The following is a 288,358-nucleotide window of genomic DNA, read 5'->3' on the forward strand; positions in this document are numbered from 1 at the left end:
TCTCAGGAGTTTACAAAAAGTTGACTCTCTTCTCCTGAACAAGAAGTGTGTTATGGTCATGTGAATAGAGAACCAAAGTCATTTGTTTTAATATCAACATTTCCCTGGGTGGTTAGAAAGCTGCTGAAGTTATGACTTTGGTCTATGACTTTAAATTTAAAATTACAATATTAGCATTTCCTAGAAACTATACTACTATGTATTTCTCCATTACAAACTCCTGGAAAACATAATCCCTTTACCACTGACATATTTTAAAACTGCTCTCTGGAAGTAGGCTCTAATCAGCAAAACATATAAGACTAAGTAAGAAATTAGAAGAGACTTAGGGGAAAAGACTGATTTTCTGTATCTGAATGTGGAATTAACACTCATACATTATTTTCCACCTAACACTAAATAGAGTTTATGGGGAGGTCCAAGCCAACAGATGTGACTTATTAAATGTATATGTCACAGGGAGGGGGGAAGCCCCTTTCAGTAGCAGGGATTACTAAAGTCTAGTCTATGACAAACTCAATGGATGACTTGAAGCAAGTTTTCATCTCCCTTTGGGTCTCAGATTCTTCAACTGCACAATCAGAGTAGTTCTAGCTTCAGCAATCAGTTGCTCAGTCGTGTCTGACTTTTTGTGACCCCATGAACTGCAGCATGCCAGGCTTCCCTGTTACTCTCTCCCAGAGTTTGCTCAAACTCATGTCCATTGAGTCAGTGATGCCATCCAACCATCTCATCACTTTATGTTTCTATAATATATTAAAGTATCCTGGATAACACAAGAAAAGGAATCTGCTTATCAGAGAAGCACTTTAAAATGTGTCTCATGGGGTGTTTAGAAAAATCACTGTTCCACTGAGTTTACCATCCTTAAAGAAAAAAGAAACATATTTTTTTTTACTTAAAATTTTTTCTTCTTAATATAATAAATATTGTTTATCACCAACTTGATCTATTGATGACAATCCTGGCCCATTTGCTTCCAGCAAGCCTCTTTAATGATGACTTATAATTTAAATCCAGTACCTGCTGTTAACGCTTTAAACAAACTCTGATTTGGGGGTTATGAGTAACATGGATCCATTGATTAAATCAATTCAGCCTATGCTTTGTTTACATTGCTTTATTTGTTTGTTTTAAATATTTATACTATCACAATGCCCGAGTGGTGTTTAAAGTCAGTAATTAAAAAAAAGAAAAACAAAAAACTATCAATCATCTAAACTTTAACTTGAATTTATAAAAACAACAAACAATAAAGACAAAAATGAAAAAACACCCCAAGACAAAAACAGCAAGCTCTAAATGTATGTGAGTGGGGTCTGTGTGTGTATGTGTGTATGAATCTGAGTTTAGTATTATAAAATAATTGATATGTAAAAATCACAGCATTCCCTTACACAAAACAGGAAATCCAAAAAAGATTAAAAACTGAGTGGAAAATTCCATTGGATTCATGGTCTGGGGGCATATAGAGAGAATTTCCTTTCCTTTGTCTACATAGTTCATTTCTTAGAACAACCCTGTAAAAAAACTGATAGTTTCTTCCAAAAAAAATCAGAGAACTGAAAGGTATAGGTTAAAAAAAAAACCGTAAAGATGATTCTTCTGTTTGTGCGTGTGTGCTCAGTAGCTCAGTCATGTCCGACTTTCTGCTACCCTGGGGACTGTAGCCCGCCAGGCTCCTCTTTCATGGCTTTCGCCAGCTGAGAATACTGGATTGGGTTGCCATGATCTCCTCCAGGGGATCTTCTGACCCGGGGATCAAAGCCGTGTCTCCTGTGTCTCCTGTGTTCCCCGCATTGCAGGTGGATTCTTAACCCACTGAACTCCCCGGGAAGCCCTTATTTTGTTCAGAGTTTCTCAAACAGGAGCCGTTGCTTTCGGAGATTGTGGGCCCACCAAAATTAAATGTAATGTTTTGTAGGTGTGTCATAATATTCATTTTAATCAAGTTCTCAAAAATATACATTGCTAAAAAGACTAATAACTACAGATCTGATACAAATGAGAAATCTTCATCCCAGAGTGAAGAGCAATTTTCCGTAGTCACACCATTAGCCAGGGACATTAACGCCCCAGAACCCAAATGCCTAAGTTTACGCTGCTGCACACTCAACTTCATGCCATCTTGTGAATAAACTCTGCTGCTTTATCTTTTGCAAACCTAAAGTCAGCTTACAGAGATTTCAAGGATACCATTTCAATTTTAACATTTATTGCCATTAAAATTACTTTTTAAAGATCAGTCTGACAAGAATTAGCCCCAGAGAAAGAATTCCTCTAAACAAAACAAAGCTCTCATACACACAGGATGAAGTCCTAGTTTCTTTCCTACTTACAGAAGCAAAAATTACCTATGTCTAACACTCAGTGTTTGAACATCCACTGGAATTTAAATAAAATAGGCAAAGAGTTTCATCTAGTATAGCTGACCTACTTGGAAAGATCATTCTTCTTCTTCCACCAGTTTTACTGAGATGAGGTTTATTAACATAATCACATAAATTATAATTAGTAAAGAATATTGCATACAAGCCTGTTCTAACTCATTTCTTTTTACCAGTTTTCTCCTGTTATGTGTTTTTATGAAAATTATTTTTATTTTAGGAAGTTGCCAAGATGTACTGGTTATTAAATATGCCTTCAGAGCTAAATCTGCAGGAACATTGCACATTTCCCATATCTTTTTCTGACTCACTTTCCTTCCAGAGAGAACAAAAAGAGTTCCAAGGAGAGGAAGAAATAGCTGTAATATGTTTATGGGCATTTAATGCTAGATGGTTTAGCATGCTTGATTGCTATTGGTAAGTCAGAGCAAAAAGATGACAGCAGAATCTATCATGTTATGTTATATCATGCAAAATTTTAACAAAGGCAAGACAAGCTATGTTGCTGATTTCAGCAATGTGCTATATTTGATAGCAATTCTACAAAAGAAAACCACTAAATTGTAAAAATGCCTTAATTCTTAAGGTAGTGAAATATATTTTCTGAGCTGAGAATATAATGGGCAGGGAGCATAACCTGATAGGATCACACAGCACAGTCCCTACAGGGACTTTAAACTCAGTAATTCTTTATCAAGACCCAGAATGCCAGACAGTGCAACACTAATATTCTTGACTCAGAACTTAAATTTCCATAACTGATTAAGTATTTCCTCTTGTATAAAGAGTAAAATACAGGTTTCCTATTCAAGGAAGTGACCACACTTTGTCTTCATCATAAACCAATGTGTGAAAAAGAGAAAGAATTTATATTTCAGTGACCATTGGCAGACACAATACCTTTTGGTCTTCAAAATGCAGACTAAGAGACTAAAACCTAAAGATAAAGTACACTGGGAAAAAAGGAAATAATAATGGAGGTCAAAATGCTGAAAAAGGAAAAAAGTTATCAGTCTGTATGTCCCTTTATAATTTACATTAATGACATTTCCTCATTAAAATGCAATAGTGATAGATTAAGTAAACTGGGAATGGAAAGGAGTGATTAAATCATCGTGTCTAACACATGACAAGGGAGGGCAGATTTCCCTAGACAAAGGAACAAAGATGAAAGAAAAATATTTTAAAAAATCAATAGATATTATATCAGCATCTGCAAAAGGTTCATTGAGCATAAAGCCTACAGATATCAAGTAGAGGTATTAGCATCAGTAGTGAGCAAGCAACACAAAGTACCCGTATCAACTCAGAATCCTGTGCTGTATTTTCAGACACCTAATATATTGGCCTGGAGCTTCTCTAAATCAATGCTTCTCTGTTTATACTCATGTAGAAAATGTAATCTGAGTTTCAAAGCATTTTTAATTTTGTTCAATCTCGCATTTGTTCAACCAAAAACAATTTAAAAGAGAACCAAGGCTACCAGCCTCACAATGAGCAAGTGCAACTCCTCACTAGGGAGTTCTTAAATCTGCCATAAAAATCAACAGTGTGCACCTAATAGTTTTCTTTTAATCTGAGCAGTGAAAAGTGAATAATCTCATCAGATATCCTTCAGGGCCTCTTTGGTTTCCAGATTAAACATGTAATGTGACCTGTCATCCTGCCACATTCTCTCCGCATTTCCATTTTAAATAATCATAAATAAGAAAACCTTGCTACTGTTTGGCATGACACAGCTGTTTGATTCAGCTGCATTTCAAAGCCTTAGAAATTGCACTCATTCCTTCTTTAGAGTCCTTGTTCATCTCAGAGGTTTTTCAACTGAAAGATTCTTTATTGTACTCAAATCTTGTCCCATAGGAATTGTTTTGATTACTCAGCTTATGAAGAGTCTTAGAAATCGAATTGGGTCCACAGCAAAAAACACCAACTGTTTTCCTGGAAAGACAAAGAGAGAAAATGGAAAATCAGATGGAAAATTAGGCAGAACATGACAAGAAGTATGTTTCAGCAGTGTGTTTAAAGTGTTAATAAAGTTAATTTGTTGATGTATACATCTTTGTATATGAATAATTTTCCAACCACTGTATTACCAAATGTAAGAGAATATATTTTATTTACCTCATGCTTTTTATGCTAGAAATCAAGATAATTCAAAAAATAAAACACATATTTGTTAATTATCAGAGAGACTGAGCAGTCTGCATGTCACTGATGAGGGCAGAAATCAAGTCAAGAGCAGCAACTGATAGATGTCAACTGCCTCACATGTGACATATGAACAGATTCCCATCCACCCTGGACCATATCAGTTCTTCTCATATTAGATGCTTTACAGACATTTTTTTTCCTCTAAAGATCTCATGGATTTTCACCAGACATGGTGAATAAGACAAAAGACAAGGAAGCTATTACCAATTTGGAAGAATAATTTTAAGTGACTAATTTATGTCCACATTAAAACAATAAGAATATTAATCTGGATACATTTTCTTTTATTTATGTTCCACAATAATTGTAACAAATGCCAAGCAGGTTTTATTATTCCCCAACATTTCAGGAGACAAATTATACATATTTCTAACAAATAGAATAAATACATTCCATGAAATGACTACTATTTCACATTGATTCCTTTCAAAGTTTGTTGATTTGTATTGAATTCTTCCTAGGATATCAAAATGATTAACAATTGTAATCATAGCTTGGATAAATACTGTATGTATTCATTATCTGAGAATAATTGTTGCTGAACAGAAAGAGAATCCATTTAAACGGGTACATAAATTTATAATAAATACTGAAAATACAGGTTTATTGAAAACTTTTAACCTTGAAAAATGAAACAAAGAACCACAAAATAAATTTCTACTTGCACCCATGATGGAGTAATAGGGACTAGATTTTCCCTCTTGCACTTAAAAAATAGGACAAAACAAAGAACATATAAAACTATTATTTCAGATACTGGCCAATAGGCAGCACAGAACTGTTCATCCCTAAGAAAAATAAAAAAAAATAAGGTGAGCCCCAAAATTGTTTCTACTTGTTGCCTGAAGGTGATTTAAAAGATGGAAGGGGGTGGAAGGGGGGGAGCTCAAGAGGGAGAGGATATATACGTAATTATGACTGATTCACACTGATGTACAGCAGAGACCACCACAACATTGTAAATCAATTATCTTTCAATTATAAAGAAAATTTAAAAATAATGTAAAAAATGATTAAAAAAAGAAGCTGAAGCTCATAAGAGGGAAACTCATGCAGAGGCTGGTGGTCTTACTGAGTTAAAGAGAAAGGAATGGAGTTCATGAAGACTAAAGCAGCTATACGGAAAGTGCTGCTGCTAAGTCACTTCAGTCATGTTCGACTCTATGCGACCCCACAGATGGCAGCCCACCAGGCTCCCCCGTCCCTGGGATTCTCCAGGCAAGAACACTGGAGTGGGTTGCCATTTCCTTCTCCAATGCATTAAAGTGTAAAACGAAAGTGAAGTCGCTCAGTCGTGTCCGACTCTTAGTGACACCATGGACTGCAGCCTACCGGGCTCCCCCGTCCATGGGATTTTCCAGGCAAGAATACTGGAGTGGGGTGCCATTGCCTTCTCTGATATAGAAAGTGAGAAGATATCAAAAGAAAGAAGCTCTGGAGATCTGCAGGGAAGTATCTTCAAGTCTTTGGCTCAGTGCTAATCTCCTTGTGAAGCTGGGTAAAGAACTACCAGGAAGAAGGCCAAAAAATTCTGAGTTTATACAAGGTTATCAACAATTCATATTACCACAAGCTAAAGTGGAAATACCTACATGTAATATATTGGCAATGGATAGGAGACTTTAAAAGGTATTACCTCATTTGCAAAGTGTAGGCAGGATTTGCTAAAATTAGCCTTAGACTGGGCTTCTCTGGTGGCTCAGAGGGTAAACCGTCTGCCTGCAATGCGGGAAACCCGGGTTTGATCCCTGGGTTGGGAGGATCCCCCGGAGAAGGAAATGGCAACCCACTGCAGTGTTCTTGCCTGGAGAATCCCATGGATGGAGCAGCCTGGTAGGCTACAGTCCACGGGGTCGCAAAGAATCGGACATGACTGAGGGACTTCACTTACTCACCTTACATTTAGCCTTAGACTGCAGGGTGTTCTGGATTCATACTGTGTGTGCAGGTGTGCTCAGCTGCATCCAGCTCTTTGCAACCCAAAAGACTAGTCCATCATGCTCCTCTGTCCATTGGATTTACCAAGCAAGAGTACTGGAGTGGGTTGCCATTTCCTCCTTCCTGACATTACTAACACAGCTTAAAAGCAAGCTCTGGAAAGATCAAACTAAATCCAAGTAACAAAAGTGTTTGCCAGAAACAAGTGCAACAGTATTGAAAAGAATAAATAAATGTTGGCATTAGACATCTAAAAGTACAAAATTGTTGTCGTTGAGTCGCTCAGTTGTGTCCTGCTCTTTGTGACCTCCATTAACTGCAGCACACCAGGCTTCCCTGTTCTTCACCATCTCACAGACTTTGTTCAAACTTGTGTCCATTGAGTCAGTGATGACATCGAACCATCTCATCCACTGTTGTCCCCTTCTCCTCTTTGCCTCAATCTTTCCTAGCATCAGGGTCTTTTCCAGTGAGCTGGCTGTTTGCATCATGTGGCCAAAGTTTTGGAGCTTCTTCAGCAACAGTCCTTCCAATGACCATTCAGGGTTGGTTTCCTTTAGGACTGAGTGGTTTGATCTCCTTGCTAGTCAAGGGACTCTCAAGAGTCTTCTCCAGCACCACAGTTTGAAAGCATAAATTCTCTGGTGCTCAGCCTTTTTTAATTGTTCAGATCTCACATCCATACATGACTACTGGAAAAAACATAGCTTTGACTGTATGGACCTTTGTAGGCAAAGTAATGTCTCTGCTTTTTAATACACTGTTTAGGTTTGCCATTGCTTTTCTTCTAAGGAGCAACTATCTTTTAATTTCTTGGTTGCAGTCACCATCTGTGGTGATTCTGAAGCCCAAGAAAATAAAATCTGTCATTGTCTAGTCTTCCCCCACCTATTTGCCATGGGACTGGAGGCCATGATCTTCATTTTTTGAATGTTGAGTTTTAAGCCAGCTCTTTCACTCTCCTCTTTCACACTCATGAAGAAGTTCTCTAGTTCCTCTTTGCTTTCTGCCATTAAAGTGATCTGCATATCTGAGGTTGTTGATATTCCTCCCTGCAATCCTGATTCCAGTTTGTGAGTCATTCAGCCCAAATCAAAAAATTACCAGGAATGTATATAGCAAGAAATTATGAATTGTAACTAAAAGTGTTAGGGGTTGAATCTTGCCCCCTCCCCCAAATTCACAGGTTGAAACTCTAACCCTCAGTACCCCAGAATGTGGCTATATTGGGACATAGGGCCTTTAAAGACATAATTAGCTAGAATGATGTTATTAGGTCAATGTTATTGCAATCCGACTGGGGTCCTTACGAGAGAAGGCATTAAAGATACACTAGAGATGCACATACACAGATAAAAGAATGACCACATGAAGAGACAGCAAGAGGGTGGTCCTCTGCAAGGCAAGGAGGGTCTCAGAGGAAATCCACCCTTGTTTTTGTTGTTCAGTTGCTCAGTCACGTCTGACTCTTTGCGACTCCATGTATTGCAGCACGCCAGGCCTCCCTGTCCCTCACCATCTCCTGGAGCCTGCCCAAACTCATGTCCATTGAGTCAATGATGCTATTCAACCATCTCATCCTCTGTCATCCCCTTCTCCTTCTGCCTTCAATCTTTCCCAGCATCAGGGTCTTTTCCAATGAGTCAGCTCTTCGCATCAGGAGGCTAAAGTATTGAAGCTTCAACTTCAGCATCAGTCCTTCCAATTAATATTCAGGATTGATTTCCTTTACAATTGACTGGTTTGGATCTCCTTGCAGTCCAAGGGACTCTCAAGAGTCTTCTCCAACACTATCATTCAAAAGCATCAATTCTTTGGTGTTCAGCCTTCTTTATGGTCCAACTCTCACATCCATACGTGACTACTGGAAAAACCATAGCTTTGACTAGACAGACCTTTGTTGGCAAAGCAATGTCTCTGCTTTTTAATACATTATGTTTCTCATAGCCTTTCTTCCAAGGAGCAAGCGTCTTTTAATTTCTTGTCTGCAGTCACCACCTGCAGCGATTTTGGAGCTCAAGAAAATAAAGTCTGTCACTGTTTCCTGCTAGCACCTTAAATTTCAGTCTTCAGAATGGTGAGAAAGGAAACTAATTTAATCCATCAATCCTGTGGAATTTTATTATGGAAGGCCTAGCAAACTAATAAAGAAGAAAAGATCAGTCAAAAATGACAGAAATGATGGGATTACCAGATATGGTCATTGAAACAGTGACGAGAAACATGCTTCATATGTTTAAGGTTAAGCATCAGCTTGATGAGAAAGGAAAAAGATTTTTTAAAGGCCTAAATGGAAATGCTAGAGATTAAATGTAAATTTAAAATGATAAATATACTATGGGTTAACTAATGGGTTAACAGAAGAATATGCACTGAAGGAGAAAAGATAAGCAAACTTGAAGATAGAGAAGCAGAATCTATCTAAATGGAAGCACAGAAAGAGCAAAAATTGGGCAGAGAAGTAAATGGAGCCTCAAGGTCAAAAGGGACAATACCAGGCAATCTTTCATATATGTAATCATAGTCTCAAGTAAGACAGAAAGGAAAGAAAAAATGAAGAAATAATTGCCAAAAGTTTTGCAAATTTGATAAAACAAACAGATCCAAGATCTAATGAACCCTAAGGAGGATATCCACACACACACATGCACATACACATAACATTAGAGGCAACAAACGAAACTCTGAAAATCAGTTACAAAGAGAACAACACAAAAGCAGCTGGCAGGGGTAGGGGTGGAGACACATTTACAAATAATAAGTAGAAGGTGAAGGAGATGAAGGATAGACTTCTTGTCACAAACTGTGTAAGTCAGAGGCAATGAAGTGAAATCTTCAAAGTGCTGAAAGATCAAATAAGGTCAACTATTCTATCTCAAGCAAATTCTATACCAAACAAAAATATTGTAATTTTCAAAATTAAAGATAGAATACAAACTTTTCTATCAGAAGGTGAGGGAATTTATCACCAGTGAATGAGCCCTTTAAGGTATATAAATGGAATTCATCAGAAATCAGATAGAAATGTAAATCTATAGCACAAAGTAGCACAACATTGTAAATCAACTACACTGCAATAAAAATAAATTTAAAAAAATGAATTGTAATAAAAAACTATTGTAGGTATGACATTTTAGAGTAAATATATTATGAAATAAAACAATTTGTATGTAGCTAGAAAAAAAAGAAATGTAAATCTACCCAAAGCTATGAAGGACACCATAAATGGTGAATCTGTAAATAAGTATACTGAATATTTTGTCTAATTTTTAATCTCTTTAAAATATAATTGATATTTAAAACAAAAGTAGTAATAAATTATGGCATTTATAGTATATGTAGAAGAAAGATGAATAAGAACAAAAGCCAAAGAGATGTAGGGGGATGGAAGTACATGAGGTGGGATAATATTGTTTGAAATACACTGTGATAAGCTAATGCTATACAATATAAAGCTAGAGAAATGCTTCTCCAATCTCAACTTCATTAGCATCACCTAAGATATTTCACAGACCACAGATAGCAAGGCCCTATTCCTAGATGCTCTGATTCAGCAGATCTTGGATAGAGCTCTAAGAATTTGTTTTTCCAACAAGTTTCCAAGTTATGTTAGTTCAAGGATTGCACTTTGGGAAAAAATTCCTTAAGAAAGTAACTAAAGTCAAACAGAAAAGTAAGGCTAGTGTGCCACTACAGGAGAAAAAAATGGAATCATAAAACAGTAATGCATTGAAAAGAAAGTAAAGAAAGGAGGAAAGAACAAATGAGATAAATAGAAAGCAAAGGTAAACTGTTGGAAAGTGAAAGTTGCTCAGTCATGTCCCACTCTTTGCGACCCCATGGGCTATACAGTCCATGGAATTCTCCAGGCCAGAATACTGGAGTGGGTAGCCGTTCCCTTCTCCAGGGGATTTTATAAACCCAGGAATTGAAGCTGGTTCTCCTACACTGCAGGCAGATTCTTTACCAGCTGAGCTACCTGTGAAGCCCTGACTGTAACTCAATTCATGGAAGCCAGAATACTCAAAGAGGAAAAGACAGTCTCTTCAATACACAGTGTTGGGAAGACTGGATATTCACATGTAAAAGAATGGAATTGCACCCTATCTCATACTACCCCAAAAATTAACTCTCAAGAAATCAAAGACTAGACTCCAGGACCTTCAGTTCAGTCACTCAGTCGTGTCTGACTCTGTGACCCCATGGACTGCAGCACGCCAGGCCTCCCTGTCCATCACCAACTCCCGGAGCCTGCTCAAACTCATGTCCATCATGTCGGTGATGCCATCCAAGCATCTCATTCTCTGTCGTACCCTTCTCCTCCTGCCTTTAATCTTTCCCAGCATCAGGGTGTTTTTCAATGAGTCAGCTCTTTGTATCAGGTGGCCAAAGTATTGGAGTTTCAGCTTCAGCATAAGTCCTTCCAATGAATATTCAGGACTGATTTCTTTAGGATTGACAGGTTGGATCTCCTTGCAGTCCAAGGGACTCTCAAGAGTCTTCTCCAACACCACAGTTCAAAAGTATCAATTCTTTGGTGCTCAACTTTCTTTATAGTCAACTCTCACATCCATACATGACTACTGGAAAAACCATAGCTTTGACTAGATGGACCTTTGTTGGTAAAGTGATGTCTCTGTTTTTTAATATGCTGTTTAGGTTGATCATAGCTTTTCTTTCAAGGAGCAAGTGTCCTTTAATTTCATGGCTGCAATCACCATCTGCAGTGATTCTGCAGCCCCCAAAAATAAAGTTTGTCACTGTTTCCATTGTCTCCCCATCTATTTGCCATGAAGTGATGGGACTGGATGCCATGATCTTAGTTTTCTGAATGTTGAGTTTTAAGCCAACATTTTCACTCTCCTCTTTCACTTTCATCAAGACCTTAAACCATTAAATGTTTGAAGGAACACAGGGGAAAAACTCATTGATAGGGGTATTGGCAATAATTTCTGACACCAAATAATTTCTGGTGAAACTGACAACAAAATACAAGCAATAAAACCAAAAATAAACAAGTGGGATTACATCAAATTGAAAAGCTTTGCATATAGTAAAACAAATGACCAACAAAATGAAAAGGCAAGGTAGGGGATGGGAGACATATTTGCAAGCTACATATCTGAAATATATAAAATATAGAAGAAATTAATATAATTTACTAGAATAAAATAAATAATAATCATAATCCAAGAAGAGGAAATGCTTTCAGCTTTGCACCACTGAGTAAGATATTAGCTGCAGGATAATCATATAGGGTTAGAATGTTGAATTATGTTCCCTCTTTATCCACTTTTTGGAGATTTTATCTTTTGCAGAGAATGTTGAATGATACTAAATTCACTGAATGATGCTGAATTTTGTCAAAAGGTTTTTCTGCATCTATTGAGATGATCATATGATTTTTATTCTTCAATTTTCTAATGTAGTATCACATTGGTTTATGATATACCAACCATACAAGATATAAAGTTATTGAACCATCCTTGTATCCCTCAGATAAATCCCACTTGGTGATGGGGCATACTCCTTTTAATGTATTGCTGAATTTGGTTTGTGGTGTTCAGAAAACTGTCCAGTTACATGTAAAAAGAATGAAATTAGAGCCACTTCTCAAACCACACACAAAAATAATCTCAGATGAAAGACCTAAATATAAGACTGGAAACCATAAAACTCCTAGAAAAAATAAGCAGTACATTCTTTGATATAAATCATAGTAATATGTTTTTGGATCTGTATCCTAAGGCAAAGGAAACAAAAGTAAAAATAAATGGGGCCATATACTAGCAAACACATGAAAAGATGCTCAACTTCACTCATTATCAGAGAAATGCAAATCAAAACCACAATGAGGTACAATCTCACGTGGGTCAGAATGGCTGCTAACCAAAAGTCTACAAACAATAAATGCTGGAGAGGGCATAGAGAAAAGGGAACCCTCTTACACTGTTGGTGGGAATGCAAACTAGTACAGCCGCTATGGAGAACAGTGTGAAGATTCCTTAAAAACTGGAAATAGAACTGCCATATGACCCAGCAATCCCACTCCTGGGCGTACACACCGAGGAAACCAGATCTGAAAGAGACACGTGCACCCCAATATTCATCGCAGCACTGTTTACAATAGCCGGGACATGGAAGCAACCTAGATGCCCATCAGCAGACGAATGGATAAGGAAGCTATGGTACATACACACTATGGAATATTACTCAGCCATTAAAAAGAATTCATTTGAATCATTTCTAATGAGATGGATGAAACTGGAGCCCATTATACAGAGTGAAGTAAGCCAGAAAGATAAAAACCAATACAGTATACTAATGCGCATATATGGAATTTAGAAAAATGGTAATGATGATGCTATATGTGAGACTGCAAAAAAGACACAGAGATAAGAACAGACTTGGACTCTGTGGAAGAAGGCGAGGGTAGGATGATTTGAGAGAATAGCATTGAAACACGTATATTACCATATGTGAAACAGATCACCAGGCCAGGTTCCACACATGAGACAGCAGGGCTGGTGCACTGGGATGACCCTGAGGGATGGGATGGGGTGAGAGGTGGGTGGAGGGTTTGGGATGGGAGGACACAGGTACACCCATGGCTGATTCATGCCAATGTATGGCGAAAACCACTACAATATTGTAAAGTAATTAGCCTCGAATCAAAATAAATTAATTAAAAAAATAAATGGGGCCATATAAAGTTAAATACTTCTGCACAGCAAAGGATACTATTGACAAAATGAAAAGACAGCCTACTGCATGGGAGAAAATAATTGCAAATGATGTGATTGATAAAAGGTCAATATTTAAAATATATTAACAGCTCATAAAATGTCAAAAAACAAATAACACAATTAAAAAATAGGTATAAGAACTGAATAGACATTTTTACAAAGGCAAATGTTGGCCTGGATGTGGAGAAAAGCAAATCCTTGTACACTTCTGAGAATGTAAATTGATATAACCCATATGGAAAATCATATGGAGGTTTCTCAAAAAAATTAAAAATAAAACTGTCATATGATACAACAGCCCCTCTACTGTGTATATATTCATGGAAAATGAAATCACTTGTATTGAAGTGTTATCTGCATCCCTGGGTTTATGGCAGTATTATCTAGAATAGTCAAGACACGGAAACAGCTTTAGTGTCCACAGATGGATGAATGGACAATGAAAAATGTGATGTGATGTGATACACACACACACACTGAAATAAAATCCAGCTATAAAAAACAAGAAAATCTTACTATTTGCAACAGTATGGATGAAACTTGAGGGCATCATGATGAGTAAAATAACTCAGACAAAGAAAGACAAACACTGTATGATCTCACTCATCTGTGGAATTTAAAAACCCCAAACTGAAAGAAAGCAGGTTGGAGGTTGCCAGAGGCAGGTGGGGGAGGTCGGGGCTGAGTGAAGACGGACAAAGGGTTACAAACTTATCGCTACAAGAGGAGTAAGTTCTAGATGTAATGGACAGCATGGTGACTATAGTTAGTAATACTATACTGTATGTTTGAAAGTTAGGAAGATAGATCTTAAAAGTTCTCACCACACAAACACAAACTTATGTGAGGTGATATGTTAACTAACTTTATTTGGGTAGTCATTTTGCAACAGACAGATATCTAATTGTTACACTGTACACAACTGTATGTCAGTTATTTCTCAATAAAGCTGGACAAATGAACAATTTTTTAATCCAGAGCCAGAACTACCGAGCCCACATGTCGAAACGACTGAAGCCTGAGTGTGCTAGAGCCCATGCTTGCAACAGGAGAAGCCACCGCAAAGTAAAACGCATACACAACAACCAGAGAAAAGCCCATGCAGTGGAAGACCCAGCACGGCCAAAAATAAACAAACAAATGCAAATTTTAAAAATAAATAAACAACCAGTGGGACAGAATGAAATCACATGAAAAATTTAGAAACATTTTGATGTATGTAAAGATAAAAATAAAACACATCAAAATCTGTGGTATGTCACTAAAGTGATGTTTAGAGGGAAATTTATAGTACTAAATATTTTTATTATAAAAAGACAAAGATCTAAAATCAGTGAGCTATGGTTCCATCTTAAAGTGACTAGTAAAAGAAGAGCTAATTAAACCCAAAGGAGCAGAAGAAAATAAGAAAAAAAAAAAGTATGAAAATAAATTTTTACACTTGATAAAATGTAGGTTACTATTAAAACCAGGGCTAGACACAATAGATTACTTAAAATGAATAAAACTGTACTACTGAATAAAATATAATCATCAAAAAAACAGTAATAGTATATTTGTCATTAAGATGAAAAGGGAATGAGACATTTTGTTTCATTTTTGAGACAGTATCTGTTTGTATACAGAGACATCTATTTCTGCTTTATTGACTATGCCAAAGCCTTTGACTGTGTAGATCACAATAAACTGTGGAAAATTCTGAAAGAGATGGGAATACCAGACCACCTGACCTGCCTCTTGAGAAACCTGTATGTAGGTCAGAAAGCAACAGTTAGAACTGGACATGGAACAACAGACTGGTTCCAACTAGGAAAAGAAGTACATCAAGGCTGTATATTGTCACCACGCTTATTTAACTTATATGCAGAGAACATCATGAGAAACGCTGAGCTAGAAAAAGCACAAGCTGGAATCAAGATTGCCGGGAGAAATATCAATAACCTCAGATATGCAGATGACACCACCCTTATGGCAGAAAGTGAAGAGGAACTAAAGAGCCTCCTGAAAGTTGGCTTGTGAAGAAAGCTGAGTGCCGAAAAATTGATGCTTTTGAACTGTGGTGTTGGAGAAGACTCTTGAGAGTCCCCTGGACTGCAAGGCTATCCAACCAGTCCATCCTGAAGGAGATAAGTCCTGGGTGTTCATTGGAAGGATTGATGCTGAGGCTGAAACTCCAGTACTTTGGCCACCTCATGCTAAGAGCTGACTCATTGGAAAAGACCCTGATGCTGGGAGGGATTGGGGGCAGGAGGAGAAGGGGACGACAGAGGATGAGATGGATGGATGGCATCACCAACTCGATGGACATGAGTTTGAGTAAACTCTGGGAGTTGGTGATGGACAGGGAGGCCCTGTGTGCTGCGATTCATGGGGTTGCAAAGAGTCGGGCACGACTGAGCAACTGAACTGAACTGTTTTTATACAATTTGTATACAGTCTCTATCAACACTGCATTATGACGAGAAGATACCATTTGCTTTCTTGGCTTTCATAGGCAAATGTAGATTCACATTTTCAAATTTTGCAGATTTCCTAAAGGCTTATCTTGAATACTTCACAATAAAACATTATTTTTAAAGCACCATATATGATTTAAAAAAAAAATTTTGTCATCCAATTGTTAAGTAGTTTAACTCTAGGAGATCTTTATGTTATTTGAAGGGTTTTCCCATGTCACTTTCACTAACAGTGACATCCTACAACTTTTCAAGATCTACAATCTATCTTTGTAATTCATTTGCACAAATTTTCATTAGGTTACTGCAGTCCAACAACCATCTAGAGATTTACCTACAAAAACTTTGTAGAGATGGGTAGAGACAAACTTAGGCGCCAGGAGACAATGTTGTTTGGGGACAGATGTTGGCAACTAGTTCCATAAATGTTCAACGTATTTGTAAATATTTTCCTATCATACCAACCGTTGTTTTTCCATGCATTATTAAAGTGTATGGTCTCATTTAATGAAAGTTTATTCACTCCTAGAGATTGTTCACTCCTTGTATTATAGATTCAGAAGGTTTGAGGGACATGACTCAGGGACACAGGAGCAAACGTCAGAGACCAAACCTAGGTATACTTAATTTGTTTTGTTTTCAAAATATCATTAAGTAGTAAAATACAGATATGTCTCAGACATTTCATCCAATCACAGAAGAGTTTTCTCTACTCCAAAGGTCACATAAAGTTAACTATTTATCTCCCCCTTTGCATGACGTGTACATGCAACTAAGTTAAGATATGACATATATTTTTATTATAAATGATAGGAAACTGAATCTCTTGTGTAATAAATTATTTTAAAAAAGACATACAAGGAAGTAACCACTCTCAAACATTTGTGCAAATTTCTATGCCTCTCTTCTCTATTTTTACTCCTTTATATTCTCTCAGGAATTTAAGTCTATGAAGTTAACCAAAATTTTACATCTAAAATGGAGACTTCTATTTAAATAGTGCCTTTTCCCAGTTAATGAACCCTTAAAATATTGATCCATTCTTATCCTAGTAATGCTACATAAAAATCTTTCAAAAAATAATGCATTTTAGGTGCCTGTCCCAAGCAAAAACACAACGTGAAAGTGTTGTACTAATACAAAATGTCAACAGTACATGGTACACACTTGCTCTTCTTAAATCAGCTTTGTTTTTTTAAGAAAATGAACAAACAGCCAAACAAACACAAAATCCCTCACAATATGAACAGTGAAACAAAGCAGAACTCTGGAGAACTAACCAAAGAAACCAAAAATTCCACTGTAATTTCTCGCTGAGCACTGAAGAATTGCTGCTTTTGAACTGTGGTGTTGGAGAAGACTCTTGAGAGTCCCTTGGACAGGCGGAGAATCCCAACCTGTCAATACTAAAGGAAATCAGTCCTGAATATTCACTGGAAGGACTGATGCTGAAGCTGAAACTCCAGTACTTTGGCCACCTGATGCGAAGAGCTGACTCATTAGAAATGACCCTGATGCTGGGAAAGATTGAAGGCAGGAGGAGAAGGGGATGACAGAGAATGAGATGGTTGGATGGCATTGCCAACTCAATGGACATGAGTTTGAGCAAGCTCCGGGAATTGGTGATGGACAGGGAAGCCTGGTATGCTGCAGTTCATGGGGCCAGAAAGAGTCAGACATGACTAAGCAATTAAACTGAACTGAACTGAAATGTCATTAGGGAAGAAGGAGTCTGTGGTACATGGGAAGACTCAGGTGAGTATGAGAAGATTATCACATCTAAGGTGGATGATTTTGAAGAAAGAATGGAAAGAATATTACCCAAAACTGAGTTGACTTTTTTCTTTATCCAATACTTCACCTTTAACTAGAACCCTGTATATTACAAAGGACCTCTGCTTTCTAAAATATGCTTTCATCTTTAACCCACAGTTATTTCATGAAGGGAAGGAAATGCAGAAGTGCTTTCAAACATGGATGCAGTTTGAATTACATGGGTCACTATTTTCCTTTATAGATTTTGCTTAAGGGGTTTCAAACCATGATTCCTAAAGCAAAGTCTCTGAAGATGACCCCAAAACACCATGACGAATCAGAGATTATTTCAATACATCATATTCATCCATAAATTTATAAACTGGAGTTAAAAAAAAAAACTTTTCATCTAACAGACTGCCTCATTCAATTAAAATCAAATATCCTTTTATATTTATCAAAATATACCTTCAAAATTATGAATTAATCAGCTATATATTAATAATTGTAAAAAAATGATCTGATTCCTTAGAGTCACAGGAAATTTTAAAAATTAAATCTTCCATTTATATACATTCTTATTGTGTAAGTGTGTTTAGTTTATCAGCAAAAGTATGATTCATTAAAGTGCAAAATTATACTGAATTTGGTAAAATTCTGCAGGTTAGACAGGGTAGAAGTTCTAGTTCCAGCAGACAAAAGAGTGATATAAAATTTCCAACTGACCATGAAAGTTACAAAAGACACAAATATATGAGGTTGGTTTCAAGAAACTATGATATTTAGATTCCAGCAGATATGTTTAAAAGTTACATTAATTTTAAAATGTCAATATCTGCAATATGTTAGAAATTGCAGCCTTTGGAACTATTTAAAGTTCTGATAAAACTTTTTCAATGCCAGCTTTAAAATGTGTGAGTGGGTATATGGTTTTCAAAATGCTTTTAGAATTTGTATAGATCATTGCCCTGCACTATGGTAATTTTACAGGTTACCAAACAGGCTCCCTATTCTGTACCCAAAAATGAATGCTTTCTTTCAACAGTAATCTCTTCAGAGCATAGACATACAGCCCATAACTCTAAGATTTTTTTATTGAATTATAGCTTTCAAGAAAAAATGTTTGGAAATATTTCTGATTTAGAGAAATATTAAAATTTCTAAGAGTTTTAAAAACTAACAGTTTTTTAAAAATGTATTCATTCTGGTAAAAATGTACCAAAAATCTAATCTTTAAGTGCCCCAGAACTATTTGAAGAGCTCCCTTGTTTGCTAATGTGATTTACAAAAACTTCCCCAATGATGACCTATTTTGTGCTAAGGGAATGAACACTCTTTTTAATATGGATCTATACAAATTTAAAAGTAGGTATGACAGTTTGGCTCATAAATACTTTATAGACTATTTTTAAGCCAAATTTTAATTATTTGGCATTACAGATACTTGTGGTTCTTGCTTTGCTTCCATCTTCAGTAGTGATAATTGAGTATTTAAGTGACTCTGTAATTTGCAAACCCATTACTAAGTAATCTTTAATATTTTAATTTGATCATTAGCCACATGTCAAATTTTTTGAGGAATAGTACTTACCCTCTGTTACATTTTGCTATTTCATCAAACAGAAGTTTCCACCGAGGACGTCCAATAAAAAGTCTTGAATTCAGTGCTTGATATTTTTCTCCAATTATCTTCTGCCAAAAAGAAAGCACTGTTTTATATGATACAGAATTGGGCAAATAATTCATTTCTATAACATCATCTTTCCTGGTGCTGTGGCTTCCTACTAAATTGCCATGACATAAAGAATATAAGTGTCAAATGGCAACCTATTAAGTATAATCATTTAGAAATACCATTTCCTCCCTCTTTCCCTTTAAAATCCATTATCTTCTTGAATATCATTAGTACAAATGACTGACTTTCCTAGACTTCAGTTAGTTGCTTGAAGCAACTGCAGCATTAAAGAATGCATTCTAATTGCCTACTCTCAAAGAGCACGCAACACATAAGCTTTGTTGAAGCATTTTTGTACTGCAAAGTTGTCATATTTGGCTCATTATATGAGTAAGATACTGCAAATTGTCATCATAAATTTGGGGAAATGATCCTGAACATGACAGTCTATTACAGCAGAGTTCCAAATTTGGAATCTATCAAAAAACAACTTCTAATGGACTGCTGTTTGCAATTAACAAGAGTATTAGATCTGAATAGATGGTAAAGAGAGTCAAGCAAGAAAGAAAAATGTCCGAGTCCCAGGGAGACAAACTGAGAACAAGATGTAATTTATGCTTCATATCTTAATCACTGCAAAACCATGAGGCATAATGATACTGATTTGCTTCATGACAGTATGAAATAAAATGTTTTTACATACCAAGTAGGGTAGAAATCTGACTAAAAAAATAGGCTTAGATTAGTTTTGAAGTAACAGATAAGCATTCATATTTTGCATTCAAAGAATTACAGAAAATATAAGATGGAAAATACAACAATAAAACTTGTGAAAGCATTCATGCCCAGGTTTATATGGCTATACATCTCCTCAAAGTTGTCTCTATACAGTTTCCTCATCTATGATATGGGGATCACAATATCATTTACCTCTTGTATCTGTTGGAATTACATGAGATAATGTGTATGAGATGTTCAATACAGCATCTAGCAGTGAAGTAAATAATGCATGATGGATGTTTCGTTTTTTAGTTTCCTTTGAAGAGAAACAAGCTTAATTGTGTATGACCTTATCTTCTCTTGCCACAGAAAACCTCCCCTCGATGAACACGATCACAAGACTATTCACTTGTGTTCTCATCTCTAGGGAGGTGACGGTGAAAAGGAGAAACATGAGCTCAGAGGTCCACTTCAGTCCCAGGTGAGGACAGATGAAAGGCAGAAAACGGTTGACTTCAAGGATGAGCCATGAGTTTGCTGGATACATTCCAAAAGTGGCTTTCCTCTGGGAATCATCTCTTCAAACCACCTGCAGAAATTTTCTTCCAGCACAGCCCCTACAGTAAATCTTCTGTTCTCAGGAGACTTGTTTAATTTACAATAACATCCAGGCACATACCTGTATCCCATCTGTCTGACTGAGGTACAGCTGAATGTTGACATAATCAGGTCTGTTCTCTTGCCAAAACTGAGAGGACATAAAAGTAAATAGACATTAAACTGTGTTCTATATTCACAGACTCTCTCCTAACCTAACGTATGTGATTCTGCAATCTGTTAAGATGCATCTGGTCTTACCACAGCCAACATCTACGAGCAAATGTGGATACATACACACATATACGTGCACCACATACATGGCATTCTAACATTAATAACCTGTCCCTGACAGATTTAATCAGTTATGATGAAGGAAATGGATGGGATTAGTTCTGCTATCTTCAGAGACACAAAATCAAATATGATAAATACTATAGTAATATTCCTATAAATCCTCTCATTTATTTCTTGTTTTATTTGCTGAGCCTCTAAATTTTACTCAAGATTTCACTCAGAAAGAACATGTTTTTCTTTATAAAAAAGTCAAAAGTGATACACAAAATGCATGCTAGGCATCACAGAAACCAAAACAAATGAAAATAAGGTAGGAATGGAGCCATTCCCACCTTCCTCCTATGCAGCACTGATTTTTCCCTTATGTAACAATGTATGAGGCAGAGAGTGTTTCTGCCAAAATAAAAGCATCTAGGAAAGCTCTCAAATACTTTGATATCTTGAAAAATAAATGGACCAAGAAAAATATCTGAAGAAAAGTGAATTCAACAAAGTGGGTAAAAGGGTTTTGACCCAGATGCTTCTTTCATCCAGAAGGCAAAATGAATCTGCTCATGACCCTGGCCTTGCTCTGGCTGAATCCTGACTTGTGAAATCTACATTTAAAAAAATATTCTTCTTCTCAGGGTCTCCTTTCACCACCCTAAAACAAAGAAATGCTGAAGGAGAAGGAAAATAAATCAGTATCAGAAGAGAAGGAAGGAACACAACCACCATGGTGCATCCTGGAGAACAGAGATGAGCGTCTGATGTGTAGACCCTGAGGAAAGGCCTAGAAGAGACCCTCACGTTTGCAGCAGCCAAATTATTTCCTGAGCATCAGTGTGCACAGTAGGTTTGCTGGCGATGGGACGGTTTTGCTGGACCTTATTGCAGCAAATGAACCAACTGATTGCAAGTGCTGTTTCTATTATTCATTGGAAAGACTTGCTGAAGCTCCAATACTTTGGCCACCTGATGTGAAGAGGTGGCTTATTGGAAAAGACACTGATTCGGGGAAAGATTGAGGGCAAGAGGAGAAGAGGGCAAAAGAGGGTGAGGTGGTTGGATGTCATCACAGACTCAACACGAATTTGAGTAAACTCCAGGAAATAGTGGAGGACAGAGGAGACGGGTGTGCTACCATCCATGGGGTTGCAAAGAGTTGGACGTGACTTAGTAACTCAACAACAACAACAATTGTTTCTATACAGCGTGAAAATAATGATTTTTAAGGGATATACTTGGACTCAAACTGAAAGTTTTAGGAATGCAAAGAAGTTATTTTGCAAATACAGAGTGGCCAAGTGAGGTTACAGCACCCCTCTGGCACCCTTTACAGTAGTAAGGGCACCTGGCAGGGGACTACAAGACTTGTTTGTATTGCCATCACTGTCTGACCTTGAGACTTCTAGAGAGGTACCCAACTTACATAGGTCCCTGTTTCTTCATTAGGACAATGACCTCATCTCACAGGTTTTCTCCAGAACTAAAACTACACATTCTCTGATAGGTGGCAATGCTAAATTATAAAATCCCAATAAAAACCTATTTTACTTTGAAAGTAGTAAGTGATGATTCTCAGAACCCATAATATTCTTAAAATATAATCATTATGTTCCATGCCACAGATGCCTCAAATTATATCCAAAAACTAAAGTCATTCTAAAGTTAACTCGAGTTATTAAAAAAAAAAGCCCTTTAGGAATTGAATCAGGGTGCATGAATCTTAACTGTGAGGGAATGGAGGAATTTCCAAGTACCGGTAATGGACAGCCCCTCACAAAACACATGACTTGCATTTATTTTTGTCTTAAATGTCTCCTGGGATGCTGCTCTGAGATCACACCAATAACTGCTGCATCAATAACGTGTTCAGTGCCCACAGAGGGAAGAATGCAAATTTAAAGAACACATTTAAAGAATGCAAATTTAAAGAACACATTTTTAATATCAATGTCTCCACTTTAGCTTATCCCTCATTGTAGACAAAAAATAGTATCTACTAAAACACACACACACATACTAAATTTGGTAACTCATTTGCAAATGCAGAAAATAATAAAAGCCTTTTCTTTTTAACATCATCCTCAGAGGATCGAAGGACCAGTGTCCATCCTCTTGACGTGAAAAATCAAAACAGGTGTGCAGAGGTGTGTGCAGAAGATAATCAACACCACACTGTTTACACTAGTTTTAAGCATTTATATTATTTATTCCATGGACTCCTAAGGATTAAACATATCCACCAAAAAACTTGAGAAAAAAATTTAAGATTCAGCTACTTTGACTATCCAGCCATTTATATATTATTTCTTTTATTCCTTTCCTGCTCTGCTACTTGCCCCATAAAGCATCTATTATTTAAATGTGCTCTTGGATCCAATTATAAGCTCTATACTTTTTCAAGAAAGAAAATTTCAATCTAGAAAAACAGACAAAGGTAGAAATGGGAACTCCAACAGAAATACAAGTGGTTGACAAGCATAGGAAGAGAGGTCCAATCTCATTTGTTTCGAGGAAAAATACAGTGAGACCCCCTAGTTTAAGAAATGGCTAGATATGTAAAAGATCAGTAATATAACGTTTGGAGTAAATTTCTCTTATATCCTTTGGTGGAAATGTAAATTGTTTTAGCATCTTTGGGGGCATTTTGTCAGTATCTATTATAAATTTAAATTCTTTCCTGAAGTCCTCACAGCCTCCAACTCAGGAAGTCCAGTTAGACATTAATCTAGAGAAAACACACTTGAAAGTGGTGACGATGCTCTTCTTGAAAGATTTTCCCCTCTTAACCTTAAGTACAGAACTACTACCTCTTGGTTTCCTACCACCTCACTGGCCACTCTGATTAATCTCCTTTCCTGACTTATTACTCATTTTCTGCTTCTCTGGAAGCTGCAGTATCCCGAGAATTGTATTTTCACATTCACTCTCAAGATGACCTACAATCATATCAGTCTGCTCAAATCCTTTCAGTGGCTTCTCATCTCTCTGCTTTTTTTCTCCTGACTTAGCAGGCCCTTGGTGAGTCCCAGGAATCGGCACTTTTTTTTTTTTAATTGTGGTAAAATACACATAGCATAAGATTGATCATTTTAGCTGTTTTTAAGTATATAGTTGATTAGCATTAAATATATTCACATTGTTGTGCAACCATCATCACCAATCTGTTTCCAGAATTTTTTCATCTTCGCAAACTGAAACTTTATATCCATTAAACAGTAACTCCCCATTTGCCCTCTGGGAAACCTCTGGCAACCACCATTCTATTGTCTGTCTCTATGAATTAGACTACTCCAGGTCCCTTATATAAAAGGACTCACAATATTTTCCCTTTTGTGTCTGGTTAGATAGAAATACACTTTAAAAAAGCAATCTACAGAACAATACAAATAGTATGATAGAATTTTCAGAATGCTCATGAGTAACATCTGGTTACGTGGATTGGACGTTGTTGCTTCATGTAGATTATTACAAAAATCTGTAGCAACAATGCATATATGTACTACCTGAATAACTTAAAAAATAGATATATTAACAGAGAAGTAAAAGTTGCAGGTAAGACAGATGAAAATGCCTGCTTTCATCTCTGAAAGGAATACAGCTTAGAATTCGGGATTTTTGAAATTCTGTATACTGGGCCAAAAGTTGGCTGATGATCCACTTGGAATGTTGAAGTTGGAGATACGAACTATGAGAACAAAGGCTGAAAAGTGTAACAGTAATTGTCTGCAGATGTTTTCTTCCATCTGTCCTCAGTCACAATCCCATTTGCATTCACATTTGCATAATATGTTTCCGATATGCATGTATTACCAACCATATGCATTCATTTCCATGTTAAAACATTCTATGTTAAAACATGTCCTAGATATACAAATTCACAGATACCAATATCTGGAAAGATGTGCTCCAAATTATTAAAAGATTGTATCTCTGTTTTTTTTTAAGCTTACGGAATATTTTTCCTCTTCACTACTCCTCTGCATATTATTCTATAGTGAGCACCTATTACTTTTATAATTTGAAATAAAATGGCTACTTTTAAAATTAAAAAAGACTGCAAAAGTAAAAACAAACCTAATTTTACCTTGTTATACAACACACAGAGTAAGTCTGCAAACCAGCGGAAGGACTGGATATCTCTGCATACCCAAATAAAATACAATCTTCTAAGCTTGTATGGTTTCCAGTCATCCCTTTAAAAATGAAATAACACAGGACTGATTATGATGGCAAAAGAATTAAGAATCCCTATATCCTTGAAATTTTGCTTCTCATTAGTAAGTAATCTACAGAGAAAACAGTCATTTACATTCTAGTATCTGATACACCACTTACTCTAACTCTCAAATTAATTTAAAATGTAATATACTGAGTCAGAGACATAATCCATGAATTAAAGTGTTCATGATTGTGGATACTATATGCATATTACCTATTTCCAATTGAAGGCAATAAACTAAACTCTTGGATCAGCTCTGCATCTCAGGAAAAAAGTTTACTTATTTTTCTGTTAATTCTATCACTCAGAAGGGCGCCAATGGTCATGCCCTGGGTTCCAGGCAAAATGAGCCAAAACCATTCCAGAAAGCTGGTTGTTTATCCCCTTCTTAATAATCATTAAAGAAAGAGATTTCACAACCACCTACTATGTAATGCATTCCAGCAATTCACAATTCCAAGTCTGGATTCCTCCTTATAATTATGAAGTAAGCTTGAGGTTAACAAAATATTATTCCCTTGTTTAAACTTTAGGTGTCCAAATAACTTGCAGTATGTTTTCAGAAACAACTAATTTCTGGTTTGGAATATAGTTAATTTTTTAAGAACCTCCCAAAAGTCCCAAATTTATATCAAGTTTTTAAAATTGAAATATCATTCAAACACATCACTTGAAATTATTATTTCTTTTTTCATACTTCATAAAACAAGCTTTTAATGAAAACTGTGTTTTCTTGAAAAGTGAATGGAACAGATTTTGTTTGTGGTTTCATGAGAATCCCTGTCAATTAAGTTTTGCTTGTAAACCAAAACTAAAATAACTGAATAAGTATATCCTGCTTAAGCAATCTTACCTCTGAAATTTCTATTCTTCAGTCTGTTATAAATCTGCTGAGTAACAGACTCAGGAATGATGTGCTCATTTGTCATCTCCTCAGAGAGGATTTCCTGATGATACCTCTACAATAACCCTGACCCTTTATTTCTATATTCCATTAATCTTTCTTCTCTTCACCACACTTCTAATATTTTCTGAAATGCTGCTGTTTGTGAATTTTTCACTGGTTTATTTTTCGCCTGCCCTATTTGCAAGTAAACTTTTCAAGGGCAGAGACACTACTCACTCATTGCTACATTAGCAGTAACTATAAGATCAATTGCACATAAATGCTCAAAAATATTTGTTGACTGAATTAGTAATGCCACTTACCCCTGATGAGAAAGCAGAGAAATAGGGGCCAGTGGAATGACTTTAATAGAGGAAAAAGACAGAGTAAGGCATAATTGTGGTACGGATATTATTTTACAAGAGAACATGCTGAAAGCCATAGACCACGTATTGAGAAGCACTCATTTATTCCCCTTATCAACCTGTAATAGGGTTTTTGAACAAGTAGAAGAATTCTGTAAGGAGTTACGTCTCACTAATAGAGATGTCTGAAATAGACAGCTCTCTATGTGGGCTAATATAATGGATCAAAACAACATACAGCAGAGTGTTAAAAAAAACAAAAAAAACAAAAACAACATACAGCAGAGTGTTAAAAAAAACAAAAAAAACAACATACAGCAGAGTGTTGAGGACTGATGCAAACGGAGTGACTCCAATGCCTCCAGCCACGCAGAGGCTAACCTCGTAGTTCAGTGCCTCTTCAAATGGACTTCCAAAGGGACCATCAATATACAGCCTGTGGAGAAGGCAGTCAAGGAGGGAGAAAAATGAAAATGAGTTAAATTAAGTGGCTATAATATGTGGCAAGCATGCTAAATCTAGTGTCTAAGCTTTGTGATGGCCCAGGCCTCATTTCATTGTTTCTCATAGTGATAAATCTAAAGGAACAAAAAGTGTTGCTTATGAACTATCAATATAAAAACAAGTACACCGGCTTCAAAGCATTCCTATTTTGAGGGAAATATCAATTAATGTGAAGGGAAATGTAGATAGGACCATGAGGGTGAGCCAAGGACTAGTTAAAGCTTTGATTTATTTTATTACTATATATTGGACTAAATTAAAATATCTTGTTTTATTGTGTCTAAATTCAATAATGCTATTGAATAATGCTATAAGTCAAAAGCAAAAATATTTCTTGAAACCTTTATTATGTAAACAGAAAAGAAGCTGACCCTGTTTCCCTTCTTGCTCTGGTCAGGTTTTAGTACAGAGCCTACAACAATCTCAAAGGAATCTCCTATTACTTTGTATATTCAAATATATGTGTGTGTGTGCATGTGTATGTCTATGTGTGTGAAATCCTTCTTAACTACAATGAAACTTGCTAACTGCTCACTCAATATTCATCCTTCCATTCTTATTTTTTTAAATTGACATATAGTTGATTTACACTGTTCTGTTAGTTTGTGTGTTTGTGTGTATAGCAGTGATTCAGTTATACATATCCATATATCTATTCTTTTTCAGATTATTTCCCTTTATACGTTATTGTAGAATACTGATTAGAGTTCCCTAGGCTGTATAGTGTAGGTCCTTGCTGGTTATCTATTTTATACACAGCAGTGGGTATGTATTATTCTAAATTCCTAATTTGTACCTTCTCCCCCTCTTTGGTAATCATAAGTTTGTTTTTTATGTCTGTGAGTCTATTTCTGTTTTGTAAATAAGTTCATTTGTATCATTTTTTTTAGATTCCACATATAAGCATTATTAGACAATATTTGTCTTTCTCATTTCGCTTTAGCATGATAATCTCTAGGTCCATACACATTGCTGTAAATGGCACGATTTCATTCTTTTATGGCTGAGTAACATTCCATTGTATATGTATATATGTAATTATATAAAATATTACATATATGTATACCACATCTTCTTTATCCCTCTATCTGTTGATGGACATTTAAGTGTTATTGCTTAGTAATAAAACATTAATGTTACTCAGGGAAGCAAAGTGCTCAGCTAAAATATTACACGTCCAAGACTGACTTGCATCAATTTTGGCTGCATAACTATGTTCAGCCTAATGTGATTTAAATGGAAGTACAGTTAGAAAAAGTGCAGCCCTGTTTACAACAGCCAAGACATGAAAGCAATCTAAATGTCCACTGACAGAGGAATGGATAAAAAAGATATAGTACATACATACAATGGACTATCACCCAGCCATTAAAAATAATGAAATAATGCCATTTGCAGCAACATAGACGGACCTAGAGATTGTCATACTGAATGAAGTAAGTCAGACAGAGAAGGAGAAATATTGTATAATATCCTTTATATGTGGAATCTAAAAATAAATGATACAAATGAACTTATTTATGAAACAGACTTAAAGAATGAGCTTATGGTTGCCAGGGGGGAAGAACAGAGGGAAGGGATAGTTAGGGAGTTTGAAATCAACATGTACACACTGCTATATTTGAAATGGATAACCAACAAGGACCTACTCTATAGCACAGTGAACTCTGCTCCATGTTATGTGGCAGCCTGGATGGGAGGGGGCTTTGGGAGAGAACGGATACATCTCCATGTATGGCTGAGTTCCTTTGCTGTCCACCTTAAACTATCACAAGATTGTTAATCAGTTATACTCCAACAAAAAATAAAAAGTTAAAAAAATACCAATCACTCCATCCCTCCTTTTTTTTCTTCTTTTCTATTGAAATGTCCAGGTGGCAATTTCAATTTCAATAAAATAACTGCTGTGCTCCTTGATGAAAGTATAACCTCATAGCTAAGACCTATAAACCAGCTAACCAAAATTTCTATAAATGGATTTTAGTGTAACAATAAAAAGAGGTATTTGCAGATGCCAAACAAAAGAAAAATTGGAAGGCTCCTTGAAGGAAGCTGTCTGCATCTCTTTATCCCTGTCCCCTTCTTCCCTCCTTCTTGGTGCCTGAATACATGTTGACTTGATGGCCTAAACACTTATCTTTGATGACTGTAAAATTGCCATACCCTCTATGGACTGCCTAGTTCTAGATACCTTTATGTTTAAAAAGCCACATATATATATAAAACACTGCCATTTTAAAGTTGCTTTCTTAGTAAAAATAACTTTCTTAAAAAATAATAACGGTCCAAAAAAGCAAATTTGTGTAGTCAGCCTAATGATATAAACATCTTTATTGTTAATATTGTTAATCTATCTCATTATTGTGGGGGGTTTCAGCCAAGAACGTAGAAAGGTAAAGAAAAATTATTTTTCATTTTCAACACTTCTTAAAAGGTACAACAAAGGACATTTTATTTGACCAACAAAGAACAGAGTAAGAAATCATGAAGTTACCTCTTTCCTACTTAGCTGCTTTCCAGCACACACACGCACCCTCCCCATACCCTAAATAACTACTCTGATATTCTGAAATAACTCTGGGCAAGAAGACAGGAACATGGGGTTCTAGTCATTCACTAGCATTGGGATCACAGGCAAGTTACTTATCCTAACTCTGATTTTCTTCATCAAAAAAAAAAAAAAAAAAAAAAAAAACAACGAAGCAGTACCAATTAGTAGACAGAAAAGCCTATTAAGAATTGCACAGGGCCGCAAATAGCAGACATGCTTCAATTTAATGGCATCAGCGAGGGCCTCCAGAGTACCATCAAGCCCTTGGAGAGTCCAACATCAACATAAGAAATGAACTAAGTTCAGTGTGAGATGAGAGACGCACATAGGAATTTGATCTGAAGGAGAGTAAATAAATGGGGGGAAATGAATGTGCTCTTATGTAATTCAACATATAAACATGGAAGGTTTACTCTGAGTAAGGCACATTACTATCTGCTGCAGCAAAAAAAGAAATAGGAAAAAGGAGAAAAAACAGAGATTAGCAACTGAGTAATCACAACTTCAGTCTTTAAGAAGGTTATAAAGAGGGAAGTGGTCAAGACAAAAACACACACAAGTATGAAATAAAGCACAATTTTAGAAGCGTGTTATATAGCCATATTACATACATTCAATGCTTTGTACTTTTCACATATAATGCTATACCTGTAACATTTTGTGATGTGAGTACAATATTATTATCTCCATTCAATAAATGAGGCACTTGAGACCACAAGGGGCCATGACCAGTCTGAAGTTTATGCCTCCTAGATGGAATGTTGGGGTGGGGATGGGGGGCAGGGTGTAAGAAGACTAAAAAGTGAAGAAAGATGGACCGTATCTAGTTTGTAAAGAGAACCTGTTAGGTTGTGCAACTCAGATCTAAATACAACTTTCCGCTCGGAAACAAGAGGTGCTTTGGTGACAGTCATGGGTCATATGTGAGAATTTTCTGGAACTAACCCTGCCTGTGTCCAAGGAGCAACGCAGGCGGACCACTGCACCCAGCTGCTTTGAGCAGCCTGCGCTCCATCAGGCAGGGGATAAATGTGAAAAAACACACAGACACTCTCTCAACGAGTGTGTGAAGCAGAGGGTGTCACCCAGCACCCAGTTCTCCAGGAACCAAGCCATAGCCACCGCCGTTGCTGACGACGGTGCACCCTGAAAGGAGCTCAGGGTCAAGATGGAGATGAGGAGCACTGTGCTCTGGGGAAACAGGCCAAAAGGAAAGAAATCCTTCATATGTAGTTAGAAGTATTTCAGGAGAAATTTTTATGAACCTGGATTCTTGCATCTTCCTACACTAGAAAAAGCACTAAAATCATTCATTGGTATATCTGTTCCTCAGGCCTAATGGCAAGCTTCTACTGAGATGTGTGCTCGATTACACCGACCTCTTCACCAAAATCACAGGCATACTGGCCTCCACCCCTCCCTCTTTGAAATAGTTTCTCAGAGCTACCTTAAAGGCTGTTTGCTGGGCTACTTTCCTCACTAAGGTACTGAATTAACTCAATTCCCAGCTCTTACGTTGTACGATTTTTGTTTTTTTCCCAGTTGACAACAGTCTTCGCAGGGATATGAAAAGGAGTCTGTTTTTCTCAGCAAAAGTGATCTGGGGTTGAATTTTGGAATTGTTCAGGGATGTTTAAGTTTTGTAGCCATGCACTTACAAGTTAAAAAAAAAAAATTATTATTATGGAAATTCCAGCAAGGGATGAGGATGGGGGTGGGGAGGCTGAATAGTTTTGTTATGATTCTGAAATGCTCTGTCCCCAGTTTCTCTGTGAACATAAAATTACTGTTTAATTACACATTTTGAAATGTGCAAGTTTCTTAGTAACTAAAATTTCACATTAGAGAACAGACTGAATATTGAAAATATATTCAATAAAGATATTTTATGTGATGTGTTAGCCTTAAGCATAAAAGACCTGGTGACTATTAGCTGTGCCCAATGAAAGAGAAGGCTGAGAGGACAGTATATAAGGGTCAAAGCATATATGTTTTTTCTTAATAGGCATTAGGTAGATAATAACACTGAACAACTTTATAGTTCCTTGAAGATTATGAAACACATCTCTATAAAGCTCTGGTTTGATCTCAGATCAATCCTGAGTTTGGCAAAAATGAGCATTTCTCCCTATATTCTCTTGGTTGTTGTGAAAGGAAATGTTATTTTTTAATGAAATTTCAGAGTATAACAAACCTCTGGGGCAGTGAAGTTTCTATAAGAGAATAGCTATCACTGAAGTAAATTAGACGTCCCAAGGATTATTCTTCTAACCAAAATAAATGTATAGGCCTGATCTTTCTGCTTATGTAAAGATACTGCAGTGTAAAACCAATAGCCTTTTCCTTGACTTTTCTGACAGTAAAGCTATGTAACTGGCACAGTGCTGCATGCCTTAGATGAATTATTTGTGATTATTAAACAGGAGTTAAATGGTATTATTCTACTTCACTGAGTAGGAAGCTGAGGTTCTAGAAGTTTAAATAATTCCTCCAGGGCACACATTTAATAAGCGGTTTACGTCTACCACCAGAATAAACTCCATCTCTGTTTATGAAATCCAACAAACCAAACTATCTTCCTAAAGGGACATTATTCTAATTCTGTCAACCAGAGAAATAATAAACTGAACCTTTTTCTATCAAATATTAACTTTCTTTATGCCTGAGAATATTTTTACCTTAAAGTCTACTATATCTGAAACATTATTTCTTTGGTTAGAATGTCTCTGCAGTATTCTTCACCTTCTTCAGCTTTTCAGCCTGTCTTTTATCTTCATGTTCTGAGTGGAGCTTTTGCAAATAGCTTATCGCGCCTCTTTGATTTTCTCATTTCAATCTGACAGTCTCTCCCTTTGAACTGTTGAATTTGGTTCAATGATGCTGAATTACCACACTACCCCCTTGTACTGTTTGTCTAACTTTTTGTTTCTTCTCCTCTCCTTTCTTTTCTTGATTACTTTTATGTTAAATGTTGGTCTCTGCTTTTACTTTTCTGTAAGTAAATAATGACTTTTCCTAGAGTGAATTTATTTTTATTATGTTGCTTGGGATTTATTGATAGCCCCAGATTTGAACTATTATTTCTTAAAATATTACATCTCCTTTCACTATCTCTTTTTTTATCTTTTAAACCTCTAATGTAAAGTGAACTTCTCACTCCATCTCCCACATCTCAACCTTTCTTTCATATTCCCCATATCTTTGTCTCTGTGTACCACATTCTGGATAATTACTTCAGTTCTATTTGCCAATTCATTTATTCCCTCCATGGCTGCGATAAACTGCTCAAGTTTATGATATTGTTATCTCTCACTTCTAGAAGTTCTATTGGCTCTTTTTCAAAAATGTCTTGAGAAATTCGATTGTCCTTTGTCTCAATCATTAGTTTATTTTTTATGGAGGAGAAAGAGTGGCTTTATTACTTTCCCAGGCAAAGGGGGAACATGGTAGGTTAGCACAGGAAGAACTGTGCCCCTCAATTATTATTTTAATACTATTTTATTCTTTAGACATATTAAACATTTGCTTCATACTTTTTAAATATACTACTTTACTAACAAGTACTCATGGTGATTTGTTTCCACATTTTCTAAAAATATGAGCTTCTTGGTGCCTCATGTGTAGGAATCCTTTGAGGATTAAAATGTAACCCCCCAAAAGAGGATTTCCATTTTCCTCTTCCAGGCCACAAGAGAATGCCATGAATCTGGAATCACTTTAAACTAAATTTTTGTCTCTGTTTTCATTGAGCTATGCACGCATTGTGAACTCACTGTTCTAACCCAAGTGAGATGGAGCTTGTGTTTATTAAGTATCAGGGGAGATTTCTTTTCCAGTTCCTCTCAGAATCAAGGACAAAATAAGTCAATTGTCTTCACTACCTCCTTCTGCAGAGCCAACTATCTAATCTCTACTTTATTCACTGAAGATGTTTTACTTGAGGAGTCTGGGCCATTTGCAGGAATCTCTGACCTGCCCTCCAACCCGATTCAGAAGCCACACATTAGCTCCTGTCTACCACATGCATGGCCTAACCTTTGAGGGATAAGCTATGAGTTACAGCATTCACTTCACTTATTCATCTAGACAGGATATTCTTTGTGGCTTATGACCATAAGCAATTATTTTTATCTCTTACCATATTAAACATGTATTAAAGTTATTAATGTGTGGGTGCTTAGATTTGTAGGCTTTCTATATACTAGTCAGATTATTATTGAGCATAAAGTATGTTATATAATGTTTATTTTTTACTCTTAAATTCACACATACATATACATAAGGGGCTTCCCAGGTGGTGCTGGTGATCAGGAACACGCCTGCCAATGCAGAAGACATAAGAGATGTGGGTTGGATCCCTGGGTGGGGAAGATCCCCTGGAGGAGGGCATGGCAACCCACTCTAGTATTCTTGCCTGGAGAATGCCATGAACAGAGGAGTCTGGCAGGCTACAGTCCATGGGGTAACAAAGTGTCGGACAGGCCTGAAGTGACTTAGCATGCATGCATAGACACAGACATATAGCTGGATCCCCACTGATAGACTTAGCTCTTGTAGAAAGTAAAGGAGAATTTTTTTTTGCCCTTTGTTTTTTGTGCTGGTTAATGTAGCCTTGATCTGCTAATATGTGACTTGAAATGTTTATTAATAATGAGGAAATTAGTTTCAATAATATAAAATAAAAGCTATAAAACTCTTCAAACTGTCCACACACTAGGCAGTTACCTGGAAGCATGAATCATAAGCCGACAGTTCCTAGTGAATTTTCAAGTAAAGCACCTAACCAAATTTCACACCCCAGTCCAATGTATATTTAAACCCAGCTGCAAGCCATATTAAAATAAAATTACTTCTGAAAGCTTTTGGAAAGAAGATATTCAGTTAAAATCAACACTTTATGATTGAATTTAGATCTTTAGACTTGAATACTACATCAGCCTTTCCAACAAAGAGTGCTATTTTAAAATTTATATTTAATATGAACTGTTATTTATTAAGATGATATCGAATCTTTTTACTTGTCTGCCCACTTACATGCCTTTAGGTGCAAATATTTTGCAATTTCTTTTTCTCAAACAAATCATCCCATCCCTTTCCTAGCTCTCCTCTTTTTTCCATATGGCAACTTTATGTTTCTGCTGAAAGCAAGGTGTACAGAAGGTCTTTATCTTAGTTGCTGGCTAATTTTAGTTTGAATAAACTTTTAAACCTCAAATTTATTTGTACTGTATTTTGCTTTGCCATTTCTTTTCTATTAGTGCAGAAAGCTCAATCCAGTTAAGAAGTAGACCATAGTTTCTATCATTATTATACATGTTGTCTTCACAGCCAAAAAAAAAAAAAAAAGAGAGAGAGAGAGTGGAACAGAAAATATGGGACAAATAATCAGTATAAAATAATGCTATAAAATGTAATTCAAAGTAAATTAACTAAAATCTCAAGTCCAGTAAACTACTGACCATAGTTAATAAGACAATAGAATAAGACAATAAAATAGTGCAATGGGTCTTTCAAGAGGTTCACCTAAAACATAAGGGTACAAAAAGTTGAAAATTAAAGAATAAAGACATAAGAGGGAAATGTATTCAAAAGCAAAAGATCTGTAGTTAATATTTAGTTCAGATGAAACAGACTTTAAGGAAAAAAAAAACATTGCAGATATGGTGTTAGTAATCACTGATAACTCAGCTGGGTGGAGCGGACTTTCGCATTTTCTTTTGCTATCAAAGATGGTGACCATGAGGAGAGAGACTTCTTTATTCTCTTCTCTTCTTTTCTGTTCAGTAAGCAGAGCATTTCTCTTTTCCCTGGTCACAGCTATGATAAAACTTGATCTTGAAAGGAATGAAAAGCCCTTCATTAGCCTTGGACTAATATGTGGTTTGTTTCCATTAAAAGTGTGGTTCTTGGGCCCAAAGTATCAATTCTACATGAGAACTTGGTAGAAAGAGACTCAGATCCAACTTCAGACTTACTGAATCAGAATCCGTGTTTTATGAGGGCTCCTGGGTGGTCTGTAACCACATCAATGTCTGCGATGCATTGCTCTTGTGCTTCCCCGGTGGCTCAGATGATAAAGAATCTGCCCACAATGCAGAAGACTCGGGTTTGATCCCTGGGTTGGGAAGAGAAGGGCTACCCACTCTGGTATTCTTGCCTGGAGAACTCCATAGACAGAGGAGCCTGGCGGGCTACAGTCCGTGGGGTCGCAAGAGTCAAACATGACTGACTGACAAAGCACAGACACTGCATCTTTCCAGAGAACTCTGTTAATGTTGATAATAAAGTGGGATTTTCCATCTATTTGTCTTTTGTATTCTGTGAATCTTCTTTGAGACTTTGTAGAAAGTGATGAACTAGTTCTTTCAAGATCTGGAGAGTAATGTCTGCTATCTGAATGTGAATCTTCCCCAAAATTGAATGGTTAATAAAGAATGCAAATAAAATCCAACATAATTCACATTAGCATTACCAGGAGCAGAGAATAACTGTTGTAGAAAAATGAGCACTAAATACCAACAGAAAAAAATGTGGGTGAAAAGGAAGACAGGCAAGTAATGTTACATATATATCACTGTAGACTCTGAAACAAAACCAAACCAAAACAATGAACATAGAACTATATTTAAAAATAAAATCCAAGAAAGAATTCAGAAATACCATCAACAAAATCTCAGCCTATAAAGTTAGACAGCTTTTGGGAATTAAGTGTAAAATCATCATATTTTGTGAGTATATGGACTTTAATGTTTGGCTCATTTCCTCTGCCATCATTTTTCTCTTACTTAGATGATTCTGAAATACAGAATCCCAAAATATTGAATTTCAGTGCAGGACACAATTTACCAGCTGCAACATTTTTCAGACAGAAAAAAATAATCACTGTACTATATGTTTCTATCATTCTATCTTCTATGCTTACTCTTTGATTGAGTAGAAGCTATCTTTAAACACGAGGAAAATTTTATTGGGTTGGCCAAAATGTTTGGGGTTTTCCAAAAGCTGTTGTAGAAAAACCTGAACAAAATTTTGGCTTACCCAATATAAGTAGTATAAATAAGTATAACAAAGTACTGGACATGAAAGTGCTTTGAAAACAACAAAACACCACAAAATAAAACATATTTTTATAAGTACAGTTAGCCTTATTGTCTAGGAATCACCATGTTTTCTCCTTGGGCTTTACCACTAACTCAAAAACCCAGGAAAACCAGGATGTTGTGCTAAAACAGCTTAGCTGAGTTGCTATCTCCAGTTGCTGGCATACAATAGGTACCAAAAATTTTTGGTTGAAAGAAGTACTGAGCAAACAAAATATGCTCCACATCTTCATTTGCCTTTAACCTTAGAGACTTAATACACTTGTGACCTCATTCACTAGAAGGGAGAATGCTCACTGCGGGGTAAAATTCTCGGTTCTCAAAACTTTCACAGCAATTTCTTTCAGTACAGAGATTTCAACAGCAAAAATTAGTCTTTTAAAATCTGAGTAGGAGGGAAAATGCAGCTTAAAAGACTTATTAAAAAAAAACTTAAGGAAGTGAATAAAACTTGTTTAATATATAGAAATATAGTAAATTAGAATGTAGGCTCTAAATCAAGTTTAAATTATAGCTACACCAGCTAGTAGCTGCAACCTTCAGCAAGTCACCTATCACTTGGTACCTCAATTACACTCTCTGTAAACAGAAGGCGATATGAATAATACATGCCTCATTGATCATTATAAGGCTTAAATGGGGTAACTGAGGTAAGGTAAAGACCACTGCTTGTCTGCCCTTTGTCCATTTTCCCGTCCTCATTCCCAATTGGTGGTGGTGTTACTGTAACGCATCCACTTAAGACAAAAATGACTATATTAATATTTCCCACCTTTTCTTAAAAGACATAAGACCCACTTTAGGCTAATAAGATATAAGATGTTTGAGGCTGGGGTCCTGAGAAGTTCCTTGGAAAGGAGGACGCTGACTCAACTTGCCTGTATTGTTCATGCTTTTCTTTCTCTGTCTGGAAAGAGAATATGATGGTGGACACTGAATGAAGCATCTTACAATCAAGAGAAGAAAAGGGGACAGGAGTTGTAGACACTTGAGATGTAATATGCTGACTCTGAATCAATATAAACCATCACTTATCTTTTTTCCTCAATTTTTTTGTTTCTTTTCTGGCCTCACCGCCCAGCTTGTGGGATTTTAGTTCCCCAGCCAGGGACTGAAACTGGGCCCTCAGCAGGGAGAATGCAGAGTCCAAACCACTGGACTGCAAGGGATTTCCCTAAGCCACCAGTTATCTTGGCACTTCTTGTCACATGAGAAAAATAAGCCCCCATCATTTTAGCTATATTTTTGTTTTATGTAGCTGAATGTAAATATACTTGACAGAAGTTTTAACATGGTGCCTGGACATAGTAAGCATGTGATAAATATTAGGTATTATCATTGATAATAAAATCTACAATTTATATCCATCTAATGCTGATGCAGATGTACATTTTGGAAAATAATTTTCCTTTTTATCTTCATCTGATTAGGTTTTACTTTAAAAGTTATTCTAATTTAGAAAAAGTCAATAACTATCTGAGACCCTTACCTCTTGAAACCTAAAATACAGTATTATAATAATAGATACTCCACATTGAACATTTATTTGGAATTTTCCAGGCCAGAATACCGGAGTGGGTAGCCTGTCTCTTCTCCAGGGGATCTTCCCAATCCAGGGCTTGAATCCAAGTCTCCCACATTGCAGGTGGATTCTTTACCAGCTGAGCCACAAGGGAAGCCCAAGAATACTGGTGTGGGTAGCCTATCCCTCCTCTAGCAGATCTTCCTGGCCCAGGAATAGAACCAGGGTCTCCTGCAGTGCAGGCAGATTCTTTACCAACTGAGCTATGAGGGAAGCCCTTACTTTAATTCAGGGACTATTTAAATGTTCTATATATACCTTCACTCCTAATCCACATCACAACTTTCACAGTAAGGTATAATCTCCCTTTTACTTGAGAGGGACTGCTACTGCTAAGTCACTTCAGTCGTGTCCGACTCTGTGCGACCTCATAGACAGCAGCCCATCAGGCTCGCCCGTCCCTGGGATTCTCCAGGCAAGAACACTGGAGTGGGCTGCCATTTCCTTCTCCAATGCATGAAAGTGAAAAGTGAAAGTGAAGTCGCTCAGTCGTGTCCAACTCTCAGTGACCCCATGGACCACAGCCCATCAGGCTCCTCTGTCCATGGGATTTTCCAGGCAAGAGTAACAGAGTGGGGTGCCATTGCCTTCTCTGACTACAGAGGGAACCAAAACTCAAAAATCTTGAGCAATTTCCTCTAAGCCACACATCTATTAAAAAGAAAGATTGTCACTCAATCTCACTCTTGAGCACATATCTGGAAAAAGACATAATCTGAAAGAATATATGCCCCCAGTGTTCACTCACTCTTCACAATAGCCACGACATGGAAGCAACATAAATGTCCATCAACAGCAGAATGGATAAAGAATATGTGGTACATACATAAAATGGAATACTACTCACTCAGTAAAAAGAAACTAAATAATGCCATTTGCAGCAACATGAATGAACCTAGAGATTGTCATACTGAGTGAAATAAGTCAGACAGAGAAAGAGAATATCATATGACATCCCTTATATGTGGAATCTAAAAAAAGAAATGATACAAATGAACTTATTTAAGAAACGGAAACAGAATCAAGACTTAGAGAATGAATATATGATTGCTGACGCTAAGGGATAATTAGGGAGTTTGGGATGGACATGTACACACTGACATATTTAAAATAAATAACCTACAAGGACATACTGTGTAGCACTGAGAACTCTATGTTCTCATAGAGTTATGAGAGTTATGTTCACATAACTCGATGTTATGTGGCAGCCTGGACGGGAGGGGAGTTTGTAGATATACAGCTGCGTCCTTTTGTTGGCCACCTGAAACTCTCACAGCACTGTTAATCTGCTACACTCTAATACAGAATAAAAAGTTTTAATTAGAAACTTAAAAAATTATCTATCAACATTTTTCTTAATAACATTTTTAAACAAAAAAAAAGGAAGAAAGATTATTATTCAATTTCTGATAAGACTGACTCCAAAGCTCCTCTTCTTAATGATCACATATTAATGATTACAATAAATTTTAAATTATTTTGATTAGGGATAAGACATAAAGTGTTAGTCGCTTGGTCATGTTGATTCTTTGTGACCCCCTGGACTGTGGCCCACCAGGCTCCTCAGTCCACGGAATTCTCCAGGCAAGAATACTGGAGTGGGTTGCTGTTCCCTTCTCCAGGGGATCTTCCTGACCCAGAGACTGTACAGGCAAAACAAAATATGAAAAGGGCACATTGTGTCAAGGAACTCCTGGAAAATCCTGCTTCGCAGGATGGAAGAGTTTGGAGCCATCCCTCATATGACAGTTTTTTTCTGGGGAAATGATGAATGTGATTAACTGTTTCCCTGAAGAGGATAGGTGTCATTTTAGAGCATACATTCCCAGGAAGTAATCATATCCATAAAAACAACAAGAAGTGGGAGGGAGTTAAAAAAATTGAGAAAGTCCTTGAAATCTTTCTTTCTCTCTCTCTTGTTTTAAATTAATTAATTTATTTTACAACACTGTATTGGTTTTGCCATACACTGACTTGAATCTGCCAAGGGTGTACATGTGTTCCCCATCCTGAACCCCCTTCCCACCTTCCTCCCCATCCCATCCCTCTGGGTCATCTATCTTTCTCTAATGGTCCTCAAATATTAGTTTGCATCAGAAATTTTTGAAGGGCTTGCTAAAACAGAGTGCTGGACTCCATGACCAGATTTCCTGGGTCAATAAGTCTGGGGTGAAATCTGAGAACCTGTATTTCTAACAATTGCCCAGGTTACATTGATGGTGCTAGTAAAGCAGGTGAGAAGGGTACAGAGTGAGCTTGTGCAGGTGGGAATTTTAAATATGGTGACCTGGGCAGACCCTTAACATTTAAGTGAAGGCTTGGTAGGAGGTGGCGGGTGGTGGCCCACATTGTTTAGACATTAGGAACAGCTTAAGGAAGGAAATTTCACCAGTAGAAGGCTAAGAAATCTCTGTAATTAATGAGTGATGAATACTAATGCAATCTCATGCATAAATAAAGGCAACATTTTTTGAAAAACTGCTTTGATTGATATCTGTTTCTTGGAGTTCTGAATTATACAAGCAAGGTTTTCCAAACAGAAAAATTAATTACTTTAATGGCTCCAAGGAGAAAAATTCTTTGGCAAGAAATTCCCATAAAACAAGCATATTATCAAAATTATATGACCATAAACATTAAGAATTGATTAATTTTTAACTGCTTTTAAACTCTTCATTTACACTGTAGGTTCACAAGGAAAAAAGGAGAAGTGGGCAGCAGAGGATGAGACGGTTAGACAGCATCACTGACTCAACAGACATGAATTTGAGCAAACTCCATTTTGGGACAGGGAATGCTGGCGTGCTGCAGTCCACGGAGTCACAAAGAGTCGGACACAGCTCAGAGACTGACCAACAAATAGGTCACAAACTGGTCCTAAAATCATGGTTTAACTCTGATAACTCTGCCAATACCGTTGAGGAGCTACATATACATCACCTTATGCAAAAAGGGATGTTGGCTCAGAGGGTGAAGAATCTGCCTGCACTGCAGGAGACCCAGGTTCGATTCCTGGGTCAGGAAGATCCTCTGGAGAAGGGAATGGCAGCCCACTGCAGTATTCTTGCCTCGAGGATCCCATGGACAGAGGAGCTGGCAGGCTACCAGTCCTTGGAGTCGCAATTAGTGGGAGACGACTGGGCAGCTGATACTTTCACCATTTGCAAAAGGCAGGCTGTTTCTATCCAAGGGTATTAAGATAGGATTCTAAGATTTTTCACAAAGGAAGAATTTCAGGCCACCTTATCTCTCAGCTGATAGGCAATATCTGCGTAAAACACAAACAGGGCTTCCCAGGTAAAGAATCCGCCTGCCAATGCAGGAGATGCAGCAGACAAGGGTTTGCTCCCTGGTCCGGAAGATTCCATACGCTGTGAAACAACTAGGCCCTGAGCCAGCGCCCCGCAACTCCGGGGCTCCAGGGCCCCTGCTCGGCACGAGACGGCGTCCCCGGGAGCAGCCAGCGCACCGCACCTAGAGCGCTAACCCGCTCCTACACCCGGAGAAGAGCCAGGGCAGCGACCAAGGCCCAGCACAGCCACAGACAGACAGACGCGCAGATTATGAGAAAGAGACAAAACCTGCAAACAACTGAAGCCCTAGGAGACGTCTGACAGCCGAGAACGCAGACGAGGCCGAGCAAAGAAAGCAAAGAACTCTCACAGGCGCGAGAAGGGGACTCCAGGGTACTTCATCTCCCAGAAGGTGTTTACTGCCTCAGCCTGCTCTAAGATTTCAGCTGCCTGACCTCCCAGCGACAGCTCATCTTGGCTCCGTCCTTGAACCGGTTCTGACTGGAGTCCAGAATGAGTTCCTCTCACTCAACACAGAGGCGTCCTTATTCCTTGTCCGTTGGTCTTGCAGGAATAGCGTTCCTTGACTTATCAAATGTGCGTGGAATCTTTACAACTGCAGCAGTGCCTCACTTCTTGTAGAATTTTTTTTTTTTTTTTAGGTCCAGGTGATTTTGCAGTCTTGACGGCAGCGTTTTTACTTATGAATCCCAGCCCAGGGGCTGGGATCTCCTATTTATGGATAGTTTAAGTCCAACAATGTGCTCACCTAGATTTGAAAATACTCAAGAATTAAGAATCCTTATTGCTGCATTCTACACTCTAGCTAGAATATCCTTTTTTTTTAGATCTGCTGCCAGCCAGGTTGGAATATCATCTACTATATAAAAGAAAAAACTAAGTTTAAGGATGAGAAAATGAAAGACAATAATCCTTTAATATTATGGATATTATGAACAAAGGATCCTTTATCACCTCCCGACTGAATATGAAACATCATCTCTCAATGAAACACCCACTTTCGTGGTTCCATATGCTGTTATGCTCTTTGTTCAAGCCAAAAAGCCTCTTCATCTGGTTCCATAACACTTGTCGAGATTTCACTCAAAGGGAAAATTAAACTTTACACGAATTATCTAGCCAGGAAACTACTTTATCTTCTCTTCTCTCATTGAATTTGGTGTACTTTTCTATCATTACAGGACTTATCATATTGCTATCATTAATTTCTCCATTAAACTCTGATTTCTGCTTTTCTCCCACTGGACTTCAGGTTCCTCAAAACTATTTACTACATCCTAATCACTTTTGTATTTTCAGTAATTCTGAGTGCTTCTGATGCATGTAATTTGTCAATAAATATTTGAAGAATGGAGACATGAACTGTTGCATAAATGAGAGGCAGTATAACACAATTAGTTACAATTTGGGGGGCAGACAGACCTGGGTTTGAGATCCAGCTTTGCTGTGTGATTTTGGGTAAATCACTTAACCCCTATAAATTTTAGTCCCTTAAGCTGTGAAATCTGTATAATTGGGGAAATGGTCCTACTTAACTCATGAGTGAGTGAGTGAAGTCGCTCAGTCGTGTCCAACTCTTTGCGACCCCCATGGACCTACCAAGCTCCTCGGTCCATGGGATTCTCCAGGCAAGAATACTGGAGTGGGTTGCCATTTCCTTCTCCAGGGGATCTTCCCGACCCAGGGATCGAACCCAGGTCTCCCACACTGCAGGCAGACCCTTTAACCTCTGAGCCACCAGGGAAGCCCAACTTAACTCATAGGGGGATGGTAAAGATTAAATGAAATAAGACATATAAAGCTCATAACACAATCCTGGCAAGTAGAAAGCATTAAATGTTGTTATTTTTATTATGAATGAGCATAACTTAGTTCAGGTGACAAAAATATTACAGATGTGCAGACTGAACAAAAATTACTAAAGAGGGAGAGAGGGTCTTTGGAAGAAGAGGAACTCAAAACTTTCTTTGGGAAGAAAAAGGAAGGCAACCTGGAGAATAGATGACATCCAGAAAGGTCATCTGAAGCTCTGCAATTTAACTGTAGTACTCTATATCACTATTTTAAGCCATTTATAAGCAGCCCATTGGAAATTACATTGGGTTAGGAGATTGCTTTCATTGTCCAAATAATCAAAGTTGTCCTTTGGTGGCAAACCATGCCAAAAAGAGCTTTGAATTTTGTCATAAATAATATTCCCCTCTCTAAGCACTTCTGACATTAAGAATTCCAGAGAATTTGATATTTATGAGAACCAAATAGAGATATGCAACATTTAATTCCTATTTTTCACCATATTTTTATATATATTATGATTAAACTTTCAGTCATTGAAATATGTTTTGCTAGCCCAATTGTTAAAATGGCTGCAGGTCATTTACAAGTAAAATTCTGCCTAATGACCTCAACCATCTACATGCCCAGCTGTATTTGCAAGGATAAGAATATTTATAGCTACCCTCTATTCTAAATACATTATAAACCTAGATCCTAAACAACGATGCCAGCTAAGAAATGAGCAACCAAACTTAAGCTTCACTATCTTCATTTCTTTCCTCTAAGCTATGAATCAACATTTATTTTGTATTAAGTATGCATTCATTTCCTTCTTGTCACTCATCTACGTCTGACACATCTATCCTACTCTGAGAATTTTCATGGTGCAATGTCTTCTCTGACATTCTGAAGAGAATGGATGTGTCTAGCTTTGGCAATGGGTCAAATTTGAGTTCAAGAATGTAAGAATGTGATTAATTAGCATTGTTATATTTTAGAACAATGGTCTCCAGCATTATTGTGGGTAATTTTTTTTTTAAGTGACTTTTCCTTAGAAAATGTACACACACATTTCAAGAGCTAGTTAGTTCTTCCATGATTTTTTTCTCCTAAATAAAGGACACCCTTTTCCATGTTTTATTATCCATTAGGTGACTCTTGATAAGATGTTTAAATTACAGGGACACTATACTCACTAGAGACCCATCCCCCCAATCCAAACTACACAGTCCCTTTATCAGTCTATATTAACCAATGCAAAGTGAGTCTCACTCAAAGTAGTCAGCTACATTATCCTCTATAAATATCTCTCTGTGAGATCACATAATATAAGGCAAGTAGGTCACTTCTTAACCATATTTTAGCTCTTAAAACGTATCTCTCACTAATGGAGTCTATATTCAGTGAGTCAGTAAAAGAATCAGAAAAATCATACTGTAAATAGGTATACTGCACTGTGAATAAAAGCAAGAAATACTAATGGTTTGATTAAACTTTCAGCATTCGAGAAATTTTTCTTTGACAGAAAATTACAAATTCCTTGATTTTAATTATCTTCAATAATGAATAACGAGAGTATATTTGAGATTGAGCATAAATGAGAGAACAAATCACAGTATTGAAAACCATGAATAATGCAAAATTGATTTAAATTAGGCCTAGACATACACAAATTCTCTGCCCACTTGTATTTACTAACTGGCTCTTACCACAACTTTCTCTTCTTCTGCCCCAACATTCTTTTTACTTTTTAAAAAGTCTTTATTAAATTTTTTACAATTTTGCTTCTGTTTTACAGTTTGGTTTTTGGCCACGAGGCATGTAGGATCTTAGTTCCCCAACCAGGGATCAAACCTGTACTTTCTGCATTGGAAGGTGAATTCTTAACCACAGAACCACCAGGGAAGTCCAGACCCCAACCTTTTTTACATGGGTATTGTTCACATGTCTGGAGCTTTTGTTCCTATGCCCTTCTCTGGACCATCTCTACACTCCCTAGGACAGCACAAACTGAATTATATTATTCCTTCTGTGTCCTCCAGCACCTGCTAGAATTCGGCCAAAGGAGACATTAAATCAAACCAGCTATGGGAAGATGAAAATGCTTAATATTCTGTAACTTAAAATAAATGAATTGTATTTAATACAGACTTTTTATATAAATATTTCCAGGTGCAGAAATCTTTAATTAGCATGTTTTCATTGATAGTTCAGAAAACAGAATCTCATAAAGGCGTTAAGTGGTCACCTAAGCAGTATCTCAACTGGAATTCCATTATCTCCACTAGCTTTGTTCGTAGAGATGCTTTCTAAGGCCCACTTGACTTCGCATTCCAAGATGTCTGGCTCTAGGTGAATAATCACACCATCGTGGTTATCTGGGTCATGAAGATCTTTTTCATATAGTACTTCTGTGTATTCTTGCCACCTCTTCTTAACATCTTGTGCTTCTCCTAGGTCCATACCATTTCTGTCCTTTATTGTGCCCATCTTTGCATGAAATGTTCCCTTGGTATCTCTAAATTTCTTGAAGAGATCTCTAGTCTTTCCCACTCTATTGTTTTCCTATATTTCTTTGCACTGATCCCTGAGGAAGGCTCTCTTATCTCTCCTTGCTATTCTTTGGAACTTTGCATTCAAATGGGTATATCTTTCCTTTTCTCCTTTGCCTTTTGCTTCTCTTTGTTTCTCAGCTATTTGAAAGGCCTCCTCAGACAACCATTTTGCCATTTTGCATTTCTTTTTCTTGGGGATGGTCTTGATCAGTGCCCCTGTACAGTGTCACGAACCTCCATTCACAGTTCTTCAGGCACTCTGTCTAATCAGATCTAATCCCTTGAATCTACTTGTCACTTCCACTGTATAATCGTAAGGGGTTTGATTTAGGTTATACCTGAATGGTCCACTGGTTTTTCCCTACTTTTCTTCAATTTAAGTCTGAATTTGGCAATAAGGAGTCATGATCTGAGCCACAGTCAGCTCCCGGTCTTGTTTTTGCTGACTGTATAGAGCTTCTCCATTCTTGGCTGCAAAGAATATAATCAATCTGATTTCAGTATTGACTATCTGGTGATGTCCATGTGAAGAGTCTTCTCTTGTGTTGTTGGAAGAGAGTGCTTGCTATGACCAGTGAGTTCTCTTGGCAAAACTCCATTAGCCTTTGACCTGCTTCATTTTGTATTCCAAGGACAAATTTGCCTGTTACTCCAGGCATCTCTTGACTTCCTACTTTTGCATTCCAGTCCCCTATAATGAAAAGGACATCTTTTTTGGGTGTTAATTCTAGAAGGTCTTGTAGGTCTTCTTAGAACCATTCAATTTCAGCTTCTTCAGCATTACTGTTGGGGCACAGACTTGGATTACTGTGATAGTGTTGTGAAGATCCCCTGGAGAAGGGAAAGGCTACCACTACAGCATTGTGGCCTAGAGTATTCCAGGGGGATATAGTCCATGTATAGTCCACGGGGTTGCAAAGAGTTGGACACGAGTGAGCGAATTTGACTTTCACTGTGATACTGAATGGTTTGCCCCGGAAATGAACAAAGATCATTCTGTCGTTTCTGAGATTGCATCCAAGTACTGCATTTCAGACTCTTTTGTTGACTATGATGGCTACTCCCCAAAGCTAGTGGAGGTGATGGAATTCCAGCAGAGCTATTTCCAATCCTAAAAGATGATGCTGTGAAAGTGCTGCACTCAATATGCCAGAAAATCTGGAAGAATCAGCAGTGGCCACAGGACTGGAAAAGGTCAATTTTCATTCCAATCCCAAACAAAGGCAATGCCAAAGAATGCTCAAACTACCAAACAGTTGTACTCATCTCACACGCTAGCAAAGTAATGCTCAAAATTCTTCAAACCAGATTTCAACAGTATGAACCATGAACTTCCAGATGTTCTAGCTGGATTTAGAAAAGGCAGAGGAACCAGAGATCAAATTGCCAACATATGTTGGATCATCGAAAAAGCAAGAGAATTCCAGAAAAATATCTAATTCTGCTTTATTAACTACTCCAAAGCCTTTGACTGTGTAGATCACAACAAACTGTGGAAAATTCTGAAAGAGATGGGAATACCAAACCACCTGACCTGCCTCTTGAGAAACCTGTATGCAGGTCAAGAAGCAGCAGTTAGAACTGGATATGGAACAGACTGGATCCAAATCAGGAAAGGAGTATGTCAAGGCTGTATATTGTCACTCTGCTTATTTAACTTATATGCAGAGTACATCAGCCAGTATGCTGGGCTGGATGAAGCACAAGCAGGAATCAAGATTGCGAGGATAAATATCAGTAACCTCAGATATGCAGATGACACCACCCTTATGGCAGAAAGCAAAGAAGAACTAAACAGCCTCTTGATGAAAGGGAAAGAGGAGAGTGAAAAAGTTGACTTAAAACTCAACACTCAGAAAACTAAGATCATGGCATCTGGTCCCATCACTTCATGGCAAATAGATGGGGAAACAATGGAAACAGTGACAGACTTTATTTTTTTGGGCTCCAAAATCACTGCATGTGATGACTGCAGCCATGAAACTAAAAGATGCTTGCTCCTTGGAAGAAAAGCTATGACCAAACTAGACAGCATATCAAAAAGCAGAGATATTACTTTGCTGACAAAGGTCATCTAGTCAAAGCTATGATTTTTCCAGTAGTCATGTACGGATGTAAGGGTTGGACTATAACAATAGCTGAGTGCTGAACAACTGATGCTTTTGAACTGTGGTGTTTGAAAAGACTCTTGAGAGTCCCTTGGACTGCAAAGAGATCCAACTAGTCCATCCTAAAGGAAATCAGTCCTGAATATTCATTGGAAGGACTGATGCTGAAGCTGAAACTCTAATACTTTGGCCACCTGATGCAGAGAACTGACTCATTGGAAAAGACCCTGATGCTGGGAAAGATTGAAGGCGGGAGGAGAAGGGAACAAAAGAGGATGAGATGGTTGGATGGCATCACCAACTCAATGGACATGAGTTTGAATAGGACTCAGGAGTTGGTGATGGACAGGAAGCTTGGCATGCGGCAGTCCATGGGGCTGCAAACAGTTGGACACGACTGAGCTATTGAACTGAACTGAAGCAGTACATCGCGTCAACATCTACCAGTAATTCAGAAATCCTGAACAAATTGTACTTCTCTAAATATTAACAAGGTTGTGTTGTTGAAAGCATCTTGACATCAAAGCTATCCTGCAAGACAAATGAATAATCTATTTTCTACAGTATTTGAAAGCATGTAAATCTAGGTAATTTTATATGCAATTTTAAACAACTGCAGCTAAAATGCAGTATTTACTATGTATCAAGCTCAGTTCAAAATATTTTTCCACTACTTCATTTGATCTTTGTACCACGCTTGAATGGTAAGTATGTTTATCTTCCTCCTTTCCCACAGGTGGAACTGAGGCATAGAGGATCAGGTCACCCAGGCCACCAAGTCAGCAGGTCAAGCAATATGTTTGAGTTTGCACACTTAAATGCCGTAATATGGTGTGTGTGGCATCCATGGATGATTTTTATTCTTTTAATCTACAGATATCAAAAAGAATCTCTACTCCAAGGGTTAGACACTGAGAAAGCACTGTCACATGATGTCTGCTAAACAGTAGAATGGATGACATCACTGTCAGAAAAGTAATCTAAGAATAAGCAGAATACATGTAAAATGATGTAGCTGAGGACACCTAGGGAAACAGCTGCAGACAGACTACCAGCTGAGAAATCGCTGTGAGCCCCTCTTTATACAATGGCATCAGGCAGACAGTAAGCCTAAGAGGCAGCAAAACAAGCATCATTGGTCTTCGCAAATAGTAGCTGTGGGCGAAAATATGTATGGATGTGCATGGACCACTTCGGGCACCTCCATGCTCCCTGCCAACATGCACGTGAAGAGCCCTGTGCCCATACGAGGCGGGCACCTCCATGCCCCTGCCAACATGCGTGTGAAGAGCAGTGTGCCCATGCGAGGCGGGTACCTCCATGCCCCTGCCAACATGCACGTGAAGAGCCCTGTGCCCATGCGAGGTGGGGCACCTCCATGCCCCTGCCAACATGCATGTGAAGAGCAGAGTGCCCATGCGAGGCGGGCACCTCCATGCCCCTGCCAACATGCACGTGAAGAACCCTGTGCCCATGTGAGGCGGGCACCTCCATGCCCCTGCCAACATGCACGTGAAGAGCAGAGTGCCCATGTGAGGCGGGCACCTCCATGCCCCTGCCAACATGCATGTGAAGAGCCCTGTGCCCATGCGAGGCAGGTACCTCCATGCCCCTGCCGACATGCACGTGAAGAGCAGTGTGCCCATGCGAGGCAGGTACCTCCATGCCCCTGCCAACATGCACGTGAAGAGCAGTGTGCCCATGCGAGGCGGGTACCTCCATGCCCCTGCCAACATGCACGTGAAGAGCAGAGTGCCCATGCGAGGCGGGTACCTCCATGACCCTGCCAACATGCACGTGAAGAGCAGAGTGCCCATGCGAGGCGGGTACCTCCATGCCCCTGCCAACATGCACGTGAAGAGCCCTGTGCCCATGCGAGGCGGGTACCTCCATGCCCCTGCCAACATGCACGTGAAGAGCCCTGTGCCCATGCGAGGTGGGTACCTCCATGCCCCTGCCAACATGCACATGAAGAGCCCTGTGCCCATGCAAGACGGGTACCTCCATGCCCCTGCCAACATGCATGTGAAGAGCAGTGTGCCCATGCGAGGCGGGTACCTCCATGCCCCTGCCAACAGGCACATGAAGAGCAGTGTGCCCATGCGAGGTGGGTACCTCCATGCCCCTGCCAACATGCATGTGAAGAGCAGAGTGCCCATGCGAGGCGGGTACCTCCATGCCCCTGCCAACATGCACGTGAAGAGCCCTGTGCCCATGCGAGGCGGGGCACCTCCATGCCCCTGCCAACAGGCACATGAAGAGCAGTGTGCCCATGCGAGGCGGGGCACCTCCATGCCCCTGCCAACAGGCACATGAAGAGCCCTACGCCCATGCGAGGCGGGGCACCTCCATGCCCCTGCCAACATGCACGTGAAGAGCCCTGTGTCCATGCGAGGCGGGGTACCTCCATGCCCCTGCCAACATGCACGTGAAGAGCAGTGTGCCCATTCGAGGCTGGCACATGTATGTCCAGGCACATGTATGTCCCCATGTGTACTGGGAGGAGATTGGAAGATTATTCCCAGAGATTAAACCTGAATTAATATCTGAAACAATGAAACAATAATTCAGATTCTATATTTATTTTGTGATCAGAATTAAGTAAATATTATCATATCTAAGTAAACAGGGAAAAATTATCCTAAAGGTGAAGTTCAGCAAATTCTTGAATAAACTGCCAAGCTGATCAAAGAATGAATCACTTAGCATCATCATGAGGTTTGATTATGTGCAAACCAAGCTCTAATTCTTTAACTTGGTGACCTTTTTTTTTTTAGTTCAGATAATAGTTTGTTGATTCTTAGCCTGTTGCATACTAGCTAGTAAAGAGAGTCAGATTATTAAAAAATTAGAGGGTACTGCAAGCTTCCGCAGGAAGGATCAAGATGCCAGCACACATCAGCTTTTAGGGAGGAAACAAAACAAAAACCTGGTACTTTATTCTCTGGGAAGATGAGGCACATTAAGAAAAAGTCTGACCCATTTAAGAAAGAATTACCAAGATGTCGCTCAGTCGTGTCCAACTCTTTGTGACCTCATGGACTGTAGCCTACCAGGCTCCTCCATCCATGGAATTTCCCAGGCCAGAATACTGGAGTGGGTTGCCATTTCCTTCTCCAGGGGATCTTCCCGACCCAGGGATCAAACCTGGGTCTCCCGCATCACAGGCAGACGCTTTACTGTCTGAGCCACCAGGGAAGCCCCAAAGAATATGTAGAAATTTTAAAAATAATATCTAGCATGTTTCATTTTAAAAACCATTTATTAAATATAAATAAATTGTTACATTAATGGATAGAAAACAGGAAACTGATGAGGGACTATCCACAAAGTATCTAACTCTGTTGATGCAAAAACCAGATGAGGGATCATTCCAAACTATCTGACTCTGTTGGTACAGCATCAAGCAAAAAGAAACATAAGCAGACACTGATGCAGATCCCTTGTGGCATGCACTTGGCAACAGCTCCCAACCACAGCTGGGATACATGGGCAGCAAGCTTTTATCTCTGACCCACCTGTAAGGACCCTGAGACATTACAGTGCTGGAGAATGCCCTAGTTAGTTAGGTTAGGTTATTCATGCTTTTTCAGAAATCCTAAAAAAGGAAACATTTTGTTTTTGCCCTCCCAAAGCTTGCCCATCATTATATCCATTCCCTTCACAATATCTAGGGGGCTCTTATTGTACTTACTTGGGATAATTTCTAGATTGAATGAAGGGCAGAATCTCGGAGTCTTGACTAGATGGTGGAAGTAGTAAGTCTCGAAATCGTTCTGTCAAAAGAAAAATAAATATCAAGTTATAAAAAAAAGTCATAAAATAATCTCAAAATAAAATTATTTCCTATTCTTTAAGTTTGCCATTCTGACTTCATTTCTTGTATTAGAAATTTACTCACCATTTTATGTACTACTAAAATAGGTCTTTATTTCACTTTAATGATTGCATATTTCTCTGAATAAGATATCATAACAACTGTGCATATAAGTATAGCAAGTATTCATTAATATAAACTAGTACTAAAATTTTATAATTGAAAGGTTAAATAACCTTTATAAAATAAAGATTATTTATTATATATGACTAATAAATATACAAAGAGATGTAAAAATTCATTAGTAACCTGGGAAATGAGAATTAAAACCATACACCATAAGAGAGCATTCACATTGTGCGGCATTCGATTGATAGAAATTTATCTCACAGGACAAAATGTTAGGACTGTATCAACATAAGCTCTTACATATTTCTGGAGGATATGCAAGTTGATGCAATAGTTTTGGAAAACAAATTGGTATTATCTTTTAAGCTTAAATTTTGCATAACCTATTCAGTTCAGTTCAGTTCGGTCGCTCAGTCATCTCCGACTCTTTGCGACCCCATGAATCGTAGCACGTCAGGCCTCCCTGTCCATCACCAACTCCCGGAGTTTACTCAAAACTCATGTCCATCGAGTCGGTGATGCCATCCAGCCATCTCATCCTCTGTCGTCCCCTTCTCCTCCCGCCTTCAATCTTTCCCAGCATCAGGGGCTTTTCCAATGAGTCAACTCTTTGCATGAGGTGGCCAAAGTATGGGAGTTTCAGCTTCAGCATCAGTCCTTCCAATGAACACCCAGGACTGATCTCCTGTACAATGGACTGGTTGGATCTCCTTGCAGTCCAAGGGACTCTCAAGAATCTTCTCCAACACCATAGCTCAAAAGCATCAATTTTTCGGTGCTCAGCTTTCTTCACAGTCCAACTCTCACATCCATACATGACCACTGGAAAAACCATAGCCTTGACTAGATGGACCTTTGTTGGCAAAGTAATGTCTCTGCTTTTTAATATGCTATCTAGGTTAGTCATAACTTTCCTTCCAAGGAGTAAGCGTCTTTTAATTTCATGGCTGCAATCACCATGTGCATTGATTTTGGAGCCCCAAAAAACAAAGTCAGCCACTGTTTCCCCATCTATTTGCCATGAAGTGATGGGATCAGATGCCATGATCTTAGTTTTCTGAATGTTGAGCTTTAAGCCAACTTATTAACCTGGTAAATATTCTGCAGAAACTTTCAAATATGTCTCAGCAAGAAAAATAACATTCATGGCAGCTCTGTTCAGGACACCATAAATGGAAACAACTCAACTGTTTATGAACAGAAGAAAGGATAATTTGTAGCATTTTCACACAATGGAATATTCTTTGAAATAAGACAATGAATTCAGTTACAAATAAAAACACAGTAAATCATATTAGTAGGATCTTGAGTGAAAAATAGTATCAGCAGATTACACACAGAAGAATATTATTTTTTGAGTTAAAAGTAACTATGCAATGTGTTGTTTGGATATGTTACCCAACAAAGCAAACCTGGCAAATCTGGGAAAAAAGGTATAATATACCCAATTTGGGATAATGATTACATTTTAGAAGGAGTAAGGGGAGAAATAGGAGAAAGCAAAAAGAAAAGTGTATGCAATTGTTAATAATGCCATATGTATTTGTTATAGCATCATAAATCAGTGGATGAGTGCATGAGAGCCAGGAATTATCCAGTGACAACATTGGGTCATGAACCAAGAATGTGATTAATATATTTCTGTGCTCATGAATTCATAATAAAGGAAAGAGGGAGAAAGGGAGGAAAAGAAAGAGGAAGAGAAAGAGACAGGTAGAGAGAAAGGAAACAGAAAAGAAGAGAAGGAAATAAAAGAGGGCAAAGAAAAGAAGATTCCTCAGTTCCATCTTGAGAAACATTTATAACAAAAAGCTATCTGTATTGACAGAGTAACCTATCACTCTAATACTGATCCCACATTTCTAGGATTAAATGGTCATTATCTCTAGAGTCATCCATAGGGAAGACTTTCTTGATCCCTCCTCTTTCTCTCTTTCTGCCAAATCTGGAACAGATGGCCCTACTGGGTACTCATAGGACACTCTGTGCTTACATGCTCATGGAATCTATCACATTACATTTTTATTAGTATATATATTTGTCTATCCACCCTTGAAATTAAAAGATGCTTACTCTGGAAGAAAAGCTATGACCAACCTAGAGAGCATATTAAAAAGCAGAGACATTACTTTGCCGACAAAGGTCCATCTAGTCAAAGCTATGGTTTTTCCAGTAGTCATGTATGGATGTGAGAGTTGGATTATAAAGAAAGTTGAGCGCCTAAGAATTGATGCTTTTGAACGGTAGTGCTGGAGAAGACTCTTGAGGGTCCCTTGGACTGCAAGGAAATCAAACCAGTCAATCATAAAGGAAGTCAGTTCTGAACATTTTGGAAGGACTGATGCTGAAGCTGAAACTGCAATGCTTTGGCCACCTGATGCGAAGAATTGACTCATCTGAAAAGACCCTGAGGCTGAGAAAGATTGAAGGCAGGAGGAGAAGGGGACGACAGAGGATGAAATGGTTGGATGGCATCACCAGCTCAATGGACATGAGTTTGAGCAAGCTCTGGGAGTTAGTGATGGACAGGGAGGCTTGACATGCTGCAGCCCAGGGGGTTGCAAAGAGTCAGACACGACTGAGCGACTGAACTGACTGACTGATCACCCCCCTCCTAGTAGATGGGTATTGTACCACCAGGATACAGAACATTACTTGATATATATTAAGTTGCTGGATATATATTAGTTGGAAGGCTATTTTCAACTTCCATTCTTACTGGATACATAAAATTATTTGTTCATGTTTATCTTAATGTTTTTTCGAACAGCTGCCTTGGTCATCATTCATCAATCATAAAAAGCCAGAGACCTCTTCTCTAGCCTTGACAGAGTCACGCCATCAGGCCGAGACAGAGTACAAAGCTGAAACTCCACACTGCAGTAAATCCATCACTAACTGAAGGTGAGCAATTTCAACAAAGTGCTTAAAATCGACAATTGATGACAGTCAGTGTTTCCAGGCTACTAAATAACTCGATGGTAAACATTTGTGAGCAATGAATAAACATTTGTAAACTTATGTGAGCAGTGGTTACCAAGTATGGCTAAGAAGCAGGATATGGATTATATCTTCATATTTATTAAAATATATGGAATCAGATGTGACTTCTACTCTGCATTTTGTTTCCACTGCTCTGACAGTTCTTATAATACACTTGGGGAGGAGCTAAGAAAATTCAAACAGAGGCGGCTGTAACCCTATAGGCCACAGATCCAAGAAAGTATACTTTATTTTTCTCCTTCAGGTACACTTACTCTTTGAGTGTATATTTTTTAAATTAAAGTCTATCATTAACTGATATGCTACCATCTTTATCAACAAAATCAGTGCTTATTTCAGTGAAATGACTACTAAATTTTTCTGATGACATGACCTTTGCTTTTCAGTCTACTACTCAATTTATGTGGCATCCCATTTAATGAATGATTTGCAGTGTTTTTTGCCCTCCAATTATGCCTTTCCTAAAATAGGTCTTGAAAAATAAAACCAAACCCCAACAGCAGACATGAACTTTACACATCAAGTGAAGAATTGTTCAAACAACAATATTAAGTATGATTTATTCCTGGGTGCTAAAAACTAATATAAGTTAAAGTTTGCTGAGTGATTCCCCAGCTGAGTTACATGCAAAGAAAAAAAAAATAATTAATCCAAAGAAGTATAATATAACACAGCTATAGATTATCCTTGTTTACGTAAGCACAAAGCCCATTTGATTATAAATCTGGAAGAACATGTCTGGAGATGACATTATATTAATAGAATGAAAAAAACAGAAAATCACCACCCTAGATACACAGCAAAAGTAGCATATAAGAGATCATTTATAAAGCTACCCAAATTATGAAGTCTATAGTTAATATTCCTATATCTGAAGCACCCTTTAATCTGAGTATCATAAATGTAAGGGATACCAAGTGAACATGCAGATCCTTGAGTAACTAGGTAAAAAAAATTCACATACACACAAATAGAAAATATACAGAGTACCTGAAAATTATCCTTTTAAAATTTCTATTTTTATCACTATATGTATAAATTCTAAATGTGAATAATTAACTTTTCCCCATAAAAGTATGATGACAATTTTCCTTTATGAGAATAAAAATAAATGATAGTTGTCCTCAGCAAAGTTCAAGTATATGAAAAATTGTTTCTAATGCTTACACTGATGCTTCTTTAGTCTCCTAGATTTCAACTATTTAATTAGTATTCCATCAGTTATCTAATGCTAAGGAAAAGACAAAAGTAAACTCATGTTGCTTTGCTTAAATAGCAAAAATTTTAAAATAATACTTCTTCCCTTGGAGCAAAATATCATACCAGCTGAACTGCTTTCTCAGTAGGCCCAAAGTCTATTTCTTAAGAAAATGGCAATTATCCAAAAACTAGCGCTCAGTTCCTTCACAGGGCTTCTTAGAACAATTTCATTAAAGCCACTGAAAAGAACTAGAGGATTTTCTGCAAAGTGATATTTTGATGAGCTGATTAATGATCTGATAATGTCTGACCATGATTTTCTACCAGTGGGGGACATATCTTAATTAACACAAGCTTTCCTAGCCTTTCACCCACTCTTTCTTTCTCTCATTCAATCAACAAAGGAATTCTGAGGAGATTAGGCTTGGATGACATGCTGCACACAGCTAAGGTAATTTGGATTCACTGGACAATCAATCGTGAGACAGTGTACATATTTACTCGTAAACAAAGACGAGAAAAAATAATCTTTCCAATTCTAATTTAAATTTTTTTGTACACTTACAGTGACTCAAATTCTTTATTTTCCTTCTGGTGGAAAATAAGCAATCTGCAATCCTCCCCAACGTGCAAAAAGGAACAAACGTTCCTTTTTGACAGCAAACTTTGACAAAAGTTTGCATGACAACAAAACAATATGAAAATATATCCTGGAATGAGAAAAAAAAAAAAAAAAGTCTTCTCCCTACCACTGCAAAAAACAAAAAAAAAAGGAAAAAAAAAAACAAAGGAAAAAACAGAGTCAGCTGGTAGCCTCCAGCTATCAGTTACATCCGAGTCAGCTTCAGGTGCCAAGGAAATGCTTTTTACAAAGCAGCTCAGAGCCGGGACTGAAGAAGGCAGGGTTGGCCGCGCCATACACAGCAACGCTGATGGGTTAACATTCGTGGCAGAGCTTCCCCCGACTCTGGCTGAGGCTTTGTAGAGACGACATGCTGATTCAGCTGCGTGCTCCACCCAATCCCACTGCCTTCTTCCTTTCACAGGTGTTGATCCCTACTAAGCATTTTGCTTCACAAATTACTTCTCCGAGTCCGTTTCTGGTGAAGCCAACCTCTCCAGGTGGGCTTGACAGTCTTCCGCTTTGGACACAGTGTTAGTTGCTCAGTTGTGGCTGACTCTATCCCGCCAGGCTCCTCTGTCCATGGAATTCTCCAAGCAAGAGTACTGGAGTGGGTTGCCATTCCCTTCTCCGGGCTGTCTCCCTGACCCAGGGAGGGAACCAGCATCTCCTGCATTTCCTGCATTGCAGGTGGATTGCTTACTGCTGAGCCACCGAGGAAGTCCCTCGTACTTAGAGCCTCTGCCATGCTCTTGGCTACTACAGGGTGAGACGGATGTATGTACAGTTAAGTCAAAGTAAGTCATTTCTTTTCCAGAGGTGATGTAACTAATGTAACCTTCACTGCAATACAGGTGCTCACTGTTAAGAAGACATGCTGTCAGATAAGCCCTCAAACACACATATCCTGTGACAAGTAATACCATCTAATCTGCTGGTGGGAGAAATGAACAAGTGGCCTTTCAGGTCACATGGTGTACTAGCCAGTTGCACCATGCCCCACGCTGTAGTCCCTAAGATGCACATAACCATCGAGCGTTCATGTGCCAGTGGGCAATGCATAAAATTATAATTAGATTGATATGAAAAATGTATAGGAAATAGAGATTAAACACTCTAATACAGCCTGAAAACTTTTTTAAAAGATTTTTTTCATGTGGACCAGTTTTTAAGGCTTTATTGAAATTGTTACAATATTGCTTCTGTTTTATATTCGTCTTTTGGCCGTGAGGCATGTGCTAGGTCAGGTCAGCTCCCTGACCGGGGATTGAACCCACAACCCCTGCAGTGGAAGATGAAGTCTTAGCCACTGGATCACCAGGGAAGTCCCTGAACACGCATAGAGTGGTTTTGTCCTTTATCATGAAACGTAGCAACTCATTTCAACAGTAATAAGCTAAGAAAATATAATGATTAATTTAAAAGTAAATATTAAATTTGTCTTTTTCAAGAAAGTTGGTGATGAACATGTAACCAGAACAAAACGTTTATATTTTACCATCCATCCTGAAAACCACAATGATTTCACTGAACACATGAAAACACTCAAGTTTCTGGATGAATCAACATCTCATTCCAAAGTTATTTATTATTTTATGTCCAATGATAATAATTTAACACAGAAATATGTAGAAAGTACAGTAGGTGATCAATGTTAGGAAAAAAAAAGGACTTTACAATAACTGGGATCCAGGTGGTCTGCTCTTTGTGCATTGTGTCAAGCTATTCATCAACAGATAATGAGGCTGTTCTAATTTTATAGAATTGCTCAAAAACTCATCATGAGTACATGAGGTGAGTAGGACTGAGAAGGTGCATTCTGAGTGTCCCCAAACAGCGTAAGCTCTTTTACATTCCTTCCACTGTCTATCTCAACATTCTCTGCCTGAAGGCAAAGTTTATCTCCCAAGAGTCTCTAGCTTGCATTCTCCTGTTAGGAAGACTAGGTACTGGTTTCCTTTCCCCCATCCTCTCCTATCTTTCCTTTCTACACTCAACTTCCTGTTGTGTCTTCTTCCTCTTGCTTGTGTTTTAAAAATGAAACTCAATCCCTCCCCATGAAAATTCTTCTCTCTCACTTGTCTAGTCACTCACCCCCTTTCTCACTCACCCCCTTTACTACATCACAAAAATCCAGTAATAGTTCCCAAAGACATCCTTCTCTTGAGTAAGCTGGTCAAGTCCTTGTTCTGGTTAATGAGGTATGGACTTGGGGTGAGGTCTTCAAACACACACACTTTAACAATTTTTATGCAAATAGAAAAAGAATGCGGTCTACCTGTTAAAGAAGAAACAATGGCATGAATGAAGAGGTAAATTTAAGACTAACAATAAGACAGGAGAAATGTTCGTTTTTTTACCTAAAAGTACAAAACACCAAGAGCAAATTAAGAAAAAATAACACAAAAGAGGGGGAAAATATTGTTAAAATATGGACAAGAAGATTCTGACAGTGGCTAAGTATAGTTATTTAATTCATGCATTCTGAAATTAGCGTGGATTCAAAGACCCACTGGCCTATGATGACAGAGACTAAAGCCAAAACCCTATTAACTTCCTATAAGACCTTACTGGTTTACTGCAGTAAGTTTTTTGCTTCCTCAGAAAATGGGGTCACCTTAGAGTTAACGTTTAGTTCCCCCAAAGTTGAATATTTCTCTTTCACCCACGCACATTCACCCTGTCAAATGGTTATGGAGTAAGAGGATCATTTTACAGTTTAATTTTTGACATGTAGAAGGCTGTCCTTTTCCTCAAAGGAACTTGACCATCACTTTATCAAGAGGTTCAGAATCTATGAAGCGACTGAGATCTAGGAAATGGATGAAGGGTTGCGACTCCCTCTGCAGATGACTCGGGTTATACCTTTGTTTGCAAATCCTTGAGTTTTCATTCGTACAAACCAAGTACAACTTTCTAGGCTGCCCATCTATTTGAGTCCTAAGAGAACCATGGTCAGTTAGTCAGCTCCATAGGTCTCACCAGGTGAGTCCATTCTGACCATGGTTCCAGACAAGCTGCCCATAATGGTAACCACACCCATCCTGACTCTATCAGTTAAGGGCTATCTCCTAACTCCTGCCTCTCTGGGACCTCACCATCTCCGTCAAGTTCAAGAGCACACTTTAATGACAGCCTCTCCTGCTTGCCATTCTTGGCCTGCAAACTGTCACCACAGACACTATCAAGGGTCATAGAATGCCTATCATCAATGTATTTCTCAAAGCTGTAGTAAAATAATCCTTCATGGGAATGTCATTAAGGAGTTGATAGTCATCATATAATATGTTCCCTCCAGTTTTCCAGTCTCTCCAAGGTGTTGGATAACTTCATCTATAATATACTTAGGAAGTCTAGAAGTATATATACCGAAGAATCAAGGATAAATATTGCTAACGATTTGAGATGGAAGTCGAAAAAGGCATTAACTTTTAATTTATCTATATCTGGTTTGTATTTTAAAGAGAATTTATATCAGAATAATAATTTTTTTAAAAGATAGATGTGTATACTATCACATACACATACCTTCAAGGGTATTTGTCATTCACACTCCCTCCGTTACAACTTTTGTAACACTCTCCACCCCACTACCCGCTGAGGAAGACGTAACACTGATGCAGAAGCAGCACAGATGCATGCACACACACACACACACATGCTTCTTAAAAGAGAAGATACAAGTTAATTTTCCCATAATATTTAAGATGGACTATATAAATACACAAGCAAAATTTGCACATCTAACATTATTTTTAGAGCAAACATTTATGATCACGTAGTAAAAATCAGGCACCAAGTTAGATCCTCAATATACTAAAGGTCTAGTAAGGAAGATATATGCCTTATCAAAAGAGATGTACACTGCAAAGAAGTGAGCGACAAATGTGAACTCTAATGGTCTAGAAGAACAGAACCACCAACTTTGCCCAGATACCCTGGGAATAAAAAGCAAAAGAGGCAGGGAGGTTTTATAAAAAAGTGAAATAGGCCAGCAAGAAGTCCTTCTTATTTATATTAGATGAAGTGAATAATTTTGCTAGCATTTTTTTCTGTCTTACATATAATCAGTTACAGCATCCTTTATTCATTTATTCACTCACTCAACAAACTTCCATTAAGTACCTATTATTTGTCACACACACAGGAAAAAAAAAAACAAATTCTACTTCTCAAGGGCAGCCTTGTTTTTTCACAAGGAAATGCCAGGACAACAAAAGAACTGCAAGGCAATTATAGCCACAATGGGGCTCAGGGCAGGCCAACCCAAAATGTGCCACTTAGGCATGTGGATTATTTCAAACCAGAACAATCAAGGATGAACAGACTCAGGAAGAGCTTTTTACCTCCCCCCTAACTACGTAAAAGAATTTAGATACGGGGCCTTACCAGGAAGAGAGGTATTACCAGAGATACACTCTTACATGTGACAATCATCTGCATGGCATGGAAATCATTTATTTACCAAACGTTTGTTCTTCCCATCTTCCTATAAATTTTCTCCCTCCCCTTTAAAGACGCTACACTTCCTTTAGTTCAGCATGGAATATAAGCCTCAATTCCTGACTGCCAGGAACTGAGCTTCATTCTTTCTTTCATACATATGAAATAAAAAAAATTCTTTTCTCATTAATCTGGCTTAGGTTAATTTAAATATTCGGCCAGCCAAAGAATCTCTAAGGGAGTAAGAAAAAGTTTTCCTCTCCCTATCTACTTGAAAAAGAATTTAGAATATAATTACAAAATTCCTTAGAGAGGGTAAGAAAAAAGCTGTTCTCCTAGGGATTCAAAGAAATTAATGGTTTGTTAAAATCTGGTGTTTTATTTTCTTAGGAAAACAAATATGCACACTAATCTTAGAAGAAACAAATTACTTCAAAAATGAGAATTAAAGGGCAAATTCAGAAGTACATCCAAACTAACTAGAAAGATACAGAGTATACATTTTCCTTTTTTGAAAAGTTTAAATCAAGTGAATGTTCTTTATTACCATAGTAACTCAGAATTGAATAACAATAGTTGCTATTTAAAATATTGCTCTCAAAGCAACATCAAAGGCATCAAATTAATACTATTTTAGATAAATCAGAAAATCTACTTGCAGAGCAAGAATATTTTTCAATTAAAGATATAGACGAATCTTCTATTGATAAAAGACTCAAATTGAAATGGACTGCAATTCTAGAAGTAAAAAATAATTAGCTGCATGCTCTGGTTATATAAAACTACCTTCTTCACAAATATTAAGGCCAATGTCAAAGGAACACACAAAAAAACAGAATCTATACTTGTGTTACTCAAGGAGGGAAAAAAGCAAGTCTGCACTTGTAACCTCAGAAGATAAGAACATAGGGCACAGTACATACAACCAGAGCTAATAAACAAATAAATACCCTAATAGGAGCTATAAAGAAAACAAACACGAAACTCCCATACTTGGCATTTATTCTCCACAATATTCCCTGGGAGATTTTTCTCAACTATATCTCAGTGACTCTGTTATCATTTTTACTCAATGTAGAATTTTATCTGCATTTTAGGATATATTTCTCTGCAAAGAATTATACAGCTTTACATCAGCAATGAGCTTGGAAATGAGAAAATTATATCAATGCAACACGTTCAAGGTGAGCAACCTAAAAACCAGACTGGTGACTAGCTGGTCCAGGGCCAAATGACTAGCAAAAGGCAAAGAGATTTATTTTATTATTATTTTTTTAAACTTTTTATTTTGTATTGGAGTATAGCCTACTAACAAACAATGTTGTGATAGCTTCAGGTGAACAATGAAGGGACTCAGCCATACATACACGTGTATCCATTCTCCCCTAAACTCCAGGCTGCCACATAAAATTGAGCAGAGTTACATATGCTATACAGTAGGTCCTTGTTGGTTATCCCTTTTAAAGCAGTGTGTTCGTGTCCATCTCTTCCCTCCATCCAAAAGAAGCAACTCTTTAGCAAATTGACAAGTGAGGAGTATCCTCCAAGGAGAAAATGAAGAGGGTCATGTAACATATGCAAAGAGCAGAGTATATTCTAGCAATTTCCAGCCAGCAAGAATTTCAATGTTCATTTAAAGCAAATAATTAATTCTTAAGTTAAAAAAATTTTCTTTTACTTAATGTTTTCTTATTTCTCTATTTCTGGCTTTTAAGAACCTAATTATTTATGTGTTTATTCCATTTTAGGAAGTTCTTAAATTGTTTGATCCTAAAAGAATAAATGAAATGAACTTGGCTTAATAAGGTGTTCTTGTAACTACTTGTGTCTCAGTGACATTCTTTTTCTCTTGCTTTGAATTTATTAGCTTAGAAATTATGGCTGTAGATTCATAAGGAGATTGAAAGATAGAATAGACAAAGAGTATGTAGGTCAAATTATCTGAATTTTTCATGTTGTTAGTAATGCTTCAAAATGTGATCAAGAGCACTGTGCACATCAGTTGGTCTTAGCATTGGAAAAGCCTTCAGCTGTATACCCTGAGACTTCAGATAAAGTGGGTTAATAGTGGAAAGGAACCAGAGAGTTAGACTAAATAGATATGTTGTAAGAGAGCCATAATAATCTTATTTAAATATTTTCCACATTAAGATAAGGCATATAGTACTGCTGTGTTACTAAGGCAAAGAGATTTAAAAAACAGAAACAAACAACAAAAAAAAACAGAAACAGAAGCAAACCTTAAAAACTGACAGTCAAGTGTTCTTTCTACCATATGCCTCTGCCTCATTCTCCACAGAGAAAATACTGCATTCCCTTTCTGCCCCCACCTCCCCCATTTTCTTCTTGCCTGAGGATTACATAAGAGAAAAACGCAGCAGGGTCATATATACAATCTGTGTGTCTACACATCTGGTACTTTCAGCACTGTAGTCTGAAGGTAGGCAATGCAAAAACAAAGAAAAACTATTTAATGGACACCTTTATTTTCAGAGCAAGCCCAGTAATAAAAGTCTATTCCTTTTTAACGTTCATTATTCTAGCTCCCATTTGTTAAACATACTATTTAAAAAAAAAATCAAAAGCAGCCTTTGAAAGAACTGCAAACAGACTTGCTGGCCTCTAAACACATCAATGAAGCCACGTCTATTACTGGCCTTCTTACAGAATGTGTATTCTCTTCTATTGCCACTGAGGCTAAACTACAAAAATTGACAGGGTGGGGAAAAAAAAGAATGGAGGTTCAAGGAAAGTGAAAGCAAGTAACAGAGGCATTTTTAGATGCACACATTATTGCTACTAAGCTTTCCACAATCTTCCTCTCAAGAAAAATGTTTTCTTTTCATTTGTCACAGCAAATGCACTTTTTTGACAATGTTGGCATTCAACAAAAGAAACACCTCAAAGTGATCAAGGCTCAGCTTGATACTAATTCAGTCCTTGCTTTCTGGGTGCATATTCAAAAAAGAATAGGCAATTTTACCCAAGATCCAAAGAAACTGGAGGGTTCTTTTTTATGAAGTCCTACCCTAAAACCTGGGGCACACAAAATTAATGGTGTGAAATGTATGGGCCTTTGAAACCTATCAAAACCAACTGTTCTTAAACACAGGATCTCCCGGTCAAAGACCAAGCCTATGAAATGATAGATTAGGGAAGAGCAACAAGCAAATATATAAATTCACTTCCTTCATTAGGCTCTTTCCTTGGACAAATTTGGGATTCCCCCATCTCCCTGTTTTTTGTTTTTTTTGTTTTTCTCCTGCATTCCCGATCCCAGCACTTCTCCTTCCTTTAACCAAACCTTGACCAAGATTTCAGGGCCAATTTGGATTCCTATCCCTTGAAGAGGCCTTCACAAAATATGCCTACCAGTAAAAACTTTGTTTTTATTTTTATTTTGTGCATAATAAGGTTAGGTACTGAAGCAGGCAGGCTAGAGTACATGGGGTCGCAAAGAGTCGGACATGACTGAGCGATTGGGCACACGTGCACTTAACATATCTGGAGATAATTTTTGGTCATCGGAGAAAAAGATTTAATTATTTAAGATGCTTTAATTATTTACAAACTAACACTTCGCATTGATTTATGGAGCTTCTTTTATCATGTGATATGTATTTCCACGGATTAAATTCTGTTCTAAATTATTTTCCTTTTTTAATATATTTCTTGTCTTTTTTGCTCTAGTGGCACAGTGCTTAAACTAACTGAACTATATTGGAGACAGTGTAGTAAATTATAAAAAGCACGTTCTTTAGCATAATATGAGCCTGAGTTAAAATCTCAGCTCATCCACTTAACAGCTTCAAGTTCCTAGACATATGGGGCTTCCCTGGTGGCTCAGATGGTAAAAAACCTACCTGCAAGGCAGGAGACCCGGGTTCGATCTCTTTGCCAGGAAGATCCCCTGAAGTAAGAAATGGCAACCCCCTCCAGTCTTCTTGCCAGGAGAATTATATGGACAGAGGAGAGTGGCGGGCTATAGTCCATGGGATCGTAAAGAGTCAGACACTACTGAGCGACTAACACTTTTTTCCTAGGCATATGATTTTGCTTTGTAAATTCTTGGCTTGTTTCTAAAATCAATTTCACTTTATAACATGTTTTAATAGAGCCAGTTCTATGCTGCTACTCAAATTTTTCTAGCCTTTCTTGTTACTCATTTTTTATTGTTTTTGTGGGTTTTCTTCAAATAATTAATATTATTTTTTATCTTGAGTTCTCATTTTAATTGAAATTATATTAAGGTTGTAAATTATTTGGGGAAGAATTAAGAGTTTTAAATATCTTACCTTTATATCTAGAGAAACTGCATGTCCCTTTCAACTATTTTATTCTTCTAAAAGTCTTTAATTTTCTTTATGTCACTTGATTCTCAATTCTCATTGAAGTTATATCAGTTTTTTTTCTCTTGATTTCCTTTTAATATGAAAAAACAGTGAACACAAAATGGCTGCCTTCAGAAGACTCAGGAAATTTTTTTATTGGAAGTTTACATAATAAAGACCAACTCCTCTAGCTACATAAACAATTAATACAATATGTAATAAATACAATTAAGGACTTTTTAAAGGATGACTGAAAACTGTTGCCTCTGTTTCTGCCCTGTGGAAGAAGCAAGAATAGGAGTATCTATTCATATAAAGGGATTCCTAGGCCTAAAAAAGGAAACAGATACATTATGATTTCCTTTCAGTTTGCTTCTTAACCCTGGTTGTCTTTTTTACTGTGCTCTCTGCCAACTCTGAAAGTCTATAAGGTTGAGTACTACATCTCAACCAGCAAAGACACAATATACCAAACCACCACGGAAAAGTCCACCATTCCAGCAGCAGCAAAAGCTTCTCACTGTCATTGTGCAAGTCCAATGTCAGACAAATACATCACAAATGAGGGAAAGGAGCTGGGGGGAGAAAGGATGACAGATCAGTTGACGATTCCTGAAGGACAATCTTAAAATGTATTTTCTTATTTGCTCCAGTCAGCGGCATAACTCTCTGCTAGGTAATGTCTAGGACATACACACTTTTCTGCATGGACCTTCTAGCCTTTCCCTTCCTTCTAATTATTTGGTAGCTCCATCTCAAGACATTTTACTAGTTTCTTAATAGAGTGCCAACAAAAAATAAGATCGCCTTCTCTTTTTCAGTACTCTGTGACAGATCCTATTTTAACTCTTCTTCCCTAACTCTATTACCTACTCAAACTATATTTCTTGGTGTTCCTTAGCATTCCATGTCCATAATTTGTCACCCCCAAATTGTCTCAAAATCTCATTTCATGGAAGTATTTAGTTTTTCCATTCTATTTATATTTGTTTATGAAATCCTGAACCTTCCTCCCTTTGTTAAAGTTCAAAAATCATAATAAGAGCAATAGTATTTTTACCAGACTCTATTCCCAAAGTTCCCTGACTCAATTGCCTTTGAATCACTGGAAGATAAGTATCTTCTTTTGGCATTAACGTACTTAATGTCTTAGGTGTGTTCATTTGGATGACTTAAAGAACACTGTCTGCATGATTATAATCCATTAAGTTACAATTTTGCTTTAAAAATTACAGTTTTACAAATAGGAAACAGGAACCATATTCATTTAGCGTCCTTTATAAAGTGCTTAACAATTACATCAAACAAATGAGTACTTAAAAATGTTCCTCATGATAATGAAAATGTAACAAAATTTTTGTCTTTTTGGCTTTTAAATTATTTAGTCCGTTACCACCAGACTAGCTTGGCAAAATGACATATTCTTTCTTGACCACCCAGGACATTATTGTCATATTTTTGACATTGCTTAAGAAATTATGTTACCAAGAAAATTTCTTATTATTCTTTTCTTTGGCTGCGCTGTATAGCATGCAGGATCTTAATTCCCTGAACTGGGATCCAACTGTGCCCCCTTAGTGGAGCAGAGTCTTAAACACTGGGCTCTGGGGAAGCCCATCACTATTCTTATTTTCCTTAATGCTATATAGTAAAATCAAGCAGAAAATAGTAGATAAAAGAGAAGCCAAACTTAGGAACCGAACAGTTCATAATAAAAACATAACAATCCATGCAAACAAACCACTTTGCTATAATAATTCTACTTCCAGGTCCAGAAATTGAATAATTTGCTTATTTTCAAAAATAAAAAGTAATATTTTTATTGGATTAAAGAGGGAAAAATTTTGTATTTTTCCCTATCTTTGGAGTTATAAAATAACTGAACTAGAATGGAACTTAATGAGTAGTGAATTCCAGTCATTTACTAAGCAATCTCTATATTTTCTGTGGCATTATAAGAGAGCTGTCATCTACTAAAAAATGACAGCATAGATTTCATGTTCATAAACTGAGAAACCAAGGGGAAAACAATTTATCCTCTCTCCTGAGCACAGATGGGCATTTAAATGGTAATACAAATTTCTCATTTCCCTGACAGAAAAACTTCCTTGAATTCTCAGACTATGAAATATGGGATTTAAGTGCAGCTCATATTTATTGAATGATTTACTATATTATGATGGCAAATGAGTTATGTTAAATTACATCATATTAACTAATTGTCCTCAATGATTTCTACATAGATTCACATGAGGCTAGAGTTATAATGTGTTTCATAATACAAATAATACATACCTCAAGACAGATATTTACCCAGACAGATAGATATAGAAGTAATTGCCAATGGATTTGCTACTTATCACCCACCACTAATAAAAGGCCAGACCAATATAAATTCAATCCCTCTCAGAGTTCTGGGGCAATTTAGAAATAGGAAGAATTCAGAAATAGGCCCATTTGCTATGTGCTTCTCTTTGAACACAGATTCTCTCTACTTACTGGCCTCCACTTTACTCAGTAATTCACAGCAATTTCTACCATCCCCAAACTTCTCTGCATTTTCTCCCAAAGATGATTTTTATAAGGTTAGCAATAATGCCTTCCTACAGCTACTGTTCAGTCCGACTTCTTTGGTCACAAAACAGCATTCTTATCTCCTCGTTTTGCTTGACGGGCTTCCCAGGTTCTTTACTTCCCAGCAGTAAAGAACCTGCCCACCAACACAGGAGGAAAAAGAAACATGAGTTTGATCCCTGGATCAGGAAGATGCCCTGAGGGAGGGCATGGGAACCCACTCCAGTATTCTTGCCTGGAGAATCTCACGGACAGAGGAGCCTGGTGGGCTTCAGACCACAGAGTCACAAAGAACAGGCCAAGCTGAGGTGACTTACCATGTACGCACAGCTTGCTTGACACCATGACAGATCTTGGTATCTTCGTTTCTAACCTAGTCTTTCTCCTTTCCAATCTGTATAATACCAGTAGGGTGACACATACAAGTACAAATCTGATTTCCATTCCTGTTTTAAACCCTTCGGTTTTTCCCCAACATCTTTAGAAAAAAAGGCCACACTTTTTAGTAATTTCTACAAGCTCCTCCATGACATGACCTCTGGATGCCATCCCAGTCTGCTTTCCAATGGCATGATACTGTCCTGGATTTCCATGATAATTCACCCTTCTGAGCTGTCATTCAAGCTGTTTCTCCCCCTGGAACAATCTCTCACTCTCAGACAAGTCCTGTTTTTTTTCCATTACACTCATTTTGGTGCCAAAAGCCTCCCAAATCTCCCTCCCAAGGCACCTTATTGTTGTTATTTGGTTGCTAAGTTGTGTCCAACTCTTGGAGACCCCATGAACTGCAGCACACCAAACTTCTTGTCCTTTACTATCTCCATTGCTCGCACTCACGTCCATGGAGTCAGTGATGCCATCTCATCCTTTGCCGCCTTCATCTGGGTGGCCACAGTATTACCTTTACATCTCTGACCACTGCCCCACCGCTGGTGATTTTTCAGGAAGCAGAGGATACACCTTCCTGCTTGCTTACCTGATCTCCCCTCCCTTCCTCCTCCCTCCCTTCCTCCCTCTTCCTTCCTTCCTTCCTCCTTCTCTCTCCTCCTTTCCTTCCACCCTCCCTTCCTCTCATCCCTTATCAAATATTCACATTTATTTAAAACAACCATTTTAATGGGTCCTTGAGTACAACGGTGAGCAAAAAGAGACACAGGTCCCTACTACGATAATGATTTCAGTATACTGGAGAAAACTTGTTCTACCAATGATCACACTTTGAATATACAGTTACCAGTGGAGATAAGCACTCTCAAGAAAAGAAATATAGTTGACAGCAGCATATAAGAAACAACAAACCAAGACGTCTAGAAGGCTTCGTAGAAGAAGTGGCTCCTGAGCTATGATTTAAAGATACTAGGTGCCTACGTGGGTAGGGGTGGGAGAGGGTGGTAGAGACTACTGTGGCCATATGGATCAGAATTACGTAAAGGGGGGAGGCAGCAAGGGAAGCAAGAGGGACAGAAAAGCCAAGGGTACTGTTGTGCAAAGAAGAAAAAAACTCAATCAAGATGAAAGGTAGGTCAGGGACTGTGCAAGGAGGCCTTTCCAGGCCATTGGAAGGATTTTTTTTTTTTTTGCTTTATCCTAGGAGCAAGGGAAGCTATTAATGTGTTTAAAGTAAAAGCAGGGATTTAATTGGATTCATGCTTTGAAGTTTCTATGGTTACAGTGCAGAGAATGGATTGGAGGTGACAGCTATAGTGAATTTAATCAGGAATGGACCAATGCTGGTGAAATCCAACTCCCCACCTGCTCAATAGCTAATCTGAAGAACTGGACCATGCCTGGAAAAAACTCACAATTATTCTGACTTGTCTCACTTTAAATTTTGAACCACATATCTCAGTAGGCTGCTCAGAAGGACCATCATGCTTCACTCATTGATTTACTACTTCAAATGACACATTACACTTTCTTCCTTCTCCGCAAAATTCAAAATTCAAAAAATTCCCCATTCTCAGAAACAACCTTACTATTTATTTCACCAAGAACACGGAAGGAATCAGAAGAGAAATCCCATTCCACTCACTTCAATCAGAAGAGATGCTCTATAACCATCTTCTCTGTCTTCCTGTAAAGCATAAACTTGCCCAGCTGCCTTGTCAGAGATCAGCTCTTCACTTGTACATTGGAATCCAGTTCTCTTAGAATCCATTAGGAGACCCTTATGGACTTTGCTCCTGTAATTATACCCTCTAACTCTCCAGCACTATCATTATTTACATCTCTCAGTTCAGTTCAGTTCAGTCAGTTAGTTGAGCCCAACTCTGCAACCCCAAGGAACATGCCAGGCTTCTCTGTCCATCACCAACTCCCAGAGCTTGTTCAAACTCATGTCCATTGAGTTGATGATGCCATCCAATCATCTCATCCTCTGTTATCCCCTTCTCCTCCTGCCTTCAATCTTTCCCAGTGTCAGGGTCTTTTCTAATGAGTCAGGCCTTCGCATCAGGTGGCCAAAGTATTGGAGCTTCAGCATCAGTCCTTCCAAAGAATATTCAGGGCTGATTTCCTTTAGGATTGTCTGGTTTGATCTCCTGGCAGTCCAAGGGACTCTCAAGAGTCTTCTCCAACACCACAGTTCAAAAGCATCAATCAGGAAGTTTCCACAAGACTCTCATCCTTATATTGCCATCTCTACTTCAATCTTATTTTTCATATTGTCCTCAGGCATATATAAATATAATTGTTTACACTCAGTATACGTACATATATATATAAATATATAAACTGGGCTTCCCAGGTGGTGCTAGTGGTAAAAGAAACTGCCTTTCAATGCAGGATACATAAGAGATGTGGGTTTGATTCCTGGGTCAGGAAGATCCTTTGGAGAGGGAATGGCAACCCATTGCAATATTCTTGTCTGGACAATCCCATGGACAAGGAGACTGGCAGGCTACAACCCATAGGGTCACAAAAAGTCAGACACAACTGAAAAGACTTAGCATGCATATATATAAACAGATAAAAATGCATACATTTATTTTCTACTCACTCTAAACTTATATCCGCCTTCTCCCTATGTCTTCCTCCCATTCAACTACTGCCCTATTTCTTTACTTCATTTTACATCCAAACTCCTTAGAATTTGTCCAGGGATATGCTGACAAATATTTAATAGCCAGGTCTTAAAAATTCTTCTAACCCTACTTTACGGTGTTTGTCAATTTCTATGGAATGAAGAGTCACATTGTGGATGACTTAAAGCTATGAAACTTGACTTCACGGAATGCAGAGCTGGAAAAGAAGCACCCAATAACCCAGTAAGCTCATAGGAGCTGACTCCAACACACCAGATCTGTCTCTATTTACCATCTCCAGTTCTTCTCTTACTGTTATTGTCTTTTGTTCCCAGAACTCCATTAAATCACGATTCCTAAGGTCCTTACTTCGGCCCTCATTTTACTCCACTTTTCAGCAGCATTTGTCCCAACACCGTCCCGTGGTGTCCAGGACTCAGACTTGCCTCAGGTTCCTCTTTTTCTTCAGTGACCACTCTTTCTTAATCACCTATGCTGAGCTCAATGTGTTGATATGTCTCAGGGCTTAGTTAGATTTCTTCTCTGTCTATACACATTTCTTAAACTAGTTGCTCTTGATCAAGAATACCACTCTTACAGGCAGTTTTGAGACCTCATGGAGGCAACTTGGCTTTCACAGTTATGATATACTACTGACATTTACAGAGTAGAGATCAGAAACAGCAAACATCTTATAATTTGTGGAGAATACTGTGCAAAAAGAAACTGTCAACCCCACATACGCTTTTCAAATGACTTTCTGGACTTTCTTGTAAATGAAAAACTCGTTTATAATTATAAAGACTTTGCGTGATTTAAATATACACTGGAATTTCTAGCACTGTAACCACACTGAAAAATAAGTAATATTGTACCCAATTGTGCTTAGAACTTAACCAAAATATATTTACCATTTTGAAAGCACACCACATAAAGAAGCTTGGCCTCAACAGTATTTGGCATTGGGAGCCTGCATTTGGAACTGTCTTATTGATACTCATTTTGTATGTGGCTATAAATCACCTATTTCATTTTGACTTCCAGTGTAGTCATGCCTAAAAATTTAAATACTGAATGTAAATCATTTACTATAAGTTATTTACACAGCTCCTTTATACTGTTAGAACATTTTATTGATTTTTTATAAATCATTTGTGTATATAATATCTGTACATTTAATTTTAAGAATGTAAAGTGGCATATAAAATGTTACAAAACACGATGCTGGATCGTACATAATTGAGAATTACTGCCCTAGGTGATCCTGACCAGAGTCAAGGATTTAAATCCATGAAGGTACTAATGGTTCCCAAGTTTAGATCGCTCACTTAGAGCTCTCAAATTTAAGATGTATGGAACTGAACTCTCAATGTCCACTCTTATCCTCCTAATACGCCACAGTGTTCTTTATCTTAACAAGCAGCAACACAGTCCACTTAAGGAAACTGAAAACCTTGACGTTATATACAATTCATAGCTTTTTTATAACCCACCCCCAAAGGATCCACAAAATTTGAAAGATACATCTTCAAGATCCATCCACTTCTCAAGCTCCAGTCTCTATCACCCTGTGCGTAACTAGCATTTCTTCTCGTTTAGAAGTCAGCAAGAGCTTCTCTCTTATCTCCTGACTTCCACTCATGCCCACCCCATCATATTCTTTTTCAACACTTTATTTTTTATTTATTTATTTTTTTTTTTTAGCCTGAATTTCAGCCAGTTTATTTGTGCAGGTATAGGCATGATCTAAGAAAAAGTGATTCCACATATAATTAAGTGGATGAGGGCTGCTTAATATATATATATATATTTTTATTTTTTATTTTTTATTTTTTTTATTAGTTGGAGCTAAAGACTCTACCAGAAACTAGAGCTAATCAATGAATATAGTAAAGTTGCAGGATATAAAATTAACACACAGAAATCCCTTGCATTCCTATATACTAACAATGAAAAAACAGAAAGAGAAATTAAGGAAACAATACCATTCACCATTGCAACAAAAAGAATAAAATACTTAGGAGTATATCTACCTAAAGAAACCAAAGACCTATACATAGAAAACTATAAAACACTGATGAAAGAAATCAAAGAGGACACAAACAGATGGAGAAACATACCGTGTTCATGGATTGGAAGAATCAATATTGTTAAAATGGCTATTCTACCCAAAGCAATCTATAGATTCAATGCAATCCCTATCAAGCTACCAACGGTATTTTTCACAGAACTAGAACAAATAATTTCACAGTTTGTATGGAAATTTCACCACTTTAAAATATGAGTCATACCCTAATCAGAATCCTCCAATGAGTCTCCATAACATTTATAATAAAAACCGAAGCCTGCAAATGCCTATCATATCCAGTTTTGGGGCACTTCTTAGACTTTATTCCCTAAAACATTTCCACTTAGTTCCAGCAACACTGCACTTCTCACCAGTCCTTGGACACGAACGTTTGAGTGCTTAAAGCCGTTCTCACTCCCTCTCCTCTCTCCCATATATCTGTCTCTCCCCTCAGTGATTCAGGGCTCTGTTCAGAGAGGATCTGCTGACCTCCTGTAATAGTCTGGGTCCAGCCCAATCCAGGAACGGTTCTGTATCATTTAAATGGAAGGAATCTGAGAGAGGGAACGAGTGACTCAGATGAGTAAGAACTGGGAAGCTGTATTAAAGCAAGGGGAAAAATCCAAAGGGTAACAGGAAGCTATTACCATCCGTATATGAGCTGGTGGGACACGGTGGATAGGTGAGGCTACCAGAGACCATAAACCAGGGCCATGTGGCAGGAGATAGAATCTCCACTGAGGCATCTCAAAATGATGTTATACTTCCTCCTCCGTCAAAAAAGTTTGACCTGTTTTTTTTCAACCTGTTTTCTACAATGCTCGGAGGTATCACCATTTGCTTCTTCCTCCCTAAACTAACAACAAAAAATTTTGGCTTGCCAAACACTAGGTAAAGTGACTAGAACAAAATAATCATTCAGATGTAGGCTTCAAAATCATGCTTTTAATTTAATCAGATTAAAATCCAAGTCCTTCTGTAGCCCATAGAGTCTGACCACCCCCACTATCCTCTCTGATCTCATTTCCCACCACCATCATTCACTGACTGTATTCCAGTCCCACTGGGATCCCTGCCTTCCCTGAATATCCAAAGTTACCCCCACCTCAGGGACTTTGCACTTACTGTTCCCTTTGCCTAAAGGTACTTTTCCTTGAAATCCACCTGATGTATTTCCATCTACTTACCTGTCTATTCAGAAAGTCTGTATCTAAAAGAGTACTACCCCTATCTAAAATAGCACTACCACCCTTCACCATTCTTACACCCTTACCTTTATTTTTCTCATAGCACTTATCATTATCTAACACACTACATATTGATTTGCTGTCTTGTTTCTGGGAGGTCTCTGTTGACTAGAACACAGTCTCAATGAGAGCAGGGACCTTGTCTATTTTGGTCAATGTTGTATCTATAGAACCTAGTGCAGCGTCTGGCATAAAGTAAATGTTTAATAAATACTTATTAGCTAAGATTTACAAATAGTTTAAATGCTGTCTTCCACAAATGACTAACCATTATAATTTGCTAGTCGTAGAAACAACAAAAGCATATTTCTAGTCACTATAGATAGCTTTTTTTGGCATATCCTTCAACAGGAGTACTTTTATTGTTTTGCATTTTGCAGCAACCAAAGCTATTCATAGATATATTTAGGGTAGGGTAGATGTCATAATTTTTCCAGAACATGTCATTATAAAACACTATAAAACATTATTATAATTTAGAGTAGTCATAATCTGTCAAGAGGCTCCCCCAAATGAAAAAAAATACTTAGAATATATTACACATATTCTGTTTTAATCTTTTCAAAAGCAATGATCTAGATGAAGAAGTATAAAACATGCCTGGCTAATATGAGTGGAAGAAAACAGAGACAGACAGTTACCACCTCTTTCTTGGACCAGTCTCTAACGAGACCGCTATCTACTTACAGTAGCGTAAGTGTCAATGTGTCATGTGAACAAGGCAAATCCAAAATGTTACATGGCCCTGTTTTCCCGCTTTCAATTCTCAGGTTAATCATATCTTTAGATCACAGCAAGATTTACAAATAGACAGGATGGGAATTGATAACCAAGATTCAAGGAAAAACCATTATGTGATACACACAACTGGCCTTATGTTGGATGTCCATCCAATTATCATCAATCCATTAATTACTTAATGGAACAATGACAAGATTTTCAGATTAATTACATATTGATATTAGGTATATAATGTTTTATAGTAAAAGTCAAATCTCTCTAGAGTAACCTGCTACTTAAACCATTAAAATAACCAATGGTGAGGTATTATCCAGTAGTAATGATACCTAACGAAGAAAGTAAAAAGATATTTGGGACTATGAGAATGATAATCATGGCAATTGGCAATCAAAATGTAACCATACATTTGAAATTGGAAAGCAGGACTGATTCTAGAAAAACAGCAGGTATTAATTCAGTTCAAAGAGAAATCTCCTCAGATAATTCACTCCACCCCTCTATCATCATCATTGCAAGGAAAAACCTGAATTGCAGAATTAAAGAGGTTTGAAGAGTCTTCTACATGTGATGAGTCTCTCACGTACTTAGGAGATGCAACCAGCGTGCACGCTCAGTCGCTTCAGTCCTGTCTGACTCTTTGCGATCCCACGGACTGTAGCCCACCAGGCTCCTCTGTCCATGGATTCTCCAGGCAAGAATACTGCAGTGGGTTGCCATGCCCTCCTCCACAGGATCTTCCCAACCCAGGGACTGACCCTGCCTCTCTGTGTCTCCTGCACTGCAGGCAGATTCTTTACCACCCAGCTACTGGGGAAGCCCCAAAGGCTGGACAACAAAACGGAAACTTTGCTGCCTCTTTGCCCTGTGCCATATAGCTGCTTCATTTACTTCTTGGGTTCTCTCACAGCTGGGCATAGCAGATTAGACTCAGATTAGACCCATGAGGTGGTACCAAACCTGTCCTTTAGAGATGCCTAGGCGGGACATATAGGACTTCCCTGATAGTTCAGTTGGTAAAGAATCCACCTGCAATGCAGGAGACCCTGGTTCGATTCCTGGGTCGGGAAGATGTGCTGGAGAAGAGACAGGTTACCCAGTCCAGTATTCTTGGGCTTCCCTTGAGGCTCAGCAGGCAGAACATATTTCAGGGAAGAACTAGTCACAGTAAAACATTTCTCAGTCAGTTTAAAAAGTAAACCTCTGTTATTCAACTTCTTAAGCATCTCTTTGGTATATTTGCTATACCTACTGCTTTTAATATGGAGTAATACATAATAATCAATTCTTTTAGAATAAAAATCAATAATCCTTGATTTCAGCAATGCTATTTCCATTTTTCCTTCCATAATTATTTATATAAGACAGCTAAAACATTTTCTGAACTAAAGTGGCAGTGGCAGAATTATTTAGTGGTTCTCTGCATGAATGCCTGACATTTTCCCCCAAACCAACAAATATTTAAAGTCAACAACCAATAAAGTCTGTTAATTGAAAAGCATTTAACTGGAACTGAACTCTCTGAAGAGAATGAGCATGTTTCCCCCTCCATGGCACTGTACATTGAAAAAGAGGATAAAATTAAAACTATTAAGAACTCCTAATCGAAAAAATTAAAATAAATGATGAGATAATGACAATAGAAAATAACTTTATGAAGAAACTCAGTAATAATAGCTAGTGATAAGCCATGATAAACTTCCTCTTACCCTGATGAATTAAATTATGACTTCATTGTGCTTGTTTCCCTTCAGATATAGAATTCTATCGGTTATCATTCATTGCAAAAGTTAATTCTTACTATATTGGGATTCTTACCAGAAAAGAACTTCACTCATTTTTTATTTGTCAAACAGTGCAAAAAAACCTCTTTACTTATATCAACTAGTTCTGGGATTATGGGAATTACTATTTCTATACAATATCACTATCCTTCTCACAATGAACTACCATACTCTCTTTCGAAAGCTATCAAATAAATAATATGAACTGAAGCTTGATTTTTTTTCATTGATTCCAAATAGGTCATCACTGCTCAAATATCTTTGGATTAGTTTCGTCGTCTGCCCATTAAATTCTATGTTGCATATTTTCCCCATTCTCTTCTCATCTCCAAGTTGAGTGCTCTTTCTATAGACAAAGAATTTTATACACACTATTATTTTTAAGTGTATCACACAAACTTTTTCAACTTACTTTTCTAAAATATCCCTTCCTTGATACAAAACATCTTGTCTTTTCCTGATTTTTACAATAACTAGTCCCCCTTTATAATACTAACTTCTTAAACTGCGCTTGCAAATACATCCTCAGTTTCCAGCCTCACTCCTCCACTGATTCCTTCTCCTCTACCTTCCAGGACCAATAAGTCTTCCCTTGATCCTAACCCTGTCCACTAGCAAGTCATCAGCCCCACTTTCCCTATGATGCTTCCAATCCTTCAAATGTTTCCTAACACCTCTAAGCTGTTCTAACACCTTGTCAAGGCATTCAAGATCTGCATCAGGTTGACTCTAAATGGTTTTACCATACTACTCCCCAAAACATTATTTTTACTTCTGATAGCCTTATTTAAGAAACTTACCTTTCTTGAATAAGGACAAATTTACCTTGCCTGATTTTTGACAGTGCTATGGGTCACCTTCTTTCTTCACCTGCCTGATTTTCAAGTTGGGCTTACACTCTATCTTCACTGTGAAGCTTCTCTTATGGCCCTAGATCACACAGACTCTGCCTTTTTCTGATTCCCTATAGTTTTCACAAACCAACTCCTAGTTCAGGACTCAATTAAAAAATTACTCTTCATTTACACTGGCATCCTCTCCTTTGAGAAACCAAAATAAACGATCAGCCAACAAGTTACCATTTACTGATCACTCACTTTTCAGTCACTCTGTTGGGCCAAGGGAATACAAGAATGAATAATATTTCTTTTATTTACTCACAGCTGTTAATACAACGCACCTCTCAGATAATAAAAATAAATCAATAGAAGAGCAAATTATCACCAACAGATTGACTATTATAAATGACCACCATTCCAAAGACACTGTAGAGTTGCTATATATATATATATACATATATATATATATATATATACATACACACACACACACACACACACACACACAGAGATAGTACCATGCAAAAGGTCATCCAGGAACCAGATGTGTGTGATTGCAAATTAAAAGATGCTTGCTCCTTGGAAGAAAAGTTATTACCAACCTAGAGAGCATATTAAAAAGCAGAGACATTACTTTGCTGACAAAGGTCCATCTAGTCAAAGCTATGGTTTTTCCAGTAGTCATGTGTGGATGTGAGTTGGACTATAAAAAAAGCTGAGCACTGAAGAATTGATGCTTCTGAACTGTGGTGTTGGAGACGACTCTTGAGAGTCCCTTGGACTGCAAAGAGATCCAACCAGTCTATCCTAAAGGAAATCAGTCCTGAATATTCATTGGAAGAACTGATGCTGAAGCTGAAACTCCAATACTTTGGCCACCTGATGTGAACAACTGACTCACTGGAAAAGACCCTGATGCTGGGAAAGATTGAAGGTGGGAGAAGGGGATGACAGAGGATGAGATGGTTGGATGGCATCACCAACTCAATGGACATGAGTTTGAGTAAACTCCAGGAGTTGGTGATGGACAGGGAGGCCGGGCGTTTTGCAGCCCATGGGGTCACAAAGAGTCAGACACGACTGAGCCACTGAACTGAACTGAACTGAATCCTAGGAGTTGAATATTTTGAAAGTAAATACACTAATTTTAAAATCACATTTACTAAAACATACATTTCAATGTTCTCACTGTTGCCAGTACATCTGACAAGCAGATAGAAATCTATGATTTACAATCACATGAACAACACACTATTAACAATTACCAATATCCAAGGTATTCCAATTCCAAAAATACATCTTACAAGAAAAAAAAAAAACACTTGAATATCAAACATGTACAAGCAAAGAAGGAAAACAAAACAACAGCTTGAGAACATACATACATTCCTAAACATGTTGGTTGTTCCATTAGTTAAACATTAAAATTATTGTATAACCTACTATTTTCAAAGCATATATTTTAAAACTCTATGTTCTACATACCTGTCCAGTCTCCTACTATCTTAAGGTGAACACCAAATGTTGCTTTGGTTTTAGTAGGACACTAAAAAAAAACAAATAAATACTGGAATCAATTCTGAATAATAATTATGTATTACCAGACTGTGATTCAATTACTACTTTTATTCTCATAGCATATCTCCAAAATCAATAGAAAATAGAAAGGAATGGACTAAAAATCTATACAGATCCTTATTAGTGGGGGAAAAATAAAGCAATGCCAAGCAGTCAATAAGACAATACCCATTTCTCTAAAAACCCATACATATTTATATAAAACAAACAATACACATAGCCTAAAACTGCTAGTGTATCTAATCACAATCTTGCTTAAGTATCCTCTGAGTTGAAATATTTATGAGGACACAGCTTTTAACCATGAAGGAAGAAATGGAGACTAACGATTTTGGTGTCTTTTTCTTCACAGATATTATTATACATTTCACATCCTAATAAATTTCAGTGAAATGAAAAAAAAATTTATCAGCATGACCTGAATTCCTTATGTCCAGTGAAGGAACTCCCATGGAAAGAGTTTTATTTCACTCTCTCCCTTAATTCTCAAAAAAATCTAGAGTAAAATGGTAAGGGTACCTGGAAAAGGGAGTGAACTGTGGTACTGGAGGTAAGACAAAGTATCTGTGGTCCCATGTTTAGGAAATATAGAAAATAGCCACATAGCAAAAATGAGAGAATAATTTTCAGTTCACAATAAGAAAATGCAGAATCTCCTTTTAAGAATCCCAATCTCTTTCCACAATTCTAAAATTCAAAATTTCTCAAAAATGAGTTTTTTTAATGGCCCATTTGGTGGTACTATCCAACTGAATTGATGGGAAGGTAATGATGTGAGGTTAATGAACTTTATACAGAAGTAATTTCCTAATGAAATACCCATTTGTTTAAGATCCTGTTAAAGATCTTATGTAATATATTAAATACGTATACTTTTTATTTTTTAAAAAGCCTCATATCCTGTTAAAGATCTTATGTAATATATTAAATAAGTATACTTTTTATTTTTTAAAAAGCCTCGAAATTCTGAATTCTGAAAATACATCTAATGTAAGAGTTATGGGTAAGGGATCATGTGCATGTGACTACACAGTGTTCGTTGAGTACCATGGGCCAAAGGCACTGCCAAGTTCACTTCTAAAAGCTCATGATAACCCGGGTGAGTTGTCTTTTATAGTTAAGAAAATTGAGTAGAGTAGATCCAAGACCGAGTTTGGATCCAGGTGTGTCTGACTATACACTTAACTGTGGCAGACCACTGTCTCCACTAAAGCAAAGATATGGAAAATGGGTAAGGATTGCATGAGAAATCAAATGGAGTAGAAGGGAAAAAAGGATTTGTTGAAGATGAGTAGAATCAATATGTTGTTGTTTAGTCAATAAGTCCTGCTCAACTGTGACCCCACAGACTGTAGTCTGCCAGGCTCCTCTGTCCATGGGATTCCCAGGCAAGAATACTGGAGTGGGTTGCCATTTCCTTCTCCAGAGCATTCCTTCTCCAACCCCGGGACTAAACCTTGGTCTCCTGCGCTTCTCCTGCATTGCAGGTGAATTCTTTACAGCTGAGCTACTGGAGAAGCCCTTAGAATCAATGTACAACAATATAAATTAAAGAAAAATATGGGCCGAAGTTAAAGCACAGATAAAAGAAAATGGCAGAGGCTCTGAGGGCCCCGTAATACAGAATGGGTTACATGAAGCAAGTTGAAGATCCTCAAGCTCACTGTGCTGACCAATTAATAGGTCTCACAGGGATGCTCTAGGGAAAGAAATAAAGGAAGGCGAAGACACCATGGAGATATGTAAAAACTCATCAAAGAACGATAGACTGGAAGTCAGTGAAAACATTAAATAAATAGTCAGGTATTAATCATCTGTTCATGACAAATTATAAACTAAAAAGCACATGTCCAGGGTTGAGATCTACTGTAACATGGAATTTCCAAGCCACAATTTGACAGTTGGTGTTTCTAATAGGATTATTACTATGAATGGTAGTTTAAAATATTGAAACACATCAAAATATTGTAAAAATTATACTATTTAAACATTATTGATACTATTAAAATGATCTTATTCTATTTATAATTTTGAATCTAAAATTTAATTATTTAAATTACATTCTAGTTTTTAATAACTCCAATCAGTTTTGTCATTAGTAAATCTCCAAACAAAATGATGTGATCTGTAAAGACCACCCACCACTTTGGCTTCACACTACTTAATGCTGGCCAGAGCCTCTATGGAGTAAAAGCTGTAGCCGCCAGAAAGCAAGGCTCTCAGCAGAGTTCTAGGCTACCAATCTGACTGTCCACATGTCTCCTGATGTTTCCCCTGCTGTGAATTAAATCTCAGGTTATGAAAAGAAGACCTAAGCCAAGAAGACAGAACAGGGAGCAACAAAGTTAGTCTTTGTATGTCTGAGTGCGCATCTGGCTTGATTTAAGCTTATAATGTATTCTAAAGGAAATGTGCATTTTGCCAAATATTCACTATCTCTGTTCTATTCTTTCAGTGCAGACCCTGTGAATGATAACTACATATGATTTTAACATTCCCTCATGTCTTGTAGTAGCCTTTAAACCTCCCTCTTCTAATTGCTGGCCAAATGCATCAGGATAGCTTTAAAAGCTGATCTAGTTGTAAATAGAGGAAACTCAATATTGTTTCTCCCAAACTCTTGGGAATAATGCCTTTATAAATCACTGATACTTCCTCAAATTTGCTAGGAATTAAGAAGATAGATTTTAACAGTCTTTTCCCAATTACATCACCCCAAATTTGAAGGAGGCCAGAACAGAATAGCACACAGAATGACTTCAGCATGTGTGTTTTGAAACAATGACTGAAAATCTTAGAATCACATGTTAGTAGCTTTCCATAAATAATGTTCAGATTCATTGATGTTGTCTAAAGCAGTGTAGAGATTCTTTAATGTTGTTTAACCGTCTTTTTAAAGCTGCTTAGAAAACTTCTGAAAGGGAATAAATAATATTCATATCTATGGTTGTCTTCTCTTAGAACATTATAAAGAAATATGGTAATGACAAATTTTTAGTTAAAAACATTGAAGGAAAATATGTGTAATAAAGTTCACACTATTAAAATAAAAACAGACATTACTATTCTTCCTCAATACACAGAAATACACTGATGAGAATATACATTTTAAGAATATTAACTCCTGGGAGGTAAAATTGAAGACAGAGAAAATAACTCATTTCATACACATTTATTTAAAAATTATGCTTTCTAATGTTTATGATTTTAAATATTTTAAAAGTTTAATTTAAAATATAAACATCAAAGCATTGCTGAGCCTTACTTTAGTCTCACTTAAGTTTACTAGGTGAAGAGAATGGAGTATGGCTGATGTTGACCTTAATGTAAGTAGCAGAATAGTCATCACCTAGTTTAAGGAGAAGCAGATAAAGTGACAGAATTTGCAACGATACCCCTGAGGAATGTGTGCTTTGATATCCTGGAGAAAAACAACCCTTTTCTTCAAATTATTTGTTCAAAATGGCATTGGGTTTCTAATGTGCTCAAATGACTAATGATTTTATAATTGTCCCACAAAAATATAAACTGATATTACATAATCATCTTACATTTGAGAACAAAATGTAAAAATGATGTCACTGCAGAAGAATTTATCCAACATGGAAAAGAAATTTAAAAGCCACAATGGGGTTTCTTTTTAAATCAAGAGATTTGCAATAAAAAATAAAAATAATTCTAAAATACATATTATAGTAAGCATTAAATTTTCAATGTAACAAATATCTTAAACCAGAGAAAATGATCAGAGAATATGATGTTCTTTAATCATTACTGTCACATCTTTATTTTTAAATCTCTTTTCCAAAGCTCGAGCTTCACATTTTCTATGCCTGCTAGATAATTTCCACCTGAAATTCATTCTAAATTGTAATACATCCAAAATCACTATTATCTTATTTTCCAAATTATCTTTTTCTAATTCCCATAAAGCTGGACACAGAACCTACATCCTACCAGAAAAGAGGTTCAAATCTCAGAGTAATGCTAGGTATCTCTCTTCCTGCCAGAATTCTTAAACTTTCAAGTTCTTTCAAATCATATTACCAAAGAAAAGGTCTGATCATAGCACTCTCCTATTGATTAAGCTTTTGTATCCTTCTATAGGAAAATACATTTTATAGGCTTCCATGGTGGTTCAGGTGATGAAGAATCTGCCTGCGGTGCATGAGACCTGGGTTTAGTCCCTGGGTGGGGAAGATCCCCTGGAGAAGGGAATAGCAACCCACTCCAGTATTCTTGCCTAGAGAATTCCACGGACAGTGGAGCCTGGTGGACTACAGTCCATGTGGTCGCAAAGAGTTGGACATGACTGGGCAAGTAATACCTTCATAGGAAAATCCACATATTCTTTCTTTCTTATAGTCTATGATCAACCACATTTGTTCCAAACCCTTTCCAGTTTTATATTCCATTGTTCCTCTTTGATTCACTCTAATCCAGCTAAACCAACATGGATCAACTACTATATTTTCTTGTCTCTTCATTTCCCCACATACTATTAAGAATGACTTCATTTCCATTTCTCATACTGAACACTAGCAATTCTTTAAGACTTATCTCAAAGGCCACCACTTTCATGAAGAAATCTCGTTTTCCCATGCTACAAAAATTCTTAACTTCCCTGAAATTCTAAATTATTTGACTATTACATCCTTTGATTCCACTTCTTTAATTTTGTGTAATTTTTTTCTGGTATTAATAGACTTAAGTGTCTTGAGATCAAGAACTATTTCTAAATCATTATATATTCCACAGCATCTTATGCTTAGCAGATATGCATTCAAGTATCAGTTAATGAAACACTGGAGAGTTAACCTGAGAGTGAATAAGGACTTCAACAATGGGCGATTCTTCTAAAATTTATTCAAACATTCAACATATGTTTTAAGTATTAAAAAGTTATAGGAGCTCCTGTAATTTCACAAATGAGGACTGTTCTAAAAGTAAAACAGGAGATAACGAGCCAGAAGTGCAAAATCCATCACAGTTAGTGTAACATCTTGACTCTAAACATTTTGACAAATATAACATTTCAGTATTTACTGTTTTACTTGAAGGAAAAATTAGTATGTAGTCATATATTTGCATGAAAAAATATGCTAAATATTAAACAGAAAGCTCCTGGAAAAGTATGTAAATGAGATTTTTGCTAACTTCAATAGAATGTGTGCATTTATCTTAACTCCCTCAAAAAAAACCCACTAATAGTTTAGGAATATAAAAATACAGACAATTCATGGGAATAATATCAACAATGGAGAGGTATAAGCATATTTTGAAAGATAAAACGTGGATGAGATGGTGGTTTGGCAACTGACTGAAACAAATTTCAGAGCTGAAATCCCACTATCTTCAAAAAGGGGATCACCTTGAGAACAAAGTCCATGCTTCCTACATAAGTTTGGGAAAACTCAAGTCTTAGAGACAATAGGAGAAAGCTGAGCTTGGATTTACAATTTAAAAAGAAAAGAGAAGTGTCCATGTCTGTATATGGGATAACCTGATGCCCCCAGCTTACCTCACCCCAAGCACACGCCAGGCAACTCTATCCCCAGAAAACCAAACACAAGTTGGACAAGCAGAGGTGGGCCAAAAAGGGCTCAGGATGCAGGAACAATCCACACCGTGGAAAGGAGTGCTGAGATGTCATTCACGTGCTCAGGAAAGATTTAATACTAGTAGACTAAGTGCCATTTCCCATTTACACCTCCCAAACTGAGCTCTACAAATCCTCATCATTACCTGCTCTCTCCACAGACCTCCCTATCTTAGTTAATGCAACTCCAGTTGCTCAGACCAAACCAAACCAAACCAAACCAAACTTTAACTCCTCTATTTCCTCCACGTACCCAGTCTACCAAGAAACTCTGCTAACTCTAACTTTCAAATAGATCAGGAGCTGACACCAGCTGCACTCTGAGCATCGTCACACCCCGGCTGGAAGGCCACGGCCGCCTCCAACTGGTCCTCTGCTCTACTCCTTTCGCCCTTCGTCTTAACACAGCAGCTGGAGTGACCCTGATAAACAGTGAGCCAGATGATGTCCTTCCCCCACCCAGAGACCTCCAATGGCTCCTTCCTCTCTCCAAGTAAAAACGAAAGCCCTTGCAGTGCTGTAGAAACCTACCAAATCTGACTCCTCGTGATTTCTGACCTTACCTCCTACAACCTTTCCTTTGTCTTAGTGTATTCCAGACACACTGATCTCTGACCCCTCCAACTCACTCACACACACACAAACACACCCACACACACACCCACACACACACACACACACACACACACAGATACAAGTCAACAGATATCAACTATAACTTAAGGTGAGAACTGCCTGGTGTTTGAACAGAAAGATGACATGATCTGGTTTTCACTTCAAAATAATCACCCTGGTTGCTTGTTAAGATTAAATAGTAGGTGAGTAAGGCAGATGGATGGAGAGATGCCCGGAGGCTATTGAGAGAGCAGCAGACAGGATCTGGGTGACAGCCACAGAAGCGGTGAATATACTTCGGAGGTAGAACCAAGAAAATCTGTGGGTGGACTGTGGACTACGCTTTAAAAAAAAATGACAAAAGTCAAGAACAATGTCCAGATTTTCCACTTGAGCAACCTGGGCGACCAAGCCAGTATTAACTGAAGCAGGAGAAGATAGGTAAAGATTAGCTCAATTTTAGAAATGTTAATTTATGACATCTCTTAGACATACAAGTGGGAGTTCCTTGTAGACAACTGAATATGGGTTCTTGAATTTCAGAGGTGGGGCCTGGGATGGAGATATAAATTTGGAAGATGATAGTATACAGATACATCAAGATAAGATTAGATAAGACCATTAGAGAAATGAATCTAGCTGGAGAGGAAAAGAAATTCAAGGAATGGACACTGGAGTGTTCTTATATTTAGAGGTCATGGGATGATGAGGAATAGCAGGAAAAAAAAGAAAAAACACCTGAGTAAAAGTACCCAGAAACCTAGGACACAAACCAGGTGAGTGAATATCCTGGAAGACAAATGAAAGCAGTATGTCAATAAAGAAGTGATCAGCTGGGCCAAATGGTGCTGAAAGATCAATCCAATTGAGGACTGGGAAATGACCCTTAGACCTAGAAATAACATGGGCACTGTTGACCTCAAAAATGTTTAAGTAGAGTGGCATGGGCAAAAATTGGTGGATTTAAGAGAGACTAAGAGGAGAAGAATTAAAGCAGTGAGAAATGGGGCAGTAGCTGAAAGGAGATCTTAAGTCAAGCAAGGATCTTATATCGATCATTGTCTCTTTGGTACCTAAGTAAAAGGAAGCATTCAAAAATACCAATTGAATAAATCAAGCTTAATACTAAACAACAGGTTTGCTCTGAATACACTGACCTATTTGAATTCACCTATCATGCAGGCTCATATCAGGCACCAAAAAAATATTTTCTCCAGGAAAAAAGTCGAACTAGAAAAATTAGATAATGTTAACTAATAAACAATTAACTTTTCAGAGAATTCAGATATGCTGTTAAGTTTCCTGAACACTAGTGACCTCCTGGAGTGATTTCTATCACTGTGCCTGCTCTATGTTTAAGACACATTGTTGCCTTGCTAATCTATCATCTATTTCAGCTGAGTTTCTAATGTATCTAAACTAAAGATTTGTTAAACCCTAGAGAAAAGCAATTTTTAAGAGTCAAATAGATGAGACCAAGACCCAAGATCAAAAGAACTGATGCAGACTTTCTGGTTTTATTTAAATCCATGGAATTAAATATATAATAAAAATAATTTGCCAGTCTTAAGAAATCCATGGCCATTCTTGTCTGGTTTTCACTGAAAACAGGAAAGACTAAACCCAAGTGACTGGATGGAAGATGAAAAACAAAAAGCAGAAAAATGATGGCAAACGCAGGCATGCTATGTAAAAGTACAGACAATAACAAACTAGCAACTAGACTTTCCTGTGACTCATGGAAAAACATGTGAAATCAGGTTATCCAAGCTTAAAAATAATGAATCATACAACTTAGAATACAGATGTCAGGAAAGCACATGTGTAATTTTGGATAAAAACAATAATGAAAGGCTATAGAGATGTTATGAAAACTTCAATCAATTACTACTATAAAAATCATATTCTGTATTATTTGAGAATTCACATAAAATTAATTAATATCTACCTCAGTTAAATACTAAGAGAGAGTACACTCAGTAGTAAGCAATAGGTTTCATGCTTTCTTAAATTTGGGCTTTTTAAAACTATCTCTGATTTATGCTTCAAATTAGATGAGAACATTCCTTAATGCATTTGTTTTGGTAGAAAATTCAAACTTTGGTAATTACAGAGAACAGCTAGAACACACTTAAGAGATCAACTACTTGGTCAAAAATAAAATGAGAATTCTACCCAAGATTTTAAGCCAATCAAGATTGAAAGATGGAGAAGAACCAGAAAACTTAAAGTTTGACTTCAACTTTGTCACTTTGGTTTCTTTGATCCTTTGAATAATTTATGCTTTAGGTACCTCCTTCCCCCGCAGTAGCCAAAGAAACAAGGAAATCTGCTGTTTGGACTACAAATTTTTAAAGTTCAAGAACTTTCGATAAACTAGAATTTATAAGTGTCTCAAGTTTTAAAAATAGAATTATCTCACAAAAGGTATATTTTAAAACATCTTTTACATATTTAAAGTTATAAAAACATATATACATATATAAATTTAAAAATATCTATCTGCTAGTCACTCAGTTGTGTCTGACTCTCTGCGACCCTATGGACTATATCCCGCAGGCTTCTCTGTCTGTGGAATTCTCCAGGCAAGAATACTGGAGTGGGTTGCCCTTTCCTTCTTCAGAGGATCTTCCCGACCCAGGCATCAAAAGCGGGTCTCCTGCATTGCTCCAATACTTTGGCCACCTGATGTGAAGATCCAATTCACTGGATAAGACCCTCACACAGGGAAAGACTGAAGGCAGAGGAGAAGAGGGTGACAGAGGATGAGATGGTTGGACGGCATCACTGACTCAATGGACATGGACTTGGGCAAACTCTGAGAGATGGTGAGGGATGGGGAAGCCTGGCGTGCTGCAGTTCATGGGGTTGCAGAGAGCTGTACATGACTTGGCATTTAAACAACAACAACATCTAAGCGTCACGTATGGTGGAAACTGCTGCGCTGTTCAGGTCCTCCTCCCTTCTCCCTTTGGCCAGTTTTCTGGATTTCATCTCGCCTGTCTCCTAGCTGCTAAAAGTGTTGCCTGCTGAGTTCACTTCTGAGACTTTCCAGAGGAATCACCATTCACAGCAGAAAGCTTCTCCACCCATGTCTAAGTATCAAATCCAATGACTGTAATTTGGGAGTACAAGTTCAGGACTATCATTTTCCCCCCAGAGTTCCTGTGTGACCTGTTGAGGCCTCTGTCGCATCTGCATCACAGCTGAACTTTTATCTTGCCTCCTCTGTCCCTCACTCCTTACCATACGTGGACCTGTGCCTCTGTGTGCGGGCATGCTAAGTCACCCAAGTCGTGTCCAAATCTTTGCAACCCCACGGACTGTAGCCCAATAGGTTCCTCTGTCCATGGGATTTTCGAGGCAAGAATACTGGAGTGGCTTGGCACGCCCTCCTTCAGGGGATCTTCCTGACCCAGGGACTGAACCCATGTATCTTACGTCTCCTGCATTGACAGGCAGGTTCTTTACTACTAGCACCACCTGGAAAGCCCTTGATATAAGCACACTCCCTGACAAATTTCTGGCATGCAAATCTCTACTCCCAATCTGTTTTCCTGGAAACCCAACCTGAAACATCTCATCCTAAGGGCTAGTAAACCACAAGAGGTACCACCAGTCCTTCAAATGACCGTTTCTAAACCACTCTGTGGCCACAGCTCAATCAGTCATTCCATGATGGAGAAAGAAGCAAAAATCAATTAATTTAATTACAATTTGGCTGGCCAGTCATTATCAGAAAAATAAACTATAACTTCTAACAGACTGAGAACTTGCTGTGTACCAAGTACCACACTTAGCACTATGTTACATCTTTCAAACTCATATTCAGAGCTACACTGTTGTTGCCCAGCCACTCAGTCATGTCCAACTCTTTGAGACCCCATGAACTGCAGCAGAACAGGTTTCCCCTGTCATTCACTATCTCCCAGAGTTTGCTCATACTTATGTCCATCCAGTCAGTGATGTCATCCAACCATCTCATCCTCTGCCACCCTCTTCTCCTCCCACCTTCAATCTTTCCCAGCAACAGGGTCTTTTCCAATCAGTCAGTTCTTTGCATTAGGTGGCCAAAGTATTGGAGCTTCAGCTTCAACATCAGTCCTTCCAATGAATATTCAGGGTTGATTTCCTTTAGAGTTGACTTGTTTGATCTCCTTGCTGCCCAAAGGACACTCAAGAGTCTTCTCCAGCATCACAGTTCAAAAGCATGAATTCTTCAGCACTCAGCCTTCTTTATGGTCCAACACTCACTTCCATACATGACTACTGGAAAAACCACAGTTTTGACTATACGAACCTTTGTTGGCAAAGTGATGTCTCTGCTTTTTAATATCCAGTCTAGGTTTGTCATAGCTTTTCTTCCAAAGAGCTAGCATCTTCTAATTTCTTGGCTGTAGTCACCATCTACAGTAATTTTGGAGCCCAAGAAAATAAAGTCTGTCACTATTCCATTTTTTCCCCACTTATTTGCCATGAAGTGATGGGTCTAGATACCATGATCTTAGTTTATTGAATGTTGAGCTCTGGTTATTTTTATTACACATGCTTTATAAAGAAGTAAACAAAAGATAAGTGTGTTAATTATCTTGTCCAAGGTCATAGTACTAATAAGTGGTAGATCTAATCCCAGTTGTTCAGGATTCCAAAAATCTATGGTCTACACAAGACTCTCTGATCGCCATCAACTTTAGTCACCAAACATGTGCCTGCTGACTGTACCCTGAGAGAAGGTAAGTGCTACAGCAAAAAACAACCACAACATTCTGAAAAGACCCACCAAATTAGTATACCTTCTTTATGTAGCAAAGTCAATGTCAAGTATAAGAAATGATGAAGCACTTTATTTAAGTAATGAAAACTCCAGTCTTTGGGTTCTATTAAATCAGTGCTCTAAACTTAGCTTTATTTTGACTGAAATTATGAAAAACACTACAGTACTTCTGTACCTTATCTTTGCACTAACATTTTTGCATTTTCAGTTGTAAAAGCATAATCTGCATTTCTATGAAAACATACAAAACCTTCTAGATTTAACACCCAAAAAAGATGTTCTCTTCATTATAGGGGACTGGAATGCAAATGTAGGAAGCCAAGAGATACCTGGAGTAACAGGCAAATTTGGCCTTGGAGTACAAAACGAAGCAGGCAAAGGATAACAGAGTTTTGCCAAGAGAATGCACTGGTCAAAGCAAACATCCTCTTCCAACAACACAAGAGAAGACCCTACACATGGACATCACCAGGTGATCAATACTAAAATCAGATTGATTATATTCTTTGCAGCCAGAGATGGAGAAGCTCTATAGAGTCAGCAAAAATAAGACCGGGAGCTGACTGTGACTCAGATCATGAACTCCTTATTGCCAAATTCAGACTGAATAAAGAAAGTAAGAAAAACCACTAGACCATTCAGGTATGACCTAAATCAAATCCCTTACGATTATACAGCAGAAGTGGCAAACAGATTCAAGGGATTAGATTTGATAGAGAGAATGCCTGAAGAACTATGGGCGGAGGTTCATGACATTGTACAGGAGGCAGTGATCACGACCATTCCCAAGAAAAAGAAACGCAAAAAGGCAAAATGGTTGTCTGAGGAGGCCTTACAAATAGCTGAGAAACAAAGAGAAGTGAAAGGCAAGGAGAAAAGGAAAGATATACCCATTTGAATGCAGAGTTCCAAAGAACAGCAAGGAAAGATAAGAAAGCCTTCCTCAGTGATCAATGCAAAGAAATAGAGGAAAACAACAGAATGGGAGGGACTAGAGATCTCTTCAAGAAAATTAAAGATAACCAGGGAACATTTCATGCAAAGATGAGCACAATAAAGGAAAGAAATGGTATGGACCTAACAGAAGCACAAGATGTTAAGAAGAGGTGGCAAGAATACACAGAAACTATACAAAAAAGATCTTCATGAGCCAGATAACCATGATGGTGTGATCACTCACTTAGAGCCAGACATCCTAGAATGCGAAGTCAAGTGGGCCTCAGGAAGCATTACTACGAACAAAGCTAGCGGAGGTGATGGAATTCCAGCTGAGCTATTTCAAATCCTAAAAAATAATGCTGTGAAAGTGCTGCACTCAATATGCCAGCAAATTTGGAACACTCAGCAGTGGACACAGGACTGGAAAAGGTCAGTTTTCATTCCAGTCCCAAAGAAAAGCAATGCCAAAGAATGCTCAAACTACCACACAATTGCACTCATCTCACACGCTAGTAAAGTAATGCTCAAAATTCCACAAGCCAGGCTTCAAGAGTATATGAACCATGAACTTCCAGATGTTCAAGCTGGATTTAGAAAAGGCAGAGGAACCAGAGATCAAATTTCAACATCCACTGAATCATCGAAAAAGCAAGAGAGTTCCAGAAGAACATCTACTTTTGCTTTATTGACTACGCCAAAGCCTTTGACTATGTGGATCACAACAAACTGTGGAAAATTATTAAAGAGATGAGAATACCAGACCACCACCTGACCTGCCCCCTCAGAAATCTGTATGCAGGTTGAAAAGCAACAGTTAGATCTTGATATGGAACAACAGACTGTTCCAAATTGGGAAAGGAATACATCAAGGCTGTTTATTGTCCCCTTCCTTATTTAACTTATATGCAGAGTACATCATTGGAAATGCCGTGCTGGATGAAGCACAAACTGGAATCAAGATTGCCGGGAAAAATATCAATAACCTCAGATACGCAGATGACACCACCCTTATGGCAGAAAACAAAGAAGAACTAAAGAGCCTCTTGAGGAAAGTGAAAGTGAGAGTGAAAAAGTTGACTTAAAGCTCAATATTCAGAAAACTAAGATCATGGCATCCGGTCCCATCACTTCATGGCAAACAGAAGGGGAAACAATGGAAACAGTGACAGACTTTATTTTTTTGGGCTACAAAATCACTGCAGATTGTGTGACTGCAGTCATGAAATTAAAATACGCTTGCTCCTTGGAAGAAAAGCCACCACCAACCCAGACAGCATATTAAAAAGCAGAGACATTACTTTGCCCAACAAAGGTTTGTCTAGTCAAAGATATGGTTTTTCTGGTAGTCATTCATAGATGTGAGAGCTGAACTATAAAGACAAAGCCAAAGAATTGATGCTTTTGAACTGTGGTGTTGGAGAAGACTCTTGAGAGTCCCTTGGACTGCAAGGAGATCCAACCAGTCAATCCTAGAGGAAATCAGTCCTGAATATTCATTGGAAGGACCGATGCTGAAGCTGAAACTCCAATACTTTGGCCGCCTAATGCAAAGAACTGACTCACTGGAAAAGACCCTGATGCTGGGAAAGATTGAAGGCAGGAGGGGAAGGGGATGACAGAGGATGAGATGGTTGGATGGCATCACCAACACAATGGACATGAGTTTGGGTAGGTTCCTGAAGTTGATGATGGACAGGGAGGCCTGCGTGCTGTAGTCCATGGGGTCCCAAAGAATTGGACACGGCTGAGCTACTAAACTAAACTGAACTGAATCTCCAGTTTAAAAATTAGATGAAATTCAAGCAACTTGAATTTGTGATCAATGTATATTTTATATATTTGAATTCTCCTTATATTGGCACACTATATTAAAGTAAGTATTAGACTTTTCTAGCAGGGGAATTTACTTGATTTTCAACTTTCCACAATATTAGAAGTGCTTAGTAGTGTGAACAATATAAAACTTTCAATTGCATATATCTCCTGAAAATACATTTTTATAGTTTCAGTAAACTTCTCTTTAAAACAATAATTATTTTTTGTTGACTCCAAGTTATGTCCTAAACCAACAGGATTTTTAGAAATAGGAATGCGCTGAACATGGCCAGGTGTGAGGCAGGAGACAGCCAGGGTAGAATAGCTGACAACACACCTTTCAGCTGGGCAGGTCTGTGTTTCTGTCTTGCCTGTGTCACTAATCAATTATGTTATTTGATATCTTCGAGTCACATTATTTTCTGCATCATATAGAGTTAACAATACACATCTTTGGAATTGTAGAAGAATTAAATAATGTAATATTTTCAAAGTTTAAGAAGGAACCTCTTAGGCATTTAATTAGTAGGTACTGTTATCCTTGAAAAGACAAGATGTGTGTAAAATTTTAGAAGGGTTTGGCATATGGGAAGTCACTTTGTTTTGCTTTGTTTTATTTCAAAGGAATCCATAAAGGAAGCAGCCAGTGAAAACGCTTGAAAAGCATTCATTTTACATGTAAGTGCCAAATAGAAGTAATTGAACAAAAGAAGGAAATGGCAGGAAAAGACAGTAAATTAACATAATAGCATAATGTAAAATTTAGCCCAGAAATGTTTTTGCTTTACTCAAATTCATTTCCAGGCAGCAAGACGATTCACCTCTTTTCATTTTTATGAAAACAGAAACTCCCTTAGGGGATGGTATGAGTGAGCCAGCTAGCAAAATCCCAAAATCTGGGAGGGCTGTAAGCAGTTTCCTAAGCCTACACAAAATGCATGGTACACAGATGGTCTGATGAAAAGAATCTTCCTTTGCCTTGAAAATTCTTTTGGAAACCAACTATTGTTGCAATTTAAAATATATAATTATTTTTAAACAATAAAACCTTAAATTGAGGTTTAATAGGGCATAATCAAAACATATGAAAAAAAAAACCATGTTTAAAATAAGAATGGATGTGAACATAAAACATACATTTGCAAAGTCAAGATCTATTTTGACCTACAGGTTGCAAGGCAAATCTAAGAAATTCTGAGAGCACTTGGCAAATGTTGTTCAGTCATTCAGTCATGTCCAATTCTTTGTGACCCCATGGACTGCAGCACAGCAGGCTTCCCTGTCCTTCAGCATCTCCTGGAGTTTGCTCAAAGTGATGTTCATTGAGTTGGTAATGCCATCCAGCCTCTCATCCTCTGTTGCCCACTTCTCCTGCCTTCAGTCTGGAAGCATCAGGGTCTTTTCCAATGAGTAGGCTCATCTCATCAGGTGGCCGAAGTACTGGAGCTTTCCCTTCAGCATCAGTCTTTCCAAAGAATACTCAAGTTTGATTTCCTTTAGGACTGACAGGTTTGATCTCCTTGCTGTCCAAGGGACTCTCAAGAGTCTTCTTCAGCACCACAGTTAGAAATGTCATATTACAGAAATTAGGAACAAGTAATTTTCCATTGGTAGCCCTGAGAATGGGGCAGTAGAAGTGAAAAATGACCTGCTGGCTCTGACCAGATGTTCTCAGTAAATTGTTTGCATTTGTCTTTGGTGTTCCTTCCCCAGCCACCTTTGTCACAAGTACATTTCCTGCTCCTCTTCGTAGCTAAATAGTCATCATGACCTTAAAGATTAGACTCAGAATCTGACTGGAAACCTGGCTCTTTGACTGACAGTCATGTCAGCCATGGCATTTCTTGCTTCTCCTTAATTCCTCTTTTCCTTTTCTCCGCCTTTATCTTTCAAGTAAGAGATGGGAGGAAAAGATAATCCATCTTTTAAATATTTTTCAAGGTAAGTCCCAAACACTGATTAGATATTAAGTGTTTTTCACTCTTTCAACAGATATATATTGTGTTACTCTATGTACCAGACACTGAACTATGAATGTATCCTTCAAAGGGCTCCTGAATCTTACGGTCTAGGAGGAAATGTTAGTCATTCAGTTCTGTCCGATTCTTTGCAACCCCATGGCCTGTAGTTTGTCAGGGTCCTCTGTCTGAGGGATTCTCCAGGCAAGAATACTGTTGTTGCTTGCCATGCCCTTCTCCAGGGGATCTTCCTAACCCAGGGATTGAACTTGGGTGTCCTGCCACGCAGGCAGATTCTTCACCGTCTGAGAGACAGGCATTAAACAAGTAATTTAATGGCACTATTTATTGGAGAGAATATGCAGTGTCTTATAAGCGGAAAAGGTCAAGAGAATGTGTGGTATTTGGGGTGTGAATAAATGGAAGACACAATAATTTGTTCCCAGGGCAAAGAGATTAGTTTAGACAAAGAACTTAGAGTGAGAAAGTAAAGATGGGTTAAAAAAATGGATGAATAAAATTTAATGGAACTATTTGTTAAAGAATGTTTGAAAACCATTAACGGGGTTAAAGACATTGTGAATTTTTAAGTGATATATAGTAAGCACTATTTTCCAAACTCTTTTAGATCCTTTTTCCCTTGCTTTTTCTTCAGAGAACCATGTTCCTTTAAGAGAACCAAAGAAGAGGCCTAGAAGCAGCAGAAAGAATAAAGAAAAATCTTGTCTTAATTGAAGAAAGTAAGAGAGAAGAAAAACTATGATGGATACAGAATCCCAGGCATCCACCCTTTTCGCCTCATCCAACACATTCTGATGGAGAAGGAAATGGTAACCCACTCCAATATTCTGGTCTGGGAAATCCCATGGATAGAGGAGCCTGGCGAGCTCCTGTGTCCATGGGGTCACAAAGAGTCGGACAGGACTGAGCAACTGAACAATAAGAACAAAACTTTGAACCTTTTAGTCATATTTCTACACGTTGGGATTTCAAGGCTTCCGCATCCTTCACTGTCTCCCAGAGTTTGCTCAAATTCATATCCATTTTGAGTTGGTGGTGCTACCTAACCATCTCTTCCTCTGCCGCCCTCTTCTCCTCCCACTTTTAATCTTTCCCAGCATCGGGGTCTTTTCCAATGAGTCAGTTCTTTGCAACAAGTGGCCAAAGTATTGAAGCTTCAGCTTCAGCTGAATGAATATTCCAATGAATATTCAGGACTGATTTCTTTTAGGATGGACTGGTTTGATCTCCCTGCTGTCCAAGGGACTCTCAAAAGTCGTTTCTAGCACCACAGTTTGAAGGCATCAATTCTTCGGCGCTCAGTCTTCTATATGGTCCAACTCTCACATCCATACATGACTACTGGAAAAACCATAGCTTTGACTACGTGGACCTTTGTCAGCAAAGTGATATCTCTGCTTTTTAATATGCTGTCTAGGTTTGTCATAGCTTTTCTTCCAAGGAGAAAGTGTCTTTTCAATTTCATGGCTGCAGTCATCATTGGCAATGATTTTGGAGATCAACAAAAGAAAATCTGTCACTGTTTCTACTCTTCCCCCTTCTACTTGACATGAAGTGATGGGACCAGATGCCAAGATCTTCATTTTTTAAATGCTGAATTTTAAGCCAACTCTCCTGTTTCACCCTCATCAAGGGGCTCCTTACTTCCTCTTCATTTTCTGCCATTAGAGTGGTATCATATCTGAGGTTGCTGATATTTCTCCCAGCAGTCTTGATTCCAGCTTGTGATTCATCCAGTCCAGTTTTTTTCATGATGTACTCTGAATATAAGTTAAATAAACAGGGTGACAATATACCGTACTCCTTTCCCAACTTGGGACCAGTCTGTTGTTCCATGTCCTATTCTAACTGCTGCTTCTTGACCTGCATACAGGTTTTTTAGGAGACAGATAAGTTGGTCTGGAATTCCCATCTCTTTAAAAATGTTTCAGTTTTAACTGATCCACACAGTCAAAGGCTATTGTCAATGAAGCAGAAGTAGATATTTTTCTGGAACCCCTTCCTTTCTCTGTGATCCACCAAATGTTTATAATTTGACTCTGGTTCCTCTGCCTTTTCTAAACTCAGCTTGTACACCAGCAAGTTCTCAGTTCACCTGCTGCTAAGACTAGCCTCAAGGATTTTGAGCTTTACCTTGCTGAAAGAAAGTGAAAGCGTTAGTTGCTCTGCTGCTGCTGCTGCTAAGTCACTTCATTCATGTTCGACTCTGTGTGACCCCATAGATGGCAGCCCAGTAGGCTCTGCCGTCCCTAGGATTCTCCAGGCAAGAACACTGGAGTGGGTTGCCATTGCCTTCTCTGGTTAGTTGCTCAGTCTTGTCCAATTCTTTGTGGACCTATGGACTGTAGCCCGCCAGGCTCTTCTGTCCTTGAATGCAATTTGGTAATTGATAGAGTATGGTACGATAGTTTGAACATTCTTTGGCAGTGCTCTTCTTTAGAACTGGAATGAAAACTGACCTTTTTCAGTCCTGTGGCCACTGGTGAGTTTTCCAAATTTGCTGACATATTGACATATTGAGTGCAGCACTTTAACAGCATCATCTTTTAGGATTTTAAATAGCTCAGCTGGAATTTCATTACTTCCACCAGCTTCATGCACAGTAATGCTTCCTAAGGTCCACTTGCCTTCACACTCCAGGATGTCTGGTTCTAGGTGAGGGATCACACCATCATGGCTATCCAGGTCATTAAGACCTGTCTGTATAGTTCCTCTGTGTACTCTTGCCGCCTCTACTTAATACCCTTTGCTTCTGTTAGGTCCTCATTTCTGTCCTTTATCACGCCCATCCTTGCATGAAATGTTCCCTTGGTACCTCCAGTTTTCTAGAAAAGATCTGTAAAAAGAGAAAGTCTTTCCCATTCTGTTGTTTTCCTCTATTTCTTTGCATTGTTCACTTAAGAAGGCTTTCTTATCTCTCCTTCTAGTCTCTGGAACTCTATTTTCAGTTGGGTATATTTTTCCTTTACTTCCGTGCCTTTCACTTGTCTTCTTTCCTCAGCTATTTGTTAAGCCTCCTCAGACAACCCCTTTGCCTTTTTGCATTTCTTTTTCTTTGGGATGGTTTTAGTCACTGCCTCCTGTACAATATTATGAAGTTCCATCCATAGTTTTTCAGATGCTGTCTACCACATCTAATCCCTTGAATCTATTCTTCATCTCCACTGTATAATCATAAGGGATTGGAAAAATAACTCCTGCTTTTTCTTTAAACATTTGACACTTTCTCTCAGTTTGTGTTGTTCCTTAAATACAAATGTTTCTGGCCTAGCCATCATCACATGTACATGCTCTCAAGGGGCAAATTCACACTGCAAATAAAAATTATAACACTTGCTAACATAAACTGACATATGCTTGATACTTTTCACATTCCAGATTGTGTTCTACGTGCTTTATTTGTAGTATTTCATTTGAAATCATAAGGTGTGTGTGAATAGCTACTGTCTTTATAATAATATTACACTAAGAAATGAATGTACAAAAAAGATGAAGTAACTTGACAAAGGTTTCCAAGCTTTCAACTTGAATAATACATCACATTTAACAGTGGTTCCAATAGGGGCTTTCCAGGTGGTACTAGTTATAAAGAATCTGTCTGCCAGTGCAGGAGACATAAGAGACACGGATTCTATCCTGGGTAGGGCAGATCTCCTGGAGAAGGGCATGGTGACCCACTCCAGCATCTTGCCTGGAAAATCCCATGGACAGAAGGGCCTGGAGGGCTACAGTCCATGGGGTCACAAAGAGCTGGACACAACTGAAATGACCTGCAGACAGCACAGCCAATCCCGGCAGAACTCCATCTCTAAACCTTTGCACATCAACATGCTGTTTTCCTGGACCTCCCCTCATAATTTGATCAATTCTAACATGAAAATATGTTGTCCTTATCTCAGTTACTTTTGTTAGAAACTGAATAAAATCTTAACTTCCATCAACAATGGAAAATATTAAATAAATTACACTGTTTCTACTGTGACATACAGTGATTAAAAATAATGAGGCATTTACAAATACAGTAACATGGAAAGTTGTCCACAACCTATTGGTGAGTGAAAAAATAAAACTTTAAAACAAAGGATCCAGCAAACGAATGGCAGACACCCATATGTGCCAAAGAATGTAAGGAAATATCGGTAAGACTATTTGTCAAACTTAAGAACAGGACTTGGGAGCGGGGTAATGAGGAAAAGTTATGATGTGATCCTATATGCTTCTGAATTATTTACTTTTTTCATAATGGGCTCATGCCATTTGTATAAGGCAAAAAATAACATTATGGAATGGGCTAACAATATTTGATGATACCATGATTTAGCCAGATTTCCCCGCATTATTTGTTCTATTTTATTTTTCTGACTTTATTTTCCTTTTCCTTCTCCACACACAGCCTAGATGCCAATTACACTGAGCTTTTTCTTTTCTAAACATTTTCTTTTGCTTCCATCTCAACCCACAGTACTCTATTTCCTTAAATTTAATCTCTCTAAAGAAAATCATGCACATTTTATAATTTCATACATATTTTATAAAAAGAAGAGTCCAAATATTCAAGAAATTTTCTGCATTTTGAATCAAAAAGATTTTATAAATTAAACAATATTTCCTGAAGTTTAAATTTTTAGAAAATAATTAATAGTTACTAAGTTTCTGTCTAGGTAATTATATTTCTTGTAAAAAGATGGTTTACTTAAACACTAAGGATATTGTGACAGCCTTGAATGATTTTTAGAATGAGGTGGAGTGCACACACACACAAAGAGAAAGATGCATTTCATTCTAAACATTAGAGAATCAAAAAACAAGTTTCTTACCATTGTGAGAGTAAATGGATGGTTTTCTAATGCAGACACACTGGGACAATGTAGAATAATGTACTAAAAAGCAACAAACAATTTTTAAATGACCAAGAAAGAAGTTCAAATATCTTAATAATGCTAATTTTGAAAAAACAGATAAAAGGTATTTTAAAAGTTGCTGGACATTGACTTACCTGGCCAGGTCTTGCTTTAAAATTTTCTTTGACCATTCGGATTTCCATGACATCTGATGGATGACTTGTGACTGAGATGATGGTGACTGGCTTATTGCTCCGGATACACCTGTAAAGCCTTTCAGCACAATATAGGCACAAAGGTCCAGAAATCCAAAGCCAGGTCTAATGGAGAATTTTTGAAATATACTTTAAGAAATACTTGTGTTATAGGACTCTTTATATCCTGCCTCACTGCTTATTTGACACATTACAGTAATAATACAGCAATGATAATTTAATCTGTATTTGAAATAACAAAGTGTAAAGAAAAATGAGTAAAAAGCAACAGATGCTCACTGCAACTTACTGAAACAAGAGTAAAGTATAAAATAGAAGGGAAAGTAATGTCTGGACCCTACCCTCAAGCCACTATCAAGGGTATAACTACCATTAACAGGTAGTTTATTATTTCATATATCCTTCTGGGCCCACAAGAAATATATGTTGTATAGATACAATATCTTTCTCTAAAGGAAGAAGAAAGAGAAGTAAAAGCTTAAGTAAATCTGGAGTATTTTAGTAAAAAATGTACCAGTCTAATATTTGTTTAAAAAAAAAAAAAGAGAACGGTAGGTATTTTTAATGCACACAATATGCATGCATAATATACATATACAAAATGTACACCCAATGTGAAATATGTATATGTACATATTTTTAAATACGGGCATACCACATGTGTTGTTCACAATTTACTTTTACATAATATAACATGAACAGAAGATACCATTTAGAATTTGGAAACCATGACAATTTTGCATGTATGCTGGAGGCATAACGCTCATCCCAGGATAACTGCATAGCCTATGTGGTCAACCTTTCTCCTACAACTACACACTTTATCTCTCTCAACACTTGGAGGCCCCCAACCCAAATGTATTTTCATGGTCACCTTTTAAAACCTAATCTACAGAGTTATTCCAGAAAGTCCTTCTTCCATGCAGATCATGCCTGTTCCTCACATTTATTGGGTTGGCTAAAAAGTTTATTCAGATTTTTGCATTTCTATCTTATAGAAAAACCCAAATGAACATTTTGGCCAACCCAACAGTTAGAAACTGTGTGCAGAGTAAGCATCACAGGACAAGCTCTGAAACTTTGGGACGTTGCTTAGCCTCTGGGCATCACACAAGTAAAATTGGACTCACAATACCTGCCTTCCCTAACATAAAGCATTGTGTGAAGCCAGAAAAGCTCTGAAGATTGTAAAGCTTAAAAGAAATCTAGAGGATTATTATTAATAAGAAAACAAGACAAACACACTCATTCCAAAGGCATCTACAAATCGCTATCTCTTGACTCCCTTTTCTTCTTCTTAAAACAGACATTCAATTTCACTATTTCCCGACTTTCCTTTGGTACAGACACAGAATACAGGGTGTGATACCCATGTGGGCAGCTCCCACGGCTACAAGGGAAGATTATGACTCTTACCAAACTACTAGTTGGGTATTTTGGGAAGAAGTTTTCTAAGAGCAAGATAACTTGGTTTTGTACTCTTCTTCTCCTACAAGTTAGTTTACATACTTTGGTCAGAGTATATTTACATATTTAAACCACAATTTCCTCATCAGAAAATTAAGGTTGACAATAATTGCTTCAAAGAGCTATGAATATTTAAAAAAATGCATATAATGTATTTTAGCACAGCCCCAAGCAGATGGTATTAAGCATTCAATATACTGATTTTACAACTCAGTATTTATAATATTATACATAATATTGTACCATAATAATATTATACCATAATTTCCTTATCAGAAAATTAAGGATGATGGTAATTGCTTCAAAGAGTTATTGTGAATATTAAAAAAGCATACAATATATTTTAGCACAGTTCCTAGCAGATGATATTAAGCATTCAATAAATTTATTTTACAGCTTAGTGTTTATAATATTATACATAATATGATACTATACTATAATAATTATTAGCAGTAGTACTAGGTTTTTCACTATTATTATTTTTCTTATTCAACCTACTTTTCTCAATGCATAAGGAATGTATCTTTGCCACCTTTCTTATGGTAAGCACCAGTGCCACAATTTGCAAAGATCATATGATGAGTTAAACAGGAATTTTCTATATTCTGTAATATCATAGATCTACTCATTGAACTGCAGGCTGCCTATTATGGAAAAACAGGTACTAATTTGCTACTGAAACAGCCTGAAACAATCTCTTCTGCAAGAATAATTGCTTTATTACCTTCAAAAACATGTTTAAATGCAATGCTGATCAATTTTTTATGGGAACATGGACTTTGCAGAAACCAGTAAAGGCATAGGACTAATCTGACCTGTGGAAAATTAGCTTGGAACCTGGGCTCTTCCATACAAATCTTCACAAACGTGTTCTGGGTAAGTTCATCAGGCTTTGAAAATCCTCCAGGAGAAGATTCATGAAAATGTTCTGAGAAATGTTCTGGTAAATGAGTATTCTGGTAGTGGGTTCCATTAAGATTCATGCAGCCAGGAGGGTGGGTATCTAAATTAGTCTGATACTTCAGCAGCCCTCTAAAGTTCAGAAAAAAATAAAAACAAAGATAAAAAGGAACTTGAAATCAGAGGCACATTATAATAAAATATTCTTTTTTCTTGTTGACTTTCACATACCATTTATTCAAGAAGTGCTTCTCATATACCTTATATAACATTAATTGAGAAATCTTAAAAATCTTAACAAATTCATTACCATGGAACTACATTAAAAAATTTGGTTCCCCTCCCCCAAAATATGCCATAAATACATAGTAGGGAAGACACATGCAATCTTTCCAAATATTCTTGCATTTGACAGCTTTATTTCAAGTCTATTAAGCATTTATAAAATCACATAGAAGTTTTCACTTCAATAAACACTATAATATGAGTACTTTCGCTATAATTTCAAACACAAATGGAAAAGTATAGGGTTCACATTTGATTTGGCTAAGACGAGACAAAACAAGCCTTGCTGATTCACAGGGAAATGCTAAACAAACACAGTAACAGATACTGGAAGTGTGTATCTCCCATGGTCTGAAAAAAATTAATACACTCCATCAGACCCTAAACCTGTTTACTTTTCAATTTCTCCATAAACAAGAACCACAGAAAAGGCTCACAATAATGAATCAGGAAGGAAAACCTAAAACCCTAAAATCCCATTCTGATTATTTCATATTTTGTGAGATTTAAGATAAGCCTTCAACTTTCTCTGTTCTGTATTTTTTATCAAAAGGAGTTAAGTAAGATCTACTTCATAGGGATAGTGCATCAAATCATAGATTTATGGTTTTTTTTTTTGCATAAGTAAATCTTGAAGAAAAAGGTAAGACTTTGAAAAGCATTGAAATGTTTATTTTAATTTTGAAAATATGAAAATTTTAGTTTCCAAAATTATTTTTCTTGGTTGGCTAAGAGTGTTTAAATTACCCTTCATGCTGACCCTAACCCTAAATCTTCATGTTTTAAATGACCCACATAATTTCAGTGTATTTTGAAAAGTACATCTTTAAGTTTACCACAGCTACAGTAATTATATAAATGATTTTTGCAAAGATAATATTTTAAAACAACAAAGACTATAACAAGAAAAACGATATGAAATAGATCTAATATATGAAAGTTAGGAAAGCAATGACTAAGTCAGTCTTTGGTGGAATGTACCATCTACTCAACCTGATCATTCTCTCATTTTCTCCTTATGCTTATGTTCAATTCCCTTTCACTCTTCATTTTATTTTACTTTCTTCCCATAACTAATCATCAGAGAACACACAGTACATGCAATGAGCTTCTAAGTAGTGAATGAAATGCATGGACATTGTACAAGTGTGAGAGAAGTACGTAATTCTTTATAAAGTTCTAGTCACATAATACAATTGTTGTGCCATTCTACTTAGAAAATCTGATAATTTGGTACAGCTTTGATTACAAGTAATGAGTTACCCAAACTTGCTGCTCCTACTGAGTACCCTGAGGGTAGTGGCTGACAGGTGGACAGGCCAAAAGTCTGGAGCAGTTTTTCTATTGGCCATAAATTGAACAAACTGGCATAATGCAACCGGCATGATCCTAGGTGGTGCTACCGAGTTCAAGAAATACTCAAATTTGGCTCCTAAACCTTCAGAAACTCAAAATCCAGTTTAGAAGATATCTTTAGAGAAGCTGAACATAACTCAGACCACTGGTGATGATTTCAGTAGAGTGATTTAAAGACAGTTTAGTAATGTATAGTAAGTATGAGGTTCAGTCCAAAACAATTTATATTCATTTCACATTATCCTCACAACAACTACTGTAAATAGGAATAACTATTTATCAATTAAGAAACTATTTTAACAGATTAAGTAACATCCCAGCAAGTAAGTGGCAGAGTCAAGATTTGAATCCAGGTTTGACTCAAATTCTATGCTCTTCATCTCTTACTATACAGCATGCTAACTCACTGGAACACTAGATCCTCAAAACTTTCATTTGAAAAAGATGACAGATGAACAGATCAATATTTACTAAGAAAGTATGTCAGAAAATTTGTAAACATCTATTTCCTACTTGAGTTTCTCTGGTGGCTCAGAGGCAAAGAACCCGCCTGCCAATGCAGGAGACATGGGTCAGATCTGTGGGTTGGGAGGATCCCTTGGAGGAAATGGAAACTCACTCCAGTATTCTTGCTTGGAGAATCCCATGAACAGAGGAGCCTGGTGGGCTAAAGTTCATAGGGTCGCAAGAGTCAGACACGACTTAGTGACTAAATAACTAACAAAACTAAATAACTAAACAACATTAACAACGAATTTCCCACTTAAACTTCAAAATAACATACAAGGTGTTTTCATCCCAATTTTACAGATGAGAAACCCATATTGTTTAGGTCAGAGATTCAGTCAGTAGTAGTCAAAGCATCGGGCTTGACTGGTGGCTCAAATGGTAAAGAATCTGCCTGTAATGCAAGAGACCTGGGTTCAATTCCTGGGTTGGGAGGATCCCTTGGAGAAAGGAATGGCATGGAATTCAGACACTTGATCTCCCTCATTCCAAAAACCTGTATCACACAAAGCAAATAAGTTGGTTAAAGAAGGAGACATCAAAGAAAGGCGTTCAATATGAACAAAAACCTGGAAATTAGGTCAGATAGAGTGTGTGTGTGTGTCTGTGTATGTGTGAGAGACAGAGAGAGTGAGAGAGAAAGAAAGAGAGAAGGGGCTGCTGAACATCAGGCAAAGGAATGTAAGTCATAAACAACATCATTCTCCTTCTCCTAAGTCATAAACAACATCATTCAGGTTGGACATTACCCCGTGTACAAATGGTCCTTATTAGGATAAATGTTGCTGCCATGCAGTACAAATCTTCAGGCCAGTCCAATCAAGTAAACAATGTTGTTCCTGGTATAGAAAGTAGCACAAAATTTTCTAAAATCCCTTTTAATTTGGAGAGCTTTATGTTATTTTAAGCTGTTCTCAAGTTTAATGGCATAGGTTACCTATGACTATGCCCGTTAAAGTGGTATTTTCTTTGTCTCAGAATATAATTATTGTCATTGAAGGAACACGTACAAAGGAGAAAAGATCTACAGACAATGATAAACAAACAAAAATTACCATTCATCAGAAAAAAATTAAGCACAAAATCTTGGGGTTTTTGTATAAATAGTGTGTGTTAGTTACTCAGAGGTGTCCAAGTCTTTGCGACCCCAAGGACTGTAGACCACCAGGCTCCTCTGTCCATGGAATTCTCCAGGCAAGAATACTGGAGTGGGTACCCATTCCCTTTTCCAGGGGATCTTCCTGATCCAGGAATTGAACCTGGGTCTCCTGCACTGCAGGCAGATTCTTTACCATCTGGGCCACCAAGGAAGCCCTTTGGATAAATTAGGTGGTAAAGATACTGAGGAGTTCAAAAGGTAGGACAGTGGCAGGTTTTGAGAGGTAGTACATGCCAGACAGGTGCTTGCTGCTTTAATCTATTTAATCTATTTCCACAAATTTCATAATACACGTGTGTGGTAAAGATTAGTGGCCTCGAAGAAATTCAAAAAAGAGGGGATATAGGTGTACATATAGCTAACTCACTTTGCTATACAGCAGAAACTAACAACATTGTAAAGTAACCATACTCCAATAAAAATTAGAATAAGAAAAGATCAGTCTCCTCATCTTAGAATGAGCAAAAACACTGAGAACTGTTAGGTGGTCTGCCCAAGACCACACTGTCAATCAGTGGTCAAGTCAGCCAAAGGCCATGCTCCTTCCCGTGTACCAGGCTTGCTCTCCCTGCAGAATTTCCATTCTACTTATAAACAATATTCTGAAATCAAAGGCCAATGTATGCAATGAATACAGTTTTATGGCTCTACATGGCTCTATCTATCTAGAAAAGAAAGTAGTATATTTCTAGCTAACCAATAATTTTATGTTATGTTTAAAGTTCAATGAAATGCAATAAACTTACCTTTTCACTGTACTAGTGAAAAGTAGAAGTGTTCATTTCTTTGGTACTAGTGCAGAACTACGGGATGGCGCAGATAGCTACGGGAGTTGGTGATGGACAGGGAAGCCTGTCGTCCTGCAGTCCATGGGGTTGCAGAGTTGGACACGACTGAGTGACTGAACTGAAGTGCAGAACTTCTTAGAACATGCAACCTTAAATAAACATCTCTTTAAAAATTATATTTCAAGCCCCTAAAATACTTCCACTCTGAAGAATTTTGAATTTTGTTGTTGTTCAGTCACCAAATCATGTCCCACTCTCTACAACCCCAAGGACTGCAGCACGCCAGGCTTCCCTGTCCTTCTCCATCTCCTGGAGTTTGCTCAAATTCATGTCCAGTGAATCAGTGATGCCATCCAACTATTTCATCCTCTGTTGTCCCTTTCTTCTCCTGCCCTCAATCTTTCCCAGAGTCAAGGTCATTTCTAGTAGGTCAGCTCTTTGCATCAGGTGAATTTTGAATAGGAATGTACATTAAATATTATAGACACTGGATTGACAGATAAAATCAAATATCATCTTTTAATCCAGTTACTTCACTGTGAAAGCATTTGTTAAAACTGAGTTCAATATGTGGTCTCTATGATTTATTTGAATCCCTAGTACCTATATTTATGTCAGCAGACATAATATACCTGCCTTGCTTTAGAGTTTAATGCAATAACAAAACTCACTTGAAGTAATGCTTTAAAAAATGCACAGCTCTCTTCTCTACCTGCCAAATAATTCTGATCTTCCTCATTGCCCTACAGCCCCACTGAGATATACCTATTTCACACTGATTGTTAGTTAAGTTTTGAGACTGATTAATTTAAATGATATAGCCCCTGCCTTCAAGAAGCTTACGGTTGAGTGTACTGCCATCCAAAAGAACTTTATGTGATGGTGGAAATGATCTAAATCTGTTGTCCAGCCATTAGCTGTTGAAACGTGGTAGTACAGGCAAAAAATTGAATTTATCATATTATTTCACTTTAATTAATCTAAATTGAATAGCCATACCACAACTTTAATGGGTATAATTAGGTATGAAAGCAAGAACAGCAACAAAAAACCAAAATGGGTAATGCTATATAGATGTGTAATGACCTCTAAATGTGTATATAGAGATGATGAACTCTGCTTATGACATTCTGGAAAGGGCTTCATGGGAGAAGCAACTGAAGGAAATGGAGATCCCAGTGTTACAGGATAGGGAAATGGAATTCCAATATGAGCGATTACAATGAACAAAATACACTGTTTATTCCCAAACTAGTAGAAGGGCTAATATCTTGTGCATTATATATTCCCCTTATAACCACACTCACTGCCAAATCTCTTCAACTCTCCAACAAGTTTCTTGCATGTTTTAAGTCTTCAATGTATTTCTACTGAATTAATTTTTCAAAGCAAATAATAACTATATAATTTTTTAAATATGGCAAGTGCATCTAAAAGTTAAAATAAAAGGAACATTCTTATACTGTTGTATCTCTCAAATGAAAAATCATTTGAAAATGAAAAAAGGAAAGAAAAAGATGTTAGTCAATTGGAAAGCAGAATGTCTTGCCAAGTTAAGACAGTGATACAGTAGGGGATGGAGGCACACAGACTGTGGGAATAAGGATGCTTACTACTAATTTTTTCGGGCATTATGCTCCAAAAGAGAGATTTTGAAGTATCTGTGGAATGTCTAGTGTTCTTCAATCATAAGAAATCAATGACTTTATGGTGTATCAAAATATGTGGTTGTGGACACTATTGTTTTTGCACTCATAAGGATTTCAAGATGCACTTTCAACACTCAACAGCGTTTCCACAAAACTGGCTCTGTCGCCATCATCTTCAAATGCTTAACAATTTATTATCAAGGGGCCCTGCATTTTCATTTTGTAGTAAGCCCTGCAATTAAGTATCCTGCCACAGACTGTCCGGCTGGCAAAACAAAGCCTTGGAATCTAAGGACCTAGAATCGACATTCAAACCTTCCTTAAGTGTGCAAAGTAAAATAGGTCATTCTAATAAGCTTCCTCAGCTGAGAGATAGTACCTGTTATCCTCTACTTAACAGGTTTATAAAGGAAAGGCCTTTGATCTCTTAGGAAAGAAAAAATATGCAAGCATCCAATATTTGTTACTGTTTCCTTTGCTTTCAGGCTTTACTAAAATGGCAGTGTGGGATAAAAGGATTATTCCACATTTCAGAAAAACACTGATGTACTGGAAATATTTCTTATAATAAATTTAGCCGTTGTTCCTTCTCCTTCCTCCCCAACCTTCTTACCCTGTACCTCTAGCCAGAACCATTTGTTATTATAAATAAGGCCCCAGGAGAAAAACTTAGGTTAAAATTACATGAGAAAGTATTCGGTCTGAAGTTCACTATTTCTATCCTCAAAATGGGGAGAAAGTAAACTCACAGTTTAGAAGATTAAAAAATTCATTAATAAGTGTAGCTTGTAGTATAAATTGAGCTTTCCTGGTGGCTCAGTGGTAAAGAATCCACCTGCCTGGTTGGGAGACCTGGGTTTGATCCCTGGGTCGGGAAAATCCCCTGGGGAAGGGCAGGGCAACCCACCCCAGTATTCTTGTCTGGAGAATCCCAAGGACATAGGAGCCTGGCAGGATGCAGTTTAGGGGTCACAAAGAATCGGACACAACTGAGCATGCATGCACATACACACACATACAGTAAAAATCAATTTATGTACATGAGAATGTCTTAAATATATTACTTACATCTATCTATACATATGGCATCCTTATGACAAAAAATACCCCATAATCTCAATTCCCACCTTTACCTGGCTTTCAGGATAAGATATCAACAAAAGTAAATAAATCATAAGACTTTAGTTAGGAATTATTACATAAAAAATCATTTTTACCTAAGAATGAAAATAAATCCTATGAATGGGAAATTAGAAATGGGAAAAATACATACATATCTAAAGGTCATAGTTGTATAGAACATTATATTTATTAACATATGGAAAATATAAAAATATGATGGAAGGGGACTTTGGATTGCATATAACAAAGACTCACCTTCTCAGAAATTTTATTCACCCTATATATTTTAAGTGAAAAATTAAAAACCAAAAAGTGCAAGAAGACAAAGAGATAAAAAATTTTCTCCCACAATTCAAAGAATTTTTAGCCACAGAGGCACACAAAAATCTCCAATAAAAATATGCCAGTTTACAATACAACCAAAATAGTCAAGACTTCAAAGTTAATTCCTCTGGCACATGAATTGATATTCTTGTTGCCATAATAACTTACTATCTAAACAGCACTACATGTAAATGACAGGCTCAGAATGGCAAGCCAAGTTACATTTAAACAAATACACAGATTATTTTTATTGCTGTCTGCAATACTTTAATATTTGAAGAAAATTGTAAGGGCCTAGAAGGACAACACATTCCTAAAGGACAATTAACACAATTCCACGTAATCCGGCAAATACTGAGCGAATGATGACTTGTGAAAGGAATTTCACAGATAAAGATGAGGAAGAAATAGTCCTATCCTAACCGACAAGGACCTACTGTAGAGCCCATGGAACTCTGCTCAATGCTGTGTGGCAGCCTGGATGGAAGAGGAGTTTGGGGGAGAATGGATGCATGTATATGTCTGGCTGAGTCTCTCTGGTGTACACCTGAAACCACCACAACATTGAGAAGCGGCTCTACCCCCACACAAAATAGAAATCTTTTTAAAAAGGAAATAATCCTATCCTCAAAAACACTCCAATTTACCTAAGATATATCACCCTGCTGTGTTTTTTCTCCTCTTTTGTATTCTAACTCACAGATGTATAATAGGCTGTAGGCTGCACTGGGATTTTCTTCTATTCAACTACAACTTCAGCTATCACCTGACTTTCTCCCTTTTACCTAAGGTTTTATATTCGTGCATATGTGTGTGCTCAGTTGTGTCTGATTCTTTGTGACCCTACGGACTGTGGTCTGCCAGGCTCCTCTGTCCATGGGATTTCCCAGGCAAGAATACTGTAGTGGGTTGCCATTTCCTACTCCAAAGGATCTTCCCAACCCAGGGATCGAACCAGTGTCTCTTGTATCTCCCACACTGGCAGGTGGATTCTTTAGCACGAGTACCACCTGGAAGCCTATTAATATTCTCCTATTGTTGCTGTTTTTCAATCGCTAAGTGGTGTCCAATGAACTGCAGCACACCAGGCTCCTCTGTCCTCTGTCTCCCAGAGTTTGCTCAAATTCACATCCGTTGAGTCGGTGATGCCGTACTACTTTTGCTTAACCTACAGCTTCCGGGCCTTCCTTTCACGTGGCTTTGCCAAGTTCCCATCTGACATTCTAAGGGCAGGTGCCTCTCCCCAGGAAGAAAATCCCACAAGCCTCTCCTCCCTCCACACCAGAGTGAGTAAAAGGAGACCTCAGTTCAAGTGCTTCTAAAAGAGAAGATTCTTGAGAACCAGCAACTTCTAACACTTAACTATGTTGCATAATTTCCTCCTCCTGAGAGCATAGCAGAAGAAAGATAAACCAACACAATAAGCCTCATCTCATAAGTATTTGTCTGCCCCAGGTTAACTTCTTGATTTTTAATTCCTATGAGGCTGACAATGCCTCTGGTTCACTGTCATTGTTGACAAAGTCTGTGTTCCTTGGGTTTAAAGAATAAATGTTTTTAGAAACATGCTCATAAAAAGCCACTCCTTTCAAAGTTTCTGAAAAAATGATTTAAGCAGAATATAAATCATGCTCTACAACAAACTCGTGCCAGTAAGTAGTTCCAAATGGCAGAAAGTTATGTTTTAAAGAATAATTCAGGTATCACTTATGTATAATAATAAAATATGGTCTGAAAAGTCCAGCTGGCTCAGTTATTAATATTTACTATTATCTGGCTCTCACTGTCATCCACACATCTGAGAAGGACCTTCCCCTTTTCTTTTCCAGAATTCTCACATAATATTTTGCCTCTTATGTAAATAAAAAGTAAAATACAATTACCACCCACGCAACACTTCCTAGAGCTAAAGCCAGTGGGAGCGCTGACTGTCTTAAAATTGAGAGGCTAAGGTGCCAAATCTCATTTACAACGCGTTCCCTCCATGTGCCTTTCAAAGGAGTCCGGTGAGGCTCTTGGCTGAGACTCTGTGACATTCATAATTGCTTTTCCCTCCAATATCCCTTTTATCAGCAAGTGAGAATGGCAGTATATCTCTCCTCTTGATGAGTTTTTCAAATGAAAATGAAGAAAGAAACATCCAGTTACATTTATGTCTGGAAAGAGGAAACATTTTTGGCTTTTCAATATTTTTCCTGAATGTTGTCTGAATTGAAATATCTTTAAATACAGTGTAAAAATAGCAATCTCCTATAAAAGTGTACTAAAAACGAGAAAAAAAAATTCCTTAGGAGAAGGTTTGTCTTAAAGTCCTCAAATCTTTATAATTAAAATCTATTGCCCTCTTGAGGGCTAACAACATTATAAAGATTGTTGCCCTTTCAAGGAATATTCTCTGATCTGCTAAGCAATTTTCATTACATGTTCACCAGATTACTTTGCTGATAGGAAAATCTGGGCTCTTGAAAAAAAAATGTGTGTTTATAAAAAAAAAATATTGTTCAACTAACTAAATGTGGAGTTTCTTCTTTACACAAGTATTTGTATTAGTGCAAGTATAATTTTTTTCCTGCTAACATTTATTCAGTATATCTATATTCTGCCTACATTGCTGCATTCACTTATTCAAACCTATGAGACAACTCTATCATACGGATATTTTATTAGTAATCCCATGTAATGGATAAAAAAGAAAGGACAAATTATCTGGCAAGGTCCTACAGCTAGTAAGTGATGTAAGCTCTTAATTGCCATGCCACACTCATCTCCTAAGGAAAAAAATAATGTATTTTAAAAATCCATATAATCACTGAAAAAAAATTGAGTTTAGTGTATATGACATATTCTTTTTTAGGGTGCCAGGCAATAGAAATGCTTATAAATACTAATGGGAAAAAATCAAATACATAGGCAAAAAGAATAAAAACTAGGTTAAGCTAAAGGCATGCTTAATCAAGGTAACTGGGCTTCCCTCATAGCTCAGTTGGTAAAGAATCTGCCTGCAATGCAGGAGACCAGGGTTTGATTCTTGGGTCAGGACGATCCCCTGGAGAAGGAAATGGCTACCCACTCCAGTATTCTTGCCTGGAGAATTCCATGGATGGAGGAGCCTGGCAGATTACAGTTCATGGGGTCAAAAGAGTCGGACACGACTGAGCGACTAAGCACACAGAAGACAATCAAGGTAACTGGATCCTAAATAATATTGCGAGTAATACTTTGAGCAAAGCTAAGATTTCCACTGAGCCAAAATAGACTGCATACCCCAGGAGCACCACATTTAATTTCAATTTCCAGCTTTAAATGGGATACAGGGAAGCCATGCCAATAGCCAGCTTGATTTAGTAGTTAAGAATGTGGGCTCTGGAATCTATTTCAAAAGAGAAATAACTTCATAAAAATTAGAGCTTTCCAAAAACAGAATGGGATTTTCAAAATTAGAAATTTACTTAGATATATTGTAGGGAGACTGAAAGAATCTTGGTCAAAATCATCTTTTGAACTTTCTTCAAAACAAGATTTTATAAAAATAAAATTGACTTTAGAAAATTACATAAAGCAATTGCTCCTCCTTATAAAAGTCAACAATTTCAAATAGCTTCACTGTTGAATTAAAAAACTGTCTACAGTTTCTAGCCCATGTTGATCCTTCAATTTTCTGCACTACTAGAATCCTGGAAAATACAGTATGTTTACACTTGGAAAATATGTAGTTTAAAATTGCCTTTAGCACTTTCAATTGATTTTTTTTAAATTTCAAAATAATAACCAATGCTGGGAGACTAAAGCTTATATATTACATTGTTCTTCTACACTCTATTATTTTACTTACCACATTGATGGAGAAAAAGCAAATGCCCAACAAATAGTGAGCTTCTGTTCAAATCTAAAGCATACTCTATCAGGCACTTCAAAATAAATTCAAGAAGCTTGTTTTGAATAGCTGTACTTTACTTGTATAACCAAAAGCTAGAGAGTAAAATTAACAAAGCATTTCATAAATAAAGATATATCTAAGTCTTCAACATTGGCACAAATAATAGCTTCAATAGATTTACTTATAGGTAGACCTTTTGCAATAAAAAAGAACATTTTGAGAAATGTTCCATTTTGAAAAAGCTGTAAGATTTATCAGTAGTAGTTTTTACCCCATACCAGAAGCATAATCTATGTAGCTTTATTAAAAATTAAACTTGACAGAATTACAAACTTTTAGTTAGAAGATGAATAAATTCGACAGATTTGACTTACAGCACAGTGACTACGGTTAATAATACCATATTGTACACTTGAAATTTGCTGAGAGTAAATCTCAAGTGTTCATGCCAGAAAAAGAGGTAACTATGTAATGTGATAGATAAGTATTAATTTGCTTGTACACTTCAAATATATTCTATTTGTCAATTAAAAATTAAACTTCATAAAATATGTGTACTACAGAATGCTTAGAGTATTGTATATTTGTTGCATGACACATTTCAGTATTAGAATAATTGTTTTCTTCATATTTATCTATAATATGCAAAGAACTATTAATTCAGTTGGTATAATAGATTAAATATATAAGTCATTCTGTAGATGTGTTTGGTTATTTCTTTATATAAATTAAAGTCACTTTCTGTTTATGACCCCTGTTCCACAAAAGTAAAATCAAGATTTAAATATATATTGTATTTCCCCCCAAAATGGAGAAAGAACTCTTACTACTCTCTAAACTTCAGAAGTCTAGTCTATTTAAACTCTTGAACCTTTGAAAAGTGACTCTATTTGAAATACAAAGAAACAGATCTTTTCAGAACTTTAATTTAGTACAGCTTAAAGGCAAAAAAATGTATAACTAATTTTACCAGCAAGTTATTATATTTTTCTCTAATCTGTTATAGCTAGAGAGAACAAGCCCAGGTAAATCGAGATATTAAGCTTTAAAAATAAAAACTTAAGACCCTATATAATAGGCTCTATGTTCATCCACATCATGAGAACTGACTCACAGGCGTTCCCCATTATACAGACTGAAGTAAGTCAGAAAGAGAAAAACATAGATATGGAATCTAGAAAGATGGTACTTATGTACCTATCTACAGGACGACTATGGAGCTGCAGACATAGAGAACGACGTTCGGTGGTGAGGGGATGGAGGTGGCGGGACGAATGGGGAGAGTCACATGGAAGCATATACACTACCATGCGTAAAACAGATAACCAACGGGAATTTGCTGGATGACTCGGGGAACTCATAACAACCTAGAGGGGTGGGAAGGGGTGAGAGGCTGGAGAGGGGTTCAAGAGGGAGGGGACACATGTATTCCTACGGCTGACTCATGCTGGTGAATGGCAGAGGCCAACACAATATTGGGAAGCCATTTTCCTTCCATTAAAAATGAGTAAGTTTGGTAAAAAAACTTAAAAGCAAACTTTTAGAAGCACTGAACTCTCTAAAAAATAAATAAAGAAATAAAACACTATGGGTTTTTGTGTCAGAATGCCTGGATCTGAAAGCAGGATACATCAGTTAAGCAAACTTTAGCAAGTTATATACTCTCCCTAAACCTAATTTCTTATGTGAAGGGTGTTTAACAGTATCATTTATCCTTATAAAACTATAATCCTTTAATAGTATTAAGCATCTAAATCATTTTGAATTTATGCTTGGCATACAGTAAACATTATGCAAATGTTTTAAATTAGTATTATCATTAGTAGCACATCTGTTTAGTCATAGTCCATTTTTATGATAATAGCTCTGGACAACCAAGCAAGCCATTTAAAGAACAGAATATAAAGCAGATTTTCTCTACCAAGGGCTTTCCTGGTGCTACAGAAGATGTTAGCCCCACAAGGGAAAAGAACAGAACCCAGAGGTTCCACTGACTGCAGCCCTCTTCCCTACGTGGCAGCCACGGCTAGCTGGAAGTCAGGATTATGTGTGGCCATATATCTGTGTGTGTGTGTGTGTGTGTGTGTGTGTGTGTGTGTGTTTTAGTTCTCAGTTGTGGCCTACTCTTTGTGACCCCATGGACTGTAGCCTGCCAGGCTCCACTATCCATGGGATTCTCCAGGCAAGAATGCTGGAGTGGGTTGCCATTCCCTTCTCCAGGGGATCTTCCCAACTCAGGGATTGAACCCGGGTCTCCTGCACTGCAGGCAGGTTCTTTACCTTCTGAGCCACCAGGGAAGCCCAGCCATATGTCTAATGCTCTACAATTATATGTTCTAGAACCACGTTACAGAACAGACTAAACCAGGACCTGGGAGACAGTAAATCAGGACATGGAAGACAGAGGTCCATAAAACGCTGACATCTAAACCAGTGGCCTCCCAAATTGGAGGAAAAACATTTTGAACATGCAGCTTGAGATAAGTACATCATTTATGGATCAGATTTACTGTACTGAGAAAGTATATTATAAAACATTCTGGAGAAAAAATTAACAGCAGGCCTGAACTTTCCTCCACATACTGTCTCCCTGGAAACCTTCCGGGTTACGACAAACAAGGAGGGACCGCTGTGTCACCAGTCAGCAATGTTTGCTACCGGAGGAACACATCTGGACGGGGAGGATGCTGACTCAGCTTCCTGATGCAGTGTGTGCTGGCAACTGCGAGCATCCCTTTAGGAAAGCTGGATCGTTATCAAGAGGCTGATTCCTGTGGAGCGTGAGCCTTCCCCAAGGCGAAGGAGCCCTTGTCTACCCACACGATCTCATCTTAAAACTCAGTTACTACATAGGAGGTAATGCAGAGAAGGCAGAAAACGGTTCCTGAATATCTAGAGGGACTCCCACTGAAGAAGCACCTGACATTATCCTGCTGACATTCTGTTTCCGGTCCTGTATCCTTCTACTAAACCAAGTCAATCTGGTGCCGAACAACAGTATCATACTAGTGTGAACGTTAACACCACAGGTCCACTATGGTGATCATACAGACATGTACATACACAAAAAGCATATTACTTACATCCTCTAACATAATGAATTATTATTTTTTTTTTCAAAATGAATTATTTTAAGCACCATACATTTGAGTATACTGCTTGGGTCCACGTACATTTCAGAGTATTTGGGGTATATTTTTTGTAACCACTTGGAAGCTATCGCTTTTCCCTCTGTGATTTTCTGGTGTTTTTCACAGATGTTTTTCTTTGGTCCTTGTAAATCCTTGGCTTTCTCTGCAAATACTAGTGCCCCTAGGACTTCTTAAACTAAAAATTGGTAACTCCATTGTTACAAACTCTGCAGCAGCAAGACATAAGGAATTCCTGAAAATTCAAACATTAAATACACTGAAGTTCTTCACTTCCTGCTCATTTTCTTTTAAAGTTTATCAAGCTATAACTACAATAGTATACATATATCCCCTCCAATGAAATTTTTTTTAAAAAATTAGAAGAAAAGATATAATTATAGAAGGCTTTAAAATCTACAACATTGTGGGAGAAGTAATTTTGTCTTTCCATTTTAATATACTTTTAGGCTAGTTTCATTAAAACATGCTACGTCCAAAATAGAACAATTCATCCCACTCGACACTACCCTCAATTCCAGTAACCAAACATTTTGCCATTTCCTATGAAAATTTCTATAGGCTTATCTTTCATTACCCCATTTTTAAGCACATGTGGTTTTTAAAACAGTTATTAAACTTACCCTGATACATGTAACATCAGCAACATGTAGAAGACAAAGAAGAGATTATGAGTATACCAGAAGATGTCATAGTTAGAAACTCTGAAAAAAAAAAAACAACTTAATTTCAGTTTCACTTCCTACTCCATCTCTATAAAACAAGCAAGCATCCTTTCAAATACATGTCACTACTGAAAGTTGAAATATGAGTTCATCTGAAATTTATCTATTAATATCAAGATATTAGCATACCATTGCAGAAAACTGAAGAAATTATAAGCAACACTTTATCATCTTGAAGATTATTTGTATTTCAAATAAAGATACACAGAAAAAATTAAAATCAGGTGTTTATTTTTAAATTATGATGATGTAAGGCTAAGGAGCAGGGAACAGTCTTCTAATGTGTACTACTTCTGCCTTTATCTATCAATATTCTCAATTTTCAAGTGATTTAAAAATAACTAATGTTTCTATCCTAATATGTATTTTGAGAGCAGTTCAAAGGAAATTCAGATGGAGACAAATTAAATAAATGCTCATCAAAATTTTATATGATTTTCCTAGACAGTATATAACTTTAAAACCTTGTGTTACTGCCCTGGGGGAAGACCAAGATTTTAAAAAGGGAAGGGTACAATCAACACAACCTATAAACTGCTTGAAAGAAGTAAAAAGACTATCAGTTACTTATTTCATATACCTGAGTGGATGTTCAAATATTAGACTCTTGGAGGTGGAGGGAAGCTACCTGAAAAAAGCTTAGATGATCCTCATACAACCCCCAAAACCTTTTAGAACCCCCAGTTTAGGCAATAACCAATACAGTCACATCTACTCCAGTCACAGATTGCTACCACAAACAAGATCCGTGACACCCTTATAACATAAACTTTCTTGCATAGATCTGATCTTTTTAATCTAAATTTCTAAAAGTGGAATTACATCAAAGGACGCACACTGTGTAAAGTTTTTGATATACACTCCCCATTGCTCTATAAAACATGTTTATCAATCAAGAACCCAATCATAGAAGTAGGAGTGCCCGTCTCCCCGAACCCAGACTCGACTTCATACATCTCCAGAATCTTGGAATAGGGTGTTATTTCATTTGTGTGTTACTTGCTTTCAATTCTTCTGTGACTTACCTGTTCACAGTAATTACCCATTTCTACAGCATATTTCTCAACTGTTGCAAGTAAACTATTCAAATTTAAGAACGTACTAGTTCCATAGCAGGGCTTCCCAGGAGACACTGCCAGTAAAGAACCCGCCTGTCAATGCAGGAGACATAAGAGACACAGGTTCGATCCCCGGGTCGGGAAGATCCCCTGGAGGAGGGCATGGCAACCCACTCCAGTGTTCCTTCCTGAAGAATGGAAGAGGAGCCTGGTGGGCAACAGTCCAGAGGCTCACAGAGTCAGACATGAGTGAAGCAGCTTAACAAGCATGCATAGTTCCATGTGGGTGTAATAATTTCCCCAGTAACATGTTTACTTTCCAATTTTTATATGTATATTGACATTCAGGAGTTTTAGTTTTCATATTTTTAGATAGCTAAATATTTCCTATATTTCCCCTTGTCGATTATGAGCACTGATAAATATAACTTAAAGTTTCCTCCAAATCTTCAGTGGTGCAATTTTTCACAGTTAACTTTGTCACTGAGCTAGAATTTCATTCACTTAAGCCTTCCTTTCCTCACAAGCTTGTAATGGCACCTTTATGACTTAGCAGGTTCTCACATATGGCAAAGTCCTCTTCAGGGCTTTCTACCAACTATCACTTAGTTCAAGGCCTTGGTCATTTTTGCAAGTAAGTCCTATTCTGTTTTTATTAATTAAAGTATAGTTTTCTTATATTAGTTTCAGGTGTACATCATAGTAATGCCCTATTCTAAGTTATTGAGGCATATTTTTTTAATGTTTAGTAAACCACATCTTCCTTTTATTCCACTTGGGAATATTTACTTGAAACATCCCCATACTCAAATCCTTCTCACTCAGAAATTTGAAAGATTTTTCCAAAACAGGAAATTATATGTAGAAATGTCTCTATTTCCCTCTTAGTCACACAGGAACCAGAATACTGCATCAACTAAGCATTTGGGTTAATCAAGACATTTTCTACATATGAAAATGAAGATAATCTGAAGGAAATCTAAATAGTCTGACCAAGAAACATCAAAATAATGGCTCTGACACTCACCGTATCGCATATGTTGAAGCTGTAATCATCAAGAACAGCACCAGTACCATGCAGACTCCTGTCAGGCCAGGAACTATAAAAATATACATAAGTACATTTTAACTTAAGTCATACTGAGAAAAAAGGTACAAAAAATTATTACCTTAAAATTCAAAGTACTAGGCTGCTCTGTGGGAAGCCTAATTGAAATCATCTATCTCCTAGCATGTTCTCCGTCAAAAAAAGCTTTTTTTTTTTTTTTTAAATTAGCATTAGTTTCAAGGTACTTAAGACAGAGTAGAATCTTTTCCACCTTTAACAGAAAAGTCCCTTTTGGTATTTTCAAATATTCCAATCAGAATGGTGACTACATTCATACTTTTACAGGAACACACTATAGCAAACATCAATAACTAATGCAACAGAACACAGTTGACATTCAACATCCTAACTGTTTTGGTTTTCTCCATCAGAGTCAATGTCAAATAATTTCTTTTGGACTTCACTATCTCGAAAAAATTTCCAGAAAAAATAAGCAAAACCTGAAACTTTCTAAAAACCACAACTTCAAGTGTAAAACAAAACATGATGGATATGAAGAAAAAAGTTACAGTGCTGATTTTTTAAGAATACTCTCAGACATAATCCCCCTTAGAATGGAAAACATTTTAAAATCAGTGTTTCTGATATTACATAACACTTGTTCTTAAAAAGAAAGTGTGCAAATATGTCATTTTACAAAATTAATACTGGTTTAATAGATTGCTACAAACCTAGTGTTAGCTCATAGAGGACATCCAAAATGAATAGGTGATATGCTATATCAAAAAGTGAAAAATCACAGTAGTCTCATTTCTTATTATCTTATTACTATCAAATAAAATATTGTCTATAATTTACCTTTATTTACTCTTACAATCATATGAGCAACAATAAGTACTAAATGACCTAGTTAAGAAAGTCCATCTCAAATCTTTCTAGAAAAGGAATGAAAACAACTCTGTCTCCAAAAGTACAGACACCTCCCCACTCTTCTTCTTGACAAGGAAGCAACTACGAGACAGAGGCCCATCAGGGGACGAGAGCCATCAGCAGAAGCAAACAAGCTGGGGGCGATACCAGGGCAATGCTGATATGCATCATTAGGATCACAGAGGGTGTAGGATGGTTGGAAAAAAATACTGGAAATTCCAATACGGTAGAGACAAGTTTCCACTTGTAAAGGGCCACGTGAGAAATAAGGAGTCGGTCTATGGAACTTAATACTTGAGTATGCCCTCCTTTTCACTCTTCCCAGGACATAGATTTGGAAGCCTAACAAAACTTGCCTTTCCCTGATGCCCCAATCCAAATCATCTCCTCTTTAACTTTTTCATAGGGCACTCCCTTTCCTACTGTCTCTCCCATTGCTTTACCTCCTAGGGGTAACAGAAGAGCAAGATAAGTACACTAGTTCACACGAAAGGATTAATAGCATTATTTAAAAAGAACAGCAGGCCTACAAAATGACCAAGCCTTTCCTCTTCCAAACACTTATCCCCCCAAAACACAAACATCCACCCCAAACTTGTCCAAAAATATTCATTAACCACTTTAATACTCAAGGCCTATAAACAATTCAAATCTCCATAAACAGATGGATGGATAAATCATGATTTATTGTGCCTGAAAAATTAATCAGCAGTTTAAAAAAATGACATATACCTACACATATGAACCCAGATGAACCACAAAATTATTAGTATGAGCGAAAAAATCAGACACCCCCCCAAAAAACCCTGAAAGAATATAAGCTCTATGATTTCTTTTATACAACATTCTAGAAAATTCAAAGCATTCTTTAGTGGTAGAAAGCAGATTCATAACTAGGAGGGGTAGACAGCAGGATGCATTACAAAAGAGCACAAAACATTTTTAGAATGATGGACTTATTTGTTATCTTGATTTTGATCATGGTTTCTTACGTATATACATATGTCAAAAGTGATCAAATAACATAGTTTACATATGTATAACTTAGAGTACTTCAGTTATAACTCTAATTTAAAGAAGAAAAAAGAGAGAAGGTCCATCTCTCTGGCTCCAAGTAATTTAAAAAATCCATATCTGCCCAAATGAATAAATAAATGATAGAATCCCAGATGGCTCTATAATGTGAAATTTGTGGTTGGAGAGGCCTTTCAAGTAATTTCATTGAGGCTTCATGAATGTCTACTGTGTCTACATACAAGGTTTCCTGTATATAGTCCTGAACGTGCCTAAATTAGTTTTAGAATGTCTGCAAATCACTTCATCAGGACACCTGAAAAAAATGGAGCATGTTTAGAATAGAGGTATAAGTTCCAAAGGGTATTATTTGAACATCAATTCTTTTAGGTATTAATTTCCAGTCATCAAAAATGCTATAACTATTCCTTGAAGAATCACAGGGCACATTAATGTAAATTTTCTGAGAGGTACTAAAGTCAAGAAACCAGCTTAAATTTGAACAAATACTTCCCCAAACACTGAACTCGAGCATTCCTTTTAGAGCAGACCATGGAAAACATATTAGAAGGACTTAGGGTGAAATAGTTGACCTCAGCCATTTGAAATCAAGATGAAATAGAAGCCTCAAATAACCTAGGGCATATGTGTATATCCTGGAATTATAGCCCTGTTACTGTCCCTTAAGCCAAATCCCAATCTCACTGAATCGCATCTGTAAACTAAGGAGAATCAATTCAATGCTTTTTAATATTCTTTCAGATTTATAAAGTTATCTTTCTTTTCAAAAGAATTCATTTTTCCTTTCTCTCTCCCAGAAGTACAAAAATGTCAGGGTTTGCAATTTATAAAGTAATTGACTTCATAGCAATGAAGAAGAAAAACTGACTTACAATTAGCAACGAGAAGAAAAAAAATTACAATCAAAGTGGTCAAAAAAAATGGTGGGATGGGTAACTTAAAAACCAAAGAGGAGAGAGCAGGGGAGATAAATTAGGATTTAGGGATTAATATATGTACATTACTATATATAAAATAAGTAAACAGCAAAGACATACTGCATAGCAGAAGGAACTATACTCAATATCTTGTAATAACCTATAATGGAAAAGAATCTGAAAAAATATATATATACATATACACAAACACACATATATACATATACACACACATATATATGCATGTATAACTGAATCACTTTCCTATACACTTGAAATTAACACAACATTGAAAATTAACTATACTTCAGTCTAAAAAAAGCTAAGATTTTCTGTCACTGGAATTAAACAGAGACTGGCCTACAAATTATCTAGAATGTTGCAGAGAATATTTATGTAACAAGTAGAAGGTGTAAAAACAAATGACTTTTCTACAAATGACCCAATTTCATTCATTTTTAAGGCTGAGTAATATTCCATTGTATATATTATATACTACATCTTCTTTATCCATTCATCTGTAACATTTAGGTTACTTCCATGTGCTGGCTAATATAAATAGTGCTGCAATGAACACTGGGCTACATATGTCTTTTTTTAATATTTATTTATTTTTAATCGACTGTTTGGTTTACAAAATTGGTTTGATTTCTGTCATACATCAACATGAATTACCCACATGTGTACATTCTTCCTGGAGAAGGCAATGGCACCCCACTCCAGTACTCTTGCCTGGAAAATCCCATGGATGGAGGAGCCTGGTAGGCTGCAGTCCATCGGGTTGCTTCGTGTTGGACACGACTGGGCGACTTCACTTTCACTTTTCCCTTTCACACGTTGGAGAAGGGAATGGCAACCCACTCCAGTGTTCTTGCGTTGAGAATCCCAGGGACGGGGGAGCCTGGTGGGCTGCCGTCTATGGGGTCGCACAGGGTCGGACACGACTAAAGTGACTTAGCAGCAGCAGCAGCAGTACATTCTTCCTCTCATGTGTCTTTTTGAATTATGGTTTACTCAGGGTCTATACCTATTAATGGGCTTCCCTCATAGCTCAGTTGGCAAAGAATCTGCCTGCAATGCACGAGACCCGGGTTCGATTCCTGGATGGGGAAGATCCCCTGGCGAAGGAACTGGCAACCCACTCCAGTATTCTTGCCTAGAGAATCCCCATGGACAGAGGAGCCTGGCAGGCTACAGTCCACGGGGTCACAAGAGTTGGACACGACTTAGCAACTAAGCCACCACCACCACCACCACGCCCAGTAGTGGGGTTGCTGGGTCATATGACAGTTCTAGTTTTAGTTTTTAAGGAACCTCCACACTGTTCTCCATCAAAGTGTTAGTCGCTCAGTTGTTTCTGACTCTTTGAGACCCCATGGACTGCAGCCCACCAGGCTCCTCTGGCCATGGAATTCTCCAGGCAAGAATACCGGAGTCGGTAGCCAAGCCCTCCTCCAGGGGATTCTCCTGACCCAGGGATTGAACCCAGGTCTCCCTCACTGCAGGCAGATTCTTCACCATCTGAGCCACCATAGTGGCTGATTTACATTCCCACCAGCAGTGCAAGAGGGTTCCCTTTTCTCCACACCCTTTCCAGAAACTAACACAACATTATAAAGCAATTATGCTCCCTTTAAAAAAGGCCAAGAAAATGACTTTTATCCATTCAGGGACTACTTTCTGGGCATCTGTATTGCACAGTCAAGTGCTAGAGTGAAAATGAATTGTGCTCTAAAAGAAATCTCAGTCCAGTGAAGGAGACACGATAAGCAGGCAGTTCCAACATAGGGTATTAAGTGCTGAAAGAGAGCCAGACATTGAGTATTTTCAAAGTACATCAAAGGGCATCCTAACCTAGCCTTGGATAATAGCTCAGCCAAGTCCCAATAAATTAGCCTCTATTACCACACATATCCCAAGAGTCAGGAAGCACAGATTAGAAAGTATTGGGCTAGTCTAAGTTCATTGGGCAAAGTCACTTAGCAAAATGAAGTACACTGTAAACTCTCAGTCTTCAAGTTATAAAGCAAAATCTATACTTGTTTTCTTAGGGGAAAAATGCTTATTACGTTTACTCTTATTGTTTTTGATCTATGCATATTAGGTTAATTAGTAGCCCGTAAAATGAATGACTGCACTACATTGCCATTTATAGATGAACTGAAAGATCATTTTCATCCCTACCCAGATGTAGTCAGAAATATACCATCTTGTATTCATCATCCTGTTTTTACCAAGATAATTGGAGACATAACTGTGCTTGTTTATGAGGGTTTTTCTAATTGAAATTGGATATTGAGCATTTTATTCTCATCATACAAGTACTACCAAATTTGGAGATATGTAGCATGCATTTTTAAATGTTTGAATAATTCAATCTGTTAAATTTATTCTATAGGTTCTTAATTGGAATGTTTCTAACATTTATTTAGTGAGTCAAAATACCATAGAGGAGCTTTAGCATATTTAGGGGGATTGGGTCTGTGTTCCTGGGAAATAGATGGCACCTGATGAAAGGTATAGTATTTCTTTCATGAAATTTTATGGAACTGGGCCACCAAAGTGATACCGACATGCTGATCTGGGGCAGTTCAAGTTGCTTGTATTGAGAGAAACTCCACAAAATGTTTTCTCTGCATGCTCTGCGGGTGGCCCTGTTCCACTGTGAAGAAACTGATTTCAGGTGGAAAACACCATATATGTAGGTAATAAATTATTCTACAGTATATGGAAGGAAACCAAATATTCATAGTATTTTACCATGTATCTTTAGGGGCCCAGGCCAAGAAGGGACCAGCTCTGCTTAGCGGAATTAGGGAGAAATCTGTGCATAACGGGATATGTCAACTGACACTGAAAGGATGAGTGAGAGTTGAACAGGTGAAGAAAAGAGAGTAAGAGAGGAGTTAAAAGGTAGGTAGTGGTGAGAAGTTATGCTCAGGAGTATAATCAGATGCTCAGTAAAGGTAAAACAGGACTGGGAAGGTTAATAAAACACATTGCCAGGTCCCAACTTGGTCTCTCTCTAGGGTGAAACCAGGAATTTGTGTTTTTAAGTATAAAATTACCTCGATTTGGCCCAACACACTCATAGGAACTTCCGAGAAAGAACACAGGATGATGGTATTTCATGCTAGGGGTAGAGATCACCTACTTATAAGCAGCAATTTTACTAAGTTTCTTAATGTAATATCTTTGTCATATAAGAGATTTTTTATATTTTTATAAATTAAACTTTTTAAAGCATTTCTAAGGTTTCATCTATATTCTATGCAGTAAAAGAATATTAAAACAAAGTTCTTATTTATTTCTCTTAAATTGATCCATATGAACCAAAAAATACATTGATTCATACATAAGGTTTTATTTTTCTGCTTTTCCTCCCTTCTGTTCTCATCCAATTCTTAATGCTTTCATAAAAACATGTTTTCAATGAGCAAAGTTGTAAACAAAACTAAATGGTGTTCCTAAGGAGAAAACTGTGAAATATGTACTTTGCAAATGGAAAAAAATCATAATGTATAGGCAGAAAATATATATTATTAATATGTAGATGTGGCATGAAAGGGAAAACACCTGAATTATTATTTTTCTTCATAAGACTGATGAAAAAAGAAACAGTGCATTTGACAGAGCCATGTCTCAGCCCTGTATCCAATTCCAATCCTCAATGAGGTAGTACAGCCAAGACTTTATGACAGACCAGCTCCCATCCACAATCATCATGTCTCTGAAACAGGTGATTTTTAGCACCAAATACAGTCTCCTTTTCATTATTAAAAATGTAAGATTGAGACAGAGAAAAAATAACTAGAACTGTACTAACATCAGGGCCAAATTCTGAGATGTTCAAATGCACTTTAACAAATAGTCTAGACTGAGATTTTATGGACAACATGTTTAAGAAGGGAAAATAAATTAAAAATGAGAGAGGAGACACATTTCAAGAAAAATAACTTATTTTAGCGACTGTTTCTCCTCTTCCTTATAGGTTTTAAGATCAGAAAATGTCCTACTAAATTACTAAATATTAAGAACTACACTGATACTCAGAGTGCTTGCTGTTTTTTCTCCAAAACTTCAAAAACAGAAACTCATTCCCTCTGTATTATCTCCAATAGTACTTGTCATAACAGCAGGCACATGGCAGGCGCTCCTAAGCCCATGGTCTTATGTAATTTCCATTGAAAGAATATATGAAAGGCAAATACATTTGCTTAATTTTACTCTTTATTCCTCTGAACCCTGATGGTTCACCCTGGCCCTTTGGTTTCATTGAAACCTTATACTTGAACAGTTGTTTGGAACATTTCCCATGTTGGATTTTGGCATATATATAACCACAGTATACAAGCCGCAATGATAACAACTTACCAGTTGTGAAGAGCAGTTTTCTAGGATCCTGAAAAAAAAAGAAAAAAAAATGGCTGAAAAATAAAACACTGATGAACATAAAATTCTGCAAGGAGTCTGTAAGCGATAAGAGTCATGTGTTAGGCATGTAGGAAACTGTCCTCCCAATGGAAATAACAGAGATTCAATTAAGTTTCATAATGTTTTTACAATGCTAGAGATTATGGTGGCGGTGGTGTTAGTTGCTCCATCATTTCCTACTCTTTGCGACCCCATGGACTGTAGCCGACCAGGCTCCTCTGTCCATGGAATTCTCCAGGCAAGAATACTGGAGTGGGTTGCTATTCCCTTCTCCAAGGGATCTTCACAACCCAGGGATTGAACTCATGTATCCTAATTTACAGGCAGATTCTTTACTGTCTGAGCCACCAGAGAAGCCCAGAGGAGATTATCATACACACAAAATCCAATTCCAAGGAATTTATCCATTTGAAAAGGGAAGAATATTGGATGAGGAGTCAGAAGGTCCAAGCTTTCATGTTAATGGTCAGTTATAGGATAGCAGTAGTGGCCTGAAGCCCACCCTTTGATCATTCTGGGATTCAATACTTTTAGCTATAATGTGGAAACATTAATATATGCTCTGTCTACAACTGCCAACTACACCTGTGAAGTCGCTCAGTCATGTCTGACTCTTTGCAATCCCATGGACTGTAGCCTACCAGGCTCCTCTGTCCGTGGGATTTTCCAGGCAACTGCACCTAGCAAGTGTCAAAACAGTGAGAATCAAAAAAGTAATAAAATATATGGAGGGGGTTATGTTGTGCAAATTCAATGCAGAGAATACTGAGAACTAAAATGTTTCAAATGCTACTGTGAAAAGTAGTGATAATATTCAAATAAGGAAGACAGCTTCCTTCTAATTAGAAATACATTAATATTGTTACTGGAATATTTCCTTTAAACTACATCCCCATGGTATAATGAACTGAAATCAACTCCCTTCTCTCTTCTGGAAATCTTAGATCAATGCCCAGTAGAATGTGGATTAATTTTTTATCCAAAGGGGCCTAATACTGTATAATTTATGAATTACTTTTCTCATGCCTCCATTGAATCTGTGGCCAGACCAAGCTATATACAAAGTAGGAAGCCATTTAAATAATTTCAGGGACCCTGAATAAGGACCATTTGCCCAAAAATAGCTCCTCATCCAGCTTAGATCCAATGGCTTCTAGTTAGAAACATAGCATTAAAAACAGGACTAAAGGCTAATCTAGAGTATCAAAGTGTCAGTTGCTCAGTTGTGTCTGACTCTTTGCGACCCCATGGACTGTAGCCCGCCAGGCTCCTCTGTCCGTGAAATTTTCCAGGCAAGAATACTGGAGTGTGTAGTCATTCCCTTCTCCAGGGCATCTTCCCGACGCAGGGATCGAATCCAGGTCTCCTGCGTTACAGGCAGATTCTTGACCATCGGAACCACTACTGCTGCTGCTGCTAAGTCACTTCAGTCGTGTCCGACTCTGTGAGACCCCATAGAGGGCAGCCCACCAGGCTCCACCGTCCCTGGGATTCTCCAGGCAAGAACACTGGAGTGGGTTGCCATTTCCCTCTCCGTCTGAACTACTAGGGAGGCCCATAATCCTGAGGAACCTAATACATAAACAACTAGGAAAAACACAAGACAGACTGAACAAAGTGGTAATACCAGAAATATGAATAATTAGCTAGGAAACCTCAGAAGATGACTAAAACTTTGAGGGAATGAAGACGGGGCATAAGAGTAAGAGACTGTTTCACAGATGACAAGATGAGGCCAAATGAGCTATTGCATTAGGAATGTGCCACCCATCACAAACTGGAGAATGAAGGGGTCCCTGGGGGTGTGGAGAAGATAAGAGTGTAAGCACACAGCAAGAACACAAAAGCATCCTTTCCAAAGACAAGGCACAGAAGAATACAACTGTTCATATATGTATTCTCTCTCTGTGAATGTGTGTGTATTTGTTCATCTTAATCTAGTACATGGCCTGATACCTACCAGGCACTCAAAAATATTTATTAAAAGAAAGAAGAAGGGGAGAAAGACATGACTGAAGAAGCAAAGGAAGGGAGGAAAGATGGGGAAAAAAAGGAAAATGTAAATTAAAATGAATTACTATTTTTCATCCATCTTATCAGCAGTATTTTTTAAAAAACAAGTGAGGTGTAAAAATAAGCATTGCAATAAAATTGGTAGAGTGTATCAACTGGTGAAGGTTTTTTGGAAAGTAATTTGTCCAACAAAACTAAAAATGTGTGTACCTTTGAAACCAAAATTACTTCTATAAATCTGCCTAGCAGAACTGTACCAAAAAAAAAAAATTTATTAGCATGCAGTTTATGACAAAAACCTGGAATCAGCTCAACATTCATGAATAAGAAAATGACTAAAAATAAATTATGGTATATTTGTATGAAGAAGATGAGGTATATGTATACTTTCTGATACAGTAAGTCACAATAGATATATTTACAAATTGCTATTGCTAAAGAATATATATCATAAAATACCACTCAAAAGAAGAAAACAAAATCATTACCTGTGGCTGTTTTTGGAGGAGAAGCTTTCACTTTGCACTTACTTGGGAGTTCTAAAATATTTTTACATTAAGCCTCTCTCTCTCTTAAACTGGAATAAATTTAACCCTAAAATCCTAGAAATCCTAAAATGACTAGAATACTGGCATCTTAAGAAAAAGTATATTAAAATAAAATGATTAAATCATTACAGTTATTGAAGACATATGAATTATAAAGCAGAAGAGAGAAGCAAAGAAGGAAAAGATTAAAAAAGAATTTTCATTAAGATACAAGTAACCCCATATGACCAGGGCAAGTGATGGGAGATAGGGAGAGGTAGGGGGATCTCTCTGGGATGAAATCATCACATGCGGAGCTTCCACTGGCATGCTAAGGAGCTGGACTTCTCCATGGTTCTTCATGCCGTATAGACTCCTGCAAGGCAGGAGACCTGTGTTCAGCCCCTGAGTTGGGAAGACCCCCTGAATGAGGGCGTGGCAATCCACTCCACTATACTTGCCTGGAGACTCCCCAAGGACAGAGGAGCTTGGTGGTCTACAGTCTATGGAGTCGCAAAGAGTTGGACATGACTGAGTGACTAAGCACAGCACATAACTCTACAATCACCTGGTGAACTTTTTAAAAACATTAGTTCAGTCGCTCAGTCATGTCTGACTCTTTGCGACCCCATGGTCTGCAGCATGCCAGGCCTTCCTGTTCATCACCAACTCCCAGAGCTTGCTCAAACTCATGTCCATCAAGTCGGTGATGCCATCCAACCATCTCATCCTCTGTCGTCCCCTTCTCCTCCCTCCTTCAATCGTTCCCAGCATCAGGGTCTTTTCAAATGAGTCAGCTCTTCGCATCAGGTGGCCAAGTTAATGGAGCTTCAGCTTCAGCATCAGTCCTTCCAATGAATATTCAGGACTGATTTCCTTTAGGATGGACTGGTTGGATCTCCTTGCAGTCCAAGGAACTCTCAAGAGTCTTCTCTAACACCACAGTACAAAAGCATCAGTTCGTCAGCGCTCAACTTTCTTTATGGTCCAACTCTCACATCCATACAAGACTACTGGAAAAACCATAGCTTTGACTATATAGACCTTTGTCGGTAAAGTGATGTCATTTACTTTCGAATATGCTGTCTAGATTTGTCATAACTTTTCTTCCAAGGAGCAAGCATCTTTTAATTTCATGGCTGCAGTCACCATCTGCAGTGATTTTGGAGCTCAAGAAAATAAAGTCTGTCACTGTTTCCATTGCTTCCCCATCTATTTGCCATGAAGTGATGGGGCCAGATACCATGATCTTCATTTTTTGAATGCTGAGGAGTTTTTTCACACTCCTCTTTCACTTTCATCCAGATGCTCTTTAGTTCCTCTTCGCTTTCTGCCACAAAGGTGGTGTCATCTGTGTATCTGAGGTTATTGATATTTCTCCCAGCAATCTTGATTCCAGCTTGTGCTTCGGTCAGTCTGGCATTTCGCATGAGGTACTCTGCATATAAGTTAAATAAGCAAGGTGACAATATACAGCCTTGATGTACTCCTTTCCCAACTTGGAACCAGTCTGTTGTTCCATGCCCGCTTCTAACTATTCCTTCTTGATCTGCTACAGATTTCTCAGGAGTGAAACTGACTTGCATACAGATTGCTCAGCAATGAAAAATATTAGGGGCTGCCTCTAACCCAGGTCAACAACATCACACTGGTATATTAAAAGATACTAGTATAGTTAAGGGATTTATCTAGCGCTACTTGTTATTTTGGTTTAATGATTTATGTCCATGTTTATTTGTCATTACTTTGGCCTTTGATTTGTCTTAGGAGGGAGGTCAAGCACATGCTCAGTGGTACAAATCTAGAGAACTGTGGTGATATGTAAGGGGAAGATGGAGTGAGGAGAACAATCTATTAAGTCACTACCAAACTGAGCAGAACAGGGCGGGGCTCTGATCACATGGGACCCTGGACATTTTGGTGTTGATGCAGTCTTGGCTATGGGAACCAAAGGCAGCCCGAGGTCACCGTGAGAGTATCAAGCAACAGAGACCTAACTAGGGCTGTGCACGTTCTGTTTCTTGGTCCACCTCGGCTCCCTGCACATATAATTTCACTTTATGAGCAGCTTCACATGGAGAAGAGCAACCCTAAGTTAGATACTGCCCCCTATAGAATTCAGCCCAAGGTCACCTATTATAAGGATTACAAAACAAAATAAAGCAAAGCATTAAAATTCACTAATATTTTTAAGTCAAATCAACTAATGGTCTAGGATCATCAGTCAACTTTCTATTCTGCCCTTTTCCTCCTCAAGCAGAGTATGAGTTCCTGAAGGATTTTTATCGTGTGTTAGCACTGCCAATAGCCTCCACTGAGTGATGGGAATTAGACAAAACTGTTGGGAAGCAGAAGGCTGCCCGAGTGGCAACCATGTGAATACCGCAGAACGCAATAAGTAGACACTCTCCGAACTTTCAGGTTCAGCAGGAGAGACTGTGAAATAGTAATTACATATATTTTCTGTTGAAAAGGAATAAAACTCAACTTGACAAGTGCATTTTAAAAGCACTCAAAAGGAGCAGCAAGGTACAAATTTTCTGCGAAAATCACAGACCCTCATTAGTCATCTCACGACAAGTGAAAGGAAAATGAGAAGACAGAGGCCACCCACCTCCTCTCGGTATCTTGCTGCGTTCAGTTCGACAAAATCCTCACGGTAGTTCACTGAGAAGTTGAGGGCATTAACCAGGTGGGCGGCCACGTGCACACCTACAGAATCACACCAGTCAGTGGGGTTTTCAGACACACTCAATAAAGGGGAGTTGGTTCCTCTCCTTACACAAACACAGGGTCACACTTTGACAACCATGTAAGCAATAAAATGTTCAGTTAAAAGGGAAGTCTTAAAAGCACAAAGAATCTTACTTATACACAGTTTTAGCATGAGAAATAATGTAAAGAAACAGAATTTTCAAAAGCCAAAGTAAAATAACCCTAATAAGTCAAGAGTTAGAAATACACCAACACACACTGATACACATACGCACACATATGTGTATAATAATACAGGAATTTATTTATTCACTTAAGCATCTCCTGAATACAGTAACCACCCCCCCTCCCTTACTCATTGTTTCACTATCTGCAGCTTTAGTTACCTGTGGTCTGAAAACATTCAGTGGAAAATTCCAGAAATAAACAGTTTATAAGTTTTAAATTGCATGCTGTCCTGAGTGTGATGAAATCTCTGGCTGTCCCGCTCCATACCACTTGGGACACGAGTCATCCCTTAGTCCAGCACAGCCCACCCATTGGCCACTGAGTAACGGGCTTGGTTATCAGATCCACAGTCTGAGATACTGCAGTATTTGTGATCAAGTCGCCCTTGTTTTATTTAATAATGGCCCCAAACGACAAGAGCAGTGATGCCAGCAATTCAGATATGCCATAGGAAGCTGTAAAGGTGAAAAGGTGAATGTTTCTTTAAGCGAAAAGGTGAACGTTTCTGACTTAATGAGGAAAAGAAGTTCCCTATGTAGACGGTGCTGAGATCCACAGCAAGAGAGAATCGTCTATCCCGGAAACGGGAGAGGAAAAAGGATTTTGTGCTCACTCTGCCATTACACCTCAAACTGCAGAAGTGACCAACCGCAGCGCAAGTTCAGTTAAGATGGAAGAGGCGTTTAACTGGTACAACAAGGTACCTTGAGAGAGAAGAGGATCACATTCATTTAGTTTTTATTATAGCATATTGTTACAATTGTAACATTAGTAATTATTGCTAATCTTTAACTGTGCCTAATTTATAAACTAAACTTTATTGCAGGTGTGTTTGTATAGGAACAAACAGTATATACAGGATATATAATCATTGATTTCAAGCATTCACTGGAAGTCTTGGAAAGTATTCCCCATGGATAAGGGGGAACTGCTGTATTATATATTTCCCAATCTTTCGCCTCTCCTATAGCACCAAACCTGTTATATATTTTGTATACTTCACTGACACTCAACCTAACATAAAAGCCCATGAAAAGGCTTTTAACCAGTCAACATTTTTCATAGTCCACAGATTCAAGACATGGTGTTTAAATCCAATAGCAAAAGTGTTGGTAACAACTTCATGGGACAAAAACTCAGGAAGATAATAATCACCATTTAATAACCTGCCTACAATGGTGTGCTAATGAGTAGTCAACTGACTCAGAGCTTACACCAAAGAGTTAGGACATTACTAGAGAGTGAAGAGAAATTCCTTTCGGCATGGTCAGAAAAAAAAAATTATTATGAGGTTAGAGAAGAAAGAAGCAAATGACTTTTTGCACAACACTATAATAGCCTCCTCCCTTCTCAAGCTTTCCTTGTAAATGAAATAAGGTTAAAATTAACGGCACATTACAATGTACTGGAAAGAGCAACATTTAATTAGTTAGAAAACCTCTTTTCTTGCCCACATCACTTGCCTGCTAATGCCTCAGTTTACTCTTCTGTAAAATGGTGATGACAGAAATAAGAGACTTAATAAGATAAATGAACCAAAATTGCTTAGGAAAACATCACAATTTATACTTTAAGGACTGTTGTGATTCAAAAAAAGACATAGCCTGGAAAGTGAAAATTCTACAACCAATCCAACCTAGCATATGAGATGTGTGTAGATGGGCCAAGAGTTCTGAATTACTCCCAAAGACAGTTGAAAGTAAGAGAGAAGGGATAGAATGCTAAATAATCTAGGGGGTTATTTAAAGGATTCATAAGCTTCTGTCAGTGCCCAGATTAAAGGAAGGAAAAGGGTCCTACAAATAAATAGACAGGAAACTGAAAGTGAGTTAACTAACATGCAAAGACAGGGTTCCAAAGAAATAAAGGCTGTCTAGGTGATACTCAACTATGGCACAGATATGAAACATTATTGAAACAAAACTATGTCCTACAGCTTCAGCATTTCTAAAATCTATAGGAAAAAAAAATCCCTCTATTATACACAAAAGGCTTACATGTTCACTACATATTTTATGTCTCAAAAGTTCAAAGGCATCCTAAGAGGAAATACCATTCTTTTTAATTCTCCCGAAAAAAGTGCCCTAGGTAAGAGCTGTATGAGAGATATCCTTAAGAGATAACATTCACCTTCCTTAAGAGGTTTTCTGTGTGTGTGCCCAGTCATTCAGTCGTATCTGACTCTCTGTCACCCCATAGACTGTAGCCCACCAGGCTCCTCAGTCAATGGGATTCTCCAGGCAAGAATACTGGAGTAGGTTGCCATTTCCTCCTCCAGGGGATCTTCCCAACCCAGGGGTCGAATCTGTGTCTCCTGCATTGGCAGGCATATTTTATCACTGAGCCAGCTGGGAAGACCCTAAAAAGTTTTTGAGATTGAAAGAATTTGCAGCTTTTGATTTTAGGCAGCAGAGAGAAAGTGATGGGCTTTGTGTGGATTTTCTCATTTAATCCTGTTTTACAGATAATACATCCCTATTTTACAGATAAGAAAACTAGGGTAAGCTAAGGGGCTTTGCTGGTGGTCCAGTGGTTAAGAATCCACCTGCCAATGCAGGGGACATAGGTTCAATCCCTAGTCCTGGAAGATCCCACATGTGCCACAGCTACTGAGGTGTGCTACAAACAGAGAAAGCCCCCAGCAGTGAAGACCCAGTGAAGTCAAAAATAAATAAATCTTTAAATCAAGAAGAAAGGAAAGGTGGCTTAACTATGGTCAGACCCCTAGTGAGCAGCAGACTGCAAACCCTCTGAATCACAAGCTCAGTCATGGCAATACTCTACACTATCTCAGTCTCTAGGTTGTTCTCCAATTGATGGAATATTTGGACACAGCTACTGCTTAGAAAAAATCAAGTTAAGAATGTGCCAATGTTTTCTGATTATCCTCCATTTTTGACCTTTCACTCTCTAGCTTTAATCCAACCCTAACCCTTACCACAAATGGCAACCCACTCCAGTATTCTTGCCTGGGAAACCCCATGGACAGAGGAGCCTGGAGGGCTACAGCTCATGGGGTCATAAAGACTTGGATATGACTGAGTGACTAAGCAAACAAACACAATAGCACTGAGATAATCTACTCATGAGGTTGTAAATTATAATAATTAATTCTGTCCTAAGAACTTCACACGCCTGTTTTCATTTTCTTCTTAAAACCATGAGGTAGGTGCTGCTGGCAATCCATTTTACGGTTAACAACTGAAGATCAGAGAGATTATGTCACATAGTAGGGCAGATGAGCAGCTGGGGATAGACCTACGCAATCCATTGACAGAGTCCATGTGCTTCCCAGGTGGCACTACGGTGAAAAACCTGCCTGCTAATGCAGGAGACAGGTTTGATCTTTGGATCTGGAAGATACCCTGGAGGAGGAAATGGCAACCCACTCTTGTAGTCTGGCCTGGAGAATCCCATGGACAGTGGGGCCTGGCAAGCGACAGTCTAGTTTCACAAAGAATCAGATATGACTGAAGTGACAGCATGCACGCACTTAAAAATGTTTATAACTTTCTGTTTCAAACCTTTGCTCAAGATAAACATTTATTTTAAAATGACTCTTAAAAATCAAAGATTCTCACTTTACATTTTAACTTGGAATTGAGCAGAATAAACTTCCACAATTTTGACATTTGCTCTTCTGCCCAAGTAGTAATATCAAAGAAACATTTAACAAATATAATTTTGAAGGAATCATATTCTATGAATGCACATTTCACATTTTAATTTTCAAGAATTTAAACTTCTATCATGTCATTTCTTTTAAGAGGTTGAAAACTTTTAATCACCTTCTTCCAATCTTTCTAAATGAAATTATTTCCTTTTAGAAAAACAATCATTACCAGCTTAAGGACCAAACTGTGAATACACACACACATATTTATATGCAAGTATATATATATATATATATACTTGACGTACCCATTTTCTGTAACACCACTAGATAAATTTCTTTACACACGTAGAAGAGAAAACTAAGCTACATAATAAGAAAACCATAAACAATAAAAATGCCATCCATAAAATGTTCTAACATAATACTTAACATCTTTTGTTTTTTCTCACCTGAGAAAATACAGATAGTCACACCACAGGTTATATGGAATGTTCTGCTTTTATCCAACAATCTTCTGGTTCTCCGGCTTGGAACCTAGATTTAAAAAAAAAACTTAATATGATAAAAGTGATGCAGCAAATCAGTTACATGCACAAAGCTTTGGAAATAGGGCAGAGGTCTATCAATTAAAACCTTGATAAGATGAAGTACAATGTCTCTAGTCAGTGGAACACTCAAATCATTAGAGAGAATGTGAAGAGGCTTAGTATTGATATGGAAAGACACGCAAGATATATTGTTAGGTAAAAATGTTACAACACATGAACTACACTATGATCCTATATTGTTTAAAATTAATGGCATTGTATATGTTAACAAACTTGCAGGCATTTGTCTCAAAATGTGGCTGTGCGGGCACAGCAACATTAGGGGGACCCTTCACTGATAACTTTGCATATTTCTGCAGTGTTTTCATTTTACAATATGTGTGATTTCCTTTCGTGGTCAAAAACTAAGATTATTTTAAAATAAAACAATTTCATCTACAGGTTTAAATGCCTGCTTGATCTTGTACAAAAATAAAACGTCAAGCATCTTTGAATACTATGTTTCACACTGGGGGACAACTCTCTAAGTCTTATTAAACGCTGAGAGACTTAGGTGGGCACTTTCCATTTCCTGCCATTTATCTTTTTCTTCATACCAAGCCAATGGCTAGCCACAGGGATCAAAACCTAGCATTTCACAATAGGGGGCAACCTACAGAAAGTGTTATTTCCACAAATTACTGCATTAAGAGTAAAGAGTTTCTAAATATAATTTCATGAAAAGATTGAGAACTTTAACTGCAGTAAATCCACTTACATGAACTTCACAGAACATCAAAATGACCTCATGTTAACCACTCCTTTCAAAATATCAGTATCGATGCAGTAGTGCCTAACTATCTTAGTGAAGAAAGCAATAAAGACGCACATGCACAAACACAGACACACGGACAAGACAAGACAGAGAACAATTTCAGTTGGATTTTTAACTTTCAAAGAGCTTTTCTCTTTTCTCAAATCCTTTCTTTCACATTCAAATATCATACACGACATCACATCATATCCAAGAACTCTATTTCAAGTCACTGACACAGTTCAAAACAGGAACGTGTTTTAAGAAACTGCCAACGCCAGCAGTCATCCTGTGTATTAATCCAAGTCCACGGGGCCCTTGGTCTTCCCTGCTGGCTCAGACAGTAAAGAATCTGCCTGCAATGCGGGAGACCTGGGTTTGATCCCTGGGTTGGGAAGATCCCCTGGAGGAGGACATGGCAACCCATACCAGTACTCTTGCCTGGAGAATCCCATGGACAGAGGAGCCTGGCTGGCTACAGTCCCTGGGGTCACAAAGAGTCGGACATGACTGAGTGACTAAGCACAGCATGGGGCTCCAGTGTGCTCACCTGAATTTAATTAAATGAAACTACAAGGCTTCAGTGAGGAATAGTTTAGTGAAAAGAGTTCAGAACTGGGGCTGATCTCAGCTCTACCATTCACTAGTTCTAAGGTCTGGGTCAAGTTAATTAAACTCTCTATGCTTCAAGTTCTTTGTCCTCAATACCCCCCAAATCATACGAGGATCCACAAGTATATATGTGAATTCTATATACGTTAGCACAGTATCTGATACTTGTTCTACTGTCCACTGCCCTAACTTACTATTGTAGAATAGTTCAGTGATCACCTTGACAGATGATGAGGTCTTTACTACATCAGGATCATCTTTGAAGAAATCACTCCAGCAGAAATTCAGACCATGAAAATTAAGTAGGACTAATGTGATACTTTTACACTTGATTGCTACGCTGGAATCAGTGACTAGAACTTCTTTTTTCTTACCTTCTGCGATCCTCGAAGATAAGCCAGGAGCGTGCGGCACATGGGTAAGAGGATAAGGCTGCAGTTGAGATTAAGAACAGATGCAGAGGCTCTGCTTAGACACAATCCTAGCTGAACAAATAAGGCAAGAGTCAAAACACAGTCAAGGACACAAGTAGACTACAAACATGCTGCCGACCTCACCCTGCAGAATCATGGCAAACGCCAGCTCCTTCACGGGTCTTGAATAACCCTCCACCTTCTCTCTTACCAAAAGAGAGCCTGGTCTCTTTCTCTTCTGCACTGCCAAAAAACGTAGCCTCCTCTCATTTCTAACAGTGTTCTCATCACCTGATTACATCATTTCAGGACAAGGTCAATTTCTTATTCCACTCCTTGTATAATGTTCTGCGTGGTTAAGAGCCCTAAAGTTTCAGAATATTCTGTGCATCCACACAGGTACAGAGTTGAATCCTTTGTTCACTGAGAAGTTAACAAGAATTTCAAACAAAGGCTTTTTCAATTGTGTACTCTCTAGAGCACTCTGAGCCTCCACATAACTCCCTTCTACACTAGGACCTGCCTTTAAGCTCTTCACCTTACTGACACTACTCATCTCTCAGGCTTCCTCTTAAGCACTCCTCCTCTAAAGTTCTTCCCTGATGCTTCCCTGATGCCACATAAAAAAGATAGTATTCCATATACAACGGAATACTACTCAGCCATAAAAATGGAATAATGCCATTTGTATCAACCTGGACTGGACAGACCCAGAGATTATCACACTAAGTGAAGTCAGAAAGAGAAAGACAAATACCATATGACATCACTTATACGTGGAATCTAAAATATGACACAAATGAACTTATCTATGAAATAGAAACAGGCTTGCAGATAGAGAAAAGACTTATGGTTGCCAATGCAGAGGGGAGTGCAGGAGGAATGGATTGGGAGTTTGGGGTTAGTGGATGCAAAGTATTATATACAGAATGGATAAACAACAAAGTCCTACTATATAGCACAGCGAACTATATTCGATATCCTGTGATAAACACTAATGGAAAGGAATATGAAAAAGAATACACATATTATGTATAGCATATATGCATAACTGAATCACTTTGCTGTACAGAAAAAATTAACATAACATTGCAACTCAACGAACAAAATAAGCAAATACTATATTTTTTTTAAAAAAAGGTCTTCTCTAACCCAGAACCAAGAGAGATCCCAGATCAACTGTGCTTCATACAAAGCTGATCATAAATACACTATACAACATATTTTTCAAAGACTCACACCCCTCTGGTATGATCCAATACTTTTCGGCAACTAATTTTAAATCAAATTCCTGCTAGATTGACATCCGATGTTGTCTGATACTACCTACATTCTTCATGCGATCGATGTGTTACATGAAAACTAGAGATGGGGTCATAGTTGTGCACTTGCCTTGGAATAAACACAAAACTACTTTACATTAAGGGTATCAACTAAGAAATAGGTGTAAGTCAAATGCTTTACTTAGCTTAAAATTGCTCATGACCCTGAAATTCCCAACTTAACTCCTGGCAAAGCAGCAACTCTGTTACATGGTGTTTATTGTCAGCACATGAAATATTATTCCTGAAGGGGAGACAGGGTAAGAAGCCAGGTCAGGAAAGCCATAATTTTCATTGAGTTATATGAAAAGTAATTAATCTTTCCAGTTAGGCTATTTCTCCACCATGAGTTTGAACACCTCAGGGATACAGTTCAATGAGTATACCAGTAAATGGACAAAGAGAAACAATCCTCTCTGGACTATCTAAAAAAAAATTATTAAATATAATTTTCTCACATCTGCGAGCAAAATGATCATTTCAGAGGGATAAGTTTTTGTTGTTTAGGCCTCCAGAGAAATAGAATAATTGTTATCTCTTTTTAATCTGGATGCGCATATAAGAAAATTTTAGCTTGAGGGATTTTAACGATAATTTTATCTGCAGTTCTAATGTACTAGGACAATAACTCGCTTAAATATATCTGCTAAAATCTATCATGTATGTTCAAGACTTAAGAAATACACATAAATTATTTAAATTTTCTTTGTGGTTCAGTGCTTTAAAGAAAATTCTTACATATTTTGTATTTTCTAACCATTTATTGAATATCTGGAAGTGTTTTATTGCTGTGTTTACATTAAATCACAGTAATTTAATTCAAACCGGCTTTAAGTGTCTACTTGGGATAAATGAATCTTATTTTAGCATTCCACTTCTTCCTTATGATGCTGCAAAATCTAACTGGAAATTTTACCAAGGACTCATTTCCTCATATATGTTTGTTCCTGAATATGGTTAGTTCTTTAAACCAAGATGAAAATTCCTTTTTATTAGGTTATCAGAGTACAAAACTCTCTCATTCAGAAGCAGTCAAGACAGTAAGGAAACGGAGACAGATTTCAGTTAAGTGGCACAATCATAGGAAACCAACTAATCCACTTACTACATGGGTAATATTATACAGCTAAGATTTGTTTTATTTAGTCATTATTAATTCATGATCTTTGTAAGAATCAGCTACTTCAAATTCACTAAAAAGAAATGTCTTCCTAAGTTATGTGTCTAGCCCATTCTATGTGGATGACATGTTCTACCATTCCTGGAGAGCTTAACCTGCTACTCTAGTTTTCGAATTTCATTCAGGTTAGTTATCACTAGATGGCAGCATAACTTTCATGGTTCTAATCTTACCTGTGAAGATCTCAAAAAGTGTGAAAGTGTTCATTGCTCAGTTGTGTCTGACTCTTTGCAACCCCATCGACTATAGTCCACACCAAGCTCCTCTGTCCATGGAATTCTCCAGGCAAAAGTACTGGAATAGGTAGCCATTCCCTTCTCCAGAGAAAATTACTAACCCAGGGATCGAACTCCTGCATTGCAGGCAAGTCTCAAATGTAACTGAAAATTCCATGTGTAAAATTTTAAAACTAGAAATATATTTTAGATGAATATGTATAATACATAGTTTCGTCCTTCCTATGGACTAAATGTTTGTGTCCCCCAAATATATACATTAAAACCCTATCATGATGGTATTTGAAGGTGGAGCCTTTGGTAGGTAACTAGGTTTAGACAAGATCATGAGAGTAGAGCCCCGAGATGAGATCAATGCAGTGAATGAGAACTACAGAATATGAGCACATATATAACAGGGAATGTGATCTAAATAGGAAGATCACGTAGGCTTTCTGGACTAAATGAAAAGTGAACTGAGATCTGAACGGTGAGCAGAAGTCATTTAGGAATGAGAAGAACATTTATGCAAAAAAAAAAAAAAAAAAAAAAAACAACCCAGCATGAAAACTGATGTGCGAAAAATGGGAGCATATTGTATACATGAGAAATTAATAGTAGGCCAATACGGTTGGATTGCAAATGGAGAATGGTATAACATAAAACTGGAAAAGCAGGTAGGGCTAGACCTTGATGAACTTTGTAGGTCATATTAAGAATGTGTGTGTTTATCCTAAAAATCAGTGCAGAGCATTATGTCATGAGCAGGGAGGTGGTAAGTAGACATTAGAATTTGGCAATGATAACTCTGAATGAAGTGTGCATAACTAATTGGAAGAACATAATTTGGGCAATGGCAGTACTTTGTGTAGTTAATCATCACAAAAGTGAAGTTTTGTTTGAGACAAGAAATATATTTTATGGTAATTATATATGAACCTCACATATAGAAAGGATTCAGTTTCAACTAAATAGTTTATTTATCAGTAAGTTTATTTTGCTAAATAATTTCCTAAAACATATGCATCTAAAATCAGAGAACTAAAATGGTCTAATCCACATGCCACCATCAACCCAGTGTCTAATCTCTCATGAGAGTCCTAACGAAAGGCAATACACACCCTTTGTTGACTATGTCCAGAGAGAGCAAACAGTTCTACCATCAAACACTTCTATTTTGTCTTCTTACACTTACATGAAATATGTGTCTTTATAACTTTTACCCACAAGGCCACTCTGGATAAAAATATTCTAAAATAGACATTAAAAAACTGAAGCTAAAACTAGGATGGCTTCAGGACCTCCCTGGCAGTCCAGTGGTTAAGACTCTGTGCTTCCAATGCAGAGGTGTGGGTTCGGCTCCTGGTTGGGGAACTAAGATCATAGATGCCACATGGCACTGCCAAAAAATGGAAAAGAAAAGTAGGATGATTTTCTAGCTCACTCTTGTTTTCTTTGGGTTAAACACAATTCTTTAGGCCTCTAAAATTCTTGCTAAAATTTTAAGACTCCCGCATGAAGAAAGTAGTGAAAAACACTAGACCATTCAGGCATGGTCTAAATCGAATCCTTTATGATTATACAGTAAAAGTGACAAACATTTAATGGGGAAGATCTGATAGAGTTCCTGAAGAACTATGGATTGTAATATTGTACAGGAGGCAATGACCAAAACGATCCCCAAGGAAAAGGAAATGCAGGAACATATAGTTGTTTGAGGAGGCCTTATGAAGGAATATCTGAGAAAAGAAGAGAAGGGAAAGGCAAAGGAGAAAGGGAAAGCTATACCCAGCTTAATGCAGAGTTCCAGAGAATGGCAAGGAGAGAGAAGAAAGGCTTCTTAAGAGAACAATGCAAAGAGATAGAGGAAAACAATAGATGGGAAAGACCACAGATCTCTTCAAGAAAACTGGAGATACCAAGGGACAATTTCAAGCAAACATGGACACAATAAAGGACAGAAATAGCAAGGACTGAATAGAAGCAGTTAAGATTAAGAAGAGATGGCAAGAATACACAGAAGAACTATACAAAAAAGGTATTAATGACCCAGATAAACATGGTTACTCATCTAGAGCCAGACATCCTAAAGTGTGAAGTCAAGTGGGCCTTAGGAAGCATTACTACGAACAAAGTTAGTGGAGGTGACAGAATTCTAATTGAGCTATTTCAAATCCCAAAAGATGATGCTGTTAAAGTTCTGCACTCAATATGACAGCAAATTTGGAAAACTCAGCAGTGGCCATAGGACTGGAAAAGTTTAGTTTTCATTCCAATTCCAAAGAAAGGGATGCCAAAGAATGTTCAAACTATAAGACAATTGTGCTCACTTCACATGCTATGTAATGTTCAGGGTAATGTTCAAAATCCTTCAAGCTAGGCTTCAGCAATATGTGAACTGAGAATTTCCAGGTGTACAAGCTGGATTTAGAAAAGGCAGAACCAGAGATCAAATTGCCAAAATCTGTTGGATCATAGAGAAAGCAATGGAATTCCCCCAAAAATCTACTTTCTACTTCATTGATTATGCTAAAGCTTTTGACTGTGTGGATCACAACAAACTGTGGAAAATTCTTAAAGAGATGGGAATACCAGACTACCTTACCTGTCTCCTGAGAAATCTGTATGCAGGTTAAGAAGCAAGAGTTAAAATCAGACATGGAACTACAGACTGGTTCAACATTGGGGAAGGAGTACATTATGCTGTATATCCTCACTCTGCTTATTCAACTTATATGCAGAGTACATCATGCAAAATGCTGGGCTGAATGAATCACAAGCTGGAATCAAGATTGCCAGGAGAAATATCAAACAACCTCAGATATGCAGATGAAACCACCTTAATGGCAGAAAGCAAAGATGAACTAAACTCTTGATAAAGGTGAAAGAGGAGAGTGAAAAAGCTGGGTTAAAACTCAACATTCAAGAAACTAAGATCATGGTATTTAGTCCCATCACTTCATGGCAAATAGATGGAAACAGGGGCAGATTTTATTTTCTAGGGCTCCAAAAATCACTGTGGATGGTGCTGCAACTGCAAAATTAAAAGATGCTTGCTCCTTGGAAGAAAAGTTATGACCAACCTAGACAGTGTATTATTAAAAAGCAGAAACATCACTTTGCCATCAAAAGTCCATCTAGTCAAAGCTATGGTTTTGCCAGTAGTCATGTACAAATGTGAAAGTTGGACCATAAAGAAGGCTGAGCACTGAAGAATTGATTCTTTCAAACTGTAGTGTTGGAGAAAACTCTTGAGAATCCCTTGGACAGCAAGGAAATCAAACCAGTCAGTTCTAGAGGAAATTGACCCTGAATATCCATTGGAAGGACTGATGCTGAAGCTGAAGCTCCAATACTTTGGCCACCTGATGAGAAGAGCTGACTCACTGGAAAAGACCCTGAAGCTGGGAAAGAGTGAAGGCAGGAGGAGAAGGGGATGACAGAGGATGAGATGGTTGTATGGCATCACCAACTCAATGGAGCAAATCTGCTCAAATTTGAGCAAACTCTGAAGACAGTCAGGGACAGCGATGCCTGGTGTGCTGCTGTCCATGGGGTTGCAAAGAGTCGGACATCACTTTGCGACTGAACCACAACGATCATCTCAGTGACCTTTTCCAATTTACCAGAATTCAGTAGTTAAGATTATGCTCTCTCTCACTAAGGACAAGTTCTGCTGATTCCAAGACTGTTATATTGTGAGGAACTATGTTGCATAATGACTCATCTTCTGTTTACAATTTTCGCACATGAATTGCTATCAAGAACCCCTTTATCCTGCAATGAAAAAAAATTGGGGTAGGGGAACAGAAGTGTGAGAGAGCAGGTACATAAATGTAAGAATTTATTAATGTTAGCCCATTATATTATATTGGATGTGAATGCTCTATTTTTACTTTTTCCTTCCAATTTTGCCTTAGCTGAAAATTTTACATTCACGTTTTCCTCATCTTCATCCAAGTTTTTGACAGAGCTATTTAACTGTAACAAAATTCTGTTGAAATAGTTGACTCTAGAGAGGACTTGCAAACTACCTTTTCTGGTAAATTAACTTTCAAATGAACATTTTTCTCTCAGCTGGGAATTTTCTCAGCAACTTTAGGGAAATGTAAAATGACATTCTACATGTAAATATCAATGCAAAACTGGTGTTCAAAGGGATCTGAAAAGGTCAGAGTAGTATTACTAGTAATTTTTTTTTTTACTTGTAATCTCTAATAATTAGTCATTTCCCTAGTTACCTCTTGGTGAGTCAACAATTAGTCATTTCAAGGAAAAAAATAAAAATAAAAATTAGCATAGAGGTTTACAAAAGATTTTTTTTATATTCTGCTCTGGTATTTTATGTTTGTCAAAAATTATGTAACTTTGTATTCATTAAGGTCAATTTTATTGACTCTTTTTCTCCAAGGAAATATTTTTAATCAAACCAAATAAAGCTTACACAACACCTAATTCTTAATTATTTTTATAATCTTAGAGCTTAGCTCTTTCATGAGGCCTTACATGTCATACAGGCCAACCCTTTTGCCTCTGTCTGCATTGCTAGTTAGTTCATAAAGACACAGTTCTGGAACCCAGGCCTCCCTTTATGCTCTCTGTTACTTCCTTAAGAACAGAACAGGGATGTGAATTCAAATGCTCTTTCCAAACCATAAAACGTCATTCTTTCAGTTGTTTAGCCTTTTATCCAAACACTGGATTTTCCTGTCATTTTATATAAATTTTTATCTAATATTTCTCTAATCACACATTAAAATTAATTGATGGATTATTTAAAAACAAATGTTATTGCTGTTGTACTTTCTGAAATTCTGATTCTTTAGATCTGTAGGGGTTCCTGCAGTAGGTTCAATCAGGTTTGGTAGTCATTATTTTAGAATCAATTTGAAGACAGACAGACCTGAGTTTGAAACACTTTTACTATTAGGTAGATGAAAACATAATTTCAGTTTTTGCACTGTTGAAATTTGCCATGTGATAGTGGAATACATTCTTAAATAAGTGTGGTTATGTTATAATCATTTTAATGCACATTTCTTGTTTTATGCTTTTTTGCTGGTTACTTATTACCTGCTGTTTATTTTCTATTTAGACTACGGAAATGATGTTAGACAAAAAGCAAATTCAGCAATAAATGCTGGAGAGGCTGTGGAGAAAAGGGAACCCTCTTACACTGTTGGTGGGAATGCAAACTAGTACAGCCACTATGGAAAACAGTGTGGAGATTCCTTAAAAAACTGGAAATAGAACTGCCATATGACCCAGCAATACCACTTCTGGGCATACACACTGAAGAAACCAGATCTGAAAGAGACACGTGCACCCCAATGTTCATCGCAGCACTGTTTATAATAGCCAGGACATGGAAGCAACCTAGATGCCCATCAGCAGATGAATGGATAAGGAAGCTGTGGTACATATACACCATGGAATTTTACTCCGCCGTCAAAAAGAATTCATTTGAACCAGTCCTAATGAGATGGATGAAACTGGAGCCCCTTATACAGAGTGAAGTAAGCCAGAAAGATAAAGAACATTACAGCATACTAACACATATATATGGAATTTAGAAAGATGGTAACGATAACCCTATATGCAAAACAGAAAAAGAGACACAGAAATACAGAACAGACTTTTGAACTCTGTGGGAGAAGGTGAGGGTGGGATGTTTCAAAAGAATAGCATGTATACTATCTATGGTGAAACAGATCACCAGCCCAGGTGGGATGCATGAGACAAGTGCTCCGGCCTGGTGCACTGGGAAGACCCAGAGGAATCGGGTGGAGAGGGAGATGGGAGGGGGGATCGGGATGGGGAATAAGTGTAAATCTATGGCTGATTCATATCAATGTATGACAAAACCCACTGAAATGTTGTGAAGTAATTAGCCTCCAACTAATAAAAAAATTATAAAAAAAAAAAAAAAAGCAAATTCAACCAATCTTCTTAATTGAGTTCAAAATGGGTCTAAAGAGGGCAGACAACTCTCATCATCAACCATGCATTTGTCCCAAGAACTGCTAGCAAATTTATAGTGCAGTGGTGGTACAAGAAGTTTTGCAACGGAGACAAGAGCCTAGAAGATGAGGAGCACAGTAGCTGCCCATCAGAAGTTGACAACAACCAATTGTGAGCAATCATTAAAGCTGATCTTCTTACAACTACAGGAGAAGTTGCTAAAGAACTCAATGTCGACCATTCTACAGTCATTCAGCATTTGAATGAAATTGGAAGGGTGAAAAAGCTCAGTAAGTGGATGCCTCATGAGCTGGCTGGAAATTTTAAAAAAAATCGTCGTTTTGAAATGTCATCTTCTCTTATTCTATGCAACAACAATGAGTCATTTCTGGATCGGACTGTGACGTATAACAAAAAGTGGATTTTATATGACAACTAGCAATGACCAGCTCAGTGGCTGGACTGAGAAGAAGCTCCCAAGCACTTCCCGAAGCCAGTTGCACCAAAAAAGGTCACCGTCACTGTTCGGTAATTCCCTGCCCATCTGATCCACTAGAGCTTCCTGAATACAGCGAAACCATCATATCTAAGAAGTATGCTCAGCAAATCAATGAGATGCACCAAAAATTGCAATGCCTGCAGCTGGTATTGGTCAACAGAAAGGGCCCAATACTTCTCCATGATAATGCCCGATCGCACTTCTCATAATTAATGCTTCAAAAATTGAATGAATCGGGGTACAAAGTTTTGCTTCATCCACCATAATCATCTGACCTTTCGCCAACCGACTACTACTTCTTCAAGCATCTCGACAACTTTTTTCAGGGAAAATGCTTCCACAGCCAGAAGGAGGCAGAAAATGTTTTCCAAGAGTTCCTGAAGCATGGATTTTTATGCTACAAGAATAAACAAACTTATTTCTCATTGGCAAAAATGTGTTGATTGTAATGATTCCAGTTTTGAATAAAGATGTGTTTCAGCCTTTGTCATAATGACTTAAAATTCAAGGTCAAAAACTGCAATTACTTTTGCACCAAACTAAGTGGTGTGGCCTTAGGTAATATTCTTACCCTTTCTGTCTCATGTTCCTCATCTATAAAATGAAAAATGAAATAATCTCCCCAAAGGGTAATTGTAAATATATTGCACGTATATTAACTATATATTAATATATATTAATTGTGTATATATATTAAGTACAGTACCTGGCATATAATAAGTTAACAGAAGCTATTCTTATGGTCCCATCTCTGGCCATCTACAAACTAGGTCTAGTTATAGAATTTAAATGCTCTTAGGGCAGTTTCTTAAAAATCACTTTTTCCAAGACTGTCTTTTCATCCTCAGCTCTGCTTATAGTTGGAGCTATAGGAGATGAGTTTTATTCCACTCAAAAGTATCTAAAGAAATAAAGAGCATCCTAGGTAACTAGTAGGTGTGCAATTAATGTATGGTGGATCATGAATGAGTGAGCCTCTGAGATGATCCTTTAATGCCCTCATTTTGGAAATAAAGAAAAAAGAATTGAAACCAAAAAACCCACGAGATCTATGTAGTTCACACCTAGGATCAGAACTCAGGACGTGGTCTTTCCATCAAACCACATTTCCCGGGATACCAACTCTGTCTCCACTTCCCCAACACCCACCACTCTAGGCACTGGGATCTTCTGTATCGAACTGAGCAACACCCAATTTGAAGAAAACCCTCAGGGCTGCTGTAGCTCTCTGATGAGCCTGTATATGTCATCCAGTCTAACCTTCTTGCTGATCCAACTTATACTAGAAGCCTGTAAATAAGCCAAATTGCTGAAACCGTAAGGGCACTCAGTTACACTTTCGCTTTATATAACTCAGTTCAGCTCCTGGATGCATTATGCTGACCAGCGATTGCACACTTTATTGCATATCTCAGTTCCCTCTCTGCAGCTTATGCTGTTGCCTTTCTTCTACTGTGATGGCATTACACCTCTTCTAACTACCTCTGTGCTATCAGAAGAACTCCTTATTATTCCTCAAGTCTCAGCCCAAGGCTCATTTTCTCGTGGAGGCCTTGCTAAGGCCAACATCCCCAATAGTATCCTCATTTACATCTCCAAAGTTTTCTCCTTTTCCAATATCCTGAAAAATTGGGGGCATCTTTCTCAAAGTTTCCCTTTTGCCTTTCGCTATACCTATTTTGAGAAGACTCTTGAGAGTCCCTTGGACTGCAAGGAGATCCAACCAGTCCATCCTGAAGGAGATCAGTCCTGGCTATTCATTGGAAGGACTGATGCTGAAGCTGAAACTCCAATAGTTTGGCCACCTCATGCGAAGAGTTGACTCATTGGAAAAGACCCTGATGCTGGGAAGGATTGGGGGCAGGAGGAGAAGGGGACGACAGAGGATGAGATGGCTGGATGGCATCACCGACTCGATGGACATGAGTTTGAGTAAACTCCGGGAGTTGGTGATGGACAGGGAGGCCTGGCGTGCTGCAATTCATGGGGTCACAAAGAGTCGGACACGACTGAGTGACTGAACTGAAACCTATTTTGAAACACTTGACCCAATACATTGTAATGGTTTACCTATTTATCACAAGCTTATCTTCCCCCACAAAGCTAGAAAGTGGTAGTATAGTAAGTGGAAAAGCCCAAACTGACCCTTATTCTTAAGAACCTCAAAAATGCAGGTCAATACTAAAGAAAATTATTTCAAAAAAATATTCCTTGGGGAAAATGTTCCTTTAGCAGTGAAAGTCAAAGAAAGTAGTCATAAGACAAATACATGAGCAAGAAGAGACAACCCCATAAAGTACTCTATATGACTTCCAAGGCAATGGTAGGCATTTTTTATTGCTTTTATAGTAAATAAAAGGGCTCATGGCAGAAAATCAGAACAATTTATTTTTGCTGTATCTATAAATGAAAACTGTGGCTCTAATTTAAATGTCTAGTTTATACCAATAATATATTATGATAGGGATATTAATTTAGAATATGATGAACATTCCATGTTAGCAAGATTGCACTTAAGGACAAAAACATATTTCAAGGAAGAGCTACTTCAAATGTGGATTACCTAACTATTTTCATAAGGTTTCATATGGAAACAATAATGAATAATGTGTCATGACCAACCAGAAAGTAGTTAATAATAATTGAAGGAATTATTTCTCAATAAATCCTAATAAAAGCCACCAATTCAGTACTCTTGGGGTATATCCAAAAACTCATGAATGCCCCTTCATGCCATAATAAAAAAAAAAAAACTTTAATTCATTCCAAATGATCCTAGCTGGTTTCTGTCAACTTACTGCCTGGAGACTTTCAACTATGATGTGATTTTTGACTCAGGCTGACCTTTCTTCCTATCTATAAACTGTCTTTTTTAAAACACTGTCTCTAAAAGAAGTTTGAAAGAAGGATGCTTGGAGAAAATTTTTTCCCATATAACTTAAGGGACCACCAAAAGTTTAATGTTGATTCTGATACTTTATCCAGAAATTTTATGTTTAACTCAAATCTTTCCTTTTACATGTCATCATACTTTATTCTAGAGCTTCCCAGGTGACTCAGTGATCAGGAATCTGCCTTCCAATGCAGGAGAGGTGGGTTAGATCCTTGGGTCAGGAAGATCCCTCTGGAGAAGGAAATGGCAACCCACTCCAGTATTCTTGCCTGGGAAATCCCATGGACAGGGACGCCTGGCCAACTATAGTCCATGGGGTCGCGAAGAGTCAGACATGACTTAGCGACTAAAACAACATACTTCATTCTGCACTTTCTAGAAATGAACTTCCTTCCGTTTCCAGTGAGAATGTGGTCTTTCCTTAGAAATCTACTATGAATCAGAAAGAAATTTAGCTACTACAGAGAGAAGAAAGCAAGACTGACATATAACAGTTCTGTACTGATTTTCTCTGCTGTCTTTCCTGTGCCAAAAGCCTGGACAGCAGAAGAGATTCACTTCTAGACTTTGCGTCTGTCTGGAAAAACTTAAATTCAACATAAATGGTAGTCAGAACTACACACGAAGACATTCATGGGTTTTTAAAGGCAATGCTGTCTAGTGAACAGTCACCAATTAAAAGGTATGAAATTTTTACCACACCTAACACCTGTGACCTCTGCCAAGGTCACTAGTCTCCAAAACTGAGCATTGAAGAATTTAACAGAACAGCAATAAAAACTCCCTCCACTTTCCCTCATGAAACTGTTCTAAAAGGTAAAAACATATCAAGTGAAAATTATTTGACCTCTTTAGCTGACAAACATTATTAAAATGGAATTTTTAAAATTCATCTATGACATTACTGTGGATACTCACACCTGTCTCTGCCTCCGCTCCTTTCTAAGGCCCAACAACAAAGGCCTCAAGAGTTACAGAGCATTTGATTGTACGTCATTATTACATTTTCTTCCTCCGATACAAATGATCCATGCACAGGGGAAAGCACTGAGGAATGAAATGTATTTTGCAGAGACTGGTTGGCTAAAAAGCTGAGGAAGACTTGTTGCTCCATTATCACAGATTCAGAACATCTGATCACAATTGCTGACTATATAGTTACCTCTAAGCTACTCTTCTTGTATTGTTCTTCCACATCTTTACGCCATTTTCAATTTATCAAAATTCCTCCTAAAATTTATAAGCCAAAACAGATGTACCAATAACCTGAGCATATGCAATAATTTTTGGAAGAAAACAATACTCATGAGTACTTACTCACTCGGTTAGAATTTTAATCAGACTATGCATTACAATATATATTAAAACTCACATATTTAATATAGGATATTCAATATTAAGATTTTTTCACATGTCTGTCAAGCATAATCTACTTAAACATATCTATTTTACAACTGCTGAATTAAATCCTATTTGTTAATAACATTTTCAATTGAATCTATAAATACATCTTTAAGTTCTATCTCTGTCTTCAAAATACTAGCAATCTTAGCTAATTCAGCATCATTTAACCATAACTTTCAACTTAGAATCAAGCTGACTTTCTTCCAGTGTTTCTTTGGAAAAAAAATATATATGTATATATTTTTATGCAGATAGCTTCAAGAAGTTATCAATTCTAAGAGTAAGAACTCTGGATACACTGCATGTGTGCTAGGTCACTTTAGTCATGTCCAACTTTGCGCAACGCTATGGGCTGTAGCCCACCAGGCTCCTTTGTCCATGGGATTCTCAAGGCAAGAATCCTGGAATGGGTTGCCACTCCCTTCTTCAGGGATCTTCCCGACCCAGGGATCGAACCCACGTCTCTTATGTCTCCTGCATTGGCAGGCAGGTTCTTCACCACTAGCACCACCTGGGAAGCCCAATGGCACAAATACCTAACAGGATAGGTAAAATAAAGATGAACTGAATGAATGGATTATTTGTTATAGATCATTTACCTAACTTCCTGTTGCACACATATTTAAGTACTAGACTCTTCTGACAAACTCTTCAGTGCTTAATTGGTCAACACACATTGGCCATATTAGTCCATCTGCTGGTAGAACAATACATTAAAGCAAATATAATATGATGTATTGGTGAAGAAAAAAATGTAAATAAAGCTTAATCTTTTTTTCCTAACAGTAAGTAAGACTAAAATATCACAGACTGGACTTTCTTAAGAAAGTAAATAGCAAACAAATGAACCAAGGGTACACATAAATTTCTAAAATAGTCACTGCAGTACAATCTGTGATACAATGAATAAAAGTAAAAAGGCCAACAGTAGAGAAATATAAAAGAAATTATCATACACATTACGTGCTACTATGTAGCCATTAAAAATAAAATAAAGTAACTTATATAATAGAAATAAAATAATAAAAATAATAATAAATAATAATGGGATACTTTTGAATTAAGAATATACATGTACACAAATGTTAATCTACATATACAGGCATAAACATAGGTATAGAAATTGACATAGATTTTACACATACAGTTGGTTATCTCTTAGAAGTTAAAAGAAGTTTCTAATTTTGTGTTACTGGCATTCAATATAGGGAAGCGGGTATTCTGAAATGTAATATAGTTAATAACTAAGTACCAAAAATCAAATGGATAAATAAAAATTCACAATAAATGAAATGAAATGGGTTAACATACTTTGAAATTCTAATAATATACCCAAAGGACATACCCAAAGGAGTATTCTACACAATGATGTTTTTTACAGCATTTTCTAGGTAAGTGAAGTAACAGAAGCCAACTGACTGTCCAAAAGTATGAGAATGTTTAAGTTAAATGGTTTAATTGGATGTCCAAAAATATAAGAATATTTAAGTAAGGTGTGTTTTTATTCCTTCAGTAAAATATTAAAAATAAATAATGCATGTATAACAGTTTGTGATTACAGGGATAAATCTGATGTGATATTTAATGTTATATTTTAAAAAGAGAGTACAAAACTGTTTATTTGAAATGATCACATTGTTATTTAAAAAAACCTGAATTTAAAAAACACATTAAAATGTTAACCATGGGTATGTACGGATACTGATATAAATTACTTTATTGCATTTTCCCTTATATTCTATGACAAATATGAAAAAATATTTAATTAATTAAATAATTTAATGTAAAGTCAAAAGAAAATTATTTTCTTTTTCTTTTTTTTTTAAGTTTTTTTTTTTTTTTTTTTAACACTTTACAATATTGTATTGGTTTTGCCATACATTGACTTGAATCCTCCATGGGTGTACATGTGTTCCCCATCCTGAAACCCCCTCCCACCTCCCTCCCAATCCCATCCCTCTGGGTCATCCCACTGCACCGGCCCCGAGCACCATATCATGCATCAAACCGGACTGGTGATTCGTTTCACATATGATAATTTATTGTCTCAATGCCATTTTCCCATATCATCCCGCCCACGCCCTCTCCCACAGAGTCCAAAAGTCTGTTCAATACATCTGGGTCTCTTCCACTGTCTCGCATACAGGATTATTGTTACCATCTATCTAAATTCCATATATATGCGTTAGTATACTGTATTGGTGTTTTTCTTTCTGGCTTACTTCACTCTGTGTAATAGGCTCCAGTTTCATGCACCTCATTAGAACTGATTCAAATGTATTCTTTTTAATGGCTGAGTAATATTCCATTGTGTATATGTACCACACCTTCCTTATCCATTCGTCTGCTGATGGGCATCTAGGTTGCTTCCATGTCCTGACTATTATAAACAGTGCTGCAATGAACATTGGGATGCACGTGTCTCTTTCAATTCTGGTTTCCCCGGTGTGTATGCCCAGCAGGGGGATTGCTGGGTCATATGGCAGTTCTATTTCCAGTTTTTTAAGGAATCTCCACACTGTTATCCATAGTGGCTGTACGAGTTTGCATTCCCACCAACAGTGTAAGAGGGTTCCCTTTTCTCCACACCCTCTCCAGCATTTATTGCTTGTAGACTTTCGAATAGCAGCCATTCTGACTGGCGTGTAATGGTACCTCATTGTGGTTTTGATTTGCATTTCTCTGATAATGAGTGATGTTGAGCATCTTTTCATGTGTTTGTTAGCCATCTCTATGTCTTCTTTGGAGAAATGTCTGTTTAGTTCTTTGGCCCACTTTTTGATTGGGTCTTTTATTTTTCTGGAATTGAGCTACAGAAGTTGCTTGTATATTTTTGAGATTAATTATTTGTCCGTTGCTTCATTTGCTATTATTTTCTCCATTCTGAAGGCTGTCTTTTCACCTCGCTTACAGTTTCCTCTGTTGTGCAGAAGCTTTTAAGTTTAATTAGGTCCCATTTGTTTATTTTTGCTTTTATTTCCAATATTCTGGGAGGTGGGTCATAGAGGATCCTGCTGTGATTCATGTCAGAGAGTGTTTTGCCTATGTTCTCCTCGAGGAGTTGAATAGTTTCTAGTCTTACGTTTAAATCTTTAATCCATTTTGAGTTTATTTTTGTGTATGGTGTTATGACTATACAGTGGAAGTGAGAAATAGATTTAAGGGACGAGATCTGATAGACAGAGTGCCTGATGAATTATGGACGGAGGTTCGTGACATTGTACAGGAGACAGGAATCAAGACCATCCTTATGGAAAAGAAATGCAAAAAGGCAAAATGGTTGTCTGAGGAGGCATTACAAATAGCTGTGAAAAGAAGAGAAGCAAAGGAGAAAAGGAAAGATATGCCCATTTGAATGCAGAGTTCCAAAGAATAGCAAGGAGAGATAAGAAAGCCTTCCTCAGCGATCAATGCAAAGAAATAGAGGAGAGCAACAGAATGAGAAAGACTAGAGATCTCTTCAAAAAATTAGAGATACCAAGGGAACATTTCATGCAAAGATGGGCTCAATAAAGGACAGAAATGGTATGGACATAGCAGAAGAAGAAGATATTAAGAAGAGGTGGCAAGAATACACAGAAGAACTGTACAAAAAAGATCTTCACGACCCAGATAATCACAATGGTGTGATCACCCACCTAGAGCCAGACATCCTGGAATGTGAAGTCAAGTGGGCCTTAGAAAGCATCACTATGAACAAAGCTAGTGGAGGTGATGGAATTCCAGTTGAGCTATTTCAAATCCTAAAGGATGATGCTGTGAAAGTGCTGCACGCAATATGCCAGCAAATTTGGAAAACTCAGCAGTGGCCACAGGACGGGAAAAGGTCAGTTTTCATTCCAATCCCTAAGAAAGGCAATCCCAAAGGATGCTCAAACTACTGCACAATTGCACTCATCTCACACGCTAGTAAAGTAATGCTTAAAATTCTCCAAGCCAGGCTTCAGCAATATGTGAACCATGAACTTCCAGATGTTCAAGCTGGTTTTAGAAAAGGCAGAGGAACCAGAGATCAAATTGCCAACATTAGCTGGATCATCAAAAAAGCAAGAGAGTTCCAGAAAAACATCTATTTCTGCTTTATTGACTAGGCCAAAGCCTTTGACTGTGTGGATCACAATAAACTGTGGAAAATTCTGAAGGAGATGGGCATACCAGACCATCTGACCTGCCTCTTGAGAAACCTATATGCAGGTCAGGAAGCAACAGTTAGAACTGGACATGGAACAACAGACTGGTTCCCAATAGGAAAAGGAGTACGTCAAGGCTGTATATTGTCACCCTGCTTATTTAACTTTTATGCAGAGAACATCATGAGAAATGCTGGGCTGGAAGGAGCACAAGCTGGAATCAAGATTGCCAGGAGAAAAATCAATAACCTCAGTTATGTAGATGATACCACCCTTATGGCAGAAAGTGAAGAAGAACTAAACAGCCTCTTGATGAAAGTGAAAGAGCAGAGTGAAAAAGTTGACTTAAAGCTCAACATTCAGAAAACTAAGATCATGGCATCTGGTCCCATCACTTCATGGCAAATAGATGGGGAAACAGTGGAAACAGTAACTGACTTTATTTTTCTGGGCTCCAAAATCACTGCAGATGGTGATTGCAGACATGAAATTAAAAGATGTTTACTCCTTGGAAGGCAAGTTATGACCAACCTAGACAGCATATTAAAAAGTAGAGACATTACTTTGTCAACAAAGATCCGTCTAGTCAAGGCTATGGTTTTTCCAGTGGTCATGTATGGATGTGAGAGTTGGACTATAAAGAAAGCTGAGCACCGAAGAATTGATGCTTTTGAACTGTAGTGTTGGAGAAGATTCTTGAGAGTCCCTCGGGCTGCAAGGAGATCCAATCAGTCCATCCTAAAGGAGATCAGTCCTGGGTGTTCATTGGAAGGACTGATGCTGAAGCTGAAACTCCGATACTTTGTCCTCCTCATGTGAAGAGTTGACTCATTGGAAAAGACCCTGATGCTGGGAGGGCTTGGGGGCAGGAGAAGGGGACGACAGAGGATGAGATGGCTGGATGGCATCACCAACTCGATGGACATGTGTTTGAGTAAACTCCGGGAGTCTGTGATGGACAGGGAGGCCTGGCATGCTGCGATTCATGGGGTCGCAAAGAGTCGGACAGGACTGAGCGACTGAAGTGAACTGAACTGATGGTGTTAGAAAGTGTTCTAGTGTCATTTCTTTACAAGAAAATAAAGGGGGAATGTCTTAAAAGTATAACTTGAGGAGGAGGAATATTACCTTTAAATGAAAATAAGGGGCAATTTTCATTTTGTGTGTGTGTATTTTCCATTGTTTTCCTTAATTTTATACATCTGCTTCATACTGAAAAATGCACATCAAACTTGTAAAAATTATCCTGCAGATATTTCTGTGGCTTAAAGAGGAAGCTTTCAGAAGGAAATTCACCTGCTGACCTCTTTTATTCTAACCTTCAGATAAATGAAAAGACATTCATTTAAAGCACAGGATCAATAGGACAAGACAGGACAGGATAGGAACAGGGAAGAAGGTAAATCATAATGAGTGATACACAGCTACCAAGTAAAAAAAGGGCTCCAGGTAATGTAAAGAAGAACTACTGAGGGCACGGGAGGGCTGAGATAAAATTACTGATTCTTTAACACTTAAGTGGGCCAAACATTAAAGATTATTCAAGCTGCATATTATCCAAGTGCCATATTATATTTCTTACAGTGTGGTTAGTTTATGTGCTGTTAAGACACTTAGGAAACAGTTTCTGAAAAAAAAAAAAGTATTTCAACATGTATTAAAATATTAGTAAATAAAACCCCGATATGCTGCCCTGTACCAAACAAAACAACAAAAAACAAACCAAACAATCCCCCACTTATACTCCATGCTCCTAACCTTCCAACCTTGGTTCGTCTTTTGGGTTGGTTGGTGTTGCTGTTTAGTCACTTAACCATATCCAACTCTTGGCAACCCCATGGACCATCACCACCAGCCACCATAGCCTCCTCTGTCCATGGAATTTCCTAGGCAAGAACACTGCAATGGGTTGCCATTTCCTTCTCCTTTATGCAGGTACAAGTTCTCTGTTAATACTTTACAGCCCAGAAAGTTAGAGTGAACTGCTGTAACACATCTTCATTTAACCTGTCTTTTCTGTCATTCATTTCATCGTATTCACCTACCATTTTAATGTTCTCTCCTGGGTTTGTTCGGTTTCCTAGTATTTCAAAATCCGATATTCTTTTGTTGTTGCTGCTTTTACTGTAACTGTTAATATGGCTATCTTTTGTTTAGATGGTTAACAGTATGGGTAATACATAAGAAAAAAGCCATATAAATATAGAAATTAAACAATACTTAAAACACTCACTGCATTCATCCCTTCAGTCCCCCAATATCCCTAAGATTTCTCATTGAAAACAAGCTATTATAATCAAATGTCTTATGTTTTTAGAACTGTACTCTGTGTGATATCACCTCCACTATTGTCATCTACCTAAAACCATTATAATAAAGTAAATACCAAAATTTTATATTTGTTACAATATGAACAAATTTGTAGTCTTCCATCTGAAGAAAACCCAGCAGGCAGTTTTTAAATTACAAAACTAGCAAACTACCTCAAAATATTCACACTGTAATAGCATGCTCTGTGTTCATCATGATGTTTCTTGAAGTAGCGGGGAATAAATGTCTATTACTAAAATGTGGCAAGTGCAAACTATGGAATATTATACAGCAGCTAGAGGCAAAAGACCAAAGAAATGCACAGTCACATAGAGAGATTCTGAAACATAATTTGTTGTTGCTGTTTAGTCACTAAGTCAAGCCTGAATCTTTGTGACCCCATGGACTGTAGCCCACCAGGCTCCTCTGTCCATGGGATTTTCTAGGCAAGAATATTGGAGTGGGTTGCCGTTTTTTAATTCTAGGGGATCTGTTCAGTCCAGGGATTGAATCTGCATTTCCTGCATTGGCCAGCAGGTACTTTACCGCTGAGCCACCAAGGAAGCCCTTGAAACACAATACCAGATGAGGAAAAGCAAGAAAGAGAGCAAGTCCTTCGCACAAAGCCATTCTTGTGGATTAAAACAGCAAGCAAAAACTACATGCATAGAAAACACCAATAGAAGGATACATGTCCACACACTATTAGAAAAGCTGCCAACATCGGGAGGAAAATGGGATTGCGGAACGAGGAGTGATTAAGGGGCTAGTAGACAAATAAGCAGTGAAGAAAGCAAGCAGGGGCCTTGCACAGACGCACGAGGACTGGGTGCTGCAGGCTGAGGTGTGCATTTAAACACTCTCCACCCAACAGCAGAAACACAGGTTTATAAAATCCTTTGTTATTCCAGAGAAGATCCACTGCTAGTGTCCTATGAAACTGGTCTTCTTCATATGAACCTCAATCTTTGATTTGCTCAATGGAAAGTTTTAAAAAGATCAACAAATTTGGAGCTAAAATTTGAAAACTACTGCCAGTTGAAAAGCCATTAATTGTGACAGTCCCCAGTGGCTCAGAGGTAAAGAATATGTCTGTAATGAGGGAGATGCAGGAGACTCGGGTTCAGTCCCTGGGTCGGGAAGATCCTCTACAGGAGGAAATGGCAACCCATTCCAGTATTCTTGCCTGGACAATCACATAGACAGAGGAACCTGGCAGGCTACAGTCCAAGGGTCATGAAGAGTCAAACGTGACTCAGCAGTCAAATAATTCTGAAATCATAAAGAAGAAAAAAAATGTATACTGTAATTTTCAAACTATCTTCTTAAATATTGAGCGGACCAAAAATAAGTTCGTTTGGGTTTCTCCATACCATCCTATGGAAAAACTATAACTTTTTGGCCAACCCAATTCTTCAGAATGTATACATTTCCACAAAATTAGACATTAACTTCTCTTAGTTTACTTAGGAAACTTTCAGTTATTAGGAAACATTTACAAATACATTTCAATATAAAAACATTCTGAACTTCAACAGTTTTTCCTGAAAGAAATGAGTCTAGCATTTTCATGAATTTGTCTACTATCACTTGGCATCAGAAGGAAGGTAAGAAACACAACTCATTTCTTCCTCATCTTACTTTATGCTAATCTCAAATCAGTAATAATAATAATGATACTAATCATATAAAAGAGAAATAAAGTTCAGTTAAGTTCAGTTCAGTCGCTCAGTCATGTCCGACTCTTTGCGACTCCATGAATCGCAGCACGCCAGGCCTCCCTGTCCATCACCAACTCCCGGAGTTTACTCAAACTCATGCCCATCGAGTCGGTGATGCCATCCATCCATCTCATCTTCTGTCATCCCCTTCTCCTCCTGCCCCCAATCCCTCCCAGCATCAGGGTCTTTTTCAATGAGTCAACTCTTCTCATGAGGTGGCCAAAGTACTGGAGTTTCAGAATTGCCATTTTTTAAGTCAAAATGTTTCAATAATGGAATTTTTATTTAGCTCAATTTAATAACATAATTCTTAGTTTAAAACTGAGGAAAGTAAGGCTTTGAAGATTTCAATTAATTACTTAAAGATACAGTTATTAAGACATAAAGTCAAGATTTCAACTTAGGTCAATTTGTCCCCAAAATTCATGCTCTCTTCACTGTATTTTATGTTACTACCATTAACAATCCGAAATTTTCACAGATATTACTGTACTTGAAATTTAAGCTAATAGTTTCTCTGTGCTAAGGAAAAGGCAATAGCAGACTCTTGGCTTCAACAAGAATTAGAATAAATGCCATATAAGACAAATTAAATTTCATGTATCTAAAATCTGTGGATTGAACAAAGTATATTTTCTCCTTTGCACATAACACACTCAAGCTTTGAAACCAGTACAAGTCTAAGACTAGTTTTCTTCAGGCAAATCAAAATTAAGGAAACCCTGTAGATCCATTATGATCCAGGAAACTAAACTTTTCTGATTTTCATTTGACTCATTTTTCACTCTCTTATGATTAAAAACTGCACAAGATCAAAACAGCTGAGTGGTTCAATGATGGGTTTTACATAGTCCAAGCCAAGGCCCAAATCCCAGAAAAATTTTGTTGCAGGTAATGAATGTAATATAAAGAATGTGAAAGTGAAAAAAAAAAAAGGAATGTGAAAGTGAAAGTCACTCAGTCGTGTCTAACTCTTTGCGACCCCATGGACTTCTCCAGGACAGAATACTGGAGTGGGTAGCCTTTCCTTTCTTCAGGGGATCTTTCCAACCAGGAATCGAATCCAGGTCTCCTGCATTAGCAGGTGGATTCTTTACCAGCTGAGCCACCAGGGAAGCCCAAGAAAACTGGAGTGGGGAGCCTATCCCTTCTCCAGAGGATCTTCCTGACCCAGGAATCAAACCGGGGTCTCCTGCATTGCAGGCAGATTCTTGACCAATTGAGCTACCAGGGAAACTCAATATAGAGAACGCCCAACAACAAATGCCATTTCCCAAGTGGAAGAAGAACTTTCATACTGAAGCTCTACATTCTTGCGGTTATATGAGTGATTTTTTTTTTTTCCAATTTGGAATCCATTATTACATACTGCTGATATTTGCTTGGTTTCCCCTTTAGATACTCTGAGCTATGGGAAAAAAGAAAAGAAAATGTATCTTCACTTTTGTTTGCATAACTCTAAGCACTTTACTAATGTGCTTTGGGGCCCATGCTTTTCAAACCAAGAAAATTAACACAGCTTAAAAGCCCAAAGTAACTTATCAAAAGTAACTTGGCCAAGGAAAGTCAGCGAGAGATAAAAAATACTCTAATCACCCTATCTCATCAGTATTTTCAAAAAACAGTTATTTTCTTGTTCCGCAACTATCTCTTTTTAGGGCATCCTTGAAATCCATATTCCTGCAAGGGGTGGGGTGACAGAGAGTTCACTCAGGATAAAATGCTAATTGGAAGGCACATAAGAGAGGGTATATTGCGGGGAAAGGAAGTCAACAAAGAGAACCAAAATATAACAAGGGAGAAAAAAGAAACTTGTTTGGATCATTACCACTTCAGATCCTTCCAATGAACCTGAGCTTTCTAAGATTATATTAAAGAAAATTACTTGAAATTTAATATCAGCTATGTGAAAATACTATCATATGAAAAATGACTGTAGTCTGAAAGGCATTCACCATAGATCATTTCTTAAATGTATCTTGGTGTTCACATACCCATTTTTAAAAAATCTCAGATGTATAAGATGCTTTCACTTTGTATACATTATTCATCTCTTCTTGCCTTACACTATATTAGACCTCTGGTATTCTTGATACGTGTCTGGAGACCTTTAACAATGTCCAAATCAATGAAAACCATGAAAGCATGAAACTTTTGCCTATAAAATATGTGTTGAAATCATTTATCCATAGATAGAAGTCATTGTCAAATTCAACTTTCCAATTTCTAAAACTGTAAAAAAATTCGATTGGTCATCTTCTTCTTTATGTACTTTTTCTTTAACCCCATTTCCAGAACTGAAAAGAAACTATATTTGGCAAGGCTGTTTATTACATCAACTTTTATCACATCAAAAAGTTGCATTAAGACATGAATACCAGGTAATTTATACTAAAGTCTCACTTTTAGTTCATGTCTTGGCAATTATTAGTTACAAGTCACAGCCCTTTAATAGCCCACTTCAATAATCAACACTGTAAATGTAAAGTATATTAGATGTTGCTTTTCTGTCACGAAAATGAAATCTTCTCATTTCTTTGTCCAAACCATCCTTTACAACTCCCAAAGGAGCTCTGTTAGGTACAAATGGCTGGAGCCTTAAAAGCTGTGAAGAATGAACAGCAGACAGAAACAATATGTAATAATAACCATTATTTTTTACTTCTGTGATGCTTTAAATTCTTCAAAGTAGTTTGCTATTTGTTAAGTCACACTTAATGCTCAGTACAACACTCTTGAGATAAGTAGCATCATTTCATCATGTTTTAATGGGAATACAGAACAGGTAAGTGGATTTCGGTATATGAATATGAAGGATCAGAGAACAGGGAAGGAAAGCTGGCATTCTGGAACTCTTACTACATAATAGGCTTTGCACAAGGTACTTTAATCCTTGAGCACATTATTTATAATTTCCATGCTTCAGCTTCCTCTTTTGCTTAAAGAAATTATCACGTCTGGCCCATAAGAACAACTCAGTGAATGTCAGCCCTAGCTATTATTGTTATTATTTCTTTTAATTTCCTTTAATGTTCACAGTAATCTTGTGAAACATTCAGCTCAGTTCAGTATGGTCACTCAGTTGTGTCCTACTCTTTGCGACCCCATGGTCTGCAGCAAGCTAGGCCTCCCTGTCCATCACCAACTTCTGGAGTTACTCAAACTCATGTCCATCAAGTTGGTGATGCCATCCAACCATCTCATCCTCTGTCGTCCCCTTCTCCTCCCCTCTTCAATCTCTTCCAGCATCAGGGTCTTTTCCAATGAGTTGGTTTTTTGCATCAGGTGGCCAAAGTATTGGAGCTTCAGCTTCAGCATCAGTCCTTCCAATGAACTTTCAGGACTGATTTCCTTTAGGATGGACTGGTTGAATCTCCTTGCTGTCCAAGAGACTCTCAAGAGTCTTCTCCAACACCACAGTTCAAAAGCATCACTTCTTCGACACTCAGCTTTCTTTATAGTCCAACTCTCACAATATATGACTACTGGAAATAGGCATTACTTCCCTTGTTTTTCTATTGAAGACTCCAAAGTTCAGTGAAGATTAATAAAAGCTTTTCTGAATAGAATGTGCTCTATCTCAAGCTGAAATTCCACTGAGCAATCATAACCAAGCTGGTGCAAATTTTGTGCCAATTATAAATAGCAATGTAGAGCCTTCCTTTGTCCAGAAGGATCAGGGGGGCAGCTAGAGGTCAAAGGAAAGGAAAAGTCACTCTCTCCTAATGTCATCTGCTATAGCAAATTCCTCCTATCTTCATCTCTCTCTGAATTCAATATTTTTATTGATAAGCATAAATAATTTTTATTACCATTTACTGCTATTAATAGTATGAATACCATTAAGATCAAATAATATTACTTAATATTTACAATAATGCTATCTTTTGCTATGCACATATGCACCAAGGGCTAAACATTTCACTAACATTTTCTCATGAAATCCTCACAATTAACCTAATAGGAAGGTTAAACTTAACCTTATAGATGAGTTAAACTTAGATTTAGAGAAGTAATTTGCCAAAATCATAAAGAGAAATAAATGCCTGAGCAAAAATTCAAACTCATATCCATATAGCTCCAAAGCTTACAATCTTGTGAATAAGGAATTAAGGATGATTGATTTTTCCTCCCCAAAATTACCTATACACTTTTGAAATCAATTCTGTGTTCAACACAATGCTTAGCATGATAAACTAGAAACACTGACTAGAGTTAAAAGACCTACTATCCACATTCCACTTTGCACTGAATACATAAAGAAGGCCTTTCCTTGTATTAAATCTGTCTATCAAATGAGACAAATGAATTAGAACAGTACCTAAGGTACTGTAACATTCTGCAGTTCCCAGCATTCCCTCAGGCTGGGTGCTCTGTAGGAGAAACCATACAGCCTTCAGAACTATGAGGAGATGAATTTCTGTTGTTAAAGTCACCCAGTCTGTGGTCCTTTGTTATGAAAGCCTAAGCAAATTAATGCAGTAGGAATCAGCTAGGATTTCCAGGTGGTTCAGTGGTAAAGCAGCAAAGGCAATGGCACCCCACTCCAGTACTCTTGCCTGGAAAATCCCAAGGATGGAGAAGCCTGGTAGGCTGTGTGGTCCATGGGGTGGGAGGAGTTAGACACGACTAAGCGACTTCACTTTCACTTTTCACTTTCACTCATTGGAGAAGGAAATGGCAACCCACTCCAGTGTTCTTGCCTGGAGAATCCCAGGGACGGGGGGAGTCTGGTGGGCTGCCGTCTATGGGGTCGCACAGAGTCGAACACGACTGAAGTGACTTAGCAGCAGCAGCAGTGGTAAAGAATCTGCCTGCCAATGCAGGAAACATAGGAGAAGTGGGTTCAGTCCCTGGGTTGCAAAAATGCTCCTGGAGGAAGAAATGGCAACCCACTCCAATATTCTTGCCTGAAATATCCCACAGAGAGAGGAGCCTGGCGGAGGATAGTCAGTAAGGTCACAGAGTCGGACCTAACTGAGCAACTGAGATAAAAAACACAGGATAAAGCATACAAGTCTGCTGTAGGTTTAAGAGTAATCCATAAACTACAGTCTTATCCTTACTTATTAAGACAAAACATACAACCATACATACAAACGGTCTTACCTAGAAAGATTAGAAAATTCCAGGCTCTAACACTCCTTGTCTCAGAACCTCCCTGGAGGAGCAGCATGACTGAGAGTGTGGTCTTTAACATGAGACAAAGGTGGGCTCGAATTGGGCTTCTCTAGTTGTTAGCTGGGTGACCATGGGGAAGTTACCTAACCACTCAGAATCTGTTTCTCAATTCTGTAAAAAGTGATCATTCTTATCCTCCAGGATTATTATAACAATTAAATTAAATATGGAAAGATTAAATGAGATTACAAAAGACCAAAGAACCGTGCCTGGTGCATGAAAGTGATAGTCGCTCAGTCGTGTCCGACTCTTTGCAACCCCATGGACTCTACAGTCCAGGGAATTCTTCAGGCCAGAATACTGGAGTGGGTAGCCTTTCCCTTCTCCAGGGGATCTTCCCAACCCAGGGATTGAACCCAGGTCTCCCACATTTGCAGGAGGATTCTTTACCAGCTGAGCCACAAGAGAAGCCCAAGAATACTGGAGTGGGTAGCCTATCCCTTCTCCAACAGGTCTTCCTCATCCAGGAATCAAACTGGGGTCTCCTGCATTACAGGCAGATTCTTTACCAACTGAGCTATCAGGGGCATAAAATGTGATTAATAAATGTTTATAGTTTGTATTAGGTTGAATCACATGAAATGGCTGATTGTTGTCGTTCAGTTGCTAAGTCTTTGGCACCCCATGGATGACAGTACACCAGGCTTCTCTGTCCTTCACTGTCACCTGGAGCTTGCTCAAACTCATGTCCAGTGAGTCGATGATGCCATGTAACCATCATCCTCTGTCACTTCCTTCTCCTCCCGCCTTCAATCTTTCCCGGCATTAGGGTCTTTTCCAATGAGTCCACACTTCGCATCAGGTGGCCAAAGTATTAGAGTTTCAGCTTTAGCATCAGTCCTTCCAGTGAATATTCAGGACTGAATTTCCTTTAGGATGGACTGGTTGGATCTCCTTGCTGTTCAAGGGACTTTCAAGAGTCTTCTCCAATACCACAATTCAAAACCATCAATTCTTCCACACTCAGCCTTCTTCATGGTCCAACTCTCACATCTGTACATGACCACTGGAAAAACAATAGCTTTGACTATACAGACCTTTGTCAGCAAAGCGATATTTCCGCTTTTCAATATGCTGTCTAGGTTTGTCATAGTTTTTCTCCCAAGGAACAAGCATCTTTTAATTTTGTGGCTGCAGTCACTGTCCACAGTGATTTTGGAGAATAAGAAAATAAAATCTGCCACTGTTTCCACTCTTTCCCCATCTATTTGCCATGAAGTGATGGGACCAGATGCTATGATCTTAGCTTTTTGAATGGTGAGTTTTAAGCCAGCTTTTTCACTCTCCTCTTTTACCCTCATCAAGAGGCTCTTTAGTTCCTCTTTGCTTTCTGCCATCAGAGTGGTATCATCTGCATATCTGAGGTTGCTGATATTTTTGTTCTATCAAAATAGCAATCCCATATGGTTCAGTCTAACACTAATGTTGACTAAAGGCAAAAGAGCCCAGAGGTTATCAGTACAAGTTCTAGAATTAGTATGTCTGAGCTAGAGATCTGGCTCTGTCACTCATCAGCAAGTTACAGAACTTCTCTAATTCAATGTCTTAGCTTCAGAATTAAGAATTAAAGAAAAAAAAAGAATTAAAGATATCTACTCCATAGGATGGATGAAAAGATTAAATAAGTTAATCTAAGTAAAGCTCTCTGAGTAATACCTGGTGCTTAGTCCTCAATGAATTGATATTATTAATAATGAAATGAGCTAAATAAATTTGAAAATCTTGGAAACTAATTTCAAAGTTCAATTCTACACTGTTTTGGATGGTACTGATAAAAGAGAATTATACAACGGACATTTAGCTGAGTATAACAAAGAAGTTAAACCTTGTGCTAAAATTCTAGCAAACATCAGGTAATCAGAAAAAAAAATACAAATACATCTCATAATCCTTACCCACATGTCTGAAACAAGTCTAAAACAACTGTAATCCTGGAAATATACATTATCATGGGTGTAAGTCAATAATTTTCCATAACTTCTTGAACTGTTCAACACCTTTAAACAGGAAAAGCTAGTGACCTACAGAGTATGGAGTTTAATGTATTTTACATACGCCTGTCTATCGAGTTGTTCATTGTAACAGGCTGAATATTGGAGTGAGGAACAATGAACCAGGAGAGTGACCAAGCCACCAACTGAGTCGGTGATAATGAGCTCATTATCAACCTCATTTTCCTATTTGTGAAAATCTAAGTAAAGACATCAAAGTTCTCTTTCAAGTCTAAAATTACATGAGTCTCTATCTCTTATAAATGAATTATGTACATAACTGCCTCAATGTAATGGAACTAATTTGACCTGTCAATAAATAAGAAGCTTAACACCTTAGCAGAATGTTAAGAATAAACACAAACAAACAAAAACCAACTCATTGAAAAGTATCCTTTGAATTGAAACCACGATGTTCTGAGTAATAAAAAGAAAAGTTAATGATCAAGCCCTTTCTGAAACTGACAGGAGGCACATATTGCTTCTCAGCAGAATTACAGCTGCCTAGGCCAGATGTGGGCTTCCCTGGTGATTCAGATGGTAAAGAAGCTGCCTACAATGCGAGAGACCTGGGTTCGATCCCTGGGTCAGGAAGATCCCCGAAGAAGGGAATGGATACCCACTAGAGTATTCTTGCCTGGAGAATTCCATGGACAGAGGAGCCTGGCGGGCCACAGTCAATGGGATCGCAAAGAGTCAGGCATGATTGAGCAACTCACACAAACACACACACACACACACACACACACACACACACCGGTAAGCTGTAAAACCAATGCTGACTTAAAATCTGAGGTTCCTTCACACAGAGATGCCAATCTCCAACCTTAAGAAATTCACATGACATCAGATTTCTGTCTCTGAGAAATGTTAATTCTGATACAATTCCTAGGACACTTGAGAGGGTGAATTGTTAATGTTTCTAAATCACTTGAAGGATAATGATTGACCAAAGAAAGATCATCACTGTACAATTCGAAAAACCTCAATGCTTACAACTTTCTTCCAAATGACACAGGTATCTCAATAAGAATTTAAAAATAAGAAAAAAAAATCTTCATGTCCATTCAGCAGATCTAGAACAATAACTGTGAGATTAAGCAAAAAAATTAAATTCTCTTTATGGTACTCTGAGAAAAACTAGGTTAAAACTGAAAGATCCATATACAAATGTTAGCTTTAGGGAAAAAATAATAAAACAAAGACACACTGGTACCACAAAATGGATTTTTTTCTGGTACCACAAAATGGATTTTCTTCTCAAATTAAAATGCTTATACCAATTAAATTATATCCTGTAATCATTAAAATGTCAGAAATTGAACTCAGAAATAGATGAATATGATATGAAGGCTCCTGATAGGAAAATATCCTGAGTTAAATTTGCCTCAACATTTCAAAAAATTTAAGAAACTCTTAGAGTCTATCACAACACATTAGCACTTGTTATTAAAGTACTATGTACATTTTCCATTCCTTGAAAAGAAATAAATCAAAAACAAATTTCATCTTAAGTAATCAATGGAGTCCTTTATTTAAAGCACTGTAGATGAAAAAAATTACTGTTTGATTTGTTTATTTGAGTGTTTGCTTTGGTTTCTTTCAAAAGACTTTTATCCCCCTCTTAGCTAATTTTAAGATTCCAATATTCACAGCATGTCATAATTAAACATCTCCTAGGAAGTGCACAGTCTGATTAGCACATTAACTCAGGCATAAACCAGCCGTGACCATGTTGCCTCCAGGCCTGGGTCAAACTAGTCTGGGAAAAAACAATTCTGGTGAAAATTCCTACTAAGACATATTAAGTCCCAAGACTATTTTATCTTCCATCATTTAAGATCTTCTTTTCCCTAGCAGTTCTTATGTAATTGTTTAACCCTTAACTGTGGTCTGAGAACAGTCACTTAGCCTATTAGGAATAAAAATGATAACTGTAGTTCTGAGGATTAAATAATTTTAGCATTTTTCTCAAAGGCTCCCACCTCCCAGAAAGCAAATAAGATTAAATCAGAAATATGCTTACAGTTACACACCAATTACTAGAGCCCACAAGCTCCCATTCAAAATTAACTCCTGTTCAGGAAAGGAGGAGTCAGAGGACTACCCATATCCTGATTTCTTTTTATGTGGCTGACTGGTGGCTAGTTGCTTGCCTTAAAACAAAATGATGAATGCATTTGGCCATGAGGTAATAAAATCTCCCCATGGCCAGCATGTGTACTGTCCAAAATGGTAGCCACTCACCACGTGTGGCTACTGAGCATGTGAGATGTGTCCCAAGCCACCAAGGAACTGGATTTTTACGTTCATTAATCTTACTAATTTAAATGGAAAAAACTGATATTTACCTATGTCAGTGGAAAATTTTTATATCTGGAACAACTTGGATATCTTACAGATGAAAGAGTGAATCCACTTTTTCATCTGTAAAAATTTTATGAAACTTAAAGACAGACCAAGTAATTCTAATGAAAATTCAGTGGCTGAGTTGTGATGTACATAAGTGGAAAATATACACTATATTTCAAAGAATAGGCAAAAATAATGTCAAATATCTCATTAATAATCTTTAAAAGTACTGACCACATGTTGAATGCTTCAATCTATTACAATACCTTGGATATATTATTTTAAATAAAATATACTAAAGTTAATGCCACTGGCTTCTTACTCTTTTGAAGTACTACTGGGAAATTTTAAGTTATATATGAGTCACATTATATATTTTAAGTTATATATAATTTTAAGTTATATATTTGTCAGGCACAGCACTGATAAAGAGCAATACTAACCAGTGACATGACTGAGATGGGCCAGTGAAGTGGTTTAGAAAATCTGTGCAGTATGGAAAAAAAAAGCAAAAGGCCAGACAGCACTGCATTTAAATCCTAACTTTGACACTGACCATCCAAACGGATTTGAGCAGCCATTCATTCAGATTCCTCAGCCTATACTTCCCCAGGTGCAAAGGGGAAGGATAGTTTCCTAGTTAAACACAATATTTGTAAAGTGACTAGTATACCATCAGTTTAAATAAACAGTCAAATAAATTGTTTTTCAATAGAAAGCAGAGATTTTTAGACTACTGCGAAGAATTTACTGCTTCTCAATGTCTAGGTCCTCCTGCAAATGAGCTATATCCTGTGGACACTTTCTTCCTGTAATATTACTCCAACTTGATTATTACCTTACATTTTACAGATGAATAATGACAACCTTAGACTAAATGCTATTATCAAAATGTTCAACAAATGGAAGCTTTGTTTCCATAGTGTTTTAAAGTGGTAGCAATCAAGTTCATTTCCAGAAATACCATCATGATTTTTATGAACTTAAAATTTACCTAAAAGAGACTTATCAGAATACCTATGTCCATTTCAGGATTTCTATCATGGTGGGACCATCTCCTTGTGAATGTTTGGTAGGCTCTAAGAAAAATTGCTCTAAGGCATAAAGTTCATACTATATAGTTATTAAATATGTAAAATGTGGGAGCCTACAATATTTATTTTAAAAATTAATTATATCTCATTGTTCTGCTGTATTTCTTTAAATACAAAAAAATGCTTGCAAATTCTTTTACTACGAAACAGTACCACAATCATCAAAAGATTAGGAAGGATAAGGCTAAGACAAATAAAATTAAATACTCCATTAAGCAAATAGTCAAATTATAGATAGAATTCCTTTTTCACTAAAATGACAGATATCTATTCCAAATAGTGTAGATAAACTTATGACTAAAAAATTCATTTTTCACTAAAATGACAGATATCTATTCCAAATGGTGTAGATAAACTGATGACTAAAAAATTCATATAAGTGATTAATGAAAAGACATGTTAAAGTCATCTTTCTTCTTCAGTCATGATGTCAAGAAGAAAAGCTGTCCTCTTCCACAGTGACTCTTCATAAAATATGGACTCCTAACTACAAGGTTAATGCTCGACTAACTATGATGATTCTTATGTTTCTATGAAAACTAATTTACAATGACCCTGCTTTTCTTCAATCTGCCTCTTGCACATTTTACTCACAGTCTTCCATTTAGTCCTTTTATTATTTTTTTGTCTTCATTCATCTGATCAATATTTATTGATCCCCTGCTTAATGCCAGGCCTATATTCTGTGGGCCTCACCACTGAACCTCACCTGCCTATCATCTTATTCAAACAAAACCACTAAAGTGGGATGATGTAGAGAGAGGTGAAACATATAATTTAATTAGTTGGGTTGTACATGTTTGTGTGTATGTATTCTTCATATTTGACTTGCCACCAAAATATATTTGAAGTTGTTACACAGCATCCAAACTAATAAAAAATTAACTTGTTGTTTTCCAACATAATTATTTTTTAAGTAAATTATAATTTTAGTTTATAATATGTGATAAAGCTGAAATTCCAAGTTCAATTATGTCTTTCCAAGTTGTCTAGTCTTAGATTTTATATTATTACATCTATGTCCTGATCAAAATTCACCATTTTCCAAGGCAAAATTTGTCATCGTAACTCTCAAGAGTTTTCTCCAAGTTGTTCATCAAGTAATATAATGAATAGGTCAGATCTATGTTGCACTGGAAAACCTCCTGTTTGCTAATTTACACCCAATGGGGATTTCTAGGAAACAAAGTAACATGATAGACCACTAAACTTTCATGCATTTCTTAGAGAAAAAAAATTTTAACTTGCTTATTGAATTACAAGTATTTATTTGCTGGAGCTTCCATTAGATTGTAAGCAACTTGAAGACAGAGGGGAGAAATTACTCTTTATATGCCCATTTGAAAAGTAAAGGTTTCATGACAGTTTTCTGTATGGCTGAATGGAGGGTTGGTAGGATGAAAGAAAGAAATGTTCAGATTTAGGAATTTAATCTTTGCAACTATTTTTATCAATCCATTTAAAATACAGATGTTACGTGATGTAGGCTCCTCAAATCGTACCAAATGTACCACTCTGGTGGGTAATGTTGATCATGGGAGAGACTACACATGTGTGAGGATAGGAGAACAAACAGGAAATCTGTGCCTTCCCCTCAATTTTACTGTGAACTCTAAATAGCTCTAAAAAAATTCTTTTAAAAAGTTATTAAACTTTAAAAATACCAACTATGTGAACAACAGATAATGAAAACAGTGCTTTACTCTATAAAATAAAATATAAATGAATTAGTTCAGCCTCAATTTATCACAATCTTAATATGTGCCAAGCACTACTATAAAAGCTGAGGTTTAAAGAGAAATACGATTTTAACTATAAAAACGGGAAATTGAAGACTGGTTCCACTGAATTCATCTGAACTAATCGTAATTGTAAACATTCATTAAACCATGAAAAAGAAAACGATGCACCTCCTATTCAGAAGGCATTTTCTTCTCCAATGAAAAGGAATGACAAAATCTGCTTTTTCGAATGCCCTAAGATTTTTCAATGTCTTATACTTGTTGTTTGTTTCTTAGAAAAAGCTATCCGCTTATACAAAGTACGATGTGCTCAGTGATACCATTTTTGTTCAGGAGACAAGTAGGAAGGGGAAGGAGAGGAAGAATGAAAGCAGAAACATCATGGAATATAAAAAAAAAATATAGATATTGACATATGAGACAAATCAGAGCAAAATTTTGCACAACATCGTTCTCCTATTAGACTAGAACACCGGAACAATAATCAGCCACTAACCTAGGGCAACCATTTGAGAAATGCCCAAGAATGAATAACTGTCTTAGATACATACTGTGTGAGAACTGACAGTAAAAGGAAGCAGTGCAGAAATTCTCTGGATAAGCTGATGGGCAAGCTGAAGACTTGATTAGTCAGAATGAAAAGCCTGTCATCGGTTGGTCCCTTAAGTGAAGGAGACCCTTCAGGGCACTTTGCAGCTGGCAAGAAGTAACAACTTTTCCCAGGTATTACTAGCCTAACAGTTCTCTTTATAAGATTATCTTCGGTTCTTAAAAGAGTCAATCATTGTAACTTCCACGAGTGTAAATGATAAATCATTAAAATTGACCACTTTAGAGACTAACAAACGTTCCTGAATAACCCACCGAATGTTTTTTCAGTAAATAGAAAAACTGCCCAAGTCTTGTAGCATCGTCTGCCCACCTTATAGCCACTCCACCAGGTCACCCAAGGCCCACTTACCCCCAGCATCTGGTGGAGGTAGTGATACTCTGGCCCTTGGTTATACAGCAGAAAGGTTTTCCAGAAAAGCAGGACATTCAGGGAGAGCCAGATAAGCTAAATCATATGGAGAAAGAGAAAAAAGAATTAAAAGTAAGTACTACCCGATGAATGGAAACCTCAAGTACATTCGTCGGACACAATACACAATTGAGGTTCAATGGAACCTCAATTAGTCGTTGCAAAAAGCTTTCTCAATTGACCAGCAAGCTTCAAAGCACTCAGAGAAAAACGTATCTGACCTCACTCAGCCCCTGTACACTTAAGATTAAGTATTTGGGCTACAACAGGTATCCTAAAGATCGCAGATATCCCCTGGAGGACAAAACAGGACTAAATGATGAGTGACATCACCAAGTCCCAAGCATTGTATGCTTAAGTTTCAAAAATATCCACTGAATGAAGAATAGATAATAAAGAGGGCTTTGCTGTATAAAATAAAATCCGACAGAAACAATCTGGGAAAAGAGCAAAGCGGGGGTGGTGGCGAATAAGTTTAAGAGGTTAAAGAAAAAGCTATGTTCACTAACTGGGATCTCCCTTCCTCCGCATCCACTCTCGCATCAAAGTGTAGGCAAGTTCCCGAGGGCTTGGAGGAAGGGCGGGAGGAGATGGTTATTATGTCCAGGTATTCCCGGCAGAAAGTTTGTGTTAGTTGAGGATGTTTTGCACTAGCGGCAAAACTTCCAGCTTCCCACCCGCGCTCGCTCAGAGAATGAATCAAGATCGCTGCCCCAGAAACAAGACGCCGGGAGACCCTCGCCCGCCATCCTACCAGGCAGAGGTGTTTAACCCCTTCGTTGGCCAGCCAGCTCCTCCAGGACACGGCCATGCCGCCGGCCCGCGCGCCGCGCTCTCACCCCGCCGGCCGACAAGCAGCGGCGACCGCGGGCGCAGCGGCTCCAGCGGTGCGGCCCGCGGAGGGGGGGCCGGGGGGCCGGGAGGGGACGGAGGGTCAAAGACCGAGTGGGAGCCCGGGGCCGGCGCAGCGCCAGCCCGGGCGGGGTCTGCGCCCGGAGCCGGCTCTTCCGGGCGCCGCAGCCGCGGCCGGCGCGGGGTCTGCGCGGCGCCCCTGGCGGCCGGGACCCTCGCTCAGAGCGCGCGCTCCCCGCCGCGCCCGCCCTTTGTCTGCGGAGAGCCTGTTGTTGTGGCCGCCGCCGCGCGGGATGTCCCGGTCTGGGATCCGGGGGGCGGCCCCGCAGCCTCCAGCGGCTGGCCCCGCTTGGAAAGACTGCAGGATGCGGAGGAGGGTGCTCAGAGTGGGGACCTGCGCCGCCCTCGGACACAGGCACACACACAGACACGCGCGCGCACACATACACCGGCCTGCCCCACTTCAAAAGACACAGCAAGATGTGGAGGACGGTGCTAAGACAGAGCAGGGACCTGCACCGCCCTTGGACTCACGCGCGCGCGCGCACACACACACACACATACACACAGGCCTGCCCCACTTGGAAAGACACACCAAGATGTGGAGGATGGTGCTCAGAGTGGGGACCTTCACCGCCCCTTGGACACAGAGACACACACACAAAGACACACATACACACACACAACGGCCTGCCCCACTTGGAAAGACACACCAAGATGTGGAGGATGGTGCTAAGTGGCGACCTTCGCTGTCCCTTGGACACACACACACACACACACACCCCTACTCCTTTTGACTGGTTGGACCTTCGCCGCCCCTTGGACTCACACACACACACACACACACACACACACACACACCCCTACTCCTTTTGACTGGTTGGCCCTTCGCCGCCCCTTGGTCACACACACACACACACACAGACACAAACACACCCGTACTTCTTTTGACTGGTCGGACCTTCGCCGCCCCTTGGACTCACACACACACACACACACACACCTACTCCTTTTGACTGGTCGGACCTTCGCCGCCCCTTGGACTCACACACACACACACACACACACCTACTCCTTTTGACTGGTTGGACCTTCGCCGCCCCTTGGACTCACACACACACACACACACACCCCTACTCCTTTTGACTGGTCGGACCTTCGCCGCCCCTTGGACTCACACACACACACACACACACACACACACACACACACACCCCTACTCCTTTTGACTGGTCGGACCTTCGCCGCCCCTTGGACTCACACACACACACACACACACACACACACACACACACACACACACACCCCTACTCCTTTTGACTGGTCGGACCTTCGCCGCCCCTTGGACTCACACACACACACACACACACACACACACACACACACACACCCCCCTACTCCTTTTGACTGGTCGGACCTTCGCCGCCCCTTGGACTCACACACACACACACACACACACACACACACACACACACACACACACCCCTACTCCTTTTGACTGGTCGGACCTTCGCCGCCCCTTGGACTCACACACACACACACACACACACACACACACACACACACACACACACACACACACACACACACACACACACACACACACACACACACACACACCCACCCCTACTCCTTTTGACTGCTCGTCCCCCCCACCGCCTCAGAGGTCCCTCTCTGAGGCCGCCGGCGGAAACCCGAGCCGGAAGTAGCCCCCTGTCTGCCGGCGTCCCCGGCCCAGCCCGCCCTCAGCGCCACAGCCCTGACCTCAGCCTCTCTCCTCGCCCTTCCGCCCCCATCCCTAAACACCTACGCAGAGCTTTAGAGGAACTTCTGAGTCAAGAGTCTGGGGAGTTAATGGTTAAAACTGACGGAATTTTCAGGGGCTTTTAGGGAAGCTCCGATTCTCTCTATTCAGTGCGCTTTACTACCTGCTCTCAGAGTCTGTTAAGGAATAAGAATCCCGTCAGACTTGTACCAGAGGCCCGGTGAAGGGTACTTAAAGTATGGAATTTTCCCAGGCTACCTATCCTACACTACAGCCTATCAGTATTAGGGAAGAAACAAAAAATCATGCACGTGAAAGAATGTCCGATGAAAGTAAGTGTTGGAGAAAGGTCTATTATATCAGGAACTTTCTCACCTCTAGCCACTAGTGGCAGAAAAAGTAAACCACTAGCAGCCTAATCTCATGGCCCTCAAGCTATCTTTCTCTCTCTTTTTTTTTTTTTTAAAGCGAAATACATTTTACAAACATGCAATAATATATAATTGAAACTAAATATTCCACAAAAATCATAATTTCTTTACCTCATGGAATGTACTTATCTCAATTAATTTTGTGAACTGATTAATGACTGTAATCCTCAGTTCAAAAAACAAATCTGTATCAAATCCCAGTTATAATTCACAAAGTGCTCTAATAGTCTTGTCATCTCTTTTAACATATAACTTTACTGTTTTATGCATGATCTAATCCTGAAAACTGCCTCAAATCTTTTTGGAGCTAGGGAGCACATTATTTATAAATAACAGCCAGTTTTTATCAACCATGTGATACCTGAAGGACCAGAAGATGAGGGCAGGGAAAACCCAAGGAGCGTCACCACTGGAGGCAGGTTGAATTCTGAGACACATCAGTATTCCTCAAATTTCACCCTTAAGAAGCCATCTTCCAGCCTCAATTTCAACAGATGGGAGGTGAGGAGATTCTGGCAAAATGAGCTGGTTCTTGTCATGAGTTGAGAGGAGTGAAGCAATTGAAGAACAATAGAATAAAAGACAATTTTTATAAAAGTTTAACTACTTCCAGAACAAAATAAATGACAAAAATAATGAAGCCAGCTCTCTCTATGTACTTACTGTGTCAGCCACTGTCCTGGGTACTTCATGTACAAAATCTCACTTCATTCTCGGAGCTCTCCATGTGGACATGAGCCGCCTCACTTCTGAGCTGAGGAAACTGAAGCAGAGACATTACTTCGCCAACAAAGGTCCATCTAGTCAAGGCTGTGGTTTTTCCAGTGGTCCTGTATGGATGTGAGAGTTGGACTATAAAGAAAGCTGAGTGCTGAAGAATTGATGCCTTTGAACTGTGGTGTTGGAGAAGACTCTTGAGAGTCCCTTGGACTGCAAGGAGATCCAGCCAGTCCATCCCAAAAGAGGTCAGTCCTGAGTGTTCATTGGAAGGACTGATGTTGAAGCTGGAACTCCAATAGTTTGGCCACCTCATGCGAAGAGTGGACTCATTGGAAAAGACCCTGATGCTGGGAGGGATTGGGGGCAGGAGGAGAAGGGGACAACAGAGGATGAGATGGCTGGATGGCATCACCGACTCGATGGACATGAGTTTGAGTAAACTCCGGGAGTTGGTGATGGACAGGGAGGCCTGGTGTGCTGTGTTTCATGGGGTCACAAAGAGTTGGACACGACTGAGCGACTGAACTGAACTGAACTGAAGCTAAAATAGATTAAGAAATTTGCCTGAGGGAGAGGGGTAAATGAGCAGAATTGGTTAAAAGATACAAACTTCCAGTTATAAGTTATAAGATGGATAGTTTTTTGAGATATAATATGCAGCCTTGGTGATGGTAATTAACCACACTTTGTTACATACTTGAAAATTGCTTAGAGAATAGATCTTGAATGTTTTCTTAATACACACCAAAAAGGTAGTTATGTGAGATGCTGGAGGTGTTAAGAAGGCTTGGATGATAGTCATTTCCCTATATATAAGTGGGTCAAATCAACCTGATGTATGCTTTAAACATAGACAATGTTACATGTCAATTATATCTCAACAAAGCATTATGTTAACTGGAAGAGTAAGAACCTCACAATAAAGATGAAAAAGAGAGAGAGAAGAGAAACCTATATGAAATGAAAAAAACAGGGTTTTACTTACAGTTCCAAAAAGCCCATAATCAGATACTTTTGTGAAACTCTTTTGTACCATGATAGAATGCTCTACAAGCATTGATTATTATATTTATCACTATTATTTTATAGGAACTCTGTAAAAGGGGATTAGGTCCTAACTGCTTCTGTTGCCTTACAAGGAAATGACACTGCAAGCTATCGCCAAGGAACAGAGCTAGAGCTATGTACAAGAAGGTACTCTCATGAATGAGGTTCTTTTCAATATAATTTTCTCTAGGCCATATTGTTTAGTGCAAATAGATTGTCTTTCCCAGGGTAAGGAAGACTGTCCTTGAAAATAATGAAGAGAGAATCCTATAGCTATATCAGTATTCTAAAAATCATAATTTTAAAAAATCACACTTTTACCTGGAAAAAAACTTTACAGGAAAAAATATCAAATGACAAATACCTTTGCTCTTGGCTGAAATAATAGTAAAATAGTAGTGATCATCCTACACTGATTATAAATTCTATTTGTCAGTTAGAGATGTTCTTGATCTATTATTTATTACTTAAATACAGAAGCTTTCTTTTTTGGTAGACAGCATCCCTCAAAATATGAAATCCACTGAAAAAAACTGATAAAAGTTTTCCCTTTCGGTCTGCTTTACCAGTTAGCTCCCTTATGTGTCGGCTCAAAGGCATACCTTTGCCGTGAAGCTTTCCCTGGCCCACCCTGCCTCTGTGTTCACACAGATGCATCCTGTAGTCTATGCATTCTTCAGTGTGTTTATAATACTCCAGACATGTGATCATTAGTCCATTTTCCACATATTATTTTAGTTGTGTGTGTGTGTGTGTGTGTGTGTGTGTTTGTCTCTATTTCCCTTCATCAACTGACCTCTTTAAGGGCAGAGATCTTGTTTATTTCAGGACTTTGGACAAAGACTGTCATATAGCCAGAACTTCAGAATGCTTGATAAATGAATAGCATTAATAGTTAAGCATATTATCCTTATTTTTGTGGCTCCCTCAAACCAGTTTCTCAAGTGTAACTTTCCAGTAATGAAAGAAAATTTTCTGCTTATGTGCTCAGTCGTTCAGTCATGTTTGACTCTTTGCAACCTCATGGACATTAGCCCAACAGATTCCTGTGTCCATGGAATTTTTCAGGCAAGAGTACTGGAGCAGGTTGTCATATCCTCTCCCAAGGGGCCTTCCCGACACAGGGATAGAACCTGCGTCTCCTATGTTTCCTGTATTAGCAGGTAGATTCTTTACCGCTGTGCCACCTGGGAAGCACCCATACCAATATTTAATCTTAGCCCAAAGGCCATTTCTGATTAGCTTGATAATTATCATCAGAAAATAACTAGTGGGGAAAGGACTCTTCCTATGGGTGTCACCTATACCACAATCATAGGATATGCGATTGGGACCAGTGGGCACCTATATTAGCTTCCTGGGGTTGTGGTAACAAACTGTCACAAATTCAGTGGATCTGGACAATAGAAATTTATTCTCTCACAGTTCTGGAGGTCAGAAGTGTGCAGTCAGAGGATTGTGTGAAAATCAAGGTGTCGACAGGGCCACAGTCCCTTCAGAGAGTCTTGGGGAGAATCTGCTCCTTGCCCCTACCTGATTCTGCTGGAGTATCTTTTTTTTTTTTTTTAAATTAGTTGCAGGCTAATTACTTTACAATACTGTAGTGGTTTTTGCCATACATTGACATGAATCAGCCATGGATTTACATGTGTTCCCCATCCCAACCCCCCCTCCCTCCTCCCTCCCCATCCCATCCCTCTGGGTCTTGCCAGTGCACCAGCCCTGAGCACTTGTCTCATGCATCCAACCTGGGTTGCTGATCTGTTTCACCCTTAATAGTATACTTGTTTCTATGCGTATCTTGATTTAGGGCCGCATCACTTCACTCTGCCTCAATGATCACACAGCTTCTCCTCTTCCAGTGTGTATATGTCATTGTTAGGGGAACCACTGACCAGAACAGCCCACCCTGGCCAGACAAGATGATAGTTACTTGCATGAATTATATTGCAACAGGAGGTCCCAGTAAAGAATGCAGAACTAACAAGCTACCACCAACCAGAAGAATTCAGGAAAGGTCAAAGGGGAGAGGAGGGATTGACATTTGCCAATCCAAATGTCCTACCAACTTCCCAGAATCCTTCTTGCTGGAATCCATCTTCACTAAGCAATGCATACAACACAAGGAAGGACCCTGAGTCACAGTGGTTGCCCAGAGACAACCCAGAAACTAATCCCATTACCATAAAACCTGAGACTGTGATCAGTGTGGCAGACCAGTCCTCCTGGGTTCCCTTACCCCGCTTCTCTCTGCCCCAGCACCCTTCACAGTAAAGTCTCTTACATTGTCAGCACGTGTGTCTCCTCGGACAATTCATTCTCATGTATTAGATAAGACTCTTGGGCCCTGGAAGAGGTCCACATCCTACAACAAAATCACCCCCTGCCTCTCTCTTATAAAGACTCTTTCGATTGTATTTAGGGCCCCTAGATAATTCTGATTTTTCCAGTAGTCATGTGTGGATGTGAGAGTTGGAACATAAAGAAAACTGAGCACTGAAGAATTGATGCTTTTGTGTTATGGTGTTGGAGAAGACTCTTGAGAGTCCCGTGGATAGCAAGGAGATCAAACCAGTCCATCTTAAAAGAAATCAACTCTGAATATTTATTGGAAGGACTGATGCTGAAGAAGCTGAAACTCCAATACTTTGGCCACCTGATGCGAAGAGGAAAAGACCCTGATGCTGGGAAAGATTGAAGGTGGGAGGAGAAGAGGACGACAGAGAATGAGATGGTTGAATGGCATCACCGACTCGATGGATGTGAGTTTAATCAAGCTCTGGGAGTTGGTGATGGACAGGGAGGCCTGGCATGCTGCAGTCCATAGGGTTGCAAAGAGTCAGACATGACTGAGTGACTGAACTGAACTGAGATAATTCAAGATAATCTCCCCACTTCAAGATCATTAATTATATCTGCAAAACCCTGTTTGTCTTATATAAGAAATAGTATTTACAGGATCCTGGGATTAGGATGTGATATATCTGGGTGGTCACTATTCGGCCTACTCTAGCCCTAAAGTAACTTGCGTGCATGTGCTACATCACTTCTGTGGTGTCCAGCTCTTTGTAACTCTATGGCCTAGCCCGCAAGGACTGTAGCCAGCCAGGCTTCTCTGTCTGTGTGATTCCCCAGGCAAGAAGACTGGAGTGGGTTGCCATGCCCTCCTCCAGGGGATCTTCCAAACCCAGGGATTGAACCTATGTCTCTTACCTCTCCTGCATTGGCAAGTGAGTTCTTTACCACTAGCGCCACCTGGGAAGCCCCTAAAGTAGCTTAATTGATGCTAATTTTCTTTCCCTGGTTAGATATGCCAGTCTGAGAGAAGGAATTTTGAGGAAATTCACATTAAGATATAAAAGTTGGAACTTTTACTTAACCTTTCTGTCAAGAAGTCAAAAATTATAGGTGAGGAATCATGCCAGATAGAACTCAATAAACTTTCTTAACCTTTGTGACTTGACTGAATTTACTGTTTTGGGTATCCCTGTCTGATTTATGAGGAGTCATGAGTATTAAACTCAAAAATGGAAAAGAGCCTGTGTATTTTTCTTACAAATAGAAAAGAAGAAGGTAGGAAAACTCTATCCCACTAGGCAGTGTAACTGGTAAAGTGGGCAGAAGAATCCTAAAAGTGTGAATAACTGCCAGCCAAGTTAAAGAGAAAAGGCAGCTACACCTTGTCCCTGGGACCCTTGTCAAGGAAGAAGGGCCCCTCAGGGAACAAGCAAGAAATGGTCCAAAGGCTTAACATTAGCAAATCTGGCGACAAGTTCCAGACAGTGACTCATTGTCATTTTTACACAAAAACAAGTGTAGACCATCTTCTGATTCAGGCCTTTAGGAATGTCTACTGTGTACTCACACCACTGGGTCAATTCCCTGAGAAACAACTGAAGAAGCTGGAGAGCCTCTTATACCCTCAAGGGTAAGATATGTTTTGGAAAGTAAAACTTGCTAATGTGAAAGCAATTTAAGAATGCCAGACTGAAGAGGCTCAGTAAAAGTTTGTTGAATAAAAATGAATAATAATAAACTCTTATTCAGAACTGCTCTACATAGAATACTTCCCCAAACTTCTGAATGTCATAGATGAACAAAATCTCAAAAAGCAAAAATAAATGGAAATTAACACAGATTAAACAAATTTTTACTGCAAAGACAATTTTTAAAATGAAAAGCAAATAAATAAAAGTACCATTTCCATGCTTATTAAAGAAAATTTGTTTTTTTTGAAAATTTATTTTTAACACAAAAATAACTGTAAGAAATACTGATTGCCTCTAACTTCTATAGAAACTCATTACATTTCTTCTGCCCCCCCCCAGTTATTTTTTATTTCATCTTCAAATCTCTTCTGTAAGATGCGTAGGCCCTTTCTTAACTTCATCCTAATTTTATACATAAGGGAATTGAATCACAGGGGCAGTAACAAGGTCACTGAGGCATTTCCTTCCTCTACACCCTTTAGTCATTGCTGAATTAGAATTTCCATGTGTTCTGAGCCGTAAAACTTTTGACCCCCAAATGGAGCCATGGTTGGCATGACTCTCTCCAACAATCTGAGGTCTGTAGGAAATTACTAGTGTGCTAAGACAGTACACGTTCTCAAAAGACTGTCTTGTCTATTAGTTATCATTAATTGTCTTTTTATCATGTGGCATTTGCTGAATGCAGCCATTAACGAAATAATTCCTGGATGTGTGTGTGCTATTTTATTGTTCTTTAAGTTTTAAATAGAAGTGTCCCAGGAGCCCCCCACCCCCCAAAAATGATCTTAGCACCTGCTTCCATGTTTCTGATTGCATTCTCAAACATCTTTGCAATGTTGAGGAAATAAGATGGGACTTCTTTCCTAGTCTTCCTTCACTTTCTAAACATACCATAAAAATCTTAAGCTACAACTATTACAATCCATGTTGAATAGTATGTTTTAAAGTCTTAAAAAACATCTGAATAGGAAAGGCTTTGGAGACCATTCTAACTTCTACTTAATTTGTTAGAGGGGAGACTAAAATCCTTTTCTCAGCCCTTTGAGCTCACCAACCCCTGCCCCATACACACACATAGTACTGGGTCATTGCTCAGTCTGATAGCATATATTTATATATTTTTATGAGTTTATTTGATTAATGTCTATCTTACATTTCTGTTTTTGCTCATTCTTATTATGCTGAGGCCAAGTACAGGACTTGAAACATGAGTAGATGCTCAGTAATTATTTTCAGTGAAGGAAATTAAAGCCCAGAGGAGAATAAATTTCCCAACTTCTCTTCCAATAATCTTTACACACTACTTCCTTTTCTACACTGACATGGAACTTCAGACTTCTTTAATTCTTTCTCTCTCCCAAATATACTCTTTTTTCTCAGAGTCTCATCCATGTGTGTGTGGTGTTCTTGCTTCCTGGCACACCCGACCTACTGATGCTCACTTAGTCTCCAAGCTCAAGATTAGTATCCTTTCTTCTTAAAGTTTCGTGTGGATTCTTCCCAGTGGGATCAGGAACCTTTTGTGAGCCTGTAGTCCCCTGCGTGTAGCCCTGTCTTAGGATAGATAGATTACCTGGACAAGGGAATCTTTCCCACCCAGGGACCAAACCCAATTTTCCTGCATTGCAGGTGGATTCTTTATCATCTGAGCCACCAGGGAAGCGCCCTCAGAATAGTTATCAGGCTGAATTTGATGATTTATTTTCTAGGTTCTTTCTCCAACTAAACTCTGAGCACACTGAAGACAGGAAATTTTTCTTCATTACCTAAAGCCTGGTATGTAGTAAGAGCTCAAAATATATTTAGTGAATGAGTGAATGAAACTCTAGCATGCAATAACAATTTAGATTATTTTCCAAGTGGAAAATCAGCACTTACAGAATTTTATTCTAATTGCCCAGAGTGCAGTGTGGATGAAAAATGTTGGCTGTCTTGTCGGTACACAAAGGATGTTGCAGCCATCAAGCTAGTAGCCTCTGTGCATCCTGAGGGGATTCGGGATGTAGAAAAGCAGGCTACTGTCCCTAGGTAGTTAGTTGTTGTTGTGTCAGTTGCTCAGTTGTGTCTGACTCTGTGCAGCCCCATGGATTGTAGCCCACCAGGCTCCTCTGTCCATGGAATTCTCCAGGCAGGAATACTGGAGTGGGTGGCCATTTCCTCCTCCAGGCGATCTTCCCAACCCAGGGATCAAACCCAGACCTTCTGCACTGCAGGCAAATGCTCTACCATCTGAGCCACCAGAGGGTGCATATCAAAGCAATGATTTCAACGAACCCAGAATCTGTATCTTCCCATACATAGAAAAGCACTATGTCGTTAACTAGAGATGTCTGATTTTCTTTAACTGAGAGTAGTCTTTTCCTTTTCCACTACCTGTTTTCTGTTGTTGTTGTTTGAACTCTATGATCCTGGCTCCTTCCTTATCTCCTTTGAGCAGTCCCTCAGAGAGCTCTGAAAGGCTGTCTTCCGGGCTTCCGTCCTCAGAAAATCCACTGAATAAAACATAATTCCCAACATTTAGGTTGCATGTTTTCTCTTTCTAGAGTAGGAAAGGTTTTATGCTAGACTGGATGGAAAACAAGTTCAGGAACATGAGAGAAAATAAAAATTGACTTTGGTCTTTTCTTCCTCCTCAACAGCTTTCTGTGGAATTTAACCTTCAGACTCTGCCTGCTCTCTAAGAATCTGAGACTGGAAATTTCAAAAGCACGACTCACTCTTGCTTCTACTGACAAAGAAACTTAAATGTCTCTATGTCCATATGCAATTATGTATAGCCTAGCAGATTTCATGCCCGCTAAGTCACTTCAGTCATGTCTGACTCTTTGAGACCCTATGGACTACAGCCTGCCAGTCTCCTGTGTCCATGGGGATTCTCCAGGCAAGAATACTGGAGAGGGTTGCCGTGCCCTCCTCCAGGGGATCTTCCCAACCCAGGGATCGAACTCGCATCTCCTGGTTGGCAAGTGGGTTCCTTACCACTAGTGCCACCTGGGAATCAATTCTTTATCTGGAACCTCTTTTGAATCAGTTTCTCCCTGAAGGCAGCACTATGCCTCCACTGATCTTTCATAGTCTTTAATTCAGATTTACACATGTTCAATTATTTACATATGTTCAATTCTGAACTGTTGTTCATGGGGTTCTGAAGGCAAGAATACTGAAGTGGTTTGCCATTCCCTGAATCAAGATTGCTGGGAAAAATATCAGTAATTTCAGATATGCAGATGACACCACCTTTATGGCAGAAAGCAAAGAAGATCTAAAGAACCTCCTGATGAAAGTGAAAGAGGTGAGTGAAAAAGTTGGCTTAAAACTCAACATTCAGAAAACTAAGATCATGACATCCAGTCCCATCACTTCATGGCAAATAGATGGGGAAACAATGGAAATAGTGAGAGACTTTATTTTTGGGGCTCCAAAATCACTGCAGATGATGACTGCAGCCATGAAATTAAAAGACGCTTGCTCCTTGGAAGAAAAGCTATGAACAACCTAGACAGCATATTAAAAAGCAGAGATATTACTTTGCCAACAAAGGTCCATCTAATCAAGGCTATGGTTTTTCCAGTAGCCATGTATGGATGTGAGAGTTGGACTACAAAGAAAGCTGAGTGCTGAAGAATTTATGCTTTTCAACTGTGGTATTGGAGAAGACTCTTGAGCGTCCCTTGAATTGCAAGGAGATCCAACCAGTCCATCCTAAAGGAAATCAGTCCTGAATATTCATTGGAAGGACTGATGCTGAAGCTGAAACTCCAATACTTTGGCCACCTGATGTGAAGAACTGACTTATTTGTGAAGACCTGGGGAAGATGCTGGGGAAGATTGAAGGTGGGAGGAGAAGAGGATAACAGAGGATGAGATGGTTGGATGGCATCAGCGACTCGATGGACATGAGTTTGAGTAGGCTCCGGGAGTTGGTGATGGACAGGGAAGTCTGACATGCTGCAGTCCATGGGGTGGCAAAGAATCAGACATGACTGAGCAACTGAACTGAACTGAATTCTGAACCATGATGCAATTATTTGCCACCCAATTATTTCTGTATCAGTGGGATTTCATTGGAGTGGCTGGTTCTGCAGATCTTTTTCTATTCTACTCTTCTTCATTTTTGCAATGAATCATCTGAGTTTCAGCTAAATCAAACATGCCCACCTAGCAATGACATGGCTCAACCTCCCTTGCAGTCAGTAGTAGGTACTGACTGTTTCTGCAAATGTGATGTGAACAAAGGGATATATGCCTCCCCATCACAGAGGAAACTGCTTTCACTCCATTTTCTTTTTCCCTTTTCCCACAGGCTGGAAATACACCTCAAACATCAAGGTAGGGATAATACTTCGAATGATAATAAAGAAATAAGATACCAGGAATTTGGATTACGTGAGTCACAGTTGCCCACCTGGAGAGCTTTCTTCTTGATTGTTGTAAGAGAAAGAAATGAAATCCTGACACACTGTATTTTAGGTTACATTTACTTAGCTTGTACACTATTATTATAGAAATTGGCTCCTGAAAGTGGAATACCATCATCATAAAAATCAAAATATGTGACATCAGTTTAGCAAGTTGTGTAGCAGGCTGAGAGATGTTCAGGCTAGAAAGAAATGCCTTTGTTAGGCCACTCAAAAATGCATGCTAACTTGGAAACAGACCACAGGCTTGTAGCTCTAGAGGAATAGGCTTTAAAAATGCAGATTTTTGTGCAAGTTGGCTGTTACTTGGAATTTTTAGCAAAGTGCTTCAAGAGACATGCACTAAAGTTAGACAAGAAATGGTCCATTTGCAAATAGAGATGAAAGAGACTATAGTTCTACTAATGGAAAGTCTTCCTACCCTTGACCTGCTTTTTAATGGATTAAAATGCCATTAATTTGGGACCTTACAAGGCTGGAAAAGTCAACTGGTTCTGTTCCACAAAGAGCATGATATAACATTTTCATCAGATTCAGCCAGAGGGAAAATATCCATTTAAGACTATTAGCTTCCCAACCATCTTGCCAAAGCTTTAGTTTCAGATGGCATTAGGGTAGCTGACATTAAGTTAAGGGAAAGAAAGCTGAGCAGAGCAAACAACACAATAAAATTCTAAAAAGCTTCCCATAATCTCTATGGAAATTCGTCCAAAAGATGTCTTTGTGTGTGGCTATTCTGCATGGAACTGTCTAGAAACAAAAAGCATACTAACCTTTTTATTGTGATTTTTCAGTTTTATTGAGATATAATTGGCATACATCACTGTATAAATTTAAAATGTACAGCATCATGGTTTCTCTACCATATACTGGGAAACAATTACTGCAGTAAGTTTAGTTAGCATCCGTCATCTCATAGAGATACAGAAAAAGAAAAAGAAAAAAAAATTGTGTGTGTGGATGGGGAATACGTGTAAATCTATGGCTGATTCATATCAATGTATGACAAAACCCACTGAAATGTTGTGAAGTAATTAGCCTCCAACTAATAATAAAAAAATAAATAAATAAAAAAAACAAACAAAAAAATAAAACTCTTAGGCTTTACTCTCAACTTTCATTTATAACATACAGCAGTATTAATAATATTTATCATGTCCTATTTATATTCCTGGTACTTATTTATCTTATACCTGAAACTTTGTACTTTTTGACCACCTTCATACAATGCCCAACCTTTCTTCCCATTGTCACCCCGCTTCCCCACTTCTGCAACCACAAACCCAATCTTTTTCTATGAGTTTATTTGTGTGTGCATGTTTTATTTAGATTTTATGTATAAACGAGATTATTCTATACTTGTTTTTCTCTCTCTGACTTGCTTCTCTTAGCATAAGACCCTCAAGATCCATCTATGTTGTGTCAAATGGCAAGATTTCTTTTCTTTAAGGCTGAATAATATTTCATTGTATCTATCTACTGCAACTTCTTTATCCATCCATCTGTCAATGGACACTTAGGTTGTTCCCATATCTTGGCTGTTGTAAATATCGCTGCTGTGAACATGGGGGTTCAGATATCTTTTTAAGTTAGTGTTCTCAGTTTTCTACTAAGGTTTTGAAGGAATGTTTTTGCCAAGAAACCACAAGCTTGGTACACAAGAGCCTATGATTGTTAAATTTCGAACACAATACTCAGTCTCCTAAAGCTGCCCTAAGTAAAGCACACTCCTTCTTGTTGCTTTCTGATGTGGATAGTGGGCAGGAAAAAAAATCTACCACCCCCCCCCCCACAAAATCAAAATTACAGGGGCCAATGAACAGGGGAGATACTTCAAGTCTGGCAGACTCAATAACCAAGGAACCTACCTCCACAGCAGGAAGCTTTCACAGTTCCTGCCCAGGATAATTTAACATCTGCTCTGGACAAAAACTACTGTGAGCTTTTCATTTTTACATTTCTGAAAGGATGGTTTTCTTTATTTTTTAATTAAAAAATTATTTGTGGTAAAATATACCTAACAAATGTAGCATTTTAACCATTCTTAAGTGTAGAATTCAGTGGCATTAAGTACATTCACATTGCTGTGCAAATATCACTGTCTGTCTCCAGAACTTTTTCATTTTCCCAAATTGAAATCCTGTATCTATTAAATGATAACTCTCCATTCTCCTCTCTCCAGAATCTGCTAACAACCATTGTCCTTCCTTTTTCTATGAATTTGACTCTTCTGAGTCCCTCAAATAAGTGAACTCATTTAAAAATTGTCCTTTCACGTCTGGTTTATGTCACTTAGCATAAGTCAGAGACCTGGGTTCGATCCCTGGTTTGGGAAGATCCCCTGGAGAAGGGAATGGCTACCCACTCCAGTATTCTGGCCTGAAGAATTCTATGGACTGTATGTATAGCCCTTGGGGTCACAAAGAGTCGGGCATGGGTGAATAACTTTCACTTCACTAGCATAAGTCAACCTTAACAATGTTCATCCACATTATAGTATATGTCAGAATTTCCTTCCATTTTATGGGTGAATAATATTTCTATGTGTGTGTTCTTGATTGTAATTTCCATAGGTGATGTTGTAGTCCTTCTCAAGGTACTTTAACTGGGGAGCTTTTAATTCTACCATTGTATATTGGAGTTATATAAGTTGTGTTTAGTGATAGGTTATATAAGTTGTGTTTAGTGATAGGTTAATTAAAAGGAGCCACTTCCAGAACCTGATAAAAAAGACTTTGAACCTGGGTCTCCTGCATTGCAGGCAGATTCTTTATCATCTGAGCCATCAGGCAAGCCAATAATAATAATAGTAATTAATTGCATTTGTGGGAAGTTCTACTGAGATAGGTAGACAACACTGTAAGATATAAAATAAACAAACTTTCTCTATTCTAGAGTCCTAGGGAATCTTTCCTCATTAAGAAATATTTAAACTGATATTTGAAGGGCAATAGCCAGGCAAAAAGGAGAGCAGTCAGATAAGTCCAGACATAAAAATAGCAGGAGCAAATTCCCTGTGGTGGAGAAGAGTTCTCCACCCAAATAAGTAACTGACAACAAACCAGTGTTCCTGGATTATACACGGTGAAAGTGAAGGTGATGCAAAATGAGACTGGAGATATAGGCAGAGCCAGGTCACTTGGAGCCTTAAAGACAAGCATATTATGAATTTGGGACTCAACAAAGATACACGGAAAGAGATAGAAGCATTTTAAGTAAGGAAGCAATGTGATCAACTTTGCTTGTAACATATTATCATTGAGGAACTTGGGAGGTGGTCACTGTGAATACGGGGCTTCCCTGGTAGCTCAGCTGGTAAAGAATCTGCCTGCAATACAGGAGACCCCAGTTCAATTCCTGGGTCAGGAAGATCCACTGGAGAAGAGCTAGGCTATCCACTCCAGTATTCTTGGGCTTCCCTGGTGGCTCAGCTGGTAAAGAATCCACCTGCAATGTGGGAGACCTGGGTTCAATCCCTGGGTTGGGAAGAGCCCGTGGAGAAGGGAAAAGCTGCCCACTCCAGTATTCTGGCCTGGAGAATTCCATGAATTGTATAGTCCACAAAGAGATGGACACAACTGAATGACTTTCACTCACTCACTTGCTGTGGATATAAGACCAGATCAGAGGCTATTGTAGCAGATGGGTGAGAGATGATGGTGAATTTAACAGGATTTTTATAGTTTAAATGGAAATAAATGAATAGATTTTTAGTATATTTAGAATCTGTCTTCTGGAGGAGGGCATGGCAAGCCACTCCAGTATTCTTGCCTGGAGAATGCCATGGACAGAGAAGCCTGGAGTGCTATAGTCCATGGGGTCACAGAGAGTTGGCCACGACTGAGCAACTAAACACAGCACAGCATAGCACAGAATCTAGGAACTACCAAAATTGTGATTCTCTTGGACATTGATGTTGAAGAAGTGTGAGATTTCTCAAGTCATACTATATTCTCAGTCTTCAGCAGCTATCAGGTATGGATTACATTTACTAAGCTAGATTGCACCATAGACATGATCACTTTGGAGAAGGGAGGAATTAGGATTTCAATTTGGAATAATGAATCTGTGCTGCCTATCCAATACCTACAGAAAATATTGAGTAGCATTTGGACACAGAGGTCTAAATTTTAATAGACATAATTGGGAAATATAATATATACTGCTTTATGTATTATAAAGTTAGCAGTTCATATCCATATGGTATTTAAAATGATGAGAGTGGATTAAGTTGGTAAGGTAGAAAGCATAACAAGAAAAGAGAGGAAAAGATAGAAAGAGTGAAAGGGGATGGGGTCAAGCCCAGGATAGAGCACTGAGGCTATTTAATATATAACCCCCATAGAAATGAGAAAGGAAGAGAGAGAAGTGACCAAAGAGAGCAGAGGTTGGTGGGGGTAGGGGTGGAACAGAAGCACTCAGTGTCAAAAAGCCAAAACAAAATGGTACTTTCAGAAATAGTGTATGTTCAACTATATGAAGAGCTGCAGAAAAGTCAAATATGGTGCAGACTAAAAGTATCTACTAATATAATCAACCCAGAGGTCATTGGAGAGCTTAGTGTACTAGTTTTGGTTGAATAATAGAAACCAAAGTGAGTGGACTGAGAAATTAATAGAAGATAAGAAATGGAAGGACTTCCCAGGAGATGCTAGTCGTTAAGAACCTACCTGCCAATACAGGAGACCCAAGAGGTGCAGGTTTGATCTCTGGGTTGGGAAGGTCTCCCCTAGAGGAAGGCATGGCAACCCACTCCAGTATTCTTGCCTGGAGAATCCCATGGACAGAGGAGCCTGGAGGGCTACACTTCATAGGGTTGCAAAGAGTCAGACTTGACTGAAGGTACTTAGCTTGCAAGAAATGGAAACGGATACTTTTTCAGATATTTGGCTATAAAGGGCTGAAGAGAGACTGGAGAGTAGTTGAAAGGGGTGAGAAAATTCAGGGATGTTTTTTCTCTAGTGGTGGGAGAGGGTGTTTAATGGTAATGTAAAGTATCCAGTAGAAGGCAGATAGTACAAAAATAATAGGAGAAATTAAGAAGTTAGTCAATAGGAAAAGTTCCTAAAAAAAAAAAAGAGTATGAAATTCATAACCCAGGAAGAGTTTAATTGGAGGAAGAATACATCCTTTAACAGAAGGGAAGGAGGAAAAGGAGGTGAAGACACAGGAGGATTTATGAAGTTGGAAACGGGAAGTTGAAGTGGTCTCCCTGTGATGGCTTCCATTTTTTCCTGCAAAAGAGAAAAAGTTTTACCTGTTGAAATTGCTAGAAGTGAGACAAGAGATCAAAAGTTTAGAGAGAATAGAGAGGGTTTAAAATAGTAGTTGTAGAAAGTAGGAAAGACAGCTAATCAGAGAAACACAGGAAAACTGCCAGTTAAAACTGGCATGAATTATAGTCATGAATTATAGAGCAATTTCTCTGCTTCATTGTGCCATTGTAGTTAAACAAATTTCAAGAACATGGAGCCATTGACCCAGGGAGAGAATTGTACTAACTAAGGTATGATATTTTCTGGGCAAAGGGGCAAGGAAATATAGAGATGGCAAAAGTGCTTGAAACAGGGGACCATAAGAAATGAAGAAGAGGCTGGTGGATAAGGAAAAAATAGGACAATTAACTGGATACTGTAGAATTCTGGATAGTTGAAGAGGTGTAATAAAAATAATTAAAAAGCTAATCCCCCAAACAGTGGAGGTTGTGGTCAGAGGATTACAAAATTAGAGTTTTTCTACTTAAAGCAACTTTGAGTAGTGTATATGCCCAGTTGGTGAACATGGTATGGGTGGTAATGAAATGGAAAAGAATGGTCCTGAGTAAGAGAAGGGCCTTCTGTCTCTACTCCTTTATTTTCCTTTTAAAATGGCTGTTTTACTTTATGTTTTACTGAAAATAGGAAAAAAAAAAAAAAAGAAATGTTACAAACTGAATCTGCCTAAAGTCAGATAATTGGTGATGCAAATACTTTTTCCCTTACCACTGTTACTGACTGAAGGCGAGTTTTGAGATGCTTTAATGAAGCATTTAAGATACGGATCACCTTGGTGACAGTGCTCTGAAAGGGGTTTTACATCATCAGCCCTCCCAAATCTAGTGGTAGAAATAGCTTCTGATCTGTTCTTTGGAAAACTGACAGGTGAGGGGTGATAAGTGAGAAGTCTGGGACACCATATAATCTATTTGGGTATTTAAAAAAAATTTTTTTAAAACCTTTATATTCTATATTGGAGTGTAGCCGAGTAACAGTGTTGTGACACTTTCAGGTGGACAACACAGGGGCGGAGCCGTACATACACGTGTGTCCATTCTCCCCCAGACTCTTCTTCCATCCAGGCTGCCACGTAACACTGAGCAGAGTTCCCTGCGCTATACCATGGGCCCTTGCTGGTTATCCCTTTTGAATACAGCTGTGTGTACTTGTCCATGCCGAAGTCTCTAACTACCCCTTTCCTCCCTCTTTCTCCCTCAGCAGCCACACTTTCATTCTATGTGTTATTTATGGTGTGTTGTGCGTGTGTGCTCAGTCACGTTTGACTCCTTTGCAACCCTACGGACTGTAGCCCCCTAGGCTCCTCTCCCCATGGAATTTTCCAGGCAAGAATGCTGGAGTGGGTTGCCATGCCCTCCTCCAGGGGAGACTTCTGACCCAGAGATTGAACCCGTGTCTCTAATATCTCCTGCATTGGCAGGCGGGTTCTTTGCCACCAGTGGATTCTTCACCACTGAGCCACCTGGGAATATTCTCTGAGAGTCTGTTTCTGTTTTGTAAACAAGTTCATTTGTGTCATTTCTATTGTTTCTTTTGAGATTCTGCATGTAAAGGATGTCATTTGATACTTCTCCTTCTCTGACTTATTTCACTCAGTATGACGGTCTCTAGGTCCATTTCTTATCTTTTCCCTTGTCTCACGACATGCTCATTAGCTCCTATCCTTCAGCAAAAGTTTAACAAACAATGAGAGCTTATGTTGAGATGATGCCAAATCATCCTTCCCAGGATGACCATTTGTCCTGGAATAGCGCTGACCCAGGAGGAGAAAATAAGTATCAGCTAGGAGTAGTGACGGTTGTTCAAGGATTACTTTCTGAAGGTGGTGACGTGTGAGCTGAGTCTTACAGGGTAAGTACTAGTTAACAAGGTGGAGGAGTTGTAAGGAAAAGTTCCAGACAGAAGCTCAGACGTGTGAGAGATAGTTAAATCTAGTATCCACTGATGCACTCTTCTTCCATGCAAGGTAAGCTTTATACTAGCCACCCTAAGCAACACAAAGATGTCTCAGAACAGTGCTAAGTTGAGGATATTTAATGTGAAACCTTGCTATTATATCTGGACCTGACACTTCCTGGATTACAAGCTTTTAGGACTTGGATCAGGCTTATTTTGAGCTCCTCTGTTCACTTTGTACCCAGAATGATACTTGGCATCTAGGAGGTATTTATTATATAATTGTCAAATAAATGAATGAATAAATTCAACTGCTAGTCTAAGTCCCAGCATAAATTATATTTCAGGGTACTTGTGACTAAAATATTGCATTTGGAACTACTGCAAAATTAGGCTTATTTATACCTTCAAACATTGATCATACAATCTTTGAGCACCTCTAATTTCAGAGAACTTGTTATATTTTGAAAGTAATTGGTTTGGACATTTCCAGGTGTTAGAAAGATCTTCCTGATATTGTGTCAAAATCCCCTGACTTTAATTATCATCTTAATTCCCCTGTCTTATCTCTGGAAGGCGGCTATGCTCACCCTTATACCACCAATGCTGGTTCTTGTCTTATCTCTGAACTTGAAAGCAGTAGAGACTACAGTTAATTCTTCTTTAACATGGTAACAGTTCAAACTTGAGCGCATACATGCTAAGTCATTTCAGTCGTGTCCGACTCTTTGTGACCCTATGGACTGTAGCCTTCCAGACTCTTCTGTCCATGGGATTCTCCATGCAAGATATTGGAGTAGGTTGCCATGTTCTCCTCCAGGGAAGATTCCCAACCCAGGGATCAAACCTACATCTCTTCTGCCTCCTGCATTGGCAGGCAGTTTCTTTACTTCCCAGCATCACCTGGGAAGTCCAGTTCAAACTTAAGGTAGGAATATTATCTATCACCTTTCCTTCTATGCCCACCTAGCTTCCACAACAAGCCTCTTTCTCCAGGCTAAGTATAACAATTCCTTCTTCCTTTCTTCAGTCACTCTTTACTAGCTGCTATTTATCTTTAAGGTCTTTGAGCTTAACTGCTACTCTCTCAGAAAAACCTAACACAGGTTAGATCCCCTTATTAAAAACTTCTATACCACCTTAATTTTCTCCTACCTGGTGCTTTTTAGGTTAGAAACTGTTAACGTCTGTCTTCCCTGCTAGATACAAAGTACCTTAAGAAAATCGGCCCGCTAGAGGGAAAGACAAACAAAAATCACTGGGAAGAGAAAGATTAAACTCAAATGAAATAGATAGTTGTTAAATGAGTAAACAAAAATAAAATTAGAAATGGCAGAGATCATAATAAAAATGAAGATGCTTGATCGAGATAATGGGAAACAAGGGTCAGGAAAGACCTTTCTAAAAACCTATTGTTTAAGCGGAGAGACCTCAGGGTGTGCATGCTAATATGACTAGGGAAAAGACAACTGGAGGGGATATTCAGTGAAGAGAGCGTGTTGTGTTATTTGATGCAAGTATAATGTTAGGGAAGCACAGGGATCTTGAAACAATAATTTAATTTACTAGTGCAATGAAAACTGATACCAGTTCTACAAAGTAGAGTCACAATTTATAATTAACATAAAAATATTGAAATACAAATAATTGGACTTTTGCTTCCAGCCAAAATGTTGAAACAAGGAATAGATTTAGCTTTCCTTTTTTTAAAACTTATGTATTTTTAATTGAAGGATAGTTGCTTTACAGTATTGTGTTGCTTTCTGCCCTGCATCAACATGAACCTACCATAGGTATACACATATCCCCTCCCTCTCAGACTTTCCTCCCACCTCCCATCTGAATCAACTGAAAAACCACACAAGATATACAAGGCAATGCTTTCAAGATATTGAACATGGGGTGAGGAAGGGTAGTGATCCCTAAAACTGGGGGAAAATGCAAGGTCAATCCCATGATTGCCCCAGCCTTTCCCTTTAAAAAATTTCTAGGTTGAGATGTGGGGAGTGAGGACACTGATGGAGCCCAAGAGACTCCTGAATTGACAGGATGAAGCTGAGAGTCTGGGAGAGCAGGGGGTTTCACATACAAGAGAAGATGCATTAATTTCAGAAATCTTCAGTGGCCGCCCATGAGTATTCATCTGTGTGAAGAAACCTGCCTGAGAACAGAAAAAGAGCTACAGAAAGATAAAAGGGAGAAGTATTCACTAGTCAAGCAGAGCCAGGAAGAGTGCCTCTTCCCACCATCCTACCTGGAAAATAGGTAATTCACAGGATTTTGAGTAGAGTATGCGAAAAGATCAGCCATGGATTAACCTTAGATTAAATGTCATTTTGATATACAAAACAAGACAAAATCAGTCAAAAAAGATCACTCTTCCCTTGTAACTTAACTGTGACCTTGGAAAAATCTCAAGAATATATTTAGGAATATAAAACTGTCCAACATCAAATAAGGTAAAATACAAAGCCTAGCATCTAATGTAAATTACCCAGCTCGCTCTGCACAGCAAACATACATCCTTTGTAATAATAGGTTCAAGGTTAGCCAAGATTCACAGACATAGATACCATACCATGTACCTGTGGGGTCACTCAGGAATACTCAACACGGCAAATTTAAACGTGGGAATACCAAATATGTAGTGTTCCTTCAGGCAATCTTTGGAAAAAGAATATTTTTCAATGTAAAATATAATTTTGCTATCAGAAATAAATAAATAAATAAATATCCAGGCATATGAGTCTATTCCTAGCAAATATACTTTTCACAAATGAAAGTTAAACAAATATTTTGTCAAATACACAAAACCTGAAAAAGTTTACCATCACCAGATCCACACTACAGTAAGTGTTAATGGAGGCTTTGCAGCAGAAGGAAAGCAATACCAGATAGAAGCATAAATCTATACAAAAGAATAATAATCACTGCAAGGGAGACTCTGTGGGTAAGTATATAATTTTTTTTCATATTATTTAAATCTCCTTAGTATATAAATTGGTACTTTGAACAAAAATATGAATAATGTAGTGTGGAGTTTACAGCATATGTAAAACACCAGTGAAATATTATGACACATCAAACTTTTTTTATTATTATTCTTCTTATTATGGTGACCTGTGATACTACTATTGTAATTGTTTTAAGGCACATGAACTGTGCCCATATAACATGGCAAATTTTATCAATAAAAACTGTGTATGTTCTGACTGCTCCACTGACAACCCATTCCTGCTTTTCCTCTCTTCTTAGGCCTCCCTATTCTCGAGACAAAACAGTATTGAAGTCAGGCCAGTTAGTCACTCTGCAATGACCTCCAAGTGTTCAAGTGAAAGGAAGAGTTACACATCACTCATTTAAACCAAAAACCAAGATAGGCCTAAAGCTAGGCCTCTTGTACCAGCTAGCCAGGTTGTGACTGCAAAGGAAATGTTCTTTTTTTTCTTTTTTTAATTTTTTAATATACTTGGTTGTATCAGGTCTTAGTTGTAGAACATGGGCTTAGTTGCCCCATGGCATGTGTGATCTTAGTTTCCTGACCAGGGACTGAACCAGCATCCTCTGCGTGGAAGGCAGATTCTTTACCATGGGACTACCTGGGAAGTCCCAGGAAATGTTCTTGAAGGAAATTAAAATTTACTCTAGTGAACACACACATGATGAGAAAACAAAGTAGCCTTACTGTGGATATGCAGGAAGTTTTAGTGGCCCGAATAGAAGATCAAATCAGCCAAAGTGTTCCTTTAGCCAAAGCCTAACTCTTCAATTCTATTGAGGCTGAGAAAAATTTGAAGAAGAAAATTTGCAGAAGAAAAATTTGAAGCTAGCAGAGGTCCCAGATGGCACTAGTGGTGAAGAATCTCCTGCCAATGCAGGGATGGAAGAGAGGCAGTTTGGATCCCTGGGTCAGGAAAGTTCCCTGGAGAAGGAAATGGCAACCCACTCCAGTATTCTTGCCTGGAGAATCCCACGGAGAGGAGAGTGGTGGGCTACAGTCGATGGGGTCGCATAGAGTCAAACACAACCGAGTGTCTGAGCATACACACAGCAGAAGTTATTAGTTCATGAGATTTAAGGAAAGAAGCCATCTCCATAACATCGAAGTCATAAGTGAAGCAGCAAGTGTTAAGGTAGAAGCTAAAGCAATTGTCCAGAAATTGTAGCTAGAATAATTAATGAAGTTGGTTACACTAAACAATGGATTTTCAATGTAGATGAAGCAACCTTCTATTGGAAGAAGATTCCATGTAGGACTTTCATAGGTAGAGAGGAAAAGTCAACGGCTGGCTTTAAGGCTTCAAAAGACAGACTGACTCTCTCGGTCAGATGACTTTAAGTTGAAGCCGGTATTCATTTACTACACTGAAAATCACAGAACACTTAAGAATTATGTAAATCCACTCTGCTTGTGCTGTATAAATGAAACTACAAAGCTGGGATGACAGCACATCTGTTTACAACATGGTTTACTGCATATTTTAAGCCCCTGATGAGACCTACTGCTCAGGAGGAAAAAAAAAAAAAGATTCCTTTCAAAATATTACTGCTCATTGACAATGCAGCTGGTCACCCAAGAGCTCTGGTGGAGATGGGATTAATGTTTTCATGTCTGCTGAGACAGCATCTGTTTTGCAGCCCATGGATCAAAGTGATGTCTCTGCTTTTTAATATGCTGTCTAGGTTTGCCATAGCTTTCCTTCCAAAGAGCACACATCTTTTAATTTCATGGCTGCAGTCACCATCCACAGTAATTTTGGACCTGCACACAGGTTTCTCAGGAGACAAATAAGGTGCTCTGTAATCCCACATCTTTCAGAATTTTCCACAGTTTGTTGTGATCCACAGAGTCAAAGGCTTTAGCATAGTCAATGAAGCACAAGGAAATGTTTTTCTGGAATTTCCTTGCTTTCTCCATGATCCAATGAACACTGGCAATTTGATCTCTGGTTTCTCTGCCTTTTCTAAACACAGCTTGTACATCTGGAAGTTCTTGGTTCACGTAATGTTGAAGCCTAGCTTGAAGGATTTTGAACATAACCTTACTTGTATGTGAAATGAGCCCAATTGTTTGAACATTCTTTGACATTGCCCTTCTTTGGAACTGGAATGAAAATTAACCTTTTCCAGTCTTGTGGCCACTGCTGAGTTTTCCAAATTTCCTGGCATATTGAGTGCAGCACTTTAACAACGTCCTCTTTCAGGATGATGTTTTGTCAGAACACTTCACCATGACCCAACTGTCTTGGGTGGCCAAGAATGGCATGGCTCATAGCTCCATTGAGTTATGCAAGGCCCTTTGCATGATAAGGCTGTGATCCATGAAAGGGCGTAGTATATTGTAAACATAATTGTAACACGCACTGGGAAACCAAAAAATTCACGTGACTCACTTTGTTGAGATATTCACTTTACTGAAGTGGTCTGGAACAAAACCCACAATATCTTGGAGGTATGCCTATATAAGTGTCACAAGGAGTTTAAAGATGTGTGTACAGGTATGTAGGTGACTTTGTGTTAAAAGCCGTCCTTAAATCTATCCCTCACTGCAATCCAGTATCCAAATGGATGGGCTTCTCTCACTTTGAACGACCTCATGTAATATTTTGCTTTGCTCTAATTACTTTCACTTAATCTTCTCTCATTTTCTGCTATGCCCAAGTTAGTATTTTGCACATGGTAAGTATTGGAGAGTCCATAGTTAAGTTCAGTAGAAGTTAAGCTTCTAGAAGGAGTTATTTTCCCCCACAAATAGCAATGATGAGGCTTTAAAAACAAAAATGATTTGTTAGAAAATCAAGTTAAATCAAAGGTCAAAGAATCTAAATAACTTGGAAATAAAATCTAAATAGTTAGACATCCACTCTCACATAAACCAATTCAGACTTTGTATCTGCCTTTATAGTTTATACAGAGGGAGATTTATTTTTATACTAAGCAACCATTCATTTAGAATGTGTACAATTAGGGAGATCAAATAAACATGCTTTTCAAATGGTACAAGGCAATAGCTATTGATATACAAATTAACTTTCCCCTAACCCTGAAGACACTGTTAGATGTAAGATCTTAATAGCATGTGGATTTACAGACCATGAGTCCAAACCTTTATTACACAGTTGGCATGTCTGTACTACAGATGTGACATGCCCTGCAAATGAGCCCTGGCTCTCTGAAAAAAATGTTGTTCTCTGGCCGACCTGGGGACAGAGAGCCCAGAGCTTCCAAATACACCTGATGGCAACTTTAATCGTCAACATCTCTGAACCATTTTTTCTTTTGCCTCCCTAAGATTATTCACGTTGAGAAAATAAAAGTAGTTATGCATATTTTAAAAACCTACTTATTATTGTTATACACTCAGGACTGTGCCAGACTGCAGCTACTGAAATAAGACATAACCATATGCCCAATGACATGTCATAGATTCCCATTCTCTCAGACTTGACCAGAGACTGCCAAAGTAGGGACATTTCTTAGGAAAGATTTACGAGGGTGAAGTCAGGGAGTGAGGACAGGAAACTAATATCAACAATCTACCAGGCACTGTGCCAGGCTTGTTATAGATGCTCTAGTATATAATGCTTACAACATGCTGTAAGGTAGCTATTATTAACCCCATTTTATGGGCAGAAAAATTGGGGCTGTGAAACGTTAAACCACTTGCCAAATTCACAAAGCAGCAAAGTATTATTATTTAAACTCAGAGTTGTATGACTGCATAGGGTTTCCACCATACTATACAAACTCTCAGACAGAAAGCTCCAGCACAGAAAAGAAAAATTAATATTTTCATATTATTCAAGAAGCATAATTCAGATCCAAATTCAGATCATGATGTCACTGAGGACTTTATGGGAATATGTCTCTTATGCTGCTTTTATTTTTTTTTAATGGTAAATGCCATGATTCTGCTTCTCAAGAAAAGGAACAATAGAATCAGAAACAATAAGCAGAATATATTTGTAAAGAATAAATCACTCTGAGCAAACCTAATTACTTTCTTTCTTCCAACAAAATTACATGGCCAAAAGATAATGGAAGTACAAAAGACACAATCTATCATGATTACTAATATAACAAATAGTGTCTCTTAGACATTAACCAGCACAATTAATTGAAAATAGTCTCAAGCTCGAATAAAAATTGACTTCAAAGGGATGAAAGGTCAGTGTCATATAATGTCAGGGGCCAATGTGGGCTGCCTGCCTCACTCAGCCCCAACTGCCATTTGTAATGTTTCTTGGAGAAGCAGCAATTGCCTGGAATGACAAAGCAAGATGAAACCGTCTGTCTAGTGCTGGTTCTGCCTTTCTAGGAGACGCAAATTGCATTAGATGAGGATGAAAGTGGGGTGGAGGCATGGAGAATTTACACAGTAGCAGCTGTAAAACAAATATATGGTGGTGGTGGTGGTTTAGTTGCTAAGTTGTGTCCAACTCTTGTAACTTCATGTACTGTGGCCTGCCAGGCTCCTCTGTCTAGTGGGATTCTCTAGGAAAGGATAGTAGGTTGCTATTTCCTTCTCCAGGGGATCTTCCCAACCCAGGGAGCAAACCCTTGTCTCTTGTGTTGCAGGTGGATTCTTTAGTGACTGATCCACCAGCAAACTCAAAACAAATATATAATGATTCAGGAAAGAAGTGTGTAAAACCACTTGAGAGAGCCATTGTAACCTCATTACTGAATTAAACTGAATTTTGCAACATAATCTGAAGAAATAATTTATCGGTCAGAGTCAGCTTCGAAAGCATAGGAAAAGGAAACACTAAGACAGAACATGAAAAATTTTAGACTTAGCAAGGCTCAGTAACCTGTCCAAGGGCGCACAGTCATTCAGGGGCTGAGGGAGAACTAATGCATGGATATGTCAGTGTCTCCTGATTTTTAACCAGCTGCCATCCATCCTCTGTTGTCACTCTGCGTAAAGATGACCAAGGTTCACTCACTTTCTCTACCTTCTTTATGCCAGATTCTGCTAGGTCTCATAAATCAAAAGGGTGACCTGGGGTGGTTGGTAGTAGAAAGGTGCACAACCTCCTGTAATGAGGATAATCAGAATCTACAGAGTGGTGAATAGACAACTTCCTGCTTTCTTTCTAGGAACCTGTGGACTCTTTTAAGAAACAGATCTTGGTTTAATCTGAAGGCATGAAGAGTCATCTGCAATGCACCTTTGGGCCTCTAGCCAGGACAGAGAGTGTCAGGCTTGCCAAAGTGACCACACTCTCAGGCTTATTCTAGGAGGCACCCTTCTCGTTGAGATTCTATACAGAAGAATCATTTAAGCTACTTAGGGGATGACAACAGGAGCATTCCTCATAAACCAGGCAGAGCAAAGAAGCCTATGTTTGCTGTTGAGAGATGAAAAACTATATATACATATATTTATTTATTTATTTATTTATTTATCCCAGGATGTAGCTTCTATTCGCCTGGGTTGAACATAGGCCAACTCACCAGGCAAAATGTGAAGTGTACAAAATGTTCTTCCATATCCCTGAGACAGGATTTTGTCAATGAGTGTGATAGACTGAGACTACTACAGCTCCTGGCAGAGGAAATGGCAACCCGCTCCAATATTCTTGCCTGGGAAATCCTGTGGATAGAGTAGCCTAGGGTCTATTGCCCATGGGGTCACAAAGAGTTGGACACAACTCAGCAACTATACAACAACTACAGTCCCAGATCAATGCCTTTCAAAATTGTGCAGATTGAGAGTGCCCCAAAGTAATATTATTAATACTTCTTATAAAAGAACATGAAAGATTATACTTTAATTGCTATCAAACCATGTAACTTTCTACCAATGCAGATACTGTTTTATACTTGAGTTTAGTATTAATATATAATGGCAGATGGCAATGGTCTAAGAAAAATGAAGAGAAAATGAAAAGATAAGAATGTCCCACAAACCTAGAATGTTTCATACATTTTTCTGGAAAAAAAATAATTTTTCCATCTTAGCAGTAAGATGCATCTACTTTACATTCTGTGTATGCATATTATTTGAGTAACACTGCTTGGACCTAGGAAGTGCTTAACTTGTAAAAATCCTACTCCAGGATTTAAACCTTGCTCACTCCTAAAAGAAATCTGTCAGTGATAGCCTCTCTGAGTTTGCAGTCCACTCACTCTCTTCATATCTCAGGGTAGATAAAGTCTCTTCTAATTTTTTCCCAAATGATTTATTTGTTTATGTCAGCTGTCCTGGTTCTTTGTTGTTGCTCAGGCTTTTTTCTCTGGCTGTGGCGAGCGAGGGCTGCTCTCTCTGCAGCGCTTGGGCTTCTCATTGCAGTGGCTTCTTTTGTTGCAGAGCACAGGCTCCAAAGCACATGGGCTTCAGCAGTTGTGGCGAGTGGGCTCACTAGCTGTGGCTCCCGGGTTCTAGAGCTCAGGCTCAATATTCGTAGTACATCAGCTTAGTGGCTCCGCGGCATGTGGGATCCTCCTGGATCAAGGATCGAACCTGTGTCTCCTGCGTTGGCAGGTGGATTCTTTACCACTGAATCACCAGGGAAGCCATCTTCTAATTTTAAGATAGTTCTGCTGCTGCTTCATTGATCCTAAATAAACATTTTTGGATTGTTTGCCATCGCAACATTTTTTTCTAGAAATAACTATTTGTGTTATGTTAGTATGCAGCAATGTGACATGTCTCAGAGTCCACGTCACCTTTTAGTGGAGAGTTTGGAGAAGGATTTTCTGGTAGAAACTTCGTAAGTAAGGGTTATTGTTTAAGACTAGTCCTTTTCTAGCTAATGCAAACTTGGTGACAAAGACAGAATCCTGTTTACAAATACCTGTGTATCAGAAGACAGTTTAAGTCCTCTCTCAAAGAACACTGAATCTCACCAACTTTGAAGCTTGGAGCACATTGAAAGTATTCTCTAGGATTCACGTTCTCTGAGGCTTGCATTTATTTGGGCAAAGTAAAGTTTTCCAAAGAGGAGAACCGCTCTCCAGATTTTCCGTGGGCTCCACACATACCTCAGACTTGTTTCCAAATATACCCTACTTCCCTCATCATCATCACAGTTTAGTGAACTCATAAACATATGAAAGGAGCACCTCTCACTAGGACCACCAGTCTTCTTACAAGGAGATTATAAATATCATTAGCAGGTGTTGGTGCTGCTGAGCTTGACTCTGAGCTCTACCATGCACTTTTCTAAAAAAATATTTTACTGGATATGTTGTAGGATTTCATGACATATTGCATTACTTCCTAGTGATTAAACCAATCAATGTGTGCTAAGTCACTTCAGTCATGTCCGATTCTTTGTGACTCTATGGACTATAGCCCACAGGCTCCTCTGTCCATGAAATTTTCCAGGCAAGAATACTGGAGTGGGTTGCCATGCCCTCCTCCAGGGGATCTTCCCGACCCAGGGATAGAATCTGTGTCTCTTATGTCTCCGGTGTTGGCAGGTGTGTTCTTTACCACCAGCGCCACCTGAGAGGCCCTGATTGAACCAATATGTTCATTTTAATCTCAAATCAAACACCCCTTGGCCAGTGAATCCTTACCTAACCTACCATGTGCTTCTAAATCTATCCTGTGACTCTCTCCCATTAATCACGCTTGCAGTTGCTGGTTTGTATATAAACATCACAGATGTGCAAGTACCATCAGATTCCTTTTTCTCACAGGTTATTCTAAAATACCGAGTATAGCTCCCTGGGCTACACGGCAGGTCTCACGTACGGTTAGAATAGGACTCTGCACTGAGCTGCACACCACTGCATGGCCAGGATCGAGCAGAGTGCCCAAATCTTATTTGGCATCGAAAACATGTTGAATAAATGATTTTATTGGAATCTTCAGAGAAGTATTTGTCAAACTCTTTGTTATCATATTCCTACATTCATGAAAAGAATTCCAGAAGAGCTTTGTCTTAACTCATTGTGTCCCCTGGAAAACTTGATTTTAAAGCTCATTTGAAAACAAACACAAAACAGATGAATTGGATAAAGAATATGTGGTATGAATATGCAATGAAATATTAGTCACAAAAAAGAAGGAAATAATGCCATGTGCAGCAACACAGTTGGACCTAGGGATTGTCATACTAAGTGAAGTAAGTCAGAGAGAAAAAGACAAATGACATCACTTATATCTGGAATCTAAAAAGTGATACAAATGAACTTATGTACAAAACAGACTCATAGACTTAGAAAAAACTTATGGTTACCAAAGAGGAAAGGAGGGAAGGATAAATTAGGAGGTTGTATTAACATATACACACTTCATATATATAAAATAGATAGCCAACAAGGACCTACTGTAGCACACAGGGAACTATATTCAATATTCTGTAACAATCTATATGGGAAAAAAAATCTGAGAAGGAATAGATATATGTGTGAAAATGTGTTAGTCACTTAGTCATGTCCTACTCTTTGGAATCAAGATTGCCTGGAGAAAAATCAATAACTTCAGATATGCAGATGACACCACCCTTATGGCAGAAAGTGAAGAACTAAAGAACCTCTTGATGAAAGTGAAAGAGAAGAGTGAAAAGGTTAGCTTAAAACTCAACATTCAGAAAACTAAGATCATGGCATCCAGTCCCATCAGTTCATGGCAAATAGGTGGGAAAACAATGCAAACAGTGACAGATTTTATTTTGGAGGCTCCAAAATCACTGCAGATGGTGAGTGCAGCCATGAAATCAAAAGACTCTTGCTCCTTGGAAGAAAAACTATGAACAACCTAGATAGCATATTAAAAGCAGAGACATTATTTTGCCAGCAAAGGTCCATCTAGTCAAAGCTCTGGTTTTTCCAGTAGTCATGTATGGATGTGAGAGTTGGACTACAAAGAAAGCTGAGTGCCAAAGAATGGATGCTTTTGAACTGTGGTGTTGTAGAAGACCCTTGAGAGTCCCTTGGATTGCAAGGAGATCCAACCAGTCAATCTTAAAGGAAATCAACACTGAATATTCATTGGAAGGACTGATACTGAAGCTGAAGCTCCAATATTTTGGCCACCTGATGCGAAGAACTGACTCATTGGAGAAGATCCTGATGTTGGGAAAGATTGAAGGTGGGAGGAGAAGGGGACAACAGAGGATGAGATGGCTGGATGGCACCACCGACTCAATGGACATGGATCTGAATAAACTCCAGGAGTTGGTGATGGACAGGGAAGCCTGGCTTGCTGCAGTCCATGGGGTTGTAAAGAGTCAGACACAACTGAGAGACTGAACTGAACTTGCATTGCTAAAAAATTTTATGATCAACTTGTTAATTTCTGGAAAAAAGCCAGCTGAGATTATGATTCAGATCACATTAATTCTATAAATCAATTTGGAGAATATTGTCTTCTGATTCAAGAGCATGGAATATATTTTCATTTATTTAGGTTTTCTTTAATTTCTTTCAACAATGTTTTATAATTTTTAATATACAAGTGTCCTTTGTAAAATTTATTTCTAAATATTTTCAAGATGCTATTGTAAATGAAATTGATTTCTTCATTTCAATGTTCAGATTATTCATTGCTAGTGTATGGAATTTTAATTGATATTTATACTTCAAACTTTTGGAACTCGTTTCTTAGCTCTTATAGTTTTTATGTCAATTCCTCAGGATTTCCTATAAGCATGATCATGTCATCTGCTAAAGGCAATCGTTTTCCTTCTTCCCTCACAATTTGTATGCCTTCTATTTTATGTCTTTTCTCCTTGGTTAGAAACTGGAGTATTAGTTCAGTTCAGTTGCTCAGTCATGTCTGACACTTTGTGACCCCATGGACTGCAACACATCAGGTTTCCCTGTCCAACACCAACTCATGGAGCTTGCTCAAACTCATGTCCATCGAGTAGGTGATGCCCTCCAACTACCTCATCCTCTGTCATCCCCTTCTCCTCCTGCCTTGACCATATTCCTTTCCCGATGTTCATTTCTTTTTATGGTTTTTATTCCACGGTATGGGAATAACATAACATTTTTTACCCATTACCTGTTAATGGACATTTGGATTGCTTCTAAATTTTGGTTAGAATGAAAAGACCCTTCTGAATATTTGTGTACAAGTTGGGGAGTGCTCTGTGCCAGAAAGTTTGTATTTCTTGCCCTTTTCAGCTCCAACTTTTCTAGAGTAAGCTCTACTGGCTTTTGTTTTCTGTAATGTCTTCTGAGATTTTAAATTATTTTTAATATTTGACCCAGTTTATAAAATGTATATATTTGCTAAGTACAGCTCCAGTTGTTCATCAAGTTTTCAAGTTACCTCTTTGACTACATCAATATATTGATGTCTGGATAAACATTACTTGTCCAGGTAAACCTTCTATTACTTCTTTCATGTGGTTTGAAAACACGTGTATGCTTTTCAGTGCTTATCTCCCTATTACCTCAACATATCTATAGTTTTCACGAGGCTACATGCCCCAAAGAATTAGCATTACGCTTGTTCTGTGCACCACTGTATGACCAGCACCCAACACAGTGCCTGCAACACAGTAGGTGCTGAATACATTTTGATTCAGTGAATAAAATTAAATCACTGGCAGACTATTTCTAAAACTCAAAGCTAAAATTATCTGGAGTCTCAAATGAAGTAATTCCATCAAATGTCAGAGGCATAGAAACTTTTGACTTTACATCATGTTGGATTTAAAATCCCAAATAACAAAGATTAGATGAACTGGCTGAATAGAGGTAAGATTATTTTTAACATTAAAAGAAAACTGGGAAGACCCAGAGGGATCAGGTGGAGAAGGAGGTGGGAGGGGGGATCAGGATGGGGAACACATGTAAATCCATGGCTGACTCATGTCAATGTATGGCAAAAACTACTACAATATTGTAAAGTAATTAGCCTCCAACTAATAAAAATAAATGGAAAAACAAACAAACAAAAAAAACTTGGTCCTTACAAACAGATGACCAAAAAAAAAAAAAGAAAAGAAAAGAAAATCAACGTGGAAGTAGAGACAGACTTAAAAATTTTAAGTGAAGAATAAAGAATGGAAATGAGAAGAAAAAATAAAATAAGCTTTTTTGGAAAGAGATAAACATTTAATAAATGGAAACCATTTGTGTTTTTAAGAGGAACAGATCATAATTCTTACCAGTAAAATTTGGATGTTTTCTGCACAACTAAAGAAGATAATCATAAGAATTCAATTATCAAATTTCTTATACTGATTATAAAAAATCAGTGGGATGAGAGTTGGAGGCAAAAATGTTACTTGTTGATAAGGAAAGCAGTAAAATCAGGTGAAAACAAAATTAGAACTAGTAGCTACCCTAACAAAAATAATATGATTATTTTGGAATTCTATCTTATTACACACACACACACACACACACACACACACACACACACACACATATATATATTTAGAGATATGCAGTAGCCATCTTGGTGTTCCTTGCAAGAGTGTATCAAAAGCATTTTGGTCTGGGTTTGCTCTCTCTCTTTGACACTCTAATAACTGAGGAGTGAGTCCACAGTAGCATTCACTCCACTAAGAAACAAAATCTGAAATCCCTTCCCAGTATTTTTGCCAAATTGGATAATCCAATACTAAATGAAAAGCTCTATGGTTTGACAAAAGGAAAAATGGAAGAGGAGGTGAGAAAATCTACCCTTCATGAACTGGGTGATATGAATATTTCCACTAAATTGCAGGGCTTCTGTGCTCCAACTGGCTGAGCAAGGAGGCTCAACGAAATGGTACCTAATATATATTCTGTTTTTTACAATTTCTTAATTTGTCATTCAAATAGTTTTCCACTTAAAAGTCCACCTTTGATTATGATCTGAAATTTTGCCAAAAAGATGTAAGTTGGTAAAGAATATCTTGTAGTCATTACATTGGATTACAATGCATTGCATTTACTCATTAATTCAATAAATACTTACTAAGTATCTGTTACATTCTCAGTTACTGAGTGAGGCTGTTGGCATAAAATGGTAATCAGGACATTTCAAGTCTTTAACTAAATTATAGAAAAATAAGGGAGACAGGCCAACAGAAAAATTTTGAACCCTATGAGACATGCTATGATTTGAATAAGTGCAAGGTATGGTGGAAGCATAAAAGATAACAACTTCATTTGGTTTGCAGGATGTTAGGGGAAGATTTTCAAGATAGATGATATCTTCTATATGAAATTGTACTATGTTCTAGGGAAAGATTTGCAGATGCAACAACAACAAAAAGAAAAGAAACTCAGATTTCAAGGTGATTATGGTTTTGAACAGAAGATAAATGAAGCATTGGATAAAAAGTAAAAAGTGATATAAATTGTGACCTATACACATTTTTATCATTTTAAAGGTGAACATTTCTGCCAACTAAAGAAATCAAGGACGTCTTTAAAGAAGCTCTGGCGTATCAAGGCAAGGGGAAACATTCCAGAAAGAAGAGATTTATTAAGCCAAAATTTCAAGAGCTAAGTAGTGGCAAACAATGGCTTTAGTTCCTCGGTCATGTCTGGCTCTTTGTGACCCTTGGACTGTAGCCTGCCGGACCCCTCTGTCCATGGGATTTTTCAATCAAAAATACTGGAGTACGTAGCCATTTTCCTCCTCCAGGGGATCTTTCCAACCTAGGGATTGAACCCTGAACCCGCATCTCCTGTGCCCCCTGCATTACAGGCAGATTCTTTACCTGCTGAGCTATGACCAAATGCTAAAGTAAGGAACAGGACTGCTACAGACAGCGCACTGTGACAGATGGTCTCTTTAGAACTGGGAAGTTTTGAAGGAAGGGTAGCTTTCTAGTGGTGGAATGATTCTGAGTAGACAAAGGGCTTAGACCTTGTTGCCTGGAGGATTTGAGGAAGAAATTATTTGGCAAAAAGCCTTGTTTTCCCCCTTGCTACATGTCAAAGTACATACTGTCATGTCAGTGCTTGATAAATATTTACTGATTTAAAAAGAAACATACTAATTACTCCCCCAAATGTCTAGCATTCAATAACACTCCATTACATAACCCCACAAAAAGAAAATATTTAGGAATTATATTCCAAAATATATATATCTCACCCATCAGCAAACACAAACACACATTCCAGATGCAAGAGAACAGTTTGAATTCTCTAAATAAAATGGGGGTGGGGGGGAATGTTTGAAAAATACTGAAAAATGACATGAAAATTATTAGAGTTTTTGAATGAGAACCACTATTGATTGAAGAATTTTAAAAGTAAACTCCTAATTTTCTTGAATGTAACAGTAATATCTACCGAGGAAAGTAGAGTCAATCCATACTAGTTTATCCACAATTTATTGTAGGGTCCTTCTCGAAAACCAGTTATCCAGAGAGTAGGAAAAAGCAGTCTTTCAAGCAACTAAACTAAATATCCCTGGATCTTGTGCTCTTGGGTAACAAGAGTGAACTCAGAGTTTCACGTCTTTATACCAGCATCTCTTATAATGAGTTTAACTAAATTATGTGTATAGATTACCTGGAAATAAAATATAAGACCCAGTATGAGAAACTAAAGTACTCTCAAGTAGCAAGCATATTGATAACCACAAAGAAGGACAAAAGACAACCCCTGGTAAGAGAAAAGACATAAGTCAGAATATAAAAAAGCAAAGTATGGATGCAAATAGGGGTTAACATAGTAAGTGAAGTAAATCAGAAATGGAAAGAAAAATACTATATATCAATTATATATAGAATCTAAAATATGACAGAAATGAACCCACCTATGAAACAGAAACCGAATCACGGACACAGAGAATAGATTTATGGTTGTCAAGGAGAGCAGTGAGAGAGATGGATTGGGAATTTGGGATTAGTAGAGGCAAACTTATGTATATATTCATATATAGAATGGATAAACAATAAGGTCCTATTGTATGGCACAGGGGACTATAGTCAATATCCAGTGATAAGCAATAATGGAAAAGAATGTAAAAAAGAATGTATATACATATGTATATGTATAACTGAATCACTTTGCTGTAGAGCAGAAATTACCATTGTAAATCAACTGTACTCCAAAAAATATTAGTTAAAAAATATATGACATTTTTATAGTTAGATTTTCATTAGTGAATATTGTTCAATTTGATGGAAATTATACTTCAATTTAAAAAAAGAGAAAAAGTGGAAAAAGTCCAAAAATTATACCTGAAAATTGGTTAACCTTAAACGCAGAGCAGAGCACTACTTAATACCTAGTTACTACAAAGGACAAGCAGATCCAAGTTCTTAGTGGTTTTTCCTGAACAATATTTGAGGGGATGCTTACTGAAGGAAAGAAACATAATTACTTAAAAGAAACTAAGGGGAAAGAAAGGACTGATTAGCTATTAAGTATAAACATTTTACTTATGCTGTACCATTTATTTCAATGTAATATGTAGAATTTAATCTATATTGTAAGTGAAAAGACCCAGAAAGTTTATCTAATATCCTCTGGCGTTTTGATCATTGCAGAGCACGGCCTCATATTCCCAGATGATTCACTTACTTTACGTATTGAAGTGTACATTGTAGTGTGTGTGTGTGTGTGTGTGGTGTGTTAGTCGCTCATTCGTGTCTGACTCCTTGCGACCCCGTGGACTGTACCCCACCAGGCTCTTCTGTCTAGGCATTCTCCAGGTAAGAATACTGGAGTGAGTTGCCATTCACTTCCGCCGGAAATCTTCAAGACCCAGGGATTGAACCCGGGTCTCCTGCGTTGAAGGAGGAATCTTTACCAACTGAGCCACCAGGGAAGCCTGAAGTGCACATTATGTACAATAAAATGTACCCATTTTAAGTGCACTTTCCAATGAAAATAAACAAATTTATCTACTCATGCCACAATCAACATTGAAAGTTGAACATTTTCCTTTCACCAAACATTTCCTTTGTGCCTTTTATGAATTACTTCAAAATCTGGCCCCAGTCAGTCACTAATGTTATTTCTCTCATGATGGAATAGTTTATATCTTACATGTAAACTTTTATATTTTAATATTAGCATAAATACTTTTATATTCAAAAGGAATATGAATAAAATCACATACTTTTGCATTTTGCCTTTTAATTCAGCATAATCATTTCATGATTAATACATATTGCTACCTGTATAAAAATTGTGCCCCTTTTGATTACTGAATAGCATTCTATCATATGGGTATACTGCATTTTTAATTAAAAATTTTTTTTTTTTTACCATTTTAAGTGTACAGTTTAATAGCATTTGGTATATTCACATTGTTGTGCAACCATTGCTTCCATCTGTCTCCCTAACATTCTGCATCTTCAAAAGCTAGAACTCTTTCCCCATTTTTAATATAAGCACCTATTGACTGATGTTTAAACTAGTCTTAGCTTCCAGTTTGAAACTATTACAAACTTTATGGACATCTATGTACAAATCCCTATGTGTGCATATTTTTTATTTTCTTGGATAAATGTCTACCTGTGGAATAGCTGAGTAATATTATAGATGCATATTTAACTTTATAAGAAACTTCATAAAACAACTGGTTTTGCAATGTAGTTATACCATTTTACATTTGCACCAGCAGTGAATAAAAGCTTTAGTTACCCGATATTCTGCTAATATTTAGTATTATTATTTAAAAAAAAGTCTTTTTAAGCTATTTTAGCAACTATATCCAAAGGTATTTCACCTTGGTTCTAATTTGCATTTCTCTGAATTGAGTATTTTTAAGTGTTTATTGGGCTTCCCTTGTGGCTCAGCTGGTAAAGAATCCACCTGCAATGCAGGAGACCCCTGTTCGATTCCTGGATCAGGAAGATCTGCTGGAGAAGGGATAGGCTTCCCACTCCACCACTTCAGGATTCTTGGGTTTCCCTGGTGGATCAGATTGTAAAGAAACTGCCTGCAACGTGGGAGACCTGGGTTTGATCCCTGGGTTGGGAAGATCCCCTAGTGGAGGGCATGGCAACCCACTCCAGTGTTCTTGCCTGGAGAATCCCATGGACAGAGGAGCCTGGTGGGCTACAGCCCATGGGGTCACCAAGGGTCAGACAAGACTGAGAAGCTAAGCACAGCACAGCATGTGCTTATTAGTCACTTTAAATCTTCTCTTGTAAAGCATCACTTAAAATATTTTGCTCATTTTTATATTGGGTTTTTTCCTTAATGTGTCAAAAGAGTTCTTCATACACAGAGGATAAAAATCCTCCATCAGACATATGTTCTATACATTTTTTTCTTACAATTTGTGCTGTCTTTTCCTTAATGGTGTCTTTGAGGATCAAAAGTTTTGAATTTTGTTAAAGTTCAATGTATCAATTTTGCGAACTTACAATCTTTGAGTGCTAGATAAGATACACACTGTAAGTTTTAAGGGTTGTCCTTATATATTCTTCTATAAATTTTATATCTTAGATTGCATATTCATGTTTAAAATACATTTCAATTTGATGTTTTCTGAATGGTATGTGGTGAAGATTGATGTTCATTTTTTTCCCTTACAAATATATTCAGTTATTCTAGCATTATTTATATGATTTTTTAATTAATTTATTTATTTTAATTGGAGGATAATTACTTTACAATATTGTGGTGGTTTTTGCCATACACCAACAAGAATCAGTCAGGGGTGCACATATGTCCCCCGTCCTGAGCCCCCCTCCCACCTCCCTTCCCACCCCATCCTTCTGGGTTGTCCCAGAGCACGGGCTTTGAGTGCCCTGCTTCATGCATCAAACTTGCACTGGTCATCTATTTTACATATGGTAATATATATGTTTCAATGCTATTCTCTCAAATCATCCTACCCTCGCCTTCTCCCACATGGTCCAAAGTTTAAAAGACTCTCTTATATTAACATCATTTTCCAAAAATTGCCATATAAATGTGAGTATATTTTGGATACTATCTATTCTTTTCCATTGAACTCTATACCAATATCACATTGTCTGACTAATATAGCTTTATAAGTCTTGAAATCTAGTTGTATAAATCTTCCAGCTTTGTATTTCCTTTTTAAAATCATCTGACATGGGTCATTTGAATTTCCCTATAAATTTTAGAATCTGCTTGTCATGTTCTCTCCAAAAAAATCTTTACTACAATTGTAATTGTGATCTAGTTGAACCATTGAATCAATTTGGAGAAAAACTGACATTTTAAATAATGCTATAGAAATTTTATTTATAGCTTTAAAGTTTTCTGTTTAAAAATTTAAATATACTTTAAATATAAATTAAATAAATTAGCATACAATATTATGCTAATTTCAGGTATGCTACATAATTATTTAATATTTGCATACATCATGAAATAATCACCACAATGAATCTAGCAACCATATGTCACCGTACAATGTAATTACGATACTCTTGGTTATATTCCTCATGCTATAAATTACATACCCATGGCTTTTTTATTTTATAACTGACATTTGTACCTCTTACTCCTCTCCACCTCCTTTGCACCCCTCTGCAAATTCTCTTCCCTCTGGCAGCCACCCATTTGTTCTCCGTATCTGTGACTCTGTTTTCATTTTGTTTATTTCTTTTATTCTTTAGATTCCACATAAAAATGAGATCATGCACATTTGTCTTTCTCTGACTGACACATCTCACTGAGCATAACACCCTCTAGATCCATCCATGTTGTCACAAATAGAAAGATTTGATTTTTTTTCTTACAACTGAGTAATATTCCATTGTGTGTATATGTATCTTAATACATATGTAGATATATAACATCTTCTTTATCAAATCACTTATATGTCAATTTAGATTGCTTTCATGTCTTTGCTGTTGCAAATAACACTTCAAAGATCATAGGGGTACATCACATATATCTTCTCAATTAGTAGGTTTTGGGGAGAATGTATTAGATATCCAGAAGTGAAATTTCTGGATCATATGGGAGGTCTGTTTTTAATTTTTTTAGGAATAGACATGCTATTTTCCATAGTGACTTCAACTATTTACAATCCCACCATGAGCACACAAAAGTGGGATTTTACATTTTTATATATATCTTCATCAATGCTTGTTATTTGTTGTATTTTTGATGATACTCATTCTTACAGATGTGAGGGATTATCTCATTGTGGATCTGTTTTGTGTCTTCCTGACGATTACCGATGTTGAGCATCTTTTTGTTGGTTTGCAGTCTATCTTCATATGTTCTTTTAAAAATGTCTATTCAGGCCTTCCAACCAATTTTTTGATTGGTTGTTGGTTTCCTGGCATTGGGTCGTATGTGTTCTCTGCGTATTAACCGCTCATTAGATACATCACCTGCGAATATCTTATCCCATCAGTAGGCTGCTGCTTTTTGTTTGTTAATAGTTTTCTTCACTGTACAAAGGCTTTTGAGTTTGATGTAGTTCCATTTGCTTATTTTTCTTTCCCTGACCCCGACCCTGAGGGGACTGATCCAAAAAATATTCTTGCTAAGAGTGGTATTAAAGAGTGTGCTGCTTAGTTTTTTCTAGACATTTTATGATTTTTAAGTCCTACACTTAAGTCTTAATCTGTTTTGAGTTTATTTTTGTGTGTGGTGTGACAAAGAAATCCATTTAGATCTTTTGCATGTAGCTGCCTAGTTTTCCCAATACCATATATTAAAGAGACTGCCTTTTCCCTGTTGTATATTTTTGCTTACTTGGTTGTAGATTAGTTGAATATACAAGCATGAGTTTATTTCTGGACTCCCTAGTCTGTTCCATTGATCTATGTATCTGTATTTGTGCCAGTACCATATAGTTTTCTTTACTGTAACTTTGTAAAATAACTTGAAATTGAGGAGAGTGTTACCTCTAGCTTTTTTCTTTTTCTCAAGATTATTTTGGCTATTGAGGGTCTTTTGTTTTTTCATGCAAATTTTAGAATTATTTCTCCTGGTTCTGTGAAAAATGTCATTGGTATTTTGACAGCAATTGCATTAAATCTTTAGATTGCCTTGGGTCGTATGGTCATTCTAAGAATATTAATCCTTACAATCCATGAGTTCAGTAGATTTTTCCATTTATTTATGTCATCTTCAATTTCTTTCATCAGTGTCTTCTAAGTAACTAAGGCAACATTGAGTTCAGAATTCATATGGTTTGAACTTAGTGATAAATACCTTTATAATTCACTTTCATTTATAGTTAATTTACTATAAGCTCTTCTGTTGTAGGAATATTCCTCTGTCCATTTGACAATATACTTAACTTTGTGGTCTGAAGCTACAGGGCCAAAGGGACAATGACATGATCTTACTCTAACTTTGGTAGACATGTGCATAATGGAGAAAAAAAATATTTGAAATGCCTGGAGTCAGAAACTGGTGTGTGAAAAATTCTTCCAAATAGGAATATTTAGCACACAACATATTTCTTCCTCTCTGAAGCCTCGGTTGCACTCAACTGAGTATTTAGGCCCCTTGGTGCCTCCAGAGCTTGTCGAGGTGTTTGGGGAAAGGAGCTTCCCTTTGTAAGAGAATCCCTAGAGTAAAATTTAAAGGCAGTGAATATTTTCTACACCCTTTCATGTTTGATGTGAGTATGAGCTACATATAGTGATTAAAAGCATGGAGTTTTGAACCATACAGGCCTGAGTTGGAATCCTATTTTGCTATTTCCTAATTATGTGACATTGAGCATATTTTCATTAATTTTGGTCTCTTTCTCAAAATTTCATATATATTGATATTTTTATCTCCATGTTACTGAAAAATAAATGTACTGCATTTATTACTATGCTTTTAGAAGTTTGGTGTTTGATGTACCATCTAATCCCTTTCTCAGTATCCTTGAGACCCTCAATAAAGATTTACATTCTTTTCAAGAGTTTTCAAAAGAATTTTTTTTTCAAGTAACTTTGTGATGAGGCTGACTTTGAAGTAGGAAGAAGAAAGTACAATGTGTTCAATTTACAACCATAATCAAATTAACTAAAACCAGTGTCAGTGCAAGAGATGAAAAAAATGCATTGGGGAAATCAAGAAAAGCGACCTGAATATATGAACCTTCAATATACCAAATAAACAATAATATTAGAAGACATTTAAGCAGGTAAAATACCTGGGACAGATCCTAGACAGTCCTGAAGCCAAGGGTTATTCATTAAAAACCACAAATATGATGTATATTTTTATTTCATGCTAATTCCAGAGTATCTCCTAAGCTGTTTAGAAATGCAAGATTCTTGAAGATGCTGTCAAAAGAACAGAACATGAAATATCAACCACCAATCACTTTATAAAAGATAAACTGTGACCAGATGTACAGTGCCAAAGGGACAGGAATGTGACCTTACCCTAACTTCAGTTTACAAACTCTAAAACCCTGTCTCAAGATGGTTTAATGCTTTCATTTTTTCAATGGCAAACTAGAAATCTTTCAATGGTAAATATATCCAAGACTGGAAAATAACTGAGAATTATTTACCAAATTAGACACAGTGTACAAATACCGGACATGATGAAATCTGTGCAGGTAATATTTATAGCACAATGGCCTCTGTTTCTTGGGATTTTGGATATTATAAAACCTATATATTTGGGGGAGGAGGAAGCTCACTTTAATATAGATGAAAGACACAAAAGAAATGAAAATGTAAAAGAACTGTTAATAACAATGGCAAATATCAGTTTTTAGCACCCATTGTATGCTGGTTATTTCACATACTCTATTGTCAAGCATCATAGTAATTATGAAAAACTTGAGTTATAAACCAAATAGTATAAGTAAAAAATAGCTAAAATGACTTATACTAGGTTAATAAGTTGCCAAACAGTATTCAAATTTAGATCTGCTTGGCTCCAGATCCCATATTCTTTTCAGCCATGAGCTATAAGCAGGGTCACTGAAGTAGAACCTTCATGTCTGTCTAGCATAAAGACCCCTTAATTACCTGCCCCTCACTTCTGCTACTACACATACCCCTGTATTTAATCTATACTAGTTCTTGTCCATGGGGTCGCTAAGAGTTGGACACGACTGAGCGACTTCACTTTCATGTCTCACTTTCACACATTGGAGAAGGAAATGGCAACCCACTCCAGTGTTCTTGCCTGGAGAACCCCACGGATGGGGGAGCCTGGTGGGCTGCCGTCTGTGGGATCACACAGAGTCGGACACGACTGAAGTGACTTAGCAGCAGCAGCAGCAGCAGTTCTTCAAGAAGACTGTTTCTTTTAGATTACCAATTACTTCATTACTTCACTTCTCTCCTTCTTGGTCAGAGTTTATTGGTTCATGAATAGACATCTGATACAAGCTGAACTAATTGGGATCCCTTACTTGGCTTTTTGAAATTAATAACACAGAAGTAAAACTAATGACCAAGAAGTAAAATTAAAAGCAATATGTGTGGCTTTGTAGACTGGGAAGCAGAGGGTGGCAAGCTACAGAAAAAGAATAAACATATATAGAGAGAAGCTGAAGTAAGAAAGAGAGATTTCTGCCTAGGCTCTCGATAGTTTCTATTTCCAGAACCCAATCCCCGTCCCTCTGAAGCAGGAGATAGATGGGCTCCAGGTTAGACCTTTACCACTGACCTCCTGTTTGCATTTCATGGGGCACAAAGAAGTGGGTTTAAGACTAGACACCTGCAACCAGTATCCTGTTAGCATTTTCTGAGACAAGAGGTCGGTGGGCTCCAGTTAAGGCATTTATGATCAGCCTCCTGTTTGCTCTCCAAAATGGAAGTCCCAACAGAAACAGGGTAAATAGCTAGTCTGTGTCTCTTATAAACACCTTAAAGTAATAGTCATGGTAAGGACAAAGACTAGCAAAACCTGTTTGAGTAAAGGATTAAGGGATCTCTGATCCCTCCCTTTTAAGGACAGGAAGACACTGCGCATGCACAGAAAAGCTCCTTGTAGGTGAAAGGTCAGGGGATAATGCCAGGCGGTAATGCGTCTTGATCTTCCCAGAAGCATTCACTTCAAGATCCATCTTGGCTGAGGGATGCATGTGCAGCCCAGGGAGGGTCCCAGGGTAAGTCAGGAGTGGAAAAAGAAACCAGATATTTGGCTGAAGGTGAACTAAGGCCTGGAAGAACTGACCTACGTAAATGACTTAACCAACTGTTCACTGTGCTCCTGCTCAATAGTGGGGCGCCCACACCCTTTCTCTCCATGTGTGCCTCTGCCTTTCTTCCATCTTAACTTAGCAGACTGTTCCTCTGTGTGTTCTCCTGCTTGTGCTAGGTCTCCGGTAATAAACATTGTATCTGCATTTACAGCTTATGCCTCTGTGATAAATGCATTTATCACAGGGGCCAGAGAGCCAGGGGAAAATAGCTTCTAGTCTTTAGCACTCACTGGTCTGATGGCTAAGATTCCTGGTTCTTATCCAGGCTACTCAGCTTCAATGACTGGGCAGGGAATTAAGATCTCATTGCACGCCACCACTCACTACTGCCTCGCTAAGACTCACTTCCTGTGGCCAAGCTTCACTCTTCCCATTGGGTTACATGACATCCTTTTTTTTTTCCCCCCATTATAGTTTGTTATCCTATTTTGCTTAAGTTTGCTCCAGCTGCCTTTCTTTATTGCAGTTCAATAGTTCTAACATCATATATGCCAGAGTTGATTTTCATCAAGAGGATAAACAGGCAAAATTTCACTAACCACAAAGATCAAGTTGCCCCTAGAGGCTTAAGTCTTTTCTTACAAAGATATGGGTAAATCTCTAACTCTGCATTTTTCTATGAGACCCTTGAGGCCATGCACTTGACCCCACCCACATACCTAGGGCCAAACCTTTTTCCACGCAACACTAATTTTAAAGATTTCAAATGAAGCAGTATTAAGATTTACACAAACTTTGGGTAAAACAGACTTGAATTTGAATCCCAGATGCACCTGTCTGAGTGAATTTGGTGATGTCACTTAGTCTCACTAAGCCTTATATATTTAAAACTGGAAATAATGCAATGGATCTCAAATTATGGTTGTAAGGATTAGGACAAACTATTTAAGTGCTAAACACAGTGTCTGACAAATAGTAGGCACTCAATAAATGGCACTTTTTTAATTACTTGCCACAGTTCCAACCTTATTACCCTATTATTAATAAGTGTCATTGCCATCTATGTGAATTCTTTAAATTGGCTTTCTTTGTAATTTCTATGTAATCTTCCTTTAAAATCTATATAATCTTTCCTTTTCATATTTTCCTTCCTTTCTTCTCTCTTTCTTCTTTTCTTTTTCCCCCTCAAACATCTTTCATTACCCAAAACACAGACTAAAGATACCATTGCCACCCTTAAGTTTTCCGTCTAGTGGGAGAAATCTCACAAAGATACAACAGTTCAGACTGCTGCAACAATAAAGAGAAGGCCCTTATGCTAAGGTGACATCAGCTAGGACTATCTCACTCAGATTGGAAGTTCAGAAAAAATTACCTGATGCCCCAGTTCCCCAAATCACTATCTGGAGTAAAGCTGCTCAGAAGAGCAGTTAGATCTGCTTCCAACTGGTTCACTGTGAGTGAGAAATAAATTGTTTTTCCATTAAGTGGTTAAGATTAGGAAGTTCTTTGTTATGACAATGAATGCTAATTATATTGATTAACTGAACTCCAAAGAACCAGAGCCCCATCTCTGAACACAAGCCCCCAGGTTATAAATTCATGCACTCAGACTCAGGAGCCACTTTCCTGCACAGACTCCTACTGCTTGTTGTAAAAGTTGTTAATTCTAGACAGCTTGTCCTAGCTCCACTCTTCTGATCACCCCAGGTTGCTTTTTCTCCTCACTCTCCACACCCTTCTCTCCAACAGGGATGTCTGATTTTATCACCTGACTCACTTCACAGTGGCTATCTTATCTCCAGCTGCCCAGCTTTGTTGAGAGGACAAATAGAACAAAATCCTTATTACAAAAGGGGGAGATTTAACTCCATTTTCTCAGGTACTCCAAGTCTCAACTGCTGCTTTGATGTTTTTCTTAATTCTCCAAACACACACTGGTCAGGGTCACTCTCAATGGCACTGCTCTGTGATTAGATCAGACAGGAAGACTTTCCTAGCCATTCTGAAGAATGGCTTTTGTTCTGGGCATAAGCATAGATCTTAGTTTCCTGATTGAGTGTTTCCTAATTCCTCTCAAGATGGCTCAGGTGGTAAAGAGTCTGCCTGCAATGCAGGAGACCCAGATTCTTTCCCTGGGTCAGGAAGATCCCCTGGAGAAGGGAACGGCAACCCACTCCAGTATTCTTGCCTGGAGAAGTCCATGGACAGAGGAGCCTGGCAGGCTACAGTTCATGGGGTCACAAAGAGTTGGATACGACTGAGTGACTAGCATTTCACAGTTCCTCTCTACCTGAACTGACAGTCTATGGTCTTGATTTTTCTCTTTCTTCTTCCCAACTTCCTTTCCACCTACCCTCCTCTTGAACAAACAACCTCCATCTCCACACCACACACGCCATCACTGAGTGGTTCACTCTCATATTAGTCAGATTTTTATTAGAATCTTGTTTTGTTCTGTATCCCGTAGGATTTGGTTCAGGTTTCTCTGTTCAACTGTTCCCAGAGCTTTTCCCCTAGGAATAGAGTTAATTCTCTGAGTTAGTGAAAGTCTTGTTAAAAAAGGAAATTAACTTAGAATAGTCTCAGAGGTCTCCAGGATTCTGCTCTTTTAAATATTTTTACCCACTAGGTTGTGTATCCAGGAAATTTGCCAGGAATTATTCTTGAGCTAGGTGAACGTTTGGGACATGGTCCTTTGGCAAATTTTGCTGTTCTTACTGGATTTTCTTTATAGTATGTTTCCATCCTTTTTGGTTTTAGTGTTCGGGCCCATGATATTTTGTACATAGAGGTGTTTGCATTATGCCTGCTTGTACATAGGAGTATGTGATAACTTTTAATTCTGAGAGAGAGTTCTCTAAGTGTGCGCTTGGATTTCAACTTCTTCCCAACTTGTAGGTGTTGAATTTAGAATCTAATTTAATAAAACTGACAAGTGACCTAAATAGAGCTTTCTTTACAAGAATTTGATCTTCCAGTGCTAGATTTTTAAATTATTATTATATTTTTCTTTATCAAAATAATATGAACACATTGCTGGGGGAGGAGGGAAAGAAGCAAATACAAGAATTATTCAACTCCAACACACTAAAATAAGAAATGTTAGCATTTTTCTACTGTCTGAGCCATTTTTAAACGAATACAAATGCTACAAACAAAATTATACTCATAGTATTTATAAATTTTATTGTGACTAATTATCCTACACCACTGGGATTTTATTTATAAGACTATTTGCTCTTCAACTGCCTTTCACCTAAGTGCCTAAGTTAAGAGATACATAAGTAAGTTCTCCAAGGAGGTTTTTTACTGACTTTTTAGTGATACCCCAAACCAAGTAATTGTCCAATAAACAGTATTGGTTTATTCACTGAAGGAGAGAGATGTCATATTTCTCTAATGCTTACCAAAAGGATCTGAATAACAATTAACCACCAGGTGTTATAACACAAATCTTCATCAGATCCTTAAGGCAAATTATTATCATGATCAACCTTTCCTCGTTTTCTATTTTTTAGTTTTCTTTCTCTCTCTCTCTCATATTCAGGATTAGGCACTGTGCTAATAATATCTGAAGATAAAGAGATAGATAAGATTGAATTTTAAAGAAAATTTAAACTAAATAGCACAGCATTTAAAGAGACTCTAAATTAATAGTCTTAACAATTTTTAGAAACTAGGTAGCAGTCATATAAAAAATTATAGCCACCTTACATAATAATAATGTATTGTAATAAAGTACATAATAATGTAAAATAAAAATATTAATTATATAATAATGTAATAAAATAATTAGAGATAATTATTTTCTTTTAAAAAATTGAAAAATCAATAGTAAAAAGAAGAGCATATTTATTCCAGCCATGGAGGAAGATTGAGTTTCAAAGTTGAAAGTACTGAGTGAGAGGAACACCTCATAGTCTCCTAGCTCAGGTCTGAACTTTCTCTTATCTGGAAAACTTGATTCAAGCAGCTCTGGGTGTTGTCTTGTTATCTATCTAATCACTTTACTGTCCTGCTTAATCACCTTGGACAGAAACTTGTTAAAACACTCAATATAGCCCAGTGTTCTGAGCAGTTTTTCTTGACTTGATCCTTCTCTGTCTCTAGTTTCGTAATTTATGATCTCTCTCCCTTGCCTCCTTTCCCACTTCCACCACAGTTACCTAAAGATCTAGGGTTGTAGAATTGCTCCAAGGATTAAATTGATCTAGACATTCGAAAAGGAGTATGTCAAGGCTGTATATTGTCACCCTGCTTATTTAACTTATATGCAGAGTACATCATGAGAAACGCTGGGCTGAGAGAAGCACAAGCTGGAATCAAGATTGCTCAGAGAAATATCAATAACCTCAGATATGCAGATGACACCACCCTTATGGCAGAAAGTGAAGAGGAACTAAAAAGCCTCTTGATGAAAGTGAAAGAGGAGAGTGAAAAAGTCAGCTTAAAGCTCAACATTCAGAAAACTAAGATCATGGCATCTGGTCCCATCACTTCATGGGAAATAGATGGGGAAACAGTGGAAACAGTGTCAGACTTTATTTTTTGAGGCTCCAAAATCACTGCAGATGGTGACTGCAGCCATGAAATTAAAAGACACTTACTCCTTGGAAGGAAAGTTATGACTAACCTAGATAGCATATTAAAAAGCAGAGATATTACTTTGCCAACAAAGGTCTGTCTAGTCAAGGCTGTGGTTTTTCCAGTGGTCATGTATGGATGTGAGAGTTGGACTGTGAGGAAAGCTGAGCACTGAAAAATCAGTGCTTTTGAACTATGGTGTTGGAGAAGACTCTTGAGAGTCCCTTGGACCTCAAGGAGATCCAACCAGTCCATCCTGAAGGAGACCAGTCCTGGGTGTTCATTGGAAGGACTAACGCTAAAGCTGAAACTCCAATACTTTGGCCACCTGATGTGAAGAGTTGACTCATTGGAAAAGGTCCTGATGCTGGGAGGGATTGTGGGCAGGAGGAGAAGGGGACGACAGAGGATGAGATGGCTGGATGGCATCACCGACTCGATGGACATGAGTTTGAGTAAACTCCGGGAGTTGGTGATGGACAGGGAGGCCTGGCGTGCTGCGATTCACGGGGTTGCAAAGAGTCGGACACGACTGAGCGACTGAACTGAACTGAACTGAATACTTTAACTAATATCTGATACATCAAAAATAGTTTGATGAATGTTACTGTAAATACTGTTCACATTACTTCTGGCCCTGATAGCACTATTACTACTACTGTTCCTTTCTCTTCAATAGCTACTACTTTTTCTTCCTCCTCTTCATTATGATTATCACTATGATTCAGATTATAGTTATGATTATAATTAACTAGATCCTATAGCTAGCATAAGATGGATATTACCATTCCCATTTTCCCCTCAAGGAAATAAGAACTTGGAGAGTTTAAGGAAATTGCTTAAGATTAAAAGGCTATAAAGTAAGAACTCAATTCTCTACTGTCTGACTTAAAACTTTGTACTTTCTTCCAAACCATTACCATTACTAATGAGAAGGGTGTGTTGTGCAAATATTAATTTTGCAAACAATGACATAGTTCCTGAATAACTTGGAGATGTACATGAAAACTACATAAATGGGATTATGTCTATTTCTGAAATTAACAATCTAAAAGTAAACGGAACTGGTGTCAAATATTTGACTGAAACCCAAAAAAGCAAGGCATATCTAGAGCCAACAAGAGCAGCTTGGTGCTTCATATTCTGAATTTTTGCCATTGTTTAAAAATATAAAGACAGAATGTAACATGTTGTAAGTAAAATGTCAGCCAACGTTCTTAGTCAAAACTGGGAGTTGCTTTATTTTTACAATGTTCTCAAATGATGTTATGCAAACATTATGACCTATTGAACATATTATTTGATTTTTTCATATCGGGAATTAAAATATGTAATAATATGTCTTAGTTTAAAAAAAAATTAACATTTTCAAGGAAAATATCCCTTGAATTATATTATATAATGCTTATAAACACTCTTATGTATGTTCTATATAAGAAATTGTACTAAAAATAGGCATACTTTCTTTTTTCTCCTCCAGTTTATCGTGAGTTTAATTATCTTTATTAAAATAGAGTGAGTGTGCAATATTATGTTACTTTCAGGTATTCTACATAGTGATTTGATATTTGCATATATTAAGAAATGATCATGGTGTCTAGTAACCATCTGTCTCTATACACTGCTATTACAATGTTATCAACTGTGCTCTTCATGCTGTATATTATATCCCTGTGGTTTATTATTTTGTAGAGGTGAAATAGATGATGTTGAGGTGATCTAATGGATAGCAATGTATCCTAACAGTATACCTAACAATACTGTATTATATACTTGAAATTTGCTAAAAGGATTGATCTTAAGTAGTCTCATCACAAAAAAAGAAAAGAAAATGATACCTATGTGAGATGATGGGTATGTTTATTAATTTGATTGTGATAAGTATTTTATAGTGCATATGTATCAATTATCAAACTTCAAACTCCATCCTTTAAATATACACGTTTTCGTCAATCTACTGCAATAAAGCTGGAAAAGACACTGAAAATGAGATAGGATTTAGTATGTTTTAATAATTTTTATAAGGAATGAAGGATGAATGAAGGAGGAATGAAGATATATATAGTAATACAATTATCAAAAATTGTCAAATATAAGATGACAGCATGAGTTAGGTGTGTATAACTACCCCAACTTTGCAGTAAAAGCAATGTGTGGCTGAGAGTGTTTTGGTAGTTTGCCTTAGGTCATGTAGCCAGAAAGGTTTAGATCTAAAACTACCTTGACTTTAAACTCTCTTTTAAAGCACATAATTTTATGATGCTTTGAAATTTGCCAAAAAAGAAAATACACACACACTATGACCCTACCCAATTACTGTGTTAATTGAAATATGCAGAGCTTGGTAGCAGTATTACCCAGAACAAATGTGTGGTGTATTCTAACAGGATATTTATTTAGCAAAGTCTCATAAACTTTTACATTTAGGTTTGGGCTGTTGATGTTGTGGTCTGCAAGCTGGATAGAAGAGAAAACCAAAATAACTTTCATTTTTGTCCTATTTCTGTTTGTGCCTAACATGACAGTTACTGAGAAACAAATGTTTCTCCAAATGACTTTTCAGCAAAAGGTCACTGTTTCAGGTGCTGTGCATTTAATTCTGTGTACATCTTCCTGCTTGGATTACCTTTGTGGAAATGAAGTTGATTCTGTCCAGTTTAGAAACCTTTACAAAATTGTGTTCAGAGCCTGAATTTGTCAATCTACCTCTTAAAGCACTAAAAATGACTTTCCTTGCTTTAAATTTATAAACTTCTCATCTGCTCTGACTCCTACATAAAAATCACTGGCAAATATGATTTCAGAGACTTCAAAAATAAGAATTTTGGCTATCTGCCGATTATAAAAATAATATATAGTCATTATAAAAATTTTAAATACAAAAAAAAAATTTTAAATACACAAAGTATATAAATAATGTTCCAGTAGCTTTTGCAATAGACCTATATTCAGTCTTAATAACATCCAATATCTGTAATAAATTGCACAATAGGGAAATTTACAAATGCCAAAATCACCAGATCTGCATGTTTTTGTTGTTCAGCAGTTAAGTCATGTCTGACTCTTTGTGACCCCATGGACTACAGCATACCAGGCTTCTCTGTCCTTCACTATCTCTTGGTGTTTGCTTAGATTCATGTTAAAACTCAATTATAAATATGGTTGAAACATTGCAGATCTTGCACCAGAAGTAATCTAATCAATACTTGGATTTAGATTGTGGAGGTCCTGTTTTAAAAGAGCTAATGTCATTATTATTTAATTTCTTCTCTGCAACATTATTTTAGTATCATGATGAGAAATCAGAGGCTCTGATTTAACCAATGTCATATGCCTTCTCCTGCCAAAAAAGAGACTCAAAACCAAGCTTCTACTTGAGAGTCAAGGCTTCATACCACATAAATTGATTTGGATCCCACCTGCCTGATATTAAGGTCAAAGCTGCCTGCATGGAATTGTTTAAAGAGCACCCATGGGCTCCTGTCAGACAAGGAAATGGCAACCCAACCCAAAGTTCTTGTCTGAGAAATCCCACGGACCCTGTGGGCTGCAGTTTGTTGGGTGGCAAAGAGTCGGGCACAATTTATTGACAGGCTTTCTTTTCATAGCCTCCTATATACCCATTATTTTCTTTTTGATCTTCCAGGGTCATATAGCCATCATTACAGTGGATGAAAAATATTAGAAAAGCCCTAACATTTCTAACATTTCTGCTGTTAAAAGTAATATGAATTTACTTGCCTGGCAGAAATTTATTCAACTGGCTGCTTAATCCATTTCATTCCTAATCTCACTTGTCACTGCCTTAGTTTTCTTTTACATAATTATAGTAGGAGTCATTTATTTTCTCAACAAATATCCTACTATATTCCAGGCACTGTGTTAAGTGCTTCTAATCAAAGGAAAATAAGACCCATTCTCAGCTCTCAAATATCACTGATAAACTGATCAGATTGTAGTAACTCTGAGGAGGAATCCTAATCTGTATTTAAGTCTCCATTTTTACCTTCTTTAATCTATCCTACATTCTGTTTGGATCATCATCATGAAATAACAAAAGTTATCATAGTTTTTTCTGTGTTGAAAACTCGTCTTTGACTCTCTATTCAAGCTGATCGCGTGGATTTGAGCATGAACTCAAGAGAGAAGCAGAGACTTGGCTCTATCATGTATTAGCTACAAGATCTGAGTCAGGTTACATAATCTTTACAGCTTCTGATGGTTTTTAAGCCATTTCATAAATTTCTTCACTATTTGCCTCTTGTGGCGTTTGTGTGAGGATTAAGTGAAATGGTGTGTATAAAGCATGGAGCAAAGTGTCTGACACAGTCTGTGTAGTGGATGCTCAACTCTGCTGTCATTTAAAGAGCCGGCCCTCCTCTTTGCAGCCTTGTGTCTCACCCCTTCTTTAAATGTCCCCTACATTCCAGCCACACCAAGCCCCTTGTGGAACTCTTCAGGCTTCCTCTCTCCTGGCTCTTCACCTTTGCACATGTTCTTTCATTCTGTCCTCTTGCTTCGCTATCTGGCTAACTGTAATCCATCTTTATGTATTCACAGCCTCTACAGAATTGCCTCCTCCAAGGGTCCCCTTTGGTCTACTCCAGGGGTGATGTCCCTCTGGAAAGTTATAATGAGAAATTAAGAAAATATTAGAGACTTAGAAAAACCAAAGGCTTCATTAAGATCACTCAGCAGAACTGAGGCTAGAATCTACTTTCTCAAGTCCTAATCTAGGACTATTTCTACTAGATCTATTCTTTGTAGAACACACACAAAGCATTCCTGATGCCCTGTGTGATTTCACAGAGCCACAGGGAGGCAATAGGTAGGTAGGTTTAGTCTCTAAGTTGTGTTTGACTCTTGCAACCCCATGGACTGTAGCCCACTGGGCTCCTCTGTCCATGGGATTTCGCAGGCAAGAAGACTACCCATTTCCTTCTCCAGAGGATTTTCTGACCCAGAGATCAAACCTGGTTCTCCTGCGTTGCAGGCAGACTCTTTACCAACTGAACCACCAGGGAAGTTCAATAAATATCATTAATTTAGTTAACTGAACTCATTTATTTGGATGACCCATAGTCAGCAGGACTGGTGAGATGAGGTCGATTTTCTAATGTGTTGAGATGCTTTTTCTTTTCTAGCATTTATTTTGCGATATCTAAAGTAAGGGCATTCTCCAAGAATAATAACTGTTCTTGCTTGGAGCTTTAGTAGGGAAGAACATATTCAGAAGACAATTAACTGGTGAGATGTAATTAGTTTTAGACACTCTAGGGCCTTGCTATTTACAGTGTGGTTCTTGGCCCCACAGTATCAACGTCTCTTGGATGCTCCTTAGAAATGTGTAACCTCAGGTACTGCTCCAGAACTGCTGAATTAGGATCTGTACTCTGACATGACTTGCAGGTGATTCACGTGCCTATTAAAGGTGGAGAAGCACTGTCTAGGACAATGCAAATTATCGAGTTTAGTTGCACATTAGAATGACCTGAGCAGCTTAGAAACAAAATAAGCAGACAAACAAAATGACATTGTTTGAAGTTTCTTAGGCAATTCTAATACATAGCCATGATTGATAGTCACAGCTGGGGGAGAACAACTGTATTATGTAGCCAAAAATCCCCATTATTTCTCTGCACCCCTTCATGAATGAGACAAGAATATACCCATCTTTCTAATCACTGTATCCCCACATGACAGAGGTGGGGGTGTTAAGAACGAAGAGGTATGATTACCCGTCTGTAGAGCGAAAGTGACTAAGCTGAGCCCTCTGGGCTTCCCAGGAGGCGCTAGTGGTAAAGAATCCTTCTGCGATGCAGGAGACACAGGCAGATGCAGGTTGCATCCCCAGGTTGGGAAGATCCCCTGGAGGAGGGCACAACAACCCTCTCCAGTATTCTTGCCTGGAGAATCCCGTGGGCAGAGGAGACTTGTGGTTTACAGTCCACAGGGTTTTGAAGAGTCCAACATGATGGAGCACAACATACGTGTATAAGTGGTTTACTTCCTTTCAAAGAAGAAACTTAAAGGAATGGAGCCGGTAGTCATTGTTTATTGCAATTTCTGTATAGAAATCATTTTGTTTCTTTCCATGAATGGTTTCTCTTTTTCTTTTTAACTATTATTTGGCACTATAAAACATTACAACTGTGTATGTTAACAGCAATAGCTATTTGTAGCCTGTCATATTTTGTAGATTTTTCACAAATTAATTAATTTTTTGAAAATTGCCAGCTCTCAGATTTCATCCTCCTTTGTTTTCTGATGTATTTCACATCATTAATCAGCTCATCCTTGAAACTCTTCCGTCATGATTTTTGTGACAAACCTTGTTCTCTTCCTATGTATTAGTATCACGTGAAATGCTCTACATGTATTATGTAATACTGCATTGTCAGACTTGTTTTCAACACAAACCATGACAACAAATTACACTTCACACCCCAACACATTCTTTATACATTGTATACATATGTATGTACATATACATACATACATGTATAGGAGAAGGAAATGGCAACCAACTCCAGTATTCTTGCCTGGAGAATCCCATGGACAGAGGAGCCTTGTGGGCTATAGTCCATGGGGTTGCAAGAGTTGGACCTGCCTTAGCGACTAAAGCACCACCACCATATATGTGTATATGTGTATATATATACATGTATATACATGTACATATATGCTATGCTGTGCTTAGTCGCTCAGTCATATCAACTTTTAAAAAAATTTTTAAATTGAAGGCTAATTGCTTTACAGAATTTTGTGGTTTTCTGTCACACATCAGCCATAGCTACACCCATGCCCCTCCCTCCCAGACCTCCCTCCCATCTCCCTCCCCTCCTCATCCTTCTGCCTGTTGCAGAGCCCCTGTTTGAGTTCCCTGAGTCATGCAGCAAATTCCCATTGGCCGCCTGTCTCACACATGGTATTGTAAATTTCTATGTTACTTTCTACATACATCTCACCTTCCTCCTCTCCTTACATCTTGTCCATAGGTCCGTTCTCTAGATCTGTTTCTCCATTGCTGCCCTGAAAATTCATCAGTGCCATCTCTTCAGATTCTGTCTATATGTGTCAGTATATGATATTTATATTTCTCTTTCTGACTTACTTCACTCTGTATAATAGGCTCTAGTTTTGTCCACCTCATTAGAAAAGATTGAAATGCATTCTTTTTAGGGCTGAGTTGTATACATATACCACAGTTTCTTTATCCACACATTTGTCAATGGACATCTAGGTTGCTTCCATATTCTAGCTATTGTAAATAGTGATGCAGTGAGCATTAGGGTACATGTGTCTTTTTCAGTTTTGATTTCCTCAGGGCATATGCCCAGGAGTGGGGTTGCCGGTGTGGTTTTATTCCTAGCTTTTTAAGGAGTCTCCATACCATCTTCCATAGTGGCTGTATCAGTTTACATTCCCACCAGCAATGCAAGAGCCTTCCTCTTTCTCCACATCTTCTCCAGCATTTACTGTTTGTAGACTTTTTGGTGGTGGCCATTCTGACGGTGTGAGGTGGTGTCTAATTACAGTTTTGATGTACATTTCTCTAATAATAAGTGATGTTGAGTGTCTTGTCACGTGCTTGTGAACCATCTCTTTGTCTTCTTTGGAGAAATGTCTCTTCAGGTCCCTTTCCCACTTTTTGACTGGGTTGTTTGCTTATCTGGTATTGAGTTGTATAAGCTGCTTGATTATTTTGGAAATTAATTCTTTATCAGTTGTTTCCCTTGCTATTATTTTCTCCCATTCTGAGGGTTGTCTTTTCACTTTTGTAGTTTCCTTCACTGTGCAAAAGTTTTTAAGTTTAATCCCACTTGCTTATTTTTGTTTTTATTTCCATTACTCTAGGCATTGGGTCATAGAAAGTCTTGCTTTGATTTATGTCCTCGAGTGTTCTGCCTATGTTCTCCTCTAAGACTTTAATAGTTTCTGGTCTTACATTTAGGTCTTGAATCCATTTTGAGTTTAGCTTTGTGTTTAGTGTTAGACAGTGATCTAATTTATTTCTTTTACATGTAGCTGTCCAGTTTTCCCAGCACCACTTATTGAAGAGGCTATTTTTGCCACACTGTATATTCTTGCCTCCTTTGTCAAAAATAAGATTCCCATAGGTGTATGGGTTTATCTCCTTGTTCTCTATCTTGTTCCATTTGTCTATATTTCTGTTTTTGTGCCAGTACCATATTGTCTTGATGACTGTAGCTTTGTAGAATAGTCTGAAGTCAGGAAGATTGATTCCTCCAGTTTCATTCTTCTTTCTCAAGACTACTTTGGCTATTCAGGGTCTTTTGTATTTCCATATGAATTGTGAAATTTTTTGTTCTAGTTCTGTGGAAAAAAACCATTGGTAATTTAATAGGAATTGCACTGAATCTGTAGATTGCATTTGGTAGTATAGTCATTTTCACAGTATCGAATCTTCCTACCCAGGAACATGGAATATCTCTCCATCTGTTTATGACATCTTTCATTAGTTTCATCAGTGTCTTATAGTTTTCCATATACAGGTCTTTTGTTTCCTTAGGTAGGTTTATTCCTACATACTTTAGTTTTTTGTTGCAATGGTGAATGGTATTGATTCCTTAATTTCTCTTTCTGATTTTTCATTGTTAGTAAATAGGAATGCAAGTGATTTCTGTGTATTGACCTTGTATCCTGTGACTTTGCTGAATTCTCTGATTAGCTCTAGTAATTTTCCAATAGTTTATTTTGGGTTTTCTATGTATAGTATCATGCCATCTGCAAAGAGTGAGAGTTTTACTTCTTCTTTTCCAATCTGAATTCCTTTTTTTTTTTTTCTTCTCTAATCACCATAGCTAGGACTTCCAAAACTATGTTGAATAATAGTGGTGAGAGTGGACACCCTCGTCTTATTCCTGATCTTAGAGGGAAAGCTTTTAGTTTTTCACCATTGAGAGTAATGTTTGATGTGGGCTTTTCATATATGGCCTTTACTATGTTGAGGTAGGTTCCTTCTATGCCCATCTTTTGAAGCATTTTTATCATAAATGGGTGCTGGATTTTGTCGAAGGTTTTTTCTGCATCTATGGAGATGATCATAAGGTTTTTATCTTTCAATTTATTGATATGGTGTATCATGTTGATTGATTTGGATATATCGAAGCATCCTTGCATCCCTGGAATAAACTCGACTTGATCACGGTGTATGAGTTTTTTTAATGTGTTGTTGGACTCTGTTTGCTATAATTTTGTTGAGGACTTTTGCACCTGTGTTCATCAGTGATGTTGGCTTGTAATTTTCTTTTTTCATGTTGTCTTTTCCTGGTTTTGGTATCAGGGTGATTGGGCATTGTAGAATGAGTTTGGAAGTGTTCCTTCCTCTGCAATTTTATGGAAGAATTTCAGAAAAATAGGCATTAGCTCTTTTCTAAATGTTTGATAGTATTCCACTGTGAAGCCATCTGACCCTGGGCTTTTGTTTTTGGGGAGATTTTTGATCACTGTTTCAATTTCAGTGTTTGTAATTGGGATGTTCATAATTTCTATTTCTTCCTGGTTCAGTCTTGAGAAACTAATCTTTTCTAAGTGTCTGTCCATTTCCTCTAGGTTGTCCATTTTATTAGCATATAGTTGCTCATAATATTCTCTTATGATCCTTTGTATTTCTGTATTGTCTGTTGTAACTGATCCTTTTTCATTTCTAATTTTATTGATTTGATGAGTTTGACTAGTGGTTTGTCAATTTTGTTTATCTTCTCACAGAACCAGCTTTTAGTTTTACTAATCTTTGCTACTGTTTCCTTCATTTCTTTTCCACTTATTTATGCTCTGATTTTTATGATCTCCTTCCTTCTGCTGACTTTGGGGGGTTTTTGTTGTTTTTCCAGCTGCTTTAGAGGTAGAGTTAGGCTGTCTGTTCAATGTGTCTCTTGCTTCTTGAGGTATGATTGTATCACTATAAACTTCCTTCTTAGAACTGCTTTTGCTGAGTCCCATAGGTTTTGGATCGTCATGTTTTCATTCTCATTTATTTCTAGGAATCTTTTGATTTCTTTTCTTATTTCTTCAGTAATCTCTTTGTTATTTAGTAATGTATTGTTTAATCTCCATGAGTTTGTGTTTTTTGCCTTTTTTCCCTGTAGTTGATATCTAGTCTCATAGTGTTGTGGTCAGAGAAGATACTTGATACAATTTCAATTTTCTTAAATTTACTGAGGCTTGATTTGTGGCCCAAGATGTGGTCTGTCCTGGGGAGTGTTCCATGTGCACTTGAGAAGAAAGTGTATTCTTATGCATTTGGATGGAAAGTCCTAAAGATATCAATTAGGTCCATGTGGTCTAATGTTTCATTTAAGGTTTGTGTTTCCTTACTGATTCTCTGTTTTGATGACCTGTCCATTGGTGAAAGTGGGGTGTTAAAGTCCCCTACTATTATTGTGTTGCTGTTGATTTCTCCTCATATGCTTTTAGTGTTTGCCTTATGTATTCAGGTGCTCCTATGTTGGGTGCATAGACATTTACATCTGTTATGTCTTCTTCTTGGATTGATCCCTTGATCATTATGGAGTGTCCTTTTTTTGTCTCTTATGATATTCTTTATTTTAAAGTCTATTTTGTCTGAAATAAGGATTGCCACTCCAGCTTTCTTTTGGTTTCCATTCACATGGGATATCTTTTTCCATCCTTTTACACTCAGTCTGTTTGTGTCTCTAGGTCTGAAGTGGGTCTCCTGTAGGCAGCATATATATGGGTCTTGTTTTTGTATCCATTCAGTCAGTCTGTATCTTTTGGTTGGTGCATTTAATCCATTTACATTAAAGGTAATTATTGATACATATGTTCCTGTATTGGCATTTTCTGGATTGATTTGGGTTTGTTTTTGTAGGTCTTTGCTTTCTCTTGGCTTACTGGCTATGTAAGTCCCTTTCGTATTTGCTGCAAGGCTGGTTTGGTGGTGCTGAATTCTGTTAACTTCTAGTTGTCCATAAAGCTTTTGATTTCTCCATCAATATTGAATGAGATCTTTGCCGGGTGTAGTAATCGTGGTCATGGGTTTTTCTCTTGCAGTACTTTGAGTATATCCTGCCATTCCCTTCTGTGGCCTGTAGACTTTCATCTGAAACATCCGCTGTTAATTGTGTGGGTTTTCCCTTGTATGTTACTTGTTGTTTTTCCCTTGCTGCTTTTAATATTTTTCCTTTGTGCTTAACCTCTGTTACCTTGATTAATATGTGTCTCGATGTGTTTCTCCTTAGGTGGGGGACACTCTGAGCTTCTTGGACTTGAGTATTTCCTTTCCCATGCTGGGGAAGTTTTCAACTATCATTTCTTCAAAAATTTTCTCAGTGCCTTTCTTTTTTTCTTCTTCCTCCAGGACCTCTGGGGCCCCTATAACTCAAGTGTTGGTGCATTTAATATTGTCCCAAAGGTGTCTGAGGCTTTCCTCAATTCTTTTCTTTCCTTTCCCTTTATTCTGCTCTTCAGCTGTTATTTCCACCATTCTATCCTCCAGCTTACTTATCTGTTCCTCTGCCTCAGTTATTCTGCTATTGGTTCCTTCTAGAGTATTTTTATTTTCTATTACTGTTATAAGATACTTCAAAGAAAATGTGATACTTAAATAGAATTTTAGAAGATGAAGTGGTCTCCAGGCGTCAGTGAGAATCTAGGAGGGGAAGGACAGGACAAGTGTGAGTAAAAGGATGAACAGAGTTACGAATAGGAGTACAATGAATGAATCATACAGAAGTTCTATAAGCTTCTCCAAAGTGTAACTTGTCAATTATTGATAAGGAGTCTTAGCTTTAGTGTCTATGTGTATAAAGTAGAGGGAGTAGATATGTATTATAGAATGTTTAATAGCCATTATAATCCGCATATTACCATACTGATACTGCTCTGACACTTCCTAGAGGTTCTTTTATTTATTCAAGACTTAAATTCAACAAAAGAATGTTTAAATAATGACATCATAGGAACAAGAGGTAAACTGATATTATAATCTGTGGAACTCATCAAATAATTTGTGTGCTAAAAAACTTTGTGAAGTCTGTCTGAAATACAGACTATTTAAACAAGAACAAGACAGTCAGCAAAGTTTATGTCTCTTATCAACTAATTGCTACCCTTGTGAACGTTGAACTGACACCTAGCCTACCATATAATACACATGCAATAAATGTTTATCAGTTGAATAAACAAAATGATCAAATGGATGAGTGCGTGTGTCCTCCGTTGCTTCAGTCATGTCTGACTCTTTGTGACTCCATGGACTGTAGCCTGCCAGGATCCTCTGTCCGTGGGATTCTCCAGGTAAGAATACTGGAGGGGGTTGCCATGCCCTCTTCCAGGTGACCTTCCTGACCCAGAGATTGAACTTGTGTCTCCTGCATTGACACACAGGTTCTTTACCACTAAGCCTGCAGGGAAGCCCAAGTATGAACATAGCCCTAAGCCAAAAGGATCATGATGGAGGTCCTGGGAGGAAGGTATGGGGATGGGTAGGCTGGAAACAGAAAAGAAACCTACAGCTTTGAGAGTAATAGCAACACTGCAAGTCCCAACGAAGAAATTTGAAAAAAGACTTTCTAGCTTGGGGGAGAGGGAGGAGGCAAGATAAAGAAATAATTAAAACCATGAAAAAATAGCATTCAGGAGAACAGTATTTGGCAGGATTAATTGTACAGATGTGTCTATATTTATATATATATAACTATATATATATATAACTATATATATATATATATATATATATATATATAGTCAGCTCTCTATTCTTGTATGTTGAGCTTTCAATACAACTCACCTTCCATTTGAGACAGATCGATAATAAATGCAGTGAATTCTAATAAGTTTGGCATTGGAATATGAAATCCCTTGGCATTATTATGGGACAATGGAGGTGGGGAAGAATCAGAGTAACAATGCTCTGGGCAGGAGTTCATGCAAATGTGCATGATATTTTAATGAAAATGTGAGGTTGCCAATGCTAACTTCACATGTGCAGTCACATTACCATGACAACCAGTCGCTCTCTAGAGTTCAGATGTGGAGTAATGACTTGCTTATGCCTGAACATTTAACAGTTTTTCATGCTGCTAAAAAATTGAAAAAGAACTCTGAGCCAATTCTGACAAACATGGGAAAAATCCATTTCTGAAAACAAATGTTTAAAATAATTGCTGATTGTAATTGCTTCTTAATTCTGAGGATCAGTTCCAAGGTGTGTGGCAATACAAAAGCCTAACCTATGAATTTTTCAGTGGTGAATGCTAGAATTCCTAAGTGAAAATGACTTTGCAGCCTGAACTTGAATAACAATTACAGTCAGGGCAGTGTTGGAAGGCTTTCACTGACAACTTCTTCTCTGGGAGAGAATAGACTCAAGCCAGGTCAGTTAATTACTTCTCTAAAGAAATCTTTTCTCCTGGAAGACTTCTTGTGTGTAATCCATGCCACATTACTGACATGTCTCTGAGAAGTAAATCACGTCCTTTAAACACTTATCATGTTCCCTGGTGCCTTGCCTGCCTTCTATTGACTATTTAAACATGAACAACTGCTAGGTACTGACATAATTTAAGGAACAAGAAACAAAAACAAAAACAGTTTTACTTGTTTTTTTCCTATGGCTGGGACTGACTGGGTTTATTGGCAGATGCAAAAAGGTAGTCAGTATTTCATTCTACTTGAACTTAATCTTTTCCAGCATCTACCAGAGATATCCCTTAAAGGAAAGCGTAACTCAGGAGCTATTCCTTGGGAGGCATGGGAACCTACATGAGAGCAGGGTCCATGACTCTCAATTATTCAGTTCCGGTTCTGAGGCAGAGACTTATATGGAGGAAAAGAACTGACATTTCTGTCTCCAAGGACAGGAAATCTGACTTGAGGAATTTCCCTGGTGGTCTAGTGGCTAAGATTCTGTGCTCCCATTGCAGGGAGCTCCAGTTCGAGCCCTGGTCAGGGACTAGATCCCACATGCCGCAAGTAGAAGATCGTACATGCCTCAATTAAAACCCAGCACAGCCAAACACAGCTGGACAGCATGTTGAAAAGCAGAGACATCGCCTTACTGACAAAGGTTCATCTAGTCAAAGCTATGATTTTTCCAGTAGTCATGGATGTGAGAGTTGGACTATAAATAAAGCTGAGTGCTGAAGAATTGATGCCTTTGAATTGTGGTGTTAAAGAAGACTCATGAGAGTCCCCTGGACTGCAAGGAGATCAAACCAGTCAATCCTAAAGGAAATCAACCCTAAATATTCATTGGAAGAACTGATGCTGAAGCTCCAATACTTTGGCCACCTGATGTGAAGAGCTGACTCATTGGAAAAGGTCTTGATTCTGGGAAAGATTGAGGGCAGGAGGAGAAGTGGGCAGCAGAGGATGAGATGGTTGGATGACATCACTGATTCAATGGACATGAGTTTGAGCAAGCTCTGGGAGATGGTGAAGGACAGGGAAGCCTGGTGTGCTGCAGTCCAGTCCATGGGGTCACAAAAAGTCGGACATGACTTAGCAAGTGAACTACAACAGTCAAATAAATAAATAAAAAGTTTTAAAAGAGAAAATCCTACTTGATACTTGTGGGGGAGGAAGGAGAGGGACAAAGGTGAGGAGGGACTTCTAGGGATGTGACAGCTTTCTGTTTCAGACAAAGCTCAGGTTAATATATGATCTTGTTTAACCTTAACGTCAACCCCAGGACTATGATGAATTTTGTGCAGTTTGTTTCCTGTATTTGGAGTTAATAGTCTTGTATCTGGGGCTTCTCTGGTGGCAAAGAATCTGCCTGCAATGCAATTTAGGATACCCTGGTTCAATCTGTCTGTCAGGAAAATCCGCTGGAGAATGGATAGACTACTCACTCCAGTATTCTTGGGCTTCCCTGGTGGCACAGCTGATAAATAATTCACCTGCAATGTGGGAGACCTGGGTTTGATTCCTGGGTTGGGAAGATCCCCTGGAAGAGGGCATAGCAACACACTCCAGTACTCTTGCCTAGAGAATCCCCATGGGCAGAGGAGCCTGGTCAGCTGCAATCCTTGGGGTCACGAAGAGTCAGACACGACTGAGCAACTAAGCATAGTGCAGTCCAGTCTTGTATCCTGACTATTACTACATGAAGGAAGAAATTATGTACTTTGTTACAAAAAAGGGCCATCTCCTGGCCAAGCCACTACCCAGAGGAAGTGTCTCAGCTTAGAGTGGATCACCTTTTACTAATTCATGGAACTTCATTCAAAGTTAGCAGTGACTCTGCCACCCCGTGAGGTTTATCTGGTTGCTGCCGCTGCTGCAGAGTCGCTTCAGTCGTGTCTGACTCTGTGCGACCCCATAGCCGGCAGCCCACCAGGCTCCCCCGTCCCTGGGATTCTCTAGACAAGAACACTGGAGTGGGTTGCCATTTCCTTTTCCAATGCATGAAAGTGAAAAGTGAAAGAGAACTCGCTCAGTCGTGTCCAACTCTTTGAGACCCCATGGACTGCAGCCCACCAGGCTCCTCCATCCATGGGATTTTCCAGGCAAGAGTACTGGGGTGGGGTGCCATTGCCTTCTCCAGTTTATCTGGTTACCTGCATTTAAGAGAGAAGGAAATCAAACTGTGAGGAGATTCAGTAAATTTCTGAGGCCACTTTGTCAATGGAGAGTTGATTTTTAGTGCCTCTGTTTACAAGACCATTTTTCTTTGTGTGTCATCACACATTCTGAGTCTGGATTTTGGTAACTAAGTCTGGTTTGTAATGAATTGTTCCCTAACAAAAGGTGAGACTGCCTACAAGTTGATACTTGGTAGATACTGCCAGGAAGGGAGTAATAATATAATACTTGTAATTACAGAGATGTAATAAAAGTCATACTTCCAAGGCTGTCCCTACCTTATCACCTGGGTTCAGTAGAAGCCCAAGAACACCTCATGTGTGTTGGCCTTTCCTTTCAGAGAAGACACTATTGTTCTAATGCCTATGGTTAGCCCATCTTTATGTCATGCAGCTCCTTACATTGAGGTCACTCAAGGAGTCCCAGGGACTCATGACAACTAGGTTTTGATGCCATGGGATAATTTACATTGTTACATCATCTATTTCCAGATTCTCTGATTAGAAGAAATTTACTATGGTCTAGGAACCTCTCACCTAGGTGTATATCATATACACAATAGCAAATGAGGAATAGAAAAAGTTACTAAGAAAGTGAGAATAGTGGTAGAAAGGAGTCTAACTTAAATGAATGCTATAGAAAGCTGGTCTAGATAAGGAAGATAAGGCCTAAGGGAAGTATGGGAATTGCAGGAATTAGTGAAATCCAGTAAGTGGCTAACAGATGTCTTTCCATGGAAAATAGAAGCCCTGATTTGCAGTGTTAATAGCTTTCTGTGTTATAAAGGCTCTCATGTGGCCAATTTCAAACAACCAAGTCGACGTCACTGAATGTGGACTCAGGAAGAGATGTGAACACCATTATTGTGTTTCCAAAATGCAGATAATAATAGACGCAAGTAATCTAAAGAACATAGATAATGGCCAAATGTAGCAAAATAATTAGAAAATTATCAGTTTTGAGAATTTATTGACTCTATTCTAAACTTAATTAATTGCAAGCTTACAGTGAGTTTGTATTATCTAGTTTTTAATCATTGCTGTTTTTAAGAACTGACTCCTGAAAATTTAACAAATGCCTCTCACGTGCTGGTGTGGGCTGGCCCACTGCACCACTGGAGCGACGAGTGGGCACTAAGAAGGCAGACAAAGGAGACGATACAGGAAAAGCTCCAGAACTGAGAAAGAGCCTGATGTATTAAATCCATTATTGGCAATCATACCATGCAGATGCTCGAACCTGTTAGCGGTTGAATTTTGTTCCTCCTAAAATATATGCTAGAGTCCCAACCCCTGGATCTGTGAATCTGATCTTATTTGGAAATAAGGTCTTTGCATTTAATCAAATTAAGATAAGGTCGAGAGGATGGGCCCTCATTCAATACGAGTGGTGCTGTAATAAGAAAGGGAAATTTGGACACAGTTAACACACAGAGATGATGGCCAATACCTCATGAGGATAAAGACACAGGGCAAGGACAATGTGATGATAGAGACTGGAGCAACATAACTGCCAAAGTCAGGAATGCCACGGACTGACTGCCGCCAGCAAAGGGCAAGAGGAGACAAGGAAGGACTCTCTCCTCCTGTTTCAGGGAGCATGGCCCTCAACACACTGATTTTGCACCTTTGATTTTGACACATTTGATTTCTATCTTCCGGGACTATGAAAAAAAAAAATTCTGTTGTTTTTAAGTCACCTAGTTTTTGGTATCTTGCTTTATAGTGTGTGTATGCTAAGTCACTTCAGTTGTGTCTGACTTTGTGCAACCCCATGGACTGTAGCCCGCCAGGTTCCTCTGTCTGTGGGATTCTCCAGGCAAGGATTCTGGAGTGGGCTGCCATTCCCTTCTCCAGGGGATCTTCCCGACTGGGAGAGAGAACCCACGTCTCTTAGGTCACTTGCATTGGCAGGTGCATTCTTTACTACTGTGCCACCTGGGAAGCCCTGTTACAGTATCCCTAGGACACTAAGGCACTGTACTTTAAATTTTATTTATTAGCTTATTTTTGAGTGTGCTGGGTCTTTGTTGCTGTGCATGAACTCTCTCTAGTTGCGGCAAGTGGGGATGCTCTCTAGCTGGGGTGCATAGGCTTCTCATTGCAGTGGCTTCTCTTGTTGCAGAGCACAGGCTTCAGTGGTTACGGCTCCCAGGTTTAGAGCACAAGCTCAATAGTTGTGGCATCTGGGCTTAGTTGCTCTGCAGCTTGTGAGATCTGCCTGGATCAGGAATCGAACTCATGTCTCCTGCATTGGCAGGAGGATTCTAATCCACTGAGCCACCAGGGAAGCCCCTACACTATCTTTAAAAGTTTGTTCTAGCCTATTCTCAATACTTCTCATCACCATTTCATAATGAATCAAAATACATTTAATCAATAGGCAAAGATACAATGACATTCTGTGCTACTTCAGTCTACAAGCAGAGGGTAAAAGAAAGCAAAGGGTTACAGGCAAACAGAATGCAACCCAGCAGGTAAATGACTAGGAAACATGGATTCTATCCAAGTATAACAAATCACTATTTTGTCAGAAAATTATTCCCCTTCCCATTAGTACAATCTATGTAACTCTTCCGGATATCCATCTTGCAGTATTGCTGTGATGATTGGAGATAATGTGGATGTTAAAACATAGGTTCTTAAAAATGGAACTCTAATAATGGTAGTGATAGTAATAATTGGTAATGCTGCTCATGTTATATTCATTAGGTTGATTAATTTCTCTTGGCTTCTGCTTCTTCACATGAAATTCTTTCCTCTACATTTATGGCATATTCTTTCTTAGTCTTTGGAGAGAGAACATGTAAATAATATTTTTATTATTCTTAATCATGCATTTTTAATACAACAATCAAGAAAAATAGAAAGTGGTATGATGTGGTAAATAGAAATACATATCAACATAATAATTTTTTGTATATACATACACATGATTCATGTATCAAGTAGTATATCTCTTTTTCCTCTTTGTTTTGATAATAGCACTATCTTCCTATTTCCAGTGTAATGATCTTCCATCTCCAGCATGGATACATTTTATCAGCCAGTGTGTATTCTGAAACTGATTCAGACTGGCTCACACATTAAAGACAGTTATTTTTTCACACGGCTGAAAGTCCAGAAGTGGGACAGACTTCATATAGATATATTCTTTATTCATTTGCTTAATAAGTATCTACACCATATCAGGCACTGTCCTTGGTGCTAGAAAAGTAAGGCAGTGAACCAAACAAAATCCTTGTTTTTGTGGAGCTTGCATTCCAGTGGGAGAGACTGATTATGAACAGATAAATAAGAAACTATAAAAAATGTCAAATGGTGATAAGTACTATGGAGAAAAACAACAGGACAAATGAGGATTGAGAGTGGCAGAAGGGTGAGCAGTAACTTTTGCTATTTTACCTAGAGTGATCAAGAATAAGATGACTTTGGAGATTATGAAAGAATGAGCCATGTAGATGTTTGAAGGAAGAACATTCCAGATGGAGGGAACAATTGCAAAAGATCTGAACTGAAGTTGTGCCTATATCATTAGAAAAACAGCAACAGGGTGAGTGTAGTTGAGAAAAAAAGAGTTACTTCCAAAAACCTCTAGGCGTTAGAACACCCTCATCAAAGACATTAATTAAGAAGCAGCTATAGTCATTTCCATGCTAAATATTCTTAGTGGTCAATTAGTTGTAGGTATTTCTGTTCATAAAATTTGGTGAAAATAATAGGAATGCTGATATTAAGTACACATTAGACAAGTAACTGAAAAATTTTAATTAAACTGTGACTAGGGGAAGTTAGAAAGAGTCAAAGGAAAGAATGAGACTCTTGGAGACTTTCCCATGCCTAAAGTCCACAGAACTTTCATGTGGGAAGCAGAGTGTAAAATTCCAGTGGTTGAGGCAGAGAACTTAGAAAAGTGTCTCTGTGAATGATTCAAATGTAATCTTGGAGGAATAAAAAGCTGCTGTAGGCAGTCAACTCCACTCTTCTTCCTCAGCCTTCTCCTTTTCTACCCACTCAAGAACTCACCTAATCAATAAATCCTAATAAAATTCTTATATCCATCCAGTCACTCTTCCCTCTTTCTTCCCCTTCCCTTTTCTCTTTTCCTGTTTCATTATCACTAGCCCAGCTCAGGAGCTTAGGATTTTACTGACCTCACACACAAACCTTTAAAGCAGCCTCATTAACAATGTCCGTCTCTCCAACCCCTTCCTCATTCTAGTGCTGACCACACTGTCCTAGGAATTCATCACCTGTGTAAATGAGCAACGTAAAGTGGTGGCATATAGGACATTTGATCTTGTGAAAAGAGCTTGGGGGTGGGCAATATTCTTACAGGGAAACATGAGGCTTCTGGCACTTCTAGCATCACCGATGCCAAGTGACTGTAGCACTGGTGTTTTGGTTGTGGAATCCCCTTAACGAGGTTGAGTATTGTTTCTCCCTCTTCCACAGATATTCTCTCATGCTCTGTGTATTCCTTCATGTGCCACTTGTCAGTGAATTCCTTTAATTAGAAAAGAGTAAATAAGAAAAAAATTTTCAGACTAAGGGTAATCAATTTGTCTTTGTCCTCTGGGGCTAGTAAAGATACCCCAAGACAGCAGGTAGACTAGAACTCAAAGCCCAGGAGTATGCAGTTTCAGGGCTTCCCAGGTGGCTCCATGGGTAGAGAATCCACCTGCAATGTAGGAGACGCAGGAGATGCAGTTTCCATCCCTGGGTTGGGAAGATCCCTTCGAGAAGGAAACGGCAACCAACTCTAGTATTCTTGCCTGGAGAGTTCCATGGACAGAGGAGCCTGGTGGGTTACAGCCCATGGGGTCGCAAAGAGTCAGACACGACTGAAGTGAATAAGCACGCACACACATGTGCTGATTTGGGTATAGACCATTTCTTAACATTTAGTAAAGACTCCTTGGAAGGTCCATATTATCTCAGCTGTTGTGAAAGAAGAAAAGGGGAAAAGGTCTTTGTCTGTGTCTGGAGAAAGGAGTGAAGAACAGAAATGCCAACCAGGAAGTACTGCAGTAACTGAAATAAGACAACTCGAAGTAGAAGAGGGTCCTCAGGGAAACTACGCCAAAGCTTACTTTCCATCTATTTCTAACCTGCAGCCTGGGCTGCTTTCCTTTACAGTTAACCAGTCTCCTTATCTACAGGCTGGGTCTCTTTCAATCTATCCCACCCACCAATGTCAAAATAAATAATCTGTCATTATTCCTCTCCCCTTTGATTAAAATACATTAATTTGATCATATTACTGCCAGTCTAAAGTATTTAAAGGGCTTCCCTGGTGACTCAGTGGTAAAGAATCTGCCTACAGTGCAGGAGACACAGATTTGGGTTCAATCCTTGGGTCAAGAAGATCATTTGGAGGAGGGCAGGGCAACCCACTCCAGTATTCTCACCTAGAGAATCCCATGGACAGAGGAGCCTGGTGGGCTACAATCTGTATGGTTGCAAAGAGCTGGACACGACTGAAGTGACTTAGCATGTGCATACACACGCACGCACAAAGTATTTAATATCAATAGTAAGATTCATAAAAGTCTAAGAACTAACCACATGAAATATGGTTTGTTCCTTAACATCTGTTCAGGCCCAGCTCAAAAGTGAATTCTTCTCTGAAGCCCTTCTTGATATACCCTGTAGGATGGACTAGTCCTTCATACATGATCTTTTTTTTTTTTTTTTAATTTTTTTATTAGTTGGAGGCTAATTACTTCACAACATTTCAGTGGGTTTTGTCATACATTGATATGAATCAGCCATAGATTTACACTTATTCCCCATCCCGATCCCCCCTCCCATCTCCCTCTCCACCCGATTCCTCTGGGTCTTCCCAGTGCACCAGGCCCAAGCACTTGTCTCATGCATCCCACCTGGGCTGGTGATCTGTTTCACCATAGATAGTATACATGGTGTTCTTTTGAAACATCCCACCCTCACCTTCTCCCACAGAGTTCAAAAGTCTGTTCTGTATTTCTGTGTCTCTTTTTCTGTTTTGCATATAGGGTTATCGTTACCATCTTTCTAAATTCCATATATATGTGTTAGTATGCTGTAATGTTCTTTATCTTTCTGGCTTACTTCACTCTGTATAAGGGGCTCCAGTTTCATCCATCTCATTAGGACTGGTTCAAATGAATTCTTTTTGACGGCTGAGTAAAATTCCATGGTGTATATGTACCACAGCTTCCTTATCCATTCATCTGCTGATGGGCATCTAGGTTGCTTCCATGTCCTGGCTATTATAAACAGTGCTGCGATGAACATTGGGGTGCACGTGTCTCTTTCAGATCTGGTTTCCTCAGTGTGTATGCCCAGAAGTGGTATTGCTGGGTCATAGGGCAGTTCTATTTCCAGTTTTTTAAGGAATCTCCACACTGTTTTCCATAGTGGCTGTACTAGTTTGCATTCCCACCAACAGTGTAAGAGGGTTCCCTTTTCTCCACAGCCTCTCCAGCATTTATTGCTTGTAGACTTTTATTTCTATTATGTAACTTCTCACTTATGTTTTATGTATTTGTTCGTGATTCTGTCCCTATCACGAGATCATAATCTTTTTTGAATTGTTCCTGTGTTTTATTTTTCATACTCTACTTTCAGCTAGCATGGATCATAGAACAAAATTGAACCTTAATACACACTTTAAAAATAGATTAATGGGAGGAGCTAAGATGGCAGAAGAATAGGACGGGGAGACCACTTTCTCCCCTACAAATTCATCGAAAGAACATTTGAACGCAGAGCAAACTCCACAAAACAACTTCTGATCGCTAGCAGAGGACATCAGGCACCCAGAAAAGCAGTCCATTGTCTTCAAAAGGAGGTAGGACAAAATATAAAAGATAAAAAGAGAGACAGAAGAGCTAGGGATGGAGATCCGTCCTGGGAAGGGAGTCGTAATAGAGGAAGTTTCCAAACACCAGGAAACCCTCTCACTGGCGGGTCTGGGGGAAGTTTTCAAATCTCGGAGGGAAACCTGACTGGGAGGAAAAATAAATAAAACCACAGATTACATGCCTAAAAGCAACTCCCAGCAGAAAAGTACTCCAGACGCTCGCATTCGCCACCAGCAAGTGGGGTTGAACGGAGAGGAGCGGGCGGCATTGCTTAGGAACAAAAGAAAGACTGAGCAATTCCAGAGAAGAGCTAGCTGGCGGCAGGCCGGCCCATCCCCGCCAGAGGCAGGAGGCAGGAGGGAGGGGAAAGGGGTAAACTCGGCCCCAGAGATGGCACCCGCTACCAAACTGCAGTCTCCCAGTTTCTAACCAAAGACTTCCTGAGATTCTGGATGGTTGACATCCGCCGGGAGGGTCGCGGCTAGAGACCAGCTCCCCAGAACAGACACAAGGCGCACCCAACCGGCATGCGCGGAAACTGAGGCTGGGACCGCGGAGGGGAGAAGGCACACCGCACCCAGGGAGAGTGCGCTCGTCAAGCTCCTGGTGGCCTGAGCTGCTCGGGCTGGGGAAGGCACAAAACGCAGCAACAACCTAGTCTGCGTTTTTGTGGAGTACCCGAAAACTGGAACTGCACGCAACTCAGGGCCCGCTCCCTGTAGGGCAGCCTGGAGCCTGAGCAGTGTAGACCTGGAAAGCACACACCCGTGAGCAGGAGCAAACCCAGTGTGGCCGGAACACTGCGAGTGCTCCCCACACACGCCAGTGACATTTGTCTGCAGCGCCCCTCCCTCTCCGCAGCACGACTGAACAAGCGAACCTAAACAAGAGACCATCTCTGCCCACTTGTGTCAGGGCGGAAATTAGACACTGAAGAGACCGGCAAACAGAAGCCAAATAAACAAAGGGAACCGCTTCAGAAGTGACAGGGGCAACAGATTAAAATCCCATAGTTAACACTGACTACACTGGAAGGGGCCTATAGATATCGAGAAGTGTAAGCTGGAATGAGGAGCTATCTGAAACTGAACCGAACCCACACTGCCCACAATAGCTCCAGAGAAATTCCTAGATATATTTTTATCATATTTTTAATTAAAAAAAAACAAACTTTTTTTCTTTTTTCTCTTTTATTTTCTTTTAAAATTCCCTATTACTCCCCTCCACTCCAGTACTCTTGCCTGGAAAATCCCATGGACGGAGGAGCCTGGTAGGCTGTGGTCCATGGGGTCGCTAAGAGTCAGACAAGACTGAGTGACTTCACTTTCACTTTTCACTTTCATGCATTGGAGAAGGAAATGGCAACCCACTCCAGTGTTATTGCCTGGAGAATCCCAGGGACAGGGGAGGCTGGTAGGCTGCTGTCTATGGGGTCGCACAGAGTCGGACACGACTGAAGTGACTTAGCAGCAGCAGCAGCATTACTCCTCTAATACTCCTTAATTTTCATTTTCTTTTAAAGTCCTCTATTACTCCTCTGTTACACCTCAGTTTTCATTTTCATATATTTTTACTATCTTTTTTAATTAAAAATTTTTTTTCTTTTATTTTCTTTTAAAGTCCTCTATTACTCCTTAATTTTCATTTTCATTTCACTATAACCTTGCAAAAAAAAGGCCCTATTTTTAAAGTGAACTTTATATATATTTATTAAATTTTTTTGTGTTTTTGTTTTTAATATTGTATTTTTAAGAGTCTAACGTCTACTCTAGATTTTTAATCTTTTTTTTTCAGTATTTGATATCAATTTTCGACATTTAAGAATCCAATATTCAGTACCCATTTTTACTCAGGAGTGTGATGATCACTCTCTCCCACTTTTGACTCTCCTTTTCCTCCCCCAGATCACCTCTATTTCCTCCCTCCCCCTTCTCTTCTCAATCCAATTCTGTGAATCTCTGTGGGTGTTCTGGGCTATGGAGAACACTTAGGGAACAGAGTACTGTGTAGATCTGTCTCTCTCCTCTTGAGTCCCCCCTTTATCTCTTCCTGCTCATCTCTATCTTCTTCCTCCCTCTCCTCTTCTTCATGGAACTCTGTGAACCTCTCTGGGTGTCCCTCACTGTGGAGAATCTTCTCACCATTAACCTAGAAGTTTTAATATCAGTTCTGTATAGTTGGAGAAGTCTTGAGGCTACTGGAAGAATAAGACTGAAAGCCAGAGGCAGGAGACTTAAGCCCAAAACCTGAGAACACACGAGAACTCCTGACTACAGGGAATATTAAGTAAAAGGAGATTATTCAAAAGTCTCCATACCTACACTGAAACCAACCACCACCCAAGAGCCAATAAGTTCCAGAGCAAGACATACCATGCAAATTCTCTAGCAACACAGGAACATAGCCCTGAGCATCAACATACAGGCAGCCCAAAATCACACCAAACACATAGACCCATCTCAAAACTCACTACTGGACACTCCAGTGCACTCCGGAGAGAAGAAATCCAGTTCCACGCACCAGAACACCGACGCAAGCTTCCCTAACCAGGAAACCTTGACAAGCCAATCGTCCAACCCAACCCACTGCGTGAAACCTTCACAGTAAAAAGGAACCACAGACCACCAGAATACAGAAAGGCCACTCCAAACACAGCAATCTAAATAAGATTAAAAGGCAGAGAAACACGCAGCAGGTAAAGGAACATGAAAAATGCCCACCAAGCCAAACAAAAGAGGAGGAGATAGAGAATCTACCTGAAAAGGAATTTAGAATAATGATAATAAAAATGATCCAAAATCTTGAAAACAAAATGGAGTCACAGATAAATAGCCTGGAGACAAGGATTGAGAAGATGCAAGAAATGTTTAACAAGGACCTAGAAGAAATAAAAAAGAGTCAATTAAAAACGAATAATGCAATATATGAGATCAAAAACACTGTGGAGGGAACCAAAAGTAGAATAACGGAGGCAGAAGATAGGATAAGTGAGGTAGAGGTAGAAGATAAAATGGTGGAAATAAATGAAGCAGAGAGGAAAAAAGAAAAAAGAATCAAAAGAAATGAGAACAATCTTAGGGACCTCTGGGACAATGTGAAATGCCCCAACATTCAAATCATAGGAGTCCCAGAAGAAGAAGACAAAAAGAAAGGCCATGAGAAAATACTCGAGGAGATAATAGCTGAAAACTTCCCTAAAATGGGGAAGGAAATAGCCACCCAAGTCCAAGAAACCCAGAGAGTCCCAAACAGGATAAACCCAAGGCGAAACACCCCAAGACACATATTAATCAAGTTAGCAAAGATGAAACACAAAGAACAAATATTAAAAGCAGCAAGGGAGAAACAACAAATAACACACACAGGGATTTCCATAAGGATAACAGCTGATCTATCAATAGAAACTCTTCAGGCCAGAAGGGAATGGCAGGACATACTTAAAGTAATGAAACAGAATAACCTACAACCCAGATTACTGTACCCAGCAAGGATCTCATTCAGATATGAAGGAGAATTCAAAAGCTTTACAGACAAGCAAAAGCTGAGAGAATTCAGCACCACCAAACCAGCTCTTCAACAAATGCTGAAGGGTCTTCTCTAGACAGGAAACACAGAAAGGTTGTATAAATACAAACTCAAAACAACAAAGTAAATGACAACGGGACCATGCCTATCAATAATTACCTTAAATATAAATGGGTTGAATGCCCCAATCAAAAGACAAAGACTGGCTGAGTAGATACAAAAACAAGACCCCTATGTATGCTGTCTACAAGAGACCCACCTCAAAACAAGGGACACATACAGACTGAAAGTGAAGGGCTGGAAAAAAAAATATTTCACACAAACAGAGACCAAAAGAAAGCAGGAGTCGCAATACTCATATCAGATAAAATAGACTTTAAAATAAAGGCTGTGAAAAGAGACAAAGAAGGACACTACATAATGAGCAAAGGATCAATCCAAGAAGAAGATATAACAATTATAAATATATATGCACCCAACATAGGAGCACTGCAATATATAAGGCAAATGCTAACGAGTATGAAAGGAGAAATTAACAATAACACAATAATAGTGGGAGATTTTAATATCCCACTCACACCTATGGATAGATCAACTAAACAGAAAATTAACAAGGAAACACAAACTTTAAATGACACAATGGACCAGCCAGACCTAATTGATATCTATAGGACATTTCACCCCAAAACAATCAATTTCACCTTTTTCTCAACTGCCCATGGAAACTTCTCCAGAATAGATCACATCCTGGGCCATAAATCTAGCCTTGGGAAATTAAAAAAAAATGAAATCATTCCAGTCATCTTTTCTGACCACAATGCAGTAAGATTAGATCTCAATTACAGGAAAAAAAAAAACTATTAAAAATTCAAACATATGGAGACTAAATAACACGCTTCTGAATAACCAACAAATCATAGAAGAAATCACAATATGCATAGACATGAATGAAAATGAAAATACAGCAACCCAAAACCTATGGGACACTGTAAAGGCAGTGCTAAGGGGAAGGTTCATAGCATTACAGGCTTACCTCAAGAAACAAGAAAAATGTCAAATAAATAACCTAACCATACACCTAAAGCAAGTAGAGAAGGAAGAAATGAAGAACCCCAGGGTTAATAGAAGGAAAGCAATCTTAAAAATTAGGGCAGAAATAAATACAAAAGACGCAAAAGAGCCCATAGCAAAATCAACAAAGCTAAAAGCTGTTTTTTTTGAAAACATAAACAAAATTGACAAACCGTTAGCCAGACTCATTAAGAAACAAAGGGAGAAGAAGCAAATCAACAAAATTAGAAAGGAAAATGGAGAGATCACAACAGACAACTCTGAAATACACAAGATCATAAGAGACTACTACCAGGAGCTCTATGGCAATAAAATGGACAACTTGGAAGAAATGGACAAATTCTAAGAAAAGTATAACTTTCCAAAACTGAACCAGGAAGAAACAGAAGATATTAACAGACCCATCACAAGCAAGGAAATCGAAACTGGAATCAGAAATCTTCCAGCAAACAAAAGCCCAGGACCAGATGGCTTCACAGCTGAATTCTACCAAAAATTTAGAGAAGAGCTAACACCTATCTTACTCAAACTCTTCCTGAAAATTGCAGAAGAAGGTAAACTTCCAAACTCATTCTATGAGGCCATCATCACCCTAATTCCAAAACCAGACAAAGATGCCACACACACACACACAAAAGAAAACTACAGGCCAATATCACTGATGAACATAGATGCAAAAATCCTTAACAAAATTCAAGCAAACAGAATCCAACAACATATTAAAAAGATCATACATCATGACCAACTGGGCTTTATCCCAGGAATGAAAGGATTCTTTAATATCCACAAATTAATCAATGTAATACACCACATTAACAAATTGAAAGATAAAAACCATATGATTATCTCAATAGATGCAGAAAAAGCCTTTGACAAAATTCAACATCTATTTATGATAAAAACTCTCCAGAAAGCAGGCATAGAAAGAACATAGCTCAACATAATAAAAGCTATATATGACAAACCCACAGCCAGCATTATCCTCAGTGATGAAAAATTGAAAACATTTCCCCTAAAATCAGGAACAAGACAAGGGTGCCCACTCTCACCACTACTATTCAACATAGTTTTGGGTGTTTTGGCCACAGCAATCAGAGCAGAGAAAGAAATAAAGGAATCCAGATAGGAAAGAAGTAAAACTGTCACTGTTGCAGATGACATGATCTTCTACATAGAGAACCCTAAAGACTCTACCAGAAAATTACTAGAACTAATCAATGAATACAGTAAAGTTGCAGGATATAAAATTAACACACAGAAATCCTGTGCATTCCTATACACTAACAATGAGAAAACAGAAAGAGAAATTAAGGAAACAATACCATTCACCATTGCAACAAAAAGAATAAAATACTTAGGAGTATATCTACCTAAAGAAACAAAAGACCTATACATAGAAAACTATAAAACACTGATGAAAGAAATCAAAGAAGACACGAATAGATGGAGAAATATACCGTGTTCATGGATTGGAAGAATCAATATTGTGAAAATGAGTATACTAAAGCAATCTATGGACTCAATGCAATCCCTATCAAGCTACCAACGGTATTCTTCACAGAACTAGAACAAATAATTTCACAATTTGTATGGAAATACAAAAAAGCTCAAATAGCCAAAGCAATCTTGAGAAAGAAGAATGGAACTGGAGGAATCAACCTGCCTGACTTCAGACTATACTACAAAGCCACAGTCATCAAGACAGTATGGTACTGGCACAAAGACAGAAATAGAGATCAATGGAACAAACTCGAAAGCCCAGAGATATATCCACGAACCTATGGACACCTTATCTTCAATAAAGGAGGCAAGAATATACAATGGAAAAAAGACAACCTCTTTAACCAATTGTGCTGGGAAAACTGGTCAACCATTTGTAAAAGAATGAAACTAGAACACTTTATAACACCATACACAAAAATAAACTCAAAATGGATTAAAGATCTAAATGTAAGACCAGAAACTATAAAACTCCTAGAGGAGAACATAGGCAAAACACTCTCTGACATAAACCACAGCAAGGTCTTCTATGACTCACCTCCCAGTATATTGGAAATAAAAGCAAAAATAAACAAATGGGACCTAATAAAACTTAAAAGCTTTTGCACAACAAAGGAAACTATAAGCAAGGTGAAAAGACAGCCTTCAGAATGGGAGAAAATAAGAGCAAATGAGGAAACAGACAAAGGATTAATCTTAAAAATATACAAGCAATGCTTGCAGCTCAATTCTAGAAAAATAAATGACCCAATCAAAAAATGGGCCAAAGAAGTAAATAGACATTTCTCCAAAGAAGACATAGAGATGGCTAACAAACACATGAAAAGATGCTCAACATTACTCATTATCAGAGAAATGCAAATCAAAACCACAATGAGGTACCATTACACGCCAGTCAGAATGGCTGCTATCCAAAAGTTTACAAGCAATAAATGCTGGAGAGGGTATGGAGAAAAGGGAACCCTCTTACACTGTTGGTGGGAATGCAAACTAGTACAGCCGCTATGGAGAACAGTGTGGAGATTCCTTAGAAAACTGGAAATAGAACTGCCCTATGACCCAGGAATCCCACTCCTGGGCATACACACAGAGGAAACCAGATCTGAAAGAGACACGTGTGCCCCAATGTTCATTGCAGCACTGTTTATAATAGCCAGGACATGGAAGCAACCTAGATGCCCATCAGCAGATGAATGGATAAGGAAGCTGTGGTACATATACACCATGGAATATTACTCAGCCATTAAAAAGAATTCATTTGAATCAGTCCTAATGAGATGGATGAAACTGGAGCCCATTATACAGAGTGAAGTAAGCCAGAAAGAAAAACACCAATACAGTATACTGATGCATATATATGGAATTTAGAAAGGTGGTAACGATAACCTTATATGCAATACAGAAAAAGAACCACAGATGTATAGAACAGACTTTTGGACTCTATGGGAGAAGGAGAGGGTGGGATGTTTCGAGAGAACAGCATCAAAACATGTATATTATCAAGTGTGAAACAGATCGCCAGTCCAGGTTGGATGCATGAGACAAGTGCTCAGGGCTGGTGCACTGGGATGACCCAGAGGAATGGGATGGGGAAGGAGGCGGGAGGGAGGATCGGGATGGGGAACACGTGTAAATCCATGGCTGATTCATGTCAATGTATGGCACAACCCACTATAATATTGTAAAGTAATTAGCCTTCAACTAATAAAAATAATTGGGAAAAAAGATAGGTTAATGAATTAGTCCAGGGCCATCTAAGTAGCTTATCAAGTGTATGTGCTAATCTTGAATCAGTCAGGTACAGGTAGGAAGGCCATAATGACCTCTAGTCAAAGAAATGAGTAGTGAATACACCAGTGACAATAACTTTGAGAAGAATCTAGAGAAGAATAATCTTAGAAGTGGAGAAGAAATTAACAAAATGAAACAAAGGACTAGAGACTGAAAACTAATTAAAAAGAATAGATAAGTAGTCAGACCTCTGGTTTGTAACAAAGATAATTCTGAAGAAACAAAGGATTGTTTTGAAGTTTAGAGTGCCTACATGTTAAACTTCCACTCTATTAGCAACATGAGATAAGCTCATCAGACTTTCACGTGATTGAACTTTGGAGCTAAAACTCTGGAGCTGTAAAGATAACCACAAATAGAAATTAACTCCTAAAAGACAATGACCTTACTGGTTGCAAAAATGGTTTCATTGAACTGGTTATTAATTACTTGCTCTGATACAAAAGAATGCAAGTAACAAATTGACTTTTTTGCCTACTCTCTAATTTTATTTCTTTACATGTAATATATTTATGGACCATAATGTAGTAATTTCCAGATTTTCAAACTTTAGTTTATCAATTCACCTTCATGCAGTCCATAGACATTTTCATAAAGACAAGACAGCTAAGCTAGAGCCAGTGTGTTTGCCTTGGCAGAAGCTGACAGAGCTTTCATGCTGGGCTTCCAATAACCAAGTTGAATTTACACTTCAGCACACTGCCTTCCTGTCCATGGGTTTTCAGGAGCATAAAGTATTGATATGCAAAGCCATGTATCAAACTCACTTGTGAACAAACCCAGTTGAAAAATAAAAGTTCACCTTAATGAAAAGTATGCTGCATTGGACTCAAAACCCAAATTACAATCTTGAATCAAACATTATTCTGTGTAAACATTAGACAGATAGCTTGTTAGACTCAACTTAATTGAAATATTTTAGAGGTGGTGAGGAGGAAGGAAAACCAAGCATTAGATTTAATAATAAGAACTGCATTCAAATAGTGGTGGAGACGGAATCAGGGTGGGGCAGGGTAAAGAGAAAGACTATGAAAATATTGTTATTCTGGGAGAATAGTAGAAACTAGGAATCTGGGTGAGATTAAGAAAAAAGCTTTGTGAAAACAACAGAAGGAAAGGCTGTCAGTGTAAAGAAGTGCTATGTAAAGTCAAACAATTTACCTTAATTTTGTTCAGCTTTTGCTATCTCTGCTAACAACCTAAAATATCTTCCTGCTAAATTTCTAGAAATTTTTGCACTTCAGGAAAATGGACAAGATAGTTTGTGTGTAGAAAGAGGAAGGGTTTGTACCACTCTGAGTTTTGGCTTGGTTTCTGGGTTCTGAGCTTCAGCAGTGACTACTTGAGAGATTGATGTACTCCAACTTCATGACTATCTCTCCCCCCAAATCTCAGCTCCAGCCTTATTTGATCTCTCTTGTGTATATTTTTTCCATCCCAATATTTTCTTCCTTTTTCTCCCAGCTTTACTGAGATTTTATTGATGTAACAATACAAGTTTAAAGTGTAAGCATTAAGATTTGACCTACATAAAACATGAAGTAATTACCACATATGTTTAGTAAACATCCATCATCTCATATAGATAAAATAATTGAGTAAATAGAAAAAATTATTTTCTTTGTGATGAGAACTCACATAGGATTTACCTTTAATAACTTTCATATATAACATACAGCAGTGTTAATTATATTTATCATGTTATACATTATGTACATTTATTTCATAACTGGAAATTTGTATCTTTTAACTGTCTTCATGCAGTTCCCTCTCCCCCCACCTCTGATAATCAAAAACCTGATCTTTTTCTATAAGTTTGTTTCTTTGTTTTTAAAGTATTATTAACCAACAACACTATGTTCATTCCTGTTATACACATAGTAGCTCAATATTGCTAAACATTCAAAATGATCACCATGATAAGTCTAGCTGCAATCTGTCACCATACAAAGATATTGTATAATTACTGACTATATTTCCATCACTGTGCATTTCATACCCCCGCCTCAATTATTTTGCAACTGGAAGTTTGTATCTCAATCTTCCTTACCTATTTCTCTCCTTTTTGCACTGTCCTTCTCTGGCAAACAACTGCTTGTTTTCTGTATCTATGGTTCTGTTTCTGTTTAGTTATGTTTGCTCATTTGTTTTCAGATTCTACATATAAGTCAAGTCATCAGGCATCTGTCTTTATGACTTATTTTGCTTAGCCTAATACTCTCTAGATCCATCCATGTTGTTGTAAATGCAATCATTTTTATGGCAAAGTGATATTCTATGGTATATATACATATATACAAGCTTCTTTAACCATTCATCTATTGATGGGCACTCCATTTGCTTCCATATCTTGACTGTTATATATAATGCTGCAATGAACATAGGGGTACATATATCTTTTTGAATTAGTATTTTTGCTTTCTTCAGATAAATATCTAGGAGTGGAATTGCTGGATCATACGTTAGTTCTATTTTAGAATTTTTGAGGAATCACCATATTGCTTTCTACAGTGACTGCACCAATTTACATTCCCACTAACAGTGCACCAGGATTCCCTTTGGTTCACATCCTTGGCAAAACTCGTTCTTTGTTGTCTTTGTGATAACAGCCATTCTGACAGGTATGAAGGGATAATTCATGGTGGTTTTGATTTGCACTTCCCTGGTAATTAGTGATGTTGAGCAACTTACCATGTGCCAGTTGACTATCTGTATGCCTTCTTTAGTAAAACATCTATTCAGTACCTCTGCCCATTTTATTATTATCAGATTCTTAAAATATTGAGATGTATTAGTTCTTCTGTACATTTTAGATATTAGCCCCTTATCAGACATGTAGCATGCAAATATCTTCTGGTATACAGTAGATTGCTTTTTGATTTTGATGATATTTCTTTCATTGTGCAAATGCCTTTTTAGTTTGATATAGTTCCATTTGTTTATTTTTGCCTATGTTTCCCCTGTCTGGGAAGACATATACAAAAAATATTACTAAAACCAATGTCAAAGGGCATAATGCCTATATTTTCTTCTAGAAGGCTTGTGGTTTTGCATTTTATATTTCATATTTTCATACATTTTGAATTTATTTTTGTGCATGGTCTGAGGAAGTAGTCCAGTTTGATTCTTTTGCACATAGCTATTCAGTTACCTCAAAACAATATATTGAAGAAGCTGTCTTTTTCCCATTCTATATTCTTGCCTCCTTTGTCATAGATTAATTGCACATATAAGAGTGGGTTTATTTCTGGGCTCTCTGTTATGTTCCATGGATCTAAGTGTTTGTTTCACTGTGCTATTACCATACTCTTTTGAAGACTCTAACTTAGCAGTATAGTTTGAAATCAGAGAATGTCATTCCTGCAACTTTGTTCTTCTTCCTCAACATCATTTTTTTCTAAACAGTAGAATATTATATCTCATAGCTCTGGAGGCTGGAAGTCCAAAATCAAGATGTCAACATGGTCAGTTGTGGCCGCTCTTCTGGATCTCAGACTTCTGGTTTTATTCTTACATGGTGGAAGAGCCTGGGGATCCTTGTGGGATCTCTCTTATGAGAGCACTAATTCATTCATGAGGACTCCACCTTTAAGACCTATTCATCTCCTAAATGCACCACCTTATAATGCCATCAAATAAAGCATTAAGACTTCAACATGTCACGATTGCAATGAAAAAAATAAAATACTTAGGAATATATCTACCTAAAGAAGCAAAAGACCTATACATAGAAAACTGTAAAACACTGGTGAAAGAAATCAAAGAGGACACAAATAGATGGAGAGATATACCGTGTTCATGGATCAGAAGAATGAATATAGTGAAAATGAGTATACTACCCAAAGCAATCTATAGATTCAATGTAATCCCAATCAAGCTACCAACGGTATTTTTCAGAGAACCAGAACAAATAATTTCACAATTTGTATGGAAATACAAAAAAGCTCAAATAGCCAAAGCAATCTTGAGAAAGAAGAGTGGAACTGGAGGAATCAACCTGCCTGACTTCAGTCTCTACTACAAAACCACAGTCGTCAAGACAGTATGGTACTGGCACAAAGACAGAAATATAGATCAATGCAACAAACTCGAAAGCCCAGAGATAAATCCACATACCTATGGACACCTTATCTTTGACAAAGGAGGCAAGAATATACAGTGAAGAAAAGACAATCTTTTTAACAAGTGGTGCTGGGAAAACTGGTCAACCACTTGTAAAAGAATGAAACTAGAACACTTTATAACACCTACATAAAAATAAACTGAAAATGGGTTAAAGATCTAAATGTAAGACCAGAAACTATTAAACTCCTAGAGGAAAACATAGGCAAAACAATCTCTGGCATAAACCACAGCAGGATCCTCTATGACCCACCTCCCAGTATATTGGAAATAAAAGCAAAAATAAACAAATGGGACCTAAATAAAATTAAAAGCTTCTGCACAACAAAGGAAACTATAAACAAGGTGAAAAGACAGCCTTCAGAATGGGAGAAAATAATAGCAAAGGAGGAAACAGATGAAGTATTAATCTCAAAATACACAAGCAACGCCTGCCTTCAATTCCAGAAAAATTAATGACCCAATCAAAAAGTGGGCCAAAGAACTAAACAGACATTTCTCCAAAGAAGACATACAGATGGCTAACAAACACATGAAAAGATGCTCAACATCACTCATTATCAGAGAAATGCAAATCAAAACCACAATGAGGTACCATTACACGCCAGTCAGAATGGCTGCTATCCAAAAGTCTACAAGCAATAAATGCTGGAGAGGGTGTGGAGAAAAGGGAACCCTCTTACACTGTTGGTGGGAATGCAAACTAATGCAGCCACTATGGAGAACAGTGTGGAGATTCCTTAAAAACTAGAAATAGAACTGCCCTATGACCCAGCAATCCCCCTGCTGGGCATACACACTGAGGAAACCAGATCTGAAAGAGACACGTGTACACCAAGTTCATTGCAGCACTGTTTATAATAGCCAGGACATGGAAGCAACCTAGATGCCCATCAGCAGATGAATGAATAAGAAAGCTGTGGTACATATACACAAAGGAATATTACTCAGCCATTAAAAAGAATTCATTTGAATCAGTTCTAATGAGGTGGATGAAACTGGAGCCTATTATACAGAGTGAAGTAAGCCAGAAAGAAAAACACCAATACAGTATACTAACACATATATATGGAATTTAGAAAGATTGTAACAATAACACTGTATGCGAATCAGCAAAAGAGACACAGATATATTGAACAGACTTTTGGACTCTGTGGGAGAGGGCGAGGGCAGGATGATATAGGAGAATGGCATTGAAACATGTAAATTATCGTATGTGAAATGAACTGCCAGTCCAAGCTCGATGCATGAGACAGGATGATCAGGGCTGGTGCACTGGGATGACCCAGAGGGATGGGATGGGGAGGGAGGTGGGAGGGGGGTTCAGGATGGGGAACACATGTACACCCATGGAGGATTCAAGTCAATGTATGGCAAAACCAATACAATATTGTAAAGTAAAATAAGAAATAATTAAAAAGAAAAAAAGAAGTGAAAAGACAAAAAGAAAAAAAAAAAAAAAGACTTCAACATGAATTTTGAGGGAACACAAACCTTCACACAACAGCCTAGACCAAATATGACTTATCTTCACTTTTAAATCTTCTAACACTGCTTTAGAAATAGTTTTTGTATATGGTGTGGGATAGGCCCAAGATCGGAGAAGGCAACGACAACCCACTCCGGGACTCTTGCCTGGAAAATCCCATGGATGGAAGACCCTGGTTAGCTGGACATGACTGAGAGACTTCACTTTCACTTTTCACTTTCATGCTTTGGAGAAGGAAATGGCAACCCACTCCAGTGTTCTTGCCTAGAGAATCCCAGGGATGGGGCAGTCTGGCAAGCTGCTGTCTATGGGGTTGCACAGAGTCAGACACGACTGAAGCAACTTAGCAGCAGCAGCAGCAGGCCCAAGATAAATATATTTTATTGAAATGGCTATCCAACTGATCCAGCACCATTTATTTTAAAGACCATCTTTTCCCACTACAGGGAAGTCATTATTTTCTCAGACATTATGAACATTATATTTCTGGACTCTCTCTTCTGTTGCACTTTCAGTTTGTTCTTGTACCGAGACATAGGAAGGGTACTTAATTATGGAAGGGATTACTTTAATGAATATAAAACCATGAGAATTTTTCTCAAATTTTCCCTTGCATCAGTTTGGAATACTGTATCTTTTAAAAGAATTTACCAATTTCATCCAAATTTTTGAAACGTTTATCATAAAATTGTTCAAGAATATTCCCTTTTCTTTTTAGATCTGAAGGACAGTATTAATGACCACTTTTCACCCCTGATTTTGATTACTGGTGCTTTTTATTTTTTCCTTCATCAGTCTCATTTAGAGTTTACCAATTTATTAGTCTTTGTAACTATATTTTATATTTCTTTATTTTATTATATATTTTTCTATTTCAGTAATTTCGGCTCTTATCTTTGTTATTATATACCTTTTAAAATCTTTTGGTTACTTTTCTAATTTGTTGAGGAGGAAAGATTAGCTCATTGTTCTATTAACTTTTCTATTTTTAAAAATATGTGCTCAAAACTACAAAATTGTCTGCAGATACTGCTTTAGCTATATGCCATGGTGCAATGTATAGTAGTTTTATTATAATGCCATTCAAAACATTTGTTTGTTTCTATTTTGATTTGTTTTTAGTTCCATAAGTTACTAGGGAATGTGTTGCTTACTTTCTGTATATAAGGGAGTTTTTAAAGTTTTGAAGCTGAGCTAGGCTTCAAGAGTATGTGAACCAAAAACTACTAGATGTTCAAGATGAATTTAGAAAAGGCAGAGGAACAAGAGATCAAATTGCCTTTGGATCATAGAAAAAGCAAGAGAATTCCAGAAAAATATTTATTTCTGTCTCATTGACTACACTAAAGCCTTTGACTCTGTGGATCACAGTAAACTGTGGACAATTCTTAAAGAGATGGGAATACCAGACCACCTTATGTGCCTCCTCAGAAATCTGTGTACAGGTCAGGAAGCAATAGTTAGAACTGGAAATGGAACAACAGACTGGTTCCAAATAGGGAAAGGAGTACATCAAGGTTGTATATTGTCACCCTGCTTATTTAACTTATATGCAGAGTACATCATGAGGAATGCTGGACTGAATGAAACACAAGCTGGAATCAAGATTGCCAGGAGAAATATCAATAACCTCAGATATGCAGATGACACCACCTTTATGGCAGAAAGTGAAGAGGAACTAAAAAGCCTCTTGATGAAAGTGAAAGAGAAGAGTGAAAAAGCTGGCTTAAAACTCAACTTGCAAAAACCTAAGCTCATGGCATCCGGTCCCATCACTTCATGGCATATAAATGGGGAAACAATGGAAGCAGTGACAGACTTTATTTTCTTGGGCTCCACAAAATTAAAAGATGCTTGCCTCTTGGAAGAAAAGCTATGACAAACCTAGACAGCATATTAAAAAGCAGAGACATCACTTTGCTGACAAGGATCTGTATAGTCATGGTTTTTCAGTAGTCATGTATGGATGTGAGAGTTGGACCATAAAGAAGGCTGAGTACCAAACAACTGATGCTTTTGAACTGTGGTGTTGGAGAAGACTCTTGGGAGTCTCTTGGACTGCAAGGAGATACAACCAGTCAATCCTAAAGGAAATCAACCCTAAATATTCATTGGAAGGACTGATGCTGAAGCTCCAATCCTTTGACCTCCTGATGCGAAGAGCTGACTCATTAGAAAAGACCCAGATGATGGGAAAGATTGAAGGCAGGAGGGAAGGGGGCTGACAGAGCATGAGGTGGTTGGATGGCATCACTAGCTCAATGGACATGAGCTTGAGCAAGCTCTGGGAGATGGTGAGGCACAAGAAAGCCTGGCATGATGCAGTCCATTGGATCACAAAAAGAGTCAGACTGAACTGAGTGACAGAACAACAAAAGTTTTTAAAAATTTCATTTTAATTGCTTATTTTTGTTTTTGCTATGAATCTCTAGATTATATGAATTGTGGCCAATACCCTACATGATTTCAATGCTTTGATTTTGATGAGTATGCTTTATTGCCAATTTAATGCTTAATTACAGTTAAATTCTCCTTGTAGGAATAAAAATAATGTGCCTTCTTCAGAATTACATTCTATAAGTGTTATTCTATTGTTATGGTCTACATATGCCAATGAAATCAAGCCTATTCATATCTTTTTCCTATCTTTTGCTCTTCAACTTATGTATTCAATATACTTTTTACATATATCTCTTTTCAGTTCAGTTCAGTTCAGTCACTCAGTCGTGTCCAACTCTTTGCAACCCCATGAACTGCAGCATGCCAGGCCTCCCTGTCCATCACCAACTCCGGAGTTTACTCAAACTCATGTCCATTGAGTCAGTGATGCCATCCAGCCGTCTCATCCTCTGTTGTCCCCTTCTCCTCCTGCCCCCAATCTTTCCCAGCATCAAGGTCTTTTCAAATGAGTCAGCTCTTCGCATGAGGTGGCCAAAGGATTGAAGTTTCAGCTTCAACATCAGTCCTTCCAATGAACACCCAGGACTGATCTCCTTTAGGATGCACTGGTTGATCTCCTTGCAGTCCAAGGGACTCTCAAGAATCTTCTCCAATACCACAGTTCAAACGCATCATTTCTTTGGCGCTCAGCTTTCTTTATAGTCCAACTCTCACATCCATACATGACCACTGGAAAAGCCATAGCCTTGACTAGACAGACCTTTGTTGACAAAGTAATGTCTCTGTTTTTTAATATGCTGTCTAGGTTGGTCATAACTTGCCTTCCAAGGAGCAAGCACCTTTTAATTTCATGGCTGCAATCACCATCTGCAGTGATTTTGGAGCCCAGGAAAATAAAGTCAGTTACTGTTTCCCCTGTTTCCCCATCTATTTGCCATGAAGTGGTGGGACCAGATGCCATGATCTTAGTTTTCTGAATGTTGAGCTTTAAGTCAACTTTTTCACTCTCCTCTTTCACTTTCATCAAGAGGCTCTTTAGTTCTTCTTCACTTTCTGCCATAAGGATGGTGTCATCTACATAACTGAGGTTATTGATATTTCTCCTGGCAATCTCGATTCCAGCTTGTGCTTCCTCCAGCCCAGCGTTTCTCATGATGTGCCGTATAAAATTAAGTTTTGTTTTTAATCCAGGCAGATAACATTTGTCTCTTAGATACATGATTGATTTACATTCTTTTTTATATTTGAGTTTAAATCTACAATCTTGCTCTGCATTTTCTATTTGTCCTACCTAGTCTTACACTTTTTTCTGTGTAAGAAAAAAGTGACTTCTTTTGAATTAAGATTATTCTCTATTATCCCTTAAAAATAATTCTATTTATCCCTCTTTTACTATACTTTAGTAGTTTTACTCTGAGAAGGCAATGGCAACCCACTTCAGTGTTCTTTCCTGGAGAATCCCAGGGATGGATGATCCTGGTGGGCTGCCGTCTCTGGGGTCACATAGGGTCAGACGTGACTAAAGCGACTTAGCAGCAGCAGCAGTAGTTTTACTGATGTTGTAATAATTACTTGAGTTAGTTGATAGTTACCTTCTTTTCAGACAATGCAAGCACCTCAGAATGTCTTGTTTGACTTATAAGCATTTTTTCATTTATTTTAATTATGTGTATATTCTGATCCCATGAGACAACGTATTGTTGTTTTATACATTCAATATTTACTTAGATGTACCTGCATATTTTACCACTGGTGTTGCTTTAACCCAGTTTCAGGAACTGAAATTTCCTTGGCTACATAAATGACTCAGTCTAGCTGTTCTACATCTGATACACCCTTAGACCTGGGGTGTCTCCTGTCTGGTTCCAACCTCAATAACAGGGAACTTATCAGGGCCACTTTATTTGCTAATGCTGGCTTCCAACTTAATTTGCCACAGACCCAGATGTCTTCCATAAGCACTGTTCAACATGTCAGACAGCTATTTTGTATTGGCAAACTCCAACAGAGCAGAAGCAAGTCAAAAAACCAAGTTTCTCTCTGGATTTCTCCTTTCTTCCAGAGATTGATGCTATCTATACTTATTACTTTCTTAGCTGTTTGATGACTTTAAGAATATGTCACCTTTTTTTTCAACTTTTTTGTTATGTTATGCCAGAAATTTGTTTCAAAACGTTTAGTATACTACTACAAAATGTCAATAATTACCTTTTATAAGCCTTTCCTTCCTTAATTAGACTAGTTCCCTCAGAGTTATATTATTTTCCTTTGCACTTTTAAGTGCCTACTTTGGACTTAGTATGCAAAATAGTCAATTTTATTAAATAAATCACTCACCATACTCAAATAGCTTCAAGGAAAAATACATAAATAGTGCTATCTGAAAGGTCCATGTGTTTAGCGGTAAATCTTGGTGAAGACAGAACGTAGTGTCTCTATGGCAGTGCTCCAGTAGTTCAAGTAATTGCCTGCTATACCAAGGAGTCCCTAAAGATATTAGCAGTAACTGAAATTTACTTTCCTAATGAAGCTAAGGAATTGAAGTGTATTGTAGTAATAATAACTGTTATATTTTATAGTGACTTCCCAAACTGGGCAGAAGCATATAATTTTGTTCCTGTTTTTGATGGTATGAGAGTTTGGTTCAACTAGGAACTAGTTTTATGGGCAGCAACCTACAGATATCTACTAATATAAAAAAGGAGATGAGGAAAATTTTTAAATGGAGAAACACACTACTGCAAAACAGAAAAAAATGAGTCCAACCATCACAATTTAAGTTAAATGGAAACATTAGTTAATTCTACTATTTACACATACCCCACAAGGCATTGTTCATTGCCTCTAAGTGTAGCTACCTATAAAGGGCAAACACGGTGTTCTTCCCAACTCCCAGCCACATGGAATATAACCTCTTCTCCCACTTGCTCCACCAGTGTGATTACTGCTGCTCTTTTCTTTCCTTTCTTTTCCTCTCTCCTTCTTTCAACCTTCCTTCCACCTTTCCCTCCTCTTCCATATCCTCTCCGATCCTTTTCCATTTCCCCTTTCCTTCTTCACGTATTTGTATCGTCTGTTTAATACCTTTAAGTATCAGAAAGTCCCTAGTTCCCTTTTTTGATGGGGAGTTACGCACTGCATAGCTTGTGGGATCTGTTTCTGACCAGGGATTGAACACGAGTCCTTGGCAGTGAAAGCATGGAGTCCTAACTGCTGAACCAGCAGAGAATTCCCAACCACTGGATCCTTATTCCAAACTGGATTTTGTCACTTGGGCAAGTCTCCAAACATTTGCTGTCATACTTGACTAACCTGGAAAATAAAGTCATTATTAAGGTAATATTTAGTGTTTCATATTTGCAACAGTCTATAAGTCTATTAATTTTCCATGTTCATACACAACTCTATTCTTGATCATAATTGTTGGTCTGTTTGGGGCACATGATCTAAATTGACCAAATGATTCCCTCCTCTGAAATGTTTGGACTTAGGTACAGCAGTAGCTCTTTCTAGGGATCAAATCATAAGATGTAAAGCTTAGCAGTTACTTTCAGTCAACTTTGCTGCCAAGGAGAGAAAATTTGCCTGAAGGGAAAGATAAATTTAAATAATTTAAATTTTAATCATAAAAACAGTTCCATAGCTTTGACAATCTATTCTTATTTATTTAATTCCAAGTCCTGCCATATAAGATAGATTTAGATTTATGAGATTAAGTCACAGGATATACAAGAAAATCAGATCCTTAAAAAATCTGTTGTATGAGCCAATTTTGTCAAGCCACTTACATATCTTACTGAAAAAGAGAATTCTGGAAAAGGTTCAGATAAAGGATTTAGATTAAAGAATCCAGACAAACATTACTCTTTGAACATCGTTTATTATGAATCAGGAACTTAGCAGATACTACTTGCCATTCTTGAGATAAGCCAGAAAGATACGAATTATTATCTCAATTTTGTGTAGGAGGAAATTGAGACTTAGAAAGATTGAATCAGTTGCCAAATTTATACAGCTAGGAAATCACTGAGCTGAAAGCCAGCTCCCTCACTATGACCAGAGATCCCAAACTTTTTTCATTCTATAATACAAGATTTCCTCTCAATTTGATTATAATATGCTTAAAAAGTATAGGAATGAAATAATTCATGAATTAAATTCACATAATTAATAAAATGTTTCCCTAGAGGGTGAGATGGTTAGATAGATAGCATCACTGACTCAATGGACATGAATTTGAGCGAATTCTGGGAGCTAATGAAACAGAGGAGCCTGGTGTTCTGTAGTCCACAGGGTCACAAAGAGTTGGACATGACTTAGTGACTGAACAACAACAATTAATAAAATACTTAAAAACAAATCTAGAAGAATTTTCTTCCCTAAGAACTATATAGTATTCTGAGGAGTACTTATGATTTGATAATCTGTAAATTGCACATTTCTGATGGAAACTCAGTTTGAGATCATGTATTACTGCCATCCATTAGTTTTGTTGGAATTTGCTTTGTGACACTTGACTGTCCTAATTACACAGTACTGTATGAATTCTGGGGCCTCTGGAAGATGAGATTTTGTGGCCCACACTGATTTTCACAGTTGGATGTCCCAAGCCTGCTCTTTTGGACAAATAGGCCAGGAATTTTTAATGTTCCAAGTTATCACTTAAACTATTGTTAATAAACATAGCTGCCATTTACACCATAGACTCTCAACAACTATTGACAGTTTTGGCTTCCCTTGTGGCTCAGCTGGTAAAGAATGCACCTGCAATGCCGGAGACCTGGGTTCTATCCCTAGGTTGGGAAGATCCCCTGGAGAAGGGAAAGTCTACCCACTCCAGTATTCTGGTCTGGAGAATTCCATGGAATAGTCCATGGGGCCCAAAGAGTCAGACATGACTGAGCGACTTTCACTTTCACTTATTGAAAGTTTTACTTTCAGGTAAACTGAAATACAGGAAAAGTTTTCTTACACAGATCATAAGGCTTGTAAATGATATACAATCAGCTAACAAGCCTAACGCTGTCTGACTCTAAGGTAAGGACACCACAGCTTCAAACAACCCCAGTCAATACTGGCTCCATAGACTTACTGAGGTTAAGGGGGAATATTTTTAAAAGATGTAAACAGATAAAATCAAATTCAATGATTATTCCTGGAATTATGATCTCAAAGTTGTATATATTGCACGTTGATATATGCAAAGCTTCCTTTAAAAACAATACAGTGAAAACTTCTATCCATACAAAAAAAATGCACACAAATGTTTATAGCTGCTTTATTCATAATTGCTGAAAATTGGAAGCAATGAAGATGCCCTTCAACTGGTGAATAAAAAACTCATATACAATGGAATATTATTTAACAGTAAAAAGAAATGAGCTATGAAGCCAATGAAAAAGCACAGAACTTTAAAATGCATATTGCTAAGTGAAATAAGCCAATCTGAAATGACTACATACTCTATGATTCCAGTTATACGACATTATGGAAAAGACAAAACTATGCACAGAAGAAAAAAGGTCAGTGGTTACCAGGGGCTCGGGGCAAGGGGGGCAGAGAGAAGGGATGAATATAAGAAGCACAAGCATTTTTTGGGACAGGGGAAATATTCTGAATAATACTACAATTACAGACATATGTCATTACACATTTGTCAAAGACTCATAGACTATACAACACAAGAATGAAGCCAAATGTAAACTGTGAGCTCCAATTAGTAATAATGTATTGACGTTGGCTCATTAAACTGTAACAACATTACCACACTAATGCCAGATTTTAATAGTAGAAAAAAATGGGAGGGAGTGAGGGTGATTATGGGAACTCTTCATTTTTAGTTCAATTTTTCTGTAAATGTAAAACTACTCAAACATTTGTCTATTAATTTAAAAAATCATAGCAGATACCAATGTTGTGGGGATCATAAGTAGACCACCATAGATCACATGAAAAAATGACTATTTACAAGGTAGGCAAATGGATTTTGCTCTTTGAAATAAAATTCCCAGAGACAAGAATCACACATTTTAAAAAACTCCTAGATTTGAGTGAAGTTGATGTATCCTGGGAAACAATGATGACTATAAATGTAAAAGATGAAGATCCCATGATGGACTCATGTAAGAGTTTGAGTAAATTTTTTCACATAATGTGAGAAAGAAAAATTGTACTACTTCTTAATTATTATATTGTTTGACAAGATATGTAATTGAAATAGGTAGGATGACAACTGAAACAAAACAACTAGCTATCAGTTCAGTTCAGATGCTCAGTTGTGTCCGACTCTTTGCCACCCCATGAACTGCAGCACACCAGGCCTCTCTGTCTATCACCAACTCCCGGAGTTTACCCAAACTCATGTCCATTGAGTCGATGTTGCCTTTTCATACTGTTCATGGTGTTCTCAAGGCAAGAACACTGAAGTGGTTTGCCATTCCCTTCTCCAGGGGACCACGTTTTGTCAGAACTCTCCACCATGACCTGTCCATCTTGGATGGTCCTACATGGCATGGCTCATAGTTTCATCTCATATATGAAAAGTAAATTTATATTTGTCTTGGGAAAAATTCTTACTTGTAAAATTCCCATTGGGAATATGGAAGCTTACCCTATTGGGGGATTACATTATATTCAGGAATTTATGGTATTTTTTTGAGTATTTATATTACATTGGGTTAGACACAGTAAGGCAGATACAAAATAATCAAGGCACCATGATACAGTTCCTGCTCTGAATCCTTAAATACGGTTCAGTGATAAGGGTGGAATGAAGATGAAATTCAAGTGTTGCTCTAGCTACTGCTTAATGTTTATAAGCAGTAAGTGTAAAACATGGACTTTATTATGCTAATCTAAATTAAGGAGAAATTGCCTCTGTCTAGAAAATTCAGAATATCTCTGTGGAGAAGGCAATATTTTTGATGAGCTTAAGTTGAAAGATGAAGAAGGAAAAAGTGAAAATTGAAAGAGAAAAGAATTTTCCCACAGATGGAGATGCAGAAAAGAGTAAGTCATGTCCAAGGATTAGCAGCTGGTTCAGTTGGTGGCTTGCATGGTAAAGAATCTACCTGCGATGCAGAGATCTGGGTTTGATCTCTGGGTCAGGAAGATTCCCCTGGAGAAGGAAATGGCAACCCACTCCAGTAGTCTTGCCTGGAGAATTCCATGGACTGAGGAGCCTGGTGGGCTACAGTCCATGGGGTCACAAAGAGTCGGACATGACTGACAATGAGCACTTTCACTTTCAGTTTGATTAGATCACAAAGATCTGAATACAGAGTGGAGAGGAGAGTTTTTATGGAAATAATGGAAGAGTGTTAGTTCTGTGGTGCTGTTACCAAGTCCAAGCTCAAACTGCTTGTTCACTGTGCAACAGCCAATAAATCAAGAGAAATGTTGCTGGGGCAAGAAACGGTGACTTTATTTGGAAAGCCAGCAGACATAAAAGATGGTGGGCTTGTGCCTCAAAGAACCATCTTCCCTTAGTTGGAATTTGGGCATTTTTTATACTAAAAAGGGAAGGAATAAAGTAAAACATTTCCTGGTTTGGTTCAGCCTCTGGAGGGGATATGTTATTTTTTTCCTTCCTGAAATCATTCACAGGTGAGTCTGGTCAGGATGTTTCCTGTGAGCTGTGTGTGTGTGTGTGTGTGTGTGTGTGTGTTAGGTGCTCAGCTGTGTCCAACACTTTGTGACCCTACAGACTCTAGCCCACCAGACTCCTCTCTCCATGGAACTCTCCAGGCAAGAATACTAGAGTGGGTAGCCATTCCCTTCTCCAGGGGATCGTTCCAACCCAGGGATTGAACCCAGGTCTCCTGCATTGCAGACAGATTCTTTACTGTCTGACTCACCGGGGAAGCCCTCAAGTGAATGAAACAAAGATATTTTAGCTTAATACTCATTTTCTGGGAGGCAGGATTCTCAGAGATGTGTTATTTTAGCTTATAGGCAACATCTCTTTAGTGATTAACTTGTAATACAATATAGTTTCTTCCCTATTACAGGGCTCTGACATAGAATATAAGTCCTTCATTCTGTGAGAATGAAAGTTTCTGAACAACAAGTTACACTTCACAAAAATGAGTGTTATTCAGTTGTTTTGTGATAATGGAATTTATGTTACTGCATTATATGTTTTAGGTTTATTTGCCATTTAGACCATAAGATCCTCAAAGGCAGATGTCATCTTACTTCTCTTGTTATTATCAGCACTTAATATGTAACTGGTACATAGTCAATCCTAAAAAAAATCAGTCCTGAATATTCATTGGAAGGACTGATGCTGAAGCTGAAACGCAATAATTTGGCTACCTGATGCGAAGAACTGACTCACTGGAAAAGACTCTGTTGCTGGGAAAGATTGAAGGCAGGAGGAGTAGGGGATGACACAGGATGAGATGGTTGGATGGCATCACCGACTCAGTGGACATGAGTTTGAACAAGCTCTGGGAGTTGGTGATAGACAGGGAGGCCTGGTGTGCTGCCGTCCATGGGGTCGCAAAGAGCCAGACACGACTGAGCAACTGAACTGAACACTGTATAAACTATAAGTGTTTACCAATGAATAATTGAATGGTGGTTCTCTTAATCATTTAAAATAATTTTAACCCCCCTAGAACTATTGGTTTTAAACAGTCAAATCTGAATTGACCCAAATAACCATTGATTTACTATTGGGTTGACCAAAAAGTTCCTTTGATTTTTTAAGTAAAAATGAAAGACACATTTTTCACTTTCACCAAGAACTTTATTGAACAACATATTCACCTCTTTATTCTACCATCTTCTGCCATTTTTCAGGGAACTTCATAATTCCATCTTCTCAAAACTTTTTATCTTATTGAGCAAAGAGCTATTTAAGATGCCTTTTAAAATCTTCCAGGAAATTGAGATTTTTTCCATCAAGAGAATTTCTTAAAAATAAAACTAGATGGACATCTGAAGGTGCAATGTCTGGTGAACATGGCAGATGAATCAGAACTTCTGAGCAAAGCTGTAACAATTTTTGTCTGGTCATCAAAGAAACATATGGTCTTGAGGTATCCTGATGGAAGTTTATGTGTTTCCTGTTGACAAATTCCAGACACTTTCATCAAGTGTTGCCTTCTGTTGGTCTAACTGGGAGCAGTACTTGTTGGAATTAATCATTTGGTTTTCCAGAAGGAGCTCATAATGAGGGATTCCCTTCCAATCCCACCACATATGCAACATCGCCTTCTTTGGATGAAGACCAGCCTTTGATGTGATTGGTGGTGGTTCATTTCACTTGCCCCATGATCTCTATCATTCCACCTTATTGTATAGTATCCACTTTTCATCACCCATAGCAATTTGTCTTAAAAATAAAACATTTTGTCACACTTAAGTAGAGAACTGGATGCAAAAATACTGTCAAGAAGGTTTTTTTCTGTTACCTTATGTGGAACCCAGGTAGTGCAAAAAGAATCCACCTGCTAATACAGGAGATGTGAGAGATCTGGGTTCAGTCCCTGGGTTGGGAAGATGCCCTGGAGGAGGGAATGGCTATCCACTCCCCTATTCTTGCCTGGAGAATCCCATGGACAGAGGAGCCTGGAAGGATACAGTCCATGGGGTCCCAAAGAGCTGGACACGACTGAGCAAGTGAGCACAATGTGGAACCCAAATATCAAAGCGATCAATATAACCAAGCTGGTGCAAATGATTTTCAACGCTTGATCTGGATATTTTTAGTATGTCCACTATCTCCTGCATGGTGTAACACTGGTTGTTCTCCATTAATGTCTTGATCACTGTTAGCTTCAACTGATCTACCCTGACCGTGGAGCATTGGCCAGTGAGAAATCTCCATTGTCCCACACAAAACTTCACAAACAACTTTTGACATATTCGTCCAGTCATAGCACCTTCTCCATACACCACTCAAATATTTTTTTGCATTTCAGTTGGATTTTTAACTTTCTTGGAATAATAAAGCATAATATGTTGAAAATGTTACCTTTTTTCATCAATCTTGAATATTTAAATGGCCACATGAAAATTCACCAGGTTTGATAATTTTTTTAAATCATGTGAAATGATAACTGTCACAATACAGTCTAACAAAATTGTTTCTAATGAAGTTAAAGACAACTAAGTGCTACTAGAGCCATCTTACAGAAAAAAACAAATGAATGTTGTGGCCAATCCAATACCTCTATTTGGGCTCCTCCTCTAACCTCCTTTGTAGGACAGCAGGAGTTGATAGGAAAAAGACTACAGAAGGGATGAAAAGGTCATGGTTCAAGAGGGGATTAACCCCCTAATAAACCAACAACCTCTTTTTCTTTATTAAACCCAACATCCTTTCAATATACTGGACCTGGTAATTGCACCCTTGGATTGTTCCCTGTGCCTGAAAAGTTACTGCTGCGTGTCTCAGACCCCAGCTTCTCCGAGACTGTGGCTTGTCTTTCTCCTCTATGATCCCTTTGGAAGTTCGGGTTTAACCCTGAAACTCAAGCCAGTGTCTGGATACAGCGAGTTACTTGCTGACAGGTGTTTTTCAGAAGAGTCTTCTTGGAAATTTGGACGTTGCTGTTTAAAGATTCTGCCTCCGTGCTCTCCCCACCCCCTCCCAGCGCCCTTCTCTGAATCCTAGCTCTGTCCACTCAGGCGCCCTCCTCTCAGCACCTCTGAGTCTCCAGCCTCAGTGCCTCTGCTCCTCTGGAAGAAGATTTGGTTCTTGGTTTGGTCCTAGACAAACTGCTATAAACGACTGAGCCATACCCAAGCAGCTCCCAAGATTTCACTGAATATAACATTAAAGTAACCTTTATTTTTAAATTTAAAAACACACCGAGCAAACTAACCCCACTAAATTTAAAGATACTTAAGCAAAATAACACTTCTTTTTTTTCTGCCTTATCAAACTAGCACAGCAATATTAAATGACAAGTCAATTGACTTAAACATGATCAGAAGATGTGTACTTGCAGGTAGTTACTTTTAAAAACATGGCAAAAGGGCTTAAGAAGAATCAGAGGTGGTTCTGATATAACATTCTGATGTTTGAGAAAGATGATCTTCAGAATGGCACAAACTGCAGGTGAAACTTAACACTTTATTTTTAACATTTCCAATGATTGTTAACTGATAGCCATCAGGGTTGGAAGAGACTTCGGAGGTCAGCAACAATTTCCTTTCTGAAAGGAGTAAGTGCAGTAAACTTACGACCTTTTAAAAATAAAACTAATTAGCTAAACTAATTCCATTTTCCACAGTTAGGTACTACGTAATCTGTTTGAAAACCTTTACTGCTTCTATTTTGCTGGAACAAACAGAAATTTTCTTTTGTTGCCTTTTACTGGTAGCTCTTTTAATACCAAAACTTTATTCTGAAAGGAATATCTAATATTTTCTAATAGAAATAACATTGTAATGAATTTGCTGTAATAAGTTACCTTCTCCGTAGTGAAGACTTGGCACTGAGCAACGCTGATGACTTTTGTACCACCTCTAGCCCTGTCCTCTGTTGTGGCATTATCTCAGGAATTGCTTTGACCCCTCAATTGTCTGTCTCTCGAACTTAGTGAATGTTCTAAGGATTTCATCTTTGTTTAACCAGAACCTGCTACTGTGCTTTGCACACAGCAGGGTTTCAATAAATTCTGTTTAAAAAATAAAATAAAGGAATATGTGGAGAAAAGATGAATAAACATGTGTTTGTGTCAACACTCAACTGAATGTACATTTGGAATTGAATCAGAGCTCAAAATCAGCAATGCCTTTGAAAAATAACCTGACTTTCACATTCTTCCTATTCTTTTGGTGTCTTTATTGCAGAGGTAATATAAGTCAAACACTGCATCTTCTTTTGAGTAATGAATTTTTACTCATTCTTCTTTACACACAAAAAATGTGACATTTATGTGAAGCCTTTCTCTTTCGTTCCCTTGGGCAGGACTTTATTCCTATTTCTATCATGATGTCACATTGCTCTGTCATTTTCTCTTCTAGCATTAGCCAGGCCCTAAGTGAATATTAAATGTGAATCTTTATGCATCATTCCAAGGTGATTCACTGTGTTTTTCTAACTTTGGATATAATTTTGCTGCCCTTGACATATTATTTATGTTCATAAATACAAAATATATTTATTTTTATTATTATCAGTTTCATAACACAGGTAATTAACCTTTTAAATGGGCTTATATTACTTTTTACTCTACCACATCAACAAATATTATTACAATGTAGTAACAGTAGTATGAAAACCGTAATAAATAAATTTACACATGTATAAACCAATAATGAATATACTGTTGAGTTTTGATACTTTAATTCACATGCAGCTCAATGGTGTGCATATTAGTTAACAAGAAACAGTTTTAAGCTAACCAAGGTAACTACTTATAGGGAAGTAATGTGCATTTTATATTATGAATAGAACAGTCTTATTTTTATTTTTATAGGTAGCAGTGTGTAGTTCAACAAATTCAGCAGTTAAAATGTCCAAAATGAAATTCTCTACCTAAAAATAGCTAGCTAGATAGATATATACCTATATGTCTATATATGTATATATATAGTATATGTGTATATATATATAGTATATATACTATAATGTATACACATAACTGGATATATAATTCTATTTATCTCATTTATCTGTTGATCAGTTGATCTATCTCCAGAAATGGAATGAAAGCTTATTCAGATGCAGTGAGTTTTTTCCATTATTTGTTTGTAATGGAACAAGCAGGGCCTTGTGGTCTATGCGGTTTTAAGTTCTTTCTGGGAGCACCACCTCTGTCCATCCTCTCACGTCTCCAGGCTTATGATCCTAACCAGAGCTTCACCATTATTCACCTGCCAAATATTGCACCAGCAAGCTTCTGGTATTATCTGAGGCTTTAGTCAATACTGGCTTTGATTTCCCTGACAGTCGTTTGCTATTCAGATCTCAAAATGCAAGAATTTAGCAGGAATCCCTCTGCATTGCAGGAGACCTGGTTCAATCCCTGGGTTGGGAAGACATCCCAGAGAAGGAAATGGCAACCCACTCCAGTATTCTTGCCTGGGAAATCCCATGGACAGCAGAGCCCAGTGAACTAATTCCATGGCGTCACAAGAGTCCAACATAACTTAGTGACTAAACCAGTACCACCAATATCATGATATTTCATTCCTTGTGTATCTCCCTTTTGATCCCTTACTTGTAATCCGTTGCCTTTTTCCTTACTTATGATTGTATCTTGGATCTTTTCATCACAATGAAATGCTCTACAGCAGAAAGCTAAACTATGACATTCCACTCTCTAAGACTTCCTTTTCCTTTTCCTTCAGTTCTCTCCTTCTTTTATTACCACCAAAACTTTCATTCAGTCTGGTTAAGCTTTCATCCTCTTATCTCTCAATTTTGTCCCAGATTATTATATTCCATTGGTCTCTACTTCCTCTCCTACTTGACTTAAGCCCTATAATGGTGGCAGGAATCATTTATTGAGTACTTATTAAATGTCAGACACTGTGCTAAGGTTTTCACATGCATTATTTAATGTCAGTTCTCACAACAATTCTGTGAGGTAAGTACCATTATCTTCACATAAAGAAAATGTGATGGTGAAAAATAAATAAGCAAAAAACTCTAAGTGTCAGAATGAGATTTGAATACAGCTTTGTCAAACTCCAAAGCACATTATATAAGAGAACTCACCTAACTTATTTAAGATCATTTTTACTCAGAGATTACTATACACCAGGGCTTATTTTGACCTTAGGAAGACAAAGATTGCTAAGAAACAAACTGTTTCCTTAAAAAAAGAAACTGAAATTAATTGGTAGTAGAATCCTATAGGTAATCAAATAAATACAAAGCAACATAATGCAATAATAAAGAAATACATAAGATAGTAATGGTAGTGTTAGTCATTCAGTCATGTATGACTCTTTGTGACCCCATGGACTCTAGCCCACCAGGCTCCTCTGTCCATGGAATTTTCCAAGCAAGAATACTAGAAGCCATTCCCTTCTCCAGGGGATCTTCCTAACTCAGAGATTGAACCTGGGTCTCCTGCATTGCAAGCAGATTCTTTACCACCTGAGTCATCAGGGAAGCCCAATACACAAGGTAACATGATAGCAAATGGGAGAGAATTATTAACTTTGTAAAGAGGAATCCTCACAGATAAAGCAACAATTCAACTGAATCTTAAATACTGATTTGAAATTGACTAGATGAAGGATAATTTTAAGGGACATTTCAGGAAGAAGACGCATCATGTGCAAAGGTATGGAAATACACCTCAGCCAGCATGGTCTTCTACAGCCAGAGAACACAGAACTGGGAGATGAAACTACCATTCAGGCAGGGGAAGATCTTCAAGAATCTAGGATGACATCTATGGAATGTGGATAGTTTTCTGTAGGAAATGGAGATACTTTATAGGGTTTTATGGCTTGATGTATGTTTTAGAAGGTGGAAGCTCTCAAGACACTGGAAATGGCAGCATTTGGGAGCAAGGAGACAAATAAATCATCGAAAAAGTTAAAGCAAGAGACTGAACAAATGTCTGAAACTGTATGGTGTTGGCAAAAAAAAAAAAGAATACTTAAGAGAAACACTGGAGGCTGAATTACAAGGGTTTAGAAATCTATTGTCTGAAGGTACATGGAAAGGAGAGGAACAGAGGCATCTTGAGACTCATATCTCTGCCCCAGAAGACTGTTAAAGTGGTGATGCCATTATAGGGGTAAATGAATCAATGAGAAAAAAAACACTTTTCGGAAGAAGATAATGTGCTCAACTTTGAAATTATAGCTTCCAGATATTAAAGAGAGGATTTCCAGAGACAGAGATTCTGATAGTCAGGAGTTAAAAGAGGCTTAGTGATGAGACTGGGTCATGTGAAGACAGACCCCTACAATCCAAGTTGGGGAGGAAAAGGATCTAGCACCTAGAAAAGGAAACGGTAAAGGATTTAGATGAAGGAAATAAAAAAGTAAGAAAATAACCCAGTCACAGAGGTCTCTTCTAAACCAAGGGAGAACCAGAGAGGTGGGAAAGAAAAAGAAGTAACAAATAGAGCAAGAACCTATAGAGCCACTGGATTAGTGTCATAGGAACAGCTGCACTGGAATTTCAGAGACAAATCAAGTATTAGCTGAATAGTCAAAGAAAGGTGGTGGAGGGGGGTTCCCTGGTAGCTCAGCAGTAAAGTATCCAATTGCAATGTGGGAGATGTGAGTTCCATCCCTGTGTTGGTAAAATCCCCTGGAGAAGAAAATGACAGCCCACTCCTGTAGTCTTGCCTGGGAAATCCCATGAGCAGAAGAGCCTGGTGGGCTACAGTCCATAGGGTAACAAGAGTCGGACAAGACTTAGCAACTAAACCATCACCACCTAAAGAATTATAACCATTTTTTATGTGTCCAACTTTGCTTAGCAAATAGTATAATACAGGGGTCTCCAACCTCAGGGATCCAACGCCCAGTGGTCTGAGGTGGAGCTGATACAATAATAAGAGAATTAAAGTGCATAAATAATCTAATGCCCTTGAATCATCCTGAAACCATCTTTCCCCCACTCTTGGTCAAAGGGAAAACTCTTCCATGAAATCAGTTCCTGGCGCCAAAAAGATTGGAGACTGCTGGATTTATATTGATTTTAACCAAAATATCCTTATACATGTATATCAATAACAATAGCTATCTTTTTAGGTATTTTCTTGGATGCACATTATTTTTAGATTTTGAAGACACTGAAGAACAGATATATATATATATATATATATATATATATATATATATATATATTTTAGATTTTGAAGACACTGAAGAACAGATATATATATATATATTTTAAATATGTTTTATGAAAAATTTTCATATTAAAATATAATCATCAATAATTTTATTTTTCTCATTGCAACACTTACCCTCAGATTTATGAAAAAAACATAACAAATGCTCTCCTTGTTATTTCTTGTATCTACTCTCATGCTTCCATTCTTATCATATGATTCCACATGATTATAATTATTTTCTCAGTAGTGAATAAACAATCATTTGCTTTTACTCTGCCAAACAACATACTACATTTAACAAAAAATTTCCATTTTTACAATCATGTTAAAATTGAAAGGATTGCTTGTTTAATTTAAACTTTTGTTTCTTGACCTTTTCTGATTCAAATAAACTTATGTTTATAGTAAAACATATCAAATGTTAATTGAGTGGTAAACACTATTTAAGTGTCAATATTAGGGAAGAGTAATCATTTTAGACTAAAAGTAGTCAAAAGTTTTATTTTCAATGTGGTTTTAAAAAATGTTAAAAAAGAATAGAAGCATTTAGAAATGCATTCCAGAAATCACACATCTTAGACTAAAATTGTTTCCTATTCTGAAATGACAGGAACATTGATGATTTTGCCCATTCTAAATCTCAACAGGTCATGAAGTTCCTTTCCAACCATGAAATAATGCATTACTAATTAATAACAAGAACTTGCTTCTTCAGCAAGTGCTTGCCTGTCCCTAAGATAGGTCAATGTGGAATAAAATTTTCTCTTCTAGGTTTAGGTTGCAGATTCCTGCACTGAGAATATTAAGAGGCTTTTGCTTAAAATAGCTGGACATTGATATTTGTGAAATAAAATGGTTGGCTGATTTCATTCTGTTTCCTTTTGCTTAGGTAGGAGGGAGATCTGAAGGTAGGAGGGAGATCTCTTCAGCAGCAATAATCTGTAGCAATTGAATCTGTGGGCAAGTCAACTTCATTTACTGAGCGTGAAGAATGAACACTGCTATGAAAATAGGTGCAGAGCTCCTACCCACACAGAGTAGAAGTGTACTATCAATGGCTAAATATATGTACATGTGAAATTAACTAAAAACATTTAGTTGCAGAGGGGTCCTACTTCCATTATTATAACAATTTACTTGTAGTTGATTACAAATGCCCCCCCCCCCAAAATCCCTAGCCACTCGTAGTTTTTAGGAGGTAGAATTTATTTCTCTCCTTAGTGTAGGCTGATCCAATAACTTTTTGACCAATAGAATCTTGCAGTAGAAGCCCTGTGTAAGCATCAAGACTGAATCTAAAGAGATCTACAGCTCATACTTTTGAGCATTTGGGTGCTCCCTCTTGGAATCCAGCTGCTATCCTGTGAAAAGTCCAAGCCATGTGGAAAGGCTGTGCAAAAGAGAATCATGATACTCTGGTCAGCAGCCCCAACTTCACCTGAGACCCAAGACAAGAGCCAGCATCAAATACAGCCATTTGAGTGAACTGTCTTGGACATTCTAGCCCAGGAGTGCCTTCAGATGACTGCAGAGTCACTGACATCTGGTGCAGTATGGCAGAAGAACCACCCAGCTGAGCCCAGTTAACACGGAATAATGAAAAGTAACTAAAAGTTGTCACTTTCAGCCACTAAGTATTGGGTGGCATGTTATACAGGAGTACATGCAACACTAATTGAATTGTTATCTGAGTATTTTGCTTATTAAATATCCTAAGGATACTTGCTCACTAAAATTTTGACTTTTTGTTTATACATGAGGTTCACTTGATGACAATGCAGGTACTTAGAACTCAATGAGATCCAATTTAAAGACTTTATTCTTTACTAACTGTATGTAACTAGCATAATATATAGTATATGTGGTAACTATGTATAAACTTTCCTAAAGCTCAGCTTCCCTCTCTGAAAAAAAAAGTACTGATCAGTAAAATAGCACCTACTTCCTACAGTTGTGAGGATTTTTTAAAAATTAAGGAAAAAAGTTTAGCACAGTCCATGATCTACAGTCTGAGATCCACTTAAAAATAACAGCTTCCTTCTCATTTACCATATCCATGGATAGCCATATTTTTTTCTTGTACTTCCAGTGTATATACTTTCATTTTATTACCTCTCAAAAGATTGAAAAAAAGGAAGAAATCAACAAACAAATTGGCAAACTCATAAACAAATGATTCTGCTTAATGTTTGGAAGTTGCCAGACCATCTAAGTTCTGTTTCAAAATATGGCTCTTGCAACTCTTAGGGGAGGTACAAATAAATTCCACTAAAATAAATCTGAGTTTCCAATCATTTTATAGTTCCAAGTGGCTCCTGAAGAGAAGGGATAGTGTGTGTGTGTGTGTGTGTGTGTGAATGCTCACTCAGTTGTGTCTGACTCTGTGACCGCATTGACTATAGCTCGCCAGGCTCCTCTGTCTGTGGAATTTTCCAGGCAAGAATACTGGAGTGAGCCACCATTTCCAAGGGATAGTGTGGTTGCAAATAATACATTTCACCTCCCCTAACGCTAACAGCTATTCATTTCTTCTTTCCTCCTTCTCCATGCCCCATTCATGACTTCACTAGCTATTGAAAATTTACTTGGAAATTTGATAATCCAAATTATTGTTCCTTTCAAGAATATATTGTTCCTTTACTTGCCACAACTTTTGTCCTCACAAAATATGGCATATATTTTGAAATGCAGTGTAAAATATCTACTTCTTTTAGAAAACTTTCTAAATAGAGACCATTTCATCATGATACCTCCTTTCTTCAAATTCAGGAAACTTAGATTTCACAAATTGGTTGGGGGCATTTAGTAAGGTACTATCTTGAGGCTTGTCTTTTGTTCTCATGTTATTGTGTAACTTCCCTGACTATCATTATTTATTCAGCCAGATTGAAAGCTTCTTGAGAGCAAAGTTCAACACTTACCAAATGTGTGATATTGAGTCACTTACTTAACCTCTTAAAATCTGGGGAATGAAGATTATAAATCCATTCTCTTCAGGTTACTTAAATTTAATGAGATAAAATACATGTGAAATACATGGTTTAGCACATAACTATGTTCATTATAAGCCAGTTAATTTTATGTGTAGTTCTTGAATATGATGGCTGACAAATGCCTCCTGGGGAATAGATTGAAAGCTATAATGTTTGATGCTGTCTTTGACGTGCTCATCATGTAAAGCAGAAAGCACAGGGCTGAGCCGATGCAGATGAAAAATAGACCCCTGCTATAGAGACGATGCCTGGAATACCAACATCCACGCCCTGGCTCAGTGGCTGTTTCTTTTGAGAATATCATGGCAAAATAAATTATACATTAGAGTTATAACTTTAAACTATTGAAAACTTCATTCTGATTGCTTTAGTTCCAACTACAGGAAATAAAATCACGTGAATAAGAATGATGTTTGGCTCTTGGACACAGGCCTAAAATAAAGATCTGGGTCAAATGAGGACAGTGAGGAAACTCTTAAGAACATCAGTGAACAGCGGTGAATAGCAGCAAACAGAACCAGTGTAAAGAGAGTGAGAGAGAAAGATGAGCTGAATAATCATTATAGTCAAAGTTCCCCTACTTTGCAATTTGTATGACCTCAAGTGGACTTGAGTTTGGGAAGGACCTAACAACCGTGTGGGCTTCCTAGGTGGAGCAGCTGCAAAGCAGCTGCCTATCGGTGCAGGAGACCCAAGAGACGTGGGTTCAATCCCTAGGTCAGAAGGATCCCCTGGAGCAGGAAAGGGCAACTCACTCCACTATTCTTGCCTGGAAAATTCTATGGAAGGAGGAGCCTGAGCACATCTATATAATAAACATGTAGCCCAACCCCCACAAGTCATGATGGAGGGTACGTATTATTTATATTGAAAAGCATAATTATTTATAGCAAGGAGATTTTATGTGCTGATCAAAGCAAGTTGCAAACTGGTTGCATTGCTGTTCTGGGCCCTCTCTATATAGTCTACTTATTTCTCCTTTGTTCCAACCTTGGGAACATGGTCTAAGAAAAAATAACAACAGAGGTTACTGCTTGCGTGTTGAGAGCACACAAGTACATCATTGTCTTTTGTAGCCCTGTTTTATAATTGCTGTAGAACCAGGGTCATTACCTAAAAGGATTGGCTATCGCTTGGTTTTGAGTCACCTCAAAGAAAATGGCTTTTGAACAAGAATAAGTCCCTGGTCTTCATCTCTTCTCAGATGCTTTTCCGTTAACTGATATGAAGGGAATAAATATTACATCCTTTGTTACAAGGATTTAAATTCTAGGAACAATGAGCACAATATGGGTATCATGATGGATGATGAGGAAAGCAATGACACTGTATGAATGATCCAAGCCCCCATATAAGGAGCACCAGGGGTACTTATTGATGACACAAAGCTGAATTTATTAAACTTGCTGAGCATTAACATTAGCAAGAGTATCTGTAGTTCTCCAAAGGGAAAATTTAGAGGAAGATACTTAAATGATTTGATGGCTTCCCTGGTGGCTCAGTGGTAAAGAATCTGCCTGCCAGTGCAGGAGATGCAGGTTCGATCTCTGGGTTGGGAAGACTTCCTGTAGAAGGAAATAGAAACCCACTCCAGTATTCTTGCCTGGGAAATCCAATGGACTGAGGAGCCTTGTGGACTACTGTCCAGGGGTCAAAAACAGTTGGACACAACTTAGCAACTAAACAACAAGAAGTAACAGCAACGTATAGGAGATGGATGTAGTGGTTTTAGAGCAGAAGTTAGTAAGCCTGGTTTGGACAAAGATCAGCCAGAATTTATAAACAAGAAAAATTAGTGACCATCAGTGGTCTTTTTGGAATATATGAATTCAGAGATAGGATAAACCATTCATCTGTTGAATAATTAGAATGTATGGGTCTGACTATGGCAATTTTAAATCAATCAGGGCTTATGTGTGTTGCAAACTATGATTTAGTAGATTGTTATGCAAATCATAATACAGTTTATTTTGCAAATTGTCATTTCTATTTTGACTTCTCAGAGCACATGTAATAAGCCCTGAAAGAAACTTTCAGCCTCACTGCTATGGTGGATTTCTAATAAGGGAGAATGAGAAAAAATACTTTTGTGTGTGAGGGAAAATTCCAAACCTTTGTGTAAAAAAACAATGTTATTACTTTACTCTTTCCATCCAAGTAGCTTACTTAGGAAATACCTGGTTAAAAAAAAATACATCAGATACTAGAAAACTGTAGGTAATTTCCATTTCTGGAGTATATCAGATATATATTCCTATAAAAATTTTGCCAGGAACATCTGGCACTGTGAATGATTCCACCATAGTTTATCAGCCTGTTTCCTAACAATGTCATCAGGATGACTGGAAAAGCTGGTGCATTTGCCTTTGAGTCTCAAGAACGTATCGTGAGCATCCCAGAATATGATATCCCATCTGAGGAGCAAAATAAATAGTTCCCCCTGCTCCCCGCCCCCCACAATGCACTGGTAAGCAGAGTTTGAAGTATTTGGGAGCAGAATAAGATAGCACATGGGTATAGCGCATACACTACCCTACCAGGGAATTCCCTACCAGGGAATTCCCTAATTCACCCACAAAGAAATAAGCAGAAAACACAGGGATTCAGTTTGCAATCAAATCATTAAAAATATCTCTGAGGAAGCTCAGCTGTGAAAACATATTTCCAGCTTTATTACCACAATTGTACTAAAGAAAAATAATGCCCCAGTCTGTTAAAAAAAAAATTGTTTGAGTAGAAAAAATTTTTTCCCTAGTAACTAGATATATTTGGCCATAAGCACTGAATAAACATAATACTCGCTGGTTTCATTTACTAGTAAAACAAACAAACCATATTTAGAACTAAGCCCAACACAGAAACAGTCAAAATTTTTTATGATTCCAAATCACAGCATATGCAAAAATGTATCACTGTATGTTCATTTCATGAAGAACCCTATTTAGTGAGAATAATTATTTTAAAAATGTTTTTTTCTCCATGGCCAAATCAACTAGTGTTAAATGTATAATTATGACTCAGGTACTCTTTAGAGTTTACAATTCATTCTATTATTTTAAAAGTTTATCCTCACAATAACCTTGAAAGCAGACAGAATCACCTCTGCATTAATCCAGAATATTTTAATTTCAAGAAACACAACTCAAACTACTGCAAGAGAAAAGGGGAAGATAATTGGTTCATAAAACCAAGAATTGTAGCTGCTTCAAGCATGGCTGGAGTCAGGGACTTATAGGGATATAACTCTCCTCCCTTCTCCTCAGCGCTTTCTTTGTGCTTTGGCTTCCTGTTCACTCTCTGCTGGTTAAAATATATGGCCACTGCAGCAGCCCGTGGTCCATAGTACAGCTTTCCTGCAAAAGCTTCCCTTTTCCCTGACATGCACATATCAGATTTCACAGTCTCTGAGTGGCCTTGCTGGAGTCAGGCTCTCATCTCCGAGTCAGTCACTATGTCCAAAAATGTGAGGCCCTTTAACTTATGTCTGTGGCTGGGGAAGAGAGCAGTTGCACAAGCAAGGATTAATTTTTCAAGGAAAGAAATACTAGGCAAACACATAATGGATAACCTCCAAAGTTCAAGTGAGCAAATTTAGGCCCAAAGCAATTAAAGAAACTAGGGATCCTAATTAAATTAGGACTTTCCTGGTGGTTCTGATAGTAAGGAATCTGCCTTCAGTGCAGGAGACCCAGATTCGATCCCTGGGTCAGGAAGATCCCCTGGAGAAGGGAATGGCAACCCACTCCAGTGTTCTTGCCTGGAGAATCCATGGACAGAGGAGCCTGGCAGGGGTTGCAAAGAGTTGGACACAATTGAGTGACTGACACACACACTAAAGCAATATTACATGATTATTAACTAAAGCTCATACTTTATTCAGATTTCCTTAGATCTAACCCAGCACTCACATTCTGTATATTAATGCATATATATGGAATTTAGAAAGATGGTAAGGATGACCCTATACGCGAGACAGAAAAAGAGACACAGATATAAAGAACAGACTTTTGGACTCTGTGGGAGAAGGCGAGGGTGGGATGATTTGAAAGAATAGCATTGAAACATGTGTATTATCATATGTGAAACAGATCACCAGTCCAGGTTCGATGCGTGAGGCAGGGTGCTCAGGGCTGGTGCACAGGGGGTTCAGGATGGGGACACATGTGCACCCGTGGCTGATTCATGTCGAAATGTGGCAAAAACCACTTCAGTATTGTAAAGTGATTAGCCTCCAATTAAAATAAATATTTTTTTTAAAAAAGGACCTCATTCAGGAAGTCATATAGCATTTAGCCATGATGTCTTCTTAGAATCCTCTAGGGTGTGACAGTTTCTCAGACCTTTTTTTTTTTGATGACTCTTTGTTGAGGAATATTGGTCAGATATTTCGTATAACATCCTTCAGTTGTGGTTTTATTGATGTTTTCAATGTAATCAAAAGAGTTACATGGGTTTTGGAGAAGAAGATCATAGAAGTGAAGTGCTATTTTTATCACATCGCATCAAGGATTCATACTAGAAATATGACAAATCACTATCGATGTTAACCTTGGTCACCTGGCTGGAGTACTGTTTGTCAGAGTTTTCCTTATGTAAAGTTCCTCTTTTTCCTTATTTCCATACTTTTTGAAAAAATATTACTATGCCCAGCCCATACTTAAGGAATAAGGAGTTTTGCTTCACCTCTATGTGAGTGGAGTATCTGCATAAATTTTTGGAATTCTTCTGCATGAGAGATTAGTCTATGATCTCCATTTATTTACTTATTCAATCAATTATATGTATCAGTATAAACTCATGGATATTTTTTTACCTAGAATAAATTTCTGTGGACATTTTTTAAATGAAGTCCAAACTGTGATCATATTGTCTCACTTTAGTTTCTGAAAAGATCTATAACTGTTGGTTTTGTAACAGAGAAGAACAAAAACAAACCTAATAAAATAAAAATTAAAGAAAAAAGGAATGCTAGCATTTTCCTTTCTTTTGCCTTCTTTGACTGAAGACTAATACATTAGTCTAAATGTTACCAATTTCTTAAAGTTAAAAACCAACAGACCTATATCAAGAAAGAGATAAGCTAATTTTCTAGCTAATAAATGTCAATTATCTACACACTCAAATAAATCCTCAGATGAGAAGTCAGTGAGTTTTAAAGGGACAAATAAAGAAAAGATAATCTTTCCCTAATTTTTTTTTGCACAATGCTCTCATACTGAGACATTTACTGAGGGTGGCAAGTAAGGTCAGTCTCATATGGGAGATGATACTAACAGGGCAAAGGAAAATTTCAACACTAAAACACTTTGAAAGTAACCTGGGCATACTCACATCCACAAAGTCGGGCCAAGTGATGGTGATAAATGGTAGCAACCAAATCTTTCAGTGACATCCATGTAATAAGAATTTATTTAGTAACTACTGTAGACCCAACAGGGCTTCCCTGGTGGCTCAGATGGTAAAGAATCTGCCTTCCAATGCAGGAGACCCAGGTTTCATCCTTGGGACAGGAAGATCCCCTGGAGAAGGGAATGGCTCCCCACCCCAATATTCTTGCCTGGAGAATCCCACGGACAGAGGAGCCTGGCGGGCTACAGTCCATGGAGTCACAAAGAGTCAGACAGGACTGAACGACGAACACGTCACACTTTATAAACCCAACCAAACCATCTTCTTAGGACTGCATGGACATAGCCTATTCCTGGCTCCCATAAGACTACAAGTGGTTTGTGTGTAATCCTCAGCACATTTTGCAAAGTGTGATGCAAAGAAGGCATGAAATCAATGTTTGTACAGTAAATGAATTAATGCAGAAGCCTTCTTGAGGATCTTGAAAATAAGTAAATATTTTCATTTAAGTATTCTACATTTCAGGCCAAGAACTAGAGTAATGATCATAGTCAGCATAAATGGTATCACTTGCATTGTCCAGCAATCAAGCAATCATATTGGGAATACTGAAAGAAAGAAAGTCGGGAGGGAGGAAGGAAGGAAGAAAAGGGAAGAAAGATAGGGAGGAAAGAAGGAAGTGAATATTTATAAAATTATGGGAAACAAACTGGAAATACTGTTACTTTCCAGAGAGAAACAACTATTGCCAATAAATTAAATTTTAATACAAACGTAATTTGCCTTATGATATATTTGATTTGTCATGCTCTTTGATTTCTTATACATTGAAATGGTAATCAGCTAAACACAAAGATGTTACACTAACTTTTGTGGTCATATTTTTTTTCCTTTCAGTGAGGGTAAGGTTGAAAGAAGCACGACTTCAGATTCAAACAAGATTAAAGCCAAATGCTAAAATGGTCAGTTCATGTAGAACATGATGGACGTTGGTGCATCATTAAGATGCATTAAGAACAAATCTTAATTCCTTCAAATTCAAAGCAACTATAATGATCTTAGTTGTTTCAAGAAGAGTTAGAATTTGTTATTAATATTTGTGTAATAGACTTAATTTTAATTACTGCCTTGTTCTTTCCAGATGCTAGTGCTGAGGGTGGATTGGGAATTTCTTTCCAAGCCACTAAAATTCAAGAATGCAATCCTCTGTTTCCAGGGCTTAGGCGTGTGGGAGCGCTAAGGGAGGAGTAGCCACAACTTGGTAGTTTAGGTGTACCCACCAAAATCTCCTGGCTGATGAACACCTCTTCTGTAAGGCTCTCATGTATGGAGCAAGTAGGTGATGATGGGCTATCCTGTCTGAGAGTTCTGAGATCAGCTAACACAGAACCTTACAGAGGGGATGTGCAGTACCTATGCGAATGGTTACGAGCCTAGAGCCGGAACTTTCTCTGTCAACCACACCACTTCTTAGCACTGGCAACTGAAATGGACTTGGCAGTCTCTTGGTGAGGATTCTGGGTCTCACCTCACACCACACCTCTGTTAGTCCTTCTCAGGCCCTTATGACTTCCCCCAAGGTCACTTTCCATCCAGATATCTTGCCTCTTCTATTCCTAATTTTCAATGCGTGAATGTCAGCTCGTTTCACCCAGGAATGTGGGTAGACTGAGTCTTACCATAAAGGAGAGACTTAAGCAAAATTTGACTCCATCAAGAAACGCTTTGAGTGTTAGCTATCTACACTTAGCTTTGTTTCACTCTTAGATTTGTCTCCTTTGCAATGTCCTATGGACCAACATTTTTGCTAAGAAGTGGTGTAAGTAAAGCATTAAGAGAGCTATTTCACTATAAACGGTAAATTATTGAGAAACAAACATAAATGTTTGGAGGTCATGTGGAATGGTCACACTTAAATTAAGAGAGAGGTACTCTCCCCACTCCTCCGTGAGAAACGCAGCCCTACTTCAGGTATTGAAGACCACCACTGGTGCCAGATTGGTTCTTCCAGGATTTCGTCATGCCAGCAGCCCCTGTACTCAGCAACTAGTACCTGTTGAATTCAGTTTATCTGTGGGAAAAGGAGTTGGAGCATGAAGAGAATTCAGTAGAAGCAATAAGGCCACAGATCAATTTATCCATGGCAATTTTAAGTAGTATGTTTGTAGAGATGTTATCAGGAAATGGACTGAGAGCAGGTAAGAGCAAGCATGAAATATAGGCAGCATACAGGTGAAGAGGAGAAAGGAGAAACAGATAATTTAATGAATCTTAAAATTGTAGATAACTGAGACAATGGCGCGCAAACACAAGCAGGCAATCATCACAGTTTAAGTCTAGCCAAAATGGCCATGTCAAGGGATGAAGTGGAATTAAGAATATGACGTCTGAGTTTGATTGCTTGTGTTTGGCTCCTGTTGAGATATATCTCCTGCAGAATGGATTTGCCAAAGGTAAGATGAAATAGCAGATGAAATTTTCTTTGCTGGGATTTTATGCAAACGGAAAGAAAGGAAAAAATAAAGGTATTTTATGTTGCTCTCCTGATGATTTATGGTCTTGTCTGCACTTGGACATTGGACACAAAGGCAGAAACTTTGCCCATGAAAATGTATCTATTGTAGAAGTCTAGTACAGGGCATAAGAAGAGTAGCAAGCAACCCCCATTCCCCAGGAAATGTGTATTCACTGCAAAACAACTATTATGGGATGCATTGTGTTCAAAGGGCAAGGATGTCTGCATGTATCCCAGAGCGCTGAGAGTTAAGATTTAAATGTGGACTTTGACTTGAAATCTGAGGATTCTATTTTCTTGTTGTACAAAGGGACAGGGTCTCACCATTGCATCAAAGACTTACATGTTGTTCTTCATTGACGCTAAGCCTATCACCTACTCCAGTGCTAGCTT

The 288,358-nt window shown here is 38.0% G+C and overlaps 1 protein-coding gene across 2 annotated transcripts; it reads right to left on the bottom strand.

Moving 5' to 3' along the window:
• Window positions 1-2,198: 2,198 nt before the first annotated feature.
• Window positions 2,199-174,007, bottom strand: NOX4 (NADPH oxidase 4). Of its 2 annotated transcripts, XM_043876528.1 has the most exons (18): window positions 173,872-174,007; window positions 173,058-173,153; window positions 138,063-138,173; window positions 136,185-136,269; window positions 131,791-131,888; window positions 126,577-126,604; window positions 119,300-119,372; window positions 117,113-117,193; window positions 102,189-102,405; window positions 99,847-100,011; window positions 99,668-99,730; window positions 79,037-79,097; window positions 51,428-51,509; window positions 26,560-26,679; window positions 24,858-24,966; window positions 20,571-20,639; window positions 19,088-19,188; window positions 2,199-4,328 (listed from the first exon to the last, which is right to left on the bottom strand). In XM_043876528.1, the coding sequence occupies exons 1-18, from the start codon at window positions 173,926-173,928 to the stop codon at window positions 4,208-4,210; spliced, it is 1,737 nt and encodes a 578-aa protein (XP_043732463.1). In that variant the 5' UTR covers window positions 173,929-174,007; the 3' UTR covers window positions 2,199-4,207. The 2 variants fall into 2 exon arrangements, with proteins under 2 accessions (XP_043732463.1, XP_043732470.1); XM_043876535.1 differs by lacking the exon at window positions 173,872-174,007 and having other exon boundaries at window positions 138,063-138,169.
• Window positions 174,008-288,358: the final 114,351 nt, after the last annotated feature.

The sequence above is a fragment of the Cervus elaphus genome, chromosome 2, assembly GCF_910594005.1.
Source record: "Cervus elaphus chromosome 2, mCerEla1.1, whole genome shotgun sequence".
Lineage (NCBI taxonomy): Eukaryota > Metazoa > Chordata > Mammalia > Artiodactyla > Cervidae > Cervus > Cervus elaphus.

Bases quoted from the DNA above. Each gene is read 5' to 3' on its own strand.
- NOX4 (XM_043876528.1), bottom strand. From the start codon at position 173,928: ATGGCCGTGTCCTGGAGGAGCTGGCTGGCCAACGAAGGGGTTAAACAC. The intron at 51,510-79,036 runs GTATGTAGAACA...TTCTTTTGACAG, and splicing joins GATAGTAGGAGACTGGACAG to AACGATTTCGAGACTTACTA. The intron at 4,329-19,087 runs GTAAGTACTATT...TTGTCTTTCCAG, and splicing joins ATAGCAAAATGTAACAGAGG to GAAAACAGTTGGTGTTTTTT.